Source organism: Melopsittacus undulatus, chromosome Z (assembly GCF_012275295.1).
Source record: "Melopsittacus undulatus isolate bMelUnd1 chromosome Z, bMelUnd1.mat.Z, whole genome shotgun sequence".
NCBI lineage: Eukaryota > Metazoa > Chordata > Aves > Psittaciformes > Psittaculidae > Melopsittacus > Melopsittacus undulatus.
In genome coordinates, this window is record NC_047557.1 from 55,885,635 (window position 1) to 56,136,784 (window position 251,150).

The 251,150-nt window shown below is 40.7% G+C and overlaps 7 protein-coding genes across 8 annotated transcripts; 3 read left to right on the top strand and 4 right to left on the bottom strand.

Moving 5' to 3' along the window:
• Nucleotides 1–38,774: 38,774 nt before the first annotated feature.
• On the top strand, nucleotides 38,775–85,497 carry SHOC1 (shortage in chiasmata 1). The gene is made up of 26 exons (XM_034073096.1): nucleotides 38,775–38,935; nucleotides 47,587–47,777; nucleotides 51,713–51,875; nucleotides 52,819–52,921; nucleotides 53,616–53,772; nucleotides 55,055–55,162; nucleotides 58,506–58,635; nucleotides 59,541–59,635; nucleotides 60,662–60,904; nucleotides 62,123–62,572; nucleotides 64,913–65,035; nucleotides 66,907–67,083; nucleotides 69,489–69,596; nucleotides 70,322–70,509; nucleotides 72,123–72,195; nucleotides 73,618–73,687; nucleotides 74,253–74,437; nucleotides 74,932–75,037; nucleotides 76,251–76,362; nucleotides 77,316–77,437; nucleotides 78,397–78,490; nucleotides 79,510–79,641; nucleotides 81,117–81,266; nucleotides 81,696–81,867; nucleotides 82,068–82,625; nucleotides 85,380–85,497. Exons 1-26 carry the CDS (start codon nucleotides 38,775–38,777, stop codon nucleotides 85,478–85,480), a joined length of 4,272 nt encoding a protein of 1,423 aa, XP_033928987.1. The 3' UTR covers nucleotides 85,481–85,497.
• Nucleotides 85,498–89,266: 3,769 nt separating this feature from the next.
• Nucleotides 89,267–95,202, bottom strand: GNG10 (G protein subunit gamma 10). The gene is made up of 3 exons (XM_005154853.3): nucleotides 95,041–95,202; nucleotides 91,882–92,013; nucleotides 89,267–90,153 (listed from the first exon to the last, which is right to left on the bottom strand). The coding sequence occupies exons 1-2, from the start codon at nucleotides 95,119–95,121 to the stop codon at nucleotides 91,888–91,890; spliced, it is 207 nt and encodes a 68-aa protein (XP_005154910.1). The 5' UTR covers nucleotides 95,122–95,202; the 3' UTR covers nucleotides 89,267–90,153; nucleotides 91,882–91,887.
• Nucleotides 95,203–98,710: 3,508 nt separating this feature from the next.
• Nucleotides 98,711–104,599, bottom strand: DNAJC25 (DnaJ heat shock protein family (Hsp40) member C25). The gene is made up of 4 exons (XM_034073036.1): nucleotides 104,289–104,599; nucleotides 102,662–102,814; nucleotides 100,325–100,795; nucleotides 98,711–99,343 (listed from the first exon to the last, which is right to left on the bottom strand). Exons 1-4 carry the CDS (start codon nucleotides 104,583–104,585, stop codon nucleotides 99,221–99,223), a joined length of 1,044 nt encoding a protein of 347 aa, XP_033928927.1. The 5' UTR covers nucleotides 104,586–104,599; the 3' UTR covers nucleotides 98,711–99,220.
• Nucleotides 104,600–107,176: 2,577 nt separating this feature from the next.
• ECPAS (Ecm29 proteasome adaptor and scaffold) lies at nucleotides 107,177–178,015 on the top strand. Its single transcript, XM_005154852.3, has 49 exons — nucleotides 107,177–107,236; nucleotides 117,389–117,519; nucleotides 121,573–121,689; nucleotides 124,272–124,390; nucleotides 125,615–125,767; nucleotides 127,750–127,918; nucleotides 128,484–128,623; nucleotides 134,652–134,733; nucleotides 134,994–135,113; nucleotides 135,288–135,373; nucleotides 135,639–135,717; nucleotides 136,756–136,805; nucleotides 137,309–137,375; nucleotides 137,482–137,604; nucleotides 138,724–138,827; nucleotides 140,712–140,835; nucleotides 143,378–143,458; nucleotides 144,195–144,423; nucleotides 144,970–145,061; nucleotides 146,834–146,968; nucleotides 149,074–149,239; nucleotides 149,614–149,786; nucleotides 150,255–150,356; nucleotides 151,871–151,994; nucleotides 152,862–153,007; nucleotides 154,070–154,124; nucleotides 154,880–154,994; nucleotides 155,884–155,949; nucleotides 156,195–156,312; nucleotides 159,225–159,392; nucleotides 160,133–160,212; nucleotides 160,983–161,088; nucleotides 161,641–161,688; nucleotides 162,597–162,718; nucleotides 164,055–164,205; nucleotides 165,017–165,082; nucleotides 166,939–167,028; nucleotides 167,543–167,609; nucleotides 168,294–168,385; nucleotides 168,489–168,555; nucleotides 168,786–168,977; nucleotides 169,782–169,990; nucleotides 170,487–170,530; nucleotides 171,069–171,261; nucleotides 171,950–172,094; nucleotides 172,723–172,828; nucleotides 172,961–173,049; nucleotides 174,349–174,420; nucleotides 175,201–178,015. The coding sequence occupies exons 1-49, from the start codon at nucleotides 107,200–107,202 to the stop codon at nucleotides 175,338–175,340; spliced, it is 5,550 nt and encodes a 1,849-aa protein (XP_005154909.1). The 5' UTR covers nucleotides 107,177–107,199; the 3' UTR covers nucleotides 175,341–178,015.
• A 398-nt stretch (nucleotides 178,016–178,413) lies between these two features.
• Nucleotides 178,414–200,167, bottom strand: SMC2 (structural maintenance of chromosomes 2). Its single transcript, XM_005154851.3, has 25 exons — nucleotides 200,057–200,167; nucleotides 199,264–199,473; nucleotides 197,783–197,932; nucleotides 196,021–196,143; nucleotides 195,076–195,114; nucleotides 194,723–194,833; nucleotides 194,503–194,547; nucleotides 193,682–193,915; nucleotides 192,874–193,023; nucleotides 192,009–192,236; nucleotides 191,028–191,187; nucleotides 189,224–189,341; nucleotides 188,776–188,914; nucleotides 188,431–188,550; nucleotides 187,917–188,121; nucleotides 187,194–187,329; nucleotides 186,071–186,195; nucleotides 185,077–185,270; nucleotides 184,609–184,752; nucleotides 184,153–184,347; nucleotides 183,427–183,627; nucleotides 182,473–182,589; nucleotides 181,001–181,161; nucleotides 180,029–180,176; nucleotides 178,414–179,152 (listed from the first exon to the last, which is right to left on the bottom strand). Exons 2-25 carry the CDS (start codon nucleotides 199,429–199,431, stop codon nucleotides 179,051–179,053), a joined length of 3,513 nt encoding a protein of 1,170 aa, XP_005154908.2. The 5' UTR covers nucleotides 199,432–199,473; nucleotides 200,057–200,167; the 3' UTR covers nucleotides 178,414–179,050.
• A 38-nt stretch (nucleotides 200,168–200,205) lies between these two features.
• On the top strand, nucleotides 200,206–219,357 carry PTGR1 (prostaglandin reductase 1). Of its 2 annotated transcripts, none has more exons than XM_031054305.2 (10): nucleotides 200,206–200,300; nucleotides 208,904–209,010; nucleotides 210,897–210,942; nucleotides 211,677–211,736; nucleotides 212,929–213,096; nucleotides 213,937–214,054; nucleotides 214,320–214,475; nucleotides 215,666–215,771; nucleotides 216,898–217,016; nucleotides 218,712–219,357. In XM_031054305.2, exons 2-10 carry the CDS (start codon nucleotides 208,905–208,907, stop codon nucleotides 218,820–218,822), a joined length of 990 nt encoding a protein of 329 aa, XP_030910165.2. In that variant the 5' UTR covers nucleotides 200,206–200,300; nucleotide 208,904; the 3' UTR covers nucleotides 218,823–219,357. The 2 variants fall into 2 exon arrangements, with proteins under 2 accessions (XP_030910165.2, XP_030910163.2); XM_031054303.2 differs by lacking the exon at nucleotides 200,206–200,300 and adding an exon at nucleotides 208,042–208,322.
• Nucleotides 219,358–226,750: 7,393 nt separating this feature from the next.
• On the bottom strand, nucleotides 226,751–234,465 carry TXN (thioredoxin). The gene is given in 5 exon segments (NM_001281553.1): nucleotides 226,751–226,963; nucleotides 228,433–228,498; nucleotides 229,308–229,367; nucleotides 229,822–229,926; nucleotides 234,320–234,465. Coding segments are annotated over 5 exon segments (318 nt in total). The 5' UTR covers nucleotides 234,344–234,465; the 3' UTR covers nucleotides 226,751–226,900.
• Nucleotides 234,466–251,150: the final 16,685 nt, after the last annotated feature.

The window sequence follows — 251,150 nt, forward strand, 5'->3', positions numbered from 1 at the left end:
CACAAAACAAACTAAAAAACCCCACAAAAACAAAACCAAAAATGTTTGTTGCTACAGAACCAGCTTGGGTAAGCAACAGGAAAAGTGGATCAAGTCAGGGAGGTGCAGGCTTTTGTAAACCTTGACAATCACCAGAACATGTTGTAAGAAAGAATGTCATTCAGAAAAGTATGTGGCAAGACTGTTTGGAAATATAGCCACGTGCTGTTCAGGTCTGGGGCACGTTGTCATTTTTATGAAGTCCATGTGTGCGTCTGGATTGCAGTAAGCACTGTGTGTGCAGCTTACCAAACACAGAAATTCTGGCTCCTGTTCTGCAAGCTGGATTTCTCATCTAAATGAATGAGTGACCTGCTGGCACACAATGTGCAGGAATGTTTGGCCCACAGAATTACATATTTCTGCTGATATGTAATCAAGTGCAGCACTAAGAGTCATTACTGCCTAAGAACTTTACTGAGAATATCTGCAGCATGTACTTGTGTATCTCTAATGGCTGTGATTAAGACACATGCAGTGCCAACCATGTCATCAGCAATACACAGGGTAGAAAACAAGATCCTCTTCTTTCCCCAAGGTTCAACATGTTTTTCCTGCTTTTTCTTCCAACTTATATCCATTTATGTTTTTTTTGCTTGGGGTTTGTTTTGGTTTGTTTTTTTTTTTCCCATTCTGTTTTTTTTAAGTGTACCAGATCTAGAACGAATTCATTTTTGCAAAAAGGACACGACTGAAAAACTGTACTGATTTGCAGCCAGTGCAGAATGGAGTAGGGCTTTGTTTCCAGTCCTCTTGTCAGGGCAGAGCTTTGTTTTTCTATCACAAAGACCATAGCTGCTGTCATCCCACAGAAGCTTTTCCCATTACAACCACTGAGTCATAGAATTAGGTGGCTTGATTGTCTTTAAAGTCATGTATTTAAACATCTTTAAGAAAGTTTTCCAAGTTTGTGCCCAGACCTTGCTTTTTCACTATGTGCTAAGCCCCACCCCAGATGCTAGGTGGTACTTAAATGCTGACGTACCATTGCCTTTCTCTTCTATAGGCATAGTCACTTTCTGAAAAAAACATCTTAAAAATAAGATGATCATATTTATGCAACATATTTTGCAATCTAAGCTCTTAGAAAAAGCTAATTTGCAACACTGTTAGAAAACATGAATTGAAATGGTGTGAAATTTGATAATGCTTAAGCAAAACCTCACCACATCTCTCTGAAGTTTATGGCCAGTGAAACCATGAATTCTGATTACAAGCAGATTAAATTCCTTGGCTCTAGCAGAGGGGAAAAGGAGCAGGAGAAATGCTATTCACAAACAGTTTAACTCAGAGCTTGGAAAAAATGAAATTTGGCTGATTGTCATGAGCAAAACATTGACACGAGATGACTTGACCAGGCTTTAACTTCTCTCTACTATTTAACATCCAGCTGGCATTACTGTCTTTTGATTGTAGGCAGAGGCCCAGCATGCTCAGAGCTCTCAATTTGAGGAACAGACATGCATTTTAGAAAGAGAAAACCTTTCTGTATGGATGCAAAAAGGCAGTCTCAACTTGACAATAATATACATTCCCACACACACAGAAATACCCTAAACTGATACCATCCATACCAGTAGCCAAGCATTGCTAGTGCTGTAAGTATTTACATGGCAGTACAGGTATTAGAGAATTTGACTCTAAGAAAGTAGTGCATTTTATGCTCTTTTATCTTCCCGATCTTTTATCTTGTGATGCTTTGCTGTTCATATGGCATGTCCAGGGAACAAGATATTTCTATCCATTTCTTGCTGTATCAGGGTGCATGAACATGCAGAAACTTGTTTTGCTAATTACACAGGTGAAGCAACTGAGTCCCACTTCCTGTTACCAAGTGTATTGCTATCTATAGAGCCCTGCAGTTTGCAAATGCTCCTACAGCTTGTTAGTAGAACTACATTAACTACAGTATCTCACAGCTGCTCCATATGAAATTGTTCCCAGGTACCTGAGTGTATTCAAGAAGGCCTGGGAAGAATAATGCCCAAACCCATATTAAGCAACAGTAATCAGATAAGTTGCCTTCCCTTCCTTTGCTTGTGTAACATCCCCTGCTTTTGTGTGCATTTCCTGTAGCGGTCCTGACAAGCCGTGAGCAGACAGTGCTGCAGTGCTGGCCTGCATTGGAAGTTTTGCCAGGAGTGTCAGCATTGTCTTCATGTGCCTGGCTTATTTGGTCCTGAAGTGATTACTGCACTGGGTGAGGAAACAGCAGAAAGCACACCTGGGGAAGCAAGTTTTAACTGTGATCTTCTTCTCCCTCTGCTCCTTTTTTCTGTGAATGTTAACAGTAACTGTTCTCTTCCTGAATGTCCAAAGGGCATCCTTTTTCAGAATGCAAGCTGATTATGAACAATAATTTTGACAACCCCTCAGTGAGGCAAATAGGTATAATTATCACCATTTCACCGCAAAGATAATTGAGATACAAAATCGATGGGCTGATTTAAGCCATATGACAATTAGAATCTTATTTTTATTTACTGTTTTTTGAACAATTTGGAAAGTTGCATTGAGAGAAAGGAATCTCAAAAGCATTAAACTGCTTTTTAGAGCTGTAAATGGGATCATTGACCCCAGTCTAAATTACTTTTTTCCTGGTAGCCAAGGAGACCAGCACTTCGTTAAATTTCACTTAAAATTATATCTGTTTCCCTCCAGACCCAATACTGTCATCCTTCTCTGTGAGTGGAGCACTTAACAGTAATATTCATCACAACCTCTAAGTTAGCTTGAAAACAGGTTTATGGTATCAGTGCAAAGTCTTCCATCAATTATCTTCACTTAGTGTAAACCTGTTTTCTATCATTTAGTTTACCTTGGTGGTGGACTTCTTAAGCCACCTGACACTTGCTGAACAGCAGGAGCACAAGTTAAGAGGCTTGGAGTAATGATAGTAACTTCACTCTTCTCACAGATGTTTTACTACCCTGTATCTACATGACCCAACTATCCAACACAGAAAGAAATCCTGGAAGCTGTGAACTTCTGCACTCCTATTTTCATATTTGCATCTTATCACCAATAGAGAACATAGAACTGTAATGTCGTGCCTTATAGTCTGTTCTGTGGCAAATCCAAGCTAATACGCCAAGCTATCACTAAGGAACACCAGCATGCCATGGTCACTCCATGTGTTAGCAAAAGTATTGAACTACAACTATATGTATATTCATTTTTTAAGTTCCTTGAGGTGCAGCTATATAAAAGATAGTAGATGGAAGTTTTTTTAGGTGTGCCAATGTTGAGACCTGGGAAGGCAGAAATAAATAATTTCCCAAAACTTAGAACTGGTTTCTGCTATGAAACTTTAATCCTAGTAGGGTTTATCCAGGAATGTTGCAAGAACAGTCACCAGTAAGAACACTGATTTCTAATTTTTGTATTATAATTAATGCTTCATAAAATTCCAGGGTACACCTGTGTGCTCTTAATAAATATGCTGTACAAAACTAGCAAGTTATCTTTGAGAAGAAATATTTTCCCTTTTTTTTTAATAGGAGGATTCAGTCTACAGAGCTGTTTGTTCATTTATATGTATATTTTTTCTTAATGGAATACATTTCAAGTCACATTTGTCCTTGTCTATTGTCAAGTCATGATACATTTTTATTCTATACTTCTGAGGCGATATTCCCTTATTGGGTAACAATTTTAGTAGGACCAAAATCCCTGACAGCAAACAGAGCCTCAGGAAGCCCAGCCCCAGCCTCTATTTCTTTTGGGCAAAAAAAATGCTGCTGGTGTGGAAGCCCAGCATAAGCACTGGTGAAAAAGGAGCAGTGGGCAGTGTAACATACATGGGTGTCATCCCTGGCACTCAAAAGTCCAAGAAATATTGCAAGAGTATATTGCAAGGGAGAACCTGAGCTGTAGCCAGGCACAGTTTCTCCACACTATGTCTAAGCTAAGGGATGTATTGCTGCTTCTTAGTTTCACATGCAGTGTCTGTATTGTTTACACTTAGTAAATTTTGAGGACAGTTTTAGTAATGTATGGAGCCATAAGTGTGCTGTATACTTTCAGCTGAGTTTTGCCTTATGTGGACTGGTGGGACCAATATACTAAAACATACATAACTTATTTCTGGTGGTACACAGATTTCATTTTAAAAGCCTACAGTTTCTTCCATCCTGTCTCCTACCAAAGTTTCCTTTCTTCTTTCTCCTCCAGGCTACATGAGCAGCTTGCAGGAGCTCTTTTAAACTGGCTTAGCTGAACTTCACAAATCTTTTCTGTCTCAGTTACCCACAGCAGAGTAAGAGGTTCCCATGGAAACACTGTGGAAAACAATGCGAAGCTTATAGGAGAGGTGCACAAGCCCCAGCCTTAAGTGGAGCTTCATGGTCGTATCAAAACTGTGCAAAAGTTGATGCTTGCGGTGCCCATGCTAAACTACTAGAGAAAAAGCAAATGAGAGCAGTGTGACTTTGGGACTAAAAATTGTACACAGACCTACATATGGAACCACTTAAAGAATGGTGTTATAATGTATAATTTTTGCCATTATCCTCTGTGTTCTTGTAATTCTAAGAAAAAGCTATTTTCCTCATTTCTGTAGTAACACCCTTTAGTGAGGTGAAGCTATTCAGCTCATTCTTTGTTGCTGCTGATTTTACTCCAAAAGCTGCTTTGAAATTAACTGCTAAAGTCTCTCTGTACTTCCTATTTCTCTGCCTCGCATGTGGTAAGTACTATGGCTACCAGGCTGTTATATTACTGTGTAAGTACTGTAAGTACTATGGCTTACGGCTGTTATATTACTGTGCTAGAACATTCAAAAAAAGGATAAATTCATCCAATTATGGTTTTCAATATAAATATTATTAGCAATGGTAACTTCACTTTTTTGTTGTTACAAGGACTTTGCCAGGGCCTATGCCAGCTCCAAGTCTCTTGCTTGCAGGCATGTCCTGTGAGTAAATTTAAGCTTAGGACTACAGTTCTGTCTCTTTCCCGGAATAACAGTTTACCTGTCTTCCTGTTCTGCGCCAGAACCTGGCTCACAGACAGATGGGAGCTGGCTCAATGCCTGTCTTGTCAATGTGACTTCATGGATGCTGGGTTTCCAATTCATATGACATACAAGTAAACCTGGGACATAACATCTCAGACAAGGAAGTACCTGGCAACCATGGCCGCATGATTGGTGGTGTCTTGGTCATGCATGGCTTATATTAGGTTTATGTCATGGGCTGCTTCAGGGTTACCGTGTCACCACTGTCACAGTGGCATTAACTGACCATGCAGTGCACATTGTCCTTAATCTTTACTCCTTGAGTGAGCTCTGTAGTTTTCGGTTATCTACAGATTAATCCAGGAGAAGAAGGGTTGCCATTGTGGGTAACTAAAACTATGGAATTTAAAAAGTGTGTAAAATTCTGGAAAGTATATGACTTTTATGGAGTGCTATTTAAGAAGGGATGATTCGACAGTTCTTTATGAACTACAGACATAAACACTTTAAAAACTCATCTGCTGGCAGGCAAGAAAGCAGACAGACCTAGAGCACTTACTATTCTTCCTAGTTACTGTTTACATTGTGGGTAATGCATGGAAACTCGAGGCATGCATAGGGATGCCACAATGATTGATGTTGCACTAACAAAGGAGGGAAAGACAGCCCTTGCTCTAAAGGGCTTCGTGTTTATAATGCTGTGCTCCACACAGCAAGAAGTGACAAAGAACAATAAATCAAGCTTGGGATGAACCTCCTTGCTATCTGGGCTGCTGGTCACTGTCACTGCCGGACACTGTCAGTGTGCTGGTGTGCACAGAATTGTGCTCAGGTCACATTGTTCTCTTTGTGGACCCTGGTGCAAAAGCAGGTGTAAGCATCTCTGCAGTTGTTCTTCAGACAATAAACTGGGTAGATAAGTGTTAAATGAAGCAGACTTAGGATAAAAATACTTAATTTTCATGGAGTTTTTCTTTTCCCCAAAGGATCTCCACTGGCACAGTTGCCTGGAAAGAATGTACTGCATTTGTGCCTACAATAGGGCTCCACTAGCTGCAGACCAGAGGTGAGATGGCTAGACAGTGGAATTCCTACAGCTGTTCTGCAGGCAAATGTGCTCCTACAAGATGACCTGTGTTTATATCAGAGCACATGCCATTTATGTCATTTATATAGACAGCTTATTGCTATAACATGGTCTTTCCCCACACCAGTTGGTGACACTAGGGCCTTGCTCATCTTGAGTGTTGATAGCAGGCAAAGTAGGAGTATATCCTTCTTTTCTGTGACCTTTAAAACAGTAAGTACTTCAAGGAGAAATCCACAAACAGAAATTTGTTCCAAACACACATCTTTAAAACCCTGGCTCTAAACAGGTGTCAGAGTGAGTGTTGCCAATACTGTTTATCTGACAGTAGTCCTTTAACCCCCTAGGAGTTCTGTTTGGTGAGTTACTGTATCCACCTTTTCAAGGGATAGTCCCATCTCTGGAGAGCTAAACATTTATCAATAGAAGACAAGCTGAAAAGAGCAGTAACTGTATTGTAACCACACTTTTTTACAGTTAATAAACTTTGTTTAAACTAAAATGTGAAGAGAATACATTTAATTAAGAACTAGAGTCATATTACCTACATCTGATAGCATACAAGCTAAATATCTGCTCTAAGAGAGCCAGTAGATTTCTTCTATGGAGAGTGAGAGGGACAGGTCTGCAGGAGCACATGTAACCCAATTGAAATACATGTGACTAATCCTTCTCTTTAGGAGTAATTTACACAAGTAGCTTGAATTAGACATTACTTCAGCGATAGTTGGCTGGGATGAATCACTGCGTGACTTGCCCAAGGTCACACAGGAAGTTAAAGTTGGAGTATGACCCAGAGTCCTCAGCCCAATGCCTCACCCTAAAGCATCTGTCTTCTTTCATGTCCTGGTTGTAAATTAATGTGCTGTGTTTTACCTCCCTTCTGATCCAGCAGAAATTTCAAGAAGCTGATGTGGCCTAGAAGTAGATGGGAATTAATACAAAATGTTGGTAATCTTGGGTCATTTCTGTCTCTGTCTGCTGTAGTAAAAGGTCATTCTTTTCACAAGAATTTAGTCTGTGAAAATTCTATGGGTTTTCCTTTTCATTTAAAATACAGTAGGTTTCACTAAGGCTCTATGTGCTGAGAGATACGGCTCAGAAAATATTGGTATTCAAGCAGGAGATCAAAGCTGCAATTAGAAGCAGAGAACAGCTCTTTTAATTTAGAGATCAAGAGAAATTGTCTTTCCTCTCTACTGCTTTCATCATTATGTGCTTAAAGAAATGCTTTGTCTAATATTTCTGGGGTGATTGCTCTGTGTCCTCTGACAGTAAGAGATCACCTGTGGTTGTTGAGGCTGGGTCAGTGTCAGGCTGGCATTTGATTTAGCAGATAGCCAGCATTGTGTTGTTCCCTTCCTATTATGAGGAATGCAGCTGTGATGGGCATCAAGGTCTCTGGGGAATGACACTCCAGCCACCCGTGTTAACCTTTGTTAAACTCTGAAAGTCCAAACAGAAAAGATAGGGGCTTCCTGTTCGCTGACTGAGGTCCTCTGGCTCTGCATTACAGAGATTGCTGATGAGGTGGCTCTAATGTCCTTGCTGGCCTTCAGAACTTTCAGCAGTCTGCCAAAAGACTTGTGTTTCTTAAGGCCATAAGCAGAACACAGGGAGCCTCTCAATCCTCTCATGTGGGACAAACTGGTGGATTCTGATCCACATTGAGATTTTCCACATTTGAGACTCCAAAAGCTGTTGATCAGAAGTGCACAAATAGCATAGCCAAATTCACATCATTGGCTTTCTGAGATGAGAGGTGATAATAAAAACTACATTATACCAGTGTCTGCAACAAGCACAGCCAATAATTTCCTAATAGTGGGTATGCAGATATACTGGACAGAGGCCTATGGTTCTGCAGACACAGCTGTGTAAAACATCTGCAATTCTGACAACAGATTGTCTAGCTTGCCTAAGTTCCAGAGGTCATCACAGAGTTTCCCATGATGTTTGCCATGTCAAGGCATGTTGCTATGTATGCTTCATGTAGAGAAACTGTAGACGTTGTATGGTCAGTGACAACATTTCAAACTATTTTGTCCTACAACCTCCCCACCACAGCATGGGAAAGAATATGAGAGTGATAGTAGAGAGATGTCAAGAGGAAGAATGCCATAGGAAGAAGACAAATATTCATGGCCATTTTTTGATCAAGAATAAGGCCATTTTTTTGGCCTCCAGTAGAGCAAAAGGCCTTTTGCTCAACTGGAGCAAATTTCTGTCCAGTGTAAAATCAGGAAAGTATACTCCCACTGGAAGGAAATGTTAATTTTTATCAGCATGCCTCAGCAGGAGCCATTCACTGTGCTGTTTTGTGGTGCTTTCAGTAAATCTTGCATGGATGTTCTAAGAACAGTTGTGGATGTGATCAGGTCTTTCATATCTGGAAAAGAGCATACTGTGATGAATCTTGCAGTGTTACTCTGCAGGTAATACAGAGCAGCTATAATCTTAGGCTGATGATAAGTGACAGGATGCCTTGACTTTTTCATTGTTCATGAATTCCCACTCTGGTGTCTGGGCTGAAAAACTATATATTTGTAAATACCCTCACCACTTTTTTTTAAGTAAATACTCTTGTTACAGCAAGTATTTAGACTTACAATATATACTAGTGACTTGGAGAATATCTATCTCATGAAAGGCCTAAGAAATCCTGAAACTTTCTGAAGAGTTTGCTGGGATGTCCAGATCACAGGGACACACTTGTGCAGGATCTGTCATCAATTTGCACCTCACTTCCTTCAGTTATTGCACTCCCATAATTGTGGCTTGAAGAAAGAATAGATCTATGTTGTTAAAATGTTGGCTTTCTTTCTCGTTTTGTGCTTCTAATTCCTGGCCAACTTCTCCTGATCAGATTCTCAGCTGTTTCCAAAGTGAGCTCTTCTGAAGATACACACATCTATGTTGGTAAGCTGACCAGAACATAAAACCATCTGCAGAAGCCACATAGCATAATCATAGAATCACAGAATCATAGAATAGTTAGGTTAGGAAAGGACCTTAAGATCATCTAATTCCAACCCCCTGCCATGGGCAGGGACACCGCACACTAAACCATATCACCCAAGGCTCTGTCCAACCTGGCCTTGAGCACTGCCAGGGATGGAGCATTCACAGCTTCCTTGGGCAACCCATTCCAGTGCCTCACCACCCTTGCAGTAAAGAATTTCTTCCTTATATCCAATCTAAACTTTTGTTGTTTAACTTTTAACCCATTATCCCTTGTCCTGTCAGTACAGTTCCTAGTGAAGAGTTTCTCCCCAGCATCCTTTTAGGCTCCCTTCAGATACTGGAAGGCTACTATGAGGTCTCCATGCAGCCTTCTCCAGGCTGAACAGTCACAGCTTTCTCAGCCTGTCTTCATATGGGAGGTGCTCCAGTCCCCTGATCATCCTCGTGGCCCTCCTCTGGACTTGTTCCAACAATTCCATGTCCTTTTTATGTTGAGGACACCAGAACTGCACACAAAACTCCAAGTGAGGTCTCACAAGAGCAGAGTAGAGGGGCAGGATCACCTTCAACCTGCAGATAAACAATTGGGTAAACAATTAGTACAAAGGCTCAGTTAGATGAAGGGTATCTTTGAATGTTGTATGCTTTTCTCTTAGCAACAGTCGAATACCATGCAGTTCTTTGTGCTGCCTGGTCACCTTTGTACTGGAAATCAGAGAAGACCATGCAACTGTAACTTCAATGCAGGATAATACCAAGAAGAAAATTTCTTGGTTCAACTTCATGGACAAGTATGACTCAACGCCTCTCTGATCCTGATTACATCTGAATTTATATTTATGACAAATAACTATCCAAAACACTTTCTTCCCTGTACATGCTTTCCACATTCTCATGGCATACAAAGGTTCAGTATCTCATTAATGAAGTTCTTCGTCACAAGGCATTAGCTGTATTTATAAGCGAAAAAAAAGTTCATGTCTCCCAGTTGTGCTCCTGCATTAATTCTGTTCATATGAAGCCCACAATTTTTAAAATCACATGGATGCTGTTAGACATTCATATGTATCTGTATGAATTATGATAGACAGTGTCATGAAAACCCAGAGTATCTCTCAGCTGTCCTGCAGTGCTCTCCCCAGTAAAATCTGTATACTTAAAGATTGTCAGATTATCTCATTTTGCAGTAGTTTTCTTACATCTTTTTACTCACTTTGGCAATATAAAGGTAGTGAGTAACAGCCCTTTGAGCAGGTGACACATCAGCCAGGGAATAGTTAATTGCAAGGGGCATTCTTATACTTAATTGTAAGAAGTGCTGCAAATAGTTTTCTGTGCAACTGTAGCCTGGTGGTGCACAAACACATATGAGAGTTTGACCAGCAATTTGCTAGTTCTGAAAAAAAAAACAACAACCCACAACAAAACAAACAAAAACAACAACAAAAAACAAAAAAACTCACAAACAAAAACAAAAAAACACCAAAAGCAGAAGAAAACAGTGAAAAATAAGAGAAATTTGGATCCTATATACTTATTCAGGACTCAAGGAATGTGGTGAAACTAATTCTTTCTCTACTTAGAAATCCAAGCTGCATCTGTGTGATGGGACTGTGAACCTACTGTGCTTGCCTGTATAATATTGCCTTCACCTATGATATAATATAAATAATAATAAACGCCATATCAATGGATTGCATGTTTCATGTTTCTCATGTCTCTTCTTTGGGAATCATGTTGAAGGAGACTTACCTGTTCAAACAGGTCTCTTTGCTTTCAGATTCCAGTCTACATTTATGATTATGTGAGGTGAACTGCTATTAAAATCACTGATGTGGGTATACAGGAGACAGCAGAAAACTCACAGTGTAGAAAACCCATACCTCAGACAGTTTCCAAGCTGGAATTTTCCCAAGTGCACTATGGTGCAGATTATCTATATTTTGTTTTTAAAATATGGAGACATGCCGTTGAATGCATCCTTATGTATATTGCTCCATCTTTCCAATAAAGCTGTGAGACAGAACACCAAAATGATGGTCTGTCTGAAAATGATGAAGTTTGCTTTCTTCTTAGAAATACAAATGGTTATCTAGTTGTCTTCAGAGCTTTTAATGTCCTCTAAGAGGAAGAATGTGGTGTAAACATGTAAAACATGAGAAGAAATTACAGTTCACTGCTATAATTGTGCTTTGCAATGTGTTTACTGCATCAAATCAGCTTGGTGATCTTACAGTTAGGATCTAGCTTTAGCCTTCTGTGTCATTTGCATGATAATGCTACAAGACAGTTGCACCTTTTGCTGACTAATTATTGCTGTCTAACTACACAGGCTTGAGCTCAAAGAAGCCCTTCAGTGTAAAGCCAGTTAGTGAACAACAGTGAAACTGCCTTTATGCTTAGAGCTGTCTATACATCTAAATTAAGTCAGCGCCTTTCCTGTTTTTTGCTCTTCTGACAAGAAAATAGTTAATTCAGGTAAAAGACAAATGCACAAAACCTCCTTATTCTCATTCTTCTAGAGATAATACTTATTTATGGCACATCTCAGTCACTATGTGCAGAGTAAAAGACCAAAAACATTTCCGGTAAGACAGAAATCAAGGATTGACAGGCAGAATTCGATAGCCTTAGAAGGGCATTTTCTAAAATTTCTCCCTAGAACAAATAACTATCTTATATGAAACAAAGGAAGGTTTGACAATTGTGCATGTGAGTATGTTTACATCTTATGATAATCCAATTACTTTTAGAAATCTAGTCTGTACTTAAGCTCAGCTGTTACTCGTTTTTGTGTATCTGTACAGAATACTGTATGAAGAAGTAGTTGGTACAATGTTAATTTAAAATTAACAAGAAGGAATGAAATTACACTGAGATATAAAAACCACTCTGAGTACAGCTAATACAAAGCTGGAAGGAGCAGACAGCTTTCTTCACATAGGTGTGTTTATACACATAACATGTGGGAAACAGGATAAGCAGTACAGGCTGGGTAGAAGGAACTGTGCCTTCTGTTTCTCATGTGGGATGGAGAGAAAGGGCATCAACGAAAAAAAGCAGTGGCAGCAGGGTATTTGAGATTAACTATTTATTAACGACAATAAATAGTGATGGTGCTGTGTGATACTAGCTGGGAATCCCCTTCAGTAGGCTATTTTCAGTAGAGTGAGGGAGTTCATTGATGTAGCCCTTAATTGGAGCAATGACATCTTTTAATCCTGAGTATTATTTTGTATTAGCCTATGAAAAGTGATCTCCCACTCAATGCAAATTTACCATTCTAAAGTGGGGAGGCAAAGCCGATGTACAGAGGAGTGCAAAACATAAATTTGCAGCAACTTTTACTCAGCTCAAGGTCCCTTCCAATCCAAACCATTCTATGGCTTTATGATTCTATGAAAACAATGATCAAGATAGTCTTTCACATTTAACATGGACCAGCATCCCACTGCACTAGGTCCTAAAGCAAAATAGATTTTTCAGCATTTGTAGGTAAAATGATTCTGTATCCAAGCTGCTAAAAACTATTCATAGAGGGTCCCAAGGAAACTGCTTGGTTTTCCTCATGGTATCAGTACAAATTTAATTAGGTGCACATTAATTAACCTGGAATTAGCTATTAAGGAAGAACTGAGTGAAAAGCTTCTATGTTCCTTTTCTAAACAATATGACAAAATACCGGTTTGGACTTCTCTCACAAACTTGGCCATACTCACTGTCAGAAGTGATGCAGCTTTGCAAACTAGCTACAGACTATCTCATGCGACAAAAGCTTTTGTAATTGATCTAGCTCTAGACTGATCTAGGGTCCAAATCTTACCTGCTTTTTTATGCACAAAGATAGATTAAGTAAATTTACAGATTGTGGGAAATACTGAGCCAAAAGTGAAAATCACCAACTTACTATTTTTTTCTCTCCCTTTATATAGAAAAGCAACTCAGATCTGAATGCACCTTAGCCAAGACAGCGTGGACCACAGAATAAAAGAGTGTGCACTTACAGGAGTGCAGAGGAAGGAGGACAGAGGAAAAAATGGTAGTTGAGTCACAGTAAAAATACAGGTAATTTCTCAGAGCTTACAGTTTGCCTGCAGAACATTGAGGAAAAGGCACTTTTATGTTTCAGATCCAAAATCACAGACACATGAGTATTTTTTCTTAATTTCCCAAATTACATTTCCCATGGGGCTTTGAGTAAAGCTTTTACAATAGTGTCTCTGTAGGGATTCTCTTCCGTTTCTCTAATACAGAAACAATGACAACTTCCTTTCCTGACAAGGTTACTTCAAGGTTAAATTAATTACTTTTTCTAAAGTCAGTTGAGAGTACCTGCTTGTCATTTAAAGTTGATTAAGAAAACCTATGTTTCAAAGATAAGTTTGACCTCTAATGTATCACAAGCTCTGTACCATAAGCTTTGCTATCGCTGGTTTGTGCTGCAGTAATTTTCTCCATAATAGCCAGTATAGGGCTATGATTTGGATTTGTGATAGAAACAGTGATAAGCAGTATTTTAGTTGCTGCTGAGCAGTGTTTACACAGAGGCAAGGCCTTTTCTTGCTTCTCACTCACCCCACTAATGAGCAGGCTGGGGGTGCACAAAGAGCTGGGAGGGGACACAGCACCTGGGACAGCTGATCCCAACTCACGCAAGGGATATCCCATACCATATGGTGTCATGCTCAGCATATAGAGCTGGGGGAACAGGAAAGAAGAGTGGATGTTCAGAATGATGGTGTTCATTTGTCTTCCCAAGTCACCATTAGTCAGGATGGGGCTCTGCTTTCCTGAAGATGGCTGAACACCTGCCTGACCATGGGAAGTGGTGAATTAATTCCTTGTTCTGCTTTGCTGGTGTGTGTGGCTGCTGCTTTACCTATTAAACTGTCTGCATCTCAACCCATGAGTTTTCTCACCTTTATTTTTCCAATTCTCTGCCTAATTCCACAGTGAGTGAGCAGCCTTGTGGTGCTTAGTTGCCAGCTGGGGTTAAACCACAACAATCCCAAAGGGGTGAAAGAGTCATAGAACCATAGCATGATTTGGGTTGGAGGGGACCTTAAAGATCATCTAGTTTCAAATCACTGCCAAGAACAGGAACACTTGCCACTAGACCAGGTTGCTCAAAGCCCAGTCCAACCTGACCATGAACATTGCCAGGGATGGGGCAGTCACAGCTGCTCTGGGCAACCTGTGCTAGCGTCTCACCACCCTCACAGAAAAGAATGTCTTCCTAATATCTAATATAAATCTACCCTCTTTCAGTTTAAAACGATTATGCCTTGTCCTATCACTACACTCCCTGATCAACAGTCCCTTCCTGCCTTTCCTATAGGCCTTCTTTAGACACTGGAAGCTGCTCTAATGTCGCCCCAGAGCCTTCTCAAGCTGAACAAGCCCAACTGTCTCAGCCTGTCTTCATAGCAGAGGTGCTACATCTCTCTCATCATTTCTGCGGCCTTCTCTGGACTTGCTTCAACAGGTTCATGTATTTCCTTGGCTAAGGACTGCAGAGCTGAATGCATTACTTGAGGTGGAGTCTCATGAGAGCAGAGTGGAGGGGCACAATCACCTCCCTTGACCTGCTGGCCATGCTCCTTTAGATGAGCTCAGGATACAGTTGACTTAATGGGCTGCAAGCACACATTGTGGGGCCATAATTCATTTTTTCATTAACCAGCAACCTCAAGTCCTTCTCCTTGGGGTTGCTCTCAATTCATTCATTGCCCAGCCTGCATCCATGTTTGGGACTGCCTAGACTTTACACTGACCTTGTTGAACTTCATGGACCCACTTCTCTAGCCTGTTGGCATCCTTCTGGGTGGCACCCCTTCCTGTTCTGTAAAATGAATACTGCTCTGTAAAAGACTCTGCTCAGTATTAATCAGGACTGTTGCAAATTGCTTTCATTTTCCATAGATCAGACATTCAATGCTGTAACATTCAGCAGATGTCAAATGAGTTTTTACTGTCAAAGTAAAAACACATTTCAGACTTCACCTGAGAAAATACTTACATATTCTGAAGTGTATGGGGTGTTACCTGATACATGTGTTCAATCACCTGCAGCAAATTTTCATTTCACTCAGACACAAACTAAAAGCAAATTAAGTGAGAACATGCTGGCTATCAGTTGTCTGCACTGAGCCCTTTTACTTTGATAGTTGCGCAGCTTGAAACCAGTCTCCTGTACATCTGTTTAACCACACAATCTCTTGGAGGCGTCTGTGAGAAAGGAGTAAAGGAAGGACGTTTCCTGTTTTTTTTCCAACAAAATTCCCTTTCTGTTCCCAGGAAGGCTGCCTCACATTAGTGCAGACCTATTGTCTGCTTGTGAAAGTCAGTTTTCTGTAAAATATTTCCAAAAGCTTTTTGTGACAATTCCTGAAATAAAAGATCTCTAAATCTTCCTCTCTGTGATCACCCCCAAGTCTAAAAGACGTCATTATGAAGAAATGTGTTTCCTGACAATCCACCTACACATTCTTTAAATCAGTTTATCTCACAGCTCTAGGCAAAGGGCCTGATAAGGCCTGCTAATATCTATGGATATTATTACAGCTACAAGACTGGACGTGGATGGATATTCCAACAACGCAGTTGAAAATTAAATTTTCACAGGGATCCGCATTCTAGAAAGTCAGACTGCATATGTAGTAGCAAATCAAACTTCATATGCAGCACCTAATTAAGGAACCAGGAATCTTTTTTTTCTTCTCCTGTTTATATTATTTTAGTTGATTAAGAAGTCCTAGTGTTTGAATATCATTACTCATTTACTTGAATCTCATTCTCAGAACTGGAGGGTTTTTTGAGGGTTTTGGGGTTTTGTGTGTTTGTTTGGGTTTTTTTCTTTGTTTTATCAGGTTTTTTATTATTATTTGGGTGAAGGGAAGGCAGTGAACTATAAATACTGGCTCACAGAAAAATTTCAGCACAAAATCACCTTTTTGAAGTAAAATAAACAAACAAAAAATCTTTTTTAGTCCCATGTCCATTAGCTTCCAACATTTTCGGTGTGGTTTTTTGTGTGATTTGCGATCATACAACTAAAAACAGGTCTCTAATGGGAAGCAGTGCCAGCTTCTACTTAGACTGAGAACAGTGGAGCTCACCTGAATGTGTCCCCACAACATTTTTCATCTAATTTACCTTTTGCAAACATGCTCTTCTTTAGGTAAGACACTACTGTTTACCAGGAACTACTGTACTCCATTCAAAACTTTAAAGATGACATAAGGTCAGGAAAATAAATCCATTTCAAGCTAGTTTAAACAATATGATATTATCTTTTATTATGTTCTTTTACTGAGGATCTAATCTCCACCATTGCCTTGAGGTACTCTGTAACATGAACAACAGACATAAAAAACAGATCTACAACTCATTTAGGCTAAAATAGCAGCTTTCCTGCAAACTGAAATTATTTTACATGCTCATAGGCGTTCTGTACCTGCTGTGATACAGAATGATAATAGACTACCTAAAAATCATGAGAATACAAATGAAAATATCAAATAGTGAAATCGAAGATGGACACTAAACATTGTTTATCCTTATTTCTGTCTTCATCCTTGGTGAAAGGTGTTTATGGATATATTACTCCTCCTTAACTTATATGGGTGGTCATTTCACCAATACAGCCAAAATTCAGACTAGCATGACTTGAGGCTAATTATACAAAAAATTGTTTGTTCATTAGAGATCAGTCAAAACCTACAGATAGTATAGGTGTCCAGGGCCTATTTACATGTAACTGTAAATCCCCCCCTCTCTCCAGACCACTCTTCATAGGGCTCAGCTTGGGTGCTGTAAAATCAGATCATAGAATAATTTAGGTGGGAAAACACCCATAAAGATCTGTGGTCCAACTCCTCAAAGCAGAAGCAACTGGATCAAGTGCTTTAGAGTCCTGCTGAGTTCTGAGCACCTCCAAGAATGGTGAACCCACAGCCACTCTTGGCACATGGACCAGTGCTGGACCATACTCATAGTGAAAAATCTTTCTTCTTATAGTCAAGTGAAATTCTCCTTGCTGTAACCAGTGAATAGTGCCAGTCTTGTCTTTTCACTGTGCACATCTGGCTTTGTCTTCCCTGTGGCTTATCTATTTGAATTCAATTAGATCCCTGCTTAGCTTTCTATTCTCCAGGCTAAACAAACCTGCCTTCATTATCCTTTCCATGTATGTCGTGCTCCAGCCCCTTGCACAACCTCAGCAGCCCTCCTCTGGCCTCATTCCAGTCTGTTGATATCTCTGTTGCTCTGTCCAAAACTGGACACCTGTATTCCAGCTACAGTTTCATGATTATGGTTTCAAGTGATTAAAGGGAAATTATCACATCCCTAAACCTGGGACCACACTCTGATCACTGTTTTCTGAATGGCAAAAATGAATACAGCCTGAATTTACCAGTCCCCACTGGCAGACCAATTGGAGTCCTGCAAGAAGTTTCTACCAAAAGGCTGGTTGGATTGCTCCTGAGAAGGTGATGCTAGCAAAACTGTGTTAACAGAGATGCAAGAATGATGTTTTTTACAGCCCAGGAGTCAGGACAGGTGGGCCATCATGGCTTTAGAAGACACAAGCATCCACTGAGGACTGGCAGTGCAGAGGATTGCTCCTTAGCAGGAATAGCCTATATACAAATAGCTCTTAAGCTCAGCTTCCACCCACCACCCTGAAAAGCTGCTGTGTGTAGATTAGCTCTTCATCGCAGCACAACCAGAATTTAGCAAGGTATGAAAGCTTTCTTTGGCTTTTATTAGTGAACAACAAAAAAAAGTGTTTTCCTGCTTTTTGGTCAAAGACACTAGTGTTTTCCAAAGTGCATCCCAACTAAGTCTGTCCCTGCTTTTAGGTAAAAAAGCAAGTACCAAAAATGCAGCATAAGATGAGAAACATCATAATATTATTAGAAAACTGGAACTGCATCTGACACTTCTCATCTAGCCACCCTGGAAGGTAAAGATCTCTGTCTACCAAGTAGGGGCTTCATGAGAAGGCCCAAAGTAGGTTTTCTCAGGTAAATCTGTTGCCTTACTTCATCAGCCTAAAGGCTGGTTTCCCCCAGGGAAAGAAAGGGCTTGGACTTTCTAACACTGTCAGTGTATTTGCAAAGACCAAGCAGAACCTTCCTCTTCTACCACTGATGTGCTACACCACCCCTCAGTCCTCCAGATACTTCACATAAGAGAAGCAGTCTTCAAAGACTAGTGGAGAAGGGGCTTTCTCCCCCACACACAAGCCAAAAGGATGAAGAGCAGGTTGTGCTGAGCTACTTCTTTGACATTGTGGCACAGAGAGCAGGCAATGAACATTTGCGTAGAAACTGCCGAGCTACTGAGCAAAGCATTGTCTGGGATCTAATTTTAAAACTAGCCATAATAAAAAAATCCTTTCAAAAGATAAACAAATCAGAAAGACTGAGAGAATGACAGAGTTTCAAATACCAATGTCTCCTTTGTCCTTCCTCATGGGGGTTGTTTTCCTGACACAAGTCACCATTTTTCTGTCAGCACCCCACCTCCATGGCTCCGCACCAAATACATGTTAATTCTATGTTCCCCCAGGATGTCTATGAAAGCCTTCATTTGTTAAACTATTTCCAGGAGTGCTAAGTGCACTTACATTATTTATAGCATAGATGAAGCTGTTTCCCAATTTGTAGCTGTTCTGTAATAATTTTCCTTTTCCTTTTGTTCAAAATGCATGGCAATTACTGTAGCATTGCTCTTGGAAAATTTGTCAGTCTCTCATCTAAGTCCAGGACTTACTTATTATTTTTAGTTTTTCTTATAGAAAAAATCCAAGCATAGTATAGAAATATTTTAAGCATACTCAACCATACATGGAAACAACTCACAGATATCCTTTCAGAATATTAATTTCTCCACTCTTTCAAACATGCAAACGTTCATAAAACCTCACTGATCCAATGTTCCTTTTACTAGAATAGATATATAACCACTTCTCTCCCTGATAAAAGTTAATAGTGTCCTATAATATAACTCAGTCTATTCTGATAACCAAAAGAAGAGGTTCAGCATAACTGGGCAGAGGCATCACCAAACAGGAAAAAAAAAAAAAACAAAGGAGAGATTCTTTGTATGTTTGCAAATTCTTCACATAGAGATGAGTGTTCTCCCGCAAAGCAGGAGGAAGAGTCTTCAGTAGTGGATCTGACAAATAGCACTGGAGTTCCTCTAACAGGTCACGCAAATGCACACTTCAGAGCTGTGGATGAAGTGGCTTAAACTGTCTTCAAGAAAGCAAGCACACACACACAGACACTCATATTCCTCTCCCTCTTTGCATTGGCAGTGCTTCATTAACCATTCACTGATAAAATGGAAAACCAATCTTGGGTTTGTTTATGCTAGCCCATACCTGATGCTAGCCCAGCTAGTGGAGGGAACTCAGATTAAGAGGAAGAAAGAGAGAAAGACTTCCCTTTTTGGTGGCAACTTCAGCCAAAACAAGAAACTGCATCAGTAAATTACAGTGCTGTGACAGTGTAAGGACAGCCAGCTGCTGGCTGTGGGGCTGCAAGTTTCCTCTCTCAGTAAAAAGTCCAACAGATGCTAGAGCTGCCAGAAAAGAAGGGCTGGGATATACTCTTACAGTGGAGGCCCAACCAAGACTGTAGCAATTGTGCTACGTACATGTCTGGGGGCTTTGATATACATCCTCTGAAGTACTGACCTACATAAAGCTCAAAAAAATCAAAGCTACTCTCCTAGGATGATGCTGTGCCACAATGCTCACCAGGATTAATACCCCATGGACTAATTCCATAGCTTCACAGGGAAGAATCTTGGAGCTGAGGTCTGCATTTACGGATACTGTTACCAAAGTCAGTGTCTTCTAAAGCCACCTCCCAATTCCTTTTCTAACCAGAAAAAAAAAATTAAAAATCTGCCTTTATATGTGAAAGAAGCCTACAGACCTCTGTAATGTATAGCCTTGTATGGTCATCAAAAATGTCCTGACATGAAGATTCAATTTGGTAGTAGGTATGAAGAAAATGTACATAGCATCTTTAGCAGTTTTACACCACAGACTTTCACATTTGCAGACATGTCTAAGAACAGACATTTCATTCAAACACAGAAGTGGTTCCAATAGAAGATGATCAGAGCTGATAATACTGAACGCAGAAAGACAGCGATGGGGAATAGACCAAATCCTGAGATACCAAAAGGGAAGAGGCAGTTCCTTACTCTGATCAAAGAGATAAAATAGCTGATATATATACTTTCCTAAATACATAGGGGACTATATATGTTTTTTTTTCTGTAGAAAAACAAGACAATAGAGCTGGTTGGATAATGGAAAGTTAGGAAGACCAGGTGGCATGCCAACTTACAGTACTGCACACTGGAAAAGCACATAGCATCAAACCCATCTTTCTGTAGCTGTAGTATTTGAAGCATTGTATCCAGTTGTGATGCATTATTATAATCACAGTAATTTAAGCAGTGGTAATACTTGGATAGATACAATTCAGTATCTTCTAGTATTTTCTCATCACGAAAAAAAAGGGGATGTCTCAGTGATACATGTACTCCAAGGTGAAGCTCGCCTGAGAAGCTCCTGCATCCTCATTCCTTCTGCCCTGCTGCTCATCACTCAGGTCAGCCCCACACTCCCCAGTTCTGTCATGCAGCTGTCTGGGGGCTTAAGAAATTATCTGGGTTAAGGATCAACCATTTTTTTCCTATCTATCTGGGAGGGTTTATTTGAGACCCAGATAATTTCAGAAGCAAACCCCTAGCTGTTCTTGTGTTTACTCTTTGCACTGTCACTGTAGCTTCTGAATGCCGTGTCATTTGAGAAGCCTTACCTATGTTCCACCTAGCCAGGATTAAGGGGTGGGATTCATCAGCATTATTTCTATTGTAAGAAGAACTCCAATCATATGTGTGGGGTAATCCCCAGGCAGGGTGTGGGCACCCACACCGGATGGCCCATGGGGCACCTAGACAATACAAACAATAGACGCTAACAAAATAACTGTCAGCTCTTACTCATCTCTGCTGCAAGGAAAGAGGAAGTGTGCTCAAGTGGCCACCTTGTCAGCTTAAGGAAAAATAGCTCCCAGGGTCAGAGTAAGGTACAAGTGAACTACTCTAAGTCTGTGCTGCTGCTGAAGACAGACAGATTGCTTGTTTTGGCACTCCCCTGTGCTTCTGCTCCTCTTTTGCGACTGTGTTTGTTTGCCTGACCACAGAGCTAAACTGACATAAAACCAGCCCTACCAAATGAATAAGTGAATAGTTTTATCCTTGTCTGACTTCCTAAACTGACTCACTTCACCCACTTGACTCCTGCAGTGGGTCTCAATTGCTGTGCAGTGTTTATTTCGCATAATCGTGTTAAGAGTGCCCCACCTCAGATAGCAGAAAGTATCACCATTAGACTAGATGTGTGTAAACCAGCAAGTATTGGTTTAATTTGTCTGGGTTTGCTAGCATTTGATCTGAGGGTAACATCTTTAAAAGCAGCTATGTTCTACTGAAGAAGTGTTTTGCTGAATGACTAGGCACAGAGCTTCTGAGCACAGACAGGACAGAAACTGAATTCCTGTAAGTTCACAGTAACTTATTCAGCAGTTTCTGCATCAAGCCTCTAACTCCTGCTTGAAGCATTTTTGCATTTCTTTTCAGCAGATCTAAAGCTGTGAAGGAGATGAAGAAGTCTGGGTAAGTGCAATTTCCAGTGATTAATTTGCTTTATTGTTAAAAATTCATGTCTTGCTTTCAGCCTGAATTTGATTAGTTTTGACTTTCAGCAAGTGGATCTTCTTGTACTGTTGGTCCCTTGACACGGGTGTCTGTTCTGTGTAACTATGGAAACAGAGCACTTTTATAAAAAAAGCAGTCTTGTAAAGCTGTTATTTCACTATCAGTCTCAAACATAGCTGACAAGATGTACATCCCTGTGAGTCTTCGTATCGTCTCCTTCACCTCTTCCCTAAGGCTTCTGAGGAGAATGGTCAGAGGAGACACATTAATGTACCCATAGATTTGTTGCTCTGCAAGTCACACTGCCAAAAACCTGGAATGAGTTTGTTTTTCTGAGAACAGTATACTCAGCTGCATGTATTATGGATTTTTCTTTTTATCCATTATAATTTTAGCCATTATTAGCCACACTGATGTGCTAGACAACAGCCACAGCTGGAGAAGAGACATCAGATTGAGACTACTGGGCAGGAGTGATGCTAAGATGTCCATTCTTGGATGCTCAGATGATCTGTCAACCTCACCAGCAGATTTACAATCTGGGATGATTTTTCCATAGTTTGGCTGGAAGAACCAGCTGGCTTTATACTTCTTTTGCCTCTGGAAGGTTATCTGTCGGATCATCTGGTCATGTGTTGTCAAGCAATTCCCTTAGAAGATCAGTGTAGCTTCCCTGCATTGTGAAAATAGAGGAAGAAAGGAGTGTAGGCTTGCACTGGTACCCATGCAAGCCACCCTGCTTGGTGGTAGTGGCTTCTCCATTAGAATCTCATCTATTGGGAGGGCACAAGAGATTACCTATGGTGGCCTCCAAGCCTGTGAAAGAACCTTTTTTTCTCATGGGATTACACTTTCATGCACAAAGCCAACCTTCTCAGCCTTGCAGCTGCAAAAGACATTTGTGACATCCAGTGACAGAACCCCACAGGAAAAACAGAAAAAAAATCTTGTAGAGCGCATTTGTTTTTAGTTTACTCACCCATGAGACTTGCAAATTATTTTGCCTTTGATGTAATGCATACAAAACAGAGATCCCTATGTAGACATATGGTATCTAATAATACATCTAACAAAATCATATAATATATAATAGCAAAGAACTAATACCATGTGTCCAATTCCTAGGAAGGAAAATCCCTGAACACCTAACAAGCTTTCATGTTAGTTATGAATTAGTTCTGAAATAATCTTTACCATGTTTCAATAAAGTGCTACAGGGCTTATTAAGGGTTGCCACCATTTCTCAGATATTCCCAGGATTTAGTAACCTGTAGAAAGCAGCTGCCCATGCAGCTGGATGCATGTGTGTTCTCAGAGCCAGCCATTCTGAGTCTCATTCTGTGTGCTGCTCACAAGCAGTGGCAGCTGGGATAACATCCTTGCAGGTGTTAAGAGAGTGAGCCAGCTTCATGCTCTGAATTTTCCAGGCCATTAACCTCCAGTGGTCTTGGCTCAGTGGGACCATCCTACCATCCTAGAAGTCACCACACTCACCCACAGAGCAAGCCCTATTGATGGCTGGACCAGCAACATCATGCCTAAAGGGGTGTGAGGCTGCACAATGCGTGTACTGCAACAGCAAGACAAATGCCCTTTGCGGCCCAGTATTAGCAGGGTAGTTGAGTCCTGCTCTCTTCCTTTCCATCTTTGCTCTCCTACAGCAGTGGAAGAAATGATTCAGTGAAGAAAGGGCTAAGCCCAAATCCAGTTATCTGTGTTTCATGGTAACTTCTACAGTTCTTCATTTCATAGGCACTGTTTATATCCATTGAGAGCAGGGACCTGGGGAAATACTCTGTACAGGTGTAGTCATGGTATATATCTATAATTTGTGAGAGAACCTGACTACTTCAGGCATGCTGATAATACGCATACTCTGCACTTCTGACTTCCTCTTAAAGGTGAAACACAATTTGCCCACATACTCTGTAAACTGCTCTTTGCAACTCTCTTATCCACTGTTCTGAAAAGCTGTGCTGTCAACATGCAGTGGACCATTTGTGAGCGGGTGTCAAATAGTGACTAATGAATGAAAGAGACCTGGCACAAAATAAGATCTAACATATTGCTACACTGTAAGGTCTGATCACCTGGGGAAGATAATGCCAGCTTAGAAACAGGACTATTTGCTCTTCTGTAAAGAAAGATTCAAAGGACACTGGGGAATCACAGAGGCTGGAGAAAGTCCTCTTGAAAGCACTTTTCTGATCACATGAAGGAGAAAGAATGACTGTGGGCAGTCAGCATGGACAGTCTTATGGGTAAGTCATGTGTGACTTACTGGGTTTCTTGTGTAATAAAATGACTGGGACTGTGGATGAGGACAGAGTAGTGGATGTAATTTGTCTTGACTTTAGCAATGCTTGCAACACTATTTCCACAATATTCTTGTATTCAAGTTGGGATATTACAGCCTGGGTGGGTAGACAACCACATAGGTAAATACCTGGTTGGATGATAGGCCTCAGAGCCTGGTGGATAATGAGTCACATGCTGCTTTGAGGCTGGTAACAAGGAGGGTCCACAGGGGTCATTACTGGGACCTGTCCTGTTTCAGATCTGTAGCACTAACAAGGTGGACAAGGTGACAGGGTGCAATTTAATCGAGTTAGCAGGTAATACCATGTTGCAAGGCTCAGTTGGTAATGCATGAGGGCAGGACTGCCACCAAGAGAGAGCTGGATAGGTAGAAGAAATGGTCTGATAGGGCTCCTGTGCACACGGCACAGGAGCAATGTGCAGCCCTGCCCTGAGGAGGCGGAGTCCTGGCAGTACTGCCGACGGGGCTGAGGTCAGTGCTGGGGAGAAGGTCCTGGGCCCTGTAGGAAGCCAGGTAAGCAACAGCCAGCCATGCATCTGATCAGCGACAGGGGCCAGCAGCACCTGCAGCAGTGTGAACAATGCTCTGCTTTGCAACAGAGGTGGCTTTGAGGCACCTAACAACACCCCAGCACCTATGGAATGGGAATGGAAAGGGCAGGGACAGCCTCCTCACAGTGATACCTTGCATAATGCTGAGAACAAGCATAAGCTGAAACTAAATAGGTTCAGGCTAGAGTTAAGGAACAACTTTTCCCCCACAGGGACAGCCAGGCAGTGGAACAGGTTTCCCAGAAAGATTGTGCCATCTCTGTTACTGGATATTCTTGAACCCCAACTCGACAAAATCCTGAGCATCCTGGTCTGACCTTGGAGATAACCCTGCTTTGGGCAGGAGGTCAGGCTACTGTCCTCCCAAGGTTACTTTCAGCCTGAATGACTCTGTGAATGCTCTTATGTTCAACAGTCTAAGACCTTCGTGTGAAAAAAAAAATAGATCCCTGAGCCCAGAAATTCCCATAAGAGTTGTCATCCTCTGCAGCTGTCTCCCAATCCAATGTATCAAGAGTGGATTCACAACTGGAATTATTCCTATGGATTCATTGTGATAGAAGTGTTTTTGGGAGGCTTTGGCTGTATTTCCTCCTGATTATCAGTTGGATCATTTAGCTCTGCTGCAATTTCAGGAAAAAACCTCAGCCTTAGAGGCCTTTATACTGATCCTTGTGGTGTTCTATGTCACATTCTGACTTGAGGGTTATTTCTTGTGGTGAAAGTTCTTTCAAACATTTATTGTGCATGCTTTAATATCATAGGTTGTGATTTCATAGGTTGTGATTTCATAGATGATGATTTCAGATTTAGTGATTACTTTTGGTTCTCTGCATTGTCCATCACATGATCTCAAACTGTCTTCCTGATTGCAATGATGCCTCCTCAAAATCAAAGCAGCTCTCTGCTGGTCACATTCCCAAGACTAGCCAGAGTTCTGATAACTCCTGACCAGTTTTAAGTGGTACTGCACATGGATCACAGTGCCATTCTGCATGAATTAGAGAGACACAATCTGCATTCACACAAACAGTAGTCTATTAAAAATACTAATAGGTTTAATATATGCAAGTTCGTAAGCATTCCTATTACCTTTCACTAGTAATCCTCTCTCCTATTTCCATTTCATTGTACAGTGCATCCTTTTTAGATCACACATGACCTGAACTGCAGGCTCTTTGGGATGGGTTCTTTATCTGTTCATCTAAGTGACAATAATAAAATAATTCAGAACTAGTCACAAAATCAGAGGTGGAGGTTCTTGTCACCAAGTTCTACATAGCTAAGCACTGAGTGGGAGTAGATTCTGGCAGGCCAAGGCAAAAACCAAGTTGGCTTGTCTTTGTCCTGCATTGTGATAAATCTCCCAGCCATGTAAAAGTGCCAACTCAAAACACAAGATCTCAAAACTATTCTGCAGATGTGAAAATGAGGTGAAGAGTGCCTGTACAGCACAAATCACTGGAGCTGGATCAGCAACACAAAGAGTTGTGCAATATTAAAAACATTTCTCTCTTCCAAGCAGGTCCTACTGTATAAATACTTCAGTATGTAATACTGAGCCTGACTGAGAAAAGCCTGATTTGCTTATAAAGCACAGTTAAAGAGTCAAGGCTCACTCTCATAGTAAGTGTATGTGCCCAGTGCAGCACAGTGGTGTCCTGTTTTGCACTGGTATCTCCTAACCACCATAACAAGTATCTATCACAGTGAGGATGTTCATCTTAGAAAAAAAAGACAAATTCCTTGATTAATATAAGACTGGACAGAACACAATGACATATCACATGAAGATGAGGGACTGGAGTAGCTGACTTATTTTTAAGGGTGATTTTTATCTTTGCCTTCTATGATTTTAATGTCTCTAATATCAGCTGCACTCACGGACCTAACTAACTAATAGAAAACACCTGTCATACTGAAGAAAGTCTGCTGGTTTGATTTTTCCCCAACAGAAACAAAGACTCTGTGTTTCCTGGCCAAAAGACTTATTTTTTTTCTTATAAATAGATTTCAGCCAAGAATAAAATAAAAAATAAATTGAAAAAAAACCAAACCCCACAAGAAAACCAAAACACCAGAAATGCATGTCAATAATATATACTAAGTTAATATAAAACACAGTTATATAAGTGAACATACATAAATTAATATAAAGAGGAGAGTGCAATTGTGTCAGAAGGTATCTAAATCAGTCTTGGGCACAACATAGCTGCCACAGATTTCAAGTAATCTTAGAGCTGTGAGCTGCTTTCTGGCTGCTTGACGAAAGAATTTCCAGAGGGAATGACTTTGTTGCCTTAACCTTGCCCTTGTAGCTTTTTAGAAAAGTGTTAAACACCCCCAAAGACATTTTGCATTATTATATATTTCAAGGGTGTATCAATCCACCCAAAAGGACAGACAGAGCTTGTTGGCTCACTTTAATACCTGCCTTTTGCAGGACAAGCTTTAAGAAAAGAAAAATATTACCAAGACATTGTGCTCCAAGTTAAGTAGCTTATTATTGTAACGCAGATAAGCTAAACCAAAACAAAAATAAACAAAATGCTCTCTTAAACTCTATTTGAAACTGTGGTGTTGTCCATTATTTTTAGTTCATAGCACATGTTAACACGGAAATTTCCTTGGCTGAGTCTGGTGTTAATGAATAACCAAGGGATGATTCTCAGCTTTCACACTTGAGGGTCTCATTCCTAAAAAGATCACCACAGCCTTTAAATGTTGCATTACAAAACAGGACACAGGCACGGGACACAGCTTACTGAAGGTATCATGAAGCTATTCCATTTTCCTTTCAATTGAAGTATCAAAGACTTTAATTTACATTAGAGTGTGTGAATATATCAGAAACACCTCTGCAAGGGGTTTCAACTTGCTTATCTCTGCTTAATTTACGAAAACACAAATTAAGCACTGTTAGGGCTCCAACTCTGTATAGAAATTTTATTTCTATGCTATGCTATTCAACAGATCTCTCCAATAATAATTCTCTGCTCTTGTCATGCTACTCAGCAGTGGTAGGGAGAGCTGACTGGACAGACACTTCAGCTGGGGTTCTTAGGCCCCACAACACTCATCATGAAAACTTCCCCTTAATTTTCCAAAGTCATACAAAAGCTAGAACCAAGGTCATATCGGTGTCATGGGAATTCTCACAGTCAAAACTTCTGACAGATCCTGTGAGTGAGACACCAGGAGCATGACATGACAAACCAACATAGCAGAATACAAACCTGGCAAAGAGTCTCATAAGAATGCACCTGCTGTCCCTGCAGTACTGATGGAACACTCCAACTCTGGAGGTGTAACATAACCTGTCTTACGCAAAGCTCTACTTGCATGACTGTGTCATTCTTCCACCAGTACATCATAAGTCATGCACTGTAAGAAGCTTCCTCATTCAAATAACTTACTAACTTTATAATTTACCATTGTTGTGTGGCATTGCAGGGAGACTAAACATAACACGTGAAGATAGATGGATGCCAGGAGATGGATGTCAGAATGGGATTACCTGGCATGCTGTAAGAGTCCAGCATGCCAAATTGGACTCTTGGTAGCTTTCTGATCTTGAAGTTAGGGAAAGGGTGTTCAATTGTTCAACTTACTGCTTTATGATCTCAGGTTTTTAGGCCTTCTTGATGAAAAAAAGGGTGGTGATATGCGTCAGTGTAGCTAAGCAGGCCTAGGACAAGTGTTAGGAGTATTAGCTGGAGCTACAGATGGAGCATGCTGCCTGAAGCTGCTCTATCCCGCTGACCTTCTGTCACCTGAAAAATGACCCCACTGCTCAAGGGGGGTCTCTAAGTGTGGAGAGGAAGGGGGCTTAGACAATGCTATTTATGTAGACCTAAATGAGGGTAAACAAGAGGACAGGGTGAAGGCACTGGAAACACTGTGTAGAAATTAATCTCAGACTGATGGCACTCCAGCATCAAAGTACGCTTAGGTGACACACACAGCAGGGATCGAATCATGTTGCCAGCATATTCGTGTAAAGTGAAGCAAATGCTGCAAGCACAATCGAGTGGTATTGGGGCACCTGACAGGCTACACAACCTTCATCTGTCTATGGGTAGTGGTACAACAGGAATATTGTGTTTTCACTGAAGAAGAAGTCCTGGTGATCCTCAAACTCATTTACCTCAGGATTCACACACTCTTAGTAATCTTCACAGAACTGTTGCCACAGGTGAAATCTTTGCTATTGCTACAGCTTTCAAAACTCTTTTCCACCTTTTCCATGGAGTCACATGGAGCACAGGATGATTATGGTCGACTGGGGCAGTCTGTGTGTAAGCTGTTCCAGCTACACTGATGACCCTATGAATTTGGACCAGCTATCTTTTCCCTCTTTTTCATGCTTCCAGTAGTTAACATTATGTAATGTTTCAGTAGGAAGTCAGGGAACATCACTTTCATTAATTTCTACAGTATAAAAAATCTGCCCCTTTGCACTGCAGCCAAGATAGGAAGGAAGAATTCCAGCACAGAACAGTGCATATCCTTGGAAGCTCTCAGTATACCAGATCATTTGGTCAAATACAGTCATAAGCAGAAACCTGACTTAATAACATTTTGCAAATGATTATGACACTTTTGATCTATGATCCCGAAAGTACTCAGTGATGAACTACTTTACTCAAGGTCAGTCTTGAAGCCAGGAATAAGAATTGACATCAGAAGTGACAAGACAGCAGATAAAATAAAGCATACTATGTTTTTAGTTCTATCTCTGCCTCTTGAAAAAATAATATCCTCAAAATTGCCTGTCCCCCAGAGTACATTAGACACTGTGTGTTAATAAAAGCTTGTGGTTACTGACAGTAACATACACATCAAAAGACTACTGGACCTTTTCCTGAAGTTAAGCCTGTCAGTTTCCTTAAGAAAAATCAAACCCTTGTCATTACATTTTATAGCCCAACAAAAAGAGAAGTTACTGGTGTTTACACAGATTTCCTAAAGATCACAATTTGGAAAATACTTTACTTAACGACATTACAGTTTCAGTGATACTACAGTTCAGTAAACAGTGGAGGGTGGTTTTTCAGTTCTTTAACTGCACTTTGATGTCTGTCCTTAACAAAGTGTCCCTCTATTATCCATCAGGTAAGTCATTCCTAATCAGAGCAGAAACTTCTGAGATGGTATCTAGACTACAGTCTTGTTGTAAAGCTAGCAGTTATCTGGCTTCCACATCTGCGGAGCTGGATGATGCTATTACCTGTTAAACCCAGCACCCAGCAGAACATCAACCACTTGGCTTCATTTCAGCTCAGGCCAGAAGACGTTGAGTCTGACTGTGATAAGCAAGCATCCAGAGGAACTGTCAAAGTCTCCGACAACCTCATCCATCTAGGGAAACTGTTCAACCATAATTACAAAAGGTTGTAAAATGCAGACACTGTCTAAACACACCTGTGTTTATTTTCACCCTAACAGCAGAAATATCTTTCCTTCATGGGAAAAATACTCTCTCTTTTCTATAATTTAGTGTGCCTCTCTGTCATTCAAGACACTTAGAGCAGGCTACAACAATGTACCTCTGTGGAAAGGGTCCTAGGGGGAGAATAAGTTGTCCGTGAGCCAGCAGCATTGTGTTTTTGTGGCCAAAAAGGTCAACAGTATCCTGGGCTGCACTAGGAAGAGCATTGCCAGCAGGTCAGGGAGGTAATTCTACCTTTCTCCTCAGCCCTGGTGAGACCTCAACTGGAGTACTGTGTCCATCGAGCTACTGAAGCAAGTCCAGAGAAGGGCTACTAGAATGATTAAGGTTCTGGAACATCTCTCCCCTGAGGAAAGGCTGAGGGAGCTGGGCCTATTCACCCTGGAGAAGGTTCAAGGGGTATCTGATTAATATCTATAAGTATCTGAAGGGAGGGTCTCAAAAGGATGTAGTCAGACTCTTCCTGGTAGTGCGAAAACAATGCAAATGTCTTTAGTGTTACATATGAACAACCACATATCTACAAACATGGTTTTTCAAGGAGGATGACATGGTAATTTGCACTATTCAGGAACAACAACATATAAAATAAAAAAAAATTCTGTGGTAGCATAGTAATTTAGTTGTCACTAACTTCCATTTCTTTTTCCTTTGGAAGCAAGTAAGCATACAGCAAAGAAAATACATCAAAATTCCATTAAAACAATGCATGTTTATTTCAGGGGCTATCACTAAAGCCATTTCCCATTTTGAGCTTCATCTGCTCTGACAGTGGAGCTGTTTCTTTCAGCCTGTAGGAAGATCCCTTGCTTGGAGATACCTGGAGAGCTTAAGCCCTTCCTTTCAGTCTCTGTGGGATGTTTCTGCCCAGGCTTTGCTCCTGCAAGAGGAAGCTGTTTACCTAGATGTGTTACAATGACAGCCCCTAGTGGAGCCCAATTACAGCAGCCTTTCACAAAGCCTCTTCCACAAGCACTGTAGGGTTTGCTTTACTTGGATTTGTATTTTTCCACAAGTGTTGGTTATGAATGAATACAAATACAAGTGTCTTCATTTTTCAGGCACTCTAACTAGGTATTAGCTAGTGCCATGTTTCATCAAGTTGTTTTATTTTCCTTCACTTATCATTTCTAGACTTACCAATTATTTTTTCCAGTTACTTTTTTTCAGAAACAAAGTATAAAGTTTTATTGTTTTTTAAGTAAAAAAAAAAAAAGTTTAAAAACTTATTTGGCATTTGTTTTCACCCAAGATGGAATAACATTACTTATCACCACATACATTTAATATCTTTCCTTTTTTCTGCAGTCTTCATCTGTCTGGTTTAAAAGTGGAATTTTCATCTTTCTCTTCTTCATGAAATTGTTTGCCAGTGTCACATGACTTCCTACCAATAAGCAGGAATTTTATCTTGATGTAAAAATTATGATCACCGATATGAAATTTGGCAATGCTGGTTGACATGTTCTGACAAAAGGCAGTCTTTTAGTGACTAAAATGTTCTAACACATGACAAGATCACCCCTGATATTACCTGGTGCAAAGTATCTTTTAAAAAGTAAACACTGAAATATTACTGTGGGTGTCAACAGTGTTGCAAAACAAATGCCAATGTAAGGAGCCATAACAAATGGTGAAAAAGAGAATACAGTTAATTGTAGGATAAACAATCTCACCAACCTATATTTCTTCATATTGAAGCATCAGTTTTAGAGGTGCATTATACCACTGATGTAACTAGAGTAACTGAGACTGTAAAAACCCAAACACTCCACAGTAGTTCTTTACAAGCTAAATTCTTCCAGTTTCCTCAGTGATGTATATATCTATAATAATGTCTCTCTAGGTATAAGGTAATTTGATTGTACAAATCACCATTCTTTCTGCTTGGACAGTAAGTTACAAGGGTGGGTTTCCATAGACAAATACTTCTTCCTTGGGGAAATGAGACTATTGCCTCACACAAATCAGACTAACTTCAATGGGTTCTCCAGTCACAACAGATCATTGTTTAAGCCAAATGGAATGAGCCTCACCAACTCTAACGTACAAATGGTCCCTTACTTTTTTAGGAAGATTAACCCTCCTCATTCTTCTCTTCCCTGTTCTTGAAAGGAGAATACCATACACATGTAAGCTAACATACAGACATATAACAGTACATCTAAGAATAAGAGAGGACAGCCTGGTTCACATAGATTGTGTGGTGTGCATTCTGTGAGTAAGGACAGACTGTTACTTGATTTATATTTTAATTTTAACTTATTGCAAATAAACTTCAAGGAAAAAAATATAGAAAAAGGCAAAGCATTGGTTTGAAAATGCAGCTTCCACGCTGTGCTGTGCCTTTTACCATTGTTAAGTGTCTGTACTTCTGAAAATCAGAAAGCAAGCCATGGAAATTAACTAAGTATGATCAGGAGGAATAAAGTAGATCAGGAAGTAAAAAGAGAGAGGAATAAAACCCAAGAAAGACAATGATGCACAATACAATTCCTCACCACCCACTGACTGATGTCCAGCCCATCTCCAAGAAGTGATTAGCCCCTCCCTGCCAATTCTCCCTAGTTTATATACGGGGCATGACATGCTGTGGTATGGAATATTCTTTAGGCTAGTTTGGGTCAGGTGTCCTGTCTCTCCTTCCTCTTGGCTTCTTGTGCCTCTCCTCAGTGGCAGAGCATGAGAGACTGAAAAGTCCCTAATTGGGGTAGATCAAAATGAAGAATTTAAACAAGACCATTTGAAGCTATTTATTAGTAAGTATCCCTAGAAATGTTTCTCACTGGAAAAAAAAAATCAATTATCATGTACAAACATCATTTAGTTGAAAATAAACTGGGGAAAAAACAATAATGAAAATCAACTTTTCTTTACAAAACCTGAAGCTAAATTTTGAAAAAAAAAAAAAGAGAAGACTTGTTATGAGAGGAAGAGATGAAGTGACTCTACTTTTGTCCAGCCTTATCACTGTTTGACGTTTGGAAGAGAACTCCAAATATTCCTTCATTCAATGCTTTGCTTTTAATACCCTCCCTTGTTAGTCTTACCCCACTGGACTCAGTTTTTTGTTTCTCTTGGTTTTTTTTAAGTACAGTGATTCTCATTTCTGACATTTTTTGTGTTGACATCTTGTTGTTGTGTCCACTGGTGAAGGCTGGCCAGCTACATATATCATATTCGCCTTTTCCTATTTGTAAGGATCTGTAATTTCTCATGTTCTCGGCTTGTTTGTGTATCACAGGTCAGGGCTGGCCATTTGCATAACTCAACATAATTTATTTAAAACATGTTTACATAACAGCTGACTGAATTTACAATCAAAGAAAATCAGATTGATCAATCACTTCAATGCTTTATCCTGCGTGTTTACTTTACAATTAGTAGCTTATGTTGTTTTATTCCATTTTTCACAGCATCAGCCCAAAAGATGTATAAATAACTTGTTCTCAGGTGCAGATTCACTACAGTATTTGAAAAAAAAAAAGACAGTATCACAGGTTGCCATTCACATATGTGCTCCAAGTTGTTTCTGTTAATTCTGTGAAACTATGAACCACCAAAAGCCTTTGCACCCCTCTACATTTAAAATCCAGTAGGAGCATTGATTTCACTGGACTCACTGAAAACAGCTGCAAAAGCAAATTTAATGCCACATGTATATATTATAACTGGAATGACTTTGCACTAAGACACTCACCAGTGATGAACTCATGTTTCTTTAACTAGAACTAAATAGACACTAGCAGAGCTTCTCTCTTAATAGTCCAGCAAAAAGATTGCACACAGATTAAGATTAATCTCAGAAAGAAAGCCTCACTCACACAAAATTTTGTAAGTCTGCAGGTAGTGAGACTACACACAGGGTCTGCTCACACAATCAGAGGTCAGATGATACAACTTTCTTATTCTCCCTACTGAAAAGAAAGAAATCTTTCCACTTAATTCAGTGGGGTTTGAAACATGAGTAAGAGACAACCAGCAGGATGTACAGGATTAGCCTCTACAAGTCACTTCCATTCTGAAATGTATGCTTCCCTGGGATTCTCACCACTGTCAAGATACTGTGACACAGACCACTTGGTAATGATCGTAATATGGATTCTCCCTGCTGTCCTTTCCTTCTTTATTTATCTCCCTGCACAGAATAGTATTCTACTGTGCAATTAATTTAATTACTTAATTGACAAGGAAACAGACAGCTTATTAATGACTCAGCTGCATAATTCACAGAGCCAGTCCTATGTAGGATACAGCAGGCACTTAGACCTCCACACAGATGTTTTAAGAAGCTGCATGTGTTCCTTCATGTTAGTGGTTTTTTTTTGCATTATATTTTTCTTCTGCTAGATGACTATGTATATATAAGCAAGATTTTTCTCAGCTGCATTTCAGCCTCTAAACCTTGCACAACTGATTGTATCTATAAAATGGTACTTACAAAAGACATAATGGCTCTACTAACAAGACCCATGACACCCAATTCATGGAGAATGAAGGTGGTCATGCCCACCACAGGGGATGATCAGGTTCAAGACCTGAAACATGAAAACGCACAAGCTCATGGGACTTGATGTGATGCAGTAAAGAGTTCTGAGGGAAATGGTAGATGAAGTTGCCAAGCCACTATCCATCATACTTGAAAAGCTGTGGCAGATTGGTGGTGTTCCCACTGACTGGACAATGGGAAATATAAACCTCATTTTTATAAAAGGAAAAAAGAGCATCAGTTACTCTTCCCTTATCCACCAATGGTGTAACCCTGTCATGGAAGGCCATCAAATTTTTCAGGTATGACTTGTCCTTATAGAAGCCATGTTGGTTGTCGCCAATCACCTCCTTCTCTCCCAGGTTCTTTAGCATAGTTTCCAGGAGGATCTGGATGATCTCGTCATGGCTCCATGATCCAGACAGGCTCAGGAGTGAGACTGACCAACAGGGGACATAAAGAAGTTATGCCACCTCTACCCTGGAGATTTCTAAAATTTAACTGGAGAAAGCCCTGAGGAATCTCACCTGATCTGATGTGTGATCCTGCTTTGAGCAGGAGGTTGATCAAGAAACCTCCTGAGGTCCCTTCCAATGCAAATTATCCTATGACCCTACATCACTTCCCTCATCATTAACAAACTCTGTATTAAATAAATACATATATATAAATCAAAGCTGCCATTTCCACCTAAGAGAGCTGAGACATCTTATTCTAGCCTCCAAGCAGCTACCTGGAAGGCTAAGAAGGCCACTTTATAAATAGCCTCTACAGCCAACCAAGTGTACACAAAACACAAAGCAAATAAAAGAGCAATCTATTGTATTCAGGTTCTTACAACTCTACTCATTTCAGCATCTGAACATATATTTTGAGAATATATTGGAGGATTGAGCACAAGATTACTAGGAATGCAGTTGTAATCTTTACTATATCTCTCTGTTCTTTAGAAAATAGCCTATTGTGAGCACAAACGCATGACCCAAGAACACACTTTGTGTGTTCCAATTGCCCCTACTTTTCTCTCAGCAACTACTGCACCTTTCACAGCCTTGCACCAACACCTGAGACAGAAAACTATGTCTCTTTCAACACTGACTTCCTACATAACAATAATTATATGCTACAATGCAGGACTGATACAAACAAGCAACTTGCTTAAAAGACCCCACAGAAAAGTATAATTTCAGATGAATGGCTGTGGTACATTTAGGTATTTATACTGTGTAGCTAAGCTTTTTTTCTGTGTCTGAATGCCTTAGTTCATTGTGCTGCCTTCAAATTCTAGTCTTGTAGAGTGAACACTTGTTTTGTTCATTTAAGCTGCCTTATGAAATTTCTTGTTGTATAACACAGAAAATATTTATACCAATTATGTTCCTGCAGAGGTTTTGAATAACTTCCATTTGAAGAATACACATACTGAGAGAATAACAGGGCATAACTCCATTATGTGTAGTCTAAGCAGATAAATACTGGGAAAAAAAATTAACTGATTCCTCTAGAAAATAAACAAATAAAGAAAGAAACACCACAACTTCCCACATTGGCATTTTCTTTTCATCTCAAAGCAGTATGAAGCAAAATATTTCTTTTCTCCAAATAACAAGTATTTCTTTACATTTGTATTGCTTTTTTGTCCTTAGTGGTGTTTTGTATTCAGTTTTGACTTCTATGCCTAACACAAAATTAAATGAGGAAAAGAAATGAGAAGCATAAAAAGACAGAGGACCACATTCTCAGTTAATATGAGTTGGTGCCACTTATACACAGCTAAGCTGAATTAGACCAGTTGTGATCCAGGTCACAACAGGGTATTTTCTAGAGAACAATGAGATACAGTCCAGATTACACCTGCATTCACAGTAATCTTGTGCTCGATCCTCCAATATACTCTCAAAAAAGTCTTTCTGGAACAGTGATAAATTTTACAAAAGTTAAGGAAAGAGTACAGCAGCAGATTCCATAGTTCTGGTCATGGCTATAACCAGGTATTTCATCATCATTTCTGGCAATTCTGAAGAGCAGTCCAACTGTAAAACATGAGGATGAGAAACACATGCAGCTGCCAAATTTCACCTCATCATTTCCAGCACTCCTTACCCTGACAGCAGTGCTAAACAGCACTCATGTTATTCTCATCCATAACATTTTCAGCTTCACCAACAAGAAATCCAACTAAGATGCATCACGGAGTCTTATGAGGAAAGTATGTACTTGCCCAATGAGTACCAAAGCTACCACTTCAATCTCACACAGCCCCCCCAGCATCCTGCATGGAGGAAGGCTTTGCCTGGGTTCAGGTAGTCAGCTGGAAATGCTTTTTCCATTCATGACCTGAATTGTAATAGCAGTAACATGCAACTTCCTGCTCTTTATCAGCCATACAATTCCCATGCATCTGTTTAAAAGCCATATGTACAGACATCCAGATCTACAGGTATATCTGAGGAATAGTCCTGAGGAAAACTATGAATTGTTGCCAGTTTTCTTCTGCAGGATGTGCATCCCATTAACTCCTCAATCTGATGAAAAAAAATGGAGATAACACAATCTTCGTAGGATATCCCTATCTCCTTAATCATGTATGTGTTGCTACGTTGTTCTTGGAGCAGTTGTGTAAGGTACTTTATCTGCTCTAGTGGCTATCACTAATTTTACCTTTTCCAGCTACTTCAAAGGCTTTGCAATTGAAGAGCATTTCTCTGCTGTAACATCCTGCTCAATTACCCATAATACACTTACTTTGTTTCCTGGTTTGGGGTAAAAGCATGTATTTCTCTATATTCCAACTGCGAGAGGTGTGCTTCTGAAATACTTAAGTTCCTGTGTTGTGTGTATTACGCCTGCTTGGCCCAACAGTTTGTCTTTTACTTCTTAGACAGCAGGACAGAAATACATTTTTAAAGTATAAATACTGAGATAACAATAAAATATTTGCAGTTGCAATTTTCATAGGAATAATGGTCTCGAAAACGTTTGCAATATGCCTGTGCTTGGAAAAACTCTATGTTAATGCTAGGCTAAATCCATCCTCTGACTTTAAAAAGGAATAAAATAAAATAAAAATCAAATCAATTAAGCTGTACTTTCTAGCAGCAAAGACAGCAGCTGTCCATATCCGTATGCTTTTTATTTAGTGTTTTCACCACTGGATGCACAAAAGCTAGTGGAGCTTTTAAAACCAGACTTAAAATGGCAACTTTTGTTTTCCCCACAGAAATCTGTCATCATCTGGGATCAACCTGCAAGGAGTTCTTGGAGGAGCCACATTTCTTGGACTCCCAGCACTATAGCTGGTAGCAACCAGCTAAACACACCTCCTGCAGCACCACCAAAGACTCCTTCACTTGTGATGCCAGCCCCTGTAAATAGGTGCTATTCCACCAAGCAGAACCGCATCTGGAGGCTCTCTACAGCTGGGATGCAGGTAAAGTTTGGGGGGAGGGGGAGAGAGGGAAGGGGAAGCAGGGTGAAGAGGGTGCATTCTCACAACTTGCCTTGGAATTCCTGCCAGGATTAGTCAAGCCTGGACCATGGCACAATGTGATGCTAAAATGCCTGCTGAGAAACTCAAGGACCTGCTCTACAGCCAGCTGCCTTTGGGCTGCGAGAGCAAGTTAGGCAGCCAATTAAAACAACCAAACAAAACAACCAAAACAACTAAAACTAGAACAAGATACCCCTTAAAAAAAAAAAACAACCAAAAACCAAGAAAACACCACCACCACCAAAAAAAAAAAAAAACAAAAACCTTTTCCCAAAGTTGACAGCTATTTGTAGAGACTGACATTCCATATGTTTTCTGGAACTTCGTAACTGGCCTTGTTCCTTTTCAGCTCCCAAAGTAACAGCAGCAGGTCAGCATTGGTTTTAAATAAGTCACTTTAAAATCTAACTTCATCTTTTTTTCATTGGCTTCCTCTCCCATACAAGCTGCTACCGGTGGGCAGTACACGAAATTTAGTCAGTCAACTGGATTTACTGCTTTTTAAGTCTTTGCAGCTGTGCTTTGACGTTTTTTCTCTTTTATACAGAGATAAGGAGCATTCTGCTTCTGAGCCCTCGTCAGTGCTCCTAGTAAAGGAGAGGCTGCAGTATTCCAACGCCGCCACTAAGCTCCGAGCGCCTACACACAGCCTCCCCGCCAGTTCTCTGGGATAACATGGCCTGCCGGGTGCCCCGAGCGCGGGGACACCCCGTAGCGGGCAGAAAGGGAACCAACGGCCGCAGCCAATCAGAGTCGCGAGTTCCGCTTCCCGGGCAGGCGGAGGGCGGGGCCGGGCCCATGTCGGTGGATGTGCGGTGTCCTGAGGCAGGGGTTAGGTAGAGGTGGCGGTGGCTGTAGGTTGGTGCTGTGTTCCAGGTTGGTTTATGTCTCTTCTGCTGTTTCCATCATACACTACCTTTAACCAGTGCCGGCTCTTCACCGGCTTAGGAAACTGAGGATCTATGACATCCGATGCAGGCAGATGTACTTCACACTGCACATTTCACTTACAGGGGTGTTCCCTAGAGTTCTTGGAAAATGCAACTACATAATGTTCTTGTGCAGTTTTGTTTCTCCAGAAAAAGATTTTAAGTATGCTTTGAGTTTACTTGTGCCCTTACATACTATTGTTTCTTAACCCTCTCCCATTTTAAATTGCAGACTTGAAATTTACCTGAGATGGTTTTGATTACAGATTAAGTGCTGTAGAGTGTGTTAAGTGGCTACTAAGGAGTTTACTACTATTTGCTGTATTAACTTACAGTTACCACAGTAAGTAATAGTTGGAGTTATACTGCGTAGTATTTATATGAATGCATGATTATATTGCTATCGAGAAGTCTTAATGAGTGATACACAACAATATTATTAAGTTGCAGCTATATTCCATATTCTTCTACATTTAGTATTAAGGTACAAATCTATCGCTCCTTAAAAACTCATTAATTCCTGCTTCCCTTTCCCACACCAAGTCTGTTGAACGCATACTTGACGGAGGGTCCTGCAGGTTGTCCAGATGGTTTTTCCATATGTTCGCTGGTCAGATTCACCACTGTTTCTAACCATCCACACTCCTTCCATCAGAACATTCCTCTCTACTTCATTCTTCATCTGATTTCGTATCTTATTCCCTGCTTCTTTTCCCAAACCTACCTTTTCTCTCGCCCTGCACTTCGTTTTCTCTGCTCAGACTCCTCTCAAGTGAGCAAACAGCCCTATTACATGTTCTTCACTGGTCCCAATTCTGTTTACATCCATACCCAAATTTTATATTTCCAGCTGTGTTACTTAGGCAATTTTATCCTAATACCCTGTTACTGATGGCTACTGGTATGTGTATGGAGACTGCTTTCTGTCACAAGTTCACATTGGTTAAGTTTCACTTATATAGTACACTTTTTAGATAGAATTATCTTACTTTACCCTTGACTCTCCCATTTAATTTCAATTAAGGACAAGTATTTTCCTACCTCATGCATACATGCACAACAATGTACACTCACACCATATCTGGCCTTTTACAGTTTTCGTCTCACTGATTCCCATCATAGATATCAACTACTTTAGAGACCTGGTGTTCCAGCAGGACCTCTCGCTTACAGTTAGCCTATGAAATCACCTTTCTCCTTGTAATACTGAAGGGGACAAAAAAGTCCCCTCATAAATACATGAGGCAATGAACAGTTAGTAGTTTAGGTAGCTGAACTAATATATATAAAACCTAATTTAAAATCCATAAAAATTGACTCAGTTAATTTCTCAGAATTATTGCTTAGGGGATATAATTTGTATTGCTTACATTCACTTAATGGTTTAGAAGGTTTTCTGTGAAACAAACAGCAAAAGACATAGCTAAAAAAAACCCCAAAGCCCAGTTCCTTTGGATAAAAATCAAGTGACTGTGATCTGTAAAAATCAAGAGACTGTAGTTAGTCTGTTACATACTTCCAAAGGGATAATGCTGAACGTTTTGGGTAGCCTTCTACAGGAAATTCAGTCTGAGATGCATGTGTTAGCAGAAATTAGGAAATTATTCTTGATGAACCTTAATTTCAACCTTCTCTTTCAACATTCTAGGATGAGACAGGAAATTTTTAACTAATCCATATTTTGTATGTCTTCCTGACAAGCGCATTGTTGAAAACTTCACAAACCAAGATGTTTGCAGCTTTAAAATATCACTCAACAGACTATTTATATGAGGTATAGTTTTCTTATTTTCTTTAATATTCTGAAAGAAATATGGCAGTAACCAAAGAAAAGGTTAAGTGCACATTAAAAAAAGATATAGATACCTGTTTTCTTAGGAATTATGCTTCCGTGATGTGGTTGTACTGTACTTGTGCGAAAACATAGTGAAGTGATTAAGGGTTTTTTTTAACAGAAAAATAAAGTACAATTTTGCCAAAACTGAATAGCATCATATTTTTAGTGTCTGATTCACGTATAATTGTGGTTTATAGCCAGTTTCCTGTTTAGAGCTTTCTCTGGAGAGTGCACTGGGCCTTCTAATGCATAAAATTTAATTAGTTACCTTTTTGGAGAAATCAAATTTTCTAGCTACATCAATATGTATTAAGGTAGTGATACACAACACTTGTATTCCCTACAGATTGTAGGGAAAAGGTTTTATGAAATTTTAGATTAAACTAATGGAGAGCAGATGTTTATTATTTTGGTTTAATAAGCATTGATCAGTTAAGACAGAGAAACCTTATGAAGTCTTGTTTTTCTTCCTGTCTACATCTGTGTGATGTTACCAACTGCTTATTGCTGAAGCACACTGCTACTTAATTGAGGTTTTACTTATTTACATGTTCAAAGAAAATATATGGGACAGATAGAACACTTCTCTGGCAAATTGGGGTGCTTTGCCAAGAGGGGACATGTCTAGTCTGTGAGCTGAAGAATGAGGTAGTGAGACATGATGCCTTCAAGAGTTCATAGAGCGTGCAAGTACGTTCACAAGCATCCTGGCACACAGGTGAAGAAATGCAACTCCTGGGAAGCAGTCCGGAAATAGTACTTGAGGGTAAACTGAGATCCACATTGCAAAAACTGTGCCCACATACCTTTCCAGAGAGTACAGAAATTTTTTCCATTTTGTACCTCTGTGTGTGCCTAATGTTTTCTTAGACTGTAGCAAGAGAAGTTTCTTCTTCTATTGCAGCTCCAACAGTATGCAATCTATCATTCAATATTTATGGGAAAACCTTCTTACAGTAGTCACATCGGTTTGGTTTTCAGATGTCTCTGTGTTATCTTGAGTAAAAAATAGGTGTGTCAGCAAAACACCCTGTGGGCTATTGTGCAGAAGACATGAATTACAATTCATGGCTTTGCTTGCCTGAATTTTGAGGAATAGGGTGTGGTGGTAGCAGAACAAATCAAAAGTGGTAGAAGAGAGATGTTTAGTGACCTGATGAATGATTGCTCTAGAACAGTGTGGACATTGCTGTGTAATACTGACAGAATAGGTTAAGAGATGTGATCACACACTTAAAGATACTACAGAACTGAGTGTGCAAGTGATATGCTGTGCTAAAAGTGCAGTTTCTTGTTCCACAATTGTGCCTAACTTACACCCTCCTGCTGGAAATAAGTGGTAGTTAATTTGACTTTTCAGGCATCTGGTATATTAAGTGAACTTGCCTAATGCTTCCACTTCTTAGGAAATGCTGGGATTCAGCGAGCATATCAACTCTGATTCCTGCACACATATGTCTCAACTGGATGTGGAATCCTGCTGTTAAAGTGGTCGTTACGCACATCTATCAAGCCTAGTTATAGTTTTTCCTGGTGCCCAGTATAAAAGTATCTTGGAAGAAAGGAGCCTTTTCAGTCATTAAAAGCACAAGAGTTAGATTCCTCATGCTACTGAGCATTGTAGGTGTCATTACAAAGTCATCATAGAACTTGAACATTCTCACATTAGAAACTGACACTGTATGCAAACTGCATGGAACTATAAAAAAGTTATATCTTTCAGTTAGAAGAGAAATTTGTAGAGACCTCTGCATTTTCTTGAAAAATAGACATAAATATGCATTGACCAAATGCCATAGCCATTAATAATGGCCTTGAAAAACACTTTTATATATTTGATAAAGCTGTATATTAGCAAACTAGCTGTACTTCATTTTATGATGAATGCAGGGTTTTAGCAGTAATTTCAGTACAGGTTACTTAAATTGATGTGTGGCCAGTAACATGTAGAAGATCTTGGTCAAGTTTCCTGTAGCTGTCTGTTTCTGCCGCCCTTGTTCAGAATTTGTAAAGGAGAAGATGACTGAGGAAATGTTATGCTGCCTTAGGCAAGAGGAAATGCAGTATGGTATTTTTAATTTTTTTACAAGAGCCTTCTAAAGAAAAGATACTGTGAGGGCAATGGTTTTGGCTTTTTCTGTTAAAATTAGCTGGCATTTACAGAGTTGTAACTGTCCCACACAGGATTAAACTGAAATGAAAAAATGATCTGTAATGGTGAACTTCCATAGACGTAACAGTGTTCACATCGCTTTCCATGTTGTCATTTGCTTTTTTTTTTTTTTTCCTTCCCCACCCCATTTTCTCTCTGCTTATACTGGAAGGTATAGAAAGTGCACCAACAGCATGGTTGCTGTGGTAGCAATTCAAGTCACTGAACTGTTTCTAGTTTGTCACCTGAAATGCTTAACAGTACAAACTGTAGTTGGCTAGACAGCATGAAATGGGTGCACTAAGACGTGAAGCAACAGAGCCAAATTCAGGTGATGAACTTAGAAGATTCTAGTCTCATTCATGATGTTCTCCGATATTTCTGTAGCTGTCTTTTCCAGTACACCTTTTGCACCCCAGAATTTTTGAGGAAGACTTCCTTCCAAGATACGAGCTTGTTAATCCAAACCCCTGTGTGGGAATAATTTTTCTCTGCTTCCTAAATTAACTTCATTCTGTGTTTTTGTGTTGTTCATGCAATACTTCGTGTGGGCTTTTTTGGCAAAAGAACAGATAGGTTTTTAAAGGTGATTTTCAGTGTAGGATTACTGAAGTTGCCAAGTTGACTATTTAATTCTAGGACTCAGTTGATTGCTACCATGCATATGCAGAAATTTAGATTAAAAGTTGAATATCAAGTCAAGTAACTGTTAATATCTTTTCTTAGTTTGGACTGTGTCAGTTTTACAAAAAAATAAAATCTAACTATAAACTGTGTTTCAATAGAAAACACTTGAAGACAGTGTGTCTGAGGTAGTGCACAAAAATAATAGAATTGTCTGTCTCAATTTTATCACATGCCTTCTTTTTTGTGCAGAGTATGGCAAGGCAGAAGTTTTCCATCTGGAGATTATCACTTTGTTTTCCTCCCTGTTTACAACAAGATGAAAAGTATCATCTCACTGGACTCTTTGCTGATGATAAGTATAGGAAGCCATGGACTAGAAGTAGGTTATATAGTCCTCAAATTTTAATTTAGATTTACTGTGGGTTAAAGGGAAAGCTGGTGTTTGTGCATAATATAAGTCTCCAAAACTCAGCAAAAAGCAAACCCTATCATTTCCGGAAGCAGCAGTATGTCAGTTCATATAGGTCTTGAAGGTAGAATGTGGTCATTGCCTGAGCAGAAGCAAATTGGTAATGGATATTTGTTTGTGTATGGCATCATAAATGAGATGATACTTAATTAGCTTGTAGAGATCTCTGGAAAACTTCCTGTCTGGATATGGAGTGCTGGAAGAAAAGCAGTGAATAGAGATAAGTAAAATACTTAATCTGATTAGCTAGGAGAGGTTTGAAAGATGATGCTGAGGTTTTGAGGTGTGGAAAAGCTGGGGGCTTCCAAGCTTAGAGGTAAATGTATTTGCATCTTTCTGGTGTTTTGCGTTTACTTTTGCTAGCAGAAACTAAAAGCACCGTTTATTCTGTACATCCTGTGGAAAGTTTAGTCAGCCTCTGCAGTGTTTTGATAAATAAATATTTATAAAAATAAATATTTTACGTGTGATTCTTCTTCTTTCTTTTTGTCTCAGTTACTTCAACACAGAACATGATTGCTGTCTCAGTACTGGATCAATGGATGCAAAGTTTACCTGTGGAGGATTTCCTGGAAAAGTCAGTAACCTTAAGTTAAAAGCATGTATGATTCCTTTATGATATCATTCCATGTATGATATCATTCAGTTACTTTGTGGATCATAACCTAGTGGTGATAAGAGAACATGAAGTTTTTTGACAGTAGCAGGCATCCAGTGCTGTAGTGAAGAGCTTAAAGATGGCTTTTTCACTTAAAGTAGTACCATGTTTTCATTGAATTTTCTGCTTCTTTATCTCATTTTTGTGGTGGTTGTGTAATCTATTTATGACATGGCTGAAAGTATCTGAAAAATTTATATGCACCATGAGGCTGTTTTCCCCCCTCCATCTTTCAGACAGTTACCTCTCGTAACTAGATGAAGCTATTTGAAGAAGAGTATTTATAAATTTTAACCTAAACCTATTGTTTAAACTTGCTGTAAGGCAGAGTAATTTCAGATACAATTCATTCTGTAATTAACTTTTTGTTATAAAATCTGAAATTTCATGTAGTTTCCTTCAAAAATGCTTTGATGTACTGGTTACATTGATAGATGTTAGATCCAAAGGACCAAACATGAGGATATTTTACAGTTATCTGTGCTTTTTCACAAAAGAAAAGAGGAAGTTGTACTAAAAATAACTGTCAACATAATGTTGAAAGTTACAAAGGAAGTCACTGAAATGTAAGGAAACTTTTAACTGGACTTTGACCCTGTTTAAAAAATGACAGATTTTTATACCCTACCAGGTACTGTGTTTGGTAAAGCTGTGATCATAAACAATTCACCCCCCCCCCCAAATGTCATGGTTGATTGAGTATTGAAAATTGTTCAGTGCTATTATCTTCACTGTGGAGCACATAGCTGTAGGCTGTTTAACAAAACCCAAGTTGAATACAAATATACTATCTTGGCTACTTCTAACAGCATATGTGAAATCTTGTGAATATTCTAGACTTCCAGTTTGCCGTAATAATTAACTAAAATATTTCCCAAATGTGCTGATATGTAATACTGTTGTAATTGAATTCAGTAACTTTGTGTTGCTTATCACAAAGTTCAATACATACTCTGCTTAGAAGATGACTTTATTTTTTGTAACAGTAGGCACTAGCTTATACTACTAAACAGGGGCGTTGTGTGAGCTTTTTATGCTTGTCTGTGTGGTTAAAAGTTTAGGCAACTAGAGCAGGAGAGGTGATATTTTCATGTAAGCTTGTCAACTTGGGCTTTTTGTGTTTGAGATTTTTTTAAATCTTTTTTTGTTAAAAGTTCTTTGTGTAAGCTAGTGAGGAGTGTAAGTTTGAGAGACTGATCAATCAGGTCAGCGAATTGGACTGCTGTATTAGGGAAGACTGGTTCAAAGTGCCAGGGAGCCTAATACGTCCTTGGAGAGGCTGAAAAACAAAGAGAGGACAAGAAACAAATAGAAACACCAAGGGAGAAAAAAACTGAGGAGACACAGACTGCCTAGGCAGAGGTGAGAGGATGCCTGGCAGAAAAGGAGATAAGGAAGTGAATTTATAATTCCTAGAAACCGCCAATTTTTTTAATTAGATAAACTGCCTTACTAGCTTTAGTACATGCAGTTAGTTCCTGTACTTACTTTGATGATGGGACTCAACTGTCCGTATTTCAAAGACACTGCTGAAAGTTTTAATTCATATTGTAAAGATCTAGTAGAAGCTAAATACATTAAATCTAATGCAGTGTCTTCTGTGTTCAAAACACTGTACAAGCATAGCTGTAGGAGTAGTCTGCATTTAAAATATTTACATTTTTTCCAGAACAAAGGCTTAACTCTAGAAAAGACTGACCCATGTAGTCTCAAATCAGCAATTCACTTAGGCATAATCTATCCATAAAGCTATAGGGAAATCCATTGATTTCAATGAAGCTGGCCTGTGTAATTTGGCAAAATGTTCTAAGGTTCTTAGATTTTTAAAAGGCTCATGCTATGTTAAAGTTTGGGCATTAATTATTATCAACACTGTGTAATTATTGCTTGTGAACTATATTACTTGAAGTTTCAAAATTAACTTTTGAACTATGTTTTAAACATGTGTTTTAAACACATTTAAACGTGTTTAAAACATATTAAAAATGTTTTTAAATAGTTGATTTTTTTAAGATGTGTAATAGAGAATCCTTGCTATTGTTGCCTGTACATGAAGGTCTGTACTGAAATTCAGAGGTGCGCTCATACACTTATACTTAAATATCATATATTTATGATATTTACCTCCAGATGTTTAGAAATAGCAAGACTATGTAATGTAAAGAATTATTAAGGAACTGAATAAATCAATAGGATGCACAGTTGAGAAACTGGTAGTCTGGAATTAGAACGGTAGGTTCAATACCAGTAATTAGCTCTAGACGGTGTTGTGTTGGGTTTTTTTCTGTAGTGAAATTATTTTGCTATTTTTTGGTAAGCTTTCTGTTGTTTTTTTGGTTGGGTTTTGTCCTGGAAAATAAAAGTAATATTGAGATTAATATGAAAAATGACAGGAAAATGAAGTGTCTTTGTTTCTTCATTTATTGTGTCTTTTCCCTGTTGCAGTTACTAGCAATTTTTGCACAGTTATTGAAACATGATTATGTTTAACCCAGCAGCAAATTTTAGTTATAAATACTATGACATCAGTAGGTTTGATGCTTTTTTTTTCAGCCATTATCCTTTTTTTCAGTTTAGTGCTGGGGTTAAACTTAGAGTGCTTTTTCTTGGGGAAGAATTAAATACATCATTTGACCATGTACCTAGTGAATAGTGATAACAATTCAGTAATTTCCATTTTTCTTCAGTGAACACAGTGATTATCAAAGTTCTTAGAGTATCTTTTTGAGTGCTGTTGGTTCACTAGGGAGTCAGGAAAGTTATGGCAGTGCTTTTATAACAACTTAAGTATCAGATATATTTTTGCACTTTTCAGGAAACCTGTCTGCTCTGTAGAGTTCAATACTAATAACAAGTTAATAGAATTTATTCCGAGTTCAAATCCCTCCTCTCAGACTGACATAGAAGAACTTTTTTTACTTACGAAAGATGCTTTTAAGGAAGAACCAACCCAAGAGAAATATTTGAAGACTGACTATGACAATGAATATAAAACACAATGGCAAGGTAAAGTTTTTTATTCGGTGTTTTCTAACATTTAGTGGAGTCAGCTTGTTAACATCCATATTTTTTTGTGCATGACCTGGAGGCATTAAAGAAATCATTTGGGTGATTGCAGCCTTTGCAATTGCAGAAATTATAACCATTTAGTAGTAGTTTACTCCCTTTAGAAGCAGGGCTTGTTTTAATAGTTCAAGATAGCGCAAGCCAGAAGAAGTTTCAGACTAATCAAATATATGGCAGAAGGTGGCAGCAAGTATCACAATAAGTAGATCTTACTGGCAGTGATCAGAATGCAAAGATCTTTTGTACCTCAATAAAATTCGATCCTTATGGCATGTTCTTTTACCATGTTAAGGACAGAAAGTAAGCAGTTTCTGCTTTGTTGCTGGGATGAAGATAGTTCAAACTGAGTAGTGTTCCTACGTGTTTTCAGAAATTTTATTATTAATATCTTCCTAATAGCTGTAATGAAGTATGATCACAGAAAGCAAAATGTTGAGTGTTTGATTCAACTGTATTATGATTTATTATTCTGAATAATATTATTTATAATAAGTAATTTACTTTTTTAATACATTAGGGTGTGGTTGTTGGTTTGCTTTTACTGGGTTGTGGGGGTTTTTTTGTTTGGTTGGTTGACTGGTTTGGGGGTTTTAATATATCTCAATTATATTATTTTAGAAAAGGAAAGTAATCATGTACCAAGACCTCTTTTCCACGGTCGCACAAAGGAGGCAGGTGGTTCTTGATACAATATTGTACAAGATAACCTTTACTAGGAACATGCTATCAATAACACAAGTATATTACAGTTAGTAATTGAAAGACAATAATCTTAATTCATCTGATTAAGTAATTACCAGATTTTTTTTTTCAGAGTTAGATGGCATATGCAGAAGATTTCAATAATTAATAAGCTCTCTCTATAAGGTGCTTACAAAAAGAATAAAAATAATCCAGATGCTTTCCCATGTCTTAGTTGTAACTTACTTGGTAACAAGAGAGCTAAATTGTTATGGACAGAAGCCTGAAAAGAAAAAAAAAGTATAAATTCCATAAAATATTTTATATTTTTTGAAGTTACAGATTTTTATTGTACATAAACAGGCATGCTAAATAGTCTGGTTTGGATTGTTTTCTTTTTGTGGGAGAATATTAAATTATTCACTGTTCTGGTGACTGATTTATTGAATTAGCAGATCAATAATTACCTTTCAGTGTAACCAGTGTATTACTGCTAACCCTTTCTCTAACTTTCTTTGCATTTAAGAAGGAAATGATAACAAACGTCTGTTGACATTTGAGGGAAGTATTGACTCTTAATAAAGCTGCCATTCAGAAAGATTTGCAACCTACTTTGTGTTGTTGAGAACCTGCTAATTAATGCCAGCTAGTCTGCTAACAGCCCTAACTAGGTTTCACTATAGACATGAAGATATATACAGGAAGTGTGAAAACATGAAATTTACTGATAAAATTATTAGAAGTGGAATATTATGGGTGATATGACATAATTATCTAACCAGTATTTCCAAAAAAGTAAGAAGTAACATGATACAAGATCAGAAATTATAATTTAAAACCTGTTTTTCTAGTAGAGGAAGGTTATATTCAAATTCTAAATAGCTGATTTTATTAGTGCAGGAGATTTTTTTCTACCAGCTTGTGCATACTAAATGTTCCCTGGTTATTTCTCTTAATATCACCCTGTTATTCCTTTCAGAGAATAAAACCAATTTCTTCAGTCATTTCACTTTTTGAGGTGTACTGTAAAAAATAATGCATATAATTCTTAGAGTTGTATTATTCAAAGTTTTTTGTTTAAAGCAAAAGAAAGTTTGCAGTAGTAGGTTACGCACACATTTAAAATGTATCTAGTAAAGTATTACTGGACTACAGCTGTGGAAAATAGTAAGAGAATGAAAACCTGTGAAGTGTGAAGCACGCTGAATGGAACAGTTAAAAACTTAATTTGGTTCAGTTTGCAGAAACTGCTTTGCGTAGTTTATTGTGATAGAGGGGTCACACTGGGAAAAAAAGCCATCTTTATAGCATTGAGCTAAAAAGTGCTATCTTTACATTAGCATATGATAGCAGTGGCAGTGAAACCCCTCATTTGAATGTGAACTACATATTTGCTCCCTGGTTGATAAAGAAATTGAGCATATGCTCAAGCCTGTTAAAGTTCTTCAGTGCTTTGCTGATCAGAAATTACTGAATCAAAGAAAGTGATGACATTGCATTCAAGCTACAAACTGAAAAATAAACTTATTACAACATACAGAACTGCACTTCCTAAAGTCACAAAGTGACAGCTCAGTTTGCTATGGATTTCAAACACTGGCATTTGTGAATTTCAGACTCTAGATATTACACCAGTTGTAAAATTGTGTATTAGGAAAGCAGGTAAGTATGTGACTGCTTCTGTTGCGCTTCAGGAGGGCACTTCAGTACATGTGAAAGTGCATTCTTGCATAGGCATACTTTCCTGGGAAGTAACAGGTTAAAATGTGTTAAAACTAACAAAGAAATGCAGTTATTTAAATATTTGAATCACATTAGAGTGATATTAATTGAAAAAAAGCATTGTTTTTACACACTCAGTACTAGAGCCATTTACAATAAAAAGATACAATATGAATGGACATTTTAAAAATTAACAATATAGCTAAGTTAGAATAGTAAATGCAAATCCAGGGCAAAGTTGTGCGTTATTTGACCTGCTTTAGTGTTAGGATTTTAGGAGTTATGATGCAGTATTAACAAAAATTAAACGAGATACTATTTGAGCATAGCATGATTGAGTTTATGTTATAGAAGCAATCTTCATTTTCTGGTTGATTTTAGCACCTAATTTTCCAACCACTAGCCTGAATATTGAGGTGCTTCCTACTTTGCTTTCATGGTTGCCTGAAGAAAAGGAAGAACAATAGATCAGGGACTTTGTAAATTGTGTCATAAAATATGTCAGTCTTTCCAGTGGAGGCACTTTTAAGCTTTATAGGGTATTAGAAGGCCTCTCCTAAACTGTTTATCTAATTAAACAGAGGCATTTTATAATGAGGCATTTATTTTTGAATCGATAGATTTCTTTATGGGGATCTGCTTTTGTCAGCAGCATAAAACAGTTTAGAGTAATCATAATTAGTATTTATTATTTCCATCCATTAGGAAGGAAGGGAGGGTTATTACAGACAGGGAGTCATCCAGAGAGTGAAAGGGGGATGTGGGAATCAGAAGGCTTTAATGTGAATAAAAAATAAGTAAGAAGAATAAAAACCCTCCCTTTTCCCTTCTATATGTAATATATATATTTGTAATATGTGTGTTTATTCGTATATATATATGTGTAATATGTGCCAATATAAAGGATTTCAACAGAGTTAGGATTAATGCTTCAGTTCTGTCTCATGGAGAATAGTTGTTTAAACTCAAAAGAAGTAAAGGTCCATAATGTCATCTTTTTTGAAATCATAATAATTTATAACCTACATTTATTGTCTCCTCATTCTGTAAGTAATTTTTTGTTGCTTCAGAATTAGAGGATCTGTATTTAGTCTTAGATTTAGCTTAGTTTTAATGTATGGTGAGACTGCCTTATTTCTACTTTAAAAATTGCACTGAATTAAGTTTCTCAGCCAAAACCTGCCTTGAAAGTTACCTTATTGTGCTTTACAATACAAGCAAGGAAATGAAAAGTACCTTTTCTTTTTAACAGTTGCTATATAAGACAAAAGGAAAAGAAAACCAAAGCTTATCATGTGAACCACTGGAAGTCTAGACTTCACTGCATTTAAAGTTTAAAAATCCTAAAATAATTTAACTAAAAAGTATCTATTGTTTTGCTGACCTTTCTAATGTTCCAACAGTTGCCTCTCTTTACTCTGAGAATTCTTATGATGTTGATTATTAATGTATTTCTTCTTATTTTCCTTCAGATTTACATATGGAAGAGGAACTTCTTTTTATTGATAACCTTGAAACTATTCGTAAAAAACTGCCTTCTTCATCTGTACTTCTGAGCAGACTACATTTTTTTTTAGTGAAAGATCCCCTTTTAGATTCTGAAGGACAGAGTTTAGCAGAAGAGAACGTTTTCAGGTCTCAACAAATTGCTGTATAATATTGAACGTAAATAATAGTCTGTGTGCATGTTTATATTTGTAATGGATAAAGACTTCAGTTTTTCTTCTTACTTACAAAAATGACTAGGATGAAATTTATATGCATTATTTAAGAAAACAGTATTTTTTAAAATGAAATTGTGTCATTTTTACATTCTGCAAGTGTGAAATGTGCTTCAGGTCTTCATTTTGGAGCACTGAAAAAATGTGCAGAAAAATAGTAGTGCCAGGGACTGATGAGGAAGCTATGCCCCTAAAAAGTCAGTATACATTTAGTGACAGTAATGGTCATGAGAGGCAAGCCTGATTAACTGTTTTCATTCTGCTTGAAAAATCCTTACCCCTGTTCTGCTTTCATCCTTGCTTTACAAGGCAGCTAGTAGCCTTACTCCTGAGTTTTCCTTCGTGGCCTTTTAAAAGCTTGTCAAACCAGAGTACGTACTTCTGGTTTTCTTTTTAATTAATATTAAGCACATTCTACCTTGTTTGGTGCTGAAACATTCCATAGAAATTGAAGGTGACAAAACATAAATTATGTCAGTGTCGTAACAGATCACAGACTTTTTGTATACAGCAGAAAAACTGTGATTAGAAGAAATTTCAGAAAGTGTTTTTACATGATGAGACTTACCTGTTGAGATGATTAACAGTTTCAACTCTTTTTTTTTTAATATTTTAAGGCAGGTCCCAATATTAAGTGATTCTATTCTGCATATAATATTCTATTTCTTGGAAAGTAATTTCAGTTAATTACACAGATTGTTACAGCATTCCTTGGAATTGCTTTCTTAGAAAAGGGTGGATGCAGAGAAAAATGACTTTTACCACAAATACGCTCATCAAAGCTACTGCTAAGACTTTTAGTCTAGATGGGAAGTGATACGAAGAAGTTACTTGCTTTATTTTATGATTTTTTAAAGGGAATGTTTGACTTTCCATAATGAAATGGAGATGGAAGAGAGTAAAAAAGAATTGCAGGGGATTAAAGAGAACTTCTGTACCATATCTATAAAAGATGAAGAGGTATCATCATGTTGTTTCTTACTAACTATTGTATTATTTATTACTTTGTTATGAATAACTGCTTATCCATTTGAAAGTAATTTTTCTGAATTATTTTCATACTTGCCAAATATTTGTAGCCTTCATATTTCCAAGATTAGAAAACACTGGTATTATTTGTGCGTTTTTTTAATTCCTGGATGCTATTGTCAGGAATCTCCACTCTAATCAGGTGTTTCTCCTGGGACCTCATGTATTAGCAGGTTTATGAAAGTACTTGTTACACTAAGAATAAAAATGAACCAGAGCAGAAGTCATGGTATGTCCATGGGAAACAGTTCCAGGACAAGTTCTGGTATCTGGGGGGGCAGCTTCAGTTCTTTTAAAAAAAGTCAAATCTGTTTTTTGGCCAATTTCTCAAATTTCTAAAAAAAGCCAAAACTTCAATTAAATAAATGAGGATTTTACTTAATTGGGAACTTTAAGTTTGTATGCAGTCTGACTCCACTGACTCAATTTGAAATACTATAACACTATTTTTTTTCTATATTGAGCAAAGCTTTGTGTATGCTGTGTAAATGTCTTATGACTTCTTTCTTAAAAGCTCTTATAGTGGTTTAGAATTAAGTTATTTCAGAATTTTAAAAAAGCTTTGAATGTATAGTAACATCAAAGAAAATTTATATACCATTCTGTTGTGATTAATATTTTTCAGTATTTCATGTTGCCTATCGAGTCAGAATTCTGCACACCCAGTAATGGCAGATCAGATTCTGTTAATATTCCATCATACTTGGAACTGAAGGAGTTGTTAAATTTAGCTCCAGAAACTATGGCTGATGAAGATATGTGCAAAAAGGTGATCAAAGAAGGTGATGCTTGACCTGATTTTCATTTCATTTGCACACATTTAACACAATCTAGTTCTTTCATATTCAGTTCACTTAGGACTTACATCACAGACCATGAAATGAGAATTTCTCTGTATGAGACTATGAACTGTGCTATACCCAAATTTCTGAGTATTAGAAGTGTCTCCTCAAGTAGCCAAGGGGAAATAAACTATTTGTCATTTTATTCAATCCATAGTTGTGTTGTAATCCTGGAAACAAATGTGTCACTAGCTGTGATTCATGATATCTAGCATACCATGAATATAATTAGTGTTTTGTTTTCTTATCTGTAATTAAATTTACTAAAAGGATTATATGCAGTATAGTCATACTGTAAAAACTGCTTGTATTACATTATAATTGCAAACACAGAAGATTTCTGGAAAAAAGTTAAATATTTCCATGGGTAACAGGAGTATTCTAAATGACAGTAGTAATTTTTTAAAGGAATTTAAGAAATGTTACAAAATGCTTATATACTACAGATAACTACAACTTTAATGACAATTATGGGCTATTGGATTGACATCTAAGACAGTATTTTGTGTAGTTAAAAAAAAAAAGCCCTGAGATTTTTTAATTTTTATTAAAACAGGCCAGTATGCATTGGTTTTGGCAAGTGAGGAAAACCACTTCTTTGGTGGGCCTGAAGCAGATCAGTGAAGCATAATTTATGCTTCTGAGTGTGCAGGTTGCATGCTGAATTCTGTTTCTGATAGGGCAGCAGTTTGGAGTAATCCAGTCTGAAGATAGACACAAAACTTTTAAAAGAGTATTATTTGACCACAGCAATTTCATGTGCATTCCTCTGATACATTTAGTACACACATACCACGTTCCAAGCTGAATGACCCAGCCATCACTGCAGAGATCTGAGGATTTTGTACAAGATATCAAACTATTACATTTTTCTGTTCCATTTTAGTCCTTTTTAGTATCAAGAGAATCTACATACACAGACTCCTGGTAAACTACATATGGGCTGCCTACTTGTTCCAGAAATCACATTACTGTGGTCATAAGAACTTCTAATACTTCAGATGACTGTACTATTGTGGAGTTTTTTTCTTCACCTTTAATAAGAGACAAGACTGACCACTGTTCTGATCACCTGTGTTATTTAGTGTTACTAAGCATAACTATAATTTTTCATAATAATGTATTTTGGAGACTCAATTAAAAGATTGAAAGGAAAAAAATACTTTGACAGGAAAAAGCAATAAATGGTTCATTTATGGCACTTTTTAATACCTGTTTTCAGATCTCAAAGCAGAAATTGCATACAAAATAGAAATTTCTGACTACTCTCCCATGCCACAAGAGCTTTGCTCCAGTAATAGCAGAAGTATGTTGGAATTCTGTGAGTCAGGTAGGTAGATTTTCTTAAGTCAACCAGTGATATTTAAAATAAATTCTCCAAGTGGTTGTCCCCATAGTCTGTTCTTGGAAGTACATGCAGCATATAAATGGAAGATAAGAATGTTTGCTTTATATAATCTACTATTTTGTAATTGTACTATGAGCAGGTAGAAGTGCCATACTGCTTTCAAGAGTTTTAAAAGCTAAACACAACCAGCTTTACAGTTCCTTCAGTGTTGCTTTTGGCTGCAATTGGTGTATATATCTTCTGCACTTGATCAGCTTTTTAGATTATTTTATCTAAGAATTTACCCAGAGAGGGCAGAGGCAAGTTAAAGCAGATTGATTAAAGTTGCCGAGTTGAAGAGTGCAGTTTAAAGTTCATTAAAGCCTTATGTAAATGCTTTCAAAAGAGGGTGATGGAGGGCAATCCAAGGAAAAGTACTGAGTTTGTAAATTCTAGAGGTTCAAAACTCAGGTGTATTCATTTTGATTTGCAAATGGTTCAGTAATGCAGTGGGATCAAGAAACACAGTCAACAGGGCTGTTTTCAACTGGAAGTGTTGAATGTTTGCTAAAGAGTGCATTGAATCCTGGCTTCTCCTACACTGACATTAGGAAATCCTTTTTATGTACCCACCTTTAATAGCTTGAAAACTCAGTCAGGAATGCTGGTTACAGCGCATACCAATGCCAAACAGATTTGGTTTCTCAACCTCAGTTAAAGTTTCTTCAGGTTCAAGGTGCAAACTCTCAAAATAATTAATATTCTTGCCAGCCCTACTGCTCTCATGCCTTAATGTTGGCTGGCTAAAGAGGCAGAAAAATGGCTGTGCTAATGTTATTTTTCACCTCTGATTTCATACAGAAAAGCCTGTGCAAAGTGTGACATTTACAGATGGGTGTGATCTAGGCAAAGTGGTAATACTTGAATAAACATGTACCTCTCATCCTAATGTATATCCTGTCTTGGAAAAAGTGTGTGCATAATTGCACTGAGTAGTAGCAGTATTATTCTCCAGTGTATATTCACTTGATAGTTTCCCATTCAGCAGTTACTAAAATTCTTGAGGAATTTTGAGTTTTCTCCATACCAAGATAACTTTTCTTGTCTTAGTTTCAATATGATTTAAACTGAACTGGTTGCTATCCTCTTCAGACTAACAGCATCACACTCCTGATATAGTATTGTAGTGAGCTTTTGGTAGAAGCAATCATATGAGCTCAAAGGGGTCTGATACAGAAGCTCAAGGCAAACCTAGCATGTGTTGTCCCACCAAGACAAAGTTAGATTTATTTTATATATGGAAATTATTACCTAGCAGGATTTACTGTAGTCTGACTCTAGTGAGCTGTCTGGCAGCAATTTATTTCTAAGGTTTATGATAAGCAGGAGGAGGTTAAGTAGATTTGAGCAGTTTGGGACACTCCTCCTGTATACCATAATAGAAAACTGACTATGATTTTAGCTGAGATACTGTCCAGGTTATCTTCTGGATTAGATGAGTAGTCAAAAAATCTTGAATTGTTTTTAAAAGAAGGTGATGGCATTAATCTTTATTGACAGTTTTCTGGCTTAGTCCTGCCTTTGAATCAGGCATCATTTGCTAATCGACAGTTGTAATTTGTAATTGGATGTAAAATTTCAGCAGAGATACTATACGGTCTCCTCCTTCTAATAAATTTTGCTGTTTATAAGTTACCAGAAGTGAAATATATTTGCTTGCAATCAGGGAAGAAACACTGATAAAATTATTACGTTTTCTGTATGTATTTCATTGTTTGCTTTCCTCTCCTGCTAACTGTGGTGTTTATTGAAAAAAAGGTTGAGGGACAGGAGAATTCAGTCAGTCATTAATGCCCTGAGAAGGGGAATGGCACCCTTAGTACAGGCACAGTTCAACTGATGTAGCTGGTCAGAATGTTCCAGCCTCAAAGGCAAAAATAACCAGACAAAAACAAATATGAATACTTTTGCTCAAAGATAAATAATTTTCTTTTTAGAAATGTCAGGAATTTTTCCTGTCCTGAGATCAGCTTCTGTCCTGTTCAAATAAAAGTGCTAAATTTGTTTTTGAACACAGAAAAAAAAAAAGCAGTTTGTAAGATGAATTTCACAGCACAAATCTTTTTGTTCTGAGTAAATGGAAAGATATCATACTGATTGGAAGTCTGTTTATTTCTTTTGTAACCACTTTTATTTCTTATCTCTCTCTTTTTGTTTTATTTTTTAATTCCCAGTGTTTACTGTACCTTCTCTAGCTTTCTAACACAGTCTTTTATCCTTCCTGTCCTTCCTGCTCTACAATCTGCTTGTTAGGTTGGACAAGGAACAGCTGCAAGCAGCTGGGCAGGTGGCTGATTCATAGACCACCACATGCCAGTTGGCCAGACAATGTGTGTGTGATGACTGCAGCTGCTTACTGCCTGTTGAAATGAATAGGGAATTTATTACAAGTGGGTTTCCTTATGAAGGCACTTATTTACTTACAATTCTTCTGGCTGTTAACTTTCATAGAACATGGGGGAACTGTATTTTTTATTACCTCTGTTTTCTGGTCAAGCTGAATGAGAAATATTATTAGAAGAATGACAGAGAGATGAATGCCAGGGTAATTGTGTAAACCACCAACTTTTATGTAATGGCACCAAAATCAATGAAGTTTCAAACTCCTTGAATAAAAAGCAATAATCCATTACAATATCTGCATTTAATATGATTGGCTAATAAAAGGGATATGAAAAGTGACTTACAGGGGACTTTTTAGCATGCCACGTTTGTTTGTATACTGCTTTTAAAAAAATGGTGTTGCAATTAAATTCATTTCACTAGTCACCCCTGGAATTACAATGACTACTAATTCTGATTGAAAAAGTAGTTTTGTTTTTAAAATCCTGACTCTATGTTTCTGAAGGCCCTGAGTCCATTCATCTGAATGTTACAGCCACCACAATATTGTGCTAAGTCTCTCTCCAATCTAATTATCTCAATTTATTAGAACTATCTAAGAAGGCCAACACTTGAAGGGATGAACACTTGATGTCAAAACCTCAGGCATAGTACCTGATGATTTAATAATAAAAATTATTGTGCATGGGAAGAGTTTGTATTCAGAAATACATTACTGAATGAGTAAAGCAATGTGATCTACACATTATTATTCCCAAACTGTCTGGAAATTAAATGTGAAGTATTTGGTTTTTATAGCTTAAATAGTGAAATGTCCCATGAAAGTATTTTGTATTTTAATCCAAAACTTCAGTAGTGTAAAATTCCTACATATGTGTGCTTCATTCACAGGTAGCTTTGTGATTTTGATTTTTTTTTTTGTGATGCTTTGTGCAATTTCTAGCTAAATATGTTCCATATCTGAAAGATGAAATGGAAGTACCTTTAAGTCCTCCATGCAGACAACAAAGATCATGGGTTAATTTTATGGCCACAGGACTTCAAGAAGAACCTATTCCTTCTTCTGATGACAGGTAATAAAAACTTAACAGTAATAAACCCTATGTAGTCATAAATAATCATGTAAAAGTCATAATAGTCATAATTCCTGCAATCATATGTCCTCAAAATTAGTGCAAAAATAAGTTTAGTCTGTTTGTAGATTAACAGTTATGTTCTTTGCAACAGCTGCGTGTATTTTGTGTTTTGCATGAAAGAGTGAGCAGAGTGTGTGATCCGTATTTGTGGCTTTTCAGAGGAGCTTGAAAAGGGAAATGACAGTCACTACTGTAGACCTCTTTCTCATGGGAGACTTAACAACCTGAATATCCAATCTCTATTTTGGAATAGGCAACAATAGACACTTATGTATATAGAAAGTATGTATGTATGTATTTTTATATGTATATATATGCATATATTTATACATATGGCAAACACGTATGTTGAGCAAGTATCACCTACGAAGTCTCCAGCAAAGATACAGGAAGAAAGTATTGTCTGTGGTTTTGGGATATCTCGCAGCAATGGAATTGAAGCCTTTTCATGCTGACATAGGATCAGGATTGCTTCATCTTTTCCTTTTCATCCTGTTTTCAAGGCTAACACTTCTTGCCTTACTTTCTTTTTCACACATGCACAAAGTATTTAAATACCCCTTTGGGCTGGGAACCACAGTCTGGGTAGAGTTCCCATTCAGTGGTGTTTTACTTCATGAACCACCCTTGATGGCCCCTCTCACTCCTTCATGTTCACTGTGGTGTTGCATAAAGTCACCCTCTGTCTGAATCAGAAAAATAATTGAATGAATGAATGAATGAATGAACTGAAAATTTGGAGAGAAAATAAATAATTAAAAGGTGGTTTTATATAAATCAAAATTCAAGAGATAACAATGTTAAACCTCATACCTCCAAGTCTTGTTTTATGTTCTTCATAGTATTTTGATTACAGAGTCCTCCAGGGAATACCTAAAATCTTTGGTATGGCAATTAGAGAAGTATCGGGACAATATGAGCTCTCTTTTGCTTGTTGGTAAGGATTTCTATTTTCTATTTTTTGATGATCAGTTTCTAATTGATGTTGAAGAGTACCATGTACATAGAGAAAATATAACAAACAATATAATGTTATATTACAGAGTGTATCTTTTGAGACATTGAAGTTTATCCAATTAATGTAACTCTCTGATGTTTTATTATATGAGTTGTTAGTACATGTAAAAAATTAACAGTATGGCAACATAGAAGTTGGTATATCATGTATCCTTCTATGGAGGTAATCTGAATGAAGTAACAGTTTTATTTCATTATCAAAATGTTCAGTTTACTACTAGTAATAATATTCAATATCTGTGGTAACTGAAATATAGTAATCTGTTGAACTATTTTCTGCTATTTTTCCTTAAATAATGTTTCAAAATATATATCAATCAATAGAAAAGTACTGTAAATGCAAAATAGTATTATAACCTGACAAAAGCAAAGTTCATGTTTGGAAGCAAAATATACAACACCAAAATAAGCTGCAGGTTATTTCTTACAGCACAAGAGTATGCATTATCACTGTTCTTTCACTTATTTTTATTTGCCTTCATTTCACAAGTTTTAGGATTAAGTTATGTATATTGAATTATTACACTGTCCCGTTATACATTCATTTATAATTGAAAACATTGTATGGTAGGCTTATTACTGTTTGAGTTAATGTTTTGGTGGGTAAAGATTATGTTAAGTCCTTGTAAGCATGACAAGTAAACCCACAGATTAGTAAACAAGATTATTTGTACCTTTAGGAATGTGGCTACATATTATTAGGTCTGAAAAAAAAATACTCCCTCTCCCCCCCCTTACTCATACACTCAGTAAGTTAAAAGTACACTTGCTCTAATAGTATTAACTGCTTGGTTCTCAAGTCTTTTAATGGACATTGAGTTACCAGTGGAAGTATAAACAGTAGTAGGTCATCAGTACTTGGGAACTTTCATTTCCAAAATAGCATTCTGTTTTCATGTTTCTAGATTATTAATCTCATATGCTGATTTCTGTTTTTTTTTTGTAGAGCATCAGGCTGATAAACTTGCATGTCAGCATTATTCACTTACAGAACTGAAGGAAGCAATGCCAGTTGAGGTAGAAGGACCAGTGCTTAGCCCACTGAAGGAGGGCTGGTGGGTTCATCTGGGTTTGAATCCAGTCTCCACAGAAACTTTGGAAAAATTAACTGTGAATGCCAGTAATGAAAATAGTTGGTTTCCGACAAAACTAGAAACATTCACACAATTTACATCATATCAGATAGAAAGTAAGTGTCTTCTTTTTACAGAAGTGGTAAAAAGGCAAAGGTGGGTACTTAATAGAGAATCACACTGACTATTATGCACCTCCAAGAGGGAAGCAAATGGAAGATTGCTTATTCTCAATAACAAAACTTGTTATAGCAATACAGACTAGCAACAGTACTGCAATTTTACAAATGTAGAACAAACTGTAGGAACAACAGTGTTTAACTACATAAAGTTACCTTTTCTATTAACACAGAGGTGAACAGTAACCTCCACGAGCCATATTATTTTTCAATAAAATAGTTTCAGACAGGAGAATGGCTTAGCAAATAACTAATTTTGCATTGGAATATTTTAAGAAAGCAGATATTCATATAATCCTATCTGCAGAAAGTCAGTAGGGTGTCCATGTTACAGTGAGTATTATTTGTTATGCTATTCAGAGGAGGGTTTTATGCTGGCTATGGTTTCAAATGTAAATCACTTATAAACTGACGAATTTCTTATGGACCATTATTCACACCTATAACCAAACTTTAATAGAAAATGCAAAAAGCTATTTAGATTTTATTGTATAACTATGGCCTGACTGCAAGGCACTGGTTACAGTTGCAGAACTCCATGGCTTGACAGTATTTGAAACAAATAGGCACCATTCAGGAAGAACGTTTTCACTTGGCTGCTTTTAACATACTGAAAAGTGTTTAGCTACTGTGTGTCTGTGAATACCCATGAAGCTAAGGGCTTAGATACACGGGTGTGTAGCAGCAATGCAAAAAAAAAATGTGGTTCTAGTGAAACACTTCTTTAGAAGGAGCTAATTGCATTCCTCACTCGTTTTTTGCTCTTACTACAAGAAAATAAATAAATAAATCCCCTAACAGAAAACAAAACCAAAACAAACAAGCCCCAACCCAGTGAATTTTTTTAACTTTCTTCCTAATGAAATGTGTTTCATCCCAGTTCCTAGAAAATTAACATCAAAACCACCATGCAGGTGGTGAAAACTTCACTAAACAGTAGCCTGGCCTTCTGTTTTTCAACACTGTACATTTTTACTTTGGGCTAATCTGTAAAAATTTTCAAGAAGAAGATTCTGATGATCTGGGAAGGCAAAAAGAATAAATTTAAAAATGCTTTCTCTGTAATTACCCAAATTATTTAAATTCAACCAAGAAAAAGAAATGGAAAAAAGAAATTATGCTGCATCAAAGAAATTTCTTTTTTTTTTTTTTTAGGGTGGCTTGAAGAGATGGATTCCATGACAAGCCAGGAGCTCCTTTCTGCTGAAAAACATCAGTCAGACAAAACTATTAATCTTTGCATGTCAACACAGACTCAAAAGCAGCACTTTGCTGTGCATATGGGTGCTGCATCACCTGCCAAAATTCCCAGTATGAATACATCTGTGGAAGAGCTTACTGGAAGAAGCATAAAAAGGAATAAGGTAGAAGAGGAAATTTATTTCGTAAACCAAGAAAAGAAAACCCCCAAATCATCTGAGTTAGTCAGCAGGAAAGATGTGCCTTCTGAAGAAGACAACTCATCCAGTAGTGAAAAGCCTGCATCATTTGCAGCTGTTACAAAATGGGACGATGATTCTGATTTGAGCAACTTTATCATGCTGAGATCTAAACGTATGCTTACCCAAAGAGAGGAAAAAAATTATGTAGGTAGTCCTGAAAAAGGTATGTGCATCAGTTTATTCTTCCATTTTCCACGTTTACTTATGCTGTTTTGTACCGGTTATAATAGATGCTAATTTATGCTAGTGGACTTATGGAGGGAAAAAGTTAATGGTAACATTTTGATGATCTTTAGTGTATCTGAATTTTCAGCTAAGGATCTTACCTTTTTGTTTTTTTCCTTTGGGTAACTTATGGGATTTTGTTTGTCTATTTTGGTTGAGGGGAATTCTTTATTTTGAGGTTTAGGGTCTTTTTTGGTGTTAGAAGTGGGTTTTACTAAAATAGGCATATGAGTTTATTCCTATTCTGACAAAATAACTGAATGGTACTTAACTCCAGAAGATCTCTTCTGTTCATGAGTTTTGAACTCCTGGGCTCTTTGGAGAGCTATTATTTTATCAATTGTAGTTATCAGTTTGATTGTACTTATCGAACAGTGATTATCAATACCCTTACTTTTGTGGGACAAGCATAGCCTAGATGATGAAAAATAGTTAAAGTTCTCTGGAAGGAGCCATCTGAGCCAGTTACCTTGATGCAAACCCCTTGAAACAATGAGGCATAACAGGTCTTAGAGAAAACAAAAAGTTCTTGGCAGCCATGTTCTTGTTGATGACAATGCTCATGAAAGAATCTCAGGCTATGCATTGAGCACTGCAGAAATGCAAGAGCAGAAGGGGGGGAAAAAAGTAGAAGAAGTCCCTTGTTTGCTTTAAAAAATATTTGACACAAAATATCAGGAGATGGTGATATATTGCCACATTCACTTTTCAGGATAAAGTTGTATTAAAAAATAATATTTTTAAATTTTTAGATTTGCATGGCAGTATTTTGACAATCAATTTTGTCTGTGTTTCAGCTACATAACCCAGCATTAAAAAAACAAAAATACAATTGTTACATAAAAACCTTGTATCAGAGAATTGGGATAATTTATTGATTTAAGCTTGCTTATGTAACCTTGCGGAGAAAATTATTTCTTGGTAAAAGGTATCTGTTACTGATACCGGTAGACGCGCATAAAAGTTCCATGGCCCCAGAAATAACAATCGCGATTTTAAATGTAGGTCTGCAAGGTACTTGAACTGATGTTTTATGCTGCCATCTAGTGAGCTCAGGCTGGAACTGCATCTCGTGGCAAGAAATCCAAGTGTGTTGACCAGACAAGCCATGTTACATTTGCGAATAGGCTTGTGGAGATTTAATTAGGTTAAATGCAGTTTAGAATATGTTTACACGTAGACCATAGTATTGCAAATGAGTTATGCCTGGTATATAGAGAACCTGTTAAAATTTATAGTTCTTACCACATTAATGTAAAAATTATGTAAATAATTATATACTTTCATAACAACTGCATTTTTTATTAAGGGTGACTCTGAGTTTAACTGAAAACAAGAAATGCCAGCACTGCCTCTAAGTCTCTTTTTGTATTAGCTTTGTTATTCGACTCATTTTTTAAAGATGTCATTGTGTATAATATTTAGCTTAGAAAATACACCAGAAGAAAGTAGTAGAAAAAGTACCTTGATCCAGTTTTGAACCCTGTATAGCTTTTCAAACTCAAGAAGTTTTTTTAAACAACTAGCAAAAAAAATCTATTTTTTTTTCCTTCTGTGTATGATCAGTTTGGTTTTTGATGAAACTCACATTCTTAACTAGAAAAAAACCAGCAATATTTAGGAGACACCTATTTAGCCAGAACTCCTCTCAAATATAAAGATCTAGAGCTGCCAAAGGAAGCTCTGTTGTCAGCAGCTGTAGCTCATACAACACTATTTTTAAGGAAGAAGGGAAGGAAATATTTACAAATTGTGAAGGATAGCTATATGACAAGAGAAAAAGTTCTTTTCAATAAGCGTTTGCAGCTTCGATGTTCTTTTGGTCACTTACAGTAGCTAACCTTTTCTAATCACACTTGCTGAGATACTTCTCATAGTTTGATCTCCTGATAGTCAACAGCATCTTTCATCTCATATATGTTTATTCTATGTACAAGGGCAGATGAGCTTTCCTATGGACCTATTACAGAGCTATAGTACCAGCTCCTTATTTTTCCCAGCCCTTTATTCCTGCCCTAAGGAAGAGGAACCTAATAATGACTGACTGACTGACTGACTGCAGCTGTGGAGGCCTCATCTCTCAATGTGTCTCAATGGTTTTTGCGTACTATATGAGCCCATGAACACAGTATAGAAGTTTGTGAAAAGAAAATGTATGCATCATAGAAGCTTACTTAACTTGAAAATATTTTTGCATGTAATTTATAGAACAGTTTTCTTATTGATCTGGTTTTGTGATATTTGTATATAAATGTTCACTTGTGTTTTAACCATTTAGTGCTACAACCTGAAGAACAGCATACACAAGTTCACAAAGAGGTCAGTTCTGTTTGTGAGACAGTAAGAATAGAAGAAAAACAAGAGAATGAGGACAGTATCACAGTCAATATTCAAGCATCAGGTATACTGGTTTTGGATATGCTTTATTTTATACAGCTTTGCAACAGAATTTTGTATTAAATAGTACTACTCAGACAAATACGGAAATTATTTGGCTGCTTGTGACTGAAAATCTTCCAAATAGATACTTGTTTTGACACAGGTGTGAGAACAGGCTATGGACTTATGTCTTAAGACTAAACCAAATTGCGTACAAACTAAACAGTACAGACTTTGAGTTATGTGTGATCTAAATCAGCAGATATGAAATCTCTTTGTGCCAATCAATAGACTCAAATTATTATTCTGCATTTTTTTCTCTGACAGAGGAAATGAAAGAATTGGAGACAGAAGGGATTGGCGGTCATTTTGGTAGGAAATGTCTGTAACACAGTAGTAATCACTCTCATACACAACTGAGCCTTACCCTGTGAACTCTTGCTGTTGTACTTTTCAAGGCATTATATCAAAGAACATGCACAGACAATTTTGTCGTGTGGTACAAATGATGGAAAAGAACCTGGAAGATATTTACCAAAGCTATTTTATTTTACAACCCCAGTTGTAAGAACGCTCAGTGTTGGAAAGGCCTAGCACAGATTAGTTTGCTTTTCAATGGAAATACGTTCACTCTGTGAGCTTAATGAGTGTCTCTTTCACAGAAACAGTGAAAGAGTAGAGCAGTATTTTCATCTGTTCTCATCTGAGATGGGTACAAAATCAGCGTTTTGCAAAAGTAATATTTACTGCGACTGAGTGCCCTGTTACAGTACTTGAGATAGTGTGTTTCACCATGATGGACTTGCACATGAAGGAAAGGAATCTTTATCCAAAAAAAGCTATAACCAAAGCAGAGTTTAGAAGGTTTCATGAAAACATTTCACTTAACAGTGGAACACTGAATTTACATGATTAGAAATACACTTTAAAAACAAAATGATACATTAATACAGGAATGCCCAAATGATACTGTACAATGGACATCCAAAATACTGTATCATCTGACCTGTTTCCATAAAGACTGAAAAACTGGACATAACAATATACGCTTTGCTAAAAAATGCTTAAAAATATGAAGTTATCAACTGCTCTTACGAAATAGTGCATTGGCCAAGTGAAGTTAACTCAGCTGCTGGTCAAATAAAATAATTGTATAGATCAGTTGAAAATATTTTTGAAAAAGAATAGTAAGTTTTTGAAAAAGAAGAGTCACAGAGCTCTGATCTTTTTGCTGTGATCAACTCCACTGTGATTTTCAAAAAGGTTATGGAAGAATTTCACCTTCCTGCCTGAGGAAAAGGACATTCCTTTCAGCTCATTCAGCAATTGACAACTCTGTCATAGATGCCAATAGCAAGAAACTCAGTTGTAATTTGGGAAGAATTTTTAAAAAGCCACCCAGAAGAGCTATTAAGAACTGTTAGTGTGAAAGTACAAACATACTAACAGATTGGCTTGTCTGGCCTTTCTAGACAAAGACATTAGAAGTTAAATATCAGGGAAGGGGATGAGCTGTTTAAGTTGAATTTATAGTAACAAGTGGATATAAAGGGACTAAGTCTAAGTTTAGCCTACAAAGTAGAGGAATCTGTAGAACAGTGGAATAATAATACAATCTTAGTGGGAGTCACAAGAATAGAAAATCCTAACTTTTCATCATGGAGTTTGATCACTTTATGAAATCTATGGAAGAACATGGCTGCCTGCTGTGATGATCAGTGTAATTCCACCATGCAGGAGGCTTCCTGGCGAGCAACTCTTTTTCTATCAATGTTACAGCGTTCATGAAGAAGTCAGTGTTGTTTGTGTTTTGATCTATCTTTTAATTGTTCTTGTCCAGGAATAGTATAGTAAACCAAACTTTATTATTGTTTTGTTTATTGTGCTATACAGAAAGCCAATGCCAGGCATACTGCCTTTTGGAAGAAGCAGCCACTCCTATTCTAGAAGATTTGACACATACAAGTATGCTTGCTTCTGTAAATTGGAGATTTGACAGCATTAAATTTGATCATACAAGGTTTTTCTTAAAGCAGCAAGAGAAAGTAGTATGTGACCGTTTTAAAGAAGGTATGTCTTTATAAAAAAAATAATAGGTTTTTCTTCTTTAATACTAATACAGGTTTAATTGGTGACACAATGTTCAAGGTATTTGATAATGATAAAACTTTCAGCAGGTTATTTTGTAGAGTTAGAGTAATTTATTTCAACTTTTATGTCCTAGTTCTTCAGCATTACATTGACTAAACTCAAAATTGTAACACAAAAAGTATTCTAAATGTATTTCACTTTTAAATATTTTATCTATGCATTAGAAATATTTCTGCTGTATTAAACAATGTTTAATTATTTGTTCATGTTAGATTTTGCAAGTTAATCTGTCTATGTGGTTTGTTATTTCATTGCTTCTAGTACTTGCTGTTTGTCACACCTGCGTGATGCAAAATGCCAAGACCACTTTAGAAATTAGGAGAAAAAAAAAGCCATATGAATTTGGTTTCTTTCTGACTTCATTTCTCTTCTACATGGCATGTGAAAACCCCTATAAAATCAGAAAAATTAAAACAAAAGCCAGCAAGATCAGTGACCCCTTACAAAGATTTTTGGCTATAGATAAAGAGAGGGTCAGGAAAGCCTCAGAGCAGAATGCAGGCTGTGTTTAGGGAAGATTTAGAAAGCTGTTGGGTATTTGGATTGTTTTTTGAGTTGCACTGCTCACGGTGAAAAATTGATTGTAAGGATAACATAGAAGACTGTCTACTACCTGACAAGTTTTACATCACAAGTTATGTGGTTAAACATTAGCTATCTCAACTTTATTGCTTTATTTTGAAATACGCTGAATGTATTCCTCCTAAAATAAAACTAATGATAATGAAATTACAAATGAGAGAGAAAGCAAACAGTGCTGCAGAATGACGGGCTGTGGTTTATAGAATTACCATATTAAAATTGTGAGCAGCAGGGTACTCTTAATTTGAGGGAGCTTACAAAAACAGCTAACACCATCTTCACAAACATAAGGGAGAAACTCAGTAACTGTATCTGTATCAGTGAATCACAGAAAGGAGAGCATTACTGGGAAAATTATAGAGAACTGCTACTGCTTCTCAGAATCAAGTAAAAAAATATCTAAGAGTCTGCATTTTAATTCAACATCAATTTAAGAAAACTGATATCCCTTCAAATGCAGTTAATGTGCTGTAAATGTAGCCTAAAGTAGTGAGTGCCATGCTTATTAAAACTTCAGGGCCTTCTTTGCTTGTAGATTAGCTGTGCTAAAATTAAGCTGCTAAAATTACAGCAATGAAGTCAATGAAAATGTTTAGCAGCTGAAATACTGATGAGACAAATAGCTATTTATTGGACCTTCCTTTTAAGCGTGTCTTCTGAGGAACTGATGAAATTTACACATCCCTTCCAAAAATAACTATTGTTGAACACAAAATTGACCAATGAAATATACGGGTTTTTGTTTTGTTTGAATTACAGCTCAAGGAAGGCAGTAAAAAATCTTTGTTGTTGATTTAAAATTCAAAAAGAAGGCAGGTTGATTTAGCTACTGTAGTCTTCTGAAGTGACAGAGAAGTACAAGGGAGGTCTTGCATTTTGGTTGCAACTAAAGCAGGAGATAAGAATTTTCTTCCTGGAAAATCCAGCAGTACTTGAATGAGGAAGACTCTAAAAGATCTAATCTATTCCTAATTAATATTTTTCTAATAGTATAGGAGATTCCAAAACCTCCCTGGGAACTATTGCCTTCCTGGTTTCAAATTGTTTCATAATAGCCAGTCTTACTCTACTTGACTTCAGAGTATGCTGGTACATTTTCTCATTAATCCCCTAGTGAACATACAAAGCAATCACTTACTATGATGATATTGATCTATTACAAGATTATTATTATTCCCCTGCTGTTTTTTGCTTTCTGCACCAAATATCACCAAATGCTCCATTATTTCATCATAAAATGCAATTGCCTACTCTCTCACTTTGTTTCTAAATGATATGTATTCCTCACTGAGTTTTTATCGTGAGTGGTGTCAAGAACTGGACATAGTCCTTCAGTTTCGGCACCTTCACTGACAAAGATAACAGTTACTTTCTGTCTTTTGATACAGAATAACAGCAAGACCTTTGTCTTCCATAATTCCATAATTAGCTCTTTCCAGCTAATTCTTCTATATGCTATATCCATAGTTGTATTTCTTTCCTTCCTAAGTGCTTCACTTGACTTTCTGAATTAAAAGCTATGTTGATCCCAATAATCAGAAGTAGCTAGTGTTTTTCTTATTTAATGCATCTTGTTCAGTAATTATTTGATCAGATCCACCAGATCCAAACTTTCAAAATTATGTCTATTTACGTGTTAAATGAAAATTCTAGGATAACAGGATCTTTTATATTTGTCACATATGTATAGTGTGATTTGTGAAATTTTATATAGATCACACCTGTGTTTTGTATTTGTAAAGGTAAAATAGATGAGAAGGAAATCATGCTGTTCAGACATGCTGCTCTGGTGCACCTGCTGGTGACTGGTCGAGATCTTCTATTAACATGTGGCTTGGACACAGCACTAGGTTTGTTTTTAGTAACGAATAATGACACCCAGCTTTGTATGTATTCTGCAGTCCATCATTCGTGTTAGTAGACTGTGATTCTTTGCCTACATACCTCCCATGTGGATAGCTCCCATGTGGATTCAATATAATATTCAACTGCCTTTGCTTCCTTATTTCTTTTCCATCATTAGAAATTAATTCACTGCAAATTGCTCTTTGGTAGTGTATATGCTCAGTCCACGACTAATATACCAGTCTTTATGTGATTATGTGGACTTGCCTAAGAAACATTCATGTGAACTTCCACATAGAGAATGGATTGTTGTGTATCTCAGAATGACAGATTTTCATTGGAATCTCTGTGGAAACTGGGAAACATACAGAAATCTCAGGTCCTTTGTTGTTTACAAACAAAAGCTGCTGGTGTCTGCAGCTACAGAATGCAGTGTCTATAATTTTGGCTAAGGTCATACAGCAGATACTGCAGGAGGCATAACAGAGCAGTTTTGTATAGGCCACTTACGTGCCTGATTAGTGGTAATTGTATCTTTCCATGAAGCTCGGGGGTTTTGTGGGGTTTTTGTTTGGTTTGGGAGTTTATTTTGTTGGGTTTTTTTGTTTTGTTTTGGTTTTTTTTTTGCAGGATATCTTCACAAAAATATAAATTTATATGTAGATTAAACACAAACTTTGGCAATTATCTTTTGTCACTTCAGTTACTTAATTTATTGGTTTATTAACAGGTTATTTGTCCAAGGCAAAGGATATCTATAAAAACATCTTAGAATCCTGTTTGAATAACATCTGGAGACAGTTGAAGATTGTACAGTACAGCAGCCAGAAAAAGCATGAAACAAATCCCAAAATAACAGAGCTTCAGTGTCAAATGTTAAATTGGATGCAAAGTTATGGAGAAAAAAACAGTGTTAAGGTTAACAATGTAAACAGTTTCTCTAAGCAAACAAAAATGCTCCAAACTATGTAAATAGTTATAAAGCTGACCTTCAATAAGGTTTGGTTTATGGAAGAAAGTCTTGTAACCAGCTTTCCAGCCCACAGTACCTGTTAAATATGGGTAACATGAAGACCTGTATCAGGAGCAGGGCAGGTTTCTGTTTGTCCTTGTTGCATGCCTGAAATAGCATGCACATTAGTTTTAACATTGCCAGGGCTTTCGTCTTGTTGTAGGTGGCTTTGTTTCCCTGGTAACTATATTATATCACATCTTTTACTGAAAATTATAATCTTTTATTTGAAGACCTCAGTCTTTTAATGAAAAGTCAGGATTGTGCATGTGTAGCTCGAAGAACACACCATGGCGTATATAGGTATTGTTATGCACAAACAACCTCTACTTAGGCCATGTATCAGGACAATCTCCTGGCATTATAATTTTATAAAAAGTAGATATCCATAAGTGATAGCTTATTATGACATGGAGGGTAGAGTTGTAGAGGAGTTTCAAGTTATCCAAAGATTTTTTTTCATGATATGTGAATACTTTGGGTGATACCATGCAGTACAAAACACCATTTTCCCTTGCAGAATATTTATTGTTTATTTACACAATACTTATCACATAATGAAAAAGAAAGGATAAAATACACGATTTAAGTTCCCTGACTGTTTGGAATAGAATTTCTGCTGCTGAACACACGGCCAAAAAAGACAAATCTTCAAGCTTACTTTCATTTATTCAAACATCTTTCTGTACATCACTCCCTGGACCTCTCTTCTTTTGTTTCTGTGCACTAAAAGCTCTGAATGTCTTTTGATTAAATTTCCCTGAGAAGAAAAATATAGTTGCTTATGATACACCCTTTTAGAATTTAAAATACAAATTAAGCAACCAAAATGAAATTGTGTTGGTTGTCTAGGTCTCTGTCCTTCAGTAGACCTTCCAAGCTGATTTCAGCATCATTTTCTTCTTAAGAGTAACACATTTTGTTTGTGATCGTAGGATTATGCTGTATTAGGAGACATATGACAGCTTTGTCATCTTAATGTCAACCCAAGGGCAATTTTGTTCATCTTGAATAAGAGAGGGCTGGGGGGTGACACAATCAGTGTACAACTTTCTCATAGGAAGCAGCGGAGGTGGAGGTGCCGATCTCCTCTCTCTGGTGACCAACAATAGGACATGGGGAAATGGAATGAAGCTGCATCAGAGGAAGTTCGGATGGGACATTAGGAAAAGGATCCTCACTGAGAGAATGGTCAGTGGAACAGGCTGCCCAGAGAAGTGGTCATGACATGAAGCCTGTCAGAGTTTGAGGAGAGTATCAGGACAATACTTTCAGTGCTATGGTTTAGTTTGAAGTAGTCCTATGAGGAGCAGGGTGTTCTACTCTAGGATCCTTGTAGGTCCATTCGAACTTGAGCAATTCTATCATACTATGATTGTGCTTCTGGAAAACCATTTATTTTTTGCCACCTGTTTAGTCAACCTGATGTTTTCTGTGCAAAGGAGAAAGAAAGATATATAGAGGCTGAAAGAACAATTTTTTTGAAGTACTAGAGTTTCTTTTACTTGTTTTCTTCCAGATACTTATTATAACAAGGGTGGACTCTGAGAGAGAAAAAGATGCCCTCATTCATGCTTTATCTAAAATAGAAGGTAAATAATTATGTGTATTTTTGAAAGAAAAAGTGGCTGTTACTGTCTGCTTCACAGCATTCCTGTTTGTATGCTTTTTGCAGGTGTTTCTCCCTTTACCTCTCATCAGGAACATTTCTATATACTTTGCCTACTGTTTTCTAATTCTTCCATCAGCTTTTTTTTTTTTATAATTTTATTTTCCCCTGATTAAGAGTTCTGGCATGATCTTTCCTGTTGCAAGAGAGTGATAGTTCATCTCTCAAGTTAAAGATTTATTTAACAGAACACAAAAGGAGATATGTGTACCCCATTGCCTAATTATAATTGCATCTGATACCTTGGTCATACTGTCTCACTGGTTTTAACTGATTGGTGGTCACAATTTTCCTTCCATGCAATCTTGTTGAGAGCAGTTAGAATTTAGAAGCCTTAGCTGAGCTCCCTAGCATAAAACTGTAAATGAGTAGTTTGGTACAGATCATGATTTCCCTTAGCTTCTGTTGCTAACCTTGTTGGCTAATTTGCAAAATATGTAAGCATAACTGTAGCAATCTGTTAAACTCAAGGGGAAAAAAATACTGTTTCCAGTATCTCTCTCTCACTGGAGGATTGTCACAGTCCCTCACTGATACAAGCAACACTTTCATCAATTCATCATTTTACCCTTGATTAACTTTCTACAAGCTTGTTCAATGTCACAGATTCAGCTGGTGAAACAAACATATTTTAGGCAGATTGTCATGTGAGTCTCTACTTACGTTTAGAACTAGCAGCTGATTCCTTTCATATTCCTGTTTTAAATCCATTGTTTTAACTCCTTTTTGCTTCTTATCAACAGTGTCATGTATTACATTGTTCTTTTGCCTTTAAAAATAAGGTTAAATTTCCTGTGCTTTTAAAAGAAGAAAGCCTGTCTTCTAGAATGTTTTGAAAGGGAGGAGGCATGTTCACAATGCTTTTACTAATAATATTTAGTGAAAAGTGTTTTATTTGTTTTAGGATCTTAAGACTTGGTTACAAACATAGTTTAATCCAACTAACTAAAGAAATATATTTGCGTTATACAGATATCCCTTTCTGGCTACATCTTCCAGTTAAACTTAAAGTGTACATAAAGTATAAAGAGATATAAAGAGGCAAAGATGCTTCCTTTTGCACTAGCATTTAATTTTTAATTTTAAGGTAATGAGGTAATTGGTTGTGAGTTTGTGAGAAATGAAACTTATTTACGTTACTTTTTGCTTGGTTCAAAAATGGAAATTTCGGAATCATTACACCAACCAGTGCAATACAACTGAAATTGTGCAGGACTTCATCAAGACAGAAAATGTAGTGCATAGAATTTTAATATCCTGTGTTGTCCCACATTTGCAGCTGTGCATTGATTCGTGCCTGCAGAGGCTTATTTGTTTGATTAAGGCCTTAGTTCTCTTTATGCAGGCTTAAAAGCTACAGATTTGAATTCTGAGAAAAAAAGAACCTTTTTAAGTTGCAAAGATATCATAAGCAAGTAAGTTAAAATTCTGTATTTTGGGTAACAAAGTTTTTAGTCAGGATTAGCATCACTGAAACTTTAGTTACTTTTGTCCATTTCCATGGGATTTTCCAGTCTGGAGTAACAGTTTCAGAGTGGGGATCTACAGCTTTATTCTTGGAGGGAAGAACTTAGGCAACACTCTAGTAAAATGCTTAGTTGTGAGACTCAGAGGAACTTCAATAAAACATGCAATTGCATGGGTTTAACATTTTATTTTGTTCTTCATGTTTTAGAAAAACTTGTTTAAGAAAATGTGTAAGAAAGGTGGGGGAGGGTACTAGAGAAATAATGACAGATTATGACACTGCAAGAAAATATGAATGACTTTAGGTAGATAATTGGAGGGAGGGCAAGTACAGCTTTTCATTTTTAAACTAATTTTTAAAGAAATTACAGGTTTTAATTCAGGAAGGATAAATAGTTTTTGTAAATGTACTTTCATCAGTGATATTTCTTAAAAGTAAAAATGTGTTTATTTTGTTTTGAGGGTAATTCTACCTGAACTTAATTTTATTAATATTTTGATTATTTTTTTAAGCCTTCGTATATATTCCTGTGTTATTGTACATAACCAGCAAATTGGAGCTGACTTTCCTTGGACACATTTCTCATTAGTAGTGGAATATGATTATTCTGAAAACTCTTGCTGCAAATATCTGTGCAAAAATCTGAATGTTACTTACATGACTTTTAAAACCACCCTTCCTGAAACAATATGGATGGGTAAGTGCTTTGCAGAATTGTAATAAAACAACTGGGCTGCCTTATGAAAGGAAAGCATTTTCTGTTCCCTAAAACGCTACAACCATGTGCCTGTGGAATAGAATGAGTAATGTGAAAGCTAAAGCTAAGCAATCAGATCTGTTGTATCAATAAACCAGCAAGACAGGAAGGTGTTTTTCTTAGGGTGTGAGTTTTGGCCAGGATGTAGTAGTAAATGTTGGTTGACAGAAGGCTTATGCCAAGTTTATTACAAACTGTATCCACCCTTCCTCATCCTAAGGGGATGTTGCTGTTGATGTAAATGAATATAAATTAAAGCTCAACTTCAGAGCAATTCAGAAGTTTCATTTGGGGGTAGGGGGAGCATATAAAGGAAGCATGTTAATGGATATGAATAAAAGCTACATTTTTAAAAGCTATAGCTACTGAAATACCTAAATATTTTTGTTGTTGTTGTTATGAAACTATTATCTTACATAGAGAAAAAATTTCAGGTAATCGCTGTAGTTCCTTTCTTCTGGAAGTGCAGATTCCATATGTATTTCTGACAACTGAAGGTCTTCTTAATATGCCAGATATTCTTCAGCTTTTGGAATCCAAGTGAGTAAAAATAACCTATTTAATCTTACTGACTATATGTTTTCAATTTTCCAGTACATGTATCTTGTCCTATCATATTATGTAGTAGCTAGCTACCTGGCTATCAGGTACATGGCTGCTACTACACTATTAGCATTTTAAGTTAAGGACAATAATGTATTTTTTTCACTGCAGCACCTCTTAAACATAGTGTCAGAGATACAGATGGTAAATTTCTCCATGCTGCTGAAGAGACATGCCAGTTTTGATTCTTCCTGTATCCTTGAGTCAGCTGTGAAGCCATTTTTGAGCTGTGTCTAATTACAGCTCAGTAGGGGAAAAAAATACATATTTGACATTTAAAATTAGAATATTTAATATGACTCTGACCTGTTCAAATTCTCTGTTCAGCCTGGCCATGAGCTAAATAGTCAGGAATGCTTTTTTGCTACTTTCTCACTAGCTCCTTTTAGCACTGATGAAGAAATTAAACATGTGAGCAAAGAACTATATGGTTTCAGAAAAGCTTATAGTTCACTTTTTTTGTTAATATTGAATGCACTGCCCATACAAGTTTCTAGAGGACTTACTGCTGGCAGATTTAGGTTTAGGACTCTTCTGCTTCCTAGGGATGAGGCAAATTAGTGTGACCATTGTCTCTTGTCATTTTACCCCCTCAGTCAGCCAAGACTCCATGAAGGCCCTAAGCATGTGATACTTATTTAGTGAGTCTGCTAACACAGCTGGTTAAAGGAGGCTGTGTTGCTGGCAGTTCTCATTCACTTAGAAAAATTTAGGATCATACCAATGGCAGTCAGGAAGTTTTCACACAGTTTGCTTTGACTGTGCTATACAGTCGTGAAAGGAAGAAAAGAAATGCATATACATTTAATTACTCAAAAGGAGTATCTAATTATATTTTATTCATTTATCTGACTTAGTTTCTGTATTACATCTGTTTTTTTGTAAATTTAAAGGCTATATATTGCAGTTCTATTTTGTGCGGTTAACAACATAATTGAATTAATTCATTAATATTTCATTAAGTCACTGCTACACTGATACATATCCTTCAGATGTGTCTTGAAGTGAGCTTGAATATTTGAACAAGACCATGGTACAAAAGGACTGTGTAATTTTTAAAATTGTATTGAGATGTGTATTATTCATTTCCTTTAAATCAATCTTATTATTTACTTAGCTGAGATTTAATAAAATAGTTTTGCTTCTTTAGGTACAGCATTACCTTTGTTGAAAGAAGCAGTAGTTACTCCTTAAGGCTCTGTGGAAGTACAGATCAGTATGTTGTGCTGACAATAGATGAATGTACTGCTATCTATTTGCAGGTAAAAAAAATAAACTATGTCCAATTCCTGTTATGCATTGGGTCACTTCTGCAGCCTTCTAATCTATCTTTTTTTCTTCATAATTGTATTGAATTCATGCATTGTTTCACATTATGATTTATTTCAAAATTCATTAACTCCAAATTCTGCCTGTGCCAGTTTGACTAGTTTAAAATGTTCTCATATCTGTAACCATATTTCTTCACAGATGTGTAACATTTGACCTGAGATTGGGTTGTTTTAAATACAGTTAAAGGATGCATACTTGAAAATAGGGTTATATAAAGGAATATTCTAATAACAAATTAAATGTATCTGTGACTGCATTTTCTTACTAGTATGCATGTTAATTCCTCCAATTTCAGATAATTGGCTGAATTAGTTTACAGAATAGTTTGTCCTACTTTTAATAAAAAGTAATAGTTCAGACAGTAGCATAATACTTAAATTCTGGTATGCAGAAAGACAGATGACTTTACAATTAGAAGAACTGCTACTGAAAGATAGATAAAGAGTAGAACAATCAATTAATACTGCATGCACAACACGTTCCTACATTGTACTGCAAATACTACTGCAGTTAGTGATGTTGTACTTCATATATTCCATGTAAATATAATACGATTTGTATAGGCTAAGTATTTCAGAGGTTTATAACAGTATTGTGTTATTAAAGTTCTCAAAAATCTTAAGAACATCCTAAAAAGTTAGTAACAGTGTTTCCTAATTACAGGAGGGAAAAAGAGGCATGAAGCAGTAAATGAAACAAAATAAAAGCTGGGAATACAACTCAGCTTTCCTCACTCCCAGATGTGTCTTTCATACCTGTATTGTCTAGCTATATCTATGTTTGATCTAACTTCTGCATAATAAAGAGATGCACATTAAAAGCTTGTGACAGCTGTGGTAATATATTTATTTAGTTTTTACTTTTTATATTAATTTTGTGGTAGACTATGGAAGAACTAAATTGTGAGAAATCCTGTGAAAATGTAATATTGAAGCTGATGGTTCTGTCTCTCCAATATACGTGCTGTTGGATTGTTTTCTATTCCAGAGAAAGACCGAGTTTAGAGTAAGTTATTAGATTCTTGTGTTGTCTTGGTATTTTTAAAACAAACTTATCTCTAAAGGAAGGTGCTTATTAGAACAACCTAACACTTTTTGCTCTTTTAATTTCTCTGTTTCTCTTAGGACAGCACGAATATTGTAAGCTCATATTTCTACTGTGCTTTGGCCTTTTTATTTAGTTATAGTGTTCTCATGTGCCTGCTGAAAAACTCAGTGGAATGGTAGAAGTAACAGTGATCACTGGAGATGCAAAAAAGAGTTAACAAAGATGGCTTTTATGTGTTAGGATTGGTTTAGGCTTATATAAGAGATAAAGAAATGGTTGTTACAAAATAACAGGATTTGAGGCAGGTAATGCTAATGTGAGGTGTATTTAAAATTTAACGCATCCAGAAATTTCACAAGGCTAACAATATTAACTACTGGAATAATTCTTTATAACTGGTTGAAATAAATTAACCCCTACAAATACATGGTTATGACTTACTGTGTTATCATCACTGTGTATAATTTTCAACAGGGAGACATTCCTCAAGTGTTCTTCCATCAGTAATTCTACTTTTACTGTGGAAGCACAGGTTTTTTTATATGTAGTTCATAAGCATAAGTTCCTTTACCATGTACTGTGAGATTTTTTTCTGTGAGCAAGTGATAAATTTTGCACATATCACCTTTCCTCTCTGTGTGATTTTTCTCCAGTGACCAACCCTGATCCCATCATTTTGCTCCAAGCCAGGCTTGCTTTGCTGCAGGCTGACCCCATTTTGTTCCTCACAGTGCATCTTTCAGCGCTCAGTCACTCAATGTGCCTTAGTTCTCTTTTCACAGATACTAATGCTCAGACTGCACTAGCATTCTCACTTTGGGAAATGAAACAGACATTTACTAATACATGGAGAAAACGTTTTTGTATTATTACATATGCCTATTGAATATTAACAATCCACTTAAACTGTTTCATAGGTACAGTCTCCGAGGAGACACTGTGCTTAACCTTGTCTTAATTTATGCTGCGCTAATTGAACTTACACAAAAGTCAGAAGACTTTGAAGTAAAGGTAATGCTTTTGGTAACAACCTTTCTGTTTTAATCTTCACTGTATGATATTGGGAAAGTGCTTAATTGAGTACATATTCTACATCAAAAGCATAAAATAACTCAAAGTTACTGAAATAAGTGAGAGAACATTAATTCAGTGCTTCTGAAGTTGGTGAAAAGACTGTGTTCCCTCCAGTACAAGTTAGATCAGATTCAAAAAGCAGCTGAAGTGGTTTTATGACTAAGAGCCAACAAATGAGATTGTACCTCTAGTTTTATAAATTATTAGAACATGTATTAATCTTACTTATGTCTTAATTCGAAGTTTCAGATTAATATTTTGTTACTAATGTAGCAGAAGAAAATAAAGTGTAATTTTCTCTACTGTCAGCTAGTTTGCTATTTTTTCAATGTGACAAAATAAATTAACTTTTTCATTAAAAATAAGAAAATACATAAATATAAATAAGAAAGTATCTAGAATAATCAACATTTAAAAAATGGGACAAAAGTTTCATTTGGTTTACCAAGTTGATGACTGTAATGTATTTCTTTTCATGAGGCAAACATATTTTAGGCATTTTAAACTTATTTGCATATTAAAATCTGTTTCAAATTTATTTGGTTGAATGAATGTTAAAAAGAGGACAAAGCTTTTTTCATGCTATGTACTCAGCAGTGTAGTTTATCTGTATATTACTTACACTTTCAAGAGTCATCTCTTAAAACATTTTAGGCATCTCAGAATTACCGCCTCTGTTAGAAACTTGTGTTATACTCATAAACTTGATTACATATAAAAGACCTACAGGGTAAACTACTTTCACCTACATAGGATTTGTGTAATTGGCAACCAGGCTGGTAGTCAGAGGTTGGAGTTCCTCTATATGGTAAGCAGGGATCAGGTTTAATTACTCCACATTACCAGCTGTTGCATTTAGGGTCACCTTTAAGCTTTTCCATTTAACTTAGCAGATTAAGACATGCCTTACTATGAGGGGTTTTTGACCAAAAATATTATGTATCAATTACTTTTAGGTAGTTCTTATGCCAGGGATTGAAGAGACAGCACTGGTAATTCGTCAGATTGCTGACAACATTTTGATAGCATCTAATACAAGTCCTCATGACTGGTTGGACAAATCCTGGCTTTCTGTCTTGCCATCTGAGGTTTGTCTGTTTTCCCACTGAATCACACTATTTTCTTCCTGTTTCTGACTTAGAAATTTCTAGGCTTTTTTTTTATTGTTGTTGTTCTTCTCTTAAAATATATTATTGAAATAAGTATTATTATTATTATTATATACAGAAACAAATATTTTATATATGTCTTTGTACATACATATATAGGACTGGAGCACCTCTCCTGTGAAGACAGGCTGAGAGTTGGGCTTGTTCAGCCTGGAGAAGAGAAGGCTCCAGGGAGACCTTAGAGCAGCTTCCAGGACCTCAAGGGGGCTACACGAAAGCTGGAGAGGGACTTTTCATAAGGGCCTGCAAGGATAGGACAGGGAGTTTAAACTGGAAGAGGGGAGATTGAGATTAGACATTAAGAAGAAATTCTTCACTGTGAGGGTGGTGAGACACTGGCACCAGTTGCCCAGAGAAGCTGTGGCTGCCTCACCCCTGGCAGTGTTCAAGGGCAGGTTGAATGGGGCTTTGAGCAACCTGGTCTAGTGGAAGGGTCACTTGCCTTCTGCTAGAATAGTGAATAGTGCTGCTGACAGACTTGCTTTAATACAAGATAGCAGAAATCTCCTTAACTGGTCATGCAGTAGCTGACATTTGGTATTTACAATAAAATCTTGAACAGGTCCATTAGTCACAGTCAAATATATGACTTTATCTTGTATATTAAAGTTTTTAAGTTAAACTTACAGATTCATTCATTTTATGTGGAAGCTTTGAATTCATGTAAAGCAAGATTCTTTTTGGCATTTGCACAATTCAGAAGCATTTTAAATCAGGTATTGACATGGCCTTTAAAGTGTGCAATATTGGATTATAGGTTTTGCAGTTTTGAGGTAAAGTCTACCAGTAAAAATTTGAGAGGAGTCACTGATTGTATTTTGTCTCTGTTAAAGGTATTAGATCCTGTCACCTGCTGAGTTCAGAGTTTCATTAAAGTCAGGAACCAGAAACTGTGATTCCTAAAATGCTACAGTTACGAACTGTCTGGCCTCTGTGTGACACTCAGCCTTCCACTAGCATCCACTAGCTTTAGGCACATGTCTCATTGCTGTTTACAAACACTGTGCAAAACAAAATTAGCCTTGTCATCTTATTTTGACTTAGGGAATCCTCTTCCAAATGGAGAATAAACAGTAAATATGATACTGTGTTTTTAAATCAAGTTTACATCATTCAATAGTTTCACCCCTTAGAACAGAAACAAGCATCTTTAGATTACTTGCTTTTTATCAAACTATTATGCAGAACTTACTCTTGCAAAAATAATAGTTATATCTGTAGTAAAAAAAAAGTTTTCATCATACTATAGAAGTACACTATTTGAAAGCTGTATTTCTATGATCCACTGTATGACCTATTCATAGGGATACCGTTTTGTAAAAAAAGAAAAAAGGAAAGAAGAAAAAAAAAAAGTTTGTCAGATATCAATCTAACTAAATAATTTCCATTTCCAGACAGAGAAATGCCTGCTTACTTTTCCATGTGTCAGTCCTCTGGTTGCTCAGCTTATGTTAAAGAAGGGATCTTCACTGAACAAGTTGTTTCTTGCAAGCTTTGATCAACTTCAGGAACTTCTGCCAGAGGTTCCAAAAAAAGTTCTAAAGGTTGGCCAAAATTAATTTACGTTTGAGATCAATCTTTTTGCGCTATTGTAATACAGTTGTTTTTTTTTATTCTGATGCTACGTGCACATTTGCTGGTATCTTTTAAAAATATCTAAAGTGTTAAGCTTGCTAATTTTCAGCAGATTTTGCGAAGTCAGTTCTGGACTAATGAAAGAGAATGAAGTATATTAAGGTATTGATTTTCCTGTGTTTTAAGAGACAGGCTATTACTTACTCTCGTTATAAATTTAAGACAGGTGGAACATTGTCTACTGTACATGCCTGTCCTTCTGTATTGATCTCTTTTTTTCTTTCCAGTAAACAAAATATTATACATCTTAGAATCCTAACAACTGTTTTAACTTTTCATATTCGTCAGTGTAGACATGTACTACAAACACTCCTTAATAATCTTTTTCTCTGTTTCAGCATTTTAGTGACATGACATCTTCGTACAACCGAAAGGCTGCTGCTCCACTAGAAACACCAATGAAACGTGCACCACCCCCAGAAAAGCAGAGTAACTTCAACACATTCTATCCGGATTATAAACAAAAACATCATTCTTTAGGATTGCTTGTTAAGACACAAAACACCACAGGTAATATCTTCAATTTCTGTGAAAATGTAACTAGGTGAAAATCTGAGTGTATTAGAATCTATATCTTCTAATAATGGAAAGGTCTGAGGAGGCAGACTGCAATCAAAATGCTCAATGGCATCTTGATTTTCTGTAAATTGTAGAGAAATAAGCTATCTTTTCATTCTCCAACCAGAATGATTCAAATTTTTCTCTACCAGCAGCATCTCGTGTGAGTTCTGAAACCTTAATTCCTCCACTGAATCCTCATCGGGGTGTTTTTTACTGTGATGCTCCAAGCTATTTGCAAATGAAATCATGTTCTTCAGAAGTAGTTACGGGAAGAAAGCAGAATTTCTTTGCTGTGCCAAAGGACTGTGAAGATTTTGCACATCTAGATGTTACTAATTCTCTTCATGTTCAAAGAGAGCCTGTGAGGATGCATTGTAGCTCTGATGATTCTTCCAAAAACTCTGAAAAAGAGAATTTCTTTGCAGCTTTCAGTGATTGTAAACCTCAGGATTGCTCACAGAGTTTTCTAAAGGAATTCAGAGACACAACATTTGATAGCCCAGAAATTCTGATTGACCAGACCCCATGGAATGACTCTTCATCCACAGACCCATGTGATTCATTTGCACCTGATGGATTCCTCTCTGATTTCTTTGTTGACCCAGATGAGCTTCGAAGTCTGAGTTTTCACCAAATAGGTAGAGAAACTAAAGGAAAGAGAAAACAAAATCCGCCATTTGTATGGACAAAAGAAAAAAATACAACAGGTATGTCCAAAGCATATGTTTGCCGTAATTCTATTAGTAAATCAACTGAAACAGAAGTATCTGTATCACTAGATTTTGTATGTTCTTCAGCTAGTTGTTAAAACAAATGCAATCCAACTGTTGCATGTTTCCTTTACTAAAAACTTAATTGCATGTACTTGTCTTCTGTGTTAAAAGATTCCTAAACATTTGTTTTCTGGTTTGAGCATAAAGAATATTAAAAACAAACAAACACACAAAGCCAAACTAAAACCAGAATTGTGTTACTGCCATTATTTTTCCATGGGAAAATATTGGTAAATGTGGTTTTCCAATATTGTAAGATTCATCCCCCACTTTCTTTGACAGTGCCTGAAATATGCATAATTATCATGCCTGAATTTATTTAAAATTATGAGAGAGATAGCTTTGTAAACATAGGTTTGGACAAAAGGGTTGTTTTCTCTGAAGGACCAAAAGTAGATACAGCAGATTCTGAGAGTGAGATATAGATACTTCTAATGGCTGTGTTTTGCTATTGATGTAAATGGACTAAAAATTTCACCCTGAGAACTTTAAAGTTTTATTCATACAGCTCTCTTATTCTTGGATTATGTTTTTTTAACTAATGTTTCCTGGGCTAAACTGTTTACTTGAGATCATTCCAAAGCATATTTCTTCAAATAGATGGTATAATGTGCACTTCAAAACTTTGTTTACCCTGAAGGTGTATACAGACCTTACATAAAATCTTCTGGATTCTCTTCTTTTTTTTTTTTTAGGTTTTCTTTTAGTTTTTTTATCTCTGGTTTTCATTCTCAAATATAGTTAGCTTGAGGGCTTTTTTGATAAGCCATAATACGTATGCATGGAATCCTAAAAGTAAGAAAGCACCTGTTAGACAATGTATTGCTGTATCATACATTGTAGGGTGGTTTTTTTAATTCTGCTGATTCTCTATAGGTGAAGTGCCACATTCTTTAAAGATCCAGGATTAAGCTTCTTAAATAAAGTGCCTAACTCCTAGCACAGATGATTTATGTTTTCTTGTTGCTACCTGTTGTTAAACATCTTGCTAGTACGGCAAGGTTAGCATAGCGTTAAAATGCTTTCACTAAATAGATCAGACTCGTTCCTGAAAACACAAGTAGCTAAGTGATACCATTATGTTTCTTGGGCTGCTTAAGGTGATTATGCAAATAAAGAGAGGAAAATTTAATTGGATATGGTGAACTGCTTTTGCGTTTCAGATTCTGTAAATTAAAATGTTTATACAGAAACTCTGAAAAGACCTGGTGCCTCTCCATTGTGATTAAATTTGAGACCTAGGGTATTATGGGTAGGTAACAGTATTTCAGGAGCCTAAAACTGGCACTGATAGTATAAAATTCTAAAGACTGTAGTTTCAGTAGAGATCAGGGCAGATTCTTCTAGAACCAATTTTACACTATTCTGTAAACACTGTGATCATAGAATCATAGAATGATAGAATGGTTTGAGTTGGAAGGCACCTGAAAGATCATTCAGTTCCAACCACCCTGCCATGGACAGGGATGTCTTTCACTAGACCAGGTTGCTCAAAGCTCCATCCAACCTGGCCTTGCACACTGCCAGGGATGGGGCATCCACAGCTTCTCAGGGCAACCTGTGCTGAGCTCTCACCACCCTCACAGTGAAGAATTTCTTCTCAATGTCTAATCTAAATCTATCCTCTTTCAGTTTAGACTGATCATCTTTGTGGGCTCCTCTGGACTTGCTCTAACAGGTCCATGTCCTTCTTCTGTTGGGGATCCCAGAACTGAATGCAGTGATCTCTGAGTAAAAAGCTTTTTGTAATACTCTTCCCAATAGGGCAGAATTATACTTATATCTGAATCAAATAAAAAGATGAAAAGTGATTTGGTGTTTAGATATGGGAAGGATAGGATTATTTTACTTTATTATTCAATAGCCAGGGGGAAAGTAAGTATACTAAATAGTTGTGCATGCTAATGCAAAACAAACAAACCAACCCCCACAAGACACAAAACCAGACCCCACCTTAATATTGTGAAAGCCTTCTGAAGCCCCAGATTTAAGAAGTGTGAAACCCCAAGTTTAAGAAATTTGCATAGAGTTAAGTTAAAAAGACACATTGGGACCCCCCAGGGATTTCTTCAAGCATCAGATCAAATTTTTGTTAAGCCACAAACAATGCCAATATGCCAAGCCAATATTTCCACTGGAACAGATGAAATCCTCAGGTCAGTGTTAAAGATTTCTGACAATACTTTTTGTAAAGACCGAACAGGATTTTCTTACAGTAACTTATTTTGAATAAGCAACTACTCAAATATTTTACTGTAAAAATAATGTTAGGAATGTAAGTAGCTTTTTTTAAACAACTTAGAAACATGAACATAGCTCTGGTTAAAAATAAACAACTTTCACAATTATTAAATGGTACCTAGTGTCATATTAATGAAATAGAAATAAGCATTCATTTTTTTGTTGAAATACTGTGAAATATTGTGGTTAAGCATAACACAGGTTGAGGTATTTATACTGCAGAAGGTCCTGTCTTATTACTGCAGGATGATATCTATAAAAATAATCAGCAGTAGTAAGTAGTTAATCTGTATACATTTGGCCTTATGGCAGTTGATACTTTTCACACAGAGCATACTGATTAGAGCCAAAGTCTATTACTGTTTCTGAGAAACACATAGTTAAGTCTGCATACACGTTGTATTTGTAGTTTATTATACATAAAATTTCTTTCCACTTCTTTTCCAGATTCAGGATTTGCAGAAGTACCAGAGTTCAAAAAACAAAGACTGACATATGAAAGAGTCCCTGGAAGAAGTGATGGACAAACACGTCTTAAATTCTTTTGAATGGGATAGAATGGGGATTTGTATACTACACACACTTTTTAAAATTCTTAGTCTTTGAAGGGAAATAGATTAAATTTAACTTTTTTGTTAATTGTTAGAGAGAAATTAGAGTTTGTGAATCCTTACTAATTCAGAATTCTTTTATATGTTTTAAAAATTTTACTAAACAAACTGGTTCCTTGAACTTGGACAATTACTGTTTCTCTGTTCTCATGTGTGATATATAGTTTCTTTATCACTCTTTATGCAAAAAAATAAAATATGGATGAAAAAAAAAACCCAGATACTGAAGCTAGTGGAATTTTCAAGGCACCTATGTTTGTTCCCTGAGCATGCAGCTTTACATGCTTAAAAACAGACCAGATATGCTGAACTCTCAAGGTGCTCAAAGAGTTTTAGAGTTTTCTTGCACTCATAGTTGTGACTCTCTGTTTTTTCCCTTGGGTGCAGTTCCACTTCTTCATCTCTGCAGCTCATTTAAAAACTCATGTGATAAGTTCATGAACTGCCTTTTATCATAATTGAGCTACAGAAACAACCTGTTTGTTTTCTAGACAGTCTTATTTGTTTTATGTAAGAGATATGCTGAAATTTACAACTCTGAGAGTTTTAATTCAAACAGCTTGGCTGTGACCCCAGCTCTCTCATAATCTGGGGGAGGCCATTTGTTAGCATCCACATTTTTCAGTCTGCTACTGTGTGTCGGCAAGCAGGGAGATGGGAGTCATCTGTGAAGCACTGACAGATAATGAAGGTTACAGCTGGAAGAGGTAAGAGATTTGTGAAGGGGGTAAAAAAAGGCATCTCAATTGCAAGCTACAGAAGAGAGAGGGTAGAATAGTACCCGAACCTTCACTTCCCATCAGAAGTTTGGCAATGAAACAGGAAGTATGTGTGGGAGCAATCGTAGACAGTAACTCCATTCTGCTGCAGGAATGCATGCACAGTTTGCACCCGCATGCCTGCCAGCTCCAGTGCCTGCTCAGCGGCCTGCAGCTGAGATGATTCAGTTTTAGAATTCACAAGTCTTTTTGAGTTTGATGCAATAACAGAAAGAAAAACAAAACAAGTTTATGGTTTATGCTTTCAGTAAAATACTTTCTTGCCTTTTTGAGTCTTTATTAAGTGCATATTCGATTTTTGGATAAAATAAAACCAGCATTTAGGGGAGAAAGCTCTGGTCTCAGAGCAAATAGAGTGATGATTTTTAGCTGAAAATTCCTAAAAGCTATGATGACAGCACTAATAGCAATTTCAGTTCACACTAAATATCCCCAGACTATTTGTATCAAAATTATTTGCAACACTTTAGAAAACACCTTTCAAGTGTAACTTAAGAAGAGCTTTGGCAGAATTGTGAACAGGGTTTCCCTACTTTGCCCATTATAAGAGAAAAACCTTAAAGGGAGATTGCAGTTTGCTTTCTATTTGTGGCCCATTTCTGTGGTCACTTGACCTAACCATTTTACTTCTCTTTGATTCGTTGGGTTTGGCTCTGTTTGTCAGAGCTGCATCCCAAATTTCCATGCCCAGGAATCTGTTCTTTTAATAGTGCAGCTCAACAAAGTCTCAGTCACAGACAACCACTGTGCAGAAAATTATAGCTGCCCCTGCCAAACTATTTATTTATGTCCTCCTTTCACACAGGCAAAGGCTGATGCCAGAACTTTTACATGGGCAGTCTTGGAAGACTGGCTCAGATAATCTCTAGATCACTTCAAAAGCAAGGGCATGTTGCCCATGTTAAGTAAGGAGAGAAAATTCAAGTGCTGTCTGTGTTAAGTTTCCATTAGGTAGAAAAGATGTCAGTGTACAGTTAGTTACTGGCAACACAATGGCAAATAATGGTAAGGGCTTGCAATGACCAGTCATTTTTACTTTATTTGTTTATGACTCTTGGTATCTCACAGATATGTACACACTAGAAAATTTATCATAGGTGCCATTCTCACCCCTCCTCCCATCTGTTTAATGTGGAGGATTATTACACTGTAAAAAATGCACTTCCCTTCTCCCCCAGATCATCTGTAACTAAAATAATTAGGAAGCAACTAACTCCTAACCACCAGTCCTCCATCAGTGGGGAAGGACACTCAGTTCTTGGATCAAACTTGTAAACTGCTTAGTGATGAGGCAGGTGGCACCTGTAGGTGTGCTGAGGAACTGTGAGAGGTGGCAGTGACAAAGGGGGCCTTGTGTCTCATGTGAGACACTTGGTGCACAGTGTACGCTCACTTGATGTGCTTTATTGTGGGCATCCTGTGGAACCTGCTGCCATGAAACCTGGTATTCCCCTTGTTTCAGAAGGCCCATGTGTGCTGTGTGGAGTGTTAAAACCTAAGCAGACAGCCCCCTTGCATGGTCTTTGGGAAAGAAAGACAAGACACTGTTACATGTCCAGAGCTGCCCATCCCACTGTAGGTGGCATCTATTAAAGCAGGGGCAGCAAAATGTGATGCTTGTCTCTGTCCAGACCACCCCAGCTGTCAGTTTTGCAAAGATGAGTGAAAACAACTGTAGCTGGAGACAAGACATTGTCCAGTTGGTGAGGCAGGTAAGAGAGACCCTGTTCTGCCTGCAGCAGCAGACAACTGCCCAGACTTGTTTGGCAGGTTCCTGCAAGGGAAAAAAGGGACCTGCAAAAGCTGAGCTGATAAAACACAAGCTGCTTCATTCAGCTGACACAACATCACCCCAGCAGCGGCATGCTTTGTAAAACTGACTCCTAACAGGAATCCAAGAGCCTCAACACCAACCAACCCTGCTGTGGAGCTCAGTCTGACACCTGATTTTTGTCATAGACCATGACTTGGGGGGCAGAGGTGGCATTGCTATCATCCCTCTCCCTCCTTGTACCCTGTAACTGAAATCAAGCTGAGTAAAGGAGCACACTCCTCTGAAGGGACTGGAATGTGTCTTCCTCCTGAGACTGCAGAATAACCAGGAGTGCTCCTAGTCCATCACAGCTAATGCATGGTGTTTCTACCTGTTGCTGGTGCAGGATGTGGTGCAGCCAGGACCTGCAGAATACTCACAGTGCTGCTCCTCCAGCACCTGTGGACCGTGGTGCTCCAGCTGAAACCATGGGGCTGGGCAGGGAAACAAAGAGACAGCAGTCATGTGTCTGGGTGGCAGCGGCTGCTTCTTCTGCACACTGTAATTTGGCAGTTTGTTATGCCAGCTCAGCAGCCACTCCAGAGCCCAAGCTTCAAGCGAGGACGTTAAGCAGGGAAGTGTATGCTGCAAGGGAGCCTGGACAGAGAAGCAGATGTGGGGACAGGGAGAAGGTTTCACTGTGGGAGGTGAAAGAAATATGAAGGGCTTGCACAGGAGGGAGTGGCCATCAGCCAGATGATGGCTGTTAGCAGGCGTTTAATGCATATTCTCATCCCTCTACACCCTCCCCAACTTGAACATTTTGACCTCAATCCAAGTTTCTGACCACTTCTGTGCAAGTAAGAACAATCTGGCTTCCTGCAGGCTTCTGCAGTGAATGAATGTGTAAAGTACTGAAAGCAAACCTGCCCTGTTCAAATAGCCTACAAAGAAAGGAAGCCAGAGTAAAGAAAAGCCCTTAAGGAAGGATGTTCTCCCCTACATTTAGTGGCAAAATACACTGGCAGTTTTACAACCCACATTTCAGTGCCTTCCTGCAGGACAGCAAGCATGAAAACCTTTTGCCAAATAGCTTGAGGCCTCCCCTTCCACTGCAGAACCAAAGTATTCTCTTCTTCACAATATCTTCTCTTTGTTACAACTAAACAATGAGTTAAAAGCCACAAAAAGTAGGGAAAGGAATTTTATTTCCAAACTTCGAAAAGATTAATACAAACAATAGAAAGTAGACAACATTACAAACCTATTAAAAAAGTTAGTTGTCCTTTTAAAAGTGCTATAAAAAAATGAAGGCAAATGACCAAGCACATTTTAGTATTTTTGCATGTTGTAAACCTTGACAATTACACATACAACTACCTTTGGGTGTTCACACATTTTTAGTGTCTGTTTGGTCACAATTTGTACATGTCAAGGATATTCCACCACAACAGCACCTTTACTAAAACTAATTAGGAGAGTGTTACAGATTAGAGGTCTTGTAAGAAAGAAGCCTTAGGAACCAAGCCTGTGTTAGACACTATGTCCAGCAGTTTCTAATATGTGTCATTTATGGACTTAAATGCACTTGAAAAAGAACTGTAGTTGGTTCCAGTTTACTAATAGAAGCAAAATTCCGCTGAGAACATTACTTGAGTACTAACAGCATTTAGTTTTATACTTTAATAATTCACTTTTTGAATGTTTTATTTTGAAAAAAAAAACAACAACCAAATCCTAAATAGTTTCTATTCTCATTCCAGTGTAACAGTTTATCAAGATAGTAATTTAGTAAAAATCCAGGTCTTTTCTAAAATGTAAACTTCTCAAGTAGTATTTGTATAGTTAGCACAGTGTAGCAACAATGGTGACAATTCTGAAAAGAGTAACAGTTACATTAGAAAACTTTATGAACATTAGCAAAAGACAGTGAAGTTCGGATACACAAGAAAACAGATAAATATTTAGGAAATTGGTTTAGCCACACAAGTTAGGACAGAGAGAGAAAGACTCTTCTTGTGAAAGAAAGGCAGTTGTTAATCATGTCATGCTTGAAGGCAACTCTCTGAAGACCTTCCCTGTAAGAGGAAAAGTAAATCCATTAAAAAAGCTATTTTCCAAGCTGACACATTTCTCTTAGAAGTCATAGCAGAAAAGCTCCTTTGCACTAAGAAAAACTGAATAACCACTTTTCTTTGTTGGGTATTGGCATCCTGAATACTTCTAAATTTTTTTAGTTGGGTTTTTTACCTTGGTTTCATTGTTTTTGATCCTAAAGTAACTAAATAAAAAAACTAGATAACTGATCTATCAGCAAAAGGCTACTAAATGACATCCTGGCCTGAGCTGTACTTTTCTAGAAATATCACAAATTTACCATCCAACTTGTCTGAGGAAGTATTTTGTATGCTGCCTGGATGATGCAATCAAACTTGAATCCTAGAAATATATCTATACACACAGAGAGACAAGAAATAAGAAGCAAAAGGCTGCTTTGATAGCACAATAACACATGCAACAATCACTGCCAATTTCATCTTGTTTGCAGGAAGAATTAAGGGTAGACCTAAGTTAAGAAAATATTCTGCTGGTGCTTCACCCCCCCCCCCCCCCAAGTTTTTCCAGAAGACCATCTCATGGTCAGTTTTCTTCCCTTTTAGGTTCAGTCCTGTGTTGTCAAACCTATGTAGCAACAATCGAAGCACACTACTGGTGAGGCACAAGCACAGCTGCATTCTCAGGAACCCTGGCAGCAGGAAGGGGAAGATTCTGTAAGTACTTCACATTCCAGTTTAAATTCTGCTCTTAAAAAAAACCCATTCATTTTCACTTTGATAGTGCTCTCAGAGAAAGAACAGAATTCAGTCGTTCTTCCTCTCCCTATAGTTTTCTCAGCTCTCTATCAGGAAATATTTGATTTTTAATTTTGAAGAGTAACCCCTTCTGACCGTCCTACTTCCACCTTCGTTTGTCATGCACAAGGAATAAGTTTTTCCAAAAAAAGTTTGGCATCATCCTGCCTAAGACTACAAGCACACATGAACTCCCTTCCTCCAGCTACAATCACTGAGACACATGGGAGAGACAACAGTGGGAATCACAGAACTGGATCCCAAAGAATTGCCAATGCTGGACAGTCACCCACCCAGCCAGCCAGCCAGTGTTCCACTGCTACAAGCAGTGCAGAGTGCTAGGGCAGGCAAAGTTTAGGGAGTATCTCATCGTTCAGACCTGTGCTGAAAAAGGTTATGAAGGGTGTGATTAGAGATTGCTTCAGCTCCTCTCAGCTTCCACCACTTTTGGTGCTGTACCAATATACAGCTGTTCAGTAACAACAGAAAGAGCCCAAGGACACACACAACCAAATGACATTGAAGACAACATGTATTTTAACAAGGTTCTTGCTTAAGCTGCGAGTTCGGCATCAGAATACATGCATCTGCCACGTCTTTATCTTACTTCAAGCTGAGTATGTGACTTGCTTGTATAGCTGTGTAGTGAGGCAGCTCTATTATTTTGGCTGTCACTAATGACCCTAGAGCTGCTGAAGCACAAAAACAGATCAAAAAAAAACAAACCCACCCCAACTTATAAACAAAACACCTCTAGAAGGAGCTGTAGGAAAGAGACATGCTTCCATTGTCACACCTCATAGGAACAGAAAACAATTTGTAGAGTAGCAGTGAAGTGATGACACTTTGCTACCCAGAACTTGACATTAAAACAATTATCACCACTTTGCTAGTCTCTCCAAGGGTTTCGGTTTCAAATCCGAGTTGCTGTTGTGGTATCTGTGACTTTATTACCTGATTTCAGAGTAGAGTGCAGGATCGGGGTTCTCGAAAGGGATTGCTCCCTGCAGGAACCCCAACAAGCAAGGCATCTTTGCAGGCATTTTGCATACAGTACTGCTGGAGTTCTGCAGCTGCCTGAGAGACCTGCACAAAGGGAAAAGAGAAACAAATCCAGAGAGGAAACTAATTAATTCACAAGCATCTATTAGGCATTTCCTCTTGAACAGCCATTATGAAGCAGAGCTGGAGAGCAGCCAAGCCAGCTCTTGGATTCTAAACTAGCAAATACATCAGCACAGATGCACATTTACAAAGCTCCAAATAAACACACATGAAATACTGTGCCATTTGATGAGCCAGAGTGGTATAGAGGACAGAGGTGCAAGTGCAATGCAATTTGTCCTCATTAAAATGCACAGGGCTGTGACCACAATGTTTTCTAATTTACTGTACTGTTTACAGGTTTATATTTGAACTCGTATGTCCTGAGTTAATTTATTAAAAGGGTTTTCATTCCCAAACTGTTAACAACACAGAGCATAACAAAGAATGAAAGCGAAAAGATAAGCATTACAAGTTTCTAAAATCCAAATTGCCACCTTCCCCTGGCAATGATGTGAGAGCCTCAAATCCACACTCTGGCCCCAGAGAGCACAGTCCAGTGCTGTGGAACAAGCCCAGGAACCCAGATGGGATTTTGGTTCTTAGAATGTCTGGAAGAAAGTGAGAAAATCTGTCCCAGGACATGCTTTCATTTGCTATTTTGCTGCTTTCCTGTTCACTGCCTCCCAAGTCTCCTCCAGGGTACTCATACTGGTAACTGCCTGTCAGCATTTCAGGGAGTTGTTAGGAGAAGCATTTACCCACAGCCTCCCAAGTTCTTTTGTACTCTTGGAGCACAGGGAGAAGCACCTGCAGCAAGGATCCCTGCTAGTCAGTGGGCTTTGTCCCTCCTCTTTTCCTTGAGGAGAACCTCTTTCTGGAGGATGCAAAGGTCTCTGCTCTGCCCAGCCCCTTCAACACCCAGCATTAGCACCCTTCCCTTGGCCACAGCACTGCCCCCTTGCTGGTACCCGACTATGGACCACATGGCTACCAGGCAGATGCTGCTTGCCTTACTAGGCCAAGGCTGCATGGGGCTTTTTCCTGGGAAGACAGTCGTTCAGGGCATGGCTTGCCCTGTGAGCATAGCAGAGTTAGCAGTTCCTCACTGTGTCTCCTTGCACTTTGCTGCCCAACTTCTGCAAGACACACTGAGGTATGCATATGCTGGTGCTCCTGCAAAGACACAAACCTGAGGTTTGGCATCCCTGTGAGCAAACTGCTGTTCTAGCACAGATCCGCATACTCTTAGCCCTACCTATGTCCCTATACCATTCTTACAGAAATGCATACACAGAAAAGTATGAGGGTTTCTGATGTATTTCATCATGGGTGAAAAAGCTTCCTGCGGCAGCCTCCAAGATGTGTGTGGGTACTTCTTTCCTACTTGGTTTCCTCTTTCTGAAAATGTTGTTCCTGTCTGGTCTTTAAGCTGGCAGTGTAAACAAAATCACCACTGCGACTCTCTGCTAGGGGATGTATTTAAAAAAAACACTTTTATGCCCAGCTTCTGTCTGAAAACATTGTCTGTTCACAGGAGCCAAACAACGTTTTCTCCTGTCTCAGCATCTGCTAAACTTGATCCAAGTGGCTCTTCACCAGCTGAATATACCCCCGCTGGTTTTACACAGTATGTCAAGAAACCAAGACGACACTTTGTATAAGACATACTTTTAATTGTGCATAATTTCACTTGTGCAAAAGACATGAAGAAGACCCTGGAGCAGCAGACTTGGAAAGAGACTGCTGTGCACATGGCTGCGTGGTGTCATCAAGGCCAAGGCTCCCCAGAATACAAGCAAACACAAAGCAAGTATGAGATTCATATTTGAGAAAACCAGCTCCAGAATATGTTACTGCCACAAAGTAACACCCAATAAACTACACACCACGTTTTTTATATACCCTGCCTACCCACAGAGAAAGCAGGATGGGGTATGTGCCTAAAAATGAGCAGGAGCAGAGATCCAGGTTACTGCTGGCAGTGTAAAGCAACAGAAATGTTTGCTCAATCACTCCTGCGTTAGACAATGTCCCCCTTGCCACAAGAGCCTACACATTTGCTCTGCATTGTGCTCTTCTCAGATTTCCACAGGTCACAGGTCACTGCGGTGGTGAACTACGGTCACTTTCAGCCAATCAAACATCTAACGACTCAGTAGTTGCTCATAGATTTCAGTAACAATAATGAACTGATTGGGATGACGTCCAAAAGCCACAGTGGTTTCACCTTGCAATGGGAACTTTACGTTTTCAGCAGCCCAGGACAGGAACAGTGGGAAAGGGTGTTCCGAGTTATTTTTTAAATCAATTAACTAAGCTCCCGTAGGTCAACATACTGCCACTGTCGTCAGACTGAGGAAGCTGATGTTTGTGACTGGCCAGCGAAAAATGGCGAATGCATGGAGGTGATGAGGGAAGTGCAGGATACAAATTACTTTGACCTTAAATCCCTTCACAGCCTGTGTTGGATGTTGTGCCTGGCTGGAAAGAATCCTTTCTGCAAAGTGGTTGCGGACAACCCTCTTCCTGCCCCCGAACCGGCTGAGAACCCAGAGCTGTCTGGACATGGTGTGAATTTGCATGGGTGAATTTGGGCTGACGGGAAAAAAAAAAACAACAAACGAACAAAATAACCCCCAACCGAGTAACCAAACAACCAAAAAAACCACAAGCAAAATAAACAACAAAAATCCGCCAAACAAACCCCACGAAGCCAAGCCTTAGGAGGTGGCAGATGACGGGAGCGCCTTGCTAGCCTGTCTTTGTCTGGAAATCCTTAGGCAGGAGAAAGTCCATGCGTGCGTACAAATCGCGTGCGCTCCCAGGCCTGTCGGGGGCACAGACCACACCGCCTCCCCCCGCAAGCTCCTTGGGCTGAGTAGCTGCTCCCGACACTAGCTTCTTGTGCGGAATTAACGCGTCTCTCCCCGCAGCTCCTTCCACACATACTCGCGACCTGGGCACACGCACCCCTCGGCCCCTTCCCCCCGACTCGCCCCCAGGGCGGCGGCGCGGGCAGACAGCAGCAGGAGCTGCTGGTCCCCGGGTGAGCCGTCCCCATCCCACCTTGATCCTCTCCACGGCAGCCTCCAGCTTCAGCTGCTCCACCAGCCGCTGCATGGTGCTCAGGCTGCCGCTCGAAGACATGGCCGGACAGCGGGGAGATGCACGGACAAAAGCAGGCAGCGCTGTTCTGCACGGCTCGCCTCCCCCCGCCGAGCCTCCTCCGGGAGGGGCCGGGCAGGGCCTGGCCCTGCCCGCTCCGCCCTCAGCCCCCGCCGGATCAGCCCCCGCAGGCGAGGCCCGGCCCGACCGCCTGCGGCGCCTGGCGGCGGCCTGGGCTGCGAAACCGTGTGCAGCGGGGGTAGGAAAGCTTGTTGGTTAAACAAGAGAGGACAGAGAAAATAAACAAACCGGGAACGAAAAGGGGAAGGGGAAAAAATGGGGGGCAAGAGGGGAAAAGGGGAAGGAGGGGGGAAGAAAAAGGGGGAAAAGGGGGGTAAAGAAAGACGAAAAAAGGGGAAAAGAGGGGAAAGGAGGGGGAAGGCAGGAAAAAAAAAGGGGAGCAAAACAGTGGGGGAAAGGGAAGAAAAAAGGGGGAAAGGGAGAAAAAAACAGGCAAGGGGAAGGGCAAAAAGACAATAAAGTGGGGAAAAGGGGAAGGGAAGAAAAGGGAAAAGGAGGCAAAGATGAAAAAAGGGGAAAGGGGGAACAAAAAAAAGGCAAAAGGGAGAAGGGGGAAATGCAAAAAGGGGGGAAAGGCAAAATATGCAGGGAAAAGGGAGAAATAAAGCAAAAAGGGAGGGAGGGGGAAAAGGAAGAAGAAAGCAAAAAGGGAGGAAGGGGGAAAAGAGTCAAAAAAGCAAAAAAGGGGAGGAAAGTGAAAAAATACATGAAAAAAGGGGGGGAAAAGGGATGGGAGGAAAGAGAGAAAAATGAGTTCTAAATATCCTTCAAAGATCTAACCCTGCAAAGAAAAGCCTACTTTGCACACAGGTAGCCAGTAGGCTCAAACTGCTGCCAGTGTAGCTACATCTTCAGTCTGCATCATTCATCACCATTTCACTTGTGGTCACCAATGAGTCCCTTCACTTTTTGAAGGGCATTTGCCAGCCATCAGAGCTTGCTGGCCTGTTAAAAATTTGGTGGGATAAAGATTGAAGCCTCAAAAGATTGCTCTGAACATAGGGATGACCAACTATGGACATGCTTGAGCCTCATGCAAAGCCTCAATTTGAAAGGCCTTGGCTCTGAATACCTTTTGCATACTGAGTGAAATGTATGTTTCACCTTACATACACTATGAATTTGGAAGTAAATACATGTTGTGCAACAGACATAACTCTTTGAAAACAGTAGATTTTAGTAGATTTAGGAGGTAAGGTGATTCTTCTCCAAGACTCTATGGCCTTGCCACACCGCTACCCAGTACCAGCAATATTTGCTCATGCAAAGACTTCTCCCTGAAGCCATCTCAATCTACACTGGCTTTACTAGGTATAGTAATCCTCAGCAGCCTCATTCCTGCTTTATTTGGGTTTTTTTTCCATGTGCATTTAATCGCTTTGTCAACTTTATTCCAGGATAAAATAGGGCCTGAAAACTTATGCCCAGAAGACAGGCATCATTTAGAACTACTGTGAGGTGTTAGGCTAGAAATGATCAGTGACTTGAGCTAATGAGTGTCGCTCAACGCTGACAGCTTTGTAAAGACATGAGTTTTTCTCTATCATTCATCACAGAGATGTCACTGCAGTGTCACTGCCTTGCAAATTTTTGCTGCAACCCATGAATTTATGCCTGCATCTTGTTATTTTCAAAGGGCTATACATCAAGAAAAGGGGGAACTCCAAGCTAAGCCTGCAGGATGACTCTTTTCCAGTGGGCCATACAGCCCCTCCAATGCACCCATTTCCCATTGTGATGTCAGGTCAGGAAAATTAATCTTGATTACAACTAACATCAGCAAGGAGAGAAAACAGATCTCTGCTTTAACTGCTTATCTGCATAACCCAAACATTTGGCTTAGAAGGGAAGGAATGGAGCAAAATGAGGCACAAAGGCAAGAGCAGCAGAGCCGGTGAAACAGCCACAGGTTTAGATCATCTTGCATGACTTGCCTGGTTCTCTTCCAGATATAACTGTCTTACCTAATAATCAGTAACATTTTAATTGTGATTACCTTTATTCTCTTTGTTTCTATCACAGCAACTTAATCTTCCCCCTTCCACTCTCACAGGAGGTTGATATCTGGTTTGGGGGATAAAGCTGTGAAGGTCTCTCCTTCCATGAACATCTTTGCAGTGTCCCCATGGTCACTTCATTAAAGCAAGCACAGCTTATTCTGGATACCTTTTTTAACAGGTATTTGAATTTTGGATTTAAATAGACAATTAAATACAAAGTGAGTAACATTTATAGCTACACTATGTGCAGCAAAACTGAAGGACAAATCTATCAGTTCCTCTCCAATTTTACTAATGCACACACAAGCTAGCCATTTAGCGTAATACTTCCTTCATGCTTTTGAAAATTTTAAACAGAAAACTGATAGGACATTCCAAGAACTAGTGAAAGCTCAACTAGCAAAAGAGGCATGGAAGACAGAAACTATTCCTCAAATAAGAGCAAATAATCTTTGCAGACACAGAAACAACTTGCTTCAAGAATTAATCAATGAGGATTTGAAAACTTTTAGCTATTACAGGCTTTGGCAGGAGTAGCAAGTTCAAGAGCTGCTCTCCCAGAAATGATCTCCACAGAAGCCAGCTAACATAGCACCATTTTCAGTACAAACACTTCTGAGAATTTGCTTTCATAGATTTGATAAAGAACAGGAAAAACCCAGTATGGCTATGGCACCGACCTGCCCCTTCCCCAGTAAAATTCTCGCACAGTAATATGGCAACAGAAATTTTTTACAAGCAAATCATGGAAATCCAGATCTGGGCTGAGTTACAGAGGAAACAACAGCATACTGTTGTGCATTATTTATTCTAAGTACTCTGAGTTCTGACCAGAATAGATAAAGAATACTTTAGATTTGAAAACAAATTCAGTACATATATTATATAAACTTTTATTTACATAAGGCATCAAAATTGCCCTTTTAAACAAAAGGGTCATCTTCTGTTTTACCAGTACTTTGGTGAAAGAAATGTCACATTTAATAGACTAATATTCACTGGTATACTTGTTCTGAACAAGTAGGTATAAACAAACGAGAAGACGAAAAACCAAGCGCAAAAGATCTAAGCATACTACGTCATGAATCACTCTGTAGAACAAAAAATTAAGGCTTGTCTGCATCACGACCATAATCAATCATGCATCATTTATTCCCACAAAAAATAAAATTCCTTTCCAACTGAACAGGAATAGCAAAAGTAGTCTGGTATAATCCCCATATTGTCTACATCAAAAAACAATTTGGCACCTTAGAAAGTAGCTTTAAAAGGCGGGAGAAAGAGAGAGGAATAATTTTTAAGAGACCTCATAGCAGCCTTCCAGTATCTGAAGGGGGCCTGTAAGAGTGCTGGGGAGGGACTCATCATTAGGGACTGTAGTGACAGGACAAGGGGTAACGGGTTAAAAATTAAACAGGAGAAGTTTAGACTGGATATAAGCAAGTTCTTCACTGTTAGGGTGGTGAGGCACTGGAATGGGTTGCCCACAGAAGTTGTGAATGCTCCATCCCTGGCCGTGTTCAAGGCCAGGTTGGACAGAGCCTTGGGTGACGTGGTTTACTGGAGGTGTCCCTGCCCATGGCAGAGGGGATTGGAATTGGATGATCTCAAGGTCCTTTCCAACCCTAACTATTCCATGATTCTATGAAAATGGCCCTTGCTTCAGAATCCTTTGTAAGCATTTCCAGTGTCCGTTTGCAGGAATACTTCAGTTTAAAGAGTAAGAACAGGATTTGCAAGGACTGATCTAGAAGCATTTTGAGAAAGACTAAAGTTACAGTTCCACTGATCATGAATATGAAATATATACAGGAAAAACATTGTTTGGAATAATCAATTCCACACCAAGATCCCCAAGTAAATGGCATATATACATTGAGCTGAGCCTGTTTCATAGGTCTGATTTATAAAAATCATAAACCTATATTATGTTTCGGCCTGATTTAACAATTCCTGAGTTTTAGATCACTGCTGAGCCACAGCAGTCAAAACTCCGAATGATGTAATGAAAAGTTTTGTACATCACTTACAACATTAGCACACATTTTGTTCAGCAACTTTCAATCATCAATAAAAGTCAGTCTTCCAGGTCCTTCATTTTTCATCCACCGCCGATATCTCTTCCATCGGGGATCCATGGCCATCTTCTTCTTTAGCTCCTCCTCTTGTTCTTGTTTGTAGACCTGAGAGACAGACAAAAGATTTTAGTAAAGCTGAAGAAACAGCTTATGTGAATCTCAAGGGGTGAGTGTGTTTGTAGTTCAACCATTTGCCAGCTTATTGTTTTCACACAAGACTGAACTGCAACACAGAAGCAGACACTGGCCAACACAGAGTATAGGAGTACCTTCAGCCTACCAGAATCTGGATAGAATACTGCTATGGAACTTTATTCCTAGTTGAGTTTCTCAACAACTAAGTTAATATTTCTGCATTAAGTACAGCAGCATCAAAGGATAAGTAATTACATTTTGTCAAGAAATTATCTCATTTTAATGAAATCTACAATTATCAGCAAAGTCAAGTACCTAAAAAAAGCAACAGCATATGTTGTTATTCTGGAAGGTAGTTTATGTAGATGTAGCCAGTGTAAATCTCAGCACCATACAGGTTTATGTCATCTTGGTGTCATCTGACTTTCTTCTGGAAGGGAATTAAATTTCACGCTCTGCTATGCATGAACAAGATTTAAAAAAATATTATAGATGTATTTATAAATACACAAGCTCAATGTTCAGTGAGCACAGAGGTTTTAAGAACTATCAGGAAAGAAGCAGAGTGGGCGGAAAAGTATCATGGAGCTCCATGATGTACCATGTATTGAATTCTTAAGTCTTTTCTATTCTGAAAGGAGACTGGAAAACTGAATCAATGTGCAGATAGGCATCTCCAATGATCAAAGAACGGCGAAGCTTTTGGGGTGAAACACCAAAGCATATTTTTCAGTCTAGAAAACGTGACTATGTTTCAAGTAAGGATATAGCAGTGGCACACAGGAGCGCAGGTAGTATGAGAGAAAGAGAATAAAGCATGATTATTCTCCATTTAAAATCATGCAAGAGCCAGCAGGTGGCTGGTTCAAAAAAACACCTTCATAAAACCAGCTGTTCGTACTCTGGGAGCACTGGAAAACTAACACTTGCTTTTCCACCAGAGCTACCCACCTCATAGTTTTCTCGTATCCACAGTTGCCGTTCAAGGAAGGTCTCTTTTTGATGATCTTCTAGGCTGTCAAACTGAGACTCAGACATTTTCATGTACCTTCGTATGATATATAGCTTCTCTTCCACACCATACTCTTGCCCTTTAATAGTAAAACGGTAAATCCACCAACAGTTCCAAACTATGTATTTGCCCAAGTAAAAAGGAGAAAGAAGGATCTGAAACAGAAGGATATCATATATTTTGGGCTTCTGATAACCACCTTTTATATCTATTTTATTTTTAATAATGTCTTTGATGATTTCTTCCTCTTCTTCACGAATTTCTTCTTTAGACCGCCTGTTCTTGCCTTTTTCTTTAGTCTTGTTGAGTAAACCTTGTTGCCTGGCAATCTCAGTAGCTTGTATACGGTATTTTGGCACTGTAGCTAAATAGTTGATAGCTTCATTGTAACTATTCCACCAACTGAAGAACTGTAATTGAAGAACAGTGAAAGTAAGACCATGTTTTTACAGACACATTCCTATTTGAAGTTTTACCAGGGAAAAAAAAAATTGCTGTCATAGACTTTTGACCACAGTTACATTGCAGCAAGAGTAAAAACTGATTGTAGCAGTACTGCAGGTTACAGTAGCTGTAAATTATTCCTCCAAACTTAGTAAGCCACCTGGAAAACAGTTGTATAGATGTACATGTCACAGCAATACCAGTGATGAGGAAGAATAGGAGAGACTGTTCACACTGGCTTTATTCAGACTGGCTTTGTTCACGAGGAGATGGTAACCTCCTGAAGGGTAATGCTAGGCTGTGCCAGCCATTCTTAGAAGCCCCCTTGGATTTATAAATAGTCAGTGGTGTATGAACATTTCATTACAAAATTGCTACTCAAAACAGTTAATTAAGCATGGATTAAGTATGTCACAATCCCATTAGTCTGACAGGATTCACTTTACAAGATTTAACATCCCTCTCTGATCTCCAGCTACCCTCTGAATTTCAATGCAGGAAACCAATCAATCAACCAACCAGACCAACCCAAACAACAAACCAGAAATATAGTGCCTGGGGTGAATATGTCCTACTGGGCAACCTGTTTAAAAGGGCAGCATTTCACACTGTTCACCAAGACAAAGGGCAGACATACACAGACATTGTACAACCTTAACAAGGGCCAAGAAGAAGAAACACTAGAAAGCAAGAAAGAGGCAAAACAGTTTACACAGCCATTTACACTGAATTTGAAATCATCTGCAGCTGGACTGCAGACAAATGTCTCCACTTAAAAGCCAAAACAAGAAATAAGAGGTGAAGTGAAACTCTGTCACTGGAAGTAAGTCTGGAGAGAAATTAAGTATTTGGCTACATATGTCACTGGAATTTGTTATTCCAAGCTCTCAAATTCTGATCAATATATTTTTAACTTCCAATATCCCACTAAAAAGGGAGCTATCTGCATCACAGAATAAGCTGTATCTTCATCTCTTAAACTTCCTGAGTACTTTAAATGACGTTTTGAACCAGTAATCTAATAGATGCTAAAGAAAAGTTATGCATCTTCTTCCACTTAAATATTTGTCAGACACAGCACAGGTTTTCTCATCTAGGAATAGACACCTTCCACTGGGTTCAACCCCAGCTGGCAGCAAAGTACCACACAGCCACAAGCCTCCCAGCAGTGTGATGGGGAGAACTGGGGAAAAAAGGGTGAAACAGGTAAAACAGGTTAAAAAGGTGGGTTAAGAACAGCCAAAACCAGGACAAAAAGAAAAGCTGTTTCATTGACCTTGAACCTACTACCTTCAGAGCAAACTTTGCTGAGCTGAATTCACTTCTCTCCTGACTTCAAAGCAGTGTTTAAAATACATTGCAGTGTAAGAGTTACACATTACTAAGCTCCTGATATTCAGACCTATGATGTAAATTGAGTCTTAAATTCAGTTTCCAATTAGTCTGCTAGAAAAAAAAAAGCGAACCAAAAGGTATGCAGCTTGACAGACTGACACACTCTTATTTGGAGCACTATTCCTGACACTGCTTAGGAACAGGCTGTTCCGAGCCTACCATGAAGAACTACGTAACTTCTTCAGAAATGCTGCATTTGTCTCTGTGAAATATCCCATCATTAGATTAAAATAATTTCTTTGTCCAAAGTACCAAGGAGAACCAAAAATTTGCTGAGCACATCTGACTTAGATTTGTTAGGGACACCACACAGAAGTTTACCGCAGCAGACAGAAATGGGCACACTGTTTAATACCTGGCACATTACAAGAGCTGCAGATACTTCTCTTCCCATTCAGAAACTCACTGAGCAGCATCACATAAACATGAAATTTTACCTGAAATACAGAGATGGCACACACTGTAACTAGAATCACTATTCTGACATCCACTTTAGGTGCCAATCTCCTGCTGTAGTAGTGATAATAATGCCTGTAATACTCTTCAGGATGATCCAACATGTAGTCATAATCTTTACGTGTTTCTTCATCCTGCAGGAAGAGATGAAAAACATGTATAGGTTCACGTTCCTGTTTTCGCTTTCTCTGTTATAGCTGTGCTTTACATCTCACTAATGACCATGCTACGACAAAACTGACAATAGTTGAACTGAGTATGAAGCACAGAGGAAAATCTTCCTTTCCCCATACTCTCAATTAATTTGTTCTCACATTCATCTGCCCACACGCATCTGACATATGTGGTTTTAAATGCATAAGCACGCACTGCATGAATACATCTAATACTGAAATAAAGACAAGCAACTGAAATCCTCAGAAAGCATTCTTAATTTCAGAATAGGAAGTCCAGATTGACAACAGTTCTTAAATATTGCTCAGGAATAGATTTTTCAGACAAAGAACCTATTAAGAGATTGTTTTACAAATCTTCCAGAGTTAGCTTACAAGGCTGTGGAATGTGTCCAATGAAAGGCCGTTTCAAAACCTCATTGTTCTCGTTTTCACAGAATTTTTCTCATTTTCACCCATGAAATTAAGATATGAGAAATGGAATTTTGTCAGCCTCAAGTGTATTCCTTTCCTACCCTAAAAAATACTTCCTTTTTTTTATTCCTTGCAGACTTAAAACACATGTTTCTTTCATCCATTAGCATGTTATGTCTTTGCCAAGCCACACACATTTTGCTTGATAAGCACCCCTTACAGATCCCATAGGCTATTCGGGTCACTGTTACTTTTTGTTAAAGGTATAGCTCTAAGATAAAGCCCAAACAGCTCGTTCTAAATACAAAAGGACTTCCAAAAGAACAAATTTTAAATACAACGGGATTTTCAAGAGAACTGTACCCTCCCTCCTGTACTCTAGGTCTGGCTACTGAAGAAGATTTTTCGGTTTTCCCCTCCTCCCCGAGCTTTAGTAAGAAGCAAGCCGGCGAAGTCCACACAAGGAACGCAAGACCGAAGCTGCAGAGCCTGCCGCGATGTCAACCCGAGAGACTGATCCTCCCTAGGGACGAGATACACCTGCGTGGCCGAGGTCTGGCAGGATCCCGATGTTTAAGCTGAGTCTTTTCTGATGTACTCTTTAGACACAGTTGCAGCAGATGAGTCGCAGCCGCTGAGCAAAATTTGGAAGGGATTACGCACCTTTCATCGCTTTTACAAGCCACGTTTTCTCTCCTCGCAACACGCGGGAGCTCTCGTGAGCCACGACGGGACACTGAAGCATCAGCGGGCGGGAGGCGAGAAGCCGGCCACCAGCGGCGCTCGCTCGACCCCGCTCCTACCCGCCTGGGAGCCGTCTGCTCTCGCGAAGCCGGCCCGCCGAGGGCAACGGCGGCGCAGGCAGCCGCGGGGCCGGGCGCCCTGTCTGCCCGCCGCCCGCCCTGCTTCCCGGCCCGCCACCGAGCAACCCGCACGGCCCCCGGGGCGGCCCCTCCGCCGGTCCCCCGCACTGTCTCTTACCGGAGCGGCTCCGGCCGCGGCGGCGGTCCCGCTCTCTCACCTTGAGGGTCTCGTAGGCGGTGGCAATGAGGAGGAACTTCTCGTGCGCCGCCTGAGGGCCGCTGCCCGGGTCCCCGCGGTACCGGTCGGGATGGTACTTGCGGGCGAGCTGCCGGTAGGCGCGGGCGATCTCCGCCTTGCTGGCCTGCCGACTGACGCCCAGCACCTCGTAGCAGACCCGCCGCCCACAGTAGAGCCCCTCTGTCAGCGCCCGCGCCGCCCGAGGCAGCAGCGCAACGCACAGGCAGAGGCACAGCAGCCACCGCCGCCCCGGCCCGCTGCCACCCGCCGCCGCCATCTCGCTGCTGACCCCCAGCATGGCCAGCTCCTTGCGCAGGCGCGTGTCGCGGCCGGGGGATGGGCGGGGCCGGCGCGGGGCACGCGAGGGGCGGGGGTGTGGCCGGCGAGGGCTGTGGGGAGCGGTGTCGCGACAGAGCCCGAGCTTGGCGCAGCGGTGATCCCCAGAAGGAGTGTCCCGCTCGTCCTTCGGGAGGCAAGGCTCTCAGGAACCACGGAATCAGAATAGTTTGGGCTGGAAGGGACCTTCAGAGGTCATCTAGTCCAACCCCCTGCAGTGAGAAGGGTCATCCTCAACTAGACCAAGTCACCCACAACCACATTAAGCCTGGCCTTCAATGTTTTCAAGAATGGTGCATCCACCACCTCTCTGGGCAACCTGTGCCAGTATTTTACCAAGCTCATTGTAAAGAGTTTTTTCCGTATGTCCAGCCTGAATCTTCCCTCTTTTAGTTTAAAACCATCACCCCTTGTCCTATTTGCTAAAAAGTCTGTCCTCATGGCCTCTTCTATGTACCAAAAGGCCACAATCAGATCTCTCCAGAGTCTTCTCCAGGCTGAACAAGCTCAATTCTCACAGCCTTTCCTCACAGGAGAGGTGTTCCAGCCCTCTGGTCATTTCTGTGGCCTTCCTCTGGACCCTCTCCAACAGGTCCATGTCTTTCCTATACTAAGGACTCCAGAGCTGAATGCAGTATCCAGGCAGCATCTCACCAGAGCAGAGGGGCAGGATCACCTCCTTTGACCTGCTGGTCACGCTTCTTTTGATGCAGCCCAGGACACTGCTGGTTTCTGGGCTGCAAGTGCACAGTGCTGGCTCATGTTCAGTCTTTCATCCACCAGCACCCTGAGGTCCTTCTCCTCAGGGGTACTCTCAATGCTTTCATCCCCCAGACCTGTGTTGATACCAGGGGTTGCCCCCAACCCAGGCGCAGGAATATCTCATGGGATGCACCCTGAGCACATGTTTTATTTGAGCACTCTCCCGTGAACCCAGGTTTTGCCACCCATGCCATGTTGGGTCAGTGTGATTTGGTGTCAGCCCTTTCCCAAAAGGACATATATCTGCCAGGGAACACATCTCCTGCTGCCATGTCTGGGGTGTGAGCACTGCCTTTGGCAGTGGCAGCAAAGGAAAGGGCATTAAATCCTTCAAATCAGACATTTGGCCCCACAGCTGCCTAAAGTGTCTCTGTCAGGAACCACAGAATCAACTAGGCTGGAAAAGACCTTTAGATTATCAAGTCCAACCATTACTCCAGGACTGCCAAGACCACCACTAAACTATGTCACTGAGGGCCTCATCTACATGGTTTTTAACACTTCCAGGGATGGTGATTTGACCACTTCCCTGGGCAGCCTGTTCCAATGCCTGAGCACCCTCTCTGTGAAGATTTTTATCCTAATATCCAACCTAAACCTCCCCTGGTGCTGTTTGAGGCCATTACTTCTTGTTCTGTCATTTGTTACTTGGGAAAAAAGACCAACCCCTATCTCACTAAAACCTCCTTTCAGGTAGTTGTAGAGAGCATTAGGGTGCCCCCTTGAGCCTTCTCTTCTCCAGACTAGACAACATCAGTACCCTCAGATGTTCCTCGTAAGACATCACCTCGACAACAGCCCTCTCCAAGATCACTCAAGCTTGATGGAGGGGACATTCACCACAAAGGTAACTAGCCCTTTAGAGAACACAGGCCATTCTGCTAGAAATGAGTGTGCACCTTACGCATCTGGCCTCCTCTCCCACTTATTCGTAAGTGTTCATTGTATCCTTGGGAGGCAGATGAGTTCCAAATCTGCTTCCTCAAAATAATCCTACCTCTATGTAGCTTCTCAGAGCCCAGTCGCTCGACGCTGGAAGCTGACTTTCAATTCCTCCAATTCTGAGCTTAGCAAATACAGAAAAACTTGTTCACGGCCAATTCTACCTTCTTTTTTTTTTGTTACTTTTTTAAGCTTAGGAAGAAGCCGGCTCTTTGTCCCGGTGCCACCCGCGCTCTCCTCTACCGGAAGAAGCTGTCTCCCGAGCTGTCGGAGGGGACACCAGCTGTGCGGGGCGGTGGGAGGAGCTATGCCAGGCGGTGGGCAGGTCTCGCCGGCCGCGGGATGCAGGTGGCACCGTGAACCTATAGGGGGCGCAGTTGCGCCGACTTCGGCTCCCGCTCCCTTTTCCTCCGCCGCCGCTGCGGAGAGCACGGGGTGTACGGCGGCCGTCATGGAGGTCAGCGCGGACTCGGGTCAGTCTGCTGTCGCCGTTGCCGCCTCTCTCCTTGGGACGCACCGGGAGCCGCGGGCGGGGCGGGTAGGGGTGATGGGTCAGCGGGCCGGTGCGTGTGCGCGCCGGGGGCGGGAGCCCGGGACGGTGGCTCCTTCTAAATATAAAGCGGCGGTGATGGGAGGGCGGGCGCTGTTGGGCCCCGCCGTCCCTCGCGGCGGTTTTTGTCAGGGTGAGCTGTAGAGAGGAGAAGGGCGAGTAGGAGGAGTGAGCCGGCCCGGTGCCTGTGCTGAGCAAAGCCGACGGCGGAGCAGAGGGGCAGGAGCGGCCAGGGTCGGACTGCAGCAGCGCGTTTCTCGCTGTCTTTTCTCCCTCCCTTTTCCCCTCCCCAGCTAGCAACATGGCTGCGGCCACCGCGGCTGCCCAGGACGAGCTCAGTAAGTGGCCAAGGTGCCGAGGGTCCCGGTCGGGCGTCGTTCCCACCCGGGGCGGGCGGGCACGTTCGGGGCCAAGCATGGGTCTGTCCTCGGCGGAGTCCCCGCTGTGGCGGGGCAGGGGGCCTGGCTCACGGCTCGGTGCTGCTGTACCGGCGGTGGGGCCGGGCCCGACTCTGTGCAGCCATGTCGGGAGGCGGAAGCCGAAGGCTGCGGTGCTGGGGGAGGCCTGTCCCGGCCGCCGTCTCCCAGCAGGCACACAAGCCTCGCCGCGGCCTGCGCCCTCTCTCGCCGTTGCGTGACCTTGCGGGGCACGCCCGTCGCCCGCTCAGTGGGGGGGGGGGGGGGGGTTGCTCGGCGGGAGGACCCGCGGAGCCGGCAGAACTCCCGTGCAGGGAGAGCATCCGCACCCGGCTGCACCCCTGGAGGGCGGGCAGTTGCCTGTGGCTGGCGGCGTCCGCTCCGCTTTGTTCGACCGCTGTCCTCTCGCTGCAGCACCAGTGTAAAAATACCGCGTGCCGAGGCACCGGCGTGCTGTTGGGGAGCGCTCAAACTGCCGGCGCAGTGCCGCGTCTCACGGTAGGTGTGTGAGCACATCCTCAGCCTCTGCAGTTCTCGGCACATGATTACAGCAGCCAGAATCGGAGGTGCCTGCATCTGCGCCGAGCGTGCAGCGCAGGGGAAACCCAGCTCCTGCCTTTTCGAATCTAAATCCCGTTCTCTGTCCGGTGCAGTAAAGGATCGACTTCTCTTTGAAAAAGCCTAAGAAAATTTAAAGACTGCTTTTTCTTTTCCTGCCTTGGAATAGAACTAGGTCTTAGACAACTGTTAAGAGTTAATAGCAGGATAACATATGACTCAGCCAAATAAGAGGGCCTCTGGTTGCCCTGAAATAGTACTTGGCAGTCGGTGGAGAGGAAGGGCAGCAGAAATCCTTTGAGCATATTCGTGCTATTGGCTTTCAGTTCTGAAACATTTCTGCCTGATGTGTCACTTGGTTTTTTTTCGTTGTTCTCCGTATGCTGCTGTGTAGGTAGCATCCATGTTCTGCTCTTTGTTAGATACAAATGGAGCTAGGCTGAGTGGAATGAGGCAAAAATTATGATGATGACGTTCTTTACATAGCCAAAGATCCAGGATCTCATGATGGAGTAAGAAAGATCTTGCAGTTACACTGATCCTTGAATTGGAGGACGCAAATGCCAGGCTATTTATTCTGATGACAACTGGGATAAATTGTAGTCATGACCATGAAAAACCTCACTGCTGCTGTCATCCAGGAGTTTCTATTGTCAGTTTTACAATGCTGACATGATACCCCTTGGTGAAACCGGTCAATGTGAGATCTCTTGCTTGCAACTCCTCAGCTTTTATTTGTATGTAATCTAGCTCCCCATCCTCCAGGTCTGATCCTGCAAAAACTTAGTTCTCAACCATGTGCCAGTTGCTACACAGCCCTTTGTGTTAAGTCATGCTGAGAGGACAAATGTGCTTAGGCTGAGATTCATGTTAACAATCATATGGTATAATTTGGATTATTTGTCCACTGCGTCTTTAAGAATTGAGGGGGTTTCACTGGTTTGGTTAGAAATCTTTTATTTTTTTTGGGGGGGGGGGGAGAAAGAGAGTGGATTTTTCTTTGCTAGTTTTGGGTTATTCCTTAGTATCTCATCTGTCACTGAATAGAAGTATTGTAATCTTAAATAAAAAGTAAAGCTAATGGAAAAGGAGTAATTTCAGATAGAAAAAGAGATGGAAACTATACAGCCTATGTGGGGGCCTGCTGTCTTTTGGTACATTTAAATAATTAAATTGCAGCATATTTGGAAAGAAATTTGTTCTTTTTTAGGGTAATGATTAGTGCCAAAGTAACAAAAATAATTACTACTAATTTTAGATTAGAAAACCAGTTTTCCTAGCTTTATATATACATGGCTATAGGAATCGATGACCACTCAAACACATAAACTCTCATTATTTGCTTAAAATCTGTATGCTTACCAGTTTAAGGACGAATTGTTTGAAGATGGTGTAAGAATGGAGATAAGGCCGTTAAAAAAAATAACGGAAAATTGGTAAACTTGCCTTTAACATGCAAGAGTTCAGATACAGGGGAAAGGAAGATTAATCTTGAGAAAGAATAGACAGCCACTAAATAGAGAACGTAAGCCTGACATACTGCAAATATTTGGATTTCAGTATGCTATTCAAATTTTTATCATGTTTTATATAAAATGGAACAATAGGATAAAAAAGTAATATATCACCCTTTCCCAGCCTTTTCCAGTGAGATTTCATAAAATAACCTGGTGGTTGGCCTACTTGTACCAATGCCCCTTGGCGTGATTTGGCTGTAGGCATGCAGTGGGTTACTTGTAGAGCCAGGAATAGCACCAGCAAGTCCTGACTCACTGTTGGCTATTGTAATCATACTAGATGTATTTTCTCACAGAGTCTAATGCCACTGGAACAGGAATTTGACACATATTTTAGTAGTGGCACGGTAAAGAAAATTTCATGCTTTCTTCTCTATGTTGAATAGGGCAGAAACTATTGCTTAGTTCTGGAGAGTGTGTGTGAGCATTTGCTTTATCAGGAATCTGCCCCCAGAACTGCCCCTGCCATCCAGGCAGTGAAGTTGAAATTTTTCTGTGTACAGTAGTGTTCATTCAACTTAGAGCCTTTGGGAGGAGATGTTGAGGATGCTAGTGCAATGTAATGGTTATACAGAGGAGGGTTTTGGAGAGGGATTTCTTGTTTGATTTGCTGAAACAGTTCTAGAAATGCTTTAATGTAGCAGCCCCACTAAGCTGTTAGATACTTTCAGCAAAGTGAACATAAATTCTGGCATTATGAACAGAATTTTGCTCTCCTACTGTCTGCTGTGTTTTGCAGAGGACCCAGAATCTCTCATTCCTGATGATCCATTAAATTATGAAGTACAGTTAGGTTAACTTCTTCTAGCCCTGGTAGTTTCTTGAGTCAGTTTTCAAAAGAAGAATGATGTTTATTTTACTTGATACTCAGTTACACAAATACACATTGCTGAGGGGTATGTGTAGAATAGCTGATGTGCTGTGTGTAATATGCATAGATGCCAGTGGGAGCTAACTCTTTATCATGTGTAAGGACAAAGAAGAGAACCTAGACACGTGACCTGAAATTGTGCTTAGTCGAACTGAGATTTCTTTGAATAAAAGATGGATGAACAGTGAACCAGCTACCTCAGCAAGACCAAGCATTCAAAGAGTTCACTTCCATGCTTTTATAAAAAAAAAAATAAAAAAAACAGGAGGGGGGAAGGGTGTGCCCTTGTTAATGGGAGGAAAACATAAAGCTATTTGTTTATTTTATCCTTTCCATTCTTTCGATGCCTTTCTCTGTTTTTGCAAGCTACTATATAGTAGAATGGGAAGAAGGAGCATGTTTCAGTCAGCAGTTGGGGTTTTGCTCTTGGCTTTGGAGACTGCAAGATCAGTTCTGAAGTGACAAGATCTAGCAATAACTCTGACCCTTCTATGGCCAGTGTGCAGAATTTCAGAGTTTATAAAGCACAAGTTAGAGCCTTGTTGTTAATGGGACCTTCTTGTAAAAAAATATGTACATTTTATCTCTGTTTTTGAGTCTATTCCTTCCCTTTTTCCATGAGGTGTGGTCATGAGTGCTGAAACTATATTCCTCCTTGTAGTCTTAAATGGAGACTGAAAGAAACAGAAGTGAAACATGCATTGCCTCACATATAACTAACTGCTTTGCCGTGGTAACTTGGGGATTTCAAATTCCAAATACATTATGCCTGTTGACACTACTGCTGGAAACAGGACTACAATGATACAGCTCATTTTCCCGCCACTGGTTCTTCTACATACAGTGAAAGGGAACATCTCTTCATATGCAGTGCCTGTTGTTAATTCCTCCATGTTTGTATTCATGCTCTTATAGACACTTTTACCCCCAAGAAAACACCACAAAAAATGAAATATTGTGTGAAAATGCTATACAGCAGCATTGAAAGAAGTTGTGGTTGTGCCAGAATACATGAATATCTGTTACAAATTTTGCATGGACTTAATGGTATGTATTTGAAAAATAAAGCTACCAAGTGTTATTTTTTTCTACTTGTACAGTTCATTTTTGGTTGTGTTTTTTTGTTGTTTATTTGGTTGTTTTTTGGGTTTTGTGGTTTTTGTTTGTTTTGGTTTTTTATTTTGTTTTTGGTTGGGTTTTTTTCCTTTGTTTTCTTGGGGTTTTTTCCTCCCATAGTAAAATGTTGACTGTCGTAGCTGTAGCACACATTTTGTATTTCTAAGACAACTTTTTAAACCAGACATGATTTCTCAGGTGCTTTCTAATGTAGTGGGCAGGTCTGACGGGCTGTGGTTGTCACGTTGCACATAAACAGTTTCTTCGTGCCATAACAATCATCTTTCTTTTAAGAAATTGCTTCCAGCTTTGTAAAGGCAAGCTTGCAAGAATATCCAAAAAATACTGAATCCAATGGCACACTGACGGGTAGTAGTGGTTTAATCTCATTTGTGTTATTCTTCCAACAGTCTCTGGCAGAGCAGGGTCCTTTCCACAGCAGAGCGAATCTGAAAAGCTCACTGTGATGTCGTTGTGCCCTTATGCTTTTCCACTGCTTCTGATGTGCAAGTTTGTTCTTGGAGCAGTTTTAGTAGAGCCCTGCAGGATTTGGCACAAGGTTTTCCAATTGTGTTTCTGGTTAAGTCTTCTTCCTTTCCTACTTTCTCACTAGTTAAATAAAATAATGTCAATCTTTTGGTGTTTTGGTTTGGTTTTGGTGTTTTGTTGATTTGTTGGTGTTTTGTGTTTTTTTGTTTTTTTGTTTTTTTTTTTTTTTAATTCTTTGGACTGCATTAGAAGTTGGACCTTTGCCTCTGACAGTATGTTCTTTCCCCAGCCCTGTGTTCACCAGAGTTGAACTGCAGTAGATTAATTATGGAAGTAACTTTATGAACATAAATAATTAGCTAATACAGAGGGTGCTACAGGTGGGAACCAATACTAAGGAAATATTGCAAACCTAAATTGGAGGTGAGGGTTTGATGTGAAGTTGAGGAAGGAGAAGCCTTTGTGTAAAATCTTAGATCTCCTAAGTACTGGCTTTTTAGATAGAGGTAAGCCTATAATTACTAAATGTCTCCTGTTCATTACTTCTTTCTTTCAGTGCTTCCAGAAAACTTAAAAAATTAGTCAGTTTTCAAAAGGAAAGTTATAGGAAGTGTGTCATTCCATGGATACATTTTAAGTTTAATGTTGGCTAGCAAAGGTGAAGATTGAAGTGTGTAAAATTCAGTGCTCTTACTGTCAGGTTGTGTGAGATTGCTGTAGATTAAGCCTCAGCAACTGAAATTATTCAGAACAGTTTGTGTCATTTTTATTTCTTTTCTATGGTAGGTAAGCAAGTTATTTTTGTTATCATATAACCTAGTGGTTCTTGCCTTGAAATTACAACTGTGCAGTTGGCAGTAAGGACTGTAAAACTAGAGGGATAAGATTTTGTCTTCATTCCTAAAAGCTTGTGAAGAGCACAGTGTGGCAATGTGAGATGGTCCAGGAGGAAACACTTTGTCTTGTTTGATGCACAGCTGGCACATCTGCAAGGCACATCTGCACAAATGTATCTTGCATCTGTCCACTACATCTGATGTACTTGGATACATCAAGTATCTGAGTCACAGATACTGTGTATCTGGCTGCTCTCCTGAACTATTGTGTGTGGTTCTTCAAATCTCTAGGGTGAATGCTGTCAGTTTAAGGGATGGTCGCAATTGTTAGTAGAATAAAAACTGGGGAGAAAACGGTTGATGTGCAATACTTCTATGGGTTTATAGCTCTTTTTCTGTCCTGTTGCTGCTATGGATACAACACACTGCACTGGCAGCACAGGAGAGACTGCCCTGACAAATTCCTGACCAGTTTCTTAACTGCAGCCAGGTGACTAGTCTCCAGTCATGCTTATGCTTAAGGGAAGGAGACCTGAAGAAGACCTAAGTTATTAGGGCTTAACTGACTAGGCAGCAGAGATACAGGAAAAGTAATAAATACATCTCAAAGGCAGTGTGAACAAGGGCATAGGTTTTTGGATTTTTTTTCCTATCTGTATTAATATTACAATTCTGGTTGCAGCTTGTAACAACAGAATAATGGTGGAATCTGGAAATAGGGTAGATGCATTACTGCACTTCCTGTGGGCACATGCAGAGTGGTTTCTGTGCCTTCCACAAGGTGTGTGCAGTCCAGTGGCTACAACAAACAGGTTTGGAAATACCTTCACTTGTTCCTTCTCATGGCAGACTCAAGTGTAAGCTGACACATGCTGGGAGGTTCCTCAGTCAGCTTGCTTGAGGATAGTGTGTCTTCAGTGATCTCCTGGAGTTCCAGGGCAGAGGAGAAAGGTTTGATAATTTCATGCATTGTTTATTTCAGCTGCTTGGTGTGGCCTAAGCAGTCCCCTAGTGCTAGTGCGGTTGTAAGACACTGTGGAGGTCCTGGAGGGAAAAATTGTTTGCAGGGAAAGGAGTAGAAGAGAGAAAGAAATTGTTAGAATTAGAAAAAGAAAGGTCACAAAGTCATTGCCTAGCTGACAGCCTGATTGTTCCATGAAATCTGTCTGAACCAAGGGATTGGCTTACAGGTCAGTTTGTGTTGTAGGTGCTACAGAGTCTTGGCTTCTAATTTCCCTGATGGTAAAATTTCATAGTCCTCTTGACTTTTCAGCTCCCTGTTGTATTTGCTCAGCAGAAAATAAAATGTTGGAAGTGTTATGTTTATGTTTAATCTGCAGCTGGCAGAGGAGGAGGAGTGGTGCTGTGAGGCCTTTAAGTGCAGCGATAGCACAGATTTAAAAAATAGGACAGTAAAGGCTTCTGCAGCTACATAATGATATGTTTGCTGGCTAAAGCGGCATTTCTACTTGAACATCCTTTTTGTTAGCTCAAGTTCAAACCATATCCATTCACCTCAGTCTTCACCTCTTCCCTGTACAATGCTTTTTTTCTTTTTTGCCTTGGTAGTCCTTTACAGCCAGCTGAGTGCTGCAGGAGGGTTCTCCTTGGTCTTCCTCTAATCTGAGCTTGCACCATGTCACTTTAGATTAGTCTTTGGGGGAATGATTTCTTCCTTGTAGCATGTTGTAAGACCTGTAGTCCCTTCAGAAGCCCAGGGTCTTATTGCTGCCTATGTATATGTCCTGCAGTGCTGCAGAATGGAGAAGAAATGCTCCTCATACCCATGTACGAGGACGGTTGGGGATGCTGCCGTGCCAGGGAGGTTTTGCTTTGCTTCTGGTTTAGCTGTCGGAGCAGCTGTGTGCTGGGACTTAAAATAGGGACTCTTCCATTCTTTTTGTCAAGACAGATGGTCCTCAGTGCTTGTGCTTCTCAGAGGGTTTTGGTTTCATATGTTTCCTTGAAATGATCTTCTGCTAGCTCACTGAAAAAACAGATGTTATTGTTTCCCCCCTGCCCTCTGTTCTCTTGATCTTGTAGGAGCTGCAACTTATTTCTTTGCGGATGTTTTTTGTAGTCGTTTTTTTGGTTCTTTTAGTTATTATTTTTGTGTTGCCTCCTGGGTTTGGGGAGGAGCCCTGCTGACTAGAGGAAGGTGAAAGCTTTAAAACACTCCCAGCACCTTAGTAGTACAATAACATGAGCTTTAGAATAATAGAATAGTTAGGGTTGGAAAGGACCTCAAGATCATCTAGTTCCAGCCCCCTGCCATGGGCAGGGACACCTCACACTGAACCATGTCAACCAAGGCTTCGTTCAACCTGCCCTTGAACAATGTCAGAGATGGAGCATTCACAGCCTCCCTGGGCAGCCCATTCCAGTGCCTCACCACCCTCACAGTAAAGAACTTCCTTATGTCCAATCTAAACCTCCCCTGTTTAAGTTTCAACGCATTACCCCTTGTCCTGTCACTACAGTCCCTAATGAAGAGTCCCTCCCCAGCATCCCTGTAGGCCCCCTTCAGATACTGTAAGGCTGCTATGAGGTCTCCACGCAGCCTTCTCTTCTCCAGGCTGAACAGCCCCAACTTTCTCAGCCTGTCTTCATACAGGAGGTGCTCCAGTCCCCTGATCATCCTCGTGGCCCTCCTCTGGACTTGTTCTAACAGTTCCATGTCCTTTTTATGTTGAGGACACCAGAACTACACACAATACTCCAAGTGAGGTCTCACAAGAGCAGAGTAGAGGGGCAGGATCACCTCCTTCAACCTGCTGGTCACGCTCCTTTTGATGCGGCCCAGGATACGGTTGGCTTTCTGGGCTGTGAGCACACACTGAAGCCGGCTCATGTTCATCTCTCATTGACCAGCACCCCCAGTCCAACAGTCCTTCTCTGCAGGGCTGCTCTGAATCTCTTCTCTGCCCAAGCTGTAGCTGTGCCTGGGACTTCTCTGACCCAGGTGTAGGACCTTGCACTTGTCATGGTTAAACTTCATGAGTTTGGCATCAGCCCACCTCACAAGTGTGTCAAGGTCCCTCTGAATGGCATTCCTTCCCTCCAGTGAGTGTATCAACAGAACCACACAGCTTGGTGTCATCGGCAAACTTGCTGAGGGCACACTCAATCCCACTGTCCATGTCAGCAGCAAAGATATTAAACAAGACTGGTCCCAACACTGATCCCTGAGGGACACCACTCATTACTGGTCTCCAGCTGGACATGGAACCGTTGACCACAACTCTTTGAGTGCGACCATCCAGCCAGTTCTTTATCCACCGAGTGGTCCACCTATCAAACTGATGTCTCTCCGATTTAGAAACAAGGATGTCATGTGGGACAGTGTCGAATGCTTTGCACAAGTCCAGGTAGATGACATCAACTGCTCTACCCCTGTCCATCGGTTCCGTAGCCCCATAATAGAAGGCCACCAAATTGGTCAGGCAGGATTTCCCCTCAGTGAAGCCATGCTGGCTGTCACCAATCACTTTGTTGTTTTTCATGTGGCTTAGCATGCCTTCCAGGAGAATCTGCTCCAAGATTTTGCCAGGCACAGAGGTGAGACTGGCTGGTTTGTAATTCCTTGGGTCATCCATTTTCCCCTTCTTGAAAATGGCAGTTATATTCCCCTTTTTTTCAGTCATCGGGAACTTCACCTGACTGCACCTTTGTGTTTTAAGTTACTGCAGTATGTCCTGTGCTTCATACTTGGGGTCTTATTCCTATTGTAATAACTGACATTTGGAAAAAAAAGCAGCAAATTGTAAAAAAATCAGTAACTGGTTCAGTCAACATTAGTACAGCTTTATAAAGGTTTCATGGAAGATGTAAGTGGCTTAGTGGAAAGTTGTGAGCAGAATAGGTTAGCCTGTGTCAAGATAGCCTGTGTCAAGATGTCCTGTGTAACAAAGTCCTATAATTATCAAATTTACTCTGGAACAATAGTCTCAAGGTTTCAAAGACCTTGGTTTTCACTTTGTAGCTTGTTTCTTGTGCTTTCAGGTGTGCAGCCTGTTTATTTGTACAATTGCTATGGTGTAGTTTGCCTCAACCTTGCATCTTGTGCTTTGTCTAGACTCTTTCTGCCATACAAACTGTAATTGCTCTTGGGTTCTGTTGTATGTACTTTGTGGTTTTGTTCTGTTGACACAATGTCTACAATATGACCAGAACTCTAGGTTGAAGAAGAATAATACAAGAATTTGCCCTTAAATGCTGGAGGTATGGAATGTCATGATCTGAGTGCAGATCACAGCAGACATCAAGAGTTAATAGCCCCACAGCTGCACACTTCTGTGGTCCAAATAGTGCAGGGAATGATTTGGAGATCCTAACCTCCTGTTGCACCTTTGGAAATGTCCTAGCCTTGATTTGAAAAAGAAAATGAAGGAAAGGAAATTTTGACTGTTTCTGTCTTTGACAGAAGTTTTCTCCATGTAATTGTGAAAGCTGGTACTGGAAGCTCCCATGGTGGTTTCGGCCATCAGTTGTTTGCTCATGTAGTGTTACAAATACAAAATGCATTTGTGCTGAATGCTGTTGGGATGAAAGTACTTTAAGAACTGTGGAGTTGTGTACAGCATTTCTTAGAAGCCCATTAGTGGATGTTCAGAAAACATTTTCTTGCTACAGCAGTTTTGAATTTCAACCAGTTTTTGTCTTTTCCTATAATTTTTTTTAACTGCAGATCAACTGGAACGTGTGTTCTTGCGTCTTGGCCATGCAGAAACAGATGAACAGTTACAGAACATTATTTCCAAATTCCTACCCCCTGTACTCCTCAAGCTGTCCAGCACACAAGAAGGAGTTCGTAAAAAGGTAAGGGTGCAGTTTGTCCTAATGATATGTTGTCCTGTTCATGGAGAAGGAAATGCCCCTGATGTATCATGGTTTACTGTACTACTGTACCTACAGCTGTTCAGGGCTTAAAGAAAACAGTCATTGCTTGTATCAGCAAGTTCATTTACAGATGCATGGGCTCTTGCAGCTGTGTGAAGGCTGCATTTGTTTCCAGTTGAAGTCAGCTAGCTGTGAGTTAGCCTGAGACCAAGACTTAGTATCATAAAAACAGTTGCTCTTGCTTCCATGTTAAGAGTGTTGTGCATTCACCTGACTTACGGTACATGTGGAGCAAGCTTGGTTGTGTGTATGAAAGACCTTGCAGACATACTCCTTGATGTCATTCACTTGTCTGACAGTAGGAATAGGAGCAAGCACCAAATAATTTTGAAAATTGAATTTGATACATACTTGAAAGAATTCAGTTCCCTGGTACAGAACGCAGCTTTATCACAGAATTCATTCAGGTATATCTTAAATTCTATGTTCAAAACTGTTTGATCCTTGCCTGGTTACAGGCATAGGATCAAGGACCAAGCTGTTTTGGAGGTTGAATTTAATATGTACTTTGGGAATTCAGTTCCCTGGTTATGGGATAAAAGCTCATCTGCACACCTATGATTTCACATCACTGAAGATTTACTGTGGTGTGTGTAACCTGCAAGTAAATCTGTTCAATGTACACATTGCTGTTTTCTGTTACTTACATCAGACCTCAGCTTTTCAATCTTCTTCTTGCTCTTACATTGCCATTAATGTGACTAGGAAATATCTTAATAAGTCTGATGCATTTTTAGGTGCTCGTGACTTTTAAACACAAGCACCTAGCTTTCTAATGCTAATTTTGCCCGGTGGACAGCAAAGAATGTGTCATTCAGCTCCAGCCTCAAAATTGTGTTAAGGCAATGTAAGTGAAAGAAAAGGATATGTTTGTTTATATGAACTCTCAAGTGATTGGAAAGCTAATCTAATAGAGGTTAATAAAGTAGATGAAGTAGAATGGAAAGAGGACGAACTCTTTATTCACCCAGTGACTGACTATAGACGGTGGCAAAACTGTGCCATCCATTGTCATGTGTCTGTTCTGCAATTACTTTAGTGGTTAAAAAAATACAGGTTAAAAAATACAGAACCCAGTAACAGCAACAAGAAAGTGCCAACAGTGGGTGTAAACTGGAGCATAGGAGGTTCCACGTTAACATCAGGAAGAACTTCTTTACTGTAAGAGTGACAGAGCACTGGAACAGGTTGCCCAGGGGGGTTGTGGAGTCTCCTACATTGGAGATATTCAAGGCCCACCTGGACAAGTTCTTGTGTTATGTACTCTAGGTTACCCTGCTCTTGCAGGGGGATTGGACTAGATGATCTTTGGGGGCCCCTTCCAACCCTTGGGCTTCTGTGATTCTGTGAAAGTCAATTGTGCTTTGAAACCTTGCACTGTTTTAATTGGATTGACAGTGAAGCTTTCAACAGTATAGCTATATGGGCAAAAAAAGTACATCTCTGTGGTGCCAGTATACTGCTGAAGTGTAGATTAATACAATTGTTAAAGGATTTGCTTTCACCCAGCTTCAGAAGCACAGTTTAGTTTATTCAGTACACCAGATGGGTTGACTGCACATTAATTTAATTCCACAGGTTGACTTTCTCCTCAAAATGGTACTGGCTATGGAAAGGGGAAATTAAAAGTTCATTTTAATTCCTGCTGCCTTAACATGTTACTCTGTTGGTCATATCCCTGCCCTTAATTTTGAGACAGTCGGGTCAATATTAGTGTAACATTTAGTAATTTGAACTCATTCTCTTAATCCACTTACCCTGAGAAGGTAATCCTTCAGGCCATGGTTTGACAGATGAGTTAAATTAAATTCTAGGATGCCTTGTGCCAAACCAGTTACCCTAGCAATGACACAGAGAACTAATCCAGGGTAGTCTTAACTTCGCTGGTTCAGATGTGCTCCAAGAAGTACTGATGTGCTAGCAGCATTTGTGCCAGACTGAATATGGTGTTGCTTTGTGCAGCCCATGTGAAGCAAGCAAAAAACTGAGAAGCAGTTGTCCTTGGAACAGACATTTTTTCTGATTCAGGTCAGATGAGTACTGCTGGATGAGATCCTTCTGCACTGATTTGATATTAATGATTAGAGATGCAGGACATGAACTAAACCTTCGCATGTGACCTGAGACAGCCATGGCTTTTTTTTTTTTTTTTCACCAGCCACTGTGTTTTTTGACCAGGTTCCTCAAATTCTATTGTACTCATATGTTTCTATTCCTTCACAAAGAAAGTGTGTGCAGTAGAACTGACAATAGAATTTGAGGAACCTGGTCAGAATTGACATTTTTTTTTTTCCTTTCTGAAACAGGAGGAATTTGTGACTGCTGGTATAATATTTTTGCAGCAGTAGAACTTGATACCTGTCAGCAGTATTTTAGTTTGTTAGATTATCCCTGGTCTCAGACACATGCTTGTGGTCAGCTATGCAGTTAATCTAAATTATATCTGGACGTTATTTTATTTGATGCCTAGCCATGTAGTGGATGCAAAGATGGTGTCTTGGCTCATATGCAGATCAGCAAGCATATTGTTCTGCAGTTTCCATGACAAACTACAGTGACAGTGATTTAGCTGCTTTTTCACCAGTATATGACCAAGGTAATGAGCTATGAAAAGCACAGGGCAGTGTACCCACCTTTTTGACTTTAATTGCTCAAAGTCATCACGCATCTAGAAGTGGCTTTGGTTTTACTGGAGCTGAGCTGACTCCATTTAATGTCACTTTTATTGCACCACCTTGGCTGAGAACCTTATAGGGTTTGTGAGCAAGATGCAGATGGTCAGTGTGATTTCTCAAGAGTGGAGATTGTCTGCAATTTTTTTAGCTCCTTCATTCAGTTTTGATATTTAGTGGATTTACAAATGACACTTTGCTGAAACTATGGAAAGAAACTACTTAATGGAGTAGTTAGTCATGGGATAACTCAGCTTGATGGTGACCTCAGATTGTGTCCAGACCAACCTCCTGCTTAAAATGGTCCGTTACAAGTTCAGATCAGGATGTTGAAGGTTTTATTGAGGTAGGTCTAGAAAAGGCTCCACAGATTGAGACTACACAAACTCTATGAGCTCCTGCTCCAGTACTTCAGAGTCCTCATCATGGAAAATACCACTCTGTACCTCTCTTGTTTCAGTGCACCTTTGCACTTGCTCAGCTCACTGTCCACCAGATGCCAGGGCCATTCTCCCAGTGCTGCTGCCTGGCTCCATCGGTGTTTCTGCTGTGACTCTGCCTGCCCAGGGCAGGGCTGCACATTCCTCCTGCCTGACGTTCACAGGGTGTCTGTTGACTTCTCCTCTTCCCTGAAGGATTTCAGTTCTGTATTGTTCCACTGCAAGCATAGTTTTCATACACACACTTGATAACTTTCTTATGGGTGTGACTTCTTCATTGTTTTTTTGTTTGGTGTCATGAATTGAAGTTACAGCCACAGCAACGCAGATTTCCAAACCAGGCTCAGTTCTGTAGAATCACAGAATGGTTTGGATTGCAAAGGACCTTAAAGATCATGTAGTTCTACTACCTATGCCTTGGGCTGGGACACCTTCCCCTGGACCAGGTTAACTCTAAGCCCTGTCCAACCTGGTTTTGAGTTTTGAGGGGGAGTAACCAGCTATGTAAATAGAAATAGCTCTATTTATATAGAAATAGCTGGTCATCCTCAGTAATAATTTCTTCCTGGCATTTCTGTTGATGGAGGATATTGGTTGTGGTATGATTTGAGACTTCTCATGTGTCTGTCTTAACAGTGACTTGAGACATGTCAGAGTGATTTCAAAATAATACAATAAATGATGGATGCCATTTTCTTAGAGATTAAACAATTGGGAATCTCAGCCTGATTTGTTTATAATAGGCCTGCACGGTGGGCTGAGTCCACAGATGTGGACTCTACACAGTCTACAGATGTGTAGAGTCCACAGTGGTAAAATTGGTGGTGGTTCTTTCATGTGTCTTGTTTTCTTCCTGTCAGGTCATGGAGCTGCTGGTTCATCTGAATAAGCGCATCAAAAGTCGTCCAAAAATTCAACTTCCAGTAGAGACATTGCTAGTTCAATATCAGGATCCTTCTGCAGTGTCTTTTGTCACCGTAAGTGTCTCCTCTTCCAAGACCAGTTGCTGATTTACTTGTAACAAGCAGAATATTCTTTAAAACTCCTGCATTTAGATCTGTCCGTTTTCCTAGTAAGTAAGTTACTGTCATGAGGATGATGTTTTAAGAGACATTTTTATTTTTTTTTTACTAAACTTTGTAGTCTGAGGTGGGTGAAACTTATTTTCACAAAGCACCTACACTATTGATTCTGTTCAAATTACTGGTAATTACCCTTGATATTTCATGAATGCATGAATTGTCATTTGTCCTGGTTTCAACTGGGATAGAGTTAAGTTTCTTCCTAGTAGCTGGTACAGTGCTATGTTAAGATGCAGATGTTTTAGTTGTCACTCAGTAGCGCTTACCTTAAGTCAAGGACTTATGTGACTCTTGTGCTCTTCAGTGAGGAAGGGCACAAGAAGGCAGGAGGGAGCAGAAACAGGACACCTGACCCAAACTAGCCAAAGGGGTATTCCATACCACAGCATGTCATGCTCGGTATAGAAACTAGGGGGAGTTGGCCAGGAGGGACCAGCCACTGCTTAGGGACAGTCTGGGCATCGATCAGGAGGTGCTAACTTGTGTCACTTCTTTGGGATTTTTTTTTTTCCCCAGGGCATGTGGTTGATTCCTTCCTTCATCTCTATTTCCTGTTGTATTGCATTTTACTTTTGTGTAAATTCTTCAACAATTCTCTTAACACATGCCACCCTGCTGGGGATATGAGGAGTGAGTAAGCAGTTGCATGGTACTTAGCTGCTAGTTGGGCTTAAACCATGACGCAGTGCTTGTATTGTAGAGTGTCTGTTCACTGTTACAACTTCTGTTTTGCAAGCAGCTACCAAACCTCACCCTGATATGTGCAAGATCAGGGTCTTGAAACATTGTTCAGTCTCAAAGTCTTACTTAGAACATCTGTATGTCTCTGATGACATGAGAACCTTTGTTTTTATGTGGTTTTAGGCCTAAGACTTTAGTTGAGCAAGAAAATATGATGAAATCCTTATTTTATAGATGGGGGAACTTTACTAGAGGGTTTTGTTCAATGTAGGTTAAAAAGTGAAAATATTCAGAAATGTTTTTGAGAAACTATGAAGACAATTTTCAACTATAATGGATCTATTGCAAATCATCATCATGGGAATAAAAAAAAAAGATAAAATCAGAGGGAAACTGCCCTTATTTGACTATTCAGTCATATACAGCATAAATGGAAAACATGGCATTCTAGAAACTGATGGAGGAATGATTAGACTCAACAGTAGTATGCAAGTAAGCAGATTAACTTTTAGGTAAGTGGGATTATCTGGAGTTCATCCTTTAGAAATGACTGAGAGCTTCTACAGTGCATGTGTGAGGTAGAGCAGTGAAATTGTCTTCTTTGAAGGCAAGCTTAACATGAGCTGTACTTTTGGCTGGACATGTCAAAAACCTTTTTCGCTCATGTCTCTGAGTGATACGTTTTGTGTTGTGCCATGCGGCTTCGTAAAATTTTAACAAGTACCACTTACAAAGAGGTATAAGACTTCTCACTTCAATGCTTCTTCCAACCAGGTCATCGAACACAGTTCTCATCTCTGCAGTTCTTGACTGGATTTGTATCATAGAAGCACAGAATCATAGAATAGTTAGGGTTGGAAAGGACCTCAAGATCATCTAGTTCCAACCCCCCTGCCATGGGCAAGGACACCTCACACTAAACCATATCACCCAAGGCAACCTGGTCTTGAACACTGCCACGGATGGAGCATTCACAACCTCCCTGGGCAACCCATTCCAGTACCTCACTGCCCTCACAGTAAAGAATTTCTTCCTTATATCCAGTCTAAACCTCTGCTGTTTAAGTTTCAACCCGTTACCCCTTGTCCTATCACTACAGTCCCTAATGAAGAGTCCCTCTCCAGCATCCCTGTAGGCCCCCTTCAGATACTGTAAGGCTGCTATGAGGTCTCCACGCAGCCTTCTCTTCTCCAGGCTGAACAGCCCCAACTTTCTCAGCCTGTCTTCATACGGGTGGTGCTCCAGTCCCCTGATCATCCTCGTGGCCCTCCTCTGGACTTGTTCTAACAGTTCCATGTCCTTTTTATGTTGAGGACACAGCACTTAGGCCAGTATTTGGTATTGCTCTGTTGTGCTCTCCTGTCACTGGACTCTGTTTGGATTGCACTTGCAGCTTTTAATTATGATGATTTAGAAACACATTTTCAAAAGAAATCTTTCCTGTGCTGCTGACTTTGTATTTATACAATATTGCTTTTTGTTTTATGTCAGAAATAGATAAAAGAGAACATTATATTTGCTTTCCTTAAAGCTGTTCCGTGGGTAAAACTGCTGTTAGTGAAATTGGCAGCAAGTAAGAGAAACTAGAGAGGGCTTTTTGCATTGTTGTTTTCCTCCTTTGAAAGGGGAGGCTGCCCTTTAATAGCTGTCAGTCCAGTGAGCCTTAGAATTTAGAAATTGGTCTTCCAAAACATATTATTTCCGACACCTAATTATGTAAGACAACATAAGAGTTTAAAGAACAGGTATTTCATTTGCACTGTTGCAATAATGTGTGTTTTTTTCTACTCTTTTAGAATTTTACCATAATTTATGTTAAGATGGGGTACCCCCGTCTGCCTGTGGAAAAACAATGTGAACTGGCTCCAACACTTCTCACTGCAATGGAAGGGAAACCTCAACCACAGCAAGACAGGTATAACTACTTATTCTTGGAGCAAATGCATTTGATATTGGTTTAGTAAAATAATTTGTATCACTTGTTAGAAGGTTGGGGTTTTTTTTTGGTTTTGGGTTGGGTTTTTTTCCTTTCCTTGGTGATTTCTTCATTGCCTAGGGTGTTCTTGGCTTGGACAATTTGAATCAGCCATCCAGTAGTTTGGGTAATACAAAGAATTCATATAATCTTAACGTTAAAATAATATATAGGCTCTGCAGCAGCACACTCTTTGTATGATAAGAGGGCCTGTGTTATGATGGATGTGCCTGTCCATAGCCCCCATTCATCTTCATCAAATTCTGCCTTTTGGCTTAAGTCTATACTGTCAGTACATATCCTCTGTCCAGCAACTACAGCTCCAATAAAAGTCTCAGATTGGAGACTAAATTGTGAGAACAAAAGTTCCTACCAAGCTGTAGTAAATAAGGACTGAGGCTGTAACTGCTGTGTACTAAGACCTTCTAGAAAACTGTTAATCATGGACCCACTCCTTACTTGTTTTGAGATGGGTTTCCACCATGCTGGCAGTGGAAAATGGCATTCAAATCAGATCTTCATTCACTCTGTGTCACTGTGATAGCATGAAGGTGGTTTTGAAATGACCTTACTGAAAGTTCTTGCAGTAAAATCTTGGTTCTGTTCTTGAGATTAGTCTGAAAATACCTGATTGTTTTCTCTTGGACCATGGTTTTGACCCATCTGAAAAGCAATTACATGAGTGAATAGAGCTTTGAGAAATCTGGCTATATAATCAATATATTAGTGTGCACTCCTTGGTGAAGCTGAGCAATATTAATCAACTTCTGCTCTAGGTAGACTCAGATTTAAAACTTTAAATTTCTTACAGATGAGACAGTCCTTAGCTTGTATTTTGTGACACAACTCTGAAGCATTAACAGTCTGGACACAGGCAGTTGGCTTTATCTCTCCAGATGTGTGTGTGTGTGCATGCATATATACATATATGTGTTCTGTTTTAAGTGCAAATCCTAATTTATCTTCTGTTATCTTCTGCCTTCCATTTTTAAGTACATCAGGTGGCAAATAGAGGCCACTGGATTGTGAATCGGTTTAACTTTTATTAAGATTTTTGTTGCTATTAAGGACCAACTTTGTTGTTAAAGGTTTCTCTCTTGAATGTTAAGAATAAACAGGTGTGTTTTTTTTAAATGGTTGCAGTAAATATAATTGTTTTTTCAGCCTAATGCATCTTCTAATACCAACCCTTTTTCACATGAAATACCCTGCTGAACCACTGAAAGCAGCAGCTTCTCCTTTTAATCTTGCTGAAAAACCAAAGACTGTACAGCTGCTTTTGGACTTTATGTTGGATGTTCTTCTTATGCCTTATGGGTAAGTAAGACTTAATACCAGCCTTCTTTAGTACTGATGTGTTCTTTGTGTGAAACATTACAAAATGCACACTTCGAAACTCATTTATGAAAGTATGCTGTCATTTCCTAGTCTGGATGAAGCCAGTTGCATGTTACAGTAAGACACATGCTACATTACATGTTTCAGTAAGACACAAGGCAGGGTCCTAGTTTTAAGAATCAGATCACCATCTTTCTTATTCAACAAAATGTCTTTCTGGTTAATTAGGTGTTACACTATTCTGTCATTGACCTCTTTTTGGGATCAAAATGAAGCTATGAGACATGTGAGCTATCTGTTAAATAAGTACCTTTAAAATAGAAGCCAGATCAAAATGCATGTGACAGAGCAACTTAAATTTACTGACCACTGCTCATTATGAATCTTCTCTAGTGTCTCAAATAAATACTTTCTAAAAATCTATTTTCCACTAACTTTTTTAATGTCTTTGTATTGCTAAGGGAGCTTTTGCTTTGAAAGAAAATAGAAATAATTTTTAAAATGAAACTCTTTTATTTCAGTTCATAGACAGTTCATAGATTCCTGTAGGATTTTTCTGAGCACTTAACTCTTGCTCAAGTGGATTGCTCTAAAGGAATGACTTTTAAAATAGTGAGCAAGTGGTGTTTCTCCATGTAGCATTGTTGGAGGCCATACTTCCATCCGATGTTTTGGGGGCCACTTCCTTACCATTTGAGTGTGCAAGACTATAAGTCTTGCAGCTTATGGTTTAAAACACCTAGCCTGCTCCTCTGTTCGTAGCTCACACTCTTCAGGTTGCCCAGGTTTATGCTTTTAGCCTCACCAACACACTGCCGTGGTGGTAGCAGCTTCAGAAGATGAAGTCCTTGGGCTTTGCAGTAAGACTTTACTTCATTCCATGGTTTTGTATTCTGGACGTGACAATTTTGAAATACTCAGAGACCGCAAAGATAGGGGCTGAAGGGGGTCTTCATCTATGCTGTAGTTCTGGGTGTCTGTCTTAGTTTTGCTCCCTGGGGTGAGACAGTTTGCAGCTACTTACAACCAAGTTATGCCCAGTAGAACTTGCTCTATCATTGCGCAGTTGCAAGTTAGCCTTGCCAGTCTGCATGCAGTAAAAACCACCAGAAAGCCTACCTGTAGGGCTTAAAGCTTGTAATCAAGTCCAAGTGTTTAAAGTTTTAACTAATGAGACTTGGGATGAATATTTATTCTTATTGTGTCTGTTTATTTTCTTTTGTTACCTGAATGCAAACCAGATTATGGCTGTTTGGAGCAAAATATTTATTGTTGGTCTCTGCATTACAGTTCTGATGCCCTTCATGTGTTGACCAGCTTTCAAAGATAGAGAGAGGTGGAGTGGCTTTTGTGGGAGTATGAAGATATTCACAGGGCAGCTAGACTAGCCAGCCTCCAAGACTTAAGATCTGTAAACCTTTATGGTTTTTGCTTTCCTTCCCTGCCCAGCACTAACCTTCCTACTTTCCAAGATAGTTTTTACTTATATTTTATATCAAGGGCTGTTTCCTGCCACTTCATGTTGCATATGCTTCATTATTTCCCTTGTTACGTTTACATTTTCCATAGAAATATTACAGATGTTGTTAAAGCTTTTAGGACAAGTTTCTCAAATGCAGTACTGTTGGGAATATTCCTTTCTAATACAAAAGAGATAATTCTGTCTGGATTTTAACCTGAGATAACTCTTCAGAAATGCCAGTGGAATCTTCCCTTTCCTAACTGAGGTTTGTTCTCAAACAGCTATAATGAGATTGTTTCAGCTTTTGCAGAATATGCTGGGATAACTGGTGTCTGAGTCTCAACAGAGTAAAATTCTGTCTTATGTCACTCATGGCATTAATTAAAGCAGAACAACTGAAGTTGGACAGGTTATATGTATTACTCAATTCCAGCATCTAATTTAGATGGCAGTGTGGATTAGTAAAGCCTCTAATGAACTTACTTTCCCACCTGTTCAGGTTTGTATTGAATGAATCTCAGAGTCGACAAAACATGTCATCGGTCCAGGGATCTTCATCAAGTAGTGTGGGAGGTCCTGGAATTCCTCAGCCACCTCCAGGAATGAGCTTTTATGCAGCCAAAAGGGTAATTGGAGATAGCCCATGGACACCAGAGCTACTAGAACAGGTACTTGTAAATTCAAGGCTGGTCCTTGGTGAACTTGGGGTGGTAGCAGGGGTGGCTACAGACTGAGGGATGGAAGGCAGAGGGAAAATACATAACTAATTCTGACCAGGATTTCAGTTGCCCTGAGTTCCCCCTGAAGTAATTTATTGAGGGAGTTTACATGATGCCTTGTGGAACTTTGTCGTGGTGAGACAAGGTGGGAGGTGCAGCAGCTTCCAGGGCTGGTTATGAAGCAATCATGGCAGCAGCCTTCTCTTGCATTTTCCTCCTAAACATTGTAAAGTTGCAAAACTCTTCTGTTGATGAACTGTCCCTTTTTAGCAGAGAAGCAGTAAAGTATCCCTAGTTGATATGTGATGCTGATATGTGATAATTGATACGTGATGCTGGTACTTTGTTGCAGTTTACTGCTTTGAGAGGAGGCAAGAAGAAGGTGCTGCTAAAGAGATGGAGAGATTGTGGACTTACCCCTAATAATCATTTCAGGCAGCTGAACTGCTGTGGTTATTGTGACATATACTTTCTTGTCAGTAACACTACATTTACTTTCCTCACTGTTGAACAGTGTAAGCTGGGTATAGTGAAGTTCATTGAAGCTGAGCAAGTGCCCGAACTTGAAGCTGTTATACACCTGGTTGTAGCCTCCAGTGATACAAGACACAGTGTTGCCACGGCTGCAGACCTGGAACTAAAGAGCAAACAAAGGTACAAGTTTGGATCTTTGGAAAAAAATGGTGCTAGTGTTCCTAACAAAGCTAGCTGCAGTTACTATAGTGCTCCAGAGACACTGCTCTGAAAGGAGGAAGGCTGCAGTCCCCTGCATACCTGTGAAGCTGCCATGTAGTCAATACAGAGCTGGGAACAGTGTGGCTCAGTTTTGCAGGTGGAAATGTTGCTTGGCTCTGGAGCTGACACCTTTAGCTGGCTGTTTTCAGTCATCTTTAGAATTGCTTTTGAGACATTTTCTTACTCCTCGGTTTACAAATTGCCCTCTGTGGACTATCAGTGGTCAATAACACCTTAGTAAGTGAGTCACAGTTTATCTATATTGTCTTTGCTGAAAAAAAATTATTTCATTTAATTATTAAGGAAGTAAAGAGACTGTAATTGTAGAGTGGACCATAGTCTGGGAAGTTTGGCAGGCACCATATTCTATTATTAAAGTTTTTGCTCATCTTCAGTCCCTCTTTCATCATCTAAAGATAATAATGCTTCTCTCTTTAATCCTTCAAGAGCCCACAGTAATAGCTGATGGTACTATTTGCTGAATCACTGATCATGCAAGGTTTGCTGGCTCATGTAGGAGATTTGGAGTGACAGAGGCCTGCCTTTGGCAAATGTAGGTGGCTTCTGTATTACTGGATATATAGGACTATTTGAGTCAAGTAAGTACTGTGAAATCTTTTCTGTTTGAATCTATTCGTGTGCTTCAGTTGTGCCAGAGAAAATGATTCTGGTAGGTGATGATGATGTACAGCGAGAATAGAATTTGCCATGGTGATAACATTGTCAAGCTTGAGGAACAGCATCACTTAGAAAAAACAAGATGTAATTTCCTTGTTCTCTGAAAGGTACATAGTCTGATGTACAAAAAAGTGTGTCCTACCTGTGTGGAGCTTCCACCTAGCACCCTATTTTGCAAAATAGCTGGCGATAAAATGCCTCATCTTTGTGTGTATACTAATGTTCTGCACACTGGTTAATAATCCCACTTCTGGGACAACAGTGACAGCATGATTAAGAAAGGCAGTCTCTCCTTTGTGCTTGTCTCATTTTTCCTGTTGTGTTGGTACTCTTTGCCTGGAGAACAAAATACATGTGTGGAGAAAATGTGTGTTAAATACATTCTCATATAAATCTCTTTTATGAGAAATAAATACTACTTCGTAGCTCACTTGCTTGGAAATCAGTTGCTTAGGAAGAGGTGGTTCTGTGTCCTCCAGTTTTGTTAAAGCATATATGCTTTTGTTTTCTGTGGCATGTTTTTTGGGGGGAAGTGTGTGTATTCCAAACAATCTCATTAGTAACGAGCATTAAATGGTTACTTGTGGACAGACAGGTTTGCTGAGAGACAAAGATGAAACAGTGTGGAGGTTGAAGCCCAGCCCATAACTCAGAACCACGCAGCTGCTCCCTTACTCCCCCCCTCCTTCTTCCTTCCTGTGTGTCCTGGAGGGACAGGAAGGAGAATTGAAAGAATGTAACAGTCCAGTAACTAAGGTGTAACACAAGACCACTGCTGCTAGCACCAATGATAGTAATGATAAGGGAAATAACAACAGAAGAGAATACAACCACTCACCACCTGCCGACCGATACCCAGCCTGATCTGAGCAGTGATCTAACCCTTCCAGGTAACTGCCCTCAGTGTATATAGTGGGCATGACGTGATGTGATATGGAATACCCCTTTGGCTAGTTTGGATCAGGTGTCCTGTCTCTGCACCCTCCCAGCTTCCCTGCTTCCCTTGCAGAGCATGAGACTCACAAAGTCCTTGGTCAGACTAAACATTACTTAACACCGATGTTTTTAGTTGTTGCTATCAACGCTGTTCCCAGGTTGAAAGTCAAAACCACAGCACTGCACCAGATGCTGAGGAGAAAAATGACTGCTACTGCTGAACCCAGGACAGTATCCACCCCTTATTCCATACCATTCACATTGTGCTTACATCCCACATTTTTCGTCACTCTTGTCTCATATAAATATATGCATATACACATATACACAAAGAGAGAGATGTCATTCCTTAGTGCATGGACCAATCCCTATAAAATTGATGAGTTCATCTGGTCCATGATTTTGGGCTTCATCTCTTGTAACAGTCAGAGCAGGAGAGAGAGTGTGCAGTGTTGGATTGTTGCCTGCTGATGACACTGCGGAAGTCATCTGGTCACTGCTGAACTCTTCTGGTTTTGCCAAAGTTCATTCTATGTTGGGATAATGGTTGGAGAGGAGTCAGGGCCAGTTGCTGGTGATCTGAAGACATCTGGTTGGTGGGCTATAAAAGTGCTGCACAGCAGGCAACAGCATATAATGGAGTTAATTGGCTCTTTTCCCCTAAAGTCAAATCCCCTTGAGATACACATCAGATTTTTGCATCTTCCCCTATTACCCACCAAAGTGTATCTGCGTCCCTGAGCAAAAACAATCCCATGAGTGGGTTTGCCTTTACCTGAAGCAGGAATAACCCAGACTGTCTTCCCCAGCAAATTCTTTATGTGTACCACAGGAACTTTGTCCCTTTCTACAGTATGTAAAAGTTCTGACTGGGCTGGGCTGCCCTCTTGGCAGATCCTCTGGTGTTGACCAACCAGGTGGCCTTTGGTAAATGTGTATCCCAATGCTTAAAAGTTCCCCCACCCATTGCTCTCAGTGTAATTTTTAACAGCCCATTGTACTGTTCAATTTTCCCAGAGGGTGGTGCCTGGTAGGGGATGGGATATATGCACTCAATGCCATGCTCTTTGGTCCAAGTGTCTGTCTGTAAGGCTGTTCCAGAAATTAGTCCCATTGTCTGACTCCATTCTCTCTGGGGTGGCATGTCACCACACAATCTGTTTCTTGAGACCCAGTATGGTGTTCCGGGCAGTGGTGTGGGGCACAGCATATGTTTCCAGCCATCTGGTGGTTGCTTCCACCATGGTGAGCACTTGGCGCTTGCCTTGGTGGGCTGGTGGAAGTGTCTTATAATCAATCTGCCAGGCCTTCCCATATTTGTACTTCAGCCGACATCCTCTGTACCAAAGAGGCTTTAACTGCTTGGTTTGCCTAATTGCAGCACATGTTTCACAGTCGTGAATAACCTGGGCAATAGTGTCCATTGTTAAATCCACCCCTCGATCATGAGCCCATCGGTATGTTGCATCTCTGCCCTGATGGCCTGGGGTGTTATGGGGCCACCAGGCCAAAAATAATTCATCCTTATATTGCCAATCTAAGTCCATCTGAGCCACTTCAATCTTAGCAGCTTTGTACACTTATTGGTTGTTTTGGTGTTCCTCAGTGGCCCGACTCTTGGGTACATGTGCATCTACATGGTGTACCTTCACCACCGGGTTCTGCACCCGGGCAGCAATATCTTGTCACAGTGCAGCAGCCCAGATGGGTTTACCTCTGCATTGCCAGTTCTCTGCTTCCATTGCTGCAACCACCCCCACAGGGCATTTGCCACCATCCATGAGTCAGTACAGAGATAAAGTACTGGTCACTTTTCTCGTTCAGCAATGTCCAGGCCAGGTGGATGGCTTTCACCTTGATTCACCCTCTCCTTCAGCAGTTTTTGCAACTTGTCGTCAGGGACTCCATACAGCTGCCTTCCATCTCTGATGCTTTCCCACAATATTGCATGACCAATCAGTAAACAAGGCAAAATACTGCTTTTCACTTTCTGACAGTTTATGATATGGTGGAGCCTCTTCAGCACGCATCACCTCCTCCTCTTATGACATTCCAAAATCTTTGTCCTCTGGTCAGTCCATGATGCTTCTAGAATTCCTGTATGACTGGGATTTCCTATTCAAGCTCCTTGTGTAATTAGTGTAGCCCACTTACTCCATGTCACATCAATTGCATGAGGTGTAGAGGAGACCCTGCCTTTGAACATCCAGTCAAGCATGGGCAACCGGGGTGCCAGGAGGAGCTGTTCCTCACTGCCAGTCACTTCCAAAGCAGCTCAAATGCTTTCATAGGCTGCCAGTATCTCTTTTTCACTTGCGGTATAGCTGGCCTCAGATCCTCTGTATCCCCAACTCCAAAAGCTGAGGAGTTGACCTCGAGTTTCCCCTGGAGCTTTCTGCCAGAGGCTCCAGGTAGGACCATTCTCCCCAGCTGCAGTGTACAGTACATTTTATACATCTGGGCCAGTCTGGACTGATCCAAGGGCTCCTGCATTGAACTATCTCTTGTTCAATTTGCTCAAAGGCTTATTGTTGCTCAGGGCCCCATTTAAAATCACTTTTCTTCTGGGTCACATGATAGAGAGGGCTTACAATCGAACTGTAATTTGGGATGTGCATTCTCCAGAACCCCACAGCACCCAAGAAAGCTTGTGTTTCTTTCTTATCAGTTGGTGGAGACATTGCTGTTATTTTGTTGATCCCATCTGTGGGGATCTGGCGATGTCCATCTTGCCATTTTATTCCCAAAAATTGAATCTCCTGTATAGGTCCCTTGACCTTACTCCGTTTTATGACAAAACCAGCTATCAGCAGGATTTGGATTATTTTTCTCCCTTTCTCAAAGACTTCTGCTGTATCGCCCCACATGATAATGTCATCAATGTACTGCAGGTGTTCTGGAGCTTGCCTCTGTTTCAGTGCAGTCTGGATCAGTCCATGGCAAATGGTAGGGCTGTGTTTCCACCCCTGGGGCAGTCGGTTCAAAGTGAACTGGATGCCCCTCCAAGGAAAAGCAAACTGTGGTCTGTACTCTGCTGCCAAAGGAATTGAGAAAATTGCATTGGCAATATCAGTCGTGGCATATCACTCAGCTGCCTTTGACTCCAGTTCATACTGAAGTTTTAGCATGTCCGGTATGGCAGCACCCAAGGGTGGTGTGACTTCATTCAGGTCATGGTAGTCTACTGTTAGTCTCCACCCTCCGTTAGACTTTCACACTGGCCATATGGGGCTGATAAAGGGTGAGCAGGTCCTACTGATCACTCCTTGGCTCTCCAGTCTATGAATCAGCTTATGGATGGGAATCAGGGAGTCTCGGTTGGTGCAGTATTGCTGCTGGTGCACTGTTGTAGTTGCAGTTGGCACTTGTTGTTCTTTGACCTTCAGCAACCCCACAACAGAAGGATCCACTGAGAGACCAGGCAAGGTGGACAGCTGCTTCATTTCCTCTGTCTCCAAAGCAGCAATACCAGAAGCCCATCAGTACCCTTTTGGGTCCTGAAGTACCCTCCCCTGAGATAGTCTATGCCAAGGATGCATGGAGCCTCTGGACCAGTCACAGTGGGGTGCTTTTGACACTTCTTCCCAGTCAGGCTGATTTCAGCCTCCAGTACAGTCAACTCTTGAGATACTCCTGTTGCTCCAGAAATATAAATGGGTTCCACCCCTTGACAGCTCGATGGCTGGTGTCTACTAGAGCCTTATACTTCTGTGGAACTGATGTGCCAGGCCATCTGATCCTAGATGGATCAGATAGTCCTAGAATTAAAAATATCCTTTTCTCTATTTAAATGTCAAAGCACTGAGGTTGGTGAGGCACTGGAACAGGCTGCCAGAGAAGCTGTGGCTGCCCCATCCCTGAAAGTGCTCAAGACCAGCTTGGATGTGACTTTGAGAAACTTGGTCTAGTGGAAGGTGTCCCTGCCCATGGCAGGGGTTGGAACTGGATGGTCTTTAATGTCCCTTTCAACCCAAACCATTCTGTGGTGGTTTCTAGAACATGGAGAGGTTTATTAACAGGTGACCATCCTGTATTCAGTCAGTAGATTGCAGTGATTTGTATGCCTTGTTTCAGGGGAAGAGAAGGAAGCATGTAGGTTTCTCACAAATTATTTAGATTTACGTTGTCCAAATTTGCAGGTGAAATTTGTAATAACTTCACGTTCCTTATGATTGTGTATTATATGGATGCGGGAGGAGTGATTAGATGTCAAACTAGGTGTTTTAAAGCTCTGAAGAATATGAATATGATACTAAATGCTATAAAGCATATACTGTAAAAAATGGAGGTTGGAATCATAACATGTTGGTGTTCAATGTGTTTTTTTCATTAGTGTAATTGACTGGAACAATCCTGCTATCATCAACAAAATGTATAAAGTGTATCTTGGGGATATACCACTGAAAACTAAGGAGGTAAGACTTGCCTTCAGAATTGCATACCTGCTTAATTTCAGAAGGTGTGATTTTAGTTGCCTTACTTTGATTGGAGAAGACATTATGTATCTCTTAAACCTATCCCTTAATTTGATCTCAGCTTTCACTGAACATTTTTGCTGTTGAATAATTTTTTTTTCTGTGTCCCAGTGTGTTCTGATTTGCAAAATATAATTCAACTGGCTTAGAAAGTACTGCTGTCCAAAGGTACGCTATATTATTTTAACTCTTTCTGACAGGGATCTGTTCTGAAACCAGAAATGAAACGAGAGTCAGTCAGCACCCGTGTTAAATTAAAAATAGTTCCTCATCTTTTACGATCCAGGCAAGCTGCAGAAACGTTCCCAGCTAATATTCAGGTAATACTTACATTCCAAAGCTGTTCTGCCTAATGAGCTTAACAGTATAGTTCATCCAGTACTTAAGAAAGGGAAGCACTGTAACTTACAACAGTGTTCAAAGAAGGGGAATTAGAAAACCTTTAAAAGTGAAGCTAGGCACTCCATGATCTGCTCTTTTTTCCTTTTGACCAGGTGGTTTATGATGGACTCTTTGGTGCAAACACAAATGCAAAACTGAGAAGTCTGTCCTTGCAGTTTGTGCATCATATTTGTATCATGTAAGTAATTCAGAAAACATTATGTTTTTTAGCTATTTTCCCAGAAGTCTCTCTGTTCACTAAATATGTAACTGGACTAAGGGCATAGAAAGAGTACTAAACCTCATAGAAAGTAGGGTTTTTAATTCATCCCTAAAATATCTCTATATGTGGTTGCATGCATTAAGCGGTAATTTCTCATCTTAACAGAGTTGGGATACTGTGAGAAGGTACTTCTGTGGGATGGAAAAGATAATATTTTGTTTGTTGGTATCTCTAATTGCAGTTGTCCAGAAAGTAAAATAAAGCCATTAGGCCCGATGCTTTTAAATGGACTTACAAAGCTGATCAATGAATACAAAGAGGTAAGTTGAAAGGCTCTTTACTCTAGAGCTGTAATTCGTCATATGAATACAAGCAAAAGACAAACATCTTTATAATGGAAATTGGTAAATCTTTATTTCTTGTAGTTGCCTTAAATGATTATCAAAGATTAGTGTTTAAGGAATTCTGTTGGAAGAGAAGCAAAAAGGCTATAGAGGGAAATTGTTTTATTTGTTTAACAGATACAGATAAGTTCTCAGACACTAGTTGCAAAGTCTCAGGAAATAATACAGTAGCAGTAGCTGCTGTTACTCATTACTCTAGAGCACACAGGGGCCTCAGTGATAAGCAGCTGTATAGGCCTGCTTGTAATACCTTCCATTCTGTCTGTACAGGGATAGTGTTGCTGTGGGAAACACAGCACAAACAGAACTGAAAATGCCAGTCTGGTCTAAAGAATGTAATTTTGGAAAGCACATATCCCATGATACTCCTTCATGTATCTTATGAAGGGCTGAAGGGCTGATGTTGCAGATCACCTCTTCTGCAGCTTTCATCCTTGGATATGACCTTCTGGCTTGAGCTGGTGTTTGAACATGTGAGCCTCCCTTGCCATTGAGAAGGGCATAAAAAGGAGTGTTCAGGAAGAAGGAAGCCCCTATATAAGCATGCTTCATTGGTCATCTGCAGGATTCGTTGTGCAAACAGCTTCCTTTGTGTAAAGCTGCTGTTTAGGGCTAGTGGAAGGTATCTGTCTTATTGCTACTGTTTCATATAGTTGCTGAATCTGATTACTGCCTCTCTTGAAATAAAATATGATTAGCCGAGATGAGAAGGAAGATTTAAACTTTGTCTCCATTTGCAATTTTCTGTTTCCTGTGGAAGAGCACACTCCTTCTCTTGCTGTCTAATGCTTTCGTCCTTGTGTACAGTTAATTTGATGTTCCAGGATTCTTTGCCCATGAAAGCCTGTTTGAGCATTTTGAAGACAAAATTTAAAATAAATGTTTAATTATAAGAGATGTACCTTTATGTATTCCTGGTTTTGTTGAATTTTATTTATTGTTTTATCATTCAAGGATTCAAAACTGCTCTCAATGGCTTATTCAGCGGTTGGAAAGCTCTCGAGGTAACTGAAGCTCCATTTAAGGAATGGGACATTGATTCATTTTTTCCAGAGCAAGCTGTTAATTTATCAACAGCAAGCTTCATGCCATCTGCCAATTTTGCTATTGAGTGTACACTGCAAAGAAAAGCATTCTTCTGGTGACATCTCCAAAGTTGTAAAAAGAAATATGTTTTTAGCTGATAGCTTCTCTAGCAGTGATTAATGGCAGCTCATGAATTACGCACAGAATTAATCCACTTTTCTGGATTTCCATAATTTTAAGGAATGTCCAGCAAAGACCAGAGGGCATGAAACTAGACAAGTGGTTTTTTCAGTGTTTTGTTGGTAATCTAGGTGATTGTTCATAGAATACCTCACTTTCCAAACTGTGTTTAGTTTGGAAACAAACTGACAGATTTGTTTAACAAATAAAATGTGGGATGAGGGGTAAGACCAATTAAATGTGAAGCATTTCGATTTAAAAAAACAAAAAAACCTTCATGAATGAAAATATCTTGTTTCAGCCGAATGCCTCAGCTCTTCACTAAGGACATTGCACTGGTACAACAGTTTTTTGAAGCTTTATGTAAGGTGGGTGCTCACAGGGTTTTGGGGAATTGCTAGGATTTTGTGCTGGTTTAGCTTAATTCTTGTCACTGTAAATTGTAAAGTGAAAACTCTTATTTCTGTACTGCAGGAAGATGCTGATACTAGGCTTGCCATTCAGGAGGCTTTGTCTATGATGGTTGGAGCGTACACTAACTTGGAAGGAGCCCAGCGCACTCTGATGGAAGTTCTTGTGGCTTCTTATTTAATAAAGGTATTTTCAGTGGAATCAAAATTAAGTACCTTCAGAAAAAAAACAAATGGCTATTAATTGTTTTCATTTTTCCTGTCACTTTTCCTGTACCTTTGGAATAGGTCTTTTTCTTACTGAATATGTTGGCCTGTTTGGGAGAAGGGGAGGTGTGTGCATGCTCAGATGAAGTATTTTTAATACTGTACAATGGCTGCAAGAAGGGTGGCAATGCAGTTTTCCATTTGTGTTCTGTTTTGCAGAAACAATGTTGTTGTGATTGTGCTGTATGCTTTTTCAGTCTCCTAAGAAAACTCTGAGAAGGAGACGCCTCAAGGACAGTGTCTTTTGAAATGTTTTGTGAAAGCAAAAGTTAGGTAGAATGGATCATTCACTGTTTAGCTGGGATTTCAGTGTGCTATGATTTCTAACATTATAAAAGAACCTCCTTAGGAACTTGGCCATGAGATGCTAATCCAGAGGAAACCACACATCACTACTCTCTTAGCTTCACTGAGTATCATGTTTGCATTCGGAATTCCCAGAGATCTGGGTTTTTAGCAAGTATTTTTTGTATTCTCCGTTTTTGCATGGATACTCAGGGAGACTGTGGAGGTGTATGTGTTTCTAGTGGTGGCACTAGTATCTGTATAAGTATCTATTTTCATGATCTCTTTTGCCTGGGTGCTCAAGTGATCTGGCTGTCCAGGTGATGCCCTTTTGAGACTATCTGAACACAATAGAGCAGTGACCCTAAGCTAATGTTTCTTTTCCACCTCTTATGAAGCTGTGCTGTTTCTAAATGCAGCTCTGTTTTGTGTAGGTAGATGATGTCAAAACTGCCTGGGTGGGGCATTACAGATGTCTAAGAAATAGCAATAACCTTTATTTATGGTTTCATAAAATGTGCATGCATTTAATAGAACATTTCATTTTTCATTTGTGTATGTATGAGAAGCTTGCTTTTCTGTTCTGTCTCCTGCCATGTGAAAAGTTAGCAAGAGCAGTGTTTAAAAATGTTCAAACTCTGAGTGATGTTGGTACCAGAGGACAAAACAGATGACTGATGATTTACAAGTGGTAAATGGTCATTCATGCTTTCATTTAAAACTTAACCATATATCTGTGTCTCTTCTCTTTAAGCCTGAAGTTCAAGTACGTCAAGTGGCTGTGAAATTTGCTAGCACAGTGTTCCCTCCAAATCATATCCCATCCAGATACTTACTCCTGTTAGCTGCAGGAGACCCGTAAGTTATTTTCCTTTGAAGTTATTTTCACATATATACACACATGTATCTATGTTTCCATCCAGTATATATTTGGATGCAGTATGAATGCATATATGAATCCTTGAGAGGTGGGCCTGTGCAAACCTCACAAAGTTCAACAAGGCTAAGTGCAAGGTCCTGTACCTGGATAGGGGCAATCCCAAGCAACACAAATACAGGCTGGGCAGAGAATATATTGAGAGCAGCCCTGAGGAGAAGGACTTGAGGGTGTTGCTTGTCCTCAACATGAGCTTGAGGAAAGTCAGTTGTATTCTGGGGTGCAACAGAAGAGGTGTACCCAGCAGCAGGTTGAAGAAGGTGATTCTTCCTCTCTACTCCACTCCTGTGAGACCCCCACCTGCAGTACTGTGTTCAGCTCTGGGGCCCCCAACACAAGAAGGAAGTGGAGCTGTTAGGATGAGCCCAGAGGAGACCATGAAGATGATCAGAGGGCTGGAGCACCTATGCTATGAAGACAGGCTGAGAGAGTTGATCTTGTTTAGCTCAGAGAAGAGAAGGCTCCAGGGAGACCTTAGAGCAGTCTTCCAGTCCCTAAAGGGTGCCTACAGGAAAGCTGGAGAGGGACTGTTTAGAAGTGCATGTAGTGACAAGGCAAGTAGCAATGGCTTTAAACTGACAAAGGATAGATTTAGATTAGACATAAGGAAGAAGCTCTTTTCTGTGAGGGTGGTGAGGCCCTGGCACAGGTTGCCCAGGAAGGCGTGGCCCTGGCAGTGTTCAAGGCCAGGTTGGAGAGGGCTTTGAGAAACCTGGTCTTCTGGTGGAAGGTGTCTGTGCCCGTGGCAGGAGGGTGGGAACTAGATGATTGTTAATGTCTTTTCCAACCCAAACTGTTCTATGATTCTATTATATATAATAGAATATATATGTGTGTGTGTGGTTATGTAGGTATGTATAAAAACTCACTGAAAATAAAATATGATAATTTGAAAATTAACCTTTACATACGAGCATTCTTGGACAGTTCTGTGGAGATTTGTTATTGTGCCTTATGGTCACCTTTGGCTCAGATTCCGAGTCTGATCAGAGACTGATCAGAGACTGCTGTCAGTGAAGCATTTTGTGTTAGTTTGGTTTTTGTGTTTTTGTCAGTTGCAGCCGTGAGGTAAAATTGAATTAATTGAAATCACCTTTACAGTAGCTAGAAGTTATTTTTCCTGGCAAATTCTATCTGTCTACTTTTAGCCTATATTTGCGAAGTGTGAGGAGCATGCACTTGTGAAAGTTGCCATTCTGCTGAGGAGTAATTGACTCATTAAATTACAGCAGTCATTTCATTTGCTGTTTTCTATTACTGCAGATTAAATGGTGAGGCTTTTTCCAGCTTGCTTTAATTGTTCGGGTTTTTTTTGTGAGTTCCTTGTAGCTAAGAAAGGCTAAGCGTATCAATTGCAATAAATTCCTCTGTCATTGCAGTACTGTCACTGTTTCAGGAGTTGATCTGTTGCTAAGTAGATAACCATAAACCTAGCATGTGTCAGCTGAAGCTTGACTATAGGAAGTGATGGGAAGGAGGGGCAGGTAGGAAAACAAGTCTGTGGTAGTCAGGAACTGGGGGTAAACACTAGCAGGATATAAGAAGAACACAAGTGGGCTGATCGAGACTGTTTTGCAAAGGCTAACCTTTTTCTTCGCCCTCTTTTTCCCCTCCCCCCCATTGAACAAATTGTTTAATATTTTAAGGCAAGGTTCTTTTCCCCTTCCTGAAAAAAAAAAACCAAAAAACAAACCCTCCTTTAAAAACTGTTCTGTATCCTCCAGCTTCCCAAGATATCTTATTGCTCATTAAAGGACATTTGTTCTGTGCAAATAACGTCTGTTCACTATCATTTCTTCTGAAAGGAGGGAGGAGGTCCATGGAGAAGCTCAGCAGGTGCTGAGAACATTTCCTGGTAAAAATGAAAAGGAGAGTTCTGGGAAGCAGATGCCTTCCTTCCCTGAAATGGTCCATTACATTCAAGATAAGGTATGGTGCTTCTGTCACTGTAATTGACATGTATATGTCTGATGCTCTGGTGTGTAATAAGTGTGAGGATGAAAGTTAGGTAAAATCACATTGAAGATCACACATGTTACTGCTTTGCCAAGATTAGCAGTCATTGTTACCTTCTGCTGGCAATAATTGCAAGAGATCCAAGTGTTACGTAATAAGGAGACAGATCCTTTAACAAAGGGTTTATTTTGCTTTGATGCTGTTTGTGCAGAAGATGTGTGGAAGAAGGAACCCAGTGTTCAAGGATGATAATCCAGCTTGGTTGCTCACAAACACGTTTGTGAAAGGATAGGAAGATCATTCTCTGGTTGGGCTAGAGAAAAATAATATTGTGCTTAAAACAGAAAAAAGCTTCCAGACTATGAAAGAAGATACTGGAACAAATGAGGAAGTGTGGTTTGTTTGCTTTAAAGACTTAGTTATTTATTTTAATTTCAATTTGTGGAAATAACGACCATTTAAACAGCCTTTCAGAACTCTTGGGGAATAATTTGCCAAAACCTGTACCACTTGAACTCTTACCTGAGAGATTCCTTATGGAATGTAGTATACTTTGCGGGTGTACTCTGCTAGTATTCTCTGCTGGTGTATGAAGTATTTGAAGCTTTATGAAAAAACTTCGTGTTTGTCCAAAGTACTGGTTATTCAAATATATGAAAAAAAACAAACCCACAAACCAAGATTAAGTTTTAGGTAACACTGTTAAATGACTGTCTCCTTGTGGTTAATTTTTAAATTTTTCTTGATTTATGTAATGTCACTAATGGATCAGCCTAGTTTAATCCCTAATGGGAAAAACAAGATTCCCACACTCCTCAAGGTACATTTCTTTGGTTAGTTACCTCAAAGTGTGAATTTTCACACATTGTGAATAATCTGTGAGTGTTGGAGATGTTTGAGAAGTTTGTATCCATTGCTTGGCACAGCAGGCTGAGTACAAAATGACTTTCTGCATAAGTTATCATCATCTTTCTCTCTGCAAGATGGTATATATGAAAGAGTAGGACCTGATATGCTGGGTGTGGATAGGAGTCCATTCTTCAAGGGAGTCGTCTTCTGGTTCCCTAATTCAGGTTTTCACTGATGGTTCTGGGTGTTACTGAAGTTACTGTGAAGCAAAAGATCTGTGTGTGTGTGTTCAGAAAGATGAGAATCAGTTGACTTCTGTGCAACTGCCTTGTGTGTTTATTCAGATGCAAGGCTGCCTTCCTGAAGCCAGCCCTAGAACTGCTCTGTGTGTTTCCCAGAGAACAGACATGCTTTTCTGCAGCGTTCGCAGTGGGTGTTACTGGAAACCTTCTGTTCATATGGTTTCCTGCTGGAATGTGCCTGCTTTTCAGAGCTAACATTTCTGTGGAAAAGAGTTGGTATCTTGCTGCAGCAGCCTTCTACCTTGCAGGTAGCAGGGTCTGGCTGACTCCCTGGGCTTGGCTGGTGCAGCATCGGGTTCCCACTTCCTGTACTAGGGAAACCTGACTGCTCCACAGCCTTTGCAGGCAAAGCTGCTGTTTGCAGGCTTCCTGTCTGCCTGTCAGCTGGGGGGCCTCAGAGTTTAGAAGTTAATGAGGTATTTTGTTTTTAAATTCTAAAGCACTTAATTTTTCCTCCTAAGGGGAAGAAAGAATGTTGTGCTCACAGCCCAGAAGGCCAGCCATATCCTGGGCTGCATCAAAAGGAGTGTGACCAGCAGGTCAAAGGAGGTGATCCTGCCCCTCTACTCTGCTCTCATGAGAGCTCATTTGGAGTATTGGGTGCAGTTCTGGTGTCCTCAACATAACAAGGGCATGGAACTGTTAGAACAAGTGCAGAGGAGGGATATTAGGATGATCAGGGGGCTGGAGCACCTCCTGTATGAAGACAGGCTGAGAAAGTTGTGGCTGTTGAGCCTGGAGAAGAGAAGGCTGCGTGGAGACCTCATAGCAGCCTTCCAGTATCTGAAGGGGGCCTAAAAGGATGCTGGGGAAGGACTCTTCGTTAGGGACTGTAGTGACAGGACAAGGGGTAATGTGTTAAAACTTAAACACGGGGAGTTTAGAGACTGGATATAAAGAAGGAGTTCTTTACTGTGAGGGTGGTAAGGCACTGGAATGGGTTGCATGGGAAAGTTGTGAATGCTCCATCCCTGGCAGTGTTCAAGGCCAGGTTGGATGAAGCCTTGGGTGATACGGTTTAGTGTGAGGTGTCCCTGCCCATGTCAGGGGAGTTGGATCTTAAGTTCCTTTCCAACCCTAACTATCCTATGATTCTGTGATTCTAATGTTGTCCTCCTCCATCCTCCCCTGCTGTTCTCTCTCACAAATTTAGTTTCCACTTTGGGTTGATAGGGATGTGAAGTTGATGGACCTACACTATTACCAGGTGCTCTGTGCCCTTCATTGTTAGAGAACTGTTGTACTTTTCCAGTTACTAAGTGAAGGATAAACATAGTTATGTCAGCAAAATTTCACTGACCTTTCTGATATTTCTGCTGTTCGTGGGTCTGAATGTTCTGCTCTTAATATGTGCTGTTGTTTAGGCCTCTCACCAAATGAAAACTCCAGCTAAATATACAACTGGGACTGCAGCGTTGCCTTTCAATCCTGCCACATTTGGTGAGGTAAGTGTCTGGATTTACTTCCTTATGTCTGTGTACCATAATAGTTTATTTAGAGCAGAGTGTAAGAAGCTAACAGTTACCATAAGTCACCCTACGTTCTAAACTTCCTCTTTGAACAGATGTTGGGATTAATTCTTCATCGCTTATCTGTCTGAACAGGATTTTCATGGAGGGTTGGGGGGAAAGTTCCCGAGCGTGCTGCTCCACTGCCTTCTGCAGCATACCTAATGTAATAGCTTGTCAGAGGGAGAAAACAGGCAGTCAGGTTTAAAAGTCCTGTTATGCTCCTTGGGGCTGTTCTTTTCACAGCAGATTCCCTGGCTTCAGTGATCTGTACACACAATCTCAGCTGTGATGTATGATCTGTATTAGCCATGCTTTGGGTTGTGTATGCATGCCAAATTGTATAGGGGACAGGCTGAACCGCCTGCAAAGGGGTTGCATCAGCTGATGATTATAAGCCAAAAATCTGTGTGTGATTTAATCGTCTTGAGAGTGATGCAGGCACTGTAGGGTTGTCTGCTTGCACAGGCATATTGCAGAAACTCCTCCTAAAATTTGTTACATTTTATATTTGTTCCTGTCTCCATGCTGACTTTTCTGTCTAGATTTGATTAAAGAAGAAACTCTGTCATTTTGGTTGCATTACATGTAGCATATTCCCTGCTCTTTTGTCTTCTCCATGTTTTTTCCCAGTTCTCTTGCACTCAGTATCCTGTGTTTTTGTCTTCTCTAGATAGTTCTGTATCTGCGGATGTGTCTTGCTCACAGTGCAGGTGTGGTGCCAACCTCACAGAGCTTGGCAGATATGCAAGATCAAGCTCCAGCCATTGGACGTTACATAAGAAACCTTATGTGTGGCAACCAAATACCTTTATCTTCCTCCTCCTCTTCAAAAAGTGCAGAAACCAACCCTGTACATATGTATATTGGCCTTCTTCAGCAGCTGTTAACTAATGTTGGAGGTAAGAACCTGTGTGCAGTATCAGCTTGAAGAAAAATCTTCTCTTGCTAGGAGTGAGTTGCCATGTTCAGTGCTTTGAGTTTGGCTGCAGGAATGACAGAACTGCAACACTGACTATATACTCTTCAGTTTAAACTTGTTCTCTTCTATGCTGCTGTGTAGGTAGGAAAAAGCAGGACCACAGAATTGGAGCTTTAATGCTTTTAAAAAAAGACAATACTTTAAAATTGTGAGGCTGTTGTCTATAACAGCTATAACCAGGGAATGCTGTCTTCCTCACTCTGATAATAGTGTATCTGCAACAAGTGTAGTCTTAAAACACTTGATGCCTTTAGAACAAATTGCTACCAGAATGTTTGCTTCTACTTGTTTCCCTAATATTTCTGAGAAAAAATATACCCTATTATTCCATATTGTTTGTTATCTCTAATGAATTGCAAATGAATGCTTTCAAATGCCTGATACTTCTTAACCTCTTTTTTATCACTTTTGCATTGCTGTAAATACTGCAATTGTTGAATAACCTGATTCTTTAATTACTCTTTAGGTTTGCCAGTCATGTATTGTCTTCTAGAAGTTGTTTCAGTATATCCAGAAAAACTAGCCACCAGATTTGTAGACAAAATGGATTGGATAAAGGTATATTGAAAATTTGCATATTTTGGTTTATTTCTGGGAGTGGATTTGGCATTAGCAAACCCTGACATTTTCCCATGGTGGAATGGAGTATTATTTCCAAGTATGCATTTATTTTAAAGTCTGGTATTTCTACTTAAGAGTCAACACTTCATGAAATGTTGTATGTAGCAGGATGGGGAAGCTACGTTTTGGTTCTTTTGTTTTACCAGTTTTGTTAACTGACCTATATCTTCAGGGTAATCTGTCATTGGTCCTGTTGGTATAGTCAGACAGTTTTTCTCCTTGATCAGCAGATCGATTAAACAGCACAAGAAAACTGAAAACAGAATTCTTCCAGTGGGAAGATGTGAGTGGCTTTTCAGAAAATGAGATCAGTTAATCCTTAATTGTTTTAGAGCCCTTTCTCTAGAGGTGTTTTTATGTTTTTATTAGCCTCAAACCAACAAACAAAAAAAGATAAGCTGGAACCTGTTTGAGAATAAACCAAAGATAATTCTGCTTTCTCTAGATTCTCTTCTCAAGCAGCTTCCTGCTTTTTCATGGTTTGCTTCAAGGACCCAGAATTTGTTAAGCTCTTACAGGTTGCCTTCAATTTCATTAGGAATCTGGCAGAAAATAATGCTTGGTTGCATTAAAGAAAAATTAGAATGTGTTATAATAATTTCTCCTGCTGATATCTGCACTGCATTGCCCTTTATACAGCTTACCACATCTCATTTAAGTGCAGGTATGAACCTTAGAGGACTTAAACATTCTCTATTTCAGTATTGTTTATTTTTTTGAGAAAAACACGGTTTTTCTTGGATCTTGTGTCCATTTGCAAAATAAAGCTTCTAGGAGTGGTAACTGGTAGTACCTCATTCCAGAAATACTGTTGTGAAATAGCCTTTATATGATTTCACTTTGCCAAGTGGAAGGAGCAGGTCCAGGAGGTTGTTAGAAGTCAGCTGTGTTATCTGATATAAGTTTTGAGTTCAACTTAAGAGTTATGTTTCATAAGCCTGACAGATCTTGTTTCTTGTTTGCTTGGATCATTTTTGCTGCCTTTGTGGTGGCTGAAGCCATTCAAAGATTTGGGCATGAATTTTTTGCATGAGTTTGTTGCATTATACATCAAATTAATGCAGAGGTAAGATTATATCTTAACAAATCACCTGATGCTTCCCAAGTTCAACTGCTTAAAAATTCAGATAATAGAAGATCTCTAATACAAAGTGGAAGAGTTTGCACTGAGAGCTGTGCTTTCCTGGACTCTTTTTTTTGGCACCATTCGATTTAACTGATTTAACTTCTTGAGTTTGTGGGTTTTTTTGTTTGGGTTTTTTTGTTTGTTTGTTTTTGTTTTGGTTTGGTTTGGTTTTGTTGTGGTTTTAAACCCTTGATTAATAAAAAGGAAATTGAAGCCTTCCAGTAGCTCATGAAAAATAGTGTCTTTGGGAGGCTTTTTAGCTCAGTGTTAATTCAAAATGTGGAAGCTTTTCTGAATACAAATTCATCCAAGCATTCCAGTAGTGTGTTAATGCAGAACTGGTGGATAACCCTCTTGTGGCTAACGGTAATCTTCCTGAACACCGAGCATTCAATGAATGCTTTGCTGAATTGAGTGCTTTGTTTCTTACTAAATGATAATGCTGCTGGTTTAAAGAGTGGTTTCTGAGGTAAGTACTATTTATGTAGCTGCATGACAGTTGTGCTTGTATATCAAAGCTCTGTATGAACAGAGCGTATGAGAAGCTGCTTTCGTATTTTATGTTTCTTTTTAAAAACTGCAGAGTCTGATGAACACAAACAAAGAAGAAATGCGCGAGCTTGCAGCCCTGTTTTACTCTGTGGTGCTGTCTACCATGTCTGGAGATGAACTTAGGGCCTCCTTGGAGCAGCTGATTAAGATGACAAAAGACAGCCATGTAACTACCTTTCTTTGTCTGCTTCTTATTTTTTCTTGTCTCATGTAACTGATGGGAAATCTCGCAGTATGTCTGGGATGTATTAGCCTTAATCTGAGTATAAAATTAACTAGCTGACATCCAGTTGGACTGTGAGAAGGGATTTTTGTCGTAGGTGAGTGCAATAGATCTTTAAATAAACTAATCTCTGAAGCTGTTGTTAAGGTCAGAAGGATTTCCTGGAGGCAGTTCCTAAGCAAAGCCAGCACCGTCACATATTTAACCAGTCTTAGCCAGCTTAAATATTCCTCATCCCATCGAATAAGTAATGGGTCAAACTGTCTACCAGTTCACCCATTTTTGTGAGCAACTACAGGTACCAAAGAACTAAAAAGTATGGTTAATACCCCCTCTTCTCCTGATCTGTAGCTGCTCCCTGGCTCCTCATCAGCTCAGGGTCTTGTCCTACCAGCAACCTTTCCCTGCTGGGACCTGACTTCTTCCCTCCCACTCCACATGGACTGCTCAGCAACCCTCCACCAATGTATTACTGCATGGTGGGTTTGCCTGCCTACTGTCCTCCAGCAGCTCCTTCCAACTCCCGTTAACCTTAGCTCTGCATTTTGCTACTATGAGCTTGGAGGAGTCCTGAAATCACATTGAAAAAGTTTCTGTGCTGATGTGTCCCTTCTGAAAGGGAGGGAAAATATTAGTATTTTGGGTTAGATTTCCCCAGATTGTTTTTATATAAGTCTCTCCTAATGACTTAACGAGCTGCCATTTTACATCACAGGTAACAGACTCAAATGCTGACGAGTAGTGCTGGTCACTGTACGTTGTAATTAACAAACAGGATTTATTTTGTATGTGTGAAGTGGTCTCATTGCACAGTTTCACATAGGGTGCAGCTTCCATGGTCACGGAGGCAGCACAGATGTGTCCCGTTCCCCCTGCTGCTGCTTTCTGCCCGTGAAATCACAGTTGACCTTTCACAGAACATAGCTGAGAATAAGGAGGGATGTGAACCATGAAACAAAAAAGAGCAGGGTATTCACATGCATTTCTGAGTTTGAGTCGGTGAGAGCTCTGGTTTGCTGCGAATGCACCAAGCCATTTGCATCAGTACAGACCAGGGGGGTGGTGGTGCTCTCTAGTGTCTCAGTAACAGCTGCAGTGTAAATAGGTAGCTAAAGTGGAGAGGGGAAAAAAACCCATCCTCAGCAGGTTTTTCTGCTCCAAGACCACAACAAGGAGCAGTCCCTGGTGGACAAGCTAGATTGAGGATCCTGTCTGGCAGCACAGTTCCACTGATCCAACTTTTCAGGGTTGCGATAAAAACCAGATACATTAACTAAGCTGAGTTTAAGCGTCTGCCTCCTTCTTTTTCTTTCTTTTTTAATTCTTTTTCTTTATTTTTAATTAAGGTAGCATTTCACTCAGCCTTATTTCTGCACAGAATCCTTTCATTAGAAGTCACCTGTTGGAATGAGCACCATCATTAGATAGTCTCAGCACCAAGTCAGCACTGGAGAAATTACTATTTGTGACAATAATTGTAATAATTAGGTTTCACAGCCTGTGGCCAATTGAGATGTATAAAGGAATTACCTTAAGTATTTATAGGTCAAGTATGTTCTCATTCTTAGCAATACAAATCTGGAGTAATTTATTATTGTTTACCAAGGAATACATTTAATTCCCTTAATCTGCGTATGTCCAATTTTTAAGTAGAGATAGTGTTGTGTTATCTTAGCACAGACTTATGATGGTGAACTTACAAATCAGATGAGTTGGATTTTTACTACTTATTTTGGTCTAGCTACCAAAGGGTGGGCTTTAGGAATGTCATTGCTGGTGATAAATTCTTAATCTGTCCTTCTAAGCCTCTTTTAAGTTTCATTAAATTATCTTAAAAGACTCCATCCATCAGAGAGCACTAGAAATATCAAGCTCTCTGTCATTGCACTATGTGTTGGAACTCCATGTTAGGACTGAAGAGTTCCGTTCACTCTTCAGGGTGCCTCCTCATCTGGCTTATCCATATGTTTTTAAGTCAGAGTTTTGTGCAAAGTGTTACATATTTACTTTGAAAATGAGATTTTCTGCACTACTGTTGTTGTCTCTAGAGCCCAGAGGTCCAACATGGATCCTTGTTGGCTTTGGGATTTACAATTGGAAGGTACTTGGCCAAAGGGAAATGCGGAACAAGGGAGCTACATAATACAGAACAGCCAAACACTGCCGTCATACCAGATCAAGAACAGCTCATAAAGTCAACGACAGAGACAATAGGTAACTTACTAACTGAGTCTTTGCTGCATGTAACAGTTGTTTTTTGAACCACCCCAGGCTGAGGACTTTTCTAAGAAATTCAGCCCATTGATTGTGTAATCTTGGGTTTACTTTCTGTGATAGAATTTAGAGTCTATAAAAATGACATCGTATTAGGTGTGTGGGTGTAACCCTTTTCAATAAGAATTAGGTGGACTCTTAGCTCGTAGAATCCTCTCAGTATCCTTTTACTTGGATTTTGTTCCAGCATAATGCTTCCTACCAGCTGCAGAGGAGATAAATACTTTGCTTCTTGCATGGGTAAAATACAACTGCCTGCCTGCCTGCTGCTAAATAATAAAATTCAAGCCATCCTGTTTTGGTTTTTCCTGTAGGTTCTTTTCTGGACAGCACCTCTCCCTTTCTTGTGGTGGCTGCTTGTACAGCTCTTGGGGAGATTGGAAGGAATGGCCCCTTGCCAATCCCCAGTGAAGGACCAGGATTCACGAAGCTTCAACTTGTGGAAAGCTTATTGGCCCGAATCCCTTCCAGCAAGGAAACAAATAAGGCAAGATTTTTCAGTGTTATGATTCCTGTTCATTTCTAGAATGCTCTGTCCCCAGGTTTATGTATTACCTACCAAACTCAGCCTCTCTTTTAAAAAAGAATTAGGCTTATCACTGTTTTAGTGAGTCAGGATTAGGCTAAGGGTTTTCCAGTTTTGTGTCACTGTTGGTTGAATGTGCTTTCTACAGTCATAAGCAGGAGCTTAATGGATGAAAACTACAAATGGTCATAATTTTAATTAAAAAAAAATCTTTTACCTGGAAATAATCCTCAAAGGTTAACAGGACATTTGTTTTGATCTGTGTTCTGGAAGAAAGGTGCACTGATTGATCTAGTAAGTGTTTTGTGTGACTGACTTCTGGTACCTCAAGTGAGACTTCAGCAAGGTTGAGAAAGTAGGTTGAAAGTATATCTTCTGGACTTACAGGAAGGTTTTGTGATTGAGTTTGGTTTTTGTTTGTGTTTTAAGATGAAGGAACGAGCAATACAGACATTAGGTTACTTCCCAGTGGGAGATGAAGATTTTCCCCACCAGAAGCTACTGTTGCAAGGTTTAATGGATTCTGTGGAGGTGAGGCACAATCAATGTATTTTTCTTCATACTCAGTTGAGTATTTCTATTTAAATGCTTTTTATATACTCTAGAGACAGATTTTGCAAGGGACGTTATCTTTTTGTAATAGTCCCTCTGGGTTCTTTAAAACTGCCTTGAAACAGAGAGCGAAGGTAGGTTTGGGGCTTGTAAAATGTTTTATGTCATGGTTTAAAAATTTGCCAGTCATGGTCTCTCGGGTGAATATGTATTCCACTTTAGGAGAACTAACTAACTGTATGTGTAAAATCTTAAGAAATTACACTAATGAAGCCATAGGTTTGTATTTTAGCCTTCCAAAGTACCCTAAGAATAAATAATATAAATACATCTTTTTTATCTGAACTGCATCAACTGATACAACTTGTTTGCATTATGAGCTTTGTTTATAGGAAAACATGTATCTGTTGTCAGTCTAAATACATCAGTGTAGTGTACTGGTTTCATGGTACTTCAGAGCTCCTATACATGTTACAATATACCAGACAGCAAAATTAAACAGTCAAGGAGCTTTTCAGGGTTCTTAATTTACAGGTTTCTTGTTGACCTTTCTTCCTTGTTCATACTAACATAGGGTTCAGCATTGTTGAAGCAGCTGTTGAGTACCAGACAGGCTGACTTTGTCAAGTGCTCCAATTCTGTGTGCTCAAACAAGCAAGAATAGTAAGAACATTGTTTACACAAACATAAAATGATGTTTCTAAGTGCTATGTTTATCTCCTGTACCTGCTTAGGGACTTTACATCTTCCTATATAAATATGTATTTGGAAAAAATACCCAGCAGAACAACAAACAAAAAGCAAACCCAAACAATGTCTCTTAGATTGAAGGAAGCTAAAGGCTTACTTCTCAGAATGTCTGCACATTCTGTGCTCCCAGAGAGTAAGGAAAACAATCTAGTAGGCACCAAGCAGGTACAGAAATCTGTTCTTATGACTCAAGATTCATAAATAATGACAAAAAAAGTGGCAGAGTTCAGCACATTCTGTTTTTGTGAGCTTAGAGAATAGAGGAAGAGGATGGAGAAGTAAAGCATCGCCTAAATTATTTTGATGTGAATAACAAATTTGTGCATCTCTTATTAATGATCAACTTCTGGATGGAACTTCAGGAGAATCTTTTACTACTGCACACTATAGCAAAGCTGCAGTAGTTTTTGTTGATGCCTGGCAGTCTTGTTCTAATTTTTATTTTCATCCTGTCTCATTCTTTCTGTGCTGTGCTCTGCTAAGCTGAACTTCTGCAGAGACTAGCAAATACTCTGTAGGAGATACGCTTAAAGTGTGGAAATTCTAGCTCTTACTGTTCCTTTTGGAAAGTCTCACGTTGGATAAATTTTCTTATCAATCTCAATGGGTGTGAGTTGCTGCATAGTCTCAGCAGTTCACCAAAAATGTACTGGCACTGGCAGAGAGGCTGTGGTTCTGTGGAGTATATGCCAAAAGTTTTGCTGTGTGTTCAGGGCTGTCAGTAAGGCTTTTGTGTTTTTCAGGCCAAACAAATAGAACTGCAGTTCACTGTTGGTGAAGCTATTACCAGTGCTGCTGTAGGGACAAGCTCAGTAGCTGCACGTGATGCATGGACAGTCACAGAGGAGGAATATATCCCCCCTTCAGGTAGGCTTTCCTAACACAGGGGATGGGTTGAGGAACATGGAATCTCACAGTTATGGTCTAAGACTGAGCTTAATAACATTATTTCTGTGGTGGATGGTTTTATAACCAAGTAAGAGATATTTTGTGTTTATTCATGCTGGTTATATACAGGTCATTTCAGTTCTTCAAGTCCCATTTGCTTAGAGGTTAGAAGACTTTATTTCATGTGCTGTTTACATGTGCTGTTAAATAGCTTCTTCAAATCTAATTCATGCCACTTGATACCGAATTTCTTCTGTCATTTCATTTTGGTTTGCCCTGTTGGTTTAGTTTCAGGTTTAACATACATAAATCTTCCAGAGTATCGTTTTGAAGCCTGCACTGGGAAATAGGGTTATGACTTTAAATTGCAAGCCTTTCCAGCAACTTGGAATTATATGATTAAGTGACATATCAGCCTCAGACCTGCACACAGGTTTTTTAATGTTGTGAGGGTGATTTTAGATCTCTTAAGTGTGCACAAAGCTCAGCATTTACAGAACAGGGTAGAAACTGAACCTTGCCATTGCTGCAGAAGTTTTGAGTCCTAATGGAAAGAACGCTAAGTCTTACACGGCATGAACTGACAGCCTCCTTTTGGCCACAGGCTCTGAAATGCTTTTATAAAGGGTTAGGAGGACTCTATTCAGAGTTTCTGTTAGTAGAAATACTTTCTTAGTGACTCCAGTGAACACTTTTCCTAAATAAGCAGAGATTAAGGTGTCATCTGGATACTCATGGCTGACTAGATTTTTTCATTGCTGCTGCACATTATGTTGGAAGTAAAGATGAGTATGCCTGACTCTCAAAGCTCCCCTTCTTCCCTCCACCTTTCTTCTTTTCATACAGATTTGAAAGGGAATGATGTGGTTCCCTGGGTCCTAGACATTATTTTGAACAAGCACATAATCAGCCCCAACCCACACGTTAGGCAGGCAGCTTGCATCTGGCTTCTGTCAATGGTGAAGAAGCTGAGCACACACAAAGCAATTAAGGTAAGAAATACTCCCTTTCCTGACTCTGGCTCCTTGTCCCTGTTTTTTCCTCTCACTTCCTTTCTCCCCCTTTGTTCCAGTTCACTTCCATTGCCTTTTTTTCCCTAGTGCTGGTGCAGTCCTTACTGAGATTTTTTGAGACATGGCTTATCTTTTGTCACTAGAAGTGGCAGATGAATGAGGCTTTTTGACACCTTTGTAAATTTCTGACATGGCACTCAGGTCAAAGTGAGCATAGTATAAACGGCTTTTGTAAGGTGAAGGAGCAGGACATCTTCTCTCGTGGAGGAGAGGTTGGGGTCTGTGCAGTTCTTAGGATTTATTTTTGGAAATGTTAAAAAGAGGTCTAGGAGGTGAAGAAGGGGGACAATTTTTGGGCTCATTTGTTTTGGAGTTTATCACAACTTTGGTACCAGCTGTTGTGTGATTCTTGTACTGTGTATTTTTGGTGTGCTTGGAGAACCTAATATTTAGAGTGCTTGTTTATAATGAGGGAATGTAAAAGATCCTATACAAGGACTTAATAAAAACTTCCCATCCAAAATGTTCTCTCTCTGCACAGAGGTACTACAGACTGTGGTGGCACCATGTAGCCATCTTGTGCTCTTCAGGTGAAGAGCTTTGGAACAATAGGTGCTTTGCAATTGTAAGCTGTTATATGTAAAAACTTGCTGCGTATTATACTCATCTAAACAATAGGCCCTGTGGGAGCTGGCCAAATCCACTAGTTTGGGGATGAAGTGTCCTCACACACAGGATAGCTCCATCTTGCTGCAAGCCAGATTTACGATGCATTACTGACATGTATTAGGCAAGGAAAATAAAATATGTTTACTAATGGCATGGTAGTTGTAAAAAGGTGCTGGAAAAATAATTTACCTTCTGTTAATGTCAGTCAGGCTGCTGCTTACCTGTCTGGAAAGAAGAGTTGTTCTTGTAGGTGTAGCTCAAATAGGCAGCTCCACTGATATAGTAGTCTCTGTTTATCTGTTAGGAAGGATCCAAATGAAGGATCCAAAACATGAGATAAAAATAATAATGTCCTTTTTTCTCATCTTACAGTCTCATCTCAAGGATATTCAAAGCGCATTTGTTTCAATTCTGTCAGATAGTGATGGTAAGTGCTATCATATGCTAAGGATTGTGTCTTTTCGTGGGCATTTAACAGGATGGAGGGAATCTTTGAACTGCCAGAAAGTCACCTACACGCCCTCTGTCAGCATTAAAAGACAACCAAAGAAACATCTCATTTCTGATGTAATAGGAATGATTTTAGTCATTGCATATAGAGATAAGAAGCAGCTTTTTCTGTGCTTTGCTAGCCAAATACATCTTTTTCTGCATTTACCCCTTCAAACTGTAATAGCAGAAAATGTTCGTTGATTCTTCTCTTCTGCTTTGGACAGTAGGATGTGTGTTGCAGGGTTCTGCATGGACAGGAGCTCTAAGCCCTCTTTAAGCTAGCAGAGTTTGGTTTGTAGGTCTTCCCGTGGCTGCTAGTGGAAAGGAAGGTAGCTGGCAGCCTATCCAAAGCTCACTGAAGTTGGAGAGAATATTACCACTAACTTTGCTGAACTTCAGGGGCCAGCAGCATGTCAGAATACTTAGACCTCTTGGATTTCTCTCTGCTCTTTCAAAACCTGCAGTGACAATATCAACGTGAAGGTGTCACCTAGTTCAGAACAAATTGTTGCTTCAGAATGCAAAGCCTGTGTCTTGCCAGACTAAATCTGCTCTAAAATGGAAACCTGTGAACTGCAGGAGAGAACTGGTTTTGCTAGATCATGATTTTGGTTGAATCTTTTTTTTGAAATTTGTGTGTTACTTAATTACATGCATATAGTTAATTTTACCTTGTAAAATCTCTTGCAGAGCTTAGTCAAGATGTTGCTTCAAAAGGTCTTGGGCTGATATATGAACTAGGAAGTGAAGAGGATCAGCAAGAGCTAGTCACCACACTTGTTGATACCCTTATGACAGGGAAAAGGTACAGTGAGCTCAGAATAAAGTAAGAATATTCTGAGCAGTATGTTGATGGGAACAAAAACATGCCTCTCATGTGTGCAAAGAGATGTTTTGAGGTGAAGGGCATGTCAATATCCATGTATTCCTAGTGGATCAGACTCAGACATTTCTTAATTCATCGTAGAGTTGTTGTCACTGAAGTTGTGTTCCATTCAATGAAGCTTCAAAATCATTCGGTCCTGATTCAAATCAGCTGTGGTTTTGTTGGATTTCCAGGAGGAAATTGTGTAATTGCAAAGGACAGTGCATGATGTGAATGTTGCGGAATTAGGAACTTGCTTGTGTCTGAAATGTACCTTTTGCTGGGGAACTGTGAGTGGTCACTTGTTAGTTTTAGTGTGAAAAATGCTGGTCTTCTGGGAGTCCTGTTAAGTAATTCTACTGGTCAGTGCTAAAAATGCTCTTTAACAGCCCACTCCCTCTAACCTGGCATGGATGTGGCCACCCTAAGTGACATAACCTATCTTGGGAATGTTGGAATCCAGTGGTAGTAAACAGGAAGAGTTAAAATGGATGGAAATTGGATCTTTTTTTTTTTTGTTTCATTTTAAAGTAGAGATTTGTTGGGCAGAAAAAGAAAATACATCATTCAGTGTTTTGACTTTTTACCTTCTAGCTGCTCAGCAAAGCCCTCACTGTCTGCAATATCTGTTTAATGTAACACATGATGCAGATTAATGAGGTTCCTTATAACTTGTGTAGCTTTGGACACATGTATGTTTTCTTGGGATTGGAACTGGAAGAATGGGAAGTTACTGAAGTAATGAAGGAAAACAAAGTTGACCTGTAGCATGCAGTCCATTATAGGGTAAATTTTTGGTAAAGCTAATACTGGACCTCTTTTCTACCAGAGCCAAACATGAGATGACTGGAGAAACTGTGGTATTTCAGGGTGGCCTGAGCAAAACCCCAGATGGGTAAGTTTACTGATGGTCTCAAGGGCAGGCACATAATCAGTGCTGAAACAATATACCCTTGCTTACAGATCTACTTCCTGAGCTTGTACCTCCTTGTTCTCTGAGTTACCGTAACTGTTTTCTGGTAGTACAGATAGGGTATTCACTTCTCTCTGCTTTAGGCTGTGAGTTGAATGTACCTTTACCTATTGTGGCATTTGTGTAGCTAAAAATAGTGACACCGATTTCCCTTCTGCTTTCCATAGTCAAGGCCTTTCTACCTACAAGGAGCTTTGTTCACTGGCTAGTGATCTCAATCAACCAGACCTAGTGTACAAATTCATGAATCTGGCCAACCATCATGCCATGTGGAATTCTCGAAAGGTAATTTGCTGCTTTCATACCATTTACATTCCCACTATGAATTTCAGAAACAATAACTGCCTTTTTCTGGCTTTGGTTATACGATATATTGATAATTGCACAGGGAGGACATTTGTTGTGGCTTTGGTGTCAGGTCCAAAGCAAATTTACCTGCCTGAAGAACAAATTTAGAATTACTTGAAATTCTTAAAACATAGGTATAGAAGGGTTCATATCATGCTGCATTCCTCTCTAAATCAACCTTGATCCTTCCTTTTTACTTTTGAGTGCACCTGGGAGCCAGATCTTGGTGTGTTCAAACAGTGAGATAGCATTTTCAAAGCTGGATGAATTTGCAGATGCCAGAGTGACTTTTTTATGTAAAAAGGAAGAGGAAAAAATACTGAGGAACAAGTTATGAAAAAAACAATTGACAATACACAAGTTTAGTCATTGTTGTCAAAGCATTCTTTTTAAGTCAAGTTTGATATTTTAGAGCTATAGGGACCTTTAACAAAGCCAAAATACTCTTGGATCCATATACTGCTTAAAAAGGTATTATCATAAACTTAAACTTTTCAGAGCTTTAATTTGTGGGTTATTTCATTAGCTTTACATAAGCATGGGAGAACTTTCCTCCAGGAAGCAGGCAGAGCACCTTTCATGTGCTTTCATGCAGAAGACTCTGGTAGCTGCATTTACTGTATTGCACCTTTTGTGCTTTTTCCTGCTTGCTGCCTGATGTTCTGAGTCTCTGGAAATACCACTTGGTGCAAAAAGAGAAACACCCCAGCATTAACTTTCATCCAGAGTTTGACAAGTCGGCTGGCTGGATGGCTGCATGCAAAGAGTTGTGGTCAACGGTTCAATGTCCAGCTGGAGACCAGTAACGAGTGGTGTCCCTCAGGGATCGGTGTTGGGACTGGTCTTGTTTAACATCTTTGTCGGTGACATGGACAGTGGAATTGAGTGCACCCTCAGCAAGTTTGCTGATGACACCAAGCTGTGTGGTTCCATTGATAACGCTGGAGGGAAGGAATGCCATCCAGAGGGACCTTGACACGCTTGTGAGGTGGGCTGGTGCCAACCTCATGAAGTTTAACCATGACAAGTGCAAGGTCCTACATCTGGGTCAGAGAAGTCCCAGGCACAGCTACAGGTTGGACAAAAAGGAAATTCAGAGCAGCCCTGAGGAGAAGGACTTGGGGGTGTTGGTCAATGAGAAAATGAACATGAGCTGGCTGCAGTGTGTGCTCACAGCCCAGAAAGCCAACCGTATCCTGGGCCGCATCAAAAGGAGCGTGACCAGCAGGTCGAAGGAGGTAATCCTGCCCCTCTACTCTGCTCTCGTGAGACCTCACTTGGAGTATTGTGTGTAGTTCTGGTGTCCTCAACATAAAAAGGACATGGAACTGTTAGAACAAGTCCAGAGGAGGGCCACGAGGATGATCAGGGGCTGGAGCACCTCCTGTATGAAGACAGGCTGAGAAAGTTGGGGCTGTTCATCCTGGAGAAGAGAAGGCTGCGTGGAGACCTCATAGCAGCCTTCCAGTATCTGAAGGGGGCCTAAAAGGATGCTGGAGACGGACTCTTCGTTAGGGACTGTAGTGACAGGACAAGGGTAACAGGTTGAAACTTAAACAACAGAGGTTTAGATTGGATCTAAGGAAGAAGTTCTTTACTGTGAGGGCGGTGAGGTACTGGAATGGGTTGCCCAGGGAGGTTGTGAATGCTCCATCCGTGGCAGTGTTCAAGACCAGGTTGGATGAAGCCTTGGGTGATACGGTTTAGTGTGAGGTGTCCCTGCCCATGGCAGGGGTGTTGGAACTGGATGATCTTGAGGTCCTTTCCAATCAGAACTATTCTATGATTCTATGATACGTCTCTCAAGGCTTGCCTCTATTTGCACTGGCACTTGAGACGCACAGGAGCACAGTTAGGCTCTTGATCCTCATGGAATTTCACCAGCTAGAATGGGTCAAGAAATTTGACTCAGTGACTGAGAAGGCTGAGCTTTGGAATTTGAGTTTGCAGAATTGCTTAAGTTGGAGGGGCATCTGGAAGTCTGTGCTTCAAACCTCCATACAGGGGTGAGTCAGAGCAAGCTGTTCAGGGCCTTGCAGATGATGCCTCCATTTTCTTTATAGTTTCTGCAACCCCTTGCCCCTCACAGCAGTGGTTCTAACTGAGGGTGTGTCTTTTATTACTCTTCCTTTTTTAGAATAACCCAGACAGCACATCCTGTCCTGTGACATCCTTAGAGTGGGGTTTTGAGTGGTAGCCTTTGACAATGCAAAGCAGGAAACATGAAATCATTAGGCACTCAATGCACTGGCCTGTATTGAGCAATATAGTTTTGGGCTATCCTGCATCAGTTCCACTGTGTTAGATTTGAGAATGGAATTGACAGTGGTGAAGAAAGAAACAAAAGAGGGTGGACGAATATTTGAGTTTCATTATAGATGGAGGCAAAATTATAATCCCCAGAATTTTCAGGTTGTAGAGATAAAGTGGAGTTTTATTTTTAGTTTCTCAGTTCCTAAGTTAATCTAATCATAAGTGCAGCAGAGCTGTAGGGAAGCAGTGGCCCACACTCACCAGTCTTCCCCAGAAAGAATCTCTTTTGGAAAAGCATATTCAAATCTTCATAATTTTAATTCTCCACCACCACTTTCTTCAAACAAAGTCAGTATCTTGAAGGTGGAGAGAAGGAACTTTAGTATTACTATGTTGACTGCTGAGTGTGATTGTATGCTTAAGATCAGTGTGGTACTGTAGCACTGATGGGGGACTGATTCTAGTGACATTTTAGTCATTTTGATTTCATCTAAATCTGAACTGTGTCTGTCAATTTGCCTCGGGCGATGGTGTGCTCAGAAGTAGTGACTGAATGAGTGAGCATTGTTTCAGCAAATACTCTCTTGTCATTTCAGGGAGCAGCTTTTGGTTTTAATGTGATAGCTGCCAAGGCTGGAGAGCAGCTGGCTCCATTTTTGCCGCAGCTTCTTCCCCGGCTATACCGTTACCAGTTTGACCCCAACCTGGGAATTCGACAGGCAATGACCAGCATTTGGAATGCCTTGGTCACCGACAAGACAATGGTGAGTGAGCAGCACAGTGCAGAATGGTGGTTTTGCTGCTAGCCAGCAGAATCTCGGAAATCCTCATGGAACAGTTGTATATTGTGAAAGGAGAGGCTGTGCAGGAAGGGGTGGGGTATTGTCCTGCAGAGAAAGAGGTGCTTAAATCCGTGGATGAGCTGGAGCGTGCACAGAGGAGGTTGCTCCTATATATGAAAGGATAATTGCAGACTTTGTTTATGCAGCCTGTGATAAAATTTGTGATTTACTTGAAGTGTAGTCTTTCCACACTTGGATATTGTTTTCATATTGCTTATGAGAAGCTCTTCAGGAATTCTTATGGCCTAAGATGCCCTTCTTAGAGCAAGAGCATCTAAACATGATTCCTCAGTTTTTAAGTGGAGGAAGCCCATGGGAAGCAGCTTCTCTGAGACAAGTTTCAGGAATAAATGGTTTTTGTGAGATGCTATTGCTGTAAATCTGTGCTTGCTGCTGCATCTAAACAGTTCATTTGATAAAGTACTGAGGGACTTTCTCTTGTCATCTCTGTCACATTAAGCCCTTAGGTGGTTCAGGAAAGGCATGTCTAAAGCAAAGTCAGAGTAAGTTTGCAAGGGGTCAGATCTGGGAATTATTAATTCATCTGCTGTTGCTACAAGCAGGTTGTACTGTTCAAAAGAAACTTTTTCTTCTTCACAGTACCAGACTAGGATGCATCGTCCATGCTTGTTTCATTACTTTGCCTTTTTTTTAAACAATAGGTTGATAAGTACATGAAGGAAATTCTTGAGGATTTGATCTGTAACCTAACCAGCAGTCTGTGGAGGATCAGGGAGTCCAGGTATTGCTAGAAAAAGTAACATACTTTTCTTTGAACTCTGTTCTTTTCTTCACCATAAATTTGTTAACCCGAAGAAGATGAGGGGGGAAAAGAGGATGCATCCTTTCATCAAGATAGAGCCTGGTCTTGTAGTCTGCACTTGAAGTGTAATAAAATCTTGGAGCTATTTGCTTCATTGAGCCTGAAATTTTTTATTGCATGTGGCTTGAGCACGATACTAAACAGTATTTGCTGAAGGAGGAGTTCTCTGGTCACAAAGTTCTTGCCTGTCCTTGGACGTGAAATATTGTTTAATATTAGAAAACCTTGGCAGTCTGGTTGTATACATACTTGGCAGCAGGATGCCAGTCTATATCCCACTTTTATTAAATTGATTTTTTATTTATAATGGTTTGTAGTTATACTGTGTTGAAAACTTCCATTTTAAGTTCAATCCTAGATTTTAGATCATTTTGGTTTGGTTTTGTCCTGTACTCTCAGAAAAGCATCTGGAACAATTATTGGAATGTTTGCAATAGCAGTTTCCACCATAGCAGCCTTCCTCACTTGCTGTCACTCACGTCAGATTTCACCTGACTGGCTGAACCTTATTTTTGTCTATTAAAGGAGGCATTATTATGATAGTGTACATTTAGGCATGGGGAAAATAAGGAATGTGAAACAGTTCTTAAATTTTCTTAATGGTTTGCGTATACATATGAACATATTTGTGTATACAGCTATAGCAACTAAGTACACCATATGAAGGACATAAAATCTCTTGTTTGCAGCTGTCTGGCGCTGAATGACTTACTAAGAGGAAGATCTTTGGATGACATTATAGACAAGCTTCCAGAGATCTGGGAAATACTATTCAGAGTGCAAGATGACATTAAGGTAATGGAACTGATAACTGAAAAGGAATTTTCAACAGAAAGTACAGTGATCAAGCTCTAAGATGTTTAAAGAGAGATTCTCTGAGAAGTCAAGTTGAAGCCAATGGGAGGTTTGGGGATTAAGCAGACAAGTAATTCGGCAGTTAAAATTTTCATGCCACCTTGGAAATTCTTCATGTATTTTAAGTGCTGGTTTTCATTCCTGCTGTGCTTATTCTTGATGGCTCAGCATTTTTACTTAATATGAAGGAATTTCTAAATATTTGCTTAACTCCTGAGTATAGAAACATTTATTTTGTACTGCATGTATGCTTAAATGACTTGCATATATGAGGTCAGAGTCCTCAGCTCCTTCCATGTTTGAGCTGTGTTAATGTATTTGTCCCTGAGTATACCAGATACTCAGATGGACCAGAGTCAGAATTTTTGTGGAAAATACTATGTTATGTATTAGCCATGGGTATAGCCTTGTCAGTATGAGTGATATGAATTAATATGAATTGTTGTGAAGTTTTCAAAATAGCAACAATGGATTGTTGACTTGTTTTTTTAGGAGACTGTGCGAAAGGCAGCAGATCTTGCCCTAAAAACTTTAAGCAAGGTAAAACTCTTCATCATTTGCACATGGAAACGTGTATGGTTTTGATGTTAGATAATGATTCGCTATCATATTTACAGGAGTGACCTGTTTACCATAGTCTGTTGTTTTGAAAAGACCTCCAGTATGAAGTGTAGTTATGATAAACAGAACAGCCCCCTAGGAAGCAGTCAGAATAAGTTTGACCATATCCTCTTCTGTACTTTTTTGATGCTGCTTGAGGATGATGCAGTGTTTAGTCTTAAACAACCAAAGGAGGGATATGATGAACTGTGTTTTTCCCTCTGTCCTTTTTGTCCCACTGGGAATGGTATTCAAGGAAATTTCATACTTCAGCTGATGTAGTTGACCAAGGGCAGTGGGGAACCTTACCGGTGTGAAACAAAGTAATCTACTCTGGACTTCACACTCTGGTGCAGAAATTTCACACTCTGGAAATGGAAACAGATCTTAAAAGCTGTGTATGAAATCACAGCCTTCATGGTGTATGCAGTGTGACATTTCAATGGCACAAGTTGTGAACTTGTACCAAGGTGCTGCAATTGCAGAATCTCTTCTGACCTGGGCCTTGCTTTTCTGCCTAGTGGAATGTTTGAATCTATGTGGCTGAGAGGCTGTCCCTTAACTGAGAGGTCATTTGGTCCGTCTCATCATCTGGATACACATCAAATCCTGCTAGGTTCTGAATTTGGCTTTTCTGGAAACTTGACTCTAGCTGAAACTCCTTTTATGGATGTGACTTGGCTTAAGTACCTCCTGGAGAGAATGAAAATATAACAGAGCCTTTGTTTGGCTTTGAGCAGTTGCTGTAGTTGCCATTGACTTCCTCTGTCTGAAGGAAAGAGTGCTCTAATGTAATCTGAGCAGGAGGTTTGTACATGCTTCCAACGTGGATTCTCACCTGTCCCCAGGTCTGTGTGAAAATGTGTGAGCCCTCTAAAGGAGCAGCAGGTCAGAAGACGATAGCTGTATTACTCCCTTGCCTCCTAGACAAAGGAATAGTAAGCACAGTTGCTGAAGTCCGATCTCTCAGGTTAGTTTTGCATCATGTAAGTTCCCTGGGGGTTGTATCGTGATTTCATGGAATATCGGAATCATAAAATGGTTCAGGTTTGAAGGGACTTCACATATCTGGTTTCAACCTCCTGCCATAGGCAGGAGCACCTTCCACTAGATCAGGTTGCTCCAGCCCTATCCAAACCTGGCTGTTAACAGCCACAGCATTTCTGGACAATTTGTGCCAGTGTTTCACCACCCTCACAGTTGTCCCAGAGAGACCCAGCTTATTCACTCAAGTTGCAGGATGTTCTGTGTGTTTGAAGTGACAAGTTTCTCCTCAGGACTGCTTTCCTGCTCAGTCCTTTTCTCACTGAGTTCAAACAGCAGCCCCAAGAGCTCTACCCATCTTTTGAGAGTATCTGACCTCTCTGCAGATGCCCAGATTCAGTTCCCAGCAAGAAGTTCTTTTCTCCCTGTACAACTGGCAAACTGATCTGCAAGCAGTTTGCTATGCTGGAGACTTGTCTTCAGGACTAGCATATGTCTTCTGCTTGTAGACAAAAAGTCCCATGGTAGCTCTTGAAACAGTCAGGTCTTATTTCACAACTGATTGTGAGTAATGACAGCTCACATCCCAGAGGCAACTGCACTTGGTCATGCTGTTCAAATACATTTTATGTCTTGTAAGGGTTCAGTGTCCCTTGATGTGTAGACATTTCGTATACTTGTCACTTTGTAACCTTGTTTAGTCCTTCATTTCTGTGAAGGACAGAAAGGCTCAAAAATTCAGACCTGATATGTGGCTGATCTTTGCAAAAGTAATTTTCTTTTATTGAATGTGATTATCCAGGAAGGTTAAAAAGTTCCTAACACATTATAGTAAATACTTCTTGAATTTTTAATCCCTTTTGAAGATACGAAAACCCTTTGTCAAAATGCAGCCTAAGAGATGTGGTGAGTCTGAAACTGACACATGATATTTGAACAGATCATTGTAATTTGTTTTTCTTGGGCAGAGATAGTGGATATCTTTGGGATGACTTTGCCCAGAGCTTCTTTAAAACGTGAAGATGTGTTAATTCTTCTTACATCTGTCTGTGGTGCTGCCTCTTTTCCCATTCCTTTCATGATACCCTGCCCAAAGTAAGCAATATCTCTGCAAAGCGTAACATCAGTTGGAAGCTCAGGGCTAGGATATTATTTTGCTTAAGCAGAAAAATACACAGATTTTTGTTTGCAGGTAGATTTATAGTGGTGTATCTGAGATTTGCATTGGCCTTTTTGTTGGTACTGGGTTAGAGTAGATCAGAGAGGTTTCTCAGCTGAGTCTGTGTGTTTCTATGTTGACCTTCCCTTTGATCTTTTTCCAGCATTAATACTCTTGTGAAGATCAGTAAAAGTGCTGGGTCTATGCTGAAACCTCATGCACCAAAACTTATCCCAGCTCTTCTGGAATCCTTGAGTGTGCTGGAGCCTCAAGTCCTCAATTATTTGAGTCTTTGTGCAACAGAACAGGAGAAAGTAAGTGCAATTGCTATGAGAAAGTATCAATAGAACAGAGATGACAAAGATCTAAGCTTCATTTGGTAAACAGAAAAATAGCAGATTTGGTTGAGGGGTGTTCAAAGGTAAAAAGAGAAACAGCTAGTAAGTTACTAATAAAGTTTGGTCATTGGAATATAGCTGGACAAATGTGGGGTTTAGTTTTTTATTTGCCATTTTGTTTTGGGTTTTTTTTAAGGGTTGTGATTTTTTTTTTTAATTCACTAAACCACCACATTTCAGAAACTGAGGAGCAATCTTAGTAAGAACTGTTGTTAGATGTCACTTCACTCCATGTACAGCTGTGAAACAGGCAAAGAGACAGTCTGTAATAATTATGTAGAATGCACCTGTACTGTCAAACTTCTCTGTTTTTCCCAAGAGATTAACTGCAGAAGTTCTGGTAAATTAGATAAGTCATAGCAGTGTGGGCTTGGAGGTTGATGTTGTCAACACTGTGTCCTTTAATGTCTCTCAAAGAACTGTATTAATCAGTAGCAGTCTAATGGGAAAGTGAGTGAAACCCACTGTTCAGAAGCAGATTTAGCTAATTTCATTCTCATGTGCTCTAGCTAGAACATCCATCAGCCTCTGAAAGGGAGGCATTCATATTCTGTAAACATAATGTCTTTCAGTCTATATGCATCTGAAATGGATTTTGGTTTGAGTTTGTGAGGTAGCAAGTTACAGCTGATGTTGCCCTTTTCACTGTTTTCGTGTTGAGTCTACACTTGATTTTGGGTTCTCCCCACCCCTCCTTTTTTTCTTTTTTTTTAATTTTAATCTCCAGACTGCAATGGATAGTGCCAGACTTAATGCTGTCAAGTCATCTCCCATGATGGAAACCATTAACATGGTAAGTACTTGATGGAGAAGGGTTCCACTGTAAGGTATGTTGTAGGAGAAGAATATGAATCAAAGGGAAGCTTTGCAGAATACCTCTTCAGGGTTCATTTTGTTGTCACATCTGCATGTGGATGGCTGTCCACCTTTTCTTTCATGGGCTGCCTTATTTCATTCCAATGCCACAACTTGTTCCTCAGTTCAGTTGTAAATAATCTTGGCTCCATTTGGAGTCAGATTGGTTGTTTCTACACCTGTAGATCTGCCTGCCTTGATGAAAGGGACATCTTTCAAGTGTTTTAATTTGGATCAGGACTCAGTTGGTTCTGGATTATGCTGGCTGTTATTTCTCTTCTTCTCTGGCCCTCAGTTCCACAATCAGCTTCTCACCTGGGCCTCCAACTGATGATAGTTGTTGTTCTTGAGGCATATATTGCTGTCTAGCCCTTGCCTCATGGTGTCTTAAGATAATCCCTACCCAGGCATTGCCAATGTTTTGATGGGTGAGATACTTAGAAGAAATGCTGATATCACTGAAAGCACTGTCAGTAGCTGGTGTTTGGCACCAGGATTTCCAGCTGCTGGAGGAGGAGTTGCTGATGCCCAGACAATGTGCTGTGGTGTTTGTCTTGGCAGAGCTCCTTGGCCTCTGTAAGAGCCTGTCTCTTCCCAAAGAAAAGGCTGCTCTTTTCTGCTGAGGCACTGCTCACAGCCAGGGGCCTGCAAGCAGGCAGGGGGTGCGAGCACTATTAAGAGAAGCATACTAACCAGAGCTATTCTTTGTTTCCTGTGGTTATGGAAAAGTAACAGCAGCAAGTCCTGTACATAACAGCATGTGAAGCTGAGTCTGGTATCAGGTAGGGTGCTCTATAAATACTGTGTAAAGTGGCTGGGAATGAAAAGATCTGTGTAAAAGTGTACTCACTGCCATCCCGTAGGCTACAGTGGCTGCTGCTGTCACTCCACCAGACCATGGTTCTCCCCTGCCAGCCCTGGGGCAGTTGTGCAGCCCTGATCAGTGCTTAGGATCTCTTAAGAGAGTGGAATGATAGTGTGGCTTTCCTGGAGCAGTGTGAAGATATCCTGGTTTATGACTAACCTTCTGTCTATTGCTCTATATTCTGGGGCTGGCTGGGACATTATAAAGGATTATTCCTTTTACTATACTGGTGCAGAAGGGGAAAGTGACAGCTGATGGGATGACTGAAGCTCTGGGAGTTATTATGTAATCCTTGCATTTGCTAGAGGATGGATCTCCCCTCTGCAGACAGTGTGCTACAGAGAGTGCTGGCAATATGAAGCTTTCTGTTTTGCCCAGTGGCATTTTAGGCATGGGAGTTAGAAATGATACCAGTATGGTACCAGTAACACTCTTCTTGTACCCTTGTCATTTATACCACTTGTTTTGGCTTAACCTGTTTAAAAATTATCCTGACTAGATCCGTTTCATCGTCTAGTTTGAATATGTTATTTCTTCAGGGTTTCAGACAGTTGTGGAAATACTGGGTTTGTCCTGAGACGTGCCCACCTTTGCATCTCTTACCCTCCCCAAAGGGAGTTCTTGCTAGTGTGTTATGTTCAGCTTTCTAAACAGTTGGAGGATGGGGAAGCATCAATTCTAGCAAATTGTAATTTTGGCAGGGTCATCTCAGCACAGAAGTGGCACAAGAGAATCTATACAGTGAAAGGCAATTTGTGGTGCTTTTTTCCCACTGTACAGCAAACTCTCACAGTTCAGCTAAAGACCTTCAGCTAAAGGCAGGCCTCAGCTGGAAGCAGACCAATTTCACTCTGCCACTGTTACCTTTCTTTTTAATCCCCCCTTCCACCACCCTTTTCCCCACTCCCTGGTCCCTTACCTTTCTCTAGAGCTTGCAGTATTTGGATGTTTCTGTCCTGGGTGAGCTTGTTCCTCGGCTGTGTGAACTGATCAAAAGCGGAGTAGGCCTTGGCACAAAGGTACGTCTGTGATTTTAGTACTCCATTTGGAAATAGAGAAGGAAACACAAGCAGTATCAATGTAAATATGCTTCTTTTGATTGTCTCCATTAAAACAACAGCTTGGGATTATGCTGGAGTCTTTTTACATCTGAGTCTCAAGCCACGTACATTACTACCAGACTTGTAATTTTATGAGTATGTGCTTCCTTAACCTCCCCTGGGCTAAATAGCTGTTGTGCTCTGTAACACTTGAGCGCAGAAGGTTGTTCTTGGTCCCTGTATATATTCCAGGACTGTCTGTCCTAAGTGTAGGTCCTGGTAAACATTTTACTTCTTAATTCAATTCTTGTAATTCATTTGTTGCAAACAGTTTTTCTGCTTCCACTGTTGGCTCCCAGCTTATCAGGGCAGAGGCTTTGTGGGTCTAGATCATGTCATAAGAATGCATATAACACTGCAGAAAGTATCAACAGAAATAGCCAGGGGCTAATACTGTTTCATCTCACCTTTATTTTCCCTTGCAATCTTCCAGGGAGGCTGTGCCAGTGTAATTGTGTCTTTAACCACGCAGTGTCCTCAGGACTTAGCACCTTATTCAGGTGAGGTTTGTTTCTGGTGTCAGGTTTTAAAGGTACTTTTTTGTTGCTGTTCTGTAGGTATTATTTCCTCCCTACTGGCCCTTGATTTTATCACATGAATGACCTTTACCTGTGTATTTTCCTCAGAGAGCTCTTTGCAGTTGCAGTATGTATGAGACTGGCATGCTGGGGGTAGCTCCTTTGGACGTTAAGTACCTCCCCAAGTTGGAAGAAGCAGGGAGGGATTTCAGGGAATTCTCTAGAATTCCCAGCAGGAACAAACAGAATTTTCTCTAGAATTTCTTGGAGCAGACAAACAATGCAATGCTATCAATAAGCACTTACTACTTCAACTTGAGCTATGGGGGAACCATAAATAGGGACTTTGCTTCCTTGGGTCTCAGTCTTCTCTTTACAATTTATTGTGATTCGATAATAGAAAGGATGAGCTGGGATGCTTGCATAAAGGAACATTACCAGCCAAAGTGTGCAGTTTGCGGCTTTCAAAACACTAGTTTCTTCTGAGTTTTGCTGTGTTACACTGTGCACTTGTTTAAACATAAGGACTAACAGACCTATAACCCCGCAAACATGATGAGGAAAAATGCCTAAACTCATTCAATCTAATGAAACACAGGCTACTGTAATTCTTGCTACAGCAATAAAAACAGGATACTTACAATAAAATGAAATCTTTTCCAACAGGCAAACTTATGAGTGCTTTACTTAGTGGCCTGACAGATCGCAACAGCGTGATACAGAAGTCTTTTGCCTTTGCTATGGGGCACCTAGTCCGGGTGAGTTGGGGTTTAAGGCAATTTTAAGTTTAATTTTGTCTTTTTGTTGTTGACTGGGCTTTTCTAAAGTGCTGGAGTAATTTAAGTCTCTTCCCTGTTACAGACTTCCCGAGACACTAGCACTGAGAAGCTGCTGCACAAACTCAGCAGTTGGTACATGGAGAAGGAAGGTATGTTGCTTTGGGGGTGTTCAGTTACAGGATACAGTGTAGAAAAGTTCCTGGTGATAACAAAAGCTGTAAAGAAACATTTCTATATTGTGATGCTGTTTCACTGGTTGAGTAATTCCCATACGTCATTATACAATATTGTGCGTCCCTCTGCTTCCCAAGAAGCAGAGCAAGTTGTTAAAGGAAAGCCTGCTTCCCAGTAACAATGTGTGACTGTTTTGCTCCTTCAGAGCCAGTTTACAGGACAGGCTGTGCTTTAACCGTGCATTCTATGGGACGCTACAGTCCAGATGTAGTGAAGAGCCATGCCAAACATGTGCTGCCATTGGCTTTTCTTGGCATGCATGAGGTTCCTGATGAAGAGAAAGGAGAGAAAGAGAATTCCACTCTGTGGACTGAAGTATGGCAGGAAAATGTACCTGGTAAGTTGTTTTAAGAGTAGTAAAAGGTTTCTGGGAAGCATGGGGCAAAAAATATGCTTTCTGGGAATCCATTTTGGAAATACAAAATTCTTGTAGCAAAAGATTTGGGTGGTCTGTTTCCATTTTCTTTCTTGCTAAAGATGCTGTGTATGAGTTTCAGCAGGTTAGCTTCTCTGTGGCTATTTAAAATAATTACAGAGGTGTGTGATTGCTGAGGATACACAGACACAGTCAAGAGAAATATTCCAAGATTGTGAAGCACTGAATGTCACTGTAACATGTCCCTGATTGTGGTTCAGAGAGCTGGACAGCTTTGGAAATTTTGATGCCAGCCTTTAAGTGTTGCTCTGAACACTCTGAAGTTACAGGGGCCTTTGGCCTGTGTCTCAGGTTGGAGATCTGTGTGGAGGTGCCTGTGGCTTTAAGCGCAGTGAATGAATCTGAGCTAAAGAAGGGCTATTTTTGCCATACTTTGTGCCTGTAGAAGGAGATCTGGATGCATGGTGAGATGGTTTTGCTGGTTCCTTCTCTGACCTGATTCTTGGATCTGGTCCTTCAGTCACCAGATTACTTTTCAAGTGTCTGGGAATGGAACTAGGAGGAATTCCTCACCCCATTGCCGGAAGCAGGCCTGGCTGATGCATTTCATCCACCCGTTTCCTCCAAAAATGAATTAAAAAAAACCCAAACCTGTAACTGCCTTTTCTGCCTTTCCCCCCACCCCTTAAACCCCCCTTCCCCCCAAAGGAAAAAAGATCAGATTTTTATTTCTTTCATGGCACAATTTTCCTGTTTGACCTGCAGGTACACAGGGTGGCATCAGGCTGTACATGCAGGAGCTGATAACCATTACCCAGAAAGCTCTGCAGTCCCAGTCCTGGAAGATGAAAGCCCAGGGAGCAGCAGCAATGGCATCAATTGCCAAGCAGACAGGCTCCCTTGTACCGCCACATCTCGGCATAGTGCTGTCAGCACTGCTGCAAGGCCTGCCAGGGAGAACATGGACTGGGAAGGTAAGAAAGGAAGTGGCACCTCATGGATCACAGAGCACCAGCATGCAGCCCTTGAGCCAGGACACATAACATTCTGTGCTGCAGAGCAACATGTGTAGGAACTCTGGCTTAGGAGGTCTGCCTTTTGCCCTGCATTCATTCAGCAGATACAAAAATGACAGGGAAAACAAGTATGTGGTGTTCAGATTGCTTTAGGATTTGGGTTCCACTTAAACTACTTCCTCTGCGCCATATTCTAGCCTTGAGGTGTACTGGCCTCTGCTCAGAGGTGCTGCAAGGCAATTTTCCACTGCCAGTTCAGTGTAGATGGAATGCCAACTCCTCTGCAGCCTCTACAGCAGGAGTGGCAGGAAGGAGACGCTCTCTCTAGGCTGGTGACATAGAAATATTCCCCCACCACCTCTCGCAGCAGAGTACAAAGGTTTCCCCTGTGCAACAGGACTGTGCCATTTGGTTGCATGGCATTTCTCAGTGGTATCTGTTTTATTCATTGCAGGAGGAGCTCTTAAAGGCCATTGCCAGTGTCGTCTCTGCATGCAAGTAAGTGGTACTCTCAAGATCTGGGATCTCAAAAAGGAAGTTGTTGCACAGTGGTGCCTGTGTGGTGCTAAGGAGACTAGAAATTTGTGAACACTGTCATTATCTCCCATCAGCTCGGGAGGAGTCTGCTCCATTTGCCAATCTGTGGGTCACTGGTGAATGCTGAGAGGGGCAAGTGATGCTTCAGAGAGACCTGCAGAGATAAATGGTTGATTTAGGGCAGAGCATGTTGAGCGGTTAGAATTGCTAAAAGGAAAGAAGAGGCTAAGAGGAAGGATAGACACATTAAAGAATAGAAGAGAGGAAGAGGCAGAAGAAGAGGAAAGGTAGGGAAGTGTGTTGGAAGCATGTGAGTGAAGACAAAGAAATGAGGGAGGACAGGGTAAGAGCGAAGGAGGATCAGACTGTAACTTCAGTTACAGCTGTCAGTAGGCACCCCTGTGCCTAGACACAAGAATTGCCTCCTAGGTATGGGAAAAGCATTGTTTGGGAGGGGATTCCTGTGCGTCTGATAGTTTGTGTGTGCCTTGTATTTCAGTGTAGAGCTACAGAAGTCAGTGCCTGGCCAGCCCACCATCAGTGATATTGTCCAGGCTGTCCTGAAAGAATGTCGGAAAGAGAACCTGAAGTATAAGATGGTGGCACTGCGCTGTGCAGCTGGGGTGCTGCAGGCAACAAAGGAAGACCGGTTCCAGGAGCTGGCAGATATTGTCTTCCCCATGATAAAGAAGGTGACAGTTCAGCTTGCTGAATTTTCCCTCTTTCAAAGGAAAACACCCAAGTGGTGATGGTGGTCTGGCTGATGCTTGGATGCACACCAGGTTTCTGGCCAGAATGCTGATGATGTGAGCAATACCCCACACTCAGCCAGATTTTTAATGGGGCTGAATAAATACCAGACTGCTGGTGAGCCCCTGGGGGGTTGCACCTGTGTGGTCCATATTATGAATTGGCCCAACTGCTCTCAGGGCAGAGTCCTTCCCAGCACTGCCCCGATCCTGCCCATGGAACTAGATGATCTTAAGGTCCTTTCCAACCCTAACTGTTCTGTGATTCTATGATACAGCATTAAAAGTTGATTCCCGGCTGCTCTGCAGGCAGCAAGAGACTCCTAGGAAGTTGTGTAGAGTGCTGCTGTTGAGTATCAGCAGTGCTTTGCAGCTCTTCAAGAGGGACTTGAATAGCACAGGCAGATGTTCGGGTGCAAGGCCACAGAGCCTGCTGTGCACTTCGGCAGGCTGCCAGTAGCACCAGAGCTACCAATGGCCAAGGGGCCTGTGCTTCATCTATGTGGAGGCACTGTCTGGGTGCAAGGAGTGGCATGCACAGACTGCAAGGGAAGACTGAATGGCACTGAATGTGTGGCTGACCTTCCTTCATCCTTCTGTCAATCATACCTTCCCCCCATGCCCTCTGCAGAACTCTCTTGAGAGCATGGGCACGGGTTTACCAAAGCATAATGAAGAGGACGAGGAGACAAGGGAGAAAGAAGTGCAGGTGGAGTCACTGATCTGTGCCTTTGAGACCCTGGGCAAAGCCTGGCCGAGGAGCCCAGAGACACAGCGTAAGTCGGCTAATGGTGTGCAGAGCAGACTTTCTTGGCTCAAACTGTTTCTTCTTGAAGTTGAAAGGGGGAGGAAGGAGAGAGCTGGGGATCATGCAGAGGGATGGGGAGGCTTTTGAGAAGGTGCAAGATCTCACTGCCTGCAGCTCGCAAGATCAGTGAGAAATCTGCCCCAGTAGCTTTCACACAGAGCAGCCCATCCGTGAGGAAATCCTTTCACTGTTTTAAATCCACTCACCAAACTGTTCTGAGTTTTTGTAAACACACAGGGTGCCTAAGGTGGCTTGGCTAATCAAAAGCTGCCTAGTTCTGCTGCTCACACTTATGTTTGCATCAGAGTTGGTACATGGTGAAGGAACTGCATATACATGAAAAAAACACATGGTTGCTTTCATTAGCATGCCAGAATGTGTGATGCAGCTGTTTTATCTTCCAGTGCTCATGATGAGTATTGATGTGGTGAAGATTTTCAGGGTCACTTGTTACAGAACATTGACTTGGTTATACGCAGTGACTAGCTTGATGTCACTTGGAGAGGAGCACAGGGAACACCTGGAAGACAGAGCAGGAAATGTTTTCTTTCTGCCTTTCCTTGTGGTAACACAATGACATCCTTATTTCTCTGTAGGCTGCTATCGCCAAGACTTTTGCAAGTTAATGTGTGACCGTCTGAAACTCAGCACATGGAAAGTGCAGCTCGGAGTGCTACAAGCCATGAATGCCTACTTTCAAGGGTAATTCTCCCTCCTGTGTTCCACTTTGATATTTCTTTTCTTTGTTGCTTCAAACTGTTTAATGAAATTGAGGATGACACTGGATTCTCAGGAAGTTGAGAAGACTTCTGACTGATTTTTTGCATTTGACAGGCTGTTGCTGTTTGATAAGGAACATGTAGACCCTGTGGCTTTGACAGAAATACTGTTGGAAACCTGTTCATCTATCACCCATTCTTTAGGTAAATAGACTTCCTGGTTTGTGCTTGATGATGAATTGCTTGTCAGTTGGGGGTTGACTGGTAGTGGAACTGCAGGGTAAGCGTAAGCTATCAGAGATAACATTTTGCTCTTCCTTGCACTTTGTGGCAATTCTGATGTTACAGTACCTGTTCAAGTCAGTATTATGCAGGATGCTGTGCACAGGGAAGTAAACTCAGGTGCAGGAGAGCTTTGAAAGGGTAGGGGAAGCAGACAGCAGACTGTGCAGCCTCTCAGGAGTGCAAATCAGAAACAGTGATTTCTTCCATGCAGAAGATGGACCCTACCAAATCAAGCTATTGCTGATGGGATGAAACATGTTTTTCTCCATAGTTCAGACTTCTTGCATACACATGCATTGGAGACGCCCAAAAGTTTTCTCTGGCAGTGCATGAAGCTGCAAGGTTTTGAGGCAGTTTGTGCTGTCCCTGAGTAGAGCACCCAGTGGCGCTATGAGTGCTACCTGTAATGTAATGTTGACAGCCATGGGTCCCTTTAGGACTTTGGTAGCATTCCCGCTGGTCCTGTGACTGTAACCCTAAGTCTTATACCTGGCTCTGATTTCTGGTATGCCTAACCTACTTGCTACCAATCCACTGACCCCTTTGCAGAAAGTTTCTCTCAATTGTCAGTCCTTCTGAAATGAGACTTAAATGAGATTTTAGCTCAGGACATCCAATAATTTTTTGTGACAAGCTTATGCTTGATGGTGTAGGGCTTATGTATGCTTGCGTAATCACAGAATCATAGAATAGTTAGGGTTGGAAAGGATCTTAAGATCATCCAGTTCCAACCCCCCTGCCATGGGCAGGGACACCTCACACTAAACCATGTCAGCTAAGGCTCTGTCCAGCCTGACCTTGAACACTGCCAGGGATGGAGCATTCACAGCTTAAATCTGGATGGTTTATAGGCATTACAACTTGCCAAAAGGACAGTCTGTTATGCACAGAAGTTGTCTGTGATCACATTACAGCTATGCCAGTGTTGTCCCTTTTCAACACCTGTTAAGGAATAGTGGTGCTGTAGTAATGGGAGAGGCAATGCACAAAGTCTCAGTTGGCTTGTCAACCTTTAGTCAGTCACTTTCTGCCATTCAAATGCATCTAAGTGAACAGTGCAGATGGCCAGCACCAATGAGCTCAGTGAGCTGTGCTAATAAATGTTTTTTGGAGACTGCAGTGGTGAGTGCTCTTTGTGTTCTTTGTACAGTTAGTGTGCCTTTGGTTCTCAGTGTGGTTGTGGGGTTTTTGTTACTGCTTGTTTTTTCAATCCTTTAGAAAACAAAAGCTACACGTCCATAAGAACAGAAGCTTTGTCTGTGATAGAACTGCTGCTCACCAAACTGCAAGGTGAGATGCTTTGCTCGCCAGCTGGGAGTGCTGCTGTTTGGTAAACAAGGCACCTGGCTGTGTGGTCTGGAACCCTGGACAGATGCTGCTACCTTCTGCTTGCAGCAGTGGGTGATTCTGGGGCAGTTGGGACTTGGGAATCCTATGCTTGGTGACTTGGGAATCTTTGAGAGCTTTAAGGAACTGTGGATAAAGCCGAAGTCTAAAGTACTCCAAGGATACTCCTTGGGTGAGGAAAATGTCCAACAAGGAGCATCCTGGAGAGCACACAGGACAGTTTTTAGTCGGATTCTGTTACGTGCAAGCACCATAGAGGGGAGAGCTCCTGCTTAGGCAGAAGCAGAATTTTTACCCTCTTCACACCAAGTTTAGTTCCTCATTGTTATTTAGGATTTAAGTCTTGCAGAATTTACTTCAGAGAATGAGTCACGTAGGTCTCAAGGTCAGGTGTGTCTGCATCTTTTCTGTTCAATGTTTCCTTTGGATTTGTTACACACTTGGTGTTTCTGCATTTATTCTAGCATAAATTTTCTTACATCATGTAAAGGAATTGTTAATTGGGAGACATTTGGTTCTTCAGGTCCTTGTTTTCAGATTTTATAGGATTAGACAATCAGCCTAGTCTAACTGGGCATGACTCCCAGTGCATGTGCACTGGAGTTGAATTTGGAAGTGCTGAAGTAGTTAGTCACTCTTTCAGCCTGTCTGGGGATGGGAAGTAACCTTTTGTTTTTTTGGCATTCTGGTATTCATGTCCAGTGTCTGTCTTTATCTACACAGAAACTCAACAGTGGGAAAGCCTGACACCAGAAAGCACAGAGCACCTCATTCGTTCGTTGTCTACAATGGCATCAGATAGCAGACCCGATCTGCAAGAGAAGGCATTTATATTGAAGAAAACACTCGAAAGTCTTGACTAAGCTGTAAAACACAAAGTGCCATGTAAAACAAAAACGAAAGAGTGCAGTGGTCTGAAAACCAAGTGGGGAAAATGAAGTTTATTCTGTAGCATGCATCATTCCTGGCCAAAATAAAAAATGCCTTAAATTCTTTTCCCCGTTAGTGTTATTTTTACTCTCTAAGCTGATGGTTAGTTGTTTATCAGTAAATACCTCTAATGATCCACCCTCGAATGTTTTTAAGTGTGCCACATAAAAATAATTGAGGGCAAGATTTTGTTTTAAATCGGCAAAAGAATGTTGCTCAGATCCCCTTTGTCCTTCAGAGGAATTGCTGAAATACCACCAGCACAGGCAGTGAAAAGCATATTTGGTTCTCACTTATGTCATGTGTGGTGATCTGTTACCTGGTGTCTAAACAGTAAATCTTTGGGACTCTGCAGCAACAGCTGGTGTTTGTTATCTATAAAGAATTCAGTTCTTCCCCTGATGAAGCCTGTGTTAAGCTCTGGTGGCTTCATCTGACACCCACCTCTGCTTCTCCTGCTCTCCTCCCTTGCAGCCCATTGTCTGTGAGTTATGAAAGGCAGAGTACTGTTAACTTCTCTCCTTCCTTTTCTCTGACCTCAATGTGGATTGACCAAGACTATGCCTTCCCCAGCTGGCAACCTCGGCCTCCCAGACTTTAAATGAGAACTTGTTTCCTCAAAGGATGCACAAGAGAGCACTTTACTGAGCTGTGTGGGATGAAGTTGGGCCTAGTTTGTATCCAGATGGAACACTGCTCTTCTCAAAATTGTTTTGCATGGACACTCCAGCTGCAGGATAAAAAAAAAAACAAAAAAAGGCAGTCTTTTCTAGATGTTTTTGAAGAGTGTATGGAGTTTGCAATGACAGTTTTTTAATAGTGGTAGTGTTTTATTCCCTTCCTGTTTGTAACCCTGTTCTTGCTTTGGAAACCTGTAACAATTTAGACTTGTCAATATTTGTAAGAAACTGAATCATCTGTCATTTTTCAGCAGCCTAAGTCATGCTGGTTGCTAGCTAGCAAATACCTTTTAATTTGCACTTAAGAAGAAAGATTATATCTGCATTAACATGAGTAAAATTGCTGTATGATGGTGTGGCCATGCTGCCTGTCTCCTTTTATTTTAAGTATTTTATTTTGCCCTTCTTGGAGAAAAGACAAATCTGGCCACTATAGCAACAGACCTTTAATAGTGTAAAGTTAGCACTGCACCGTAATCTGACCAGTATGTGTACAGCTTCTTGGGGATAAATGCTTTGCTGATGGTGAAATAAAATCATTAGTGTGGGCAATATTATGTCGATGGCATTCAGCAAAGGAAAGCTTCTTTTCTTGTAGTCTGCAGCTCCTTTCAGATCTGATCTGTGATGGAGAGGACTGTTCAGATGACGTCACATTTCCTCCATGCACACATACTCAAAATCAGGTATGCAGTACCTACTTTTCCCTCAGGTGCCACTTCCCATTCAAGAGTTTTCTGGTACTGTAAGTCCCGTTGTCTGACTTGCTCTCCACAGAAAGGGAGGAGTGCAACTCATGCACGCCTAGTAAGAAAAGGTCAGCAGGAAATGGGCAGAGCTGTCCCACTGTGGCTCTCGTGTAGCAGAAACCTCAGCAAGCACTATTGCATTGTACACTAAAACTGGTCAGTGGGCAACTCCATGGTGCTGGGAGCTGGTGCTATAACATTTTGATTTACACCTTGTTGCAGGGAGCTGCTCTTTGTTTACCTATAGTTTGAACTATTGAGCACAGTGTACATTTTAAAATTTTATTGGGCAAGTCACTTTGCAGTATATTTAAAAACTTGCTTACCATGACATGTAGTGCCATGAGTGCTCATTCTTTTTGTATTAGATAATTACCAGTGCTGCTTTGCTGTAGCAATTCATTGTCTGACTCGTTTTTTTTTTGTATTGGTGAGTGACAGTAACAGAAAAGGAAGAGCCTCCACATCTCTGGTATTTTGAGTGGTCACTGTGGACTGGAGTATTCAGAGGCAATGCCTAGTATGGTCAGATGATCATAAGCAGAATAACTAATTGTTGTCAATAGCAACCTGAATTTCTCTATTGGGGATTTACACTAGAGGGAAGAGCGTATTCTAGGAACTGTACAAACAGCTGGATTGATGGCTCTGGCCAGCAGCATTTAGGAAGATTAGAGATGATATCACACTCTCTGGATCACAAAGCAATATGTCTTTCTCGTGATTACAGAACAGATGCAGAGCTCCTCTCTAAAGCATGTGCCTATACACAAAACCTACCTGTACAAAAGTTAATTCAGTCAGAGGTTTGATATCTACCCCCCTTGCATTTGTAAACTTGACAGGATTAAAAAAAAATAAATAGATGTGGCCTTCCTAGAGTTTTTCCTCTAAAAGTGATTGCACTATGTAAAACACACTGTACATTGCCCACTATGGGCATTTCTTGTGCTGCTGCAATGCTTTTGTATACCTGGAGTGCAGTGTGCAGACCCAACTCTAGCACTCGCTGTTGCTTAAATGGATGTATATTGAGAAAAGTTTTCTAATGTTGCAAGATCTCCATAAAATTCACTGCAGTCTGTACTGTTGAAGTATGTGAATGATTGACTGAAAGAAAAGCCTCTTGCTTACCAAAAAGGTGAAATTAAATAAAAGCTGCATGACTTGTTCCTGGAAGTGACTGGTACTGATTTTTCTCCCAGTATGAGTATTTTACAGTATCCTTGTGTTCCTCGTGTTCGGCTCCGCCTTGACCTACCCTCCCTCAGGCCGCTTGCCTAAAGATGCAGTGATGGGTTTAAGCTGACAAAGGGGAGATTTAAGTTAGATTAGGAAGAAGTTCTTCACTATGAGGGAGGTGAGGCACTGGCAACAGGATGCACAGAGAAGCTGTGGCTGCCCCATCCCTGGCAGTGTTCAAGGCCAGGTTGGACAGGACTTGGAGCAAACTTCTCTCGTGGAACCTGTCCCTGGCTCTGTCAGGGGGGTGAAAGCACATGATCTTTAAGGTCCCATCCAACCCAAGCCCCAGTATGATACATAAGTATATTCCACATACAAATCTGGAAGATGAGGCCATCAGTAAAAATTTACTTTATTTAGAAAATATTTAAGAATGTAACATAGCCACATTATTGCAGATACAGATGTATCCCCCCCGCCCCCAAATCGATTTTTCTAAATGACAGAAGAAACAAGCGAGTGAAGCTGCAGGAAGCACAAATGTAAACTTAGTGGGTCTTGGCTACCAACTGGCTGAAGCAGCATCAGGCAAGACCAACACTGTCAGACCCACATAAGTCAAAACAGGTTTTCCTCATTCCATTCAAAACTAAGTTACTCCTGGTGAGCTTACACGACTACTTACTATTCATGGCATACTTGCAGTGCAGGTAACTGTTCAATGCATATTAGTGGCATGACTGCAATCACAGGGCACACGAAGAGGAATAAATGTGGCCAGTCTAACACTACAAGCAGCAGAATCCTGTAGATTTAATTCTTAATGAGTGCCTTTAATCACTAATAGGAATATTAAAAAAAAATGGCAGAATTTCTTTGTGGTCTGGTTACAGACTATGTGCAGAGAACACTGGGGAAGCTATGACTGATCTTAAAAGACCAGTGGAGTTCTCTTGTTCTGCACATTCCCACTTATGCTAATTACTTCTCCAAATCTTCTTGAACTCGGTGCAGCTGTTTATTCTGGAACTATGTATGTCTTGAAACAGTGGATACACCATCCACAAAACTGGTCTTGAAGAGGACATTTGCATTGCTAAACATTCCATCCTTCAAGGACACCACAATAAACTAAAAGAAACGAGAAAGCTTAAAGTAAATGCTGCCATCCAAATGAAGACTTTATAGAGCAATGGAAAAGGCTTCAAAATGAGGATTCCCTTTACCACAAAGATATTACCCAAATGAAGTAATTCTTAAAAAAAATAAATATATTTTTCTGTCAGCAGAATATGCTGCACAGGTTAACATAAGCCCACAAGGCAAGCATTTTCTGCTTCTAATGCTGTACCACTCTGTCCTTATTCCCTGGTTTACAGGCCACAATACAGAACATCTGCTCATGGTGATGGTGCATCCATCACTGAAAAAAAAAACACCCTCGCCACAAATTTTGTAAGAATGCAGGATCTTGCATTCACAGCCTAAAGATACTGATAACAAACATTTCCCCTCCAACCCTTAATTTGGAAAGCTCGTATCACCAAAATAGAGATGTCACTTGAAATAGTATGTTTCTTCCATTCTACAGATTTTTTTCATGCACAGGCTGCATCATACAGAGATTCCACTAGTGCCTGGCTTGTTTCAATGAGGTCAAAAATGAAGTAATTACAAAGCTCAGCTTAAAGAATACTAGGTTAAAAATCACCTGAGGATATGGGTAATGCCTGAAATTGATCATATCACAAATACTCTTCCCTGTTGCTACTTCGTATTTAGCCATTGCAGCAATGGCTTACATCAAAATACAATGCTTTGAAGTTTCACAGGTGCCATATCATCAGTTCAACTTCCAGTTGAAACAACTTTTGAATACATCTCTGGAATAAAATACTGAGAGTATTTTATTCTCATGCCACTGAAGAGCTGAGTCTTCAGTGGCAGACTGCCTCTAAAAATAATAAAATACATAAATAGATGATCATAATAGTTTCAAGATCATACCTGTGACTGTCTGAAATGAGTATAAAGCATCTGCCCAATATTTTGGGTATGAGAGAGATCAAGGGCTGCATCCACTTCATCTAAGATGTAGATCGGGGCAGGGTTGAAGAGAAGCATAGCTAATATCAAGGACAAGGCCACCAATGATCTAATATAGAGAACAAGAAAGTTGTGAAAGTTATGTTTTACTATCTTGTTTGAGAGGATTTGGCTTAGGAGAACATTTGTTTGGTAGTAAGAAAATGCTCGTGCAAAGGCAGATTTACTAAATGATTTCTGAAGAAACAGTGCAGCTTCTTCCACAACTTCTGACTTGTGAACATGTAAAGCCATCTGCAGAACTAGCAAATATTACTTACTGTCTTTTGGGAAGATAAGGTCCTGCTGTTGCTTTACCTATTTTAAATTCTGAGTTTTGCAGTGCTATTTTTCAATGTACAGTTCTTGAAGCATTCTGTTCTTGATAAAGTTCTGTATCTGTCTCACCTCTTCCTAAATTCTGTTTCTGTAATTCTCTTAAGAGTTTTCTTGGAAAGAAGCACACAGAGCTACTGTTTAGGGTAGCACTGGAGAATGAAACTGTCATTATGACACTACTTTTGACACTAGGGCAGAGTTATTTATATAGATTACAACTCAAATGCTGCAGCATTTAATTCAACACAACTTCAGTAGTACCTGGAATCAACTGCCATTTTCTCACCACTCAATTCATTTTTCTGTTACTTCTCCATGGAATAAAATCTTGTTATATGCCGAGTAATGCATTGTCTTAAGTCAGATTACTCTTTGAGCTGAACTGAATTAATGTTTTCAATATTCAGTCAGGTTGGAAGAAGACAAGAGTCCCTGACTTGAGCAGGGAAAAAGATTCACTTTTTGGATTTCTGAACTATAATTAGCTAGATATATGAACTATATACATACTGCAATGGAAAATAAGCAAACAAAACCCCCACAAAGTTCACCAACCTTTGTCCTCCACTAAGTTCTGTTAAGTTTTCCTTCCACGTATTTCCTAAGGCAACTCTGAATTCCAGACCATCCAAGACATTCTGGGTTTTGGTGGGTCTTAGCATAGCTTTGGCTCCCGGTAGAAGCAATGAGAAAATTGAACTAAAGTCTTCATTCACCTAGAAGTCAGACAAGAAAAGGTGTATCTACATAGTTTGAATCAAGAGCACACACAGCTAAGAAACTTAGTGGTAAGCTGCACTATGCTCTAGCCATTTTGTGCAATTTGACCAAATGACTTCTTATTCTTGAAGATTAATATGTTCAGGATAGTAAGAAAATATATTAGCATATGGAATCTTTGATTTTCTCTGTACTGAAAAGAGAAGCAACACCGAAGGATCAATATATAACACACTAAATATTTTTGAAGGATCAAATGAAAGAAATACTGGAGAGCTTTATGTTATCAGACATTGAAATGGTTATGCCCTACCTCAGCTTTATTAATTGATAAATTATGATTTCTTTCTCCAACTAAAGGACACATACAAGCACTTTGTAAGAGGCCTACACTGGCATCCTTCCCACTCCTTTTCTTCCCAGAATTACTTAAGCAATGTCCAGGTACTGGGTATGATGCAACTTTGTCAACATAGATCAAGATTTCCCAAGTGAAGGGACATACCTGACAACACACTTAGTCAACCATCCATGATGCTGTTAAATACAATCCACTAGTTTTTTGCTAAACATGATTTTGCAATGAAAAGGTACCATTTTTTCAGCGATACCTTGTTATATGGGCAATTTAATTAACCATTAAAACCAATAATTCATTTGTCAGCTATTTAATCTGATATGGTTGATCTTCTCAAAGGCCAAAAAGTGGAATTTTTCCTGGTACAGCAGAAACAAATGTGTCAATAACTTTCCATGTAGAAAGTGAAAGGGAAAATTTTACACTTTCATTATAGTTCATGATACGAGAGAACCACTGAGAAGGCAGAGTGCTTAGATAATAGAAACATAATTCAGGTGTTGCTCTACCAGTATTACCTATCCTATCACTGACAGGAACAGTGGCTACACTGAAACAGATTTTAACTCTGGTCAAACACTGATTTATGCAAAAAAAAAAAAAGGAAAAAAAAGTTGTATCACTGTTTTGTCCAGCTTCCATGTGAGAGAATTATTTCAGCATGGCAATTGCTTAACCTTTCTTAAAATTTTGTGGGCCCTAATAGGGAACAGTAAAGTAGTTTTGTAGGTTTAAATGTATCTTTGCAATTATCAGAGAATTAACGTGTTATTCTAAATGAGATGGACCAGGGGAAATTAAATGGTTGTTTTGTATTTAAATAATAGGAAAGGGAGATTACTTCTGAAAAGAGACATTTTCTTTTTTTTCCCCTTTTGAGATATGTACAACAGAGACATAGAGATAAATCTGATCCTCTGCTAAACTGAAAAGATCTCAAGTGTCATACCTTTTCCCACGCCATATGTAAAGTTTTAATTTTCCTCTGGTCAAGTTCTGCAATAGCTGAAAGAATTTTTATCTTGTCATTCTCCACAATTCTTTTTTTCCTCAATAATTCATTGTACTGGTGCAAAGAGAAGAAAAGATTGATTTCAATGAACTTTGTGCTCAAGTATGTTTTGTGATAGTGTTTCACTGTTTATGAGTTTTGCAACTTTGAAATAGCCATTAGCCACAAGATTTGAAATGCAAAGCATTCATTTAGCTGTATTCAGGATTTAAGTTGCAGGGTATTACTTGCAAATTAAAACATTAGAATTTTCAACAATTGGCAATGGGGAAACCCAACATTATTCTGAAAGTTGCACTTCCTTTTCAAGTTAATCATGTTTCATTTGCTTTTCCATAGAAGAAAGGATGCTTCTGAAGGCTGATGGGAAGAACAGGCCAATTCTAATCATCAAGCAGTATCTGGAAAGTTCAAGCGTCAGGCAGTGGACTATTTTTGAGACAGTACTGGAATAGCCTTAAGATAGACAAAGTCAAGGCAACCTCAGACCACCTTCAAGTTACCATGCTTGAAGATGAACATTTATTTTGATCTTCAACGTTTAATAAAGTATATGATTCTCAGATACTACAATGGATACCACAGACCTTGCCTAATCTTTCTCCTACCAACTTAGGGTGGACTGGGGTAGGGGGAAATTAAATTACTCTCTTTACCATGCAAAGTCAACATTATGCATAACCTAGAAAACTAGTGCACAGGTGAAGAGTTCAAAAGTTTAAGATCAGTATAAAAGATATAACAAAAGGTTTCCTGTTATCTCATAAAAATAGTTTTATTTTTTTGTGTATTCAGAAATGGAGCATATTAAGATACAAAGCTAAGTTATAGGTAACAACACCATTTACCAAACCTGCCCAGTCTTTATAGCTTAAAACACAGAATGCTTACCTTCTCTTCTGTATCAGAAAGCACAGACATAGCTCTCATGTTCACATTCCTCCCCAGTTTCTGTTTTGTCTCCTTCATTTTCTGCAGCTTCTGATGTGCTTCTTTAGGATCATTTTGTTCGAAATCATAGGCTGTGCCTGGCTGACCAAAAAGATGTTTCTCTGAAGCTATCCACTTATGCTCTCTCAGCATTCTGGTCATCTGTAAGCAAGATCATGTTGATGTTTTGTGTTTTGTGGGTTTGGGTTTTTTTTTTTCCCTTATCAAATGTGAATTACTTTAAAAAAAGAAAAAAAACCCCAACATCCTGAAACCACAACATTAATTTTTCTATTCCAATAAGGCACAGGTGTTTAGCTTTATAATGCTTTGTATGATTTCCAAAACTGTAGATGATGCAAGGTTTAAGGGAGCTTTCACATCATGATTACTTGGAACATGTTTTTCTCTATATATACTAAGCCACTGTCACTAAATCTTGGGGTTAGCTACTTTAATTACTTAAACTGTCAGTCAGAATGCTTTTCTCATTGACCACCATCACATTGTAATTTACTCTCTATCAGTCCATATTGATAAGCTTTGTTACCGTTTCCAATTTCAAGCCCTCTTCCTGGGATAAAACTTTTCACAATGAGCTGTGCAAGAAAAAAAATTAAGAAAAAAAAAAGCTATTTCCTTTGCACAGCCTCACAAGATGCAAGGAAAAGTACAGTTCTGAAATACCGTGGCAGCAGCATCAGCAGCCCCCTGTTGTTGTTTCTTGATGTTGTGTTCCAATTCTTTAATTTTAAGCTGTAATTCTTTATTTTGTTCTTTGCATTTTACTATCTCTGAAGATTTGGCTTTAATTTCTTTGTCCTGTGACATAATTAGTTCCTTTATCTTGCTTAGCTCCTCCTTTGATCTCTCTACAGATTCCTGAAAAGTAAATCAAACAGCCATTTATTAGCTACTTTAAAAAGCTGTTGTTGGACAGTAGTTAGAAGAGAAAGACACAGAAAGAAGAGGGGCAAAAGAAAACAAAATAAAAAAATCACCTGTGACAAGCCAAAAAGTAACTACTGTGTCTAAACACAGACTGCTGGTGAAAAAATCCAAAACACACATTATACTTTCAGCTTTAGGAAATCATATCTTCAGTAACATCAAAACAGATAAAGAAACAGTATTCACTTTTACCTTTGTCTGAGACACCTCAGCTTCCACAGCATTAACTTGCTCCTGGTAGTGTTTGATTGCATTATCTGCAGCCTCTATCTGATGTTTATAGGAGGTATGTTCTTCTTCTAGCTCTTTCAGTTCCAGAAGTAAAGCTTCAAGCTCCTAGAGCGACATTTTCAAATTAAACAGAAATAATTAAGATTCAGTGTGATGTTGTAAATGCTGTAGAAGATGAACTGTGCCCCGTTCTTCTGCCATGGGGCAATTCCACACAAAAACCGCACACACAAAACCAAAAACCTACAGTGAGAAACCCACAACAAAATCTAACAACAACAACAACAACAAAAGGCATCAACAATTTCTATCTCACTGACTACAGATTAATATATTAACTTCCAAAACTGAGAGTATTAAAAATTTAGGAGAATTAAATTTCCTGATCACTACAACATTGAGAAAAGTGCCAACAAATTTAAGTTTTACCTGCTGCTTTTCTCTCATTTTTTGGCCTGAATCCTCTGCCCTTTTCTTGGCATCATCCAGTTGCATCTTGGCATTTTTCAGTGCTTTTTTACTTTCTGATTCTGCATTTTTCATTTTATTTTCCAGTAGACTGTATTTATTTTTTGCTTCCTGATGTCTCTCTTCGATTTTCTTTAATGTCTCTTCACACTCCACTGAATCAAGAAGTACAGTACTGAGATTGGGCATCATTCTTACCTTTAAATTCAAATCCTAAACTTCAACTGAAATACATTTGTCTTGCCTCTGATAGAAAAGAGTTCTTGCATGTTTGCTAGTTACTCAGTGAGTTATTTCAATGATTACTTTAAGACAATGTGCTGTTAACAGTTATTTGTAGGGCACCAAACAGTCCAGTCATTAAAACTTGGCTAGTGTATGCCAAACCACATAATCAAGAAGTAATTAATCAGATAGCTGCCTAGTAAGATATCACCTCATACCTAGAATACTGTATGTCTACATATGAATCACTTCTGTCCATCTTTTTTCTTTACAAGTTTGCTTATTGATGCATTTGCTTCCATTCACATTTTTCCTTAGCTATACAAACAATACTTCTTTCCAATGTTTTCTTGTTGTGCAAACTATTTACATGGCTAACCTTAAATAACTACAGAAACAGATAGCTTGGAAAAAATACAGATTACTCAAATACGGGATTAAATGCAATTTAAAACTTCTCTGTACAGCCATTTTCCCTTTTATTATAACATATTTAAAACACTTCAGAACATAACTTTTACTACAAGAGAATGGCCAACCTTATGTGCATCATCTCTGCGCAAGTCTGTTCTGACTATGTATTTGTTAAATATTCCAAAACATGAAGATGGTATTTTCAAAGTGAAAAAACATCTTTCTCTTAGGCAAAGATTCTGCTACTCAAACAGCCAGATCCATCTCAGTATCAGCAATCAGTTTTTAGTTAAAAGATTCAGAACATATTTGTCACCAATGGTTTTCTTCAGGGCAAGCAGCTCTTCCTCATGTTTATGATAAGCACTTTGCTGAAGCTTCATTTCCAACAGCTCTGCTTGCTCACAGTTCATCTCCCACTGCTGCTTCAGTTGTTGGTACCTTTGAACACAGTAGTGATACACACTGCTATAATGAAGAGTATCGAGCATTTCCATTTCAAAGTTGAAATAAGGATATACAGAAGTAAATACCTATATTTCCATTCTAATGTGAGATACAGTGATGACTGTAGGACCAATAAGCTTAAATGCATGAAAATGGTATAGCTGCTTTAATAGCAATGGTAAAATTTATAGGCAAGTTATTATATATGTACCTCCTGGTTATGTAGTCCTGATAAGATATACTAATAGCAAACAAATGCAACACATGGAATTTGACAAAAATTCAGGGGTCATGTTTTTCAAAGCAGCAGCATGACAGATGCCAAGCTGAAGCAGTAAGGTAAAAAAAATATCTAAAAGGTCAAAATATAACCTCTTGGTCATATTGCTGAAAGTCTATTTGCTGGAACTCATACCAATCTGAAAAACAAATCCAGCTGGTAGATAACATATTATGCAATACTACCTCCTTGAGGGATTTTTACAGAATTGACCAAACATCTTTATATTACATCTTTTAAAAAGATCTTTAGTATCTTAATAGCTGAAAAATCAGACATACTTCAAATTATTTAAGTCATTACAGTAGTATCACTCAGATATTCCCCTTTATTATCTACTTCCTTGGGAGAAGAATAAGAGCTATCACAAACTGAAATTCTGTATGGGTGTTACAAGATACAGCTAGCACAGATCCATTATTCAGTGGCCTTCATGAAACACTGGAAAACTTTGATGTGATCTCAAGTAGACATCACTGTACACCTTTTTCCCCCTCCCTGTACTACTCAACAAAATTTTCTTGCATGTGCTTTTTAAGAACTAGATTTGCATGACTGCAAATTATATTAGGGGAAGAGGGAAAGGAGAGTTAGAAGAGAGGAATTATTTTCTGCATACTGCACTCTCAATGGGCCCTATTCCCTCCACAAATACTTCTTTATATTATACTTATTCAGTCACATAAAAGATATTTCATAGGGAAAACCATACTTCTCAGCAACATTCTTCAAACATTCCAGCTCCTCCTCTACAGAGTGAAGTTCAGATTTCTTCTTTTCAAGCTCTATTTCAACAGCTTTAATTTCTCGAAGCTCAGCTAACACTGATGCAGCCTGTGAGCTTGCACCTGTGTGGTGGAGGGGAAAAAAAAGTCAAGCTAATAGGAATTCAGACTAATGGATTCCACACTGGAAACAGCAAATTCTAAACGGTAATAATTATGCAGGTTGATGATTTATTTTAATTGCAAAACAGAAAGGCAGCTAGGCTAAAGTTACGGTACCTCTTAGTGGAGAAGACTACTTGTTAGACAATTGAGTTCTGCATTTCTTGTGATTTTCTTGTTATTAATTTCTTGTGAAATTAACCAGCTTTTCAAAATTACCTCAAATTATTAAGTACGTGTGAAGTAATTATTTTTAATTCAAAAGTACCTGAATTACTTTTAAAAGTGCTTGAATTCAAAGCAACTTTCCCAGAGAATTACATAAGACTTAAGTTTTTAAAATCTGAAGTATTTTATGCAAATAGTTCACCATTATTTTTTTCTTAGTCTAACCTTGAGCTCAAGACTTGACAAATCTTTGCTAAAACACATCATATTATCTGAAGTATAAGTCTAAACAAAAGGATTACTGTTCATTTTTATAAAAAGCATGCAGAGCAGTAAACAAATCAACACAGTATTATTATATTAATAAAACCAGTAATTGCCTCCATGCAGAGTGCCCTGGGGGTCAAATATATCTCCATCAAGTGTAACACTTCTTGTCATTATCCTTTTGTCAAAGGTAATTTTCTTAGCACTATCCATGTTATCACAGATCAGTGTTGTTCCAAAGACATATTCCATTGCTTTCTGTAGTTCAGATTCATATTGAATTAGAGAAAGGGGAAAATCCAAGCTATCACAACCAACCTAGAAAATCAACGAAGTACAATTAGTATGCCTTAAGTTATGAGAATTTTCAGATTTGTTTTTTCTTGATAAAAAAACCCGCTTTCTAAAAACATCATATTTTAAACCAATCTTTTTAAAGTGGAATAATTGATATCCATTTGACCATCACACAGCTGAAAAGATACAAATGAAAAGACATAAAGATAACCCAAGCCCTATAGAAATCCTTATTAGTATAACCATGGAGAAGCCCATGTTTTTAGCAAAGAAACTGAATTAAAAATCTACACAAGCAAAATAATGCAAACAGTGCATTTATTTACATACCAAGGTTTGGGCCAACTTGATCTTCTCTTGACTAATACACCTAGCCAAAATTTTGTTTAGGGGAATGATGGTGTACCGATGCTTTAGTTCACCATTTTTCAAAAGCTTTTTGCCAGTAACCTCAAAAAGAAGAGTTACAAATAACTGAATACATAACTAATTTTGTAAAGTAAGACAATAGGGCATTGCAAGATGAATATATAGTTGCCATTAACTATGCATGACACTCTTGACCCAATTTAAACACATACATGGGTCCAAACCACCTCTTAAGCATTCAGTAAGAACCCTGAATCACACAACCTCATCTCAAAATTCAAGTCCTGTATTAAAGAGTAAACATACCTCTGTGTCCACAATAATGTTATAGAGTTTCCCACCAGCCACTGCTTCTAGGGCTTTTGCTTTGGACATATCTTCCACTGTGATAGAAGAGACAACTAGGCCTTTCACATGGTTGGGATTCCAGTTTTTTTCTGGATCTCTTAAAGTAAATTTAAATTATGATAATTATATGTTTGTTTCTCTTCCACACACATTATAAAAATTTATATTTAAAAACTTATACTGTTTATTATACTGGTACAAGAAATTTTAAATGCCATGAGGAAAAAACCCACAGAAAATGGTTAAATACTTCAGGGCAAAAGACTTCCCAACAAAGTCAGTTACAGAGTCATTAAAAGGAAAGCAAGAGCTAATCAATTGATGAAATTATCCTGTAAGTCTCACAAGCCTTAAATTCCCTAAAAAGTATTTCCAAATGTCTTTGAGGTTTACACTGCGATCTTACCTGTATTCAAACCGTAGAAGAGGAAACTTTGCCATGAAGCTGTCATGCAACTCTTTCAGACGGTTGATGTCATTAGCTAAAGTCTTCTTTTTTGCTAAAAAGGCTGCTTCTTTATCTTCTAAAAAGTTGAACGCAAGCAGTAGACAAAAATCCAGAGCACAGAAACCCATTAGCTTAAAAAAAAGGTACGCTACACTGTTTATCTACATATGTTGAGAATACTTAATTGAAAGACTTTCTAAAATTCTTTGCAAATTTCCAGTTTAGACAAATTAATATCACAATACTGAAAATTGAAAGAGTTTAGAAGTCTGATGTGCTTCTTTGAATGTCATTCTGGATTATCCATTTACAGTTTCAAGTAGCTTCTGCCATACATTTACCTGGAATGAGAAATGAACTATAAGAAGTGTTATAGCTAGGTAAACCAAGAAAAGAATGGGAAAGTTGGTCACTCTTGCCATCTAAATTTTAGATGGAATTTAAATTCTCCATCAAGCTTTAAGACATTTGGTCTAAAGTTTATAAAACTGCATTATTTTAAATTGTTTTCTCTGGAAGGCAAGAGCTTGCACAGCTTTGACCAGAGAAATTTCTTTCTGCATCAAAGAAGCATACTTGGTTTTTCAGTTCCTTCTTCTGTTGGGTCTGGAGTGGTTGGAATTAACTTCCCCCACAGCAGCTCTCATGGTGCTGTGCATTTCTAGTAAAAAGGTGTTGATAACACATCAGTGTTTCAGCAACTGCTGAGCAGTGAATCACACTGCATCAAGGTTGTCCCTCCAAAACTTATTCCAAAGGCTAGTAGGCTGGGGTGTGGGCAAAAGTCTGGCAGCTGACAGAGCTAGGACAGACGACTCAACTGATATTTCATACCATATGGGTATCATCCTCTGCAACAGAAGCCAAAAGAAATAAGAAGGGGAGAAAGCATTCCTTATTAAGGCATTTGACTCTGAGACCAGCCCCTACCCTGGGAGAGAGAAGCAAGAACATGTTGAGAGCAGTAATTCTGCAGACACCAAAGTCAGTTGAGGAAGGAGTACAGGAGGTGCTCCAGGTACCAGAGCAGAGATTCCCCTGCAGCCTGTGGTGCAGACCATGGTGGGGCAGGCCATCCCCCTGCAGCTCTTGGAGGTCCATGTGGAGCATATATCCATCTGCAGCCTGTGGAGAACCCCATGCTGGAGCAGGGGACATCTAAAGGAGACTGTAACCCATGGGCAGCCCATGGGTGCAGGCTCTTTACAGGACCAGTGGGGGACCCATGCTGGAGCAGTCTGTTTCTTGAAGGACTGTACCCCGTGAGAGGGACTCACGCTGCAACAGTTCATGGGAGACTGTCTCCCATGGGACAGACCCCACGCTGGAGCACGGAAAGAATACGAGAAGAAACAAGCAGCAAAGATAAGTGCTGAACTTACTACAACCCCATTCCCCAACTCCTTGGGGGTAAGGAAGTAGAGGATTCAGAAGCTGAGCCCAGGAAGGCGGAAGGGGTGGAGACAACTGTTTTAAGGTTTGTTCCTATTTGCAATTATCCTACTCTGATTTTTGAATGGCAATAAATTAAATGGTTTTCCCCAAGTTGAGGCAGTCTTGGCTGTGACATCATTGCCGAATAGTATCTCCCTATCCTTATCTTAACCCAAAAGTCTTTCATTTTCTATTCCCTGTTCAACTAAGGACAGAAGTGATAGAGAGGCTTTGATGGGCACCTGGTGGCCACTCAGAGTCAACCCACCATGCTTTTCTATTTCTTTTCAGTTTCCCCAAAAATTATACAACAGAAGTCTGTACAGACCATCATAGTTCAGGTTCTTCATTTGGTTTTCTATTTTTTCTTTTGTTTTTCTGACAGCTTCAAATGCTTCTTTATCTTTCTTGTACTCTCCATCCATGTTTTTAACTTCAGATTCTTTTGTCTTTAATTCTTGTTGTGCATACCTCAGCTTCATTTGAACCTGTAAGCAGTAAGAAAATATGTAAACAGAAAATCTTCAGACGCTTGCAGGTGCAGTTTTAGAACACTTGGACTAACAAGGTGCTAATATATTTTGTTGGAAATTTTCACTGTTTGCAGAAATGCCAAAAAGCAGCCTTTGCTTTTGAAAGGGCACATGCAATTTGGGAATAAAAACATCAATCTTCTATTTAGATACAATAATTTGTCCAAGCACATGAATAAAGTTTGAGAAGAAAAAAGGTAATGTGGGACAAAACTTTTCCCAAAATAATTTTTCCCTAAGTGAGATAAGTAAGGTATGCTTTCAACTACAAAATCCACTGTGAGAACTACCTCAGCAGAGATTTTCTACCTTAAGATAAAAGTAGTGTCTGTTTCAGTCATGTGACTAGCACACAATTTAACCAAGGAAAAAATAGTTTCTTCCCAGTCTCAGGCTTTTTTATTTCAGTTCCAGTAAGTTTTACTGTAGAAATGTCTGTAGTATGAATGTGCATCATGGACAGCAGTCTTCATTTCTTTCTATCCAATACTGTCAGTCATTTGAGTATAAGAGTCCTACTTTATGTTTCAAATGCCAGTTTCTATATTCCCTCACAGCAATGTTAAAGCTTTTCCCTATTGGTGTATATCTATGCAAAGGTATTTTTCCCTTTTTATCAAAAAAGTCACCTTAATGCATATGCCACTTTGCAAAATTTCTGGCATAAATATTCTGTAAATCTCTTCACTGATCTTTCAAGAGTGTCTCATTTGTTTTTCAGACAATTTTCAGAAGGAGGAAGGTTGGTCTGAAATAGGCAGAGCTTTTATTCTTACCTGTTTAGCTTCTGTTGCTGCTTGGCTGATTTCAATTTTGCAGGTCATCATCTGCTTAGAAAGAGTACCTTCTTCCCCATCACCACTGCTGGATAAGCCAGAAGACACAGCACTAAGTTGTGCTGCAGCTAAAGCACTTGCATCTTTTTCACTTGCTTCCTGTAAAGCATTTAGTTCTTTCTTTATCTTCTTTACTTCCTCCTCCTTTAACACAAATGCTTTAAACTCCTTTGGCAAAATAAAAAATAAAGGAAGAGAGAACCTGAGTCCCACTAACTCTAAATTCATGTTGTTTAGATGAGGAGCTATGAGTAGTTTCATCAACTACATTTCTATGAACCTTTGTCAGATTTTGTAATCTTAGAATTTGTTTTATGTTTTCAAGTACATTCATGCCCCACGAGTACACTGAAGATCTACAGAAAGAGACAACAGCTGCCCAAGAACTAGAATAAATAGCTCTTTCTTCCCTATATCTAAAAAGTAGGGTATTCAGTGCTGCTCTTGCATAAAAAATCAACCCCATCAACTGACAGAAATATGCAGAGATTTCACCTTTAATTTAAGTACACCACAGGCCCAGAAAGCATAATCCTTTTGAAGCTATAGGGATCTACCTTTAGCTTAACAGAAGTTCTCAATAATAAAAAACTGCTTTTTCTTTGTATATACATCACATTTGTCTCTAATGGGAACCAATACCTAGGCCGCACAAATCAAACAATGCCCTTACAATTTGTTTCTGATTTCCTGATGTAATTCTTGCCAATCATAGGATTTCTTATTATAATAGGCAAGAAAAAGCAGCTGTCTCCCTCAGTGAGTTAATATAGTGTTTGAAGAAAATTGTATACAAAGGTCTTACCTCCTCCATATTTTTTACCAGTTCTTTACGTTTAACCTCTTCACTTTTTAAGTTTTGCTTCTGGAGATTAAGGGCACTTTCTGCCTTGGTATTAGCTCTCTGTATTTCTGCAAAAGACTTTTCCAGTGAATGGAGCACACCACCATGTTCCTACAATAAGAAACAAAGGAAATTTAATTTAGCCTAAGAAACAAGTACAGTATTTGTGATATTTCATGTTCTATTCACAGCTATATGTAGAAGAGATATCTGATCAAGCAGGCAGTTAGACTCCAATGCAAACAGCTCAGAACATCTCTTCCCTTCAAAATCCAATCTAATTGAAGACACTACTGAAGACGCATATCATGGGGCAATGTCCCTGGCCAAAAGCTGCATTTATAGGCATATAAAGACCCTGTGGACAACCTGTATCTAACCAAATCTACTGCCCCCCAAAGTGAGGTCAGTACTGGTCTGCATTGAACAAGAGTTTTCTACTTGAAGTGTATTACTTGTGAGACATCAACAAAAAGGGAGGGGAAAAAAAACAATCTGTCAAAATTTACCATTGACTGCAGAGTGGAAACACTAGAGCATTTTCTATTCTTCAGTTATTATTCATACACAGCAATTGGAAGTAAAGCATTTTGGACAAATTAAAATTTTAAATGAATGTATTTTAGATGATGGCTAAAAATGACAGTAAGTAGTGTATAATCTAGACAACCCACCAGACAGTAAGAATTTAAGGGTATATTATTTGCAAAAATCTTTTCCTTCTCACAAAACTCCTTATATTCAGACACGCATGACTGTTCTCACTTACATTATCCCTTTTTTTCTTCATCTTCACTATTTCTTCATCAAGTTCTCTCTCCTTCTTTTCATTTTCAGCTATTGATTCTTGAAGCTCTTTCACAGCAGCCTGTATTTTCTTTAATACCTCAGCAGAGGATTCCTTCGCCTCTTCAGCCAGAGTAAACTCATAAGCTATGTTGAGGCGGCTTAAATTTTCTACTGTTCCTGTTAGTTTTTGGTATTCTAGATAGGCTGATCGATCCTGAAAAGACAGCAATTGGAGAAACCTCTAAAATTTGATGGAAAATATTAAGTAGGACTGCAACAGAAATCTTCTAAGCACTTCTACTAAAATTTGTAGATAAGAAGAAAGGTTCTCTGTATAGTACATATTCAGTACTATACATTGCAAGCCTTAGTTAAATCTTACATAACCCAATACTCAATTCAACTGACTGTACAACAGAAATATCACCTGCCAACTTCTTTGTTGGTGGTGGTTTGTGGGTTTTGTTGTGGGTTTTTTTGGTGGGTTTGTTTGGTTTTTTGTTGTTTTTTTTTAAGAACTATTAACTATTATATGCTTCTATCTTCTACTTTTATCTAGTTCTCTTGTTTTTTTCCATCTCCCTACATTTCCCTCTAGGATTTCCTGAAAGTCCTGAAGGTTACATTTTCTGTGCTTGGACAGATTTCTTTCTTTTAAAAAGAAAACATGCTGTTGTTCTAGCCACCACACACCACATGGTGTCACCATGACACCACATTTTGGCCACCATGGTTCAGTGTAGCCAAACGTATTTTTTGTCAGTAGTTAAGGGCCCTACCATTCTTGTAGTTTTTCCATACCTCTTTCAGTTTATGTAAGGTTGGAGTGATAGTCTCATCTAAGACCTGAAACACAAAACAGATCATTTATATTCCGATTTTTAAAACTCTTCTGTCTAAACATGACTACTTAGTTCTGAGTACAGGAAAAAAATACTTTACAAATTAAAAAAACACACTACAACAATTATTCAGTTATCTTTAGCAAATACAAAAGAATATACTTTACAACATATAGTACCCTATTAATTTCTTTCACTTTGGCTTCTTTCTTCACTATGGTTCTCTGGACATTTAATTTCTTGCTTTCATACAAACTTGTACCAGCAGCTTCTTCAATCATAGCTAAAATCTAGAATAAAGCAAAGCAAAGGAACACAAATGTGATGCTTTTTTTGATGTTAGACAGGTTCAACTCAGAACTGAATTGAACATGTCCTATCCCTCTGCCATCTTCCTTTTGTCCTTCCCTCCCACCTCCCCCCCCCCAATTCTTGACACTCAGAACAAATCAGTAAAACTTCAGAGAAAAAAACAAACAAACAAACAAACAAAAAAACACCCAACACCGAAACAACCTTCCAGCTTTCTTACCTCAGGTGGCTTCATATTTAGAACTTTGGTAATTTGTCCCTGGTAACAGAAAGATAAAATAAGAATGGTGGTTTTGTATTATGCAATTTTACAAAGAAAACTCCCATACCTCCACTCATTTTTATATGTTATAAATTCAAAAAATATTTTTCTTATTTTTTATGTACAAGGATAATCTGGTTTACTGAATTACTTAGCTCTTGAAATTTTAAACCCATCACTTCTTCACACAGAAAGCTTGAAATGGCCCTTGTACCTTAGGCTCATTTTACACATTCCTGATTACATCTTAAAGGAGTAATGTACACATTTTGTTCTAGTCTTACTGAATTGCTGATGTTGAATAACCTCTTAAATCATAAACTGGATTTTTTGAGGTATATCTCATATGTAACTAGAGAGAAGCAGAATAGGTTCAAAACTTCCTCTCCCCCCCCAAGCTGGGACTGTTCCACTTGAAACTGTAGATCCTAGTATTTTATTATTCTTTGTAAACACTTTAGTAATTTGTCTAGTCCCTATGTTGATGTTTATACAAGGCTTTTTCAATTGGCCAGCACTTCCTTTTGTTAATTGTAACTTAAGGTATATCAGCTTCATTCAAAAAATTGTCTAATACTGTCCAATAAGAGCGAAGAAAATCTATGTCTTTTTAGCATAATAATAAAAGCAACACTTATCTGTTAAAGAGACAAAAAGGAAAACAAAATCAGAATGTTTTTGAAAAAAGCTTGCTACATGAGGTCTTGTGCTACAAGATATGCATTTTACAGCCAAACTATGCTGTAATAGAAATCTTAACTATTTAAAGGAAATTTCATTTTTACTTGACAAGAATCTGCTTTTCTCTGATCAGGAAATTAAGTGTTCTACCACTATCTCTCCTGCTTCAAATTTAGTGCAACTTCTGTTCTTTTTTGGACTTTGTAAAGATGTACACAATACCTGCATAATGAGGAAGTGAGGGTTATTGATGTTGAGTCCAACGGAACAAAAAAGATCCTGCACACGAGTGCTGGTAACAGTCAAACCATTGATAAAATACTTATTTTTACCTCCAATGACAACCTGGAAAGGAAAAGAAATGGAAATAACTTTAAGGATTTAAAAATTACTGATATTATGAAAATATAAATTGTAATAAACAAAAAATCTGATAAAATACTATGTATATTTGCATACACATATATATGCATACTATGCAGAACATCAAAACAAATCTTATTGGACTGAGGAGATACTGAAAATATTGTCCTGGGGTTCAGCTGTATCAGTTATTTTTCTTCTTCTTAGTAGCTACTGCAGTGCTCTGGTTTTGACTTCAGTCTGAGAACAATGCTGAAGTTGCATATATCTTCCCTCCTTTTGAACAGAAACAATAATGGTGTTATGTCCAGCAGAGGACTGAATAACTCATTTGTTCCAGTGAGTACCTTGATGTAATTTTCCCACCATATAAAGCAGTGATGGGTTTCTGCTAAAACTATTAACAATTAAATAATTAACAAGGGAGACCTTTTTAAGTGTTGTCACTCAGTACCAGACATAATGCCATCTTAAAATGCTGCCGCTATGGTTTCCTCTTCTGTTTATTCAGGCTGATACTTCTGCACTGGTTTATATTTGGATCAGAATTTAAAGTTATTCTTTGAAGAGGTAAAGACTTAATGGTGACATTTTCAGAGTCATCGGTTCTACAAGCTAACACAGAATGTTTTGTTAAATCCCCCTCTTACTTTTGTTAACGAGTGGTCAAATCCATTATAAAATAGCTCTTGAAAAAGCAATTATTCCTCCCTTTACCTCCGTGTTGCCAGCTGCTTTGCTTTCTCACAGCTTCCTGTGCTCCTTCTCAATGGCAGAGCATGAGCCTGAAAACTCCTTGATCAGGTTAAGCGCAACTTGGCAAAAACTAAATACAGTCAGCATTGTTATCAAACTAATGTCGAAAACACAGCATTCACTAGCTACTAAGGAGAAAAATAACTGTTACAACTGAACCCAGGGCAAATATCTAACTAAAACATAAGAAAGATGTTTTAATGAGATCAACACTTACAAGAAAATTACTAAAATCCGCAAGTTGTCATTTTTTTGTTTGGTTAGTGGTTTTTCTTGATTGTTTTATTTTTGTTTTATTGTTGTTGTTAAACCTGGGAAACACCCTAATCAAAAAGTTAAAGGCCAGGCTGGACAGGACTTTGAACAACCTGGTCTAGTGGAAAGTGCTCCTGCCCGTGGCAGGGGCATTGAGAGTAAGTGACCTTTAAGGTTCCTTTAAATTCAAACCATTATATGGTTCTATGATAAAGTTCCTTTGCTCCGAGACCAAGTTTAACACACAGTTTATATATTAAGAGGAAAATATTAAAGCAGAAGGAAAAGCCACAAAAGAGAAAAAACATGCTTTCTGAACATGATTTCATTATTATGTTTCTGTGCAAGTCCATATAAAACACTACTGATTTAATACACTTAACAATACTAAAATAATTTACCAAGAAATTCCAATTATTTTTATTTCTTATTTACCTAGTACATGGGATTTACTTCTACAGTTTGTGTTACTAACTACCATGCAGAAGCACTGTCTCAATTGCAAAAACTCAGAACTTGAATTTTTTTTTTTTTGTCATAAAAAGTTCACTCTGTTGAGCATGTTAAAACGTATGAAGGCTACTAAGCAATGCAGATATTAAAGACTCACCTGCCTAGTCACGGAGATCTCATCATTGTTTTCAAATCCTAGTGGACTCGCGTTCTTGTCAGAATTATCAAAGGTAATAGACACAGTTGCTTTAGTAATTCCAGCCTGCCCATTTTTATAAACTAGGTCTTGCAAATTTGAAGCTCGCACCTAAATCCATAGAATAGATATACAGAGTTTTGAAAGAAACTTATTACACAACTTCAGTATGTTACTGTAGGTTTTGGAGAAATTAATGAAAAAATCAGATCTAGCTGTAATTCAAGAGTTTATGTGAGACTAGGGGAGATTGCTAGCATTGTAAAACCACAGGCAAAGGGTGCCAGTCTAGTTTTAGTCACCTTGCTAATAGTTTCTACATGAGATTTCTCACAAAAACTGAACAGATGTTTAAAAAACCCAAACAAACCAGATGACTAGTTCAGTCACCAATACACGTATACAGCATGGAATCATAGGATGGTTTGGGTTGGGTTGGAAAGGACCTTACGATCATCTAGTTCCTACCCCCCTGCCATAGGCAGGGACATCTCACACTAGATCAAGGCTCTGTCGAGCCTGGCCTTGTACACTGCCAGGGATGGAGCATTCACCACTTCTTTGGGCAATCCATTCCAGCACCTCACCCTCCTCACAGTAAACAACTTCTTCCTTATATCTAACCTGAACTTCCACTGTTTAAGTTTAAACCCATTAACCCTTGTCCTGTCACTACCGTCTCTGATGGAGAGAAGTGCTCTCCCCAGCACCCTTGTAGGCCCCCTTCAGATACTGGAAGGCTGCTATGAGGCTCCAAACAGCCTTCTCTTCTCCAGGCTGAACAGCCCAAACTTTCTCAGCTTGTTTTCATACAGCAGGTGTTCCAGCTGCCTTCCCTTATCATAATGCAGTTCACATAGAAATGAATCAGAAACTGTTCCTTGAAGGTCTGCTGGATTTGTCAACAACTTGGGGGAGGTGAGGAGTGGACAGACAACATCAGAAAGAAATAATAAAAATCACCTGGAGACATAGATTCAAACTGATGCCAGAGCACACAATTTTTCTTATGAGTAAAGCAAATATATCCTCTTTTAAATAGCAGGCATTGCACAATACACTTTCTGATAATCAGCTGGCCAACTCTAAAGACCCAATTCAGAAGTGAAAAAGTTAATGGCAAATAAACAAGTTAGTGCATTTAGCTCTAAAAGATCTTCAGCTTAAGGCTGCTACTGGCAAAGTAGGTCTTTTTAGTGTAAAGTTCTAGGCTGCATTGTACTTTGAGTTACTGCAGTATACTGATGAAACTGCGGTTTAATGTCAGTGTAAGAAGCAAGATTGAGACACAATTTTATGTCATGAGCAATCCAAATAAACAAACTTATTAGTTTTTTATAGAAGCACCACTTCACGTCTTCTGTCTGAGATTACAAAAGGCAATAATATGAAATGTTGCCGAGAGAATTAAGATCTTTCTTGAATGCCCCCTCAGTCTTTACCTGTGACATGCTGGTGATTCCCAACAGGAAACAGATTGAGTCCAAGATATTGGACTTGCCACTACCATTCAAGCCAGTAATGGCATTAAAAAACGGGTCAAAGTCACGAATTTCTGTCCTGTGAGCATAGGATTTAAATCCGTCAATAACAATTGACTTGATGTACATCTTCTCGCTGTTTCTCAGGGACCAAAGTATTTAAAAAGTTATCTGGATTATAAAAAAAAAGGGAAGAAAATAAGCAAACGAATCACCTGAATGTATGAGAAAACTGGAAAAACGCACACCTTTTAGACCAAAAATGTTATGAATTTGTACTTAAAATTCCAACTACACCCCAGATCCAGAAGCATAGAACCCCAACAACAACCTATTATTCAACAACTTTTAAGCGACGTGAGTTTACACAATGTTCATCACATCTGCACGGAGACTGTGGCATAACCCTGGTTTCTCACAACAGCAGCCATCGAAAGAAACGAAAAGGCACGGGTTTTTAAAAGGAGAGCTTCCCTTTCCAGTCTGCCGGACTGCTGCCTCCTCAGCCCCTCCGCACCGGAGCGCTGAAGCCCAGGAAAACGACAGCCTCGGCTAAGACGCCATGAACTGGGCGGCCCATCCCTGCCCCTGCCGCCATGGCGCCTGCCCCTCGTTCTCGCTGGAAGCCGCGCGGTTCCCCACAGCCCCGCAGGTGCCCAGGCCAAGCGAGCCCTCCCTGGCGGCTCTGATGCCCGACCCAGGTGGGCCCCTCGCACCGGCCGCGGGCGGGTGGCAGCCCCCCGAGCCCCAGTACCTCAGCGCCAGCACGGTGCTCCCAGCCGCCAGAAGCCGTTGAATTTTGGCGCCAAGAGCGGCGACCGTTAGGGGGAGGTGCCTCATCGCGGCCGCCCCTACTCTGGCTGTCACAGGCGGCCTAGCTCCTCCCTTCCCGGCGGGAGAGACAAGGGGTGAGATTCACGCCTCTTTCCTTCTCAGAGGCGGAGCGAGGGCATTCATAACGCAGGCTTTGGGCCTGAGGGGTCGGCGCCCAGTCGCAGGTCAGGCGGCGACGAGAGGACGCTGATGGGGAAGGTTCCCTCATGACAGGAGGAGATGGGAGGTGGCCTGGGCGGAAATGGGTGGAAAATGGCGAGTTTTGGTCCCGTGAGGGATGGGAGTTTGAACTATGCCACCGCGGCCCCGGGGGGAATAAAATGGCGAGGTTTGTTCCGTGAGGGAAAGGAACTGCGACCCCTAAGGGAGGAGGGATGGATGAGCCGGCGCTTCGGCGTTAGTGTGGGGTTATGTAGAAGGAGGAGCTTACTACTACCGCGAGAAGTGTCTTTGTATTACCGCAAAAGACGGTGAAAGAAACTCTAGGACTTTTTCCCCCAGATTTTCCAGGAAATTACTTACATGTTTATTGTATTTCTATGAACTAATTATAATATTTGCATTCTAATTACACACGCGTTTTCTTGCTGAGTGCGGGGTCTCTGGTGGTCGCCGACCGTTCTGTGTTCACTGATCGACTTCAATGCTTGCGCATGCTCGCGAGGTCCCAGTGTTGAGTTAGTGATGTGTGCTTGGTTCTATTCTGTTCCAGTCTCTGTTACCTTGAAGGTTAGCATCTTTGTTCATATTTACTGCCTCCTGAGTTGTTATCAGTAGTGTGATGTGCCATCAGCTCGATGTTCCTTACTCCCTACGTGTCAGCAAGGTAAAACAACTTGCTGTATTTCACTATGTTAAAGTCATACACATTATTGTTAGCTTACATCTATAATTTAAGCCTACATGTGTACATGTGTAACGTAATTTAAGTTACATTAAAATTAAGAATGTGTAGTTCTGTACGTCAGCCTCACCACCCTGCATTTCCGAATCTATCCATGCCTATCCATCACACATCTTGCTGTGCTCTGATTCGGAGAAATCTTCAGGAACTGGCCAACAAACTTTTAAGTTGTTGCGGAGCCGGGAGACACTGGAGATAGCTCCTCCTAGCGTGTCTCGTCCGAGCATCAACCAGGCTGTGATGATATTATCCTTAAACATATATATTAGATTACATACATATTAATTGAGTTACTTATACATTACATCACAGTTCTAGAATTTCTCCTGCATGCACACTAAAGTGGTAGTGGGCTTTGTGACCCCTGGTGGTTATTTCTTCATATCTTTATCACTTGTTTTTAGGATCCTTGTTATGTCAATAACCACCAGCCCCATTCTGGCCAGTTCTTGCACAATTTTTATCTTAACCATTTCATTATCTCTATAGTTGCTAACAAAGCCTAAGGTCCTTGAAGTTACTTATTTACAACCCTGTTCTTCAATCAATCCTATTCTTCAATCAACCCTGTTCCTCCTATGTGAGGCTGTGATTTTGTGTATAAACCATCTGTATTTACTAGCCAGTTGCTAATAAAAAACTACACTTTTTATCCCGTGGATTTGTCACTTGCAAAAGACATGGTAAAGCATTCAAATTTACAGCAGCTGCGAGAAAATGATAAAGCAGAAGCTAGAAAGATTCTAATATGATGGTAGTGTTATAAAGCAGGTAATGGAACAACTTAAGAGGATGCGAGAACACCACTGGTGGGAAATTTTCTTTGGCTGATCCCTCACTGCCACCAGCATCTTCAACATGCTGCTGCACCCTGTAGTAGTTATACTGCTAATGTAAATGTGTGTGTGCTTTGCCACAGTAGCAACCTGTTACTGGATGAGGCAGGTGAAACTCTGCATTGACAACAAAGTGTGAGGACTGAGGTTAGCGAAGTCCCTCCTACCATAGTGAAAGGCAAGACTGGGTTAGCCTCTGCATTTGCAACCAAGAAGAACCTTTAGCTTCACTGTTGGCTGCAACCCAGCAGGCATTGAGTGGTGGGGGATTGTCTCCCCTGTTCTAAGAGGGCCATCCAGGAGGGGAGGGCAAGCCAAGCTTGAGCCTGTCTTTTTCTCAAGCAAGGAAATCTCAAGCAAGTAAAAAAGTTGTGTGGTACAGTGTTTGCTTCTGGTGTTGAAAACAATCCATGATGAACTATGAAGAATGGAAGAGAAACAAAATTAAGCATCAAGTACAAACGGGGAAATACTTCAGGAAACTTTAAGAATGAAATAACTCAGTTGCAAAAGGATCTGCAATAGGATAAGAAAAGGGGCTTGAAGAATGGGGTTGATTATGAATTTGCTGAGGGTGCACTGCGTGTCACTGATCTCCATGTGGACATTGAGCAGCTGAACACTACTCTGGATGAAACCATCCAACCAATTCCTCATCTGCTGAACAGTTCACTCATCAAATCTTTATCTCTCCAATTTAGAGAAGAATGCTGGGGAGGACCATGTCAAAGGCCTTACAGGAGTCCAAATAGTTGACATCCATAGCTTTTTCCTTGACCACTGACGTAGACAGTCAATCATAGGAGGCCACTAGGTTGGTCAGGCTGGACTTGCCTTTGGTGAAGCCATGCTGACTGTCCCAAATCTCCTCCATAGCTTCTAGGAGGGTCTGTTCCATTATCTTCACAGGCAGAGAGGTGAGACCAACAGGTTGGTAGTTCCTAGGGCCCTCCTTTCTTCCCTTTTTAAAAATGGGTGCAGTGTTTCCCTTTTTTCAGTCACTGGGGACTTCACCTGACTCATCTGTGCTGGTCTCTTGCATTCCTTTCCTGAATTCTCACATCAGGGGACTGAGATTTCTTGCACTTTATGGAAAATGCCCTTAAAGAGCTGCTGAGTCTGTTCTCTCTCTTGTCCCTGAGGGGAGTTTTCTGGAGGTCCTATTCACTAGCTCCTTGAACAGCAAGAAGTTTGCTTTCCCAAAGTTGTGGGTTCTGAGCTTACTCTTTCCAGGACCTGTGTCCCTCAGGACTATGAACTCCACTGGGTATGGTCACAGAAGCCCAGGCTGCCTCCAATCATGGTGGCACTGAGTGCCCCAGGAAGGCATGGATGCACCTGGATGCACCCTTTTTCATTGACTATAGATTAGAATGGTAAAGTACTATGTGGGCTGGTGTGCCCTGTGGGAATCGGTTGTTCCTCAGGCTCCTTTTGGCAGATGCTGTCTGCTGTCTAAAACAGTGATACAACAGGTTTCTGATTGCTGCTCTGTGCTTCTGCAGTACCTTAGATCACTGACTTCCCTCTATTTTTCTTTTTTTCCTTTTGTGCCTTAATCTTTTAGTTGACCTGTCTCAGTCTTCTTCGTACTACAGGTGTATTGGAGTGGTAACAGATAATAGGCATGTCTTGGGCATGCTAGGTGGGCTGGGGCAGCAAGTTTCTCTCTTGAGGGAGAAGCTGGTTGCTTGTGCTATAAGCAGGAGCTCATTCCAGAATGACTCTGCCCTTTTAATATGACAGAAATTCAGGAGGGGGCCTCAGACGGATTGTTGGTGTTTGAGTTTGTTTGTAACTTCCCTTCTGAGCACATAGGGCTGTCCTATTACACTATGCTGCAAGAGACAGGAGTGCTTAACCTTTGTAGATGTAAGTAATGAGAAATAAAGGAAAGAGCAGTCAATGACAGGCTTGGTAAATCCTGGAGCTATTGCAGTAACTTTACATCAGATAACCATCCTGAGATATCTGTTTCTCCTAAAATAATATTACTTGGTGTAGTCAGAAGTTTAGGGTTTAATTTAAATGTAACTTCATAGAAATTTAAGGCTAAAGGCACTTTTTTTTTTAAAAAAAAGTGCATTTTTTTTGGCAGCCATAAAAGAAAGCAAATATAACATTTATGTCTGTGGTGCAATAACAGCTGTGTCCCTGCAAATGTAAGAAGCAAACCTGTACTGCAGCATGTGTGAACAGCTTGAATGAAATTTTGCATTTACTGATGCTGCAGCATGTGCTTGGACTGTATCAATATTTAAGCAAGGGGGAGGTAGACAAGAGTGCTTGAAACAAGTGTAAGAGTGCCTTGCAATGAGCAGGCCCTCAGGAAGCTTTGGCTTGATTTGTCAGCCCAGGTCACCTGCAGTATCTTGTCTTCCTTCCTGTCTGTGGGTTTGTTGCTTAGTTTTGCTTACCAGACTTGGTTCTTAAGATTCTCCTTTTACATGCAATTTCTGAGAGCTGAAAGCCAGCTGACCTATTTCTGTGCAGGTCTTCACTTTTCCCCTCCTCGTGTGAGATTGCTCTACAGCACTGCTGAACCTCTGTTGGAATTACAGTCTTGTAACATAGTGCGGAGCACTAGTGATGACTACTAACCTCCAGTCTTTGACCTCCTTCCAAGGCTTGATAGCATTGCATAAAGAAGAGAGGTTGCACCTTTATTGATTCATACTGCAGCGTCATGCTTGCTCAGATCTTCGTAGTATATAATATCTGCCAAAAGTAGTGTGGGAGTGGTTTGCCATTACCTTGTATTTTTACCACAGGAAAAAACGTGATTTCTGGGAACGTATTGTAATAGCTAAGCCAGAGGGGAGGAGCAGGTAAATTTTAATAAGACTTTTAGGCCGTTATTTTTTTTTTCCAAAATCAGGGTTCTTCACACAATGTGCAGGTAGCCAGTTAACACACAGAGTAATGTTTATTTCATGTCTGCACAGAGGTGCGTGCTAGGTAGTAATTCCATGAAGCCATCACACCCTCAGCCTGCCAGCTATCCACTTTCACACATTTCAAACACTGTACAACAGTGTTTTCCATATATGGAACAGTCTATCTAGTCATTTGCTCTTGCATGCTCTTGTCTCTGCTTAAAGATACGGTATATATTTGTCGCAAAATGCATGAATCATGAGTAATGGTATCAGTGGGCAAGGGTCTCAGGGGGTGTGATTTTTAGTATTATAATGAACCAAGTTCCTTTAGGAAAAGAGTTATCTTCTCTTTTGCTAGACTTTTCAAAATTCCTTCTGACTTTCTAATCTTTCTGACATCAGCTGTTACTTTTCTTCTGATCCAGATGGTTCATTTATTAGTCTTCTGCCTCTGCTCAGAGTCTATGAGCTTGTAAGAAAACATTGTTATTCCTTGCTACATGAAAATCTAAACTGAAGAATTTCAACCTTTCACATACATAATCATTTACAAAATCTTAACTTCTTCATTGCCAGATAATGTCATGATTTGAGGCCATATTCACTCCCAGGTAATTGGTAATCCTGTAATAGATGGAAAGACCCAAAGTAATCTGGGTAATGACTTGCTTGGCATTCTCTACTGCCAATAAGTCCTTTTCAGTTTGTTTGAGGTTTTTTAAGTATTTATAAAGTCCTTTATGCTGGTGACGGACAGATTGCTTTGAAATGCAGCAGGAAACTGTGAAAATTGGTTCTGGAGGAAGTGAGTAGGTGAGATGATGATTTTCCAAACAATTTTGCTATTGTGGTGATTGTTTTTTTTCCTGGCACTGATCTACAAGTTAATAATGTCTGAGAGGTATCCTTTAGCCATCTTTTTTATCATACCCTTTTCTTCCAGTGCCACTGGGAGCATAGCTGTTCCTGCTTCAGGATGGAGATAAAAGGAAACAAGTACCACAGCCATATCTTCAATTAATTGTGACTGTCAGCAAGATGAACAGTTAGGCTAACCCCAAATTTGAATTAAACTTATTTTTAACTGACAGACTTCTGAGACTGTTTTGTCCTCAAGGTTAGATTTGGGCAAACCCAGGCTAGGACACCATGCCATGCAAGTTACAAATGTTAGTTGGGGGTTAGTTACAGAAAGTGAAATTTTTTGCTATTTGACTCATGCTTCCTTGAGAGCTTTGCTACTCTTCTGCTTCAATGTGAAGATTCCCAGATTTCACCACCAGCTTGTCAGCTTTCAGTCAGATTCCCTCAATTTTTCGGACTTCTCTGTCTTCCCTTTTATACCTGACCTTCCTTTCCAGCTGCTAGTATATACTGTGGAATCCCAGTTTTCACTGTTATTCTTGGGTAACTTGGTGGCCTAGACCAAAGGACAAGGAGAGTTTGAAGAATATCAGAATAAATGCTGCCTTGGACTTCAATTTCAGTAAAAGCTTTAATGGTTCTTTTATAATACCAGGCAGAAGTGCACCACCTTGTTTTTTTTTTTTTGTATGTTTGTTGGGGTTTTTTCTTCTTGTGGTTTTTTGTTGTTTGGTTGTTTTGGTTTTTTGTTTGTTTGTTCATTTTGATTTTTTTCCCCCCTGGGAATTGTTAGACGTGAATTATTTTTTAAATAATATTTTTATCACCTTCATGGACTGTCTCCAGTTTTCCTGCCTTTTTGCTGTAATGATTCTAACAGTCTATGAAACACTTTATACTGAAAATGTATCACTCAAACCCACTGATAACAAAGTAGCTTTACAGGGTTACTGCCCTTGGAGCTGAGCTGATAGCTGCCCAGTCATGCTTCTACTGGACTCCACAAATTTTGCATTATTGCTGTTTATGCTTTAGAGTTCCTTAATATGCTTAAGCAACATAGTTCTTACCAGTTCTTACAATTTTATGTTTCAACATACTAAATAATCTTTGTTTTTTAACCTGGAAATTAGCTTGTGAATCCATTCATCAAGCATGTGTCTGTGTTCTGTTTGGGGCTTTTTGTTTTACAGCCTGAATAAAATATTCCTCGTCTTGAAGCAGTGTGAGAAGAGGTCAGCAGGAAATTTGTCCTGTTCCCAAAATTAGGCCTAAATGTAGTTAAAGAAGTTCAGTGAAGTTAGTATTTCTGTATTTTTTATAGGAGGAAACACTGCTCTGCTGAAAAATCTGTGTATCACAAAAAGGATAAATTTTTCATAGGGGTACAAATGGCACATCAGCCCATGGCTGCCAGCCTAGCCAGCATCCCTTGTTCCATCTCCCCATTCCTTTGTTGTTCCTGGCTAGAGCAACTTGGGCGTCTGTGTCTGAATGCAGGACACACTGCTAGGACAAATCCCTCTAAGTGCTTGTGGGTATAAGCTAGAGAGAGGGATTGGTTTTGTGTTACTCTGAACTCCTTTTGCTCCTGTAAGTGCCGTCGCTGAGTTTACTTTGTTGTTACTTCAGTGTTGCAGTATCTTTTGTTACTGATAAGTACAAATAAATACGGTTGACACCAAAGTTAATGAACCGTGGAGGGAAGTGGGAAGTGCAGGGGGACTGCTAAATAGTACTTTTGTTTTCAAGTTGTTTTTTTTTTTAGTTAAATATGATGCTAAGTGTTTTTCTCTTTATGCTTCTCACCCTTCACATTCTACTTGAATACTTTCACATGAAAAATGGGAGCTGAAGACCATCCCTGAACAAAGTTTTTCTCTCCTGCCACATGCCCGATTGCAACACAGTTGAGGCAAAATGCCAAAGCTTGCTACTGGTGCTTAAGGAGGCTCTGCAATGCACAGAGATCCCAGCATACAGAAGGCATAGCCACAGGAGCTCTGATCCTTTGGTGCGGGCCCTGGGAACAGTGAAGTTGTCAGAGCATGCACAAGTGGCATATGTATGGATCATTTCACTGTGTTAATGATAGATTGAATGATTCATTTTATATTCATTTTTAGTAAGATACGTTTTCCTCGGTGGCAGAACTCGGTGGAAGAATTTTAGGGCTTGACTGGTAAAATGTGATTTGAAGAAGCTTCTACTCCAGAGAATAGGGTTGCAGTACAACAACTACAGTGGCAGTACTACAACTACAGACTGCAGTATTTTGTAGTTTCTAGGACTGTGAGTTTTGTGTGTTTAGCTTGGCATATTGCAGAGCATTCTGGCGACTGTCTGGACACTGAATTTGAACAGTCTGTAAGGATGATTTCAGATCTTAGTAGCAGAAAGATCAATCCTACTGGGTGTGTCCTCTGCCAGGTTTACAAGGGTTTACACTTGCTCCTGGGGAAATGGACTGAGGGCAGTGCCTGCTCTGTGGTAAAAGCAGATGTTCTCTCTTTTTGGAGGCGTGTGTGTGACTGCAAGACTCCAGCTGCCAACTGACTCTTGGTCAGAAAGTTATTGACTGGCCTCGTCAGCAGAAGACACAGTTTTTCACCTTTCTGCTCTAAGTATAAACTTCTCTTTCTTTGCCCTTGTTGATGTGCTTGCTTCTAGGAAGGAAAAGCGAGTTGTGAGGGTAAAACAAATGTAAGTCATTAGTTTGTTTCCATCATGTATGGAAAATGCTGGTGACTGTTTCTTCCAGTTCCAAGCCCTAAGCTTGGCAACTGGAAAAGCATTTCAATACACAGGGGGTCACTGAAAGAAGTCTTACCTTTGCATTTTTCACTTGCACTTTGATTCAAGCTTGTAAAAGTTTAGATTCAGTATGCATCCCATTTGAGTGGGAAAAAAAGAGTAAGTTTAAGTGTTTTGTTTTTCTTCCTTACAGGATTTTTTTTCCTTAAACTAAGCTTTTCCTCTTCTATTTCATTAGAGTGGGAGCTGTACATCTTGCTGGGGTTGACTTCCCACACCAGGGCTTGCTGCCAGCAGGCAGGGAGGTTGGGCAGGTCACAGGAAACTCTGGGTTGCTTAGGTGATGAGGGGACTTTTCTGATTTTCTCTGGATCCAGTAAAACTGCCACAGGATGGAAGCAGAGGCACGTGTGTGATGGCACGTTATCAAGATACTGTTCAGATTCATAAAGTCTAAATGACCCTCATGAGCAGACTAGTACCTTTGAGCATTTCTAACAAGCACTCTGGCTGTGGTGTTTGTTGCACAGGATGGTTACTGCCAAGGTGTGGGTTCTCAAGAAGCATTTTGAGGGTTTCCCCAAAATCAGCGACTTCGACCTGAAAAAGATAGAGCTGCCAAACCTAAAGGATGGAGGTAAGTGGATGCTGTCTGATTTTACTTATTCTGGAGGTTGTCTGATTGCTGAGGAATGGCTTTGCATCTGCACAACTGTTTGTTTCTCTGGCTTAGATTTTCAGAAATGGTTTGTTATGGTTTTTGGCAAGCCCTGTACCTCAACAGAGAAGGGCAATTGACCAAGAACATGTAGGCTGCTGTGTTTGGTGAGTTTTAAAACACACTGCCTTGTGATAACATTCTTAAAAGTCAGTGCCTGAGCTCTTCCAACTCCATCATGCTGTGGCTGCAGTGTGCCTTTCACAGTCTCACACTGCCTAATCACATGCAGTGCCAGATGGCAAAACATTTTAATGTGTTTGCAAATAAGGCTTACTGGAGAAAATTGCTGAAGTGATAATTGCTGAAGCAATATGCCCTCAAAACCAAGAGCCACAAGGAAACAGTATTTGTTTAATCTAGAAAGAGAGAAGTGAACTGTGACACAGCAAATAACTGTGGTAAAACCTAAACATGCTTTTACTGGTGAAAGATTTTAATCTATTTTGCAAAATCCTTTGGAGAAGGTTGAATAAGATAGTAGCCTCCAGATGTAGGCTTTCATTGGAGTTTTTCATGCTGATAGGGATGGAATTGAGAATAGTGCTGGGGCACAGCAAAGTGACTGGGGTGAGAATGAATCTGTGGCTGGTAGGCCTTGGGGCTGGAGTCAGTTCAGGCTGATCTTTCATTTTAAGACACAAAAAGGCAAGACTTCTGTCTGAATTCAACACCTATTTTATTGTCAGTGTTTATCTATTACGTTTGACCTGTTGTGACAGCAAGAGAAAGCGAATAAAGAGGAAAAACATGCACAAAAAATTATCCTGTTTTTCTCTCTTTTGAAAAGAGTAGGGAATGTCATAACATTTTATGCAAGAGCTTTTGATTAAAGAATAAACCTAGATTTTGGCTTCACATGGACACATACGATGCTGTCATGAACCTTACCCACCATTTGTCCTTTACAAAATTTACTCCAGTTCATAAAGTGCACCAAAGAATTAGTTACGTTTACACCTTAAAGGTTTGAAAAGTGATTTCTTCTTGCATATGCTTTCAAATGTTTTCATAGCATGTGTACTAAATTTCATGCCTGTGGGTATTTAAGAACATGGAAAAGTATCTTCCTTCCCATTTTAATCCCTACAGCAAGAAGAGCATAACTTCATACTATAGTAACACTTTTAAGGGAGATGGCCTTTCTTCTTGTGCTACATGGCCTTGACTGTTCTTCAATCTCACACTGAATAATGGGGAAATATTTATATCTGAATATATTTCTAGCTTGTACTAGCTAGACCACTTCAGCACAGGCAATGGAAAGTGTTATTGGGTGGAGAAGAATAGCTAAAACTGCTGTGTGAATGAGCATGTAAAATTTAACAGTATAATTTCCAAAAACTAGAGACAGTAGTGTGCATTAGACAATCTGGAAAAGGCCGTTAAGGCGGCAAGCAGTTTATATTCAACCTGTGCCAAGGTTTCTTTCTACCCTCTGCTGGTTGAATCATGGGAAGGCATTTTGTGTATGGGTCGAAAGTAAACTGGTGCCTTGCTTAGAAGGTCTAGCCTCTTGAGCCATCTATAGAGTGAGGAGGCAGATAAAGGAAAACAGGTTTGAAAAGAAGATAGCCTCCTGAAGAGATATTACATGACGTGGTTTTTGTAACAGCACAGCGATAACCCAGAGAAAGCTAATGAATGTAGTGGTTGTTTCTGGTAGTTTTTTCCCTAAAGGATGACAGGATATGTGTGTTTTGGGCTGTCACGAATTCCTGTCACTTTGTTGGAAGACTGACTTGTGGAAACCATGCTTTATTGTACTGCTGATGCCCAGGAATTTACTTTGTCTTTTGTTACAGAGTTGCTGCTTGAATCAGTGTTTCTCAGTGTTGATCCTTACATGAGGTATATCTTTCTTGTTTTTAAATTGCTGGCTAAGGTTACCTCATTTGATCTCTTAAATGTCAAAAGAAAATGTACCGGGAGTAGCCCCTGTTGTCAGAGCCCCAGATGCCATCTGTGTTTTTTTTATAAAATGTGTGTAAATTACAAGACTCCCAGTACAGAGCCATGCCAGATTTAGCCAGATGTTAGGATAACAATGCTGCAGCCCTAGACTTTTCTTGGACTCTGCTATTGTTCCTTGTCTTGTCTCTTCTACTGGAATGCAAAAGGGTCAGAAGAGACTGCAGCTGTTTTGCAAAAGGGTCAGAAGAGACTGCAGCTGTTTTGCAGTAGGTGCTTCACTTACCTTAGCAACCTTGTACTTCAGGATATGTGTTCTAAGTAGAAAATTGATGATAAGCCCACATTACTAGGTGGTAATTCAAGCACAGGGAGGTTGGGTAGTTTGGAGAAGCCTGGTAGACCCTAGTATCAGAGATAGTTCTTTGGAGTCCCAACCTTCTTGTAGTGATGGACCATGCTACTGTGTTGCCAACACTCTAGCCCAGTATTTGGGCAAGATGGAATGCTAAGTAGCTGGCTATGGAGAACATCCAGTTATGTCTTTGCAATGGCAAAGTCTTTGCGATCATCAGCTTACTGTTTATGATCTCTTTCTGAGTCAGACAGTGCTACTACTATTATTAACATAATTAAAAGTTGTTTATAGTAAGTCATCTCTGCCTGTGTTACAGACCTTACAGTCGAAGGGTCATGAAGGAAGATGACATAATGATAGGCACACAGGTTGCCAGGTAAGATCTTCAGTTCTTGTTATGCATACAAATGGCAGATCTCAAAGAAATATACTGACATCTGAGACATCTGCAGCCTGCATTACCTATTCTTGACTTGAATCTACATATTTCTGCAACTGTATTCTTGTCTGTAATTGGTTGGAATGTGTTTTTCCTCTGAGAACCTCTTTTGCCTTCTTGGAGATCATTTAGATCTCTGACACAATCTATACGTTATTTCTGGTGATCAAGTTTTCAAAGGATTTTTTTTCAAGCAGAGGTATGAAGGACCGACTGCTGTACTTGCTGTTGTCAACTTCACATTTTAACATCTGCTGTGCTAGTAAAATTGCATGTCCCAAACCATGCATGCTACCTACTCCAGCTGAGAAAGTTCAGTGTCACCTGTGACACAGCTGTAGCCAGAGGGTTATCTAACTGCATTTTTATTTATTTTCATTTAAAGGTTAAATCCATCCTTTCCCAAGCTTGTGGTAATTCAGCTACATAGATGTTCCCTTTGTCAGTCTTTTCGTGCTGTGTTGCCTGTAAGTTGCTGCTCAGTAAAATCTGTGGCCTTTGACTCTTGTGTTTCTCTGCAGAAACACTGAAGGCTGGGATAAATTAACCAAGTCTGCTGGACAGAATGCCGACTGTTACCATTATTTCAAAACTTCTTACCTACCCTTTGACAATGTAGTTTTCTTGTTGGGCTAAGAAAGTTGAATTTTTATTTGGCATAGAGGCACCACAAGTATGAACTTCTCCCTGTTATTAGATACTGCTTTCTGTCTGGTTTTGTTACCACAGGAGGTTCCATCTTCAGGATCTTCAACTTTTAAATGAGGTGCAGATTGTCTGAGAAGGGGACTGCTTATTACAGCCTATCTGTAACGTCTTGCTTTTTCATTGTTGAATTCTAACATCCTCTTTTCTGTCTTCTAACTCACAGTAGCCTAGCCTGAATTCATACTGGATTGATGCTAGTTAAAAAAAAAAAGTCACATCCATGTGGGAGCATTCAATTTGTTATGGGCAGGGCTAAAATCATCTTGCCTGGTATCTCTCTGGTGGTGGGTGGTACTAGCTGAATGTCCTGATGTGAAATATTTCTTTTCTCCTGCATAGGAATAAAGGAGGGAAGAGTCAGTAATGATCTGTCTCTGACAGGGAGTTCTTTTTTTAATTTTTTTCTTTTTCTTCTAAACAGGATTGTAGAAAGCAAGAATCCTGCTTTCACAGTAGGGGTCTTTGTTGTGGCTAGAAGTGGCTGGAGAACCCATTTCATCTCTGATGGGAAAGACCTACAAGCCCTTCCTTCTGGTTGGCCAGAATCGCTCCCCAGATCTCTAGCTCTTGGGACTATTGGCATGCCAGGGTGAGTTTTGACATGCAAAGGCAATTATCGCCTGGATTTTGCTGGGCAGAATGTTTCTGCCTGCCTGTATCTCCCTTGTCTTGTTTTACCAGCATGTTGTCTACTCACTCTGGTAAAAAAGTGTGCTTCAGAATGCTCTTTCCCTGAGAGAGCCTGAAATTTGGCCCATCCCCTAGGTTGGAGGAAATTTACCTTGCAGATTATGGTGCCTTTCCTTGAGGAGTTGCAACAAGGTAGGAAGAGGATCCAGGAGAGGCTGGAAAGAATCTGTTTCAATCTGTAGTGTGCTTTTTAGTAAAGCATGATATAAACTTTAGTAGTTCCTACAGATTACTATTGACCCAGGAATGATAGCTGCGCACAGCAGTCATCAGGAGCAATGTGCCCATCAGTTCAGCCAAGTTTTGCCACCATTTTTTGATGTGATATATGATGAGTATCTTTTAATCTTTGCAGCAGGCTACTGCCCTGTGTCTAGCTTGGATTTACTCTTTCTTACAGTGGGTAATTGAGTTGTCACCTTAGAGCACTCTCTCTATGTTTCTCCTTTTGGCTAGTAATTAAAGTTATTTTCATGTAAGGTAGACTTCTGACACAGTATCCTGTTTCCTGGTAGTGTATCTGGGTTTTGTTTTGGTTTTTTTTTTTTTTTTTTTTCCTGGGATGGCCATAAAAAAGACAAATTAAGAAGGTTGGGTTAATTTTTGCATTTCAGGAAGAATGAGGGAAACAAAGTCTTGGTCTGTTTGTGATGATATTTTGGTTCACTGTGGTCAAGTCACATCTCATCTGTTTGGCATCTTTTATTTCTTACTGAACATTCTTTCTTTTCCTTCACAGCCTCACTGCATATTTCGGTCTGCTGGAGGTCTGCAAGATGAAGCCAGGGGAGACTGTGCTGGTTAATGCTGCAGCTGGTGCTGTGGGCTCTGTGGTGGGTCAGCTTGCCAAGATTGGGGTGAGTTGCTTGGAAAGCTCACCTGGTAGACAGGGGAAGAATGAATGATCAGGAGGGCAAGCATCCCTGAAGGCATGCCTGCAGTTAGGTCTTGAGATGCGATAAGCTCCTGAGTATGTATCAAAGCTAGTTGAATGTTTTCTAGAGCTTAGGAACTTGTATGGTGATGATAGGCTTACCTTTAGGGTGAGCCCTCCGCCCAGTACTCTGTGTCAGCCTGTCTTGTGAGCAGATGTTTAGAAATGCTTGTTTCCTTTCCTTGCAGGGTGGCAAAGTTGTTGGCTGTGCTGGCTCAGATGACAAGGTTGCACATCTGAAAAAAATAGGCTTTGATGAAGCCTTTAATTACAAGACTGTTACATCTCTGGATGAAGCACTGCATAAAGCCTCTCCTGATGGCTATGACTGTTTCTTTGACAACGTGAGTTCAGAGAGAGCGCCTTGCCCTGAGCAGACTGTCATTTTACTTAAACTACAGCCGGAATTCGATGTTCTGTATGTCTAATTGAAGACTGTAACAGGAACACGATAATGAATTCCATCTAATTGAGAAATGGTCTCTGTAAGAGCTTACTGATCTTATGCGGTGACTGGTAGAGGGTTTCTAACCTCTCCCAAGTACAGCTGGAGTTAACGTGGACTGTGGACTGTTCGAATTAGCTGTTTGAATGGGAACATCTTTTTTAGGAAGCTAAGAGAGTTTCACAGTAAGGATGCAGTCAAACCATGTCAATTTGCCTTCAAGCCAGCAAACGAGCCCTGGCTTTTCTGATTTCCTAGCATAGCTAACATTTGCATTATAACTGGTAATATAATACCTGACACAGGGGTATTAGCTGAGATACTGGCCTAAAACTGCCTGGCTAGTTACCTGATTTAAAAGGGCAGGCATTATTGTTCCTTGTCTGTCTCTCAGCAGTCTGTCTGCTGATGCAGGGATGAGGCCCGTGTTGTTCTGTGTAGGCTGCAAAACCCCCACTGCAGTTGTGAATGCATGGTGTCAGGACAAAGTGCTTGCCCATGTGGGAGGAGCTCCCGGTTGCTTTACCTTACTTACCCTTCCAAATTTCATGTCTTGTGCTGCTAAGGTCTTAAATCAGTTTTATGGTCATGTCTGTTTCCTTCCCTCTCACTTCAAACTTTTGTGCAGAGCTATCCCCAGCAGTAAATTTTCTTACAGTTTTTCTCCATTAAAAGCTTCTGAGCGCAGCACAAGAGAATCATGAAGTAAAAACTTTACATCACCATCATGTGAAGAGATAAAAGTGCAGACTGGTGTGGAGGAAAATTAGAGGTGGTCCTTCCTAATAACCTTAGGAGAAAGGATCCTGCCAATTTTGTGAAGCAAATTCAGAACTAAACCGAATTCCTTGTGTTCATAACTAATTTTTAGAAGAGTGGGATTGCGTCTATGGGTGCTGACTAACAGTAAGACTTTCTGCAGCTAAATAGTAAGAGTTTCTGCAGCTACTGAGCTTTTGAAGTAGTGGAACTTTCATCTCCACCACTTGACTGAAGCTGTTGGTGCAACAATACAAGACCAGCAGTTTTTGGCAGTCAGTGCCTAACACTGGACTGTCTTTAATGCTGTACACACTTTGGATCCTGTAGGTGGGTGGAGAATTTGCCAGTGTTGCTATCAACCAGATGAAGAAATATGGAAGGATTGCAGTCTGTGGAGCCATCTCTCAGTACAATGACTCTGTGCCTCAGAAAGGTGTGGACCTACTTTCTCATATTTAAATTTATTTCCTGTTTGGTGATGGTAGAGAGAAAGTTGTAATGGGAGTCTCTTAATGTTTTATTGGTTGTTTCTGCATACTATTTGAGTGTATGTGTGTGTGTACATTTGGGTAGCTAACTAACCACTGCTCTGGGATGGTGGGAGTGTTAACATACTGTGTACATGCACTCATACTCTTTTGTGCACACTTGTATCAGATGGAGAACATCAGCTGATTAGAAATGAAGGAGAGACTAAACTGTTTAAAACAGAATTCCCCAGGTCTCTAAGCAGATACAGCTCAGTGAAGGCAGGTGTGGTGGCATGATGCCATTTACACGGTACATACTTTTAGACAACAGAATGGATATCCCTCAGGTTTTTAGATGAGGCAGCTTAGGGTTGGGATTTGTTGTTGATTATTGGTTTTTTTGTTGGGGTTTTATTTATTTATTTGTTTGTTTGTTGGGGTGTTTCTGAGGGGGGTTGTTAGTTTTGGATTTTGGGGGTGGATTTTTTTGGTTTTGTAGGATTTCAGCTACGGGTAAAACTGCTGGGAAATGAGGCTGAGATGAATGTTCACTTTCAATAGCATTAAGTTTTCCAAATTTGCCTTCCAGAAGAAATATGTGGTCTGAATTCTCTTTGACAACTGACTGGCTTTAGTCAGCCATACCACTTTAAAAATGGGACAGGCTTTTGAGACTGGGGACACTGCCACACATTTTATGACTGAGGGAACTGTTTTTTTTAATGCGTTTAGCTTTTTTGATACTTAGGAGGAGCATGATATCGTGGCAAACTATCAAGCATGCTGCCAAAACAGTATTTCCAGGATCTACCTGAAGCCTCTCAGGTGAAGCTGAGGCCACTGCAGAATGAAACTTTTCAGAACTCTTGGGTGTTTAGCCCCACAGCTTTACAGATTAGGCCTGTTTTCTGGGAAGCTGTCTGTCCATGAATTCTTGATCTTTTGTCCTGTTTGGAAAAAATAGGAGTTGGCTCTGCCTGGAACGAAGTGATTCAGTGTTCTGCACAGGCTAAAAGCTCACTTTATGCATTGGTTCTTATTTTAAATGAAACTTACTGCAGGTGGTTTGCTCATTTTTTTCTCTTGCAGGACCTTATGTGCAGATGCCAATGATCTTCAAAGAACTTCGAATGGAAGGGTTTCTTGTGACCAGCTGGAATAACCGCTGGGAGGAAGGTCTGAAGGCACTGCTAAAGTGGGTCATGGAGGTAAGGAAGGAAGGTGTAGGTTTTTGTTAGGTGTATTCACACTATAGCTTCCCTCTTTGCAAGGGACCTCTTGTCATAGCTCATGGGGTGAGGCCCCAGCATGATACTTTTCTTCCACCTGACTTGATCTTTGAACCTTCTGGGGACAGTTGAACCATAGTGAACATACCTGATCCCTTCTGCTTTGTTGAGACCTGCAATATTAGCTTGTAGACTTAGATATATTCCAGAATACATGTCAGCTTTGAAAAAGGATGCTGCCAGAGTAATTCAAAACACTTCTCTGGCAATGAAGAGTTTCCTTTTTAGAGTGATTCCTCTATTCCATTCCAAGAACAAATACAGGCTGGGTAGGGAATGGATTGAGAGCACCCCTAGGGAGAAGGACTTGGATTGTTGGTTACTAAGAAGCTCAACATGAGCCGGCAGTGTGCGCTTGCAGCCCATTAAGCCAACCGTGTCCTGCACTGCATCAAAAGCAGCATGACCAGCAGGTTGAGGGAGGTGATCCTGCCCCTCTGCTGTGGTGGGACCCCACCTGCAGTACTACATTCAGCTCTGGAGCACTCAACACAAAAGGGACATGGACTTGCTGGAGTGTGAGTCCAGAGGAGGCCATGAAGAGGATCAGAGGGCTGGAGCACCTCTCCTATGGAGATAGGCTAAGAGAGTTAGGCTTGTCCACCCGGGGGAAGAAAAGGCTTCAGAGGGACCTTAAAGCAGCCTTCCAGTACCTAAAGGGGATCTAGAGGAAAGCTTGAGAGGGACTTTTACAAGGGCATGTAGTGATGAGACAAGGGGAATGGCTTTAAACTGAAAAAGGGTAGATTTAGATTAGATATTAGGAAGAAATTCTTTACTGTGAGGGTGGTGAGGCACTGGAACATGTTGCCCAGAGAAGTTGTGGATCCGTGGCAGTGTTCAAGGCCAGGTTGGATGGGGCTTTGAGCAACCTGGTCGAGTGGAAGGTGTCCCTGTCCTGCCATTGGCAGGGGGGTTGAACTAGATGATCTCTAAGGTTCCTTCCAACCCAAACCATTCTGTGATTCTACTTGTCATTCAGAAGTCCTCTTTCATCTGTAGGATGAGCAGGGATTTCCATTGTAGTGGTGCACTGAAATTACTAGCCAGAATGGATGTTTTTTTATGTAATTGGGAGCTTTTCTTGAAAGGGACTTCATAGGGAATTTGCTATATTTTATTTCTCTAAATGGAGGCTGAGTTTAACACTTGGTTCATGGCTGTGAAAAAAGCTTGTGAGCTTGAACACTAAAGCCGAAAAAGCTCTACCTGAGTATTTTAGATGGCTTGGCTTTTGATCACTTGGATTTGCAATTCCATGCTTCCCTAAGGGTAGAGACAAGCCTCGCTTTGGGGAAATAATCCCCTAGCTGTACACTGTTTGGGGATTAAGTAGCACTGTATCTGTCCTGGTGGGTTTTTTTTATAGTAGTGACTTTTGCTCCCTGTTATAACTCCAAGTAGGTGGTCTTGCAACAAAAGCAGGTCCTCACAATAGCCTAACAACAGCCTACCTGCTTTTTGAGAAGTTACCCTGCTGCATGCCAGCTTGCATGTTTCAGATGAAACATACAACCTGGAAGAAATTTGGTTGCACTTTAGTCTCCTGGAGATGGTAAAAGCTAGGCAGCTGGTGAATGAAAACTCAGAAATTTGCTTTCTTACTTTTGACAGGGAAAAGTGAAGTGCCACGAACAAGTTACTGAAGGATTTGAGAACATGCCAGCAGCTTTCATTGGAATGTTAAAAGGCGAAAATCTTGGGAAAGCTGTTGTAAAAGTCTGAAGGTGACATTCCTGGGGACTGGTGGAGGAGAATGATTCTGTTAAGTGCTTTTAACTCATTGATTGAAATGTACATTTCAGTCTTTCTGCTGGACATTTGACAATGATAACTTCCGTTAATTGGACTAATAAGTGTCAGTATATGTCAGTTGATTTGCTCTTGAAGAACTTGAGAGCTGCTTCTCAAAGCTACACAAAAATACTGCCTTAAAACAGCTGAGCTTCCTCAGAGCTTTAACAGATTTACTAGAAACTTGAACCTTTGTATGAGTCAGAATTGCTTTTCCTTTCTACAAGCCAAAAGCTTTACCAGCTGGTGGCACATATCATGACTATGTTTAACCATTTATTTAGCCCAGAGCTCAGCAAGAAGGATTTTTTTAAATCAATATAATGAAGCAAAGAACAGGTTAATAACACCTGGGGGTTCCCAGCTTTCTCTCTGGATGGGTTTTTTAACTTTCATCAGGAAATGTAGGTATTCTGGTTCTTTTGAGATTATGGAAACTAAAAAATAAATCTGTTAATGAATACTTTGCTTGTGTTACAGTTCTGTTTGTGGAATGACCTCCTGTTCTCTTCCTTGCAGTTAACACAGAGTGGCTAAGATATTACAAGCACTTATTTATGCCAGCAGATCTCACAGAACAGGTGATCTGGTCACTTATTGATGGATAACTGATGGATAGGCCAGTTATTTCCTCGAGTAATTTGGACTGGTGACCAAACTTAGAGTTGACTTTGCTGTGAATTTCAACCTGGCAATCATGGAAGATGAGATCAGTATGCTGGCCCTAGCTGTGCTGAATTGGTGTCTAGCACCTAGATGATGCTGGGTGAAGGAGACACAGGCATTAGCAACAATAAATATCTTAGATGTATTGAAAAAGCTGGAACAAGAACTTACTGTTATGGAATACAGACAAGTATTGAAAGTCATGGTGGCCCATCTTCAAACACTGTGGAGGACTCCCTGGTTAATTTTTAGGTCTCATTATTGGTCTTTGAAGAGGTGTCCTAAGTGGCCTTAATGTCTCTGTAGTGTCAGGATTAGATACTCTTGTCTGTCAATAAGAAGAGGTCACTTATTGAAGATGTAGATCAACTAATACTTGCCTAGAGGACTGAAAAAAAATATTGTCCTTAAGTACAGGTTGACTGGCCACTGGTGAAATAATGCATCTTGGCACAAGTAGGGGAGAGTTTCTGGTTGTTCATAGGGTTTTCTGAGCAGAATTAATTGCCAGTTAGGGTTAGCTCCAGTGCTGTGCTTTTCAATCAGGCTCTGAGAAAGATCTGTGGATTAATACTGCTGCACAGCATGGAAATGGTAAACCAGAAAAGAGAGTTTGTTGTCAGTAGGCTTTGGAACCACTGTGTCGAGGTCTGCTATTGTTTGATGGCTTTTTACTGAGACATTTTCAAAGGGCTTGCAAGTCCTAAAATACTGAGTCAGTTTTGGGCAGAGCATTGGTAGTACTGTGGCAGTCCAGCCTATTCTCCAGCCAGTTGCATAAGGCCTGTGAGAAAATGCTGGCTGCCATCACCTTTCCAATGGCACTAATCACTCTGCAGCTGAGCTTAAGGGCTTTCTGGGAAGGGGTGAGCACTTGGTGGTTCCAGAGGTTGTCAGAAAGTGTGCAAGGGATTATCTGTGGCTAGGTTCCCTTAGACACTGCAGCAGTCCTCCCTTGCATGCACCTTCGGTGGTGCCAGCTTTGCCCAGGGTACAGTGTCCATTCCTCAATGGTTCTGGGGCTATGCTTGCAGTAATTTGCTTTTCTTGTGCTGCTTTTCTCTGGTCTGACATGTCTGTGCCATTGCATAAGCAATTAAGCTTGACAGTGGGATTTCTGAAGCCATTTAGGATCCCAGTTCATTGAGAATTTAATAGATGAAAGCAAAAGGAGTTTAAAACAGTCTTAAATATAAACAGCTGCAGGCTTCATCCCCTGTGGGCTAAATAGCTCATTTGTACATGTCATTTCTAGAGTAGTGGTTTAACCACTTGATGCCTTATGCCTGACTATGCAGAATGAAAGGCTGTACATTAGAGGTGCTCCAGTCTAATAAATATTGCAACTTTTGTGTCCTGTTCCTAAGCAAATTGAAGCTGGCACTCAGGGCAATAACCTTAGGACACAGCAGGGACAGCCTTTCGAAGTTCACCATAGTCTGCCACACCAAGGGTGGCCTCAGGAAGCCCCAGGAACTGATGCAAAGAACTGTGATTGCTGAAAGCGAGGAGCTATTCCAGGAGTGCACTGCTGCCTGCTGAGCTTCTCTTATGGTCCTCCAGGGTGGGTGGCCATAGGATGGGTCAGGACGACACAACCCAGCCACGGCATCCATTCTCATGGGAGTCCTGTTCCCAGATGAGTGAAATCCAGTCGTAAATCCCCCAGCACCTCTGATGCAGCCTGTATGGAAGTGAGCAAGACATACCTTAGATCCTTTGCTCTTACTTTGCTTCCTCACCCGCTGACTGGCTGTTCATCTCTTATACCCCCAACCAGCTAGACAGCAACAGCTTCAAGCAGGTCCCTCATAACTTAGCTTGATGATGGCCTTTACCTACAGTGTGGGGATATGCCTCATGTTCCTGTCCTCAGCCTCTCATAACTGGCTGAACAGGGACTCCACTTCCTGCTAAGCTTGAAAGTGTTTGGGACTGTTCTACTAAGTGGTGCTAAAACTGACTATTGCATTTCTGTTGTCAGAAAGTTTCACAGTTCCAACATCTGCTTATGGTGCCAGGCCTTGCTCTTCTTCCAGGCTCCCTTCTCAGAGGGACTAGAAAGAGAGCAAAGAAAAGTGAAAAACAGACTTTAATTGCTTCCTTGAGGAAATGTCATAGACTGACTCCAGTTGAGGGCAGATGGCCCAAGCCTGGTCTAAAACTCCTCCTCTATGGATACAATGCCTGGCTTCTCCCCATCCTTAGAGTCTGTTCATACCTCTGTCAAATCCACCCACCCCAGATGCTCCCGTTCCTGGAGGCCAGAGAGGGAAAAGCTTTTCTGGAGCCAGGATGTGTATAATGCATGTATGGACAGTCACTGCCACCGTGTGGAGATTAGCAGATTTGTGTGCCAGCTGCAGGTAGAGATAAAGCTTCAGGCAGCTGCCATCCATCCTTCGCCTTCTCTACCAACCTCTACCAACCCAGCTTTCCCTCTCCAATGGAGGAAAAAATGCATTTCATATGGGTGTGTTTCTCTGGCATCTCCACAAGATCGTTTCAAATTCCTCAAACTCATCTAGTTGATCCTAACCAAAGCTGGAGGCATCTGGCTAGTTATGCTTCTCACTTGCATGAAATCTCCACTGAAAATAAGGATCCACAGTATGGTTCAACTTCTGCTCAGCTAAACTGAGTACAGGACCCACTGCCTCCCCAGAGCTCCTGATCAGACTTTTGTTCCTGCTATAGTTTTGTGTTTGGTTTTCTGAGGAAGACCTACAAGATAAAGGTTGCAGCAGTTGGGGTAGAGTTGGTATACAGTTACTGCTTCAGATGAAGAGCAGACTCCATGCCATGGACAGGCCCTGCTAAGCCCAAGGCCCTCTCAGTCCCACATTGCCTGTTGTCAGCATATCAGTGTCTTAGGTTTACATGGGAAGCTTTAGGGATAAAGCAGGTGGGGAAGAGGGATGCCAGGGTGGCTACCATGAGAAGACACCAGAAGCTGCCACTACATGAGAGCTAGTAACAGCCAGCTCCTAAAGGTACCTATTGCTGGCCAGAGCTGAGCCCTCTGTGAGAAGATACTCTGATGAAGGGTAAAAAAGCACCATGCCCCAGCAGCAGAGAGAGATGGACAAGAGTACATGAGGGAAAGCCACCGTGCAGGCAGCAAGGTCAGTGCAGGAGGGGAAGAGGTGTTCCAGGCACCAGAGATTTTCCCCTGCAGCATGTGGTGCAGACCATGGTGAGGCAGCTGTGCTCCTGCAGCCCACGGTACAAATATCTACCTGGAGAACAGGGAGGATCCCATACTAGAGCAAGGGGGAACATGCAGCTCGTGGACAACCCACAGAAGAACTGGCTCCTGGCAGAGCTTCTGTCCTGTGGAGAGGAACCTACACTGGAGCAGGTTGCTGGCAGCATCTGTGGCACATGGAGCACCCATACTGACACACTCTAATTCCCAAAGGACTGTATCCTACAGACCCCACACTGGAACATGAGGGAAGAGCATGAGGAAGAAAAAGCATCAGAGGTGACATGTTAAGAACTAACCAAAAACTCCCATTCCCCTGCAGTGCTCAAGGATGCGACAGTGGGAGAGCCAGGAGTGAAACTAAGCCTGGAAAGAAAGGAGAAATAGGGGAAGGTGGTTGTATATCTGTTCTTATTTCTTACTGCAACTAAACAGACTAGAATAGCAAGTTAATTTCCCTAAGACAAGCCTGTTTTGCCTGTGACTGTAATTGCCAAGTGATCTCCCCATCCTTACCTCAAGTCACAAGCTTTTCTGTCATTATCTCTTCCCATCCTGCTGAGGAGGAGTTGGGTAGTAAGAGGGGCTTGTCAGTTAACCAAAGTTAGCCCACCAGTCAGTCTCTCCCACCCCTCTCCAGGAGCCAGGGATCAGCACTAGAGTTCATCCAGCAAGGATTTCGCCAGTATATTCCTCAAGCCAATGCTTTGAGTGACTGAAAGCTGTAAATCACAGAGCAGAAGGGAGCTGCTGTATCAGTGTGTGGGCACTGGTAAAACATGGCTGGTGGGTTTTTTTTTGTCCCTGCTAGATGCAGCTGGTTTCGACAAATGAAGGGTAAGGATTTAAACACTAAAATAATTGGATACTCTTACTGGAATCATTCAAGGGCAGAAGCCAAGTCTAACTTCATTGAGGTTAAGGACAGAATGAAAAGCAGATGATTAACTGGAGTTAGGACTACTGCTTCAAGAGACAGGGAAGAGATGTGCAGGTGGTTAACAGACTCCTTCCCCAAGTGCATGATGGCAGTTGTAGAACACATTGGTGCCACTGTTTCACTGAAATCCGATCACACATTCCACTCTCTGTGACCCCTTGCCCATCCCTTTCATGAGTTAGTCCACTCATTAAGCTTAGTTATTTGAGCCATGTGTTCCAACTGCTGTACTCAAGGAAATACATCTCTTCCTGTTGGCCAGCCCACTGTAAGAAAGTGAGCTAGGCAACAGGCTTGCAGACAAAAACATCCTGCTGTACTGGTTTGACAGCAAGGCACAGGTCCCAGCCATTTCATAGCCAAATGAGACTGCAGTCATTGCCTCAGGGGAGAACTTCTTTCTGAAGCCCTTACTCCCAGGAGAAACCTTTATATGTTTTCTTCTTTGCCATGTAGCTCAAGTTTCTTCCAAACATTCAAGTCAGTTTGCCATCTACCACTTCCCTCTCAAAAGCATCTTTTCAGGTCACTGGATCAAAGCAGTTAGTTCTGTTCATAAAAGCAGCAGACCACAGAGTTCAATGAAACCATGACTGCTGAGCTGTCTGCCACACAGTAATACTAGTCTTACCCTTGACATGAAAACCAAGCAGACCACCACACCTGCTGAGCTCTCCAGGGTGCTACTTAATACCCACGTGGCAGGGCAGATGGCCCAAGTTCTTAGCAAGGCTACTTGTACCCATCTCAGTTAGGGCAAAACTATTTGCTGTATCTTGGCTTTAACGATGCCTGAAGCACCAGGTTCTTACCTGCTGGAATGCAGTGCTGCTCCCATCCTGAATGGGGCTTCTCTGCCCAGCTGGTGCACTGTTGCCATAGGGATGGAGCCCTCTCATAGCTCAGCTAGATGCAACCATTAGGCTTTTCATACCATCACCCATCATTACAAGAACCAACTTCTAACAGTCAAATTCTGATGTATCTATGCATTTGAAGCAAATATGGTTGCTGGCTCCTGCAAAGGGAAAGTTGTCCCAGCACAAAATCCTCACTGCACACACACCTTCAAGAGCCAAGGCTTAAAGAACACCTCCTTTTACATAAAGCTACGCAAGTTATTTTCATCACACTATGCCTACATGCCAGTGCTCAGAGCTGGAATATACTGCAGCACAGGAACCTGAAGACCTGCTTCATTTCTAAGAACTGCTTTGCACTCCTGGTTTCAGCACAAGTTATTCCAGCCTTTTCCATCTTTCCCAATTCTGTCCTGAATTTCCAGTAACTTGTCACCTGGATCTTTCAAGGTGACTGCAGTAGTATCTAATTAAGGGAGTAACAAAGAACACATGAGCAGCATTTCCCATTAACTGCACTCTTCCCCTGAGGCAATAGGCAGCAGCAGCCTCATGTGGCCTCACATCAGCAAACACCATGTGCTGCAGCACATCTCAGTGGCTTTCTCATTTCTTGAGGAACAAGCTAGCTATCAGGGGGCTCCTACCAAACTTCACCTGGACTTCCTAACAGGGATTGTTTAAGCCTTCCTTGCTCCCAGCTACTGCTCAGCACCAAGCAGGCCACACAGGAAGTGCTTTCAAGAGCAATTTGCTTGTTTCCAGATGATACCATGTTAATGATACATTCTTACTCCAGCTTCATTTCATTCTCTCTCCACCATCTGGTCCACAGCACCACTTGGGCCAGTGGTTTCTCATCTGTGTAAACAGTCTTTCACCTGTCAGCCTACACACTTCTGCTGCACTTCTCTTAGTCAAATAGCTGGAGCTGCACAGAAAACATGTTGCATGTCCTTCTCATTGCATAATCACAACCTAGAGCTTACATCCAAGCAGATCTTTGATGGCTCATACTCAGCTAAAGGGTGCGGTCACTGCCTGGACTAGAAAGATCTTGTTTGAAACAGGGAACATGTGCAGCAAGCTACTGAAGGCCCTCAGTCCTCAAGAGCTAGGAAATTCACGCATGCTTGTGAAATGAGTGTAAGGCTGAGTAATACACAAGCTCTCTACCAGAAAAGGCTTACTCATGCCTACTTGCCTGTATACGTAGCAGAAGTCATGCTTTTTTATCAGTGATACTACAGGAGCAACACAGCTCACCTAGCTGTGTGGTCAGCAGCATTAGGCATAGCTGCTAGTTACAGCCCTGCCTCCTTATTGACTGAATTCTTATCCAGGACAACACCCAAGCCAGCAAGGGAGCCGCGCTGATCTGGTGGAAAAACACAGCAGTTCTCCTTGGTAACACTGGGAAGAGTAGTTGAATGCATACAGATGCTAGCAGGTCAGCAATAACACATGTAGACAACCTGCTGCAGGTTTGAAGAGTCCAGTTTACTGTCCAGCACAAAGAAGCATTCACTGTGTTCTAAGAATGCAATACTGCAAATGAAAGTGACAATATATAAATCCAAGTTACTTTGGGATTAAGACACTACAAGTTTTACCTGTTCACAGTCATTTGTTCCAGACTATTACCTAGAAACAAGAAAGTCCAACTCAAACTAAACACACTTTGCTACTAACACAACCAGAAGGTACAACAACCAAGCAAAAAGGCAGCAGCTCCAAGTCCCACCTTACACTTCCATAGTAGGACTGGCATTACGGCATGATAAGCCAAGTCTTAGTTTTGCGTCTGAAATGAAGCATGACAAATTTTGAAAGAATCTTTAGCTAAAAAGAGGCAATAAAAGAAAGAAGCTATCCCACCCAGTGACCACCCCCTTTTCTACAACTCCTAAACTCCCCTTTCTTTGTCTGCAAGCTGGACTGTCGCTCTTTGGATTACAGCCTGGTAACTATCACCTGAGAAAGCTGGCAGCAGACTTCTCATAAAGCAAAGTCACTGCTGTCTCACACAATGCAATTTTCCACCCCCAGCAATAAAACTTGATCAGGTTGTGTTTGACAAGTGTTTGTACTCAGACAGTACTCTTTTTACACAGCAAAACCCAAGACCTTGATGACATAATGAAGCTCCTTACATTTTCTTTTAAGGACAGACAGTATGCAAAAGTGAATTTTACACTTTATTGTACTCATTCCCATAGACCAAGAGGACAGTTTGCACCACTTAATCTAGCTAGCTTTCTTTATTTTAAGTAGAAAAGTTACAGGCTATAATTTAGCCGAAGCAGTCATGCTTCAAAGTCTCCATGGCTGGAGATTAGACTAGGCTTTTAATGGTCTCTTCCAGCTTCTCTTTATTGGCCCCAGAGAACTCTTGCACCTGTAAAAAGAGACTGAATTTTAGAACTTTTGCATTCAGTGCTTCATAATATTAGATGCATACCATCCAGACACAAACACATCTACTGAACTCTGCTACAAGATTTTTCATCCTCAAAAGCCTTAATAAAAACCGCTTCCAGACTGCTACTGCTGCAGCAGTAATCTGTTATTTACATGTAAAACTATGTAGAAAACTGTTGATCCTGAACCAATGCTGTGTAAGACCTGAGTACAAGCTTGAAAAGACTGGAGGTCCCTACACAACAGAGGTAGCTGAAAGTTCCCTTGGACTGCTCAGGACTCTTAACCAATCAAATTCTGGAAGGATTGCTCCAAATGACCTGGCCCTGAGCCTGGCTTATCCTGTGAAATTTGTGCTTGTTGCAATTTACACAAGAAAGACAAAGGCAACATTTACATCTCAAACAACAGTGCTGTCTTCCAGTTCCTACTGGGGTGCAAGGTTCAGAGCAGACTGCACCAAAGGTCATGAAACTGCTTGCTTGGTACTTACATATTCAGAGAACTACCAAGGTCACCCAAAACAAAAAGCCATACAGCACGGTTACATATACCACCTACACCCTGGCACATCATAAACACAATTCTCCCAATTGCATTAAGAAGCTGTGGGATTTTACCCTGAGAAAATTGTCAAATGTTCATTATTAGTCATGACTTGGCCCCATACTGAATTCAACTGAAGGCCACTTTGCACCCGACACTCACTTTATAAGGTGGAATTCCATTGCCTTCAGCCATGAAATCTCAATCCAAGCAGTGCTTTACTTTAGCAAAGCCTACCTTCAGTTTGTTTGTCAAACAAAGTCTGAGACCACACACTTTGTCTGAACTAGAGAATTGCTGAGCTGAGAGGCATTCACAGCATAGGCAGCCTACTATGCTGTCAAACCATGGTCCGAATCCTATGTCATCCACCTCTCGGCAAAGCAGGTCCTCTGCCAGGGACAGGGCCTCCACTTAACAGGTTACACTGCCACTACAAAAAAGCATCTGAACAGTTGTTTCAGCTGTGTCTATATTCAGCTATGTTTAAGGCTGCTGTTTGGGTGGGATTCCATTGCAGACAGTCACATTCTCTACTCAACTATGATCTGCACCCAGAGAACAAATTTTTACCAAGATGGTAAAAAACAGGGTGCTAGGCAGGCAGACTAGCAGTCTTAACCCAGTCATCTAACCCCACTAACCTCTCATGGTGCTCTGTTAGACTGGCCTGTAACACTATCTTAGTTCACTACCAGGTAACAGGGTTTGCTTCATCAGTTAACTGCTGGTCCTGCTACATTTCCTGCAGCACCAAGATGAACTTGCTCACTCTGAGAGGCAATGCCAGTGGTGCCCCAGAAGCATTATCAAGACAAAGCAGGCTAAGTGGCCTAATATTCACAACCGTTTTCCAAACATTTAGATTGCCTGCTCCAGTTGCCAAAAAGCAGAACCTACCTTTTTCCCATTCTTGTAGAACTGGAATGTTGGCATGCACTTCACATCACAGTGTGCAGCAACGTCCTGGAAAAGACAGAATACAATCTTCAGCTGTACACATCTGAATGATGATAAATTTAGACCCCACTAGCTGCCTTTTGTTTAGGTGACAGAGCAAAGCTATTACTGCTCAAAATGAAGCAAAAGCACTTCTGGTGGTCCATAACTAGCAAAGAGTGCAGTGTTAACATCTCCCTGAAGTAAGCCTGAAGGACCCTCCTTCAACATTTAATTCATGCTATAGTAGAAACACATTTACTGTACTTGCACCCTGTGTTTGGAAAAAGAGACCTCCTAATCAAAACACATACGACTATTTGTAAGCCTTAAGAGCCTTACAGAAACTTGGTGCTTCAATCCAACATTCTTTAAGTACCAGTTTGACACTGCTGGAACTGCTACACAGCGTCATTTTACTGCACTTAAGACATGAAAGAGGCAACAGTGTCAAGAGTAGTGGAGTGACCAGACAGATCCCCAGACAATCGCAAGCCGTTAGTATCAGGGGAGATTGCATCAAAGCAGCTTAAGGCCTTAGACTAACACTTCCTCCCAAAGTAGAGGGTCACTGTTCTAAAGTTACCCAACACAACTTCAACTGTGAAGATAACCAAGATAGTTTGTTCTGTTCAGGTGTCCTCTAACAAAAAAAAAAAAATTGCCATTTTCAGTGTAAGTGCTAAACCCCTAATCTCTGCTTTGCAAGGCTGAGGTAATCTCATTTTGTTTCAGTATTTGCAATGACATTTTTAAATAAGACATCTTCATTGTCACTCGTGTGGAATTCATTAGCTAATCCCCGCCCCCACCTCCAGCATCACCCCAGACCATACCTGGGCATCATCCACATCAATTTCAATGAACACCACATCACCATACTTCTCACACAAACTCTAGAACAAAATAAGAAACTATGCAGTTACAATGTTTCACAAAAGCTTTTTCTAAGAGATCCATATTAATTGTAAGGCTTGTGCTGGCACCATTGCCACCTAAACACAAGGGGTGGAATTGTGATAACTGTGTACAGACGGATAAACAGTTTCACTCTGTATCTCACCTCTTGAGGCAATGCAACTGTAGACCCTGTAGACCCCAGATGCATGTAAGCATTAGCACAGCAGAACTTTAACCATGTATATATTATATAGCTCCCAGCTATATAAAAGAGTGGTATATTTAACTCAATAGTCTCAAAGGAGATAGTTCTATAAGTTCTCCCTCTTCCAGAAAAGGCTGGAAATCACATGTAGCAAAAGGAAGTCTCTCCCATGTTATTGTTAAGCAACACGAAAACATTCTTTATATTTTAATACAGTTGCCAATAAAAACAAAAAGGCTACTTACGTGGAAAAAGGGCTTGATCATTTTGCATGGTCCACACCATGTGGCAGAGAAGTCAACGACTACCAGATTCTCACCAGCAGACTGCAATTCTGCCTTAAATTCAGACTGTAAAAGAACAAAACAACTGAAAACATTAATGATCTCCCCCTTCCTTTCTGAAATGGCTCAGACTAATCCCAAAGCTAGCTTGCTATCGGCCTTAACACACTAACCTTTTTGGTTGCTCTTTAAACATATCATGTAAGTGCTTCAGTATGAATTGTTTTCACCACTGCTAGCATCAGCCAGTGTCTTATGACTCTTCAATTATAAAAGGACCATAATGCTCAGTCATCCCAACTCACTGAACTGTGGAAGCAAAAGCTAGATACTCAGCTAGCCTACAATCCTCAACTCTGGAAGCTCTGTTTAACGTTATCCCTGAATGTGACCCTTACGGTTTTTAATAGTAAGTTTCTCGTTTCTGTCTTGGCAGGAAGACTTCCATTTTCTTCTGGGACAGACGTCCCTCTGCAGAATTTTAAAAGAACAATTCTTTTTCCACACTCCTCCTGTTTGATGCCTTTTCCAATCAATGGTAACATCAAAACAATGTTGTGTGATTTACCCTACAGCTTGCTTTCTAAAGCAACCTCAGAATTTATTTTATTTGTTTATTTTTTTTTAACTTATTTGGCCAAGTGTACTCATGTGTAACATCATTAGCCAAAGCAAAGCTACATATATAGACCACTCAAATAATACCCAAGAATTATTTAGAGCTTTGAGTCTGTTTGTTGCACTTAGTGACACCAACCATTTTTGGACAACATTCTTTGGAATTTAGAGGTCCTTCTGTGCCATTGGCCATGTTTTCTGTTTAAAAAGTGAATGCTTTAGCAGAACTGAAAGCCATTAAAGGCAATAAATACTTGCATGCTAGCAGCAGGAAAACGAGTATCACAGGCAGAAGCAGAAAATGCTAACCAGCTACTTCCTGACAGTGTCTTTTCCAAAGCCAGTACAAGCCACTTCAACATTCCTCAATTTTGTTCTCACAGCAATGCAAGCTTCAGGAGAGCTGTTAATATAAACTTCATTTCAGATTATTCCTATATAAGATAGCTGCTTTAACTCTCCCCCAACTTGACAAACCAGAGCATTAGACCTCTGTCAGCAACAGCTACCCAACAGCAGTACAGTTACTGCCACAAGTACTCAGTGGTTGGTTCTGCAGTGCAGGAGTTACATAATTAATGCCAGCTTCTGTAACCTGCCACAGTAAACTGATACTTTATTCTAGTAAGCTATTGCCCACACTCTTCCCCCCTCCTTAAAGAATGACATCCAGGTGAGTAGCCAAGAAGGTACACAGTCAAACTGGTCACAGGCATATTTAACAAGGAAGCAGAAGGTCCTGCACCAGCATTCTTATGTATGAATAACCTACATAACAGTCTTCATAACTTCCTGAAACTTCAAATACATCTGGCATTACATGCCTGTTAATAAGGCATTTTCCCTCCCAATGTAGCTATCTTCAGTTCAGCCTCCATATTTGAGTTCTTCCATCCTTGCGTATTGGATATTCAGTCTACTCTGCTGTAACATCAGTAGCTAATGCTTCACCTATTCTGTCTGAAAGAGATGGTACCAGTAAACTTTCCAGTCCCTCCACACTGCCCCACTCCTGTATTGACATGGTATGCATGCTCACACCCCAGCCCCAGAAATGCCCCATTCCCATCAACAAAGTTCTCTCTACACAGCAATCCATGCTAGCTCCCTGAGACTACTATCTAGAAGTTTCTCACTCAAGCCTCATTCCTCCCCACCTTCAAATCCTACAGCTTGATTTTGGTATAGCTTCTCATACCTCTGCACTACAACATTACCAGCTCTTTACTGTTTCCACTTCCTGCACCTGCCAGTTAGACAATCCTCTTCCTACCCTGAAGTCCTCCATCTGGCTTCTTAATTACTGTATTCTGCAAAAGGAAGTCCAGCCCTGGGATGTTTTGTCATATGGCCATACACCTCAGGTTTGCTGTTGCACTGAGCAAGGGGAAGGTAGGAGGTCATGATTGGCTGGTCACACCATACACCACTGGAGACCTGATGCTGACTACAATCAGGTGTTAGTTACCTTGTCAGTCACCTTTAGTACTGCCTAAAATGGCTGTAAGAGAGTGAAGAGATGCAGGTCCGAAGGTGATTACTCTTGCAAATCAAAATTTAACTAGTGAGAAGTCCTGAAAGTTTTCCCAGAGAACTTAATCTCGCTAAACAGTGGTGGGGGCAAAACAAGCTATTTCACCCATGGGATTGGCCTCCATAGCTGTCTTTTACATCAACTGTGAAGAAACAAGTTGTCATATAAAAACCAAGTCATCTTTGTTAACTTAAGGGGAACCTCCCACAACAAGACCATCTCATCACACCATTAGATGATCCTACAGCTTCAACAACCAATACTTTCTTCAGACAGCACCTTAATGGGGAAGCCTCTGACCAATTGTTTGATTTTGCCATTTCTGGTCTTTTTTTAAACATATAACTACAATCCCCTGAGCCTATATAAGACCCCATTTTGCTTGTATTGTCCTCCAGCAGAAAAGCACATGCTGCATTCAACAAATACATTAGCACCAGGCCTCCGTTTCCAAGGGCCAAGTAAGAGAAAAGGCTATAGTAATGATAGTCTCCAGTGCAGCAGAGATTCCCAGAACCATGTAATACCTCAAAATGAAGGCTACTGACCACAGATGGTGCTGAAAGGAGTATTTGGTTCTCAGCAGTAGAAAAGACAGCTTTAATCAATCTGCTAGGTGGTGTGGACCTTAGTTGTAAAGGTGATTTCCTACACATATCAAGGCCCCCTTGAACTTGGATTAACCCAGCCATCAGCTGACTGCCAATGGTAACTACATAATTTAGTGGTGTTTTGGGTTTGTTTTTTTTTTAAACACAGAAGCTGCCATAAACAGATTGAAGGTTCAACTGCCCAAAACCCTTAGAAGGCAGCCTTTCTTCTGCATCTGAAGCTGCTAGTTTTCAGTATTTGCTTTGACTCAATTTATAAACAGTCAGCTTGAGTAAAGAGGAAAGCTCTGGCAACACCAGCTTTTTAACAGTTTAAATACCCCACTAGCTTCTGCTGTAAAAGGCATTATGTCCCACAGTCAGACCCTGTTACATGAGTCACCCATCTCAAGATCACATAACTGAACCAACTGAAGTACTGCTCCTTCTGTCCACTGGCAGGGACTTGAAAAGGAGCAGTAAAGCACCCTTAAAGAAGCTGTTCTTCAGAAGCTAGTCAGTTTCTGAAGAGATTATACAAAAAGGGCCATATCTAGCTAGCTGTCACATCCACATTACTTTACAAATATCACTTACAATAGATACTTTCACAGGCAGCTAAATAAGTTTTCTATTTTGTTACAAGAAAAGAATATAAACCTGCTTTCCTGAAAAACAGAAGTGTTGTTAAACCTTGTTGTCAGCATGTCTGTTGAGTCCATGCTCTCCATGGATAAGGCACAAAACCATGCTTTAAGTATGACATACTATTAATCAATGTTAATGTCTGGGAGGGTAGCAGAAGCCTAGCCCACTTAATGTTAGAGCAGGCTCTTCTGCCAAAGCCAAGTTTAATGACTCTCCATTTTTAAGCTGTTCCAACCCGTAACAAAATCCTCAAACCTTACCCATAAACTTCACCCTTCTGTCCCTCCCTAAACAGTGAAGGGGGAGAAATACAAGCCAGGAGAATTATTTCAGGTTGGACTCACATCATATTCTATCTGCAGGTCCTGAGTAATGAGGCATCTTGTTTGCCTCAACTTCAAGGAGATTTCTGCCTGCACAGGTACTCAAACTGTGGTCACAAGTATTAGAATGCTAATGGGTCAGATAGCTGTCCCGTCCCTCACACTGGCAGTATGTGAACAGGGATTTCTAAATTCAGGTACTACAGTATCCTGTTACCAGCTGAGACATTTCCTTCAGATTTTAAAGGGTGATGAACAATAATCTGTCATAATACGAAATTACAGCACCTTCCGTCTCATTCTGACCCTGTGAAGCCTCAACTCTAAGCGAGTCCTCCTTGTCCTCCTTCCACTGTCCCCCTCCCCCCGCTGCAGCGCGAAGAAGTCTCCTCCTGGCCGGGCAGCCGCGGCACCCAGACTACGTCCGCAGCGCACACCGGCTCCCGCTTGCCCGCCTTTGCAAGGCAAGGCCTCATCGAAGCCCACGGCAGCCACCTGCTCGGCCCAGCTTCCCCCGGCGGCCGTGGCCGCCAGCAAGCCCACCCGCTGCCTCCCTTCCCGCCGGGGAGGCGATGGTCACCTCGCACCTCTTCCCATCCCCTTCACGGCGAGGGGTCGGCGGCCGCAGCACTCAAGGCTGGGAAGCAGCACCGCCGTCCGCGGAGAAGGAGGAGGCCGCGGGCCTCCCCTTGCGCGGCGTTGCGGGAGAGTGGAACCAACGGCCGCCCCGCGCCTAGCGGACTCACCAGACAGCCCACACTCTTCACCATGACGGCGGTTCGGCGTCGAGGAGGAGGGGCGGCGGATAACTGACAAGAAAGCACCGGAGAGCTTCGTCCCTACACTGGTGCTGCTCCTCTCCCCAGCCTACACCCACCCTGCTACGTCCAGCTGCCTCAACAATATCCCACTAGCGCTCCTGCGGCGCCCCCTTATATATCCGCCGCCTCGCCGTCCTGCGCATGCGCGGGGCCGCCTCTCCTCTCCCTCTTCCACCGCTTCTATGCGCCCGTTTCCGCACTCCCCCCCAGGGAGTGGGGCTCGGATTCCCGAGGGTGGGGGTGACGTCACGGCGAGGGGTGCCCGCTCGCTGAGCCCCCAGCACAGCGGTGTCGGGCCGGGCGGCATCTGGGCTGTGGCGCCAGCGGCCGTGGTCCGAACCCCGCCCGCCTACGGAGCCCCGGGGCAGTTACGTGGCAGGGGTGGGCGAGCTATGCGTCCTTGCGAGCCGCCAGGGGGAGCGGCGGCAGCGGAGGGAAGGGGAGGGAAGGGAAGGGGAGGGGAGGGGAGAAGGGAAAGCGCGGGGACCGCTGAAAAAGTGCTGTGTAACGATGAGCAGGAAGTATTCCGGGGCAGCGGCTCACACACGTCCCTCCTCCTCCTCCTCCTCCCACTCTTCCCTGCCGGTTCTCGGACACAGCGGCCTATTCGCATTACGGGAAGGAGGAGCGCAATAGCGGGGGTAGGGCGGCTGCTGCGGCCCTGGAAGGCAGGAAAGGAGCAGATCTTAGGAAGATACTTCCTTACTCTTTTTAAACCTTTTGTCTTCTGTTTTTTATCCCAGCGCCAAAGCACAGAGCTGCACCTGTCCTCTGGGTTGCAGGCCTTTTACATCACTGACATGAGTGGTGCTTGCCTAGTGTAAACACTAAAATCAATACATATGACTAGAGACTGCGAGCTTATTCAGTAGTTCAAAGAATCATAAAATAGATCAGATTGGAAGGGGCCTTAAACATCATCTGGTTCCAACCCCTGTGCCCATGGCAGGGCGAGGTCACTTTCCACTAGACCAGGTTGCTCAAAGTCCTGTCCACCCTGGCCTTGCACACTGCCAGGGATGGGGCCCCTCTTGTATAGTTCCCCTCGTGGAGAGGGTCAGCCAGGACCAGAAATCATCCTCACAAAAATTACTCCTTTCAGCTTTCCCAGCCAAGAGGACTCTCTCATGGAAACTTAAATTACCATTTGTTTCTGTGTGTTTTGGAGAGGTCCTTTGTTCTGCTGCACTACTGCCCATCCCAGAGTGCAAGAGTGCAAAACGGGGCTTGTTGGGGCCCTCCTTCTGTTGGGCTGGAAGGATTTAATTTTTGGAGTATTGGGTTACTGACTTCAGCTCCTGCTATAGGGGTCACAGACGAGGTGGTACTAGGTTTTGGGATGCTTGATGCTGCCTGTGTGACGAATGGGATATTTCTGCAGGCTTAAGCAGCCAGGTTACCAGCCTGTGGAATGTTTGCTCTGACTGCAGCTGGGCAGAGGATGGGAAGTCTCAGTGGAGGTCCTGGATAAAAAGTGCTTCTTCATTAGCATTTGGGTATCAACACATCCCAAGAGGATGTGCCCCACTATGTTGGTTTGCTTTGTGCTAGCCACTGAAAAGCTGGTAACACCCTCAAGGCCTCAAAGCTCGCCCCATGAGATTTGTCTTGGAAATCTCTGAGTCTTGAAAATCATACTGAGAATAAGTCAGGTTTTATTTTGTAAGTTTACTAATTATGTTGCTTACTCCAGCAGCAGAACCACCACAACCACTAGGGTCTTGTTTCTGACCCCATGGTGTCATCCACTTTGCTCTTCTCCCTGCTTGTTGCTTCCTACCCAGCCCTTTCCAGACCTGGTTTTGCCTACTCAAAGCCCTTCAGGTAATGCTCTCCATGCTGCTTTCCCTGCCCATCCCATTCCCTTATTCCTTTGGTGACAACATCAGAAGAGTTAGGATGACTGTGGGTGAGAAGCAGTACTACCAGAGCTTGGTAGCACCTACTGGCTTTTGCTTTTTCTTCTGGCCGGCCCTGGCTGCTCATGTGTCCATGTGCCTTTGGCAGAGAGAAGCAGCTGGTGCATATGCCCTCTGGTGCTTTAGGGAGATGCAGCTGCTGCAGATGGCTCAGGAGAGAGGAAACAGGAAAGCCTTATCAGCCAGAGTGCCTTGCTTTGAAACTTGCTGCCCGGCAAGATAAAACGATAGAGAAACCCAGACTACCTTCAAAACCCAGCTACTGAATGTCCCAGCTCAGCTCAGCATCACACTGCTCTTGCAGAAGTTAGTGCAAGAAGTTCAGAAGGAAATAATCCACCCAGATAATACATTCCTTAGTGCTGCTTTCTATAGGTGAGTATGGATGGATAACCCCTTTGTGAACTATGAGGGGAGGTTCCTACATGCCTCTGTCCTCAGATCCCATCTGCTACCATTTGCCTCTTGGTGTGCTTACAGTCAAGTGCAGGCTTATGCATACAGCTGTTTGAAGTCCAAAATGTTGCTCTGGGATTGTTGTGTGAATGCCTAAAATAACTGGACAGTAATATAATTTATGTGATCTGCACTCAGACACAAAGGAATGTGGGTCCTCTGGCTGCAGAAAAAAACCCAAAACAACACACACCCTCAAAACACATTGTGTTTTCTTATTATTTTGGCATTTCTTCTTTTTTCTTTTTTCTTCTTTTTAGACTATGTGGTGTCTCATTGTTTATCTCAACAGTGCTGTGGCTATCCCATGCACCCAGTCACCCAACTATGGGGGCCTTTGTTTCTCATGTGCTCTCACTCCCACTCACCTTCCTTGCGGGCATAAATGCAACGTACTTCCCTCCCCTGAGCTGCTGGAGAGGGAACGTGGCTGTGAAAAATATGCAAGTCAGTTGTGGGGAAGTTGGAAATCAAATGAATTTTGTGCTTCAGCAGATTGCTGTATGCCATGTCATACTCGGAGTCACTTGATAGGACAGTGAACCAGTAGATGGCTCTTGGCAAATGCAGGATGGAACCAGGAAGCACTTTTAAAGACATGTCTCTGCCCTTCAGGAACATGGTTTTGCTTGGTCCTTAAAGTGAGAGAATGTGGCTCAAGAAAGGACAGAGCAGAGATGCAGTGAAAGCTTCAGAAATCAAGCCTGAGCAGTTTCTCATAACAGAAACTCTGGAGATATTGATGAATGCTCATGTAACTCATGCACTATAGGAATTAATTGCTACAGTCTTTTGATGTGTGAAAAGACTGTGTAAGAGAAAGTTGGCAGGTCTAAATTTAGGTGCCCTCAAGTGAATTAATCAGCACCACTTAGATGCAGACCTGTAGAAAGGGCTGTATTTTTAAGAGCCCATTAATGCCATGAACCTCACAAAAATTCAGGTGGGGATTCAATGAAAATTTGACCTCTTTTAATCATCTTTAAAGCTCCAGTGGCAGAAGGCATCTGTTTTTTTAAACTCTGCTTATGCTAATTTGTGTCAGGTGAGAGCAACACAGACCAACAATGGAAAAGGGGTTCTCCTGGAGCTAGTGGTGGACCTCAGTGTGCTCAGGATCAGGCCTGTGGGACTTTTGGGTGTCTGAACAAACTGCAGTTTTCAGCTCTTTCGAAGCTGCTGGGAGAAGTGGGAAGCAGGGTGGAGAAGGTGGGCAGCAGGGGTCTCTAGCAGGACAGCCAGTTAGGTAGGGCTTAAATTGTGGCATCCATTTGGACAAATGAGACAGAGCTGTGATCCATGGTCCCAGTGTGATGCTCCTGCACCCCCACATTTGACTTTGCCAGCAGCTGTGTTTCCCTGTCAGTACCTGAGGGCAGGCAAGTCTGTTGGGCTCTGGAGATCAGATTTCTTCCTTGGCCTTACTATTGTCTTTTCTGTCTTGTGAGCCACTGCATGTTTGTGGCTGGAGGGAACACCATGGAGTGATGAGACCCAAGGTGTACTGGGGGTCAGCATTCAAACATCCCAAAGGCTGTATTACAAAGTGTTCACTAAGTAGATAGTTCGTTAATAGATCTTTCAGGCTTTGAGCACTGGTGTACAGCAGTCATCCATGTCATCCATTTCCCCATCAGCATGTGTGAGAGTGAGGAAAATGAGGGGAAGGAGAAGAGAAAGATGAAAGGAGAAGAGAGCAGGGACCCAGACTCAGGAGCTTTTGCTATCTTCTCACAAGTTAACCCCTTCAGGGTCTCATGAGCATATCTAAGACAAACTTATGTCTCCCAAAAGCATTATTAAGTCACCTGATCACTCAAATGTGTGATGCAGTCAAAGGGACAGCTACAGGGGAAGTATTACTACCATTGTGGCACAGCTGGTCAGTCATGTCCAGCATTAAGCAATGGTGCAAGCAGTTGCAGAAATAAAGAAGCTGCTAGAAGCAACAACTGCATCGGTTTTTATCATAGAAAGGCCAGGTTATTTGCCAGTGCCTTAAAATGGAAATAAGAAGTGTTGCACTTGACTGTGACACTGCAACCAAGCAGCAGCCTTTAATTAACTTTCCCTTTCCTTCCAGCCTGCTCTTCTGGAAGATGTTGCTTTTGTAACTGACCTATTAAAGGTTCAATAAGCATTTAATAATTAGATAGGTGTACTTGGTATCATGCCAGCTTAAGTCATGGAACAAACAGGCTTCTCTCTCCGAAGATGGTGTGCTACTGATGTAATTACCCAGCGTCTTATGAATGCTTGGTGTAGGATGTCTTGTTAAAGGATGAGAGGAGGAGCTGAATAAAAAGACAGAGAACAAGATCTTGGCCACAGTTCATTTTTCTTTACCAAGGGGAGTTACTGGTTAACCAAGACCTTCCTCCTGGGAGCCAAGAAAAAAATGCATGTTAATACTGTCCCACTCATCATTCAATTTTTATTAAGTTCTTTGGAGAAAGGAATCTCAAGATTCTCCAGAGCTGATGAAGCTGGTACTTTTGCCCCCTGTATTAGAAGAAATCTGATCATTGCTTTTTAAAGAAACCTTCTGTGAGCTCCCCTGGGTTTATGTCATGCTCTCTGTTTCTAGAAAGGAAGATACCGCTGGCACAATGTTTACAAACATGGGAATGCTCTTGCATGCTTTCAGATATCAAGGCACTTCAGGTCTTGACCAGAGAGACTTACACTTGTCATGTAGTTGCTTTAAACATCTCAAACGCAGCCTGAGATGTTCAGGAACCTCCATGCTCAAAGTCTACATCTTTCCTCAGGAAGCAGGGTGGGCTGGGGAAAGCAGACCTGTGCTTTTCCTAAAAGGTTCCATTCTGTTTTCTTGTGGACCCTGAGTTTTCCTATGGGATCCTGCATTGTTTCTAGGGCATGTTGCTGGATCAGTGTGTGCCCCCAGTTCCTGTTGTTACATGGGAACAAGACCCTTTGGGGAGTGAATGCTCCACAATATTGCTAGGTGCTAGTGCTCAAGGACAGCAGTGGCTAAAGAGGAAAAGAAACCTGGCTCTTTCAAGGCCTGGCTAAGGCATGAAGATGAAATTCTGCACTTTGTGGTTCCTGTGGTTGTGCCTGCAGAGTGGCACATTAGCTTGCACCAAGAGAACTTTGAAGAGAAGATATTTTTGCCTTCTTGGAGACATAAGCATTGTCACAGCTTTTTGTCTGAGGAAGAATATGTGCTGGGTTTGCATGATCAGAGGCAAAATACAAGCATGGGAGGCACCAGCTGGCTCTTGGTGCACATGTGGAAATGTCTTTGAGAAAGCAGGTCTGGTGTCTCCTCACAGAAGCTACCTCTGCTTCCTCCCTGCTACCAAAACCTTGCCACGCAAACCTAATACACCAGGGAATCAGCCCAGTGCTTTTTAGAGTTTGTCTGAAATGAGTACCTGGAAATGACTAATGAATGGAGATAAGGCTGCTTTTTCTCATGTAGGTAGGACCCTGTTCATCAGAGGGTTCACAGGAAATCAAAAAGCAGGGCCCATCAGGGACTTGCAGGTCCCGCTCAGCATCTGCGATCACAGTCTGTCAAATCCACTTGATTTGCTTTGTCTTTAGCGCAAGTTCTGTGAATGAAATTGACTGCATTGGTGTGTTATCAATGAAATAACATGTCTGTGTTAAAAGCAGTGTGCAGGATCAGTGTCGTGTCTGGGTGGTTTGTAAAGCAACATAGAGAAGTTGCAAGCTGTGTTTATGCTTAGCTGCCTTCTAAAAGCTCAGTAACAGACAGAAAACCCCATATGCACTAGAGACAGGCTTTTGCGGTTTCACAAAGTGTTTGCTCCGACTGCAACTGTTCAGATGTCCTCAGGTCAAGGCTGCTTCTGATATCCTAGGTGAACACTTACAAGTCTAATGCCTTTTGGCAGCCTGCTCCAGCAGAGAGTATCATGCTGCTTGTGGGAAGCAGCGTGTGAGCAGTGCTGTGCGGAAAGCAGAGGCTCAGTTCTTTTCATCACATTCAAATAACACACTGGTACCAATGACAAACTTTGGTTTTGAGTACCTAATACTCAAAGCTGTTCTGCTTTGTTTCTCTCTATTCAAGCTTCTCTGCTTTTTAATTCATCCCTGACCTCTCTTAAGACTTTTTCTCTCCTCTCCTCATTATTCAGTTTCTCTTCATCTGGCAGTAAAATACTGCATTTCTGTGTAGCTCTGAATCTGCTTCACACACCTCCACCTGCCTGCACAACCTGCAGGCTGGGGACCCAGATGGTGGGTCTCCAGACATTTCTCCAGGCATTTCTTCTGAGTAAGCCACAGAGATAACTGGAGACTTTGACCTACAGCAGTGACGCATTTGCCAGGCCTGATTTTAAACTATGTAATGTGGGTTGTACACTGAACCTTGAGAGTTTTCCAGGACCTTATCAGGAGGGTGTGGGGCTCACATACCCCCTGTCCCACCAGTGCTGAGCACTCCTTGGGCCACTGCACAGATGAATTTGGGCCAAGCGTCCCTAAACTCTGAGGGCCACTATGGTGCTCTCTGTGGGAAATGGCAGATACAGAAACCAGAATGGATGCTGGGCATCAGGTCATCTTCACTAGCTTCAGAAGGGCAAGTGTGGTACCTCTCTTAGGATCCCCATTACATCTGCTATTTTTGGGCTCTGGCTGGGACCCTGCAGCAGCTGACCTGGTGTCTGGGGAGATTTTAGCAACCGCAGTAAGAAGCTGGGCAGCAGCATGGACAACAAAATGATGACAAGAGAGGGGCAAGCTGACTTTGGGTCTCCATCTCAGGATGTCTCAGGGACTTCATATCACCACAGAAGCCATCCCTGCTACCAAAACCCTAGTGTGCAAATCCAATACATCCATAATACATCAGTGTCTGATTTGCTTACCCCAAAATGAGTATCTCTTGATACTGGCTCAGATCAGGGGATGGAGCTGAGTTTAAAAGAGGGTCATTAACACATTTGTAATGCTCACTGGAGCGGGATGGGCAGAAGCTCCTCTTTCCACATGCAATTGCATTTTTGAATGGGTGATGATGAAGCACCTGTGTTTACACTGCAGGAGTGCTCCAGTTAACAGCTTTCAAAGCAATTGTATTTTTGGATGAGTAAATTATGCAGTGTCCAACTGCAACCCATTTTAGAGTGCAACGATGGGTGGGAAGATGGTCCACCACATCCTGGAAAAACTTAGGCTCCTGAAAAGTACCTCTAATAAAGCATTTGAAAACCAGAGCAACCAAAATCACTAGCCAGATTAAAACAAGTTGAGGACTTGTCTGAGATGCCCTAAAGCAGACAGGAAGAAACAACACTAGCTGTCTGCCTCATGAGACATGCATCTGCTCACTTACTTCTTCCACGCGCTTGGAGGTGGCTGTGACGCATACAATGACAGGAAGGCTTCAGGAACCACACAGCCAAAGCCCAAGGAGATAGGAGCCTCCCCTCTAGTCTGACTTCCAACAGCTGGTCTCAAGCCATTCTAAATCTGGGTAGAGGAGATGCTGTAAATGGTGTGACATTCATTCTGGTGGCAGGTGTCACCTATTTTGCAAGGGTTTCATAGCTGCTTGGCCAATGTGTATATGGGGCTTGTGGGTCCATCCATATGACCAGGGTGACCACTGGCAGAAAAATGGTACCCAAGTGTACGCTTGGACACAGGTCATACAAATGCCAGTGATGGGTTTCAGGCACCTGTTGGCACAGGATGTCTTGTCTGTTGGTGCAGTGGAGTACAGGGAGCCTGCAAGGTGTGAAGAGACAGAGCCTTTGCTTTCCCCACCAGGTGTGGAGCTTTTGTAGACAGGCCAGCTATGGCAGTGCCCAATGGAGAGAGGAACACTTGGTCACTCTCCATTCTCTGTACAACCAGGCTGAACCTCAGCCTCTGACAACTGAAGATTTTCAAGTTACTTGGCCATGCTGCCTGTGAACCACACACTTCCCAGTCAAGCTGTGGTTGCTTGCCTAACAAAGGTGCAGGGGAATGTGTGGGCCTTCCCTTCATTTTCTGCTCTCTTGGAAAGATGAACACTACTGCATCCAATTCTGTTGTACCAATTCTCTCAACTGCCGGAGGGCAGGGGATGTGACAGTGATTAATGCTGCAGAGAGGCTTATAGCTGCTACTTTTCCTTCCTGTGCTGCATGTTTAACCCCCTCCTCATGCATGCTGTCATATCCTAGAGGATTCATGAGACAGCCCACCTCCAGAAACCTCCAAATGAACAAAGAAAGCATTCATCTGAGAGGGGGACCTGCACTCCTGCATGTATCACATGCTTCTCATGGGTAGTTAATGTTTACCACCTTTCTAGCTAATTAACAGGAACCAAACAATTCTGGTTTATTGCCATGCAATTTGTTTTCCAGGCAACACCAGAATGACTTATAAGAATTTTCTGAGGAGTGTGACACTGATTAGCAGCCTTTGGGCACTCCTGGCCTAATGAGAGATGCTTCTGGATGAGGGCATTTCTGCTTCCACCATGGAAAAATGGCTCAGGTGCCTTGCTGCAGGGGTAGGCACTGATTTCTTCCATGACCACCCCATGTTTGGTGTCAGTGGATAGTGCTGGTGCAGCAGGGCTGCCTGCAGGGAAAATTCCCGGGGAATTCAGTGCATTGGTGGTTTCAGCATGGTCATCTGCTTTCTCATAAACCCTGTTTTTTCTCCCATCGGTGTCACAGCATTGAACCTGACAAGCACTGGTACAGGGGAATAGATGAGGCATCCTCTGCTTCAAGACTCCCCCTGACCATGGCCTGGGGGAGATCTTGTCTCAGTTGCAACTGCTTTAAGATTTGGAGGTTTTCTTCAGATTTGACCCATATTCAAGTTTTAAACTTGAAGCTTTCTATGGAGCTCAGGAGGGGCCCTTCACTCATGTTCATGTTGCACAGCACCAGTGTGGCAGCCATTGTGGCCAAGCACCCTCTGTGCCAGGCTTATCCTTTAGCATCATATTTATGTATTTTCCTCCTAATGCTGTCCCAGCAGCTACAAAGCATGGAAATTTAGCAATACAAAACCCAGTAGAAATTCAGAGGTTTGTTCTTTTATTTTGTTAAGAACTGAAGGAAGAAAAGGCTGCAGGCATGAATTGTAGTGACACAACATAAAGAAAGGAAATTCAAAGTTTTTAGTGCAGTCCCATGCTCTAATTTCAACATTTGCAAAAGAGGCTGCAATAGCAGTGTCCAGACACAGAGCTGGTCTAGACAGGCCAATTGTTTCAGAGTCCTCTGAGCTCTTAACAAGGTTAAGGGCTCTCTTGACTCACTTCTCCTTTCAGTATTGGAAGAAAGGCCCAGTTTTTGTGAACAGCCCCTTACAGAGAGGATGCTGTCACTGCAGCAAACCTTTTGGGGAGGATTTTATGCAAAAAGGAACTGGTTCAGTGGGGACTCCCTGCTCATGTCAGTGGGAAGCCTGGCCCTGTTCCCATGTGCTGTTACTTGGCAGCTTTGCTCCTGATCTCCTGCTGGAAATTAAGTCACTGGGAGGCAGGAACCAGGCTCCTTCAGCCTTACACAGCCTCTCAGGGCTGCACCACAAGGTTTGGGGTGTGGTTTTATGCTGCAGTTCAGCAAATTGCTAAAACTTGTGAGTCATTGCAAAGATGCTTGACTTGGCATCTGTGTGGTGTCAGGCAGAAAGCAAGGCTGTGGTTTGCTGTTGGGTTTTAGGATCTCTGGAACCAGGCTAGGCTTTCTTCTCTTCAGAGCAAGGCTGGTGGGTGTTTGGCTGAGGGGGGCCAAAGGAAGTTTGCTAAAGCATCTGAAAAGGAGAGAACAAGGCTGTGGGAGACCAAGCTCCATGGCAGTACATGTCCAGCATAAGACACAACAACAATAATGGCAATACCTGGGGTATTTCCAGCCTTGGGTGATCTCTGGATCCCTGCACACTCAAGGGCAGTCGGTGCATGCTGACTCAAAACAGAGCTGTTGTTTCCAAGAGGACCTCTGTCCTTCATTTACATTGAGTGGTCACTGGCCTTCTGTTTTACTGAACAGGGCAGGAGGCAAAGGCTACCAAACTGCACTCTCTGATGGCTGGCTCATGTTCCTTTTGGTTGTTGTATAGGTTGGAAGCCAACTAATGCACATTACATTGGGCTGAGAAGTGCCAAACAGTCTAACTCCTGCTCAGAGCTCTCCTTTCTGCAGCCTTCACACAGTATAAAGCCATTCAGGACCCTGTAAAAACCACTCAGTCCTCATTCTCTCTTGGGATGAAGTCTTACCAAAAAGTAGCTAGAAAATCTCCAATCTGGTGCAAAAATATAACAAGTGCACTTTGAAATTCCCCTTTGTTATGCACATCTGTACCAGGAATGGTCTCTACTGAGTAGGACCTAGCTTCAGTGTAACTTCCAGGGACATGAAACAAGAACTGCATTAGAAACACAGCATACATATTTCCAGCAAACCTGTATCGGTGGATATTTCAGGGTGTTTAGTGCTGGACTCACATCCCAGTATTCCTGTGGTTTTGGTTTTCCAAGAATCAAATCCCAGAGCAGCTTGATTCCTGTTTAATTTATTACAAGGCTCAGTTAAGTTCTTGAGAACTCTCTTGAGTTTCTTGAGAAAGCTCTCAGTTCATGAGAAGAGCCAGTGACTTTAGGAAGGGGAAATACACCATAGTATTTTCTCTTTTTTCACCTCCTTACATATTTTTTTATGCCCAAGTTACTAAATGTTGCATGAAGCCTCTTACAGTCCATGGGACTGCTTTACTTGGATGAGTTGGTGATGGCTGAAATTGTTTCAGTCTGGGGAGGGGGGCTCAGTAGTTTGGTTTTTATGCTCAAGGATCTAATGTTGTTGGATGTTGTGACTAAAGATTACTCAGTGTCTGTTTTCCGTCTCTTAGCCACCACCAAACTGACTTCAAAACACCATGTCTCTCATTCCTTTTGGAGTAGCTATGATTTGCCACAATGACAAGTAATAAGCCCAGCACTGCTGCCTTCAGTCCATAGGCTTGTAGGCAGTGAAGAGGTGCAGAATCTCCATCAATGTGATGCATTTGGACAGGCTTCTCTGCTGCAATTAAACTCACAGCACTTCCAAACCAGCCACTTCTCCAAAACAAATCTCTTGATTGGTTCTGAGCTGAACTTTATTTTCTCCTCAGGAGATGTGTGATTGTGGCAGGTTAAAACCAGCCAGTGAGGCAGAGTCAGGAAGTTACTTCAGCCTTCTTGCACAGTGCTTGGTAAAGACAGAGAATCCTTGCAGGTCTCTGGGGCTCCCATTACTGGTTTTCTCTATGAGCAGTACACCTGCATCCACACAAATGCTCATCCTGCTTTTGTCTAGGGAGACATTACTGGTGAAGAAGAGAGGAAATCTCTTGGAGCAAATCCCCCCAGGCTCTGGGGAACTTCAAGAGTTTGCTCCTGAATCCAGATGCTGCATTTCACCCTGCATTTCCCTTAGTCTGACCCTGTAGACCCAGAGGTGGCCTTGCCTGGCCTGAGTGCTCAGGGTTTAGGGTTGCTCTGGGATCAGAGAAGCTGTCTGCCTGTGAGTGAGACCCATGCAGCACAGAGGGGTGACCCATACTGGGGTGACTTGCACAGCCTGTATGAGGAGCAATCACCCCATCTGCCTCTGCCTGGGTCAGGGGCACCACGTCAGGGTTCCTACTGCTGGTGGGATGAGCACTGCAGCTCAGTGCCCTCACTCTTTGCCCCCAGAGCAGTGTGGGCAGCCAGGGCTGTTCCCTGTGGCTGGACTCCCCTCTCCTGCACTCTTCCTTCCTCACGGAGGTGTGACACAGCACAGCAACATCCTGGGTCAGAGAGACAAGGATGCAGCAGCTTTATGTGTTCTAGTCTTAGGTAACTTCACCTCACCAGCATTCCATAGCTCTGTCTGACCTGAATTGTCCTTCTTAAGAACAGCTTTCCCCTCATACCTCTCCCCAGATTTTTTAAACCCTTTTTACATCCTTCGAACATTAAGCATGAGCACAATTTGAAGCCAAACCACCCAGGGGACTTTGGTTCACGTGAGATAATTCCACACTGGGCATTGCTTTAATTGCCCTACCGAAAACCCATCGCTGTGCTCTGAAGCAGGGCTGGGAAAATACCCATTAGTGATGTTCTCAGACTTACTGACGATTGTTTTACAATTCTGTAGCATTATTTGTCTTTATTAGAGCCAGTTATTAACCCCAGAGAGCTGGAACTCTGCTTGGCATTCATCCTAAGCAGTAGGAGTGCTGCCTGGCTAATAATCTGAGACTGAGGGGTTGGAGGTCTCAGTACCTGCTCTGCTGGGTGCCTCTCCACTAAGGTTCAGCTCTTTGCTCCTGGAGCACAGCCCAGGTAGTCTTCATGCTTACTGGGAAATGGGGACCCCCCCCAGGAGAGGAAAAAGGATGCTGAAAGCCAATGTAGCTGCTTAGCAGAAGATGGCTGGGAAACACACACTAGATGCTTATACAAATATATACATATAACAAAATATGGGTCTGGGAAGAACTGGATAGTATGCAGTTAGGGATGCAGACATCCTCCCTCATCCATCTCCCTTTTTACGCTTGAGCACACAAATCCACAGGCCCCACCAGTGCAGATACAGTCTTGGCAGTCACTGTAGCCATGGCTTCACTTCCTACTAGGCTTGGTGAAACATTATACCTTATGATGCAGTGCCAACACAAAGCCATCCGGTAGCCTGGAAAAAAAGACTCCACCCCTGCCGATGATGTCCCTGTTGCTGTAGGGAAGAGCACATGTGATCACCCCATGCCTTGCTGCCGTGCAAATGGTGAGGCAGGGAGAATGCAAATGAAATGCGTTATGAGGAAAGATCCCATAACAACATGTGGTGGGAGACGGCTCTTAAAAATCTTCTTAGGAGAATCCATGCTGCTATTCATAGGTGCTGAGGACATGCACAAGTGCTATTGATGTGATGGTGTTGCCCACCTGCTTTCAGGGAGTGAAAGAACTATCGGATGCTGGGCAAGGGCATGCAGGATGGTTCCCTAGCCTCTAGCTGTTTTCTGCACTGTTAGCCCAAGGGTTTTCCTAATCCACACCAGTGTCTGTTGTGAAAAGCTGCCCTGGTACAAAATCTTCCATGCTGCGTGTGCTGTGTGAAATCCCAAGTGGCTGGCTTTTGCACCAGCTCAGCTTAACTGTCAGTGTGATATCATTGCACCTTTGTGGCTGAGTGATATCAGGAGGCCTTGCGCAAACTCACAGAACAGTGTGCAGCACACACCCATCCACCAGACAGTAGGTGTAGTCCCACCAGCCTTCCTGAGCCGGCAATCCAGAAAACTACTGCGTCTTTTCCATTAAAGTCATTCGGTATCAGCAGAGTTAAGAGATAGTCAAAGTGTGTGATTTTTATCGGATGACTCAAAAGTGGGAGTGTTTATTCCTTTCAAGCACCTTTTCATCATCCTGACTCAACAAAACAAGTCCAAGTCATTGTTTCCTTGTCGAGCAGGTTTCCTGGGCATGTTTGTTTTAATGAGGACCTTGTGCTCCAAATCCTGATGCTCATGCTCAGGGAAGCTGCTGCTGCCCACTTTGCCCAGGCATCAACACCAAAAAATGAGTCCCATTTTGACAACTGGACTTGGCACAGGGTTTTCAGGTGTGGAGCCTCCCTGCTGCAGTGGTGCCTGCCCTGTGCATAGGTGCGCCTCCGTGTGTGTCTGCCCATGAACACGGGTTATCCAGTGCTGGTGGTATGTGCCACAAACACCAGTGTATCAGCACCGCAGGAAAAACTTGGAGCTGGGATATAGGACTGAGCAAGTTTTTTTCGTGTGTTTACATCTGGCAATCATTTACCAGAATTTCTCATCTGCAGTGAGACATTTATTTCTCCTTTACTTTAAAGGCTCCCTACATAACAATGTGCTGCTCACTATTTGCTTCTTCTCCTGGTGGGTCAATAATAAATTATTTAGACCTTTTTTATGTTGTACCCCGCCCAACATGTAAGTCAGAATCAGTGAAATAAGACATGATGAGCTATCAGTGGAACCTGCATCAACCACAGGAAACTACACACCTGCAGGGAAATAAGGTCCATCTTTCTTCCCTTCATTCTAGATCTGGTTGCTTTAACACCATTGAGAACTTTTGTGACTGACAGACTGAGAAGTCAGCTGAGGTATCAAAGAAGCCTTTTTCTGAGGTCTTCATGGTAAAACATCTGCAGTGCTGACACATGCGTCTGTAGTGCATCCTGTAGCTGCTCTGATTCTGGGAACAGTGCTCACCCCACCATGGTTTTCAGACCAGGAGCAGACTGCCCTGTCTGCTGGGACCTGGGTGCACCCTGGGTTTTGCCAGCAAAACTCTTGGATACACTCCTTTCCTGGAGTTTCTGTGAATGCACGAGGGATGCCCCAAAGCCTTTGGGGGTTTGGCAGCAGCATTTCTGGGTCACATGCCTTCATTTGCACCCCAGCAAGATGTACTCCTGATAACCCACTGGAATGCGGGGCTGACAGGTATCCAGGTCTGGGCTGTCATTTTCTGCTGAATTCCAGGCTCAAAAGGGGTGGGGCTCTTCAGCTGGGATCTTTCCACATCCTCATTTGACCACGCATATGCATGTGTGTATATATATATGTATGTATGGGTATGTATATGTAATCATGAGACAGATGTATGTAAGAGCAAATGTGCAACTGGCTGGAGAGAGGCCAGGAAAGGCTTTTCAGACTCTATCATCTTCTCTAGTTCTGCATTAGTATAAACTATAAAGGCTTCCTCATCCAGAAATCCATTTTGTTTGTGAAAGGGAAAGAAAACTACATTTATGAAGTACAAGTCAAATGAAAAGCTAGGATCGTTAGCAATGAATGCAGAGCTGGAGTTAGGAGAAAACCTACTTGAGGCCACTGAATACATGAACAAAATCTCTGGGAAACAAGATATGGACAATGAGAAAGACTCCTTAAATGCAGTCATACAGTGATAGGGGTCTTGTAAGTGGAAAATAGCTAAAGGATGGAAAAGTTATTCAGAATGCACTCGGTCAATATTTGTTTTATACTTGGCTCTTTGATGCTTTTTTGTGTAAGAAACAGTTATTTCCCGTGCCATTGTGCACTAGAGGTATTAGATACAGGAATACTAAAGGTGAACAGGGAAGATCATCTTTGGTAGGTAATTTCCATCTTCAGGAATTCCTAGAAAGATGCTAAAAAATGAGAAGGTTTCAAAGGGAGCTGTAAGAGTAATTTCACGTCCACAGCAATCCTTTGTCCAAGGCAGTAGCATAGCAATGGCCATGCTGAGACAGATCAGTACTCTGGGTACCTCGAAGCCTTTTGGCCAGTATTGGCTAGGGATGGTTGCAGACAGGCACGTGCGATGATGCATCAGCAGGTCAGGATGGGGCTGTGCTGGTGCTGGGACAGTGGGTGGAGGTCAGGACCAGCCTTGCGGTTGCAGTATTTCTGTGTGTTTCTGCAGTTCTTTGGGGCTGCTGTTGCAATTGAGGGCAGCTGTGGAAGTAATCCTTTCATCGCTCAGCTGGATTCGTTATTGCCACTTCAGCTGTCATCCCGAAAAAAACTGGGTTCCTGGCACAGCCTAGTCAGCTTCACAGCTGATCACACACAGGACCTTTCCCTGTTGCTCTGGTGCACAGGGAGTTGAAAAATCGGCCCAATTGTACTCCTCCAAGCATAGCATGAGAGGAGTTTACCTGCTGCAGACATCTGATGGCTGCAGCCTAGCCTGGTCTCCCCTCACCATGAGGCTGCAGTACCAAAGGTTTTAGGTGAAAGCTAATGTGTAGCCCCAAGCCTTCAAGATCCAGCAGATATCGAGTCTGATACAGGATGGCCTGCCTGGGTCTGTGGGAGCAGCCACCCAGCTGAAACTCACTGCAGAGTGGAGACTTGAAAGCCCTGTAAGCAGAGATATAAAAACATAAGAAAAAAGAACAACAACAAGAAGAAGAAGGAAAAAAAGAGACATTAGCAAAGACTAAGAAGGAGTGCATCTGGCTGTTGGAGAAGCTGAGCCCCTGTGACTCTGGCTGCAAAAAGCCCTGAGCCTTGTGCTGCTGGAGGTGGCTGCATGATGCTCTGCTCCCATCCGTGCTCCCACTGCCTGTGACAGGGCAGGTGAAGTCAGTCTGAGGGTGCAGCTCAAACCATGGCCCAAGTTTAGGAAAGAAATAGCTGCCCTGCCCCGTTAAGAGGAGCTCTCTCTTCTGCAGGAGCTCTTCTGCATGAGGGTTTGGCAGGTGAGTACCCCCTTGCTTGGGAGCAGCATCTCAGCAGCTGGTAACACCTCAAGCCCACTGCTTTCTTCTTTTCAAACTCCACTTACTGTTTTTGCACCTGCTGAAGGCAGGTGATGCCAGCAAAGGGCTGCACTTTTCATT

What these genes read in the sequence shown, in the direction of transcription:
- SHOC1 (XM_034073096.1), top strand. Translation starts at nt 38,775, where the DNA reads ATGGCCTGCCGGGTGCCCCGAGCGCGGGGACACCCCGTAGCGGGCAGA. An exon ending in ATGTGACCGTTTTAAAGAAG is followed by an intron (nt 67,084 to 69,488) that starts GTATGTCTTTAT and finishes GTATTTGTAAAG; the next exon opens with GTAAAATAGATGAGAAGGAA. An exon ending in TGCTTTATCTAAAATAGAAG is followed by an intron (nt 72,196 to 73,617) that starts GTAAATAATTAT and finishes CTCTTTATGCAG; the next exon opens with GCTTAAAAGCTACAGATTTG.
- GNG10 (XM_005154853.3), bottom strand. Translation starts at nt 95,121, where the DNA reads ATGTCTTCGAGCGGCAGCCTGAGCACCATGCAGCGGCTGGTGGAGCAG. An exon ending in CTGCCGTGGAGAGGATCAAG is followed by an intron (nt 92,014 to 95,040) that starts GTGGGATGGGGA and finishes CCCTTTGTGCAG; the next exon opens with GTCTCTCAGGCAGCTGCAGA.
- DNAJC25 (XM_034073036.1), bottom strand. Translation starts at nt 104,585, where the DNA reads ATGGCGGCGGCGGGTGGCAGCGGGCCGGGGCGGCGGTGGCTGCTGTGC. An exon ending in CCGCCTACGAGACCCTCAAG is followed by an intron (nt 102,815 to 104,288) that starts GTGAGAGAGCGG and finishes CTCTTCCTGCAG; the next exon opens with GATGAAGAAACACGTAAAGA. An exon ending in GGATACGAGAAAACTATGAG is followed by an intron (nt 99,344 to 100,324) that starts GTGGGTAGCTCT and finishes TCTGTCTCTCAG; the next exon opens with GTCTACAAACAAGAACAAGA.
- ECPAS (XM_005154852.3), top strand. Translation starts at nt 107,200, where the DNA reads ATGGCTGCGGCCACCGCGGCTGCCCAGGACGAGCTCA. An exon ending in TGGCTTCTTATTTAATAAAG is followed by an intron (nt 137,605 to 138,723) that starts GTATTTTCAGTG and finishes CTTCTCTTTAAG; the next exon opens with CCTGAAGTTCAAGTACGTCA. An exon ending in CTGTTAGCTGCAGGAGACCC is followed by an intron (nt 138,828 to 140,711) that starts GTAAGTTATTTT and finishes TTCTTCTGAAAG; the next exon opens with GAGGGAGGAGGTCCATGGAG.
- SMC2 (XM_005154851.3), bottom strand. Translation starts at nt 199,431, where the DNA reads ATGTACATCAAGTCAATTGTTATTGACGGATTTAAATCCTATGCTCAC. An exon ending in AAGTGAAAGAAATTAATAGG is followed by an intron (nt 194,548 to 194,722) that starts GTACTATATGTT and finishes TTTGTGTTTCAG; the next exon opens with GTCTTAGATGAGACTATCAC. An exon ending in TTGAAGAATGTTGCTGAGAA is followed by an intron (nt 186,196 to 187,193) that starts GTATGGTTTTCC and finishes CTGTGTTCAAAG; the next exon opens with GTACCAACAACTGAAGCAGC.
- PTGR1 (XM_031054303.2), top strand. An exon ending in ATGACTGTTTCTTTGACAAC is followed by an intron (nt 214,476 to 215,665) that starts GTGAGTTCAGAG and finishes TGGATCCTGTAG; the next exon opens with GTGGGTGGAGAATTTGCCAG. An exon ending in TGCTAAAGTGGGTCATGGAG is followed by an intron (nt 217,017 to 218,711) that starts GTAAGGAAGGAA and finishes TACTTTTGACAG; the next exon opens with GGAAAAGTGAAGTGCCACGA.